At 36.4% G+C, this 288,358-nt stretch overlaps 1 long non-coding RNA gene and 1 pseudogene across 1 annotated transcript; both read left to right on the top strand.

The window, feature by feature from the left end:
* The first annotated feature begins 94,549 nt into the window (after positions 1 to 94,549).
* On the top strand, positions 94,550 to 227,809 carry LOC140501267 (uncharacterized). The gene is made up of 3 exons (XR_011966119.1): positions 94,550 to 94,855; positions 96,691 to 96,818; positions 226,979 to 227,809. It is a non-coding gene; the product is annotated as an uncharacterized lncRNA (long non-coding RNA).
* On the top strand, positions 107,547 to 110,063 carry LOC140498743 (small ribosomal subunit protein uS13-like; annotated as a pseudogene).
* Positions 227,810 to 288,358: the final 60,549 nt, after the last annotated feature.

Here is a 288,358-nt window from a genome sequence, read left to right as displayed (position 1 = left end):
CCCCTCCTCATGGGATGGGACTCGCTGACTGAGTCCTTTCTAAGCCCACCTTTTCCCCAAATTCCTTACCTTCTTTTGTCAAAATGTATATAAACTCTTTCCATCCATTACCTGGCATCCTGTTCAGCACTGGCTACATAGTATCCATGCACATATTTTTTTTTTCTTCCATGCTTAATGAAAACTTTTCTTTCATTTCACAGGTATCATATCCCTCTGGTTTTCTTTCTTCTAGGGAAAAAAGGGCTTCAAACTTCAAGAACTGGCATTTGCATTCTTTGGGCAGCTTCCCCTTTGGATGAAAAAAAGAGATCTAAATTCCCTAAAGAGATTATCTGCCTCAGACTCACACAAACACACTCACATACATACACACAGATAGATAAATAGATACATACACACAGACAGCGTGTATTTGTGTATATCTCTCTCTATATGTATATTTGTGTGTGTGTTACACCATGTATGGGTAATAAACATGTTGTTGAAGTTGAGATCCTAAAACAATGTAACAAATTTGACCTACTATGTATCACTGAGAGTTGGTGATACATTTGACCTTCATTATTTTTTTTTTATCATTCATAAGTTATGCCTTTTATAATAATGCATTCCATAGCTTTGTCAGGAATGGAAGCAAAATTCAAAAGATTGGTTCATTCTAAAGAATTTTATTGGTTGACTGCCTGGGTGTATCTGAGCATCTGACTCACAAAAGAGATTGAATAACCCTGAGGCGAGGGGCTAGATGAAACAAAAGAGCAGTAGCTGTAGCAGCTATACTTCTAAGACAATCAAACAGATGGCAACCCAGCTGTGGACCATTAACAGTAGAGATTCAGCAAATGACAGCTCAGTCAAAGAAACAGTCTAACCGTTTAAACAAAAACTTGCACCTCAGGAGGGTAAGCGGTCTAGTAGATGACAGCACCAAATCACCAGGTGATAGTTGCAGCAGCTTTGGTTTTAAAAAGGGATCCCATCTGGGATGAAGTATATTCTCTCTCCAAACTCCCATCCCTGGGAGGATGTCAACCTATGTCAACGGAACGATTTTATTTGCTATTTATTTTACTAGTGTTTACATATTTTGTATTCTATGGCTTAATTTAGCAAAACAGACACATTAGTAGGGCCTTGAAAACTATAGTTTTGAATAGATGCTGACCTAAAGCATACCTCCAATCTTTGGTAGTTTTCAATGGCCCTTGTTTGAGAGGTATTGGAGTCACAGTATAATAATATCATAGATTTGGTTTATCTAGTTGCTATAAATAATTTGCATTGGTTAAGTGTGAGTCTATTTAGAAGTTGCATGGTGGGCAGGAGGAGGGGGTCTCAATTTATCATTATTAAATTCAGGTTATAGAAAAATCAAGTAATTGAAATAAAACTGAATTAAGCATGCATAATTGTGAGATTTAATTCCAGGTCTCAATCATTCTTACTTTGTCATATTTACATTCATTTGTGGAAAGGAACTCTGTCTATAGAACTCTGTCTATAGAATGAATAGAAAGAAATAATGAGAAAGGTTTTCCAAGTGTGGTTTGGGAGGTGGGGAAAGAGAGAGAGTGTTCAGAGATTGTAATTTCAACTGTATCAATGACTTGCTGTATGATTTACACTACCTCTTTGTGCCTCAGTTTCCTCATTTGCAGAAAATATGTTAATGAAAAAGTCCTGGATGAGCATATTTGGCAACAGAAATGAAAAGGACTTAGGTCACCTCTAGGACTCCACTCCGCTGCAAACAATGTACCTATTTGGCATGCATAAATCTGTGGAAGAAATCTATTAAATCCAGAAAATAAAGTGAAATAGAGAGGGAGGGAGGGGAAGTAGGGAGGGAGAATGAATCATTTCCAGCCTTATGGGACAGAGTAGTTAAAGATAAGTAAAAGATAGTCTCTCAAGAAAAGAAATAAAGTAAATCAAGATAAGAACACTGAGCTTTTCCATCTTCTCATAGCACGCATTATTTGAGCCTCTACCCACAGATGCTTCAGAAATGCTCTAAGATAGGAGACAAGAATATGAACAATAAACTAGTTTTTTCCCCCCACCTCCTGGCACTCCTAAAATTGGCCTTCAGCGAAGGCAAAAAGATTGATTGCTTAAATCAGAGCACTTCTCCAGAATTCAAACCAAACCCCAGTTTCCCATGATCAAAACTACTCTTTTAAAAGCAATGGTCATCTATGACTTTAATACAGTTCTCCAAATACATTGCCCCTGAACACCTTTATATAATTGGATTCCAGATTAATAAAGTGTTAGCCTTGTAGAATGTTAGGGGAAGCTTTCATTGTAAATAGGGAGCAAATCACTGGAAATTTTGTGTATCTACTGGAATCTGACCCCCCCAAATGCTAGATGTCCACAAGATTCTAATAGTGGGAATGCCTACAGAGTTTGCTTTGGAGATTTGTGGTTCGGTTGCTATGACGACCAAACTTTAGGGCATTGTTGCCTACATGGGATCACAAAATGACAGATGGCCTGTTACAGAATCATACATATTTGGAGATGAAAAGAAAATACATTATTATAAAGTCCATCCATCCTGCTGTTGCAAAGAGAGTTGAAGATTCCATATGAGAGTTGTTGACTGGGGGTGGGGAAGATGGGGAAAGGGAGAAAAGAAGATGTAAACCCCAAACTTTCTGAAACTTGCTACCATACAGTTTGTTAGGCATTAGATGATATGCCCAGATTCTAAGCAGGTCCATACTTGCAGGGATTTGTTGAAACCAACAGTTTTGTGGAGATTTCAAGGTCACCCATCAGAGACTGTTGGAAGTCAAAGCACACCTTATTAAAAGAAAAAGAAAAAAATCTGATAAAAGTATGAAGTGGTCAAATTCAATTCTCTTTTTGTTTTTAGGGGTCAATTTCACTTGATGAAAATGAGGGAAATTTGTGTCCAGAGGAGAAGCAAAATATGTTCCATTTCAGGTGCCTGGAAGTGTTCATCAGGACCTCAAACAATGGGACTCCTACCTTCTTTATCCCCATCCTTCTTTTAAGTGGAACCCACCCCCCCCACTCCCAAATGGAATAGGTTTAGTGAGAATGAAGACTTTTCAGGACTTGGTGAAGGTTCCTCGATTTATTCATTTTGTCAGCTACTTGCTCTATTTTTACCTTGACTTCTTAGGGTATAAAGTCAGTACATTAACCCCTCATGATGTCATGTTAGTCTCAGAAGATTCTTATTTAATTAATGGAAACATAAGACTTGTCAAAATTAGGAAACGAGTTTGTCTCTCCTTTGTAAAGAACCCTTTCAGTAAATCAAAATTCAATAGGTAAAAAAACAAAGAAATAAACTTTCCCATAATTCAACAGTATAATATTTGTTGAGAAATATTTTCACTGGTTAGAATTTTTGTGGAATACCACAAGCTATTACAAAACAGCATCTTTAATCTTGGGGGATATCTGGACGCTGTATTACTAAGATGCATGTAAACTTGTAAGTGCTATTCATTTTTCACATGTTGGCATGTTGTAAAATTCTATTTTCTTTTCATTTCTGGATGTTGTAAATAAACTGGACCTGTACAGTAGGTTTTTGTCAGACTCCCAGAAAGACAATTTTATTTTATAGCACATCCTAGACTGACAGCCAGAAACTGTTCTGCACCACCTCAGTACAAACAAAATTAGCTTCTCACAATATTTTTGCAGATGTTAAAGGTCATTAATAGAATGAAACCAGATGACTAAAGCAATACATTTGGAATGATTGGGTTTTATTTTTCTCCCTAGCTTAAAGACACAGAGTCTCTTTTTCTTGACTACTTGGCTGTGTTTCAATTTTTTTCTTAGCTACTTAATGGCTTCCAAAATCATAAAAGTGAAAGTAGTGGGATATGTATTTTTTGGCTTATGTCACCTTGCTTGTGTGATGGAGGTGGAATTTTTACTGGGATGAACGTAGTACTAACTGTTGAAAAAACATGCTGCTTTTACAATTACCTCCAATGCTGTTTTTTTCTTCCTGAGGTCAAACTTTTGTTAGGATCAGATGAAGTGCTTCTCATCAATTAAAAAATAATACTATTAGATGTTCTTTCAAAATTAAAAGGTGATAAATTCTTTTAAAGTGGACAGTCTTTTTTTAAATGTATAGGGTATGTTTTCTGAGAGTAAAACTAAGGCTAGAGAACAAGCAATTCGTCTGGGCCTTTCTTTTTAAAATGTGGTAGTGGGCTGAAGGTGATGAGGCAGCGATCAGGACCTAGTTGTGGATAGATCTTTATTCTCCATGCTATTTACAGATCTGCTCAGTAGCAGGGTATTTTTTTTTTTTTTAGAATACTACTATCCTTAATATGCAATTAGCTCTCTATTTAGAAATAATTTTCATCATATATGCTTCAAAAACTGGGGATTTGCTCCATTTCTTAGAAATAATGAAACAACATCAAGTCATTATCTTTCCTTTGATTTTTATTAACTTTATTGACAGAAACATGGTACCCATTTTAGAGAGTACCGTGTTGTCCTTACATTAGAAATGGAGCAGCTTTTCCTAGGCATAGTTTTTTCTTTTGTTTTCTCTTCTTGTTGACTTTTCTGCCAAGTGGGTAAGAATGGGAGGAGTTTTGATCTTTCTAGTTTGTTCAAATGCGTGACATGAAAGCTTTTTTCATTGGCAGGGGAGTAACTTCTTTGGTACTGGAGTGTATTAGTTTTCCACTTTTATCCCCTTCTTGTGTAGGAGGTAGTTTTTTCAGTTGATCATAACTGATACTATAGATAGTGGTGTGGTGGATAAGAGTATTGCACTCACAACCTAGGAGACTTGACTTCAAATCTTGCATCAGACTAGCTATGGGATGCTGTACAAGTCACTTAACCTCTTTCAACTTGATTTCCTCTTCTACAAAAATGGGGAAAATAATAGTACCTACCTCCCAGGGTTGGGAAGATCAACCTAGATGACATATGGTGTTTTGCAAGTCTTAATGTTTCATTCAAATGATGATTATTATCATGACAATATAATTGTGAAAGATTAAGAAAAAGTAATGCCTTCTGAAGGTTAAATGATAAAAATTGGAGAATAACTTTTGTCTATCATTCTAGACGGTGAGCCACCTTATATTTATCTAAGTCAATGGTATCAAACAGCTCTCCCAAGTGTGGCCTGAACCAGACTAAAATGTAATTGGGAAAATGATTAACAAAAAAAAATTACAGTATCTGTTTCTATTTGAGTTTGACACCACTAACTTTTTGAATGATTGTCTTCAAATAGTTTCCTGTGTATTTAGTTTGGCATTTTTATATTTCTTTATCTAAATGCATTGCATCCATTTATAGATGAATTCTGCTTTCTAATATAAAAAAAAATTACCATCAAATGCAGTGGAAAAGTTGAGAGATGTGAGTGGGAAGACAGTATATGTTAATGAATTAAAATCTGGTTTCATGGCCTGGACTTAAAGACTAGTCATTAATGGTTCCATGCCATCTTGGAAAGAAGTATGGAGTGAAATAATTCTGGGATTGGTGCTTGCTCCTGTGTTATTTAAAAGTTCTGTCAATGACTTGGGTAAAACTCTCGATGGTATGCTTATCATATTCTATGATGATGCAAATCTGTTAGAAATAGTTAGCCCATTTTGGGAAGGCAAAGTCATGATAGGAAAGATTTGAGAGGATAGAACACAGGACAGAATCTTTTGGATCATAGAATCACATAGCCAAAGTGGAAAAGAATCTCAGTAGCTATCTAGCCAACCATCTCACTAAATTTTTTTGAATAATATTTTATTTTATTTCTCCCCTTTCCTCACCAAACCATCTCATCTTGCTAATGAAGAAACTGAGCTCTAGGAAAGTGAAATGATTTATACAAGGCTGCAATGGTAGTAACCATCATAGGGGGAATTTGAGCCTAGTTCTTTTCACATGAGTCAATGTTCTCTTCTCTGCCTCTTCTAAGTCAATTATGACAAAATTCAAAGAACACATATGGAAAATCTTACATTTAGTCATCTCAAAAATCAATATTACAACTATAAAAGGGGGAAGTGTGGCTGGAAAGTATATCATTTGAAAAAAAAGGTCTAAGGTTTTGAATAGACTTCAAACTCTTAGAACAGTTTTCTCTGAAGTCACAAATGGCACCTTCTACATGAGGTCTTTCCTTAGCCCCTTCCCACTACTTCTCCAACATCCTCCAAATTAATTACCATTAATTTCGCAAATATTTTGTATTTGCTTTTTTCTGTACATGTGATTTCTGTGGATAGCCTGGAATCTCCCTGAGAGCAGAGATTATTTCATTTTGATCTGTGTATGTGTAGAGTATGGAACATGAGCACTTTATGCTTGTTGATTGAATATTCAGTGCAATTTCAGGGTTTATATTTTTAAAAGGATGTTGATAAACTGAAGAGTATGTAAAGAAGCACAACCAGGTGAAAGACTTTGATTAACAGCTGTCAAACTTTTTAGACTCAGTACAGCAATTCATGCTCTTAAAAATTGAAGACTTCAAAGAACTTTTGTTTACATAGGTTATATCTATCAATATTAGCCATTCTAGAAATCAAAATATCAATATGATAACAAAAATGGTTTTGATCTAGTGGGCCCCTTGAAGGTTCTCTGGACCACACTTTAAAATTGATTGACTGTTAATTCTAGAGTACAGAATTTTATTTTCTCAGCATATCAGTGATCTTTAAAATACTAGAGTGGAGGTCTGAGACATACCACTCAGACCTCAAAACTCCCTAGTACAGGCAGAATCAGATTAAAATGTAATTGGGAACTATTTAACAAGATCAATGAAAATAAAGTACAACATTTGCTGTTGTTGTTCAGTCATTTTTCAATCATTTTGGACTCTTTGTGATCCTGTTTGGGGTTTTCTTGTCAAAGTTACTGTAGTGGTTTGCTATTTCCTTTTGCTGCCTTATTTTACAGATGAAGAAACTGAGGTAACATGGTTAAGTGACTTGTTCAGGGTCACATTGCTAGTAAGTGTCTGAGTCTGGATTTGAACTTGGATCCTTATGACTCTAGGCCTGGTGCTCTATCCACTGGGTCTTGCCTCATTCAAAAAAAACACAGATAATGTGAATCTATGGTTTTTTTCTAAGTCAACATACAGCCCACATGAATATCTTTCTATCTTTGACACCACTGTTATAGAGAATAGAGGTGGTGCTAAAGGATTAAACAATGAAAAAACAAAGGGATTGAATAAAGCAAATATCTCTTTCTTTTTTTCAAGATAAGAAGATATTTTCAAATGGCAATTCAATAAGTTTAACTGATTTCTGGCAGAATCAAGACTGAGTCGTAAGTAGATGGTCACAGTACACCAAAGAACTCGTGCCAACTAACCTCATTTTCCTTTTTGGATTAAATTATCTAAATGGTATTGGAATGGAGTACCATAGATATAGTTTACCTAGATTTCAGTGACACATTTGGCAAAGTTTTTGTTGTTATTCTTGGGGAAAAGATGGAAGGATGTGGAAGAAAGGACTATCTTCACTGAAAGAATAACAATTAATCATATAGTGCCATCTTGGAAGATCTTTAATGGGATAACACCTCAAGGACTTGGACTATGTCTATTTTATTCAATGTTTTTATCAGTAATTTAGATAAAGGCATAGATAGTGTACTTAACAGAGAAGGAAATAAAACCAATCTATGGGGGGAGGAGAAGGAGGGAACAATGAGGTCTGGATAACGAACTCAGTATTCAAAAATACATTGATATGCTAGAATACTGGATTGAATAGAATATGAAATTTAATGGTGACAAATATGGAATCTAACAAAAGCATTAAAAATCAACTTTATAAGAACAAGACGGAGTAATTGTAACTAGAAATCAGTTTTTTGAAGTGGATTTGGGAGTCTTAGTTGCCTGAAATTCAATATTATTTGACAGTGTAATATATCAGCCAATGAATCTAATACAATTTTAAGTTGCATTAAAAGAGAGATAGTGTCCAGAACTAGGGAGATTATTCCTCTGCTCTATTCTGCCCTGTTTTGACTCTCTTTGATGTTCAGCTTTGAACATCACTTTTAAAAAGAAATTGATAATCCAGAAAACTTCCAGTGAAGGCAACCACAATGGTGAAGAGCCTTTAGATCATGATGTAAAAGAATTTTTGAAAGACTATTTAGCCCAGAGTAGAAAAGAATTGGAGTGGTTAGGAAGAGACTGGAGAAGGAATAATTGCTTTCTTGGTGTTTCCAAATATTTGAAGGTTTTTCATGTGGAAGAGCTATTAGACTTGTTTGCTTGTCCCGAAAGGCAGACCTAAAAACAGTGTACAGAAGGTACAAAGAACTGAATGGTTTGATTGAAAGACTTGACTAGAAGAATATCCTACCAATTAGAGCTGTCTCAAATGGGGTTGCCTGCCTTGAGAGACAGGAGCAAATCCCTTAGTAGCCTTATGAATTGAAGAACAAAGAATAGTTGTCCCTGTCTAGGGCAAGGAGATGGCCTTCCTTGATCCTTGTAACATATGAGAATCATTGTAAATCCACCTGGAGTTGCCTGAGATTTTATATCTGAGAACTTCCTTCCCTCTTGATATAATAATTTCTAAATGTGAATGTTATTTTCTCTTTTTTGTGAAATCTGGAATTGAGCTCTTGTGATTTGGAATATTCAGAGGTAGAGAGTAGATGGACAAGACAGAACTAATGCTAGAATCAGTTATACGATAATGGTGGCAACAAGGGAAGCAAAGGTCTTTGAATCCAGGGAGTCAAGTGGTCTAATAGACCCAGAAGGTTTGGGAGGTTTTTACTTTTAATTAAAGTTTAAACAACAATGAAGTTTTCAGATTCTTTAAGGGAAAAATGCCTGAGCCCATGGACAAGGTCCTTTGCAGTTTTTCCAAGGAAGAATTGGAATTCCCAACATTATTTAAATTCATCAAAGCCTAAAGCCCAGGGTTGAGCTTTCAAATCTCTCCTTCTCCTTATCCAGTTGTCTCTTCTGCTTCTCCTTTTGATTTGTCATTTTTAAAAAAGTGAAATGCAGATTTAGGAGACAATATTTATGCCATTATATTCACCAGAACTTGTCACTGAACCATTTGGGAGACACCAGGTAATGTGTCTTGTAAAATGGGAATGGTTATGTAGCATCTCCTTCAAGCTTTGATGGGGAGGGAGATGGAATGGAATAAGCATTCATTTAATGTCTATTATGTATTGGACATCATGCTAAGTATTTTACAAAGTTATCTAAATTGGTGCTCACAACAAACCTGGGAGGTACTATTATGATCACTATTTTGTAGTTAAGGGAATTCAGCAGTCTAAGCAACTTTCCCAGGGTCATTCAACTAGCAAGTATCTGAGGCCAGATTTGAACTCAGGTCTTTCTGATGCCAGGCCTAGTGCCATATCGCCTGCACCATTTAGCTGCTTCTCTGGACCAATTAGCTGGCTCCCCAGGGCAGAGAGCTACCTTGACATCTGTTTTCGCTCTATGTTGTCGTAAGCATTGAAAGGAATCATGTTTGGAAGCGCCTCGAATAATACAAAATATTATAGCTCTAACACAGTCTACCAATTAATTATTTCTCTAACCTGCCCTCAAGTTCTGCTGAATTCCTTGCTCTAGGGCTGTCTGTCTCCTCAGTAAAGGAACTAGTCTCCCAAGTACAAGAGTTCTACCCATGCCACATATTCCTAAGTGACAATACCATTATGGGCTCTAGTTAAAGAGATCCTCCTCAGCAGGGCTGAGGTAAAGACATAAAGTTATTCAGAGTACAAAGATGGAACAGGTATGGAATAGCCAACTTTATTCCCATGCATAGAAATTGAGATGTCCATCAATAAAGAATAAAGAATCACAATGATTGGAAGCCTCCCTGTGCTATCTGTACCAGGGCTAGTCATTAACTATTTAACATTATATCTCCACTGAGTACAATCTGATCTATGCCAAGTTGGCTCTTTACTTTATGGTGGTTTCTCTGTGGGCATCTTTTTCCTTCTCTGGTCATCTGCCACTGTAACTACTTGGGTTGCCAAAACCTCATTGTTTGGGTGCCTAGGAAGCAGAAAAGCCATCTGCCTTTTGAGACAGCACAAGAGTAGCTCTTAGAGTCTAGTATATCAGATAAATCAAATAGTTATCCCCACTCCCAACTCTCTCTCCCAATTCTCTGCTTTGTAATGAGGAATCTAAAGTTTGGAGGTGTGACCTTGCAATGGTTATAAAAGAAACTAATGGGAGAAATAGGATTAGAAGCCCAAGTTCCTGAAGATCAGCCCAGCCCTCTCTTCCTTTCAGACTTGTTGTGTTCATCCTTCATTGCCGAAGAAGACCATGCCATCAGACAAATGATGACATGACTTGCACTTGACTTTGCTTTGAGTGAGGGAGGGCTGTGCAGGTCACAGCCTCACTTCTCCTCCAGAGCCATCTGAAACCAGTGACCAGATATTCCTCAGGATGACTGGAGATGATGCAGGATGCATTGTGGGACCTTGGCCAAGGTCTATGCAGGTACTCCCTTAGGGTGAGGTAACACCCATCCTTTCAAACTAAGAAGCAGAAGAAGCATAGACAATTGTCAATTTGTCCTCCTTCATTTCTTATTTCTTCTTCAATTTTTCCTGTAATTCTCTTTACTTCCCTATTCACATTTAGATCTATATACACAACAACAATGCCTTCTCTTTATATGTGGGGCTGAATGATAGATCTGTGCACTACCACTACCCGACTTTGGAGCAAGAGCAGATATCTGTCGATGGCTTCCTATCAGCCATAACGACACTCTTAATTAACTGCTCAGCCACAACACCATGGACACATGAAAGGAGCAATTCAAGTTCTCTCCCAGTTCTCCATAGCTCATCTTTACTCCTCTGTTAGCAGGTCAGCAGGAATGGAAGGTCTGAGGAACATGGATTGCTTTTTTTCATGTGTCTGCACTGTGAGGCAAATTGCCAGTTGTCTGTATTTCTTCTGCTTTCTACTTTGAGCCTTCAGGAACTTGGGCTTCTAATCTGGATTCTCCAATCAGTTTCTTCTACAATCATTGCAACGCCATACCTTCAAACTTTAAACTCTTTATCTACCAAATACTTGAAGAATTATGCAAATACTCTACTTAAAGAAGATATATCAATCATTAATTTAAAAAACAGTGGATTTTTATTACTTAGTGTATTATTTTTACTACTGCTATCTAATTTAATCATCATAAAGCTTAATTAACTGTATGTATTTAGCGTTATTTCACTGGCAGCCAGTATATCATAATGATTAGAGTATAGGACTTGAAATGAGCAAGAACTGGGTTCAAAACCCAGACTTCCTCTACCAGTTCACTATATGAGTCTGGGCAAGTTATTTTGTAATCTTCAGTTTCCTCATCTACAAAATTCGTATGATAATAGCCCATACTTTAAATGATTATTATATCCAATAAGATAACATGTGAAATCCTTTGCAAGCTCATACATTTTGTATAAATTCAAGCTATTGTTAATATTAGACATAAGTTCATGACACTAAGGTCTAAGCTCAGACACATATGGAAAAATCACGGATTTGGAAAAGTCCATGACTGTGTTTGACATCTGCAGTAATATGCCCCATTCACCTGAGTATAGGCTCAGTTTCTTAATACTCAGGCACTATAAAAGTTGGGTCAAGTTTTTCTTTTCCAAGTGAGAATTAGCACTTCTTTACTCAGACATGATTTGCTGCCAGATGGGGTTTGGCTGGAAATGTGTCTCTCTTCATTTTAAAAGATTACAGGAGCCAGATTTTCAGAATATTAAATTATAATCTTTCAGATGCAGATAAAATGCCAAACTAGTTAAATGTGTGTCCATTGTTGTTTCTTCTTTCTTGGGTGGAATGATAGGTTTAATTCTACATTACTCTCTTTCCTTTTAAGGTATAGCAAATTACTTCAGTTCCATCTAATTTGATTGACAGGGAAACTTGATATATATTTCTTATTAGTATATTGCCAAATGTACTGGTCAAAAGGATAAACAAACACATTATATTCCATGCCCAGACTTTTGCTCCTTATCTACTTCATCATTTCTTTTCATATTTATTGTGATTCTTATTGTTTCTACAGCTAGAAATCCCATAATTGTCTTTAATTCTTCCTTTTCAATAATTTGCTATATTTAGTTTAGAATTTTACAGCTGAACAACTCTCAGAAATGCATTTGTCTAATTCCTTTGTCTTTTTGTTTGCCTTTCTAAAAGTCTTTTATAGTTACACTTTTCTTACCATTTCCCCTTCCATGAGTATTGAATTACTTCCATACCACAAAGCTAGAATAGTCCATGTAAGTTCCGAGGCATCCTCATCCCCAGATCCATTCTTACAAATGAGTTTCAAGTTCCAAAGCAAGGCTTTGTTTTTGTTGTTGTTTCAGTCACATTCAACACTTTATTATTCCACTTGGGGTTTTCTTGGCAAAAATCTTCAAGTGGATTGCCATTTTCTTCTCTAGGTCATTTTACAGATTGGGAAACTGAGGCAACATGGTGAAGTGATTTGCACAGCATCACACAGCTGAGGCTGGATTTGAATTCACAAAGATGAGTCTTTCTGATTCCAAGCTCAAGGCTCCACACCTTGACTTTAGCTTGTTAGGGGATAACAGTGAGGGGTCAGGATTGGTTCTCCAGAATCTTTTTCTTTGTGAAATTTGGCCTGTTGCTGACAGAAAACTCGAAGTTAAACCACTTTAGTATCATGAAGCTCTTATGTACCCAATACCTGGTCTAGTTAGCTTCATATAGGCAAAAAAAATGCAAAGCTCTCATCATAATCAATTTAGCAAACTTAATTAATCCAAGTATACACAGTTAGCAAATTTTCCTAATCACAATACTCTTGTGATACATAATGGCAGGGAGTCACAGTCTAGGACAGCTGCTGATGGATTCCCTCTAAGGTCTGTTTCTCATTCAGTCTCTGGGAATCTTCAAAGCAACAATAACCAGAACTATATAAGGGCTCTTGATTGGATACACATACTCCCCGACACCCTCTGTGTCACCACCCATACTTGTACTTAGAGTTGGGATGCCATGTTAGTGTGTCTGCTTAGCAATGTGCTTAGGTGTCTGTTAGTAATATGCTGCCTGACTTGTGATCCTTTGAGCATTTTTGTTCCTTCTTGTTATCTCACCCAGCATCTCCTCACAGCCTTCATCCCCTACCTGTATGCTGCCTCCCACCCCAATCACCCTAGATTATCAATTAAGAATCAATTCAGTCAGTCAGCCTTAAGTAGCTCTTAGTAAACAATATTTACTTCCCTGGGACAGGGGGGTGATTCAGTGAGTAGAGTACTGGGCTTGGAGTCAGAAAGACTCATCTTCATGAGTTCAAATTCAGTCTTAGACATCTACTGATCCATACACCTACTGTTTCATAAGTGATTATTTACTTAGATCACTTAACTATTGGGGAATGGCTTTTGGTTATATATACATACATACATGTGTGCAATACATATATGCACATGTGCACATAAACATACATATACATGTGTGCAAATGACATCTGTTAATTGTTTATATATCTTGAATGCCAAGCACTTAACATAAAAATTTGAAACAAGGATTTTCTCCCCTATTCATCTACTTCCCTTCTCATCCTGGATGTATTCATCTTGTTCATACAAGAGGGTTTCAGTTTCATGTAATTAAAGGTACCTAATTTATCTTTTGTAATTGCCTCTATTCCTTGTTCCATTAAGAATATATCACCTACCCATAGCAGTGAGATGTATATTATCTGCTTCTTGTTTAATGTTTTAAAAATAGCTTGATCTTTTAAATTAACTTCATGTATCTATTTAGATTGTAATGGGAAGGGTAGTGCAGGAATCTCACACCAAGAATAGTTTAAAGAAGGAAAAACACATATTTGTACAAGAGTATAAAAGTCTTTTAAATTCAGAAAGAAATGAGGGCAATGGAATAGGGTGGTGGGAGTGGGGAGAGAATAAGGGAGGGACTGCTACAGAGGGTGGGTAGGTTAAGGAACAGGAGGTCAAAGCAGTGGGTGGAAGTAAAACTTAGGAGTGAGGAGTTTAGGGTAAATAGAGTAAGAAAGCTACTAAGGAAAAAATAGGAAGGAGGAAAATACACAAGTAATTATAGCTTAGAATGTGAATGACATGAATTTACCCATAAAATGAAAATGGATAGCAGATTAAAAATTTAAATTCAACATATGTTGCTTTCAGAGAACAGTATAAAAATGAGAGCTTTACACAAAGATAAAATAAAGGGCAGGAGTAGAATTTGGTATGTAAAAAAAAGCAGGGATAGTAATCATGATCTCAGACAAAGCTAAAATAGATTTAATCAAAAGTGAAAAGTAGAGAAACTATACTATGCATCATCAATATTATTCAATATTGTTTTAGGTAACATAAAATAACTAGATAGTATAAAATACCTGAGTATATATGTGCAAAACAGACACAGGAACTGTACAAACATAAACATAAAATACTTTTTATAAAAATAAACTCAAATCTAAATAATTGATTTATTATTCATGGGGAGAAAAAGCCAATATAATCTTAAAATGGACAATTTTACCTAATTAGTCTGTGTATTCAACGTCATCCCTTTTAAATTACTACAATTTTTTTTACTGAGTTAGAAAAAATAATTACAAAGTTCATTTGAAAGAACAAAAGGACAGAAACTTCAAAGAAACAAGGAGAAAAAGACATAAAGGAAGTAGATTCAACAAGGTGAGAGCATTGTTGAAGTGTAAAAAGGATAATTTCAATTCTTTTCAATTAAAATTTTCTTGTATAAATAAAACCTATGGAGTCAATAATAAAAAAAATGCAGGAAGTTGGGGAAAAACTTTCATAGACAATCTCTCAGATAGGATGTGGTTGGGTTAGAATATTGGGGTGGTGTAGGAAATGAGCTAGCTGATTTAGAAAAAATATGGGAAGACGAACTTATGTAGGAAGATGCTATCCATCTTCAGAGAAGCAAATGACATAAGCATAGTATGGTTTTACATATATGTGTATGAGTGTATATATATATGCTTATAGATATCTATGTATATTTATATATGTTTATAAATATCCATGTATATGTGTGTATGTGCATATATATGTATATATATATGCATGTATATATCTCCATACTTAATTGCAGTCTTCTTTAAGGTCTTGGGGAGGGTGGGGAAAAATAAAGTAAAAAATTCATAGCAGAGAACCAAAGAAAAAGCAAAGAAAAGCTGGGCAGCTTTGAAAACAATGCGTAGTATTTATTATATAGGTTTTCTTGAAATTGAAATTTGTGGTTTTATATTGAATCCTCTCATGGTATGCTATATATATAAACATTTTTTTCTTTTCTCATTTTGTATTTAAGTTTAAAATTTTAAAAAATATTACAATTAAAAATGTATTGGGGAATATGATGTAAGGTATTAGTCTAAGCCTAATTATTCCCAGTCTGCTTTCCAGTTCTCCTAGTAGTTTTTATTGAATGTAAATCAGAGTTCTTGAATATGATTAGGGGTGCTTTCCCAAGTAATTTGCATTTTCCAGTTAATCAAACAATGGCTTATTGGGTTACATTGTTTCTGATTTTCCCTTGTCTAGTCTATTCCATTCATCTACATCTCTATTTTTTTAAACCAATTCCATATGATTTTGATGGCTGCTGCTTTAGAATATAGTTTGACTTCTGAGAGTGCTATTTCCCTTCCAACTATACTTCTTTTCATCATTTCCCTACATATTCTAGACCTTTTGTTTTTTAAATGAATTTTGACATTCAAGTACTTTAAAGTATCTCTTCTAAATCTGATTAGCATAGCAAAAAAAGTGTAGATTAACTTTGGTAGTATTGTAATTTTCATTGTATTGGCAGAATCTAGTCATATGCATTGGGTACTCCTTCAGGTGTTTGAGTTATTCTTTATGGAATACTTAACTGAATCTATACATCTTTCTTACATTTTGATAGATTGATTTCCAGATCTATAATGAACTTTGTAATTATTTAGGGTGGGGTTTCCTTTTCTATTATTATTTTCATATAATTATATAAAAATGTGGTGATTTTTGTAGCTTTTTTTGTTTTTTTAGTAACTTGTGACTTTGCTGGAAGTATTATTTCAGTATCTGCTGATTTTCTGGTATTTTTCCCAAGCAAATCTTCATATCATCAGCAAATAAGGAGAGTTTTATCTCTACTTTACTTATCTTTATGCCCTTAATTTCTCATCTTATGGATTTCCAGAACTATATAAGATAATAGAAGGGAGACTAGTCATCTTTACTTTATTCTCATAATGATTGGGAAAGATTCTGGTGCATCCCTGTTGTACAAAGGTGAGTTGGTGAAGCTTTTATGAATGGCTCTTCAAAAAATAAATGTATTTGCAACATACTTTTAAGTTTAGTCCTTGTTATTATCATTTTCTCCATCATTTTCTTAAGTCTAGACAGTCAACAAAACAATAAATCCAGCTTTGATTGGTAGCCCTTGCTCATTTCCATAGCATAGATGCTCATACTGAAAATTTAACAATCAACTACCATGAGCTGGTTTGAGCTGGTTCCAGCACATCCTGTCCCATTGCATGTAATGCCTGATTTTGGTTTTAGGTAGATAGTTTAAATGACTTTTGTTAAATGGTCCCTCTAAGCCTATACTGTGAAGTGTCTTTAGAGCAAATGAATACTGTAATTTATGAAATATTTTCCCTTAAATTTATTGGATGATTTTGTTTTCTTTAATGTGATTAATTATGTTTATTGTTTTTCTAATATCAAATTCTTCTTGCATCATTGATATAAGTTAAACTTGGTCACAGTGAATGATTTCTTGGATAAATTACTGTACTCTGGACAGAATTTCTTTTAAAATATTGGTCTGTAGTTCTCCTTCAGTGCTTTATCCTTTTCTGGTTAATATATTAGGGCTATATTTGTCTCATAAAAGCAATATATTAGAGTACTTTTCTTCTCAATTTTTGAGGATAATTTGTGTAATGTAGATACTAATTTTTCCCACTAAATTTTGATAGAATTACTCTTTGAATCTATCAGGGTCAGGAACTATATTCTATGGTAATGCCTTTACCACTAGTTCTATTTCATTTTCTGAGAGTTATTTAAGATATCTATTTGGTCTCCTATTACTTTGAGTATTTTTTTATCTTTGAAGATATCCTTTTACTTCTTTAGCTTTATAAACATGTAAGTGTGTATAGTAGGATCTGATTTTTAAAAAAAACAACTTATTTTGCTATGAGTTCACCTTATTCATTTGCTATTTCGTTGATTTAATTTTCTTTCCTATTCTTTTTAATTAGATCAAATATCATTAATCTTCTTTTTAATCAGATTTGATTTTCTTCTCTCTTCTTTTTAATCAGATTGGCTAACCATTTATCAATTTTATTAGACTTTTCAGTGAACTTAAGGCTCACTTACTTGTAGCAATCATTTTTATAGTCATTTTGGTTTCTAGTTTACTTCTGTAATTTTTAGTCTTTTCAAACTTTCTTAGTTTTGTTAATTTTTAAGATTTTAGTTTTTAAAAAATATGCATATTTAGTTAATTAATCCTTTCTTTTCCTATTTTGTTCACATATGTTTGAAGGGACATAATTTTCTCCAAATATATTTCTTCAGCTGCATTTCAAAAATTTGGGTGTTTTGTTTCGTTATCATTTTATGTATTAATTGTTTCTAAAATTTGTTCCCTAGCCTCTCTCATTATTTAGTATTTTATTTCTCTCCTTATTTTGTTTTATGTCCTTCAAGTGTAATCCCTCAAATGGCTTCTATTTTTATTGCTATTTTTCTGTAAAGCATGCATTTATTCTTTCTGACTTTTCTACATTAATTCAATATCTTTTTGAACTAATACATAGTAAATTTTTGTAAAAGCTCTATATGATTCTGAGAAATATGTATGTTCTTCAGTAGTCCTATTTAGAAGATAGCACTTTATTAGCAATTTGTTTAGTTGTATATTTCCCCTTTTATTTATCTTTCTGTTCAATTTATCAAAACTGAGATAGATGATGACTTCTCCAGTTTCTACTATGTTACTCTCTATGATTAATGTTTCCTTTATGATTTTGAATGCTAAGACAGGACTGGGGAATCTGCAACCTTGAGGCCACATGTAGCCCTCTAGGTCCTCAAGTATGGCCCTTTGATTGAATCCAAATTTCACAGAACAAGTCCCTTAATAACAGTATTTGTTCTGTGAAGTCTGGATTCAATCAAAGGACGGCACTTGAGGATCTAGAGGGCCGTATGTGGCCTCAAGGCCACAGGTTTCTCACCCCTGTGCTGAGGCATTTGGAGCACATATGTTTTGTATTAATAATGATTTGTTGTTTGTGGTTCCTTTCATTGTAATGTAATTTCTTTATTCCTTCCTACATTTTGAATTATTTTTTCTGGTAGTATGATTGCAATTCCTTTTTTAAAATTCATCTGAAAAAAACTAATTTTTCTAATCATTTTAAGCATTTTCCTTCTTTATTTAACAACCTGTTACCTACTCTGTCAAATGTAAATTTTTCAACTTGGCATTCAGCATGTTCCATAGTCTTATTCCACCTATACTACTTGCTAGTCATATGACTAGGTAGCTACTATCTAATGAAGTCATGTAATTCCTATTGCCCTCATTACATAACATTTTTATTTTTGCCTACGTGTTTTTGCTCATGCGACTTCTTGAAAATCTCTTCCTTCTCTCCGCAATTTATATAAATCTTATTCATGATTTGAAAAATAATATAAATAACATTGTTTTCTCTTGGTAATACAGAGGAAGCCTAGTGATTTCTCTTATATCTTACTGCTGCACTGAAATTATTATTTCAATAATTATTGTTGAATTCCTGAGGTTCTCTAAAGAATCCATTATATCATCTGTAAAAGGACAATTTAGTTTTTTCTTTGGACTTATTTTTTCAATTTCTTCTACCTTTTTTTGCTATAATTATCATTTCAGAAACTATATCAATAATATTTAGGCCATGAGAATGCTTGTTTTACTTTGATCCAAGTTTTATGTCCAAGCTTTGTGCCTTTCCCCATCAAATACCAAGTACAAAATGAACACACAGTAAGTAGCAAAGAAGCTCATTAATCCAAATTGTAACAAAACAGAAGTCAGAGAAAGAGTACATAGGAAAATGTATACCAGACAATCAAGAGTGAAGGAATTTTCATTGGCAAGGAAGTACTTCAATTGGAGAGAGAGAGAGCGAGAGCGAGAGCGAGAGCGAGAGCGAGAGAGAGAGAGAAAGAGAGAGAGAGAGAGAGAGTCAACATTGAATCTCACTCAAAAGGAATTTCCATGAAAGGTCAAGTGCAGCAAGTTGGCAGACACAGTACCATATAGAAGAAAGTTTCTCTTATACCCATGTTTTCAAACATTTTGATATTAATGGGTATTGTATTTTGTCAAGAGTTTTTTCCCCTAGAATTTATGGCTATAATAATATGAATATTTTTTGTTATTAATATGATATATTATGTTTATAGATTTTCTAATATTGACCCAATCCTGCATTTCTAGAGTAGATGCAAGTGGAATATATTTATATATATATATATATATATATATATATATATATATATATATATATATATATATATATATATATATATATATATATATGTTTTTAGTGTTGTTGAAGGTCTTGATGCTAAGCTGAGTTGTTTAAACTTTACTTGATATGCAATAGGAATCCACTAAGGATTTCTTAGTTCAGAGTGACATAACAAATTTTGCTAATTGGAGAAATCATTCTTTCCAGGGGTTGAAAGGATAAAATAGAGCTGTTGCTGTTTAGTCATTCAGTCATGTCTGACTCTATGTGACCCCATGGACTTTGTCCAAGGGATTTTCTTAGCAAAAATATTAGGAATCTTTTCAGTGTGTCTCCATTTTACAGATGAAGAGCTAAGGCAAAAAGGGGTTAAGAATGACTTGCCTTGGGTCACTCAGCTAGTTAGTGTCTGAGGCCAGATTTTGAACTTAGTTCTTCCTTACTCTGGACCTGGTGCTCTGTTCATTGCATCACCTAGTTACTGCTAAATTAGGGATAAGGGAAGAGTGAAAGATGACAGATATTTTTAAGTTAGTTAGTGCAGTAGTTCAAGTTGGTGGCAATGAAGACCTACATCAGGGTGGTAGCTAAGAGAATAGAGAGGAAGGCATGTCTGGGTGGTAAAATTAACAGTACTTGTAAACTTATTGCATGTGAGAAATACAGAATAGAAAGGGTCCAAAATAACCTCAAGGTTACTAACATGGGAGACTAGGTGAATGGTGAATAGTGGAATTATGAAGAAGGTTGAAGGGGAAACATAATGACTTTGTTTATGTCCACATCAAGTTGGTGTGATATCAGGAAGAGAGATTTCATGGGCTTGTGGAGATGTGGGTCTGAATCTTAGGAAGGAGATTAAGATTGGAGATACACTATTGGGAGGCAGACACATAGAAGAAGTAGATGAAGTGAATTCATGAATTCTGGGAGTGAATCAGATTTTTAGGGGAAATAGCGCAGAGAGAAAGAAGAAGCACAAGACAGCGTGCCTTGGAAGCCTCCTCCACATTAGTGGTATAGGAGTCAGCAAAGGGAACAGGGAAAATAGCATTAGAGAAGCAATAGAATCAGGAAATTGTGGCACGTCTTCAAGACCAAAAGAGAAAGTGTCTAGTGGAAGAAGGAGGAGGAGAATTCGAAAAGCTGCAGCTCGGGCAAGGAGGGAGAAAACTGAAAAAAACTAAAAATAAAAAAAGACCTGTGAATTGTGCATGCCCCAATCTTGTCTCCGATTCATGGGCCAGTGAATCAAGGTGTCTGGATGTAGAAAGAGTCCTATAGCTGTGGAAAAGTCATTAGTGAATGGATTCATGCATTTTCCTCATTGATCCTCGATTTTAGCTCATTATACTAGGGAGCATGTAGAGTGTCTTCTTTAGCATGATTTTTGCAAAGTTAGGTTCATGGGGACCCTGTCTTTGGCCATCACCACCCCACTTCTACCTGTATTTCCCTGTACATTTTCTTACACACTTATACACCAGAGGGATATTCCTCTATGCTGTTGTGAAGTTATAATCCCAACAGGCTGCACGTCATTTTAATCAGGCCTGTTTCTCCTTATTCGGTTGAGGAGCCATAGATGGAATCCATCTAAATATCTTGTTCCATCTCCAAATGATAAATCATGTAACGATATGAAAGTCATTTTAAACCTTACGAGTGAAAAGAGCAGGTGATTTAAAATGTCATGCTTTGAAGGTATTGCATGAGCAAAATTCCTATAATCAATCATCCAAAGCAAACTATTATTTAGGAACTATTTGAAAGTAGATAAGCTGAAAATATTTTATTTTAAGAACTGTACAGAAAGGTGATAGTATATCAAAATTACTTTTTTTTATTAACATACTAGGTTTTGGTTCAAATTTAATGTTATTTACTTTAAAGAATCACTGACTACAGAGCTAGCACTGTTGAGCACCCTAGAAAGGCAAGATATATTTACCAGTAAGAGCATATTATCATTTGAATACTTCTCTTACTTAATATGTTGTCAGTTTACAATGAAACTAGGGCTTTTTAGGTTCTTGGATTGTTTCTCCTCTTCCTCACTCTCCCACTCTCCTTGACCGAATGCAACTCTTGGTCTCAACACCCCCCACACAAACGCACACACATATAAAGAACAAAGCCAGACAACAGTTCATAGTTTGATGTAAGGTTAAGATTGACAAAGAGCTTTTGTCACAACACAGTGAAGTAATTAGTAGAAGTAACATTTTACTAGGATATTTTTACAGATGAAACTAAAGGTCTGAGACGTCAGGTGACTAGATCCTAGAGCTTGTATGGAAAATTCAAACGTAAGTCCTCTGACTACATTGTAGACTTACTAGTCATTATCCCTACTTTCTCTCAAGATGGGAGAGAGCTATGAGAAAGGGGTGGGTAGGAACATGTAAGTAAGTCTGGGTAAAACTATTACTCGTTCAAGTTTCCACTTCTCCTTTCAGGGCTGTCATTAACTGGCAAACTGTCATCCCACGACCTCAATTATGACTTTTCTATTGAATATCCACAGTGTGAGATTTTTTTTCCTAATGCTGGATATTTTCTGCATCATTTATCTTGGTAAGTACATAGAGCATTTTCAGTGTGTCTAAGAAAACCCCATCGTTGATGAGGCCAAAGTTACTCTTTTTTTTGCATGGATATTCACATATTTCTGTTTCTTATCTGCACAACACATCATGTTAAAATTATCTTCTTTTCTTTTAAAAATGAATCTTCTCTAGAATACCAATGAGTATATTTTAAAAGGAAAAGAAAATTAACTACGCTTAGAGAAAAAAAGTTTAATAAAACTTCAAATATTTCTCTCTGTTTTGGCTTTCTATATGCAAGCAACTTTCATATAATAAGGATGTAAATAGCTGTGGGAATGCAAAATTGACATGGTATGTTAATAACACTCAAAAACCACAAGCAGAGGAGTTTGTAATATCTGCATTACTGAAAACATGAAATGTGTTGGGCGTGATAGATGGTAGCTTTGATAATCTGCAGAGTATGTCACTCTATGTAGAGCTCCTCAGGAGTGTACACACATGGCCATGTTTGTTATCCCAAAGGCAGAGAGCCTTGAAGGTTTCTAGGCCATGCTGTATGTTTTTTTTTTCTTCTTCTGCTGTTGTTGCTTTCTTTTGGACCTGACCTGTAACTTCTTTGTTATTGGGAACTCCCGATAAGGATAATTCAGTTATTCTGAAACTTATAGTATTAAGGAGTTGCCTAGATCACTGAGAGATTAAGTAATTTGTTCAAGGTCACCTAGCCATTAAATATCAGAGATAAGACTGGAACTTGGTCTGACTGAGGATAGCTCTCTCTCCATGATAACATACTACCTTCATGTTTAAACTATTCAAAATGGAGAAAGTAACCACAAGGTCTCTCAGCCTGGAGCCCCTGTACCAAAAATTATATGGATAGATTTCAGAGGGACCAACAACTTGGAGAGGAGAAAATAATTCTTTATTTTTATTCATTTTAATTGCAATGTAGTATTTCCTACAAATTTGTAAAAATGTTTTTCTTAGAAGGGGTCCATAGGCTTCAACAGATTGTCAGATGGGACAATGAAACTTAAGAACTCCTGATCTAGGAACTATGAAGAGAAAGAGACTCTACAGATTTATTCAGTAACTTTTTCTAACTCTAATGATTCATCATCAATCTGTTCTCACTAATTTTAGACGATCTTTAAAGTCCCCTTTAGTAGGACAAAGGTTTGAGTAGAATATGGGGAAAAAACACTAGACAAAGATTCAAGAAACTTGAATTGGAGCCATGATTTAAGATTTGCTAGTTGTGTGACCCTGTTTAAGTCACTGAATATTTCTAAACCTCAGTTTCCTTCTCTGTAAAATGTGAAGAATAGCTACCTAATGAAGGTGTAGTGAGCAAGCCATTAGTTGCTATAGAAATGAAGGTTTATTTTATCTTGTCAACAGAAATGTAATCTATTTTCTTCCTTTTCATTTCAATTTATCTTCTCCATGACATTGAAGAACAGCTAAAATCATTATTTTTATCACTTCTAAATACAGAATGTATGTTCAGTATATTAATATAATAATCTTAGGAAACATTTCACTTGTCAGAATTTTTGGGGGGAGCTTAATCCAGTGAATAGAGATGCTATTACTTCACAGTGCAAAGGAAAGAAGGGGATTGACTGTGCATTTGTTATTTGATGGTAGTTTAGTTGTTTTTAGTCATGTCCCACTCTTCACGACCCCATTTGGGGTTTTCTTGGCAAAAATACCGGAGTAGTTTGCCATTTCCTTTTCTAGCTCATTTTACTGATGAGGAAGCTGAAGAAAACAGGGTTAAGTGACTTACCCAGGGTCACACAGCTAGCAGGTGTCTCAGGCTGAATTTGAACTCATGAAAATGAGTCTTCCCGACTTCAGGTCTGGTACTCTATCCACTGTGCCACCTAGCTACCCTGGCTATGCATAAACATCGAATTTTTAATATGAGAAAGGACTTTGGAGATCATTTAATTCAAACTATTTTGTAAATAAGGAAGTTAAAGAGAGATAAAATGATTTATCTAAGGTCATGCAACAGATTCATGGGAAAGCCTGAATTAGAACCTAGGCGGCCTACTGGATAATAAAGTGCCTTTTTCAATGCATAACATCTCCTAACCTAGACAAAAGCAGGGCTTTAAAAAATTATCTAGGTGATTAGAGGATTATTTACTTTATTTTGAAATGGTTAAATTTAACTTGGTTCAAGTATCTTTGCCTTAATGAGATGTCTGCATAACAAATCAAATAAAATATATCCCCCACCCTTGCCAAGGGATTGTGATGCCATGGGGCAAAGATCTATCTAAAATTATGATGGTGTTCATGATTTTATATTTCCAAGAGATATACAATTTCATAGCCCTAGATATTGTTCATGTCATCTCTGGGATGATTTAGAATAATGTAAGAGCGTTGGACTGAAATTGCTGTCTCATCTTTCCTTCCCTGATGATTGTTGCTTGTATGTGTGCATGCCACATGTGTTTGTGCATGTATGTATGTGTACATGTGTAAGGAGCTAGTCATAGGGAAGCTGAAAAGAACAAGGAGAATGATTTGATGGCAGATGTATTATCAACCTGTCCTAGAGATTTGTGTAACTCAAAGATTTTGTGATCCCTCAGTTTGATTAATACTTTAATTCAAGGAATCTAAATACTTTGCAGTCTGTCAAAAAAAAAGAATTATGTGTACAGCAAAAGTTACAACCTTTCCTAGTCTTTCTACAATTTGTGTAAATGAACCAACTAATTGTGGAAATGGGCATACTGGGAATGGAAAGTTGAGTGGGGAGGAGGAATGTAAGGGGTAATTCTGCCTCTTGTCTGATGATCCAATTAGCACTGATAACATGATTATATTTCTACCCTATTCTCACCTCTGCTATCACTGTTACCATAGCTCCACCTGGATTGCCTTCCTATGTCTTAAAAGTGGCCCTGTATTCTCAAAGACTCTGAAATAATGGAATATAAAACTCTGACAAATTCTACCTAGTTAGTCAGGCTTCAAATATGGGCCCAGAAATGGATTCCATGTCTGTTGTCTGAGGTCCAGTCTAGTTACCTTCAGAGATGCTCATTGCCCCATTAGATGATGAAAGTATTTTGTCCAAGGAAACACCTTCAGGAAGTATAGTAGCCTGTGTCATTGGGAACAGGAGTACTCATGCTGATGAAAATATGGATCAGTAGTAACTGGAGGGCAGCAGCTGTCATGTCTGTAGGCAGTGATGACATTGCTGTGCCCGAATCATTTTTTTCATTAGGAATTTTTGGTAACTGTGACACTCCCAGAGTGACTTAAGAATTTTCTAGAAATTCCATCCTATTTCTACCTTAAATGTGACTATCAGTGATCACAAGTGTGGAGAATCAAAGACAAAATGATTGCAAAGTGTTCACCATCATAGCACAATTCAGGAACATAGGAGGTTGAGGAGAGTCTTCCAAGTCTGTCTTCTAATGATACCTTAGAGACCTGTGAAACATTGTTCTTATCATATCCCTAAAACTAAGGAATCTAGCTCCAATATTTCGTAGATTCTACACTTTTCTTGAGAATGATTGACATCCACTCAAATATTCAATGTTTTGAAATTAATGTCTACAGCAGAAAAATGAAGCTACTTTTAGAGTATATATTTCAAGAGGGAAGGGTCCATGTTGGTTTAATTTGCTTTTGCCAAGTTGCTGTTGGAAAATGTGCAAATGGAGTGCTAGAGGACAATAATAACAAAAGAGTCCTTTTTTTGTGACTGCACTCAACCTTGTATTGAAGATGTTATTCCATATATAAAAAGAAAGAAAAAAGGTAAGACACTTGCTTTTGTTAACTTATCATGATCTTGAATTATTATTTTTAAAAGAGTCTCAAAAGAAGTACTTCTTCTTTGGAAAAGTGAATGTGAATTGAGTGCACAAGGGCTATTCAAACAGGAGGCTGGACAAACATTCAATGTTAGAGAAGCAAATAAGCTACCCAGCAACAACTCTGCTTGTACCTGATGTGGTTGTTACAGAAATGCAGACGTGAAGAATGCTTCGCTAACCCTCTTCTCCTTCCCCGAAAACACTGAAGGTTTAGTAGATGAAAGATCTGTGTAGTACAGTTGTTAAAAGGCATTAAAAAAAATGAGTCTTTCTATCTTTTGAGCAGTTTTCTATCTGACTCTACTAAATAACACTCCACATTCTGGAGAGTTTTGTGTTCACAGGCTACCAGGTACCATACCTGTACTAGGTATGGGATGAAAATGAAAATGCTCAATAAAATTTTGTTTAATGAATGAACACTATGAAATAAACAAAGGATGGTTATCCTTCTTTCAGGCCACAAAGAATGAAGAGAATTTACAAAAAACACACAGGAATACAGTCCAAATAATTAAAGGAATAGAAAGAAGATATATAAAGAAATTTTGATTAGCATTATCTACCTTAGGGGAAGAATTTACTGATAGTTAAATAACTATCTTCAGTCATAGGATTAGTATTAAAAGAAAGATAGCAACTATGTCAGCTGGTTTGATAAAAGAAAATGTCCATATATCAGGTAGAAGAAAGGATTCACATTAAGCCAAAGGGAGAGGTTTAAGATTATAAAGAATCTGATTGGAGTAGGTGACTTCTTGAGACTGTGTTGTACTATGATCTTTTTACTAGAATGCTTCAAAGATCAGTGATTTTGAAGTAGAAAGTACAGTCCACTCTGCTTGATATACTTAGTTTATGTCTTAGTTAATGATCTTCTAAAATTGCTCTGGATAAAAAATCATCACCCCGTGACCAAACCTTACAAACGTAGCTAGGCTGTTTATCAGACAACAGAAAAATCATATGTGACCAGGTTTTTAACTAAAACCTTTCTAGCTTAGTAAAATAGCAACTACCAGAGTTGACCTTCTACTTGCATAGCTTTTGAGTCCTTGGGACCAAACACATGCTACAATTAAGCCAGAGAGGAGAACATTAGCTCCATTATGTTGGGGCTCCATCTTGGTTGACACTGTCTTGTTCTTTGTAAACCATTAAGGAAAAGGATACTAGCACAGTCTAGTTTTCCAAGTGCCTTTTAGAGCTGTTGGAGTACAAAACACAATGGAAGGAAACACTGAATTCTTCTGGACTATCCATTCTGTCTGCTTTGTCACCACCTGCTATTTTGAGGTGGGGGAACATGCCTATAAATCTTCATAAATATCTTTGGTCTTTATAACTAAGATAATATTAAATCTACAAATGGTGTTTATTTCTGATATTTTTGAATTAATAAAAATAGCATTTACATAGTACTTTGTATGAATCATTACTTTACAATATCTTCATCTATATATCAATTAGCCTCATGTAGTATATATCTATGTTACATTTCCAGTGTATCATTGTTTATATATTTTTTTCTAAAACCAAAAACACCTTGAAGTTTCATGCTGGCTTAAATAAATACTAAAGTCAAGGACTTTGCTTCTGGGTTACCTACCTACCTACATACACATACACACATTTATACATATACATATATGTATTATATATGTATGTGGGCACATATATGTATGCACATACATAAATAGGCAGGAATGTAGGCAAGAGGATGACAGGCAATGACTTTACCTAGCTTTTATTTTCTCAAAGTCATTTGCAAAGCGATCAAAGAGAATTTGGGGAGCTAATTACGAAACTTAATGTCAGCTTCCACATAGCTCTATGGGTTTTGACGTTCCAGGAGGGACTGAGTTTCTGGGATGGGTTTTGGAGAAAAGAATCCCTATTAGGAATACGATATGTTTTAATAAGGAGTTTCTAAACTTAAGTAAAAAATAAAAATTTACTAGCAATATGGACTTCCAATCATCAAACATAGGAAATCAAAAGAATCGACTTAATTGGCCCCTTAGGGGGCTAGCTTTTGTTGGCTACTTTGTTAAGCATAATAGTTCATAGTACTAATAACTGTATCCTAAAAGGGAGAGGATTTATGGCTTCCACACTTTTGTATTTGGAAACAGAGCCGGTTTTGAAGAGCTGAAACTTTATAGATGATAGCAGAAAACTGCGTAGTGATCAGTTACCTAAGAAAAACATGTACTTGACAGAGATAATCTGCCCAGATGAGAGCTGCGATCTGATACCTACGATCTGATACCTACAAGAGAGCCGCAAAAGTAGTGAAATGATGTCATCATAAGACATTAGAATCTCTGTAGTTTTAGAGTTATGGATTATGCTGACCATGTTTCTCTTCTGGCCATGTGCCTACATTCAGTATGAGTGTCCTGGCTACACTATTCTCTGAATCATCCCTTCACACGTATTTCCTTCTCTCTGTCCATCATGCTTGTTTTTAATTTCCACATTTTTTCTGTCTATAGAGAAAGGTATCACTATGTTTGTGCATTAAAAGATCTTTTCTTAGTACTTTATTTGTATGCTATTTGATAAAAACATAATTTGTGTTGAACCACTATATGTATGTTCTGGTTAGATTAACTGGTAAAAGGAAAAAAAAATAAGCAGACACTCACGTTGATTGTTTACCAACAGAGTACATCAAATCTGATATATAGTTTTTCTGGAGGCCAACTTGTCCTATATTGAAATAAATCTGAAAGTTGTGTTCATTTTATATAAGGTAACAGTCAATTTGTAGTCACTTCCTTTTATATGGTGATATAGAATTTGGGACAGGCAGTAAGGTACGTTAGTAGAAGACTGGCTTTGGGGTCTGTAAAATTTAGGGGTACGTACTAGATATGTGATTCTGAAGAGGTCACCTAATCTCTCAGTGTCTTGTGCAACTTTTAAAATTATAAATTGCAAAAAAAGTACAAACTACATTAAAAGAGAATATTCTTCATTAGGATTTTCCTATACCAACAAAACCATAGGTCTAGTACAAACAAACAAACAAAACTCATTGGGCTCATATACTACCTAATTATGTTAAAGTTCCAGGGTAATGATTAAAAAAACCCACAACTCAGATACTGCTTCTGGTGGGGAAAAATATTGAGAAAGAATAGAATATGGTGTTATAGAGCATTTTTCCTATTCAAAACACTTCTTAGTGGCGCCTAAGACTAGCACTGAGACAAGGTATTTAGGAATATGTGACACATTCTATAATCCTTAATGCATGGCAAGCTGTTCCAGACATAAGAATCCATTTTATTGACAGATCTCTATGGCTCATAATTAGCCTATTAATTTATGGACTTTAACACTCAGTACAATACTATATTTTCAAAAGATAAAATGATCATGGGTAATCCTTACTTTTCAATTTGTATTTATTTTTTGTCAAGGGACCTTTAACTTTTTCCACAAAAGTTGTTTGATATGTTATCTGAAGGAAAACCCGTGCCAATTACAGTGAAAAACAAGACTGATGCTGCTAGTTATGAGCAAAAGGTTGTTTATTTTATTTTAAACGAGAATTCTTTGCTGGGAGACATAGGCTTAAACAAGAGACATTCAGACTGGATCCTAATTCCTACACATTTAACTTAAGTCTAGCTTTAAAAAAAACCAAAACTCATTGGTTGAAAGGGAAAAGTGCTGAAGAAATGTATCCCACATGGCAATGGAGGAAAAAAAACCCTGCTACAAAATGTCAGAGTCTGAGAGCAATCAAAATCTGTACAAGGAGTTTGAATAAAGGCAAATAAATCATGCTTCCGCTCATTCACACTTTCATAAAACATGGAAAATATAGAAGAACAAGAAAGCTTTTAGTTATGCTAGAAAGCAAAACTCTCAAAGAGCACTGGAAATTATAATGTGAAACTCTAATATGGAAAACATAAGGGGCTCATTTTGGATAATTTAAATGATACAAAATTGTCCAGGTTTGATGCCCAGGGCATGAATTCTGAAAATTTCCTACAAACTTTTTTTTTACCTGTTAAAATAGTACCTGCTTTCACATGAGGTTTCATTTGGAAATACCCACAAATTTTCTCAGTCATTCTTCTTTCTGTTGTTATTTATACATTGCATTTAGCAAAGAAAACTCATGATGGCTTTGTCAGATTGTTTTTTAAGATTTGGTTGTAGAAAATAGTTATATATGGAGTATTCTCCAATGTCAGCCCTGAAAAAAATGGCTCATAAATCTGAGAAAATGGTTGTGAAAGTGACCCACCTCTTCTCCTTTTTTTCCTATACTTTCTTTATTTCTTTATTAGCTCTTTATTTTTCTCTTGCCTCAGTTCCTTCTCTATTTTCTGAAGAAATTATTCAGAGACATATCCCTCTATTTTAGAGTGCTAATATAAAATCATATATATTTTTAATATTATTAGTGAAATTAAAGTTTTACTTTATGTTCCTCCCAGTTCCGCACTAAGTACAGAACTCTAGATATTGAATAATGATTGACATTTCTTTTGTACAACAAGAGTTATTCTAAGATATGTTATTCCAGACTCAGTTCTTTGCTTGTTTCTTTTTTCCTTCCTTCCTTCCTTCCTTCCTTCCTTCCTTCCTTCCTTCCTTCCTTCCTTCCTTCCTTCTTTTCTTTCTCTCTCTCTCTTTCTTTCTTTTTTCCTCTCTCTTCCTTCCTTCATTCCTTTTTATTTCTTCTCTGCATCTGTAATTTTTTCAGTTTGGAGAAATCTCAAGTATGGAGATTCCTGCCACCATGCAGATCTTCAATGCCCTTGTAATTTGTAGGCTTAGAAAGTTGTCTTGGGACATTGAGGGGTTAAACTAGGTTAAGTTATCATGATCAGTTCCTGAATCCATGTCTTCCTGGCTCTAAGTCTGACCCTGTATTAACTATACAACAGTGCTAGAACACAATTTTATGGAATATTATAAGGGCGACAATTTGTAGAGTAAATTCAATGAAGTTAACTTTTCTTTCAAAAGACCAAAAACATTTTATAGGATTATTCAATATTTTGGTCATTGCTGCCTCTGTGTCTCTTTCAATCTGTTAGTCTGTCTCTCTTTTTCATCTACAGTGTACCAGAAAGCAGCAAATTTTAGCTAAGAGAAACATAAAAGGAAGTAGAAAAAAGATTAGGCAGAAGAAGGCAGCTGACTGAAACATCACTTGAAACAAAAGCCAATTTCCTGAGAAGTCTCTATTGAATTCTACCCCATACACTCAGTGTTTACAATATTTGAAGGTACTATAAGTCATATAGATGGTGCCCTTGCATTTTTGTAGCACAGTCCCTTGAACATTTTCTTGTCCTCCACCTGAATGAGCTTCTTGATTTTGATGAGACAGTAATAGAAGGCAGTTGATCCAAAGGTTATTTAGACTATTTTCACATTGCAAGGTAGGAATTTACAAAGTCTGATGAGTCAGCTGGCCTTCTGCTAGGACTGTTGCTGGTTTAGCATTATTTAAATATATTTTTAGCAATTTATCATCTGTTTCTGGTATTATGGACTAAGATTCCTTACCAAAAATCGCCTGGGAACATGGACAATGCCCAGTTCAGAGTATCTGAACATATGCGGAGAAAGACATTACAATTTTAAAGTCTCAGTAGACTCTACTGTTTTTCTGCCCATGGTTCATCTCAGTATAGAGTGTATATAAGTGTACTTATATAGTGTATTTATAAGTGTACTTAATTTTTTGTTGAAAGCAATGTCATTGGGATTTAGAGTTATAGCCTTAGGCTCAAGCCCTACTATTTTCTGACCTCCCTTTCTTGCTAGTTTAGGGTTTCTGAAATGACATTCCTGATTCACCCATGATCCTAAATCTAATTCAATGTTTCTTAAAATTGTTGTTATTGGGCTTCTCTATAATAATTTTCCTTGGAAAATATTGTGTAACCAGGGAGTTTGAAATAGTTAAATATGTTGCTCACTAATAAAGCTGACATTTATTGTTTTCAAGAAAGGAAGCAGATATGAACTTTTAATTTGGAAGCTTCTATTTAGAAATACAAAAATATTACTGATTATCACAATTAGAAAACTGTATTTCTTCTCTGCCTTGGAGAAAACAATATATAATTTCCTCACTCTCATATCTAACACTTATTCATCTGAATTTTGAGAATTTGTTCAAAAAGGTCAGAAAACTGTATTTTTTCCCTACCTTGGAGAAAACAATATATAATTTCCTCACTCTCATATATAGCACTTGTTCATCTGAATTTTGAGAATTTGTTCAAAAAGGTCCTAACTGAGGAAAAGGATATAAGCAATTGTAAATTCATAGACAGAAGTACTCTGAGAATTTGCATGAAGTTGGTATACGGAAGGAAATAATTTATCATGTTTGTGGGACTGGACCATTCAACAAGCATTCATTAAACATGGTTGTGGTGGCAAAGTAAGAATACTCTTTGTTCCCCATTGCCATTATCATTCAGCAGTTTTTCCTTTGAAGTTCACCACATCCAACTTTGTCACTTAATAAAACACTTGTGACTGTTATCTCTTGACCCCCAAGACATTGTCCATCTTTTCTCAATGAGTTCAGTGCCTAGATCATAGTCTTTCTCTTCCCTCCAACCCTTGAACTCATACTAGCTGACTTCATCCTAAGTATTAATGTTCTCTCAAATATCATAATCTGCCAGTTATTCAAGATACTCGATTTCTATGACCTATTTCTCCATTCCTTAGTAAATCCACAACAGAGATGGCCATTGACTTTTCCATCACTCACTAATGTTCATCTGCCACATTTAGGAATTCTGAAAATTCTTCATGTCTTCATAAGTTTTTATAATTCAAGCTGTATAAGACCTTGGAGACAGAGACACAACCAAAGAATTTCTTGCCTTAAAAGAGCATACATTCTAATAAAAGACATATAACAATATGTTTAGAGTAAAGAAATACAAGAAAGAGAAGAGAGAGAGAATGTTTTTTAGCGTTTTAATGATGGTTTGTAGTACAGAGGAACTTCATGGTGGCACTTTATCTGAGCTTTCAAAAATCAGTCGTATATTAATAGTTGGCATTGGCAGGAGTAGGGAGGTGAGAGAAGCAATGCACAGAGGTGTGGTGATGGCAAAAGGTGAAAAACATGTGGTCATTCCCTATATGTAATTAATTGTCAAGTTTGTCAGTTGCCTTGTTTATTCTATTTCAACATCTGTCACATCTGTCACCTCTCTATGCACATGACATCTGCCCTAGCTTAGGCATTCATAATCCCTTGCTCTTACTATTGTCATAGCTTCTAAATTGGTGTCTCTGCCTCAGGTCTTTGCTCTTTTTAATCCAAGTGGCTTCCAAATTGATATTCCTAAAGCACAGGTGTCTGATCATGTCCCTTTCTTGCTCAAAAAGCACCAACTACTTCCAGTTCAACAAAAAAAAATTTGTTTGATATTCCTTACCCTTTCCAAACTGGTTCCAGACTCTTTCCCAGTATTACTGTACATCAGTCTCTTACGCAAACTCTGTGGTCCTGCCAAAATGGTCTAATTTCTCATCATCTTACAGGGCCTTTCATTCCCCATATTGGTGGCTTTACACAGCTTTTCCCCCATGCCCAGAAAGGTACTCATAGCTCACCTTACCTCTCTTCTATTGATGGCTTCTTGCAAGATTGCACTCAGGTCCTACCTCCTAGAAGAGATGTTCCATGATCTACCTGATTGTCAGTGCTCCTCCCCGCAATTGCTTCATATTTATCTTGCACATGTCTTACCTGTACTGATCTTTGTGCATGTTGTTTGTGTTACTTATTTTAATTATTTATGTTAATTTTTTTCTTTGTATACTCAGGGCTTAGCAAATCCTTGGGACTTATGTTTAATAATTTTTTTGGTGATGAAATAACTCAGTTTGATAGTAGCTTAAGATAAGTGAGGGAGAATAGAAAGAGAAGGGATAGGAAGGGATCAGAAAAGTGAGGGAGAGTAGTATAAGTTGTAATACTTAGTGAAAATGGATGGAGGGGGAGTCCTTGAATACTACTTTATATATGACTGCTCAATTCCCACTTTCTATAGGTATTTAGGGAAGCTAGATGGCACAGTATATAGAGTGTCAGGCCTAGTGTCAGGAAGAATTATCTTCCTGAATTCAAATCTGTCCTCAGATATTAGCTGTATGACCATGAGCAAGTCACTTAAACCCGTTTGCCTCAGTTTCTTCATCTGGAGAAGGAAAAGGCAAACCACTCTAGTATCTTTGCTAAGAAAAGTACACATGAGATAACAAAGAGATAGACATGACTGGAATGATTGAACAACAACAGTAGGTAGTCAAGGGCCCATCCATCTTCCACTGACTCCTTACAAAATTATTCTCCTGTCACGTGAGCCCTGCCTACTTTAAGGGTAGTGTATCTTTCCTTTATTCGGATATCTTTTCTTCGAGATTTGACTATTGGGAAGAATATGAGAAAGGGTTGAGCCAGTATTTCTTTGCTCATCTTTTCAAAGAATTGCCCTGTTTGTTGAAGCATACAGTAGATTCAGGCTGAGTTAGCATTTTTAAGTCCCCATTCCAGGCACCGCTCTAAGCGTTAGGAATACGAAGAAAGTCAAAAACAGTCCTTGCCCTCCAGTAAGACTTTGGGTGCTAGTCTTCTGAAATTCTACATTGCTTTCTTTAAATAGAGATCGCTTTGTTGACACACATTAGCCATATGGAAGTAATTCAGATCAAACTGTTGACAGTCATGTTTACTTTGCCGTTTATGGTTTTCTTCCTACTTCCCAACCCGTTCTAGCGGCTTGTTCCTCTCCCCAGCACATTAAGCATATTCTGCTCCATCCTTCAACGCAATGTGTTTGTTGCCTTTTTGTATGAGCAGGCAGATCACTGAGGTATGCAGCAGAACTGATGATCATGAGCACGTTTCAGAACACAGTTTGAAGGGAAATGTGCAATTAAGTTTCCACTGATAATAACCGGAAAAAAACCCATCAAATGAGACAAATGGCTTAATAGATGAGTCAAAGGGAAAGCTACAGGAAAACTTAAATAATAGATTTTTGAAAATATTGAATCACACTGTAGACAAAAAGATCTGAACTGTTAAAAAATGTTTGTGAGAGGAGGGATGAAATGTCAAGATTAAAAGCTTGTTAAGATTTTTTGTAGCATTAAAAATGAAAGAAAAATGAAGGAAAGGGGTAAACATACACTTTCTGTGAATCTGTGAAGGATATTTTCACAGATTGCATCTGCTTACTAAAAATCTTTTGTGGATGAGGATTGGAAATTTGGATGGATTTTTCTCAAAGTATAAAGAGAAGGGTGAGTCTCCAAATTACATCAAGAATTGGCTGATGACTGAGTAGAGCTTCAGAAAAAAATCACTATCAAATATCTTCATAATGAAAAATGCATTTCATTACACAAATGACTTCATTCTCTAAATAGTATTTTAAGCACATATATGGAATGGTGGAATAGTACCTACTTGTTAGTTACTTTGTCATTTCTAAACTAGAATGAATGTATATTGTGAATAAAAATGGTTTATCCTCACAGATAAAGTGCATCCTTGAGGAAAACATGAAAAGACAATGGCAAGACTTTTGCAGACATGGTTTTATAACAAGCTACATCTTCACAGCCCCAAGTTCATAAAAGTGTTGAAAATAATGATCCATTTGTGTCTTACGGTTTTTTACTATATATACAAAAAATGAGCAAAATACTACCTTATAAGAGGTACTTTATATCAGGCTCTCCTCTTCTTTTTTACTATCCAGTGATGTTTATATATAAATGGATATGCTCATGAAATTTATTGCTGGGTGAAATTCCAAATGCCCTGCTGTGACTAAAAAAAGGGAATGGCACTAATTTACAGTGGAAAGGGCACTAGCTTGGAAATTAGAGTACTTTTGTTTGAATTCTGAATCTGTTGCTTACTACCTGTGTGACCTTGGACTTGACTTGCACCTACCCTCACGTGGTCTTATCTTTAAACAAGGGGGTTTGGACCAAATGACCTGTAACTTCCCTTTCCCTTAACTCTGAATCTATGATTGTATATGAAAAGGATTACTTAATGACAGAAAAGCTCTTGGCTTCTGTTAATGTAGATGGCAGTACATTGATTCCAACCAGTATAGATCCTTCTCAATGAAATTCATGGTCACTCAGAAGAGAATGATCTAGTATCTACACAGAAGGAATAGTGAAGATTAAGAATGCATATTGCATAGATAATGACATGTAGTCAGACAAAGAAACACATTGAATGTATACCCCATCATACATGGAATTTGTCTGGTGTTATAGATGAACAATAAGTTAAATCTAGAATTGAATAGATGACTGAATATCATCTAGGGAATTGTGTACCATTTTTGATGAGGTCAAACCACGTACTACTTCAACATTCCACATTTTTAGTACTGTAAACTTGGTGATGATTTATACAGTTTCAAATCATGGTACATTGCAATCTCAGAAGAATTACAATTCTGAGTGGCCCAAAATTCAACAGATATATATGTGGTGGTGTAAGCAGGTTGAAGCATTTTTACCAATGATGGCTTGCATTTGAGAAGTAATATAAAAAAAATCAAGATATACATAACTGCAAAGGAAAATAAGCTAGGCAGTTGTCAAGAGTCAGATACAACAGTGATCAGCTCAAGTGTTGTATTGGTATCTGTGGAATATCACAAAAGAAAGCCTTTAGTGCACTGATTTCATCTTTTATGGAAAAACACAAAAAGGAATTACACAGGATATATAGCTATGAGTGAGTTGCTGTCTGAACTGGTGAGGAGAATATGCATGTGGATGAAGTCATGATTCCATTGGATGATGAAAAGTGTTGAACTGATCAAAGAAAAACAGGTGGAACATATCTTATGACTAAATATCTTATGACTCTCCACGAAAGTGTGGAGAGATGAAAGAAGAATCAAAGAGCTAAAATGCACGTACAGTTAGGCATACTTTGAGAAGACCAAGTTTTCCATGAATATATAGTTTCCCTTTTTGGCTGTCATTTCTTCAAATTAGAAAGCTTGAATCTTGTCTTGTATTTTATCTACATATTCTTAATTTTGATTTTAAACAACATTTGAACCTGAATCAAAATTTTTAAGGGCCTCGTTAACTAAAGAATTGCTATCTAGCCTTTGTCTGTGGGATCAAAATCAAACCAATCATATCACTGGATTGTTTTTATCGTTCAGTTGTTTCAGACTAGTCTTGTCCAATTCTTTGGGATCCCATCTGGGATTTCTTGACAAAGATATTGGAATTGATTACCATTTTCTTCTCCTCATCATTTCACAGATGAAGAAACTGAGACAAACAGGTTTAAATGACTTACCCAGAATTGCATGGCTAGTAAGTGTCTGACAACATATTTGATATCAGGAAGATGAGCCTTCCTGACTTCAGACCTGGCACTATATCCACTCTGCCACCTAGTTGTCACTCATTGACTTATGAAACTGCAAAATAAGTACACTTATCGTGCTCATATAGTTTGGTTCATTTCGTGTAACTTTTCATCTTAGAGAGTTGACTAGATCACTAGGGTATTAAGTTTTTTGCCCAGGGTCACACAAGCAGTTATGTGTCATATGTAGTACTTGAACTCAGCTTTTCCTGGCTCTTAGGCCAGCTCTCTCCACTACCCTATATACCAAAACATATGCATGGAAAGTGAAAACTAGATCACTTCCAGATCTTTTCTGTATAGGACATCAAAATTTCAGGAATTTCATTTCCCTTTCATTTTATTTCAAATCAAAACGTAATTATTTAAATCAGTAATTTGTGATTACAAATTAAGATCCAAGTTTCTTGAGGTCAGGGACTATTTCATTCTTTATTTTTATCCCCAATTTAGCACAGTTCCTGGTACACAGTAGGCACACAATAAATGATTATTAATTAATAATCAGTAGAGGTACTTGAATAAGTATTTGTTAACTGTAAATATGACCTTGTTCCTTTCTGTTCACTTTCAAACTTGGAGTAAGGCACGTATGAAGCATTCCAATGATATGACAAATGGTCATAATAGTTCTTTGCTACTCAAATAAATCTATTCTTTCATTCTTTTTCTATTTTTATTTTATTCTAAAGTTATTCCATACCAAATAAGATAAGCATTTCCATATACAAAACAGAGCAGAAAAATTGAACCATATATAAAGCTGTGAGTCTGTATTATGGCTTGCTATTCTCTTTAAGCATATAATGTATTCAATATGTTATCTTCAAAGCTGCACTGCTTGTCTATTTCCTACTGACCTTCATTCTGTTATCTTTTATGCATTATTAATGACTTCAATTATCCTCTTTTCTTACTTTTCTTTTTCATTTAGTTACCCTATTGGACTCTCCCCCCAACCCTTTACCACCAAATTAACAAAAAGAAAAACAAAACATAACCTTGTATCGTATGTGAATAGTCAAGCAAAACAAATCCCCTCATTGTTCAAGTCCAGAATCAGTATGCTTCATTCTGTACCTTGAGCACATTAATTCTCTATTAGGAAGAGTATCTTGTTTGATTAGTGGTCCTTTAAAATTATAGTTGGTCATTGATCAGAAATCTCAAGTCTTTCAAAATTATTTCACTTACAATATTGTTATCTGTGCATAAATTTTTGTGTGGGTTCAGAATCAACACATAAATTTTTTCCTAGGTTTCTCTGAAAATTTTCTAATCATTTCCCAAAGTACAATAATATTCCATTACATTCACATATATAATTTGGTCAGCTAAGCCACAATTAATAAGTGCCCTTATTTTCCAGTTCTCTGCTATTACTGAATCACTGTGGGCATGTGCACTTTTCCTCTTTTCTTTAAACTTTTTTTTGGGGGGATATAGGTCTCATGATATTATTGCTGTGTCAACATTTATGTATAATTTAGTGACTTTTTAGGTATTCTCAAAATGCTTTCCAGAATGGCAGGAGAAATTCAAAGTTCTACCAACGGTGCCTTAGGGTTTCTATATTCATACAGCCCCTCTAAGAAGTGACAGAATCCATTTTTGTCATTATTGACAGTCTGATAGTGTGAGATAAAACTTCAAAGTTGCTTTAATTTGTGTTTCTCTAATGATTAGTGATTTGGAGTTTTCAAAAAATAATTGTTGGGCTCACATACACACCCATTTAAATTTTATATTTGATCTATATTTTTTCTTTCTTTGTTTTATCACTTATTAAATTTGTATCATACAAAGAATTTGCTATTATCCCTTCCTATTGCTGAGATAATTTATCTAATATTATAATTATTTAACCTTTGAATGGTTAATATTATACAGTTTTCAATTCAATGTGTTCAATAAAGGATGTTTTTTAATGTTTCTGCTTTTTGGCATTTATCAGCTCTTTTATACTCCATCTAGTACCTGGCCAATATTTGTAAAAGTGTCATTTATTATTCAGAAGTATGCATACTCCTTTATTTTCCTATTCAGTACTTGTCAGAAATTCATCATGTCTAAACCTTTTAAAATTCTATTTGGGTCTTTGACTTCTTTCTTCTTTATGTTTGATTTATCTAGGAAGGGGCTAAGGTTTCTAGTTCTTAGAGTTTTACTACTCGTTTCTCCTAGAAGCTTGTAACTACTCTTTGAAATATTCAGATGCTGTGTCAGTTTGGTTCACATATATTAAATATAGATATTAATTCACTGATTATGGTGCTTTTAAGTTTAATGTAATTTTCCTATTTTTTTGATGAGTCCATTGCTGTTGTCCCATCTGGGATGATGATTGCTACCCCAGCTTTTTAAAATTCATCTTAAGCATAAAATATTTTGTTCTGATCCTTCATCTATATGAATATTTATTTTCAAATGTATTTCTTAAAAGCATCATATTGTGGGATTTTGCTTTCTAATCAACTTTTTCTAATTTATAGGTTAGTTAGGTCCATTCACATTTATGTTTATGAACATGAATTATGTATTTCTCATTCTCCAGTTTATGCTCTCATATGTGTTCCCACACTTGATTTCTTTTCATTTTTGCAAATAAGAGGATGGGGAGAGAAGGGTGTACTCAGTACTATGATTTGTTTGAGACAATCTCCTTCTGCTACCATGCTTCTCTTCCCCTTTCCCAGATCCTGATACAAGTTTCTTGTCCTTTATTTTTTTTTCCATTTAACTCATCCTCTCCTATGATCCATCCTTTTGTAATGGCATTAATTTCACTTGTAAGTAACCTCTCCTTTATCCCCCACCCCTCCACCCCCTTTTTTTGTCTCTTCTCTACTCAGTGCCAGTCATATGCCTATAGCAGGATCTTGCCTGTTTCATACTTCTGCTCAAAATCTTCAAGCAACTCTTATTTCCTCTAGGGACAAATACAAACACCTTGTGTTTTGTATTTAAAACTCGACCTCCCCTCTCCCCCATTCTAGTCTCAATTTACCTTTCCTACAAGTTTTTATTGAATAGTATTCTCCTTCACATGTTCTATGATCTATCTACCCTAACTGGTCTTCTTGAAACAACTTATGCTTAACACCACACTTCCCCTTTCTGTGCTTTTGTATAGGCTGTCCCTCAGGTCTACAATGCATTTCTTCCTCACTTCTATCTCTTTGAATTTTAAGAAAAAGTCAATAATTTGAATAATTCCTATCATAATTTTATTATTCTACCTTAGATATTAGACCATATCAAGTTATAAGACAATACTTAATGAGTGATAATTAAAATAAATATTTTAAAGTCCTTTATTTTAAAGGATATCATACTCATTTTATAGCAAAAACGATTCAAAGAATTTCACATATTTGGCATATAGAGAACTGAAGACAAATAATAGCCAATATATGAGACATTTACAAATTTTTTTCTATAAGAATAGTTACCTTCAGGAAAGTTTCCTACTTTGATTACATTTCTCAATAGAGAAAAGAGTTGACTGTCTGTTTCTGTAGTAAAATACAATATGTATGAATTCAAATATACTTTCAAAATTTTCAAAATGTCATTAATTTTGTAGGTGTGCTTATGACTGGAATAAGGATATAACTTAGGTTTTGTATTTTTAAAAATTTCTTCCTAATGTAACTTAATTATGACTTTTTTTTGTTCCTAGACTTACGATTTCATTGGTACTGGGAACTCTCAGTAATGAAATTCTCTCTATCAATGCAAATGGACACTGGCTCTGTAACTCATCGTGTTTGAGAATTGATTCTCAAATAGTGGTAATAGAATATGGATATGTATTTACTTCCTATGATGCCACAGCCATTATTCATTCCTTTGTTTACAGAATGGATAAATTGGGAATAGGACTTGAACTAATGAATTTCATATCTATAATTTCCCAGTATAGTAATCTAAACTTCTTGACCTACATGAGTCATGTTCTATAAATACTCTCTGGTCTAAATTCTTCATTATCTTCCCCATCTAAAATCATTAACTAAGCTCATAATTCCATCATCCAGTGATAGATATTGTATAGCAGAGGAGTCAAACACATTGCCAGGACTGCAACTGCTAAATGAGACCTGAATCATATTAAAATGTAATCAAGAAATATTTCAAAAAATAATAAAAAACTGTAAAATATAGATGTTAGTAAGTCATTACCTACCTTCCTTCCTTCCTTCCTTCCTTCCTTCCTTCCTTCCTTCCTTCCTTCCTTCCTTCCTTCCTTCCTTCCTTCCTTCCTTCCTTCCTTTCCAGATTAAATGACTTGAGTCACACAGCGAGTAAGTGTCTGAGGCTGAATTTGAACTCAGGTCCTCCTGACTTCAGTGTCAGTGCTCTATCCACTGTGCCACCTAGCTACCCTTCCTCCCATTGTGGAGGCAATCTGAGTTGTGTTTTGGGCTATTTTGGGAGGAAATTGGGTTTAAGAATATGAAGTTTTCTAAATCAATATGGAACTCACAGTAATCCTTACATACGATTCCATGGACATGTTTCTGTTTGAATTTGAGAACATATCTGTATAAGATTAAACAGGCAAGGCATCTGCCTTCTGGAAATTTACAGGCTAGGACAACCTAGAATGCTCTTTAAATTTTATACATTTTGTTTATTTAAACACATAGTTGATGTAAAGTGTGCCTTTTTCATCGTTGAGGAACTAAATGCTTAGTTTTTCAAATCAGCAGTGAGTAAATTAGGGTTGTATAGAAAATAGGTCACCTAAAAGAAATGTGCCTATAGTGCCCAAGAGGTGTATTTTGTCCTAAAAATATATCAGAATTGTAACTGAGCTGCCTGGGGAAAATTTTACTGAAAATGATTATTGCAATGGAGGGACAGCTGGAGACCAAAATTGAAACTTTGGCCTGTGGTTTAGAAAGCTAGTAACTTCACTGGACTCCTTGTAAGATTCTAGCTGCTTTGAATTGTAATTCCCACAAACCAACTTCATGAGCAACATCATTCATTTGCAGTTGCACTTACAGAAGCAAATGCTATTCTTGGTTATCAAAGAACCATTTCCTCCCTAATATGTCTCCTTTTCTCTTTAACCATGTCCACATTTGTTATTCTGAGAGCTCTAATGCAGACAGGTTATAAAGAGGGAGATGTACATTGGTTTCAGCAAAGTACAGAGAACCTTTCTTTTCCAGTTACCTGGAGTATTTTACTAATATCCTCGGTATTATAAAATTGTTTTTATTTCGTTAAATATTTCCCAATTATATATAAAAACAATTTTTAACATTTTAAACATTTTTAAACAAACATTTAAACAAATTTTAACATTTATTTTTAAATTTTAAGTTCCAAATGCTCTCCTACCCCCCTGTTCCTCCCACCTTGAAAAGGTATGCATTTGATTTTCATTATACATGTGAGGTCATACAAGCAAAAATTTCCATATTAGTTTGTTGCAAAAGAAAACCCAAACAAAGTAAGACAATAAATATATAGGAATTAAAAAAAAATATGTTTCAATCTCCTTTCAGAGTTCATCAGTCCTTTCTCTGAATATGGATACCATTTTTTCATTAGGAGTCCTTTGGAACTGTCTTGGATCATTGTCTAGATTGGAATAGCTAAGTCTTTCACAATTGATTATCCTTAAATTATTGTTAATAATGTATAAATGCAATGTTCTCCTGGTTCTGCTCACTTCATTTTACATGAGCTTATTTAAAAATATCTGTCTTCCCAGATTTTTCTGAGTCCATCCTGCTCACCAGTTCTTATGGCACAATAGTATTGCAATAGAATCATACATCATAACTTGTTCAGTCATTCCCCAATTGATGGGCATCCCCTCAGTTTCCAACTCTTTGCCACTATGAAAAGCTGCTATAAATATTTTTGTATGAATAGGTCTTTTAACATTTTCTTTCATCTTTTTGGATATAGACTTAGTAATGGTATTGCTAGGTAAAAGGATAGGCACAGTCTGATAAGCCTTTGGGTGTAGTTCTAAATTGTTCTTCAGAATGGTTGGATTAGTTCACAGGTCCATCAACAATGCATTAGTGTCTCATTATTTTCATATCTCCTCCATAATTTGGCATTTTCCTTTCGTATCATGTTAGGCAATCTGATACATGTGAGATAGTATCTCAGAGTTGTTTTCATTTTCATTTGTCTAATCATTAGTGTTTTGGAACATTTTTTTATGTGTCTACTGATACCTTTGATTTTCTTTTCTTCTGAAAACTTCCTGTATGTGCACTTTGACTATTTATCAACTGGGGAATAGCTCTTACTTTTATAAATTTGCCTCAGTTTCCTATATATTTGAGGAATGAAGCCTGTATTACAGAAATTTGTAGCAATTTTCCCCTACTTTCTTTTTTCTTCCTACTTTCTTTCTAATTTTCACATTAGTTTTATTTGTACAAAACTTTTTAAATTTCATATAATCAAAATTATCTTCTTTTGTTCCTGTGATTCTGTTTATCCCTTATTTGGTCATAAACTCTTCCCTTATCTGTAGGTCTGACAGGTATATTTTTCTATGCTCTCCAAATTTACTTATAATATCACTCTATCTCTATCCATTTTGATCTTATCTTGGTACATGGTGTGAATACCTACTTTCTGCCAAACTACTTTTCAGTTTTTCTAGCTGTTTTTTGTCAGGTTGTGTTTTGTCCTTCATTCCCGAAGAGGACCATGACATCAAGATGATAACATGACTTGCAGCTGACCCCTGATCTGAGTGAGGGAGGGCTGTGCAAGGTCATCTACATCACCCTCTTCCCCTGTGCCATCTGGATCAAGTGGCCTGACACTCCATGGCTGGAGATGGCCCAGGATGCAATGCAAGACCATGACCATTTCAGGCCAAGGTCCTATAGCATTCCCACTTTGAGTGAGATATACTCATTCAATGAATAGGCTTCTTTAAGTAGTTGCTCAAGAGAGCAACTATTAAAGGCCCCTTTAATAAAAAAAAAACAAACTGGGAGAAGACCCTCAGGGTTCCTGGGTAAAAGAGAAACAATTACTATTTAGTATTGAATTTTATTTGTGTGAAAAGTATTTCTAATTATACACATTATTCCCTGAGTTTTTCTTGGCAAGTAGACTTCCAAGTATTTTATATTGTCTGTCATTATTTTAAATGAAATTTTCTCTTTCTGTCTCTTGCTGCTGGGTTTTGTTGGTAGTATATAAAAATATTGATAATTTATTTGGATTTATTTTATATTTTGTGATGTTGCTCAAGTTGTTAATTGTTTCAACTGTTTTTTTCATTTGATTCTCTAGGGTTCTTTAAGTATGTCATCATATCATCTGCAAAGAGAGATAGTTTTGTTTCCTCATTGCTTATTTTTATTCCTTAATTTCTTTTCTTGTTTAATTGCTATAGATAGCACTTCTAATACAACATTGAATGATAGTGGTGACAATGGATATCATTGCTTCAGCCCTGATCTTATTGGGAAGAATTCAAGTTCATCTCTATTACAGACAATGCTTGTTCTTGGTTTTAGATAGATACCACCTACCATTTTAAGAAAGATCTAAGGGGGGGCAGAGCCAAGATGGTGGAGTAGAAAGCTGCATATATTCTAGCTCTTCCCCCACATCCCATAAAATACCTATAAAGAAGGACTCTCAACAAATTTTAGAGCAGCAAAAGCCACAGAATGACAGAATGAGGGAGATTTCAAGCCCAGGTTGAACTGGAAGGCCAATGGGAAAGGTCTGTATCACCAGACATGGAGGGCATCTCAGCATTGGCCACATGGCACCAGGAGGAGCAGGACCAGAGCAGACCTTGGGGGCAGAATCCCCAGAAGCTGTAGAGGTTCACAGATCCCTCAACCCACAGATGCCAAAGGTCAGTGAGAGGGCTTTTTCAGCTGGCCAAGAAGGGAGCAGGGTCCTCCCATAGCTCTGGTCATAGGCAGTGGCTGCAGTGGTAGCAGCAGGCAACAGCCAGGTTCCATTGTTGGAGCACTCAGCTTAAAGCCCTTGAGGGAATTGAGCAGCTGACCTGAACCTCAGCCCTGAGTGCTGGCATGGTAGAACTGGGGGTGGTTGTGGAGAGGAAATTCTACTACTCGCAGATTCTAAGCAGAAAAGTTTCCAGTTGCTCCCAGACCAATATGCAAGACTGATATGCCACCTTGGAGAAACTGAGATCTTACAGGTCCTCAGAGTACACCCTACTCTTGACAGAGGACCCAAAAGTCAAGTAACTAGTTTGGAAAATGCCCAAAAAAGATTTAAAAAATGACTATAGAAATCTACTTTCTTTGTTAACAGGTATTTTCTCCCATCCTTTCAAATGAGGGAGAACAAAGTTTACCATCAAAGGAAGACACAAAAGTCAAGGCTTCTGCATCCCAAACATCCAAAATAAATATGCAATAGTCTCAGGTCATGGAAGAGCTCAAAAAGGATTTTGAAAATCAAGTAAGAGAGGTGGAGGGAAAACTGGGAAGAGAAATGAGAGCAATGCAAAAAAATCATGAAAAGTGAGTCAATAACAAGCTAAAGGAGACCAAAAAAATGCTGAAGAAAATAACACCTTTAAAAATAGGCTAATTTAATTAGCAAAAGAGGTTCAAAAAACCAACGAGGAGAAGAATGCTTTAAAAAGCAGTATTAGCCAAACAGAAAAGGAGGTTCAAAAGCTCACTGAAGAAAATAGTACTTTAAAAATTAGAATGACACAGATGGAAGCTAACAACTTTATGAGAAACCAAGAAATTCTAAAACAAAACTAAAAGCATGAAAAAATGGATGATAATGTGAAATATCTCACTGGAAAAACAACAGACTTGGAAAACAGATCCAGGAGAGACAATTTAAAATTTATGGGACTACCTGAAAGCCATGTTCAAAAAAAGAGCCTACATATCATCTTTCATGAAATTATCAAGGAAACCTGCCCTGATATTCTAGAAGCAGAGCACAAAATAAATTTTGAAAGAATTGACTGATCACCTCCTGAAAAAGATCCAAAAAGAGAAACTTCTAGGAACATTGTAGCCAAATTCTAGAGTTCCCTCGTCAAGGAGAAAATATTGCAAGCAGATAAAAAGAAACAATTGGAGTACTGTGGAAATACAATCAGGATAACACAAGATCTAGCAGCTTCTACATTAAGAGATGGCTGGTCTTAGAATATGATATTCCACAAATCAAAGGAGCTAGGATTAAAACCAAGAATCACCTACCCAGCAAAACTGAGTATAATACTTCAGGGGAAAATATGGTCTTTAAATGAAATAGAGGACTTTCAAGCATTCTTAATGAGAAGACCAGAGCTGAAAAGAAACTTTGACTTTCAAACACAAGAATCAGGAGAAGCATGAAAAAGTAAACAAGAAAGAGAAATCATAAGGGACTTATCAAAGTTGAACTGTTTCTGTTCCTACATGGAAAGATAATATTTGTAACTCTTGAAACTTTTCTCTGTTTCTGGGTAGTTGGTAGGATTATACACATTCACACACTCATATAGATATACATACATATATATTTATATACATATATATGTATATATATATAGAGAGAGAGAGAGAGACAGAGACAGAGAGAGACAGAGAGACAGAGACAGAGAGCATAGGGTGAGTTGAATAGGAAGGGATAATATTAAAAAAATTAAATTTAAGGGATGAGAGAGGAATATATTGGGAGGAAAAAGGAAGAAATGGAACGAGACAAATTATCTCTCATAAAAGAGGTAAGAAAAAGCTTTTTCAATGGAGGAGAAAAGGGGAAAAGGGAAAAAGTGAAGCTTACTTTTATCACATTTGGCTCAAGCAAAGAATAACATGCACACTCAATTTGGCATGAAAATCTTTCTTACACTACGGGAAAATAGGGAAGAAGGGGATAAACAAGGTGGAGGCATGATGTAAGGGAGGGCAAATGGGAGGAGGGAGCAATTGGAAGTAAACACTCTTGGGGAGGGACAAAGTCAAAAGATAGAATAGAAGAAATGGGGGGCAGGATAGGATGGAGGGGAATGTAGCTAGTCTTACATAACATGACTATTATGGAAGTCACTTGCAAAACTACACATATATTGTGCCTGTATTGAATTGCTTTCCTTCTCAGTGGGGATGAATGGGGAGGGAGGAAGGAAGAGAAGTTGGAACTCAAATGTTTAGGAACAAATGTTGAGAATTGTTCTTGCATGTATCTGGAAAATAAGAAATACAAATAATGGGGTATGGAAATTTATCTTGCCCTGCAGGACAAAAGAGAAGGGAGGAATGTTAGAAGGGAGGGCAGATTGGTGGAAGGGGTAATCAGAATGCTTGGTGTTTTGGGGTGGGGGGAAGGGAGAGATGGGGAGAAAATTTGGAACTCAAAATTTTGTGGAACTGAATGTTGAAAACATTAAATAAATAAATAAATAAATAATTTTTAGAAAAAAAAGGAAGACTCCATTGATTCCTGTGCTTTCTAGTATTTTTAATAGAAACGGGTGCTACATTTTTTCAAAGGTTCTTTCTGCATTTATTGATACAATCATATGATTTGTGTTATTGTTATTGAAATGGCCAATTATTCTGATAGTTTTTCTAATATTGAACCAGTCCTCCATTCCAGATATAAATCTCACCTGGTCATAGTATATAATCTTTGTGATATATTGCCGTAATCTCCTTGTTAGTATTTTATTTAAAATTTTTGCATTGATTTCCATTAAAGAAATTGGTCTATGATTTCTTTTCTCTGTGTGTGCTGTTCCTAGTTTAAGTATCAAAACCATATTTGTGTCATAAAGGGAATTTGGTAGGACTCCTTTACTTATTTTTTTCGAATAGTTTATATAGTATTGGGATTAATTGTTCCTTAAATGTTTGCTAGAATACACTTTCGCATCCATCTCATCCTAGATATGGTCTCTAGTATTGAGGAAAATAAAAAGGCATTTTAAATAAGCATTTTATAGACATTTATCTCAAATCCAAGTACTACCATTTAGGAATACCTATAGTTTTTATTATAAAAATACAAATCAACCCACATATTAGTAGGCTTATAAGAATATGTACTTTTGCTCATTGTTATAGTTTTCTTTGTAAAAAATCTTTGAGGATCACATTCAGAATATAACAATATGTGCCTAGAGGTTCTTTTTTTGCATTAACAAGAGTATTGCAAAAAATAACACTAATAACACTAAATATATCACAGATTACAAAGATGTGTCATATTTTAGTATTTGTGATAAGACAGATGCAGCCTCAGAGACAGGAAATCCTGGGTTTAAGTTCTGTCTCTGACAAATATTGGCTGTCGAATAATTGACCCTGGCAATTCCTTAACCTCTCAGTGCTTTAGCTGACTAAAACTGCAAAATCCAGAGACAGTGTTTAACCTGCCTTTGTAAAAGGAGTTTCTTCATTCAGGAGTCATCTGTGCCAATGAAATTCCAATTCAGTTCCTATTCTTGTCCCTAGGAGTAAGAATCAAACCACAATGGAAACAGTGCTGGATTTGGTGTCAGAACACCTAGGTTCCAATTCTAACTCAGTCACTCAAAGTATGTGTGACCTTGAACCAATCACTTTCCTTCACTGGATCTCAGTTTCCTCATCTGTAAAATGAGTGAGTTGATCTAGATGGTTTCTACACTCACTCAGTTCTAAATCTCTGATCTTATAATCTTGTTCTTCAGTCATTTTTCAGTCATATCTGACTCTTAATGACCCCATTTGGGGTTTTCTCATTAAAGATATTGGAGCAGTTTGTCAATTCCTTCTCTAGCTCATTTTACACATGAAGAAAGTGAGGCAAATGAGGTTAATTGCCTTGTTTAGGATCACACAGCTAGTAAGTGTCTGAGGCCAGATTTGAACTCAAGAAGATGACTCTTCCTGACTCCAGGTCCACCACTCTACCCACTGAGCCACCCAGCCGCCTTTCTTATAATCCTACTCTTCACTCTATGTCTAGGTGAAATGAAGAAAATAATAGTTTCTATTTATCATACAGGTTTTCATGAAATCAAATTTATTGTTACATATTTTGAATCCTCTCTTATGTTCTGCTATGCACATGGCATGTTTTGTTTTTTTTTTTACTTTGTATATACATTCCAATATTTAAAAAAAAAAGACAATAATAATTTCTAAAAACTAGCCAGTTGTACAGCTTCCCACCTGTCTGATGTTTGAATATTACATTTTAGTTTGTAGTTCCTGCTATTGTTATTGTTTTGTTACTACAGGAAAAGAATCGGATTGTCATCATTTTACGTTTCAAAATATGCAGAGTTTAATAAGTCATTGAAGAGAGGGAGGGAAGGGGGAAGGCTTGAAGCCAATCACATTATTAGCAAGAGCCAAGAGACCTGAACAGTTTTACTGTATTTACTTTTTATCCAAACAGAATAACATGCAAAACAAATGACAGCAGTGAGTCAGAAAATTAACTACATGCTAGTTGTAAGAAACCAAAACACTTTCTAGTTCAGTGAGTAGATATGGGACGATCAGTTCTTCTGGGGTTTAAAACTATACCTTTCTTTGGTTGTAAAGAGATTTTACTTGGGCACTATTCTATTACTATCATAGCATACGGTGTATTTGGCTGAAGGGGGGAGGGAGGGAGAGAGAGAGAGAGAGAGACAGAGGAGAGAGAGAGAGTGGGAGAGAGAGAGAGAGAGAGAGAGAGAGAGAGAGAGAGAGAGAGAGAGAGAGAGAGAGAGAGCAATAAAATTTGTGGAACCTTTACAAAAATTGAGATTGCTATATAACTCTTAGAAGGAAAGGGCTTCATGGAAATAAACTTCAGTTAACCAGAATTTTTTAAAGCAAAAGATCATAACAACTAAATCTATAACATTATCTGAAAGAGAACCAGTATCAAAGGTAGAAAGACCTGATCTTTAGACCGGGGTCCAAGTTCTGGTATGGCATATATTAGCTGTGTAATCTTGGGCAAGTCCTTTAAGTTCCACTGACCCAAAGATTTCAGAGAAGATGCCAACCTACGTTTTGTTTTTTAGAGAAAGTTGCGTTGCATAGGAGTTCCCTATACTAATGAAATTATAGGTCCATCCCTATTCTTGTTTGATTGTTATCACTATTATATGACTCTGCTGGTCATAATTGGTATGCTAATTAATCATAACCTTTCCCTTTGGTAAGAGTACAGTTTAAGGAAGAGTCGTTCTTAAAGGTTCGAGTTATTGAGCCACCACGTTTGCAGGGCTCCTCTGGTCTAATGCTTTAAATCAGTTCTGGGTGGATGTTAAATCTGAAGCCATTTTGGTTTTTTTTGGTGACTTTGTTAGTTTCACAGTCATTTGGATTTAACATTGCTGAGGAAAACTATTTGAGGTGGAGGTGAAGAGACTTTTGGAACAGTTTTAGACTAGAGCTGCCCCTCTCCCCACTTCAACCTCAACCTCACCTAGAACACTGAGAGGGGAAGGTGAGGCAAAATTGGCTTTCACGGGTTTGCCTAAGGCTATCTCTATAAAGCAGCACAGCTTAAAACCGACAGGCTTTTATACAAATATCAAAGATGGTCTAATCTTGTGAGCTTTTATTATTGTTTATATTATGATTGTCATACCTATCCGCTAAAGAAAGGAATGAAGCTGATGACCGTCTTGGAACTATAACCTTCTTGACTGATTTAGGATGTTACTTCCTGTTTGCTGATTAAGAAACTGTTAGTCCATCCATGTTGAAAGATGGTGACTTCTGGGGTTGGTCATGAATCAGTTATTCCAACCGTTCTAATGGACAATCACCAAGCGATCAGTTAGCTACTAAAATATGATTTTATAGAATAGAATCTGTGAATGCTAGAATAGAATCTGGAATTCTATTTAATTCAATTCAGTTAAATAAGCTTTTATAAGTACCTGCTATGAGTGAGGTGCTATGATAGGCAAAGAGAATAGAAATACCAGAGACAGAAAGAGGGGAGGAGGTGGAGAAAAAAAGAAGGAAGCAACCAAGAAAGGAAGAAAAAAAGAAGGAAGGGGAAGGAAGGAATGAAGAGAAGAAGGAAGGAAGGAAAGAAGAAAGAAGAAGAAAAGATGGAAGGAAATCTTTCTCCTCAAGGGGTCTGTGTTTTGTTGAGGGGGGAAATGACAGGTACACACATAAATATAAAATGATACAAGAAAATTTTTGGAGGAGAACACTAACCACTGAGAGAGTCAGGAAAAAGAAAACAACTTTTGGAGGTGGCACCTGAACTGAGATCTGTAGGAAACCATAGACTTCAGTGACAGGGAGATCATTTCAGGGAAGAAGTCATTTTACACATGCGAACATTGCTCCATAACTTCAAACTTCAATTTAAATCTTTTCGTTTCTCCCTCTTTCCATCTTCTAACCTTTCTTGATACATGGCTCCCTCCAGATATCACTGTTCTAGTTACCCTTTTCAATTCTGAGGACACTTATTTTCATGCCTCCCAACTCCTTGTTTATAGTGGAGAGTGGGGTCAGAATCCTGATAGCTCCCCATTACCACTGAAACATTTTCCCTCTACCACCAATGCTTTACCCTATACCACCATCCTTTAAGGTTTACATTATATCACATAATATAGATCTGGCTATTTGGTATCCGTTGACCTTCAGGGCATTCTCCTTCCCTCAGCAATGAGTTTACTGCCTGGCTTATAGTATTTTTCTCTCCCCTTCATACTAAGGGACTTCAATATGCATATCATACTCCCTCAAATATCCTAACCTAAAATTTTAATTCCTCAATATACTGGGTCCCAATTATCTCCTCTACCTCACTTTAGCTAAGCACAGGTCTAATTCAAGTTAAAGAGCCTCTCCTTCCCTGTACCCCACCAACTGCCCATTAATGGGCCTCAGGTGGAGCCCATTAAGGGAAGCTTGATTAGGGGAGGCTGTTTCATAGTAAGACCCACACCTTCTGTTAGTTTATAATGAGGCACTGGGTCATGAGTGTTATGATGCCCTCTCGTTCTGAAAAGTATATATAAACTCTGAGGCGAGGGTTAACTTTGGAGGATTACTCTTTGGAAAAAAGTTTTTGTGCCAGATGAGACTCTGGGTAGCTGCTAAGGAGTCACCACGACCACCACCACCACCACCACCACCACGATCACCACCACCACCTTTGAAAAACCCAGGTGTTGGTACTTCTTCTCTCTCTCGTATGTATGTATGTATGTATGTATGTATATAATGGTCAGACAGTTGGATCTGTCTGTTGATCTGTGATGTATGTATTGCTTATGGTCAGACAGTTAGAAGTCCTGTTTCTTGGTCTTTATTTCTTTGTTTGTATTTTCCCTGTTGGTATATGTGATTAAAGAAGATTGTTGATCCCTCAAAAATTGCTTTCCTTTTAGAAAAGTAGATCTAAGAATGTGTGCTAGCAGGCTATCCTGGATGTGTCAGGGTGCTTGCTGCTACAGCAGGTTGTTATGTATTCCACTTCCATGTTTGTGAACTATGCAATTCCTTTACATGAATGTAGTCCTTTATCTATCTTTTTTATTTGCCCTATCTATTTTATTCTATCTTTCCCTTGACCTTACAATCCTGAAATCTATCATTATCACGATGACCAATCCCTCTATCTCTTGGTTCTTTTCTAGCTCATTACCCCTGCACTAGTCATACTCTTCTCCTGTCTTCCTCTCATTTCCTGGATAAAACAACTCAACTTTGCTCTATCCTCTACTCTAGAATCCATTGCCCCTTGTTTCATCATTTAATTCCATCCAAAGTAAAGTACAAGCAAAGCTTAGAAAGATGCAGGATTCCTGGCTCAGTAAGAAGGCAGATGAAATTTAGTTTTATGCTGATAGTAACAATCCAAAGTGCTTTTATGATTCCCTGAAAGCCATTTGTGGACCAAAAACCTATGGTGCATCACAACTACTCATTGCTGATGGAGCCACATTGATTAGTGGTAAGGACATGATCCCAGAGAGATGGGCTGAAAACTTCCACAGTGTTCTCAACAGACCATCATCAATCAATGTTGAGGTCATTGACTGTTTACCTCATGTTGAAGTCAATACCTCCTTAGATGAACTTCCAACTGAAGAAGAGGTTTTGAGGGCCATTAGACTCCTCCTGTGGCAAAGCATCTGGTGTTGATTCTGTTTCAGCTGAGATTTACAAGGTAGGGGGACCATTGCTCATACAAAAGCTGACTGAAATTTTCCAAGTTATATGGCAAGAGGAGGTTATGCTCCAGGAGTTCAAGGATGCCTCCACTGTCCATCTCTATAAAGGTAAAGGGAATAGATTGTCTTGTGACAATCACAGAAGAGTCTCTCTCATGGTCATTGCTGGCAAGATTCTTGCTAGAGTCCTTCTTAATAGGCTGATGCTTCACCTGGAAGATGGCCATATACCTGAGAACCAGTGTGACTTCAGAAAGGTCTGAGGAACAGTCAATATGGTGTTTGCTGCCTGACAACTCCAGAAGAAATTCCAGGAGCAGAACAGAGGTCTGTACACAATGTCTGTAGATCTGACCAAGGCCTTTGACACTGTTGGTCATGAGGGCTTATGGAATATTATGTCAAAATTTGGTAGATTAGAGAAGTTCATCAGTATAGTATGTCATTTCCATGATGGCATGTTTGCCCAGGTTCTGGATAATGGAAAATACACTTGTGCCTTCTCAGTCACCAGTGGAGTGAAACAGGGCTGTGTGCTTGCTCCCATGCTTTTAACATGATGTTTTCGGTCATATTGTCAAATGCTTTCAATGAGGATGAACACAGCATCAAGGTCAACTACTGTACTAATGGTAAGTTCTTCAATTTGAAAAAGTTACAAGCCAAGACCAAAGTGGAAGGAGGGTTGGTGCGTGATTTTCTGTTTGCAGATGATTGTGCATCAATGCAGCCTCTGAAGCTGAGATGCGACAAAGTGTGGGTCAATTTTCTGCTGCCTGTGCTAACTTTGGCCTAATAATTAACACCAAGAAACACAGGTACTCCATCAGCTACCACTACACCATCCATACATGGAACCATCAGTTACAACAAATGGAGGAGTTTTGAATGTTGTGGGTAAGTTCACTTACTGTGGTAGTATACTTTCCAGGGATGTACATGTTGACAACGAGGTTGATGCATGCATTGCCAGAGCTAGTTCAGTGTTTGGGAGGCTCTGAAGAAAAGTTTGGGGAAAGAAGAGGTATTAGACTGACTACCAAACTGGAGGTCTACAGAGCCATTGTGCTGACTTCATTGTTGTATGCCTGTGAAACATGGACAGTCCACAAGTGCCATACCAGGAAACTGAATTGCTTCCATTTGATTTGTCTTAGGAAGATTCTGAAGATCACCTGGCAGGATAAGGTATCAGACAATGAGGTCCTTGCTCCACCTAAACTGCCAAGCATTCAACTTCAGAGAGCACAATTCCAATGGGCTGGCCACATTGTTTGAATGTTTGCCAAAAAGACTATTTTATGGAGAACTCTCATGGGGCAGATGATCACGTGGTGGTCAGAAGAAGCAATACAGGGACACTCTCACGGTCTCTCTCAAGAACTTTGAATTTGATTGTGTGACATGGGAGACTGGCTCAGGAGCACACAGTATGGTGTGCCCACATCAGAAAGGGTGCTGTACTCTATGAGCAAAACAGAATTGAAACAGCACATAGGGAATATAGGATGTGCAAATTTGGCGTAACCACCCTGAATTTTTACATGGACTATCTGTGCCCAATCTGTGGTAGAGCATTCTGAACTCATATTGGTCTGATCAGCCACAGTCATACAGGTTGAAACTTCACTTTATCATGGTGATGTCATTTTATTTGCCTTCGACAACGAAGAACAACAACCAACCATCACCAATTATGCCTTGCCAAGCCCCAATCTTGATTTAGTTCCACCATTTTCCATCCACTTTTCTATTAACATGCTTTTGAACAAAGCTGGAGGAAATCAAGAAAAGGCACAGACTGGTTCCACTATAAATTTATATTATCTGATACCAACAGGGCTCTCACTTAAGTGAGGCATATAATCTAATCCTCTATAATTGATTCATTATCCCACTCACTACAGTTGGTATTCCAAATCTCATCTCTCTTCAAGCTTCCTGTGGAATCTCCCACTCCCACTTTATCAGCTAAGGACACCTTGCTTTGCTGAAAAAAAATCGAGAATATTTACTGAGATCTTCCCTTTCTTCTCTCCTTATCTGTGAAAGGAACACCCTAAGTGTAGAGAGGGCTCACCTGTGGCAAGGAGAACCTGCATATAGCATGAGGGCCATCATTGTGTGACTTGAAGGGAGGCAGAATAGATGTCTCTGACCTTTTCTACTCCAGTCCTTCTTCAGGGGAAACTTTAATTCCTACCAGGAGGGGAAGCAGGAAGTTGGGTGGAGCTCATTGCTCTTCTCAGATAGATGGAGTACTAGACTAGAATATCTATTTGCTCCCTTAAATATTATTAATCTAGGGGATATGATCAGGTTTGCTCTAATTTATGATCACTTTGTCATTATTATTGGGGGAGGCCTCAAGCTTTATATATAAGATTTGACCCCTTTCCCTCCAAATACCAGGTTCACAATAATCACAGATAGTGAATAGCAAAGAAACTTATCTAAATCAGAAGCAAACAGAAATCAAAGAAGGTGTAGATGGGAGAATATATACCAGGCAATACAGAATGAAGGAATTCTCTCATTGCGAGTGAGATAACAGCTCAACAAAGCAAGTTTGTTCTTGATCTCACCCAAGGGGAAATTTCCCGGTTTCTAAAGCAGCCAGTGGAGAATGTGGACATGACAGAAACTGCCAACTCCTCCCCTATCTTCCTGGAGATTTTCCTGAAGTGGGGTTGGCCTCTTCCATTTTTCACATTGAAGACAAAGTAACTGTACCTTAAGTACTCAAAGCTCAAGGAAGACCTGTAGAATCCCCAGTGGGACTCAAGTAGATAGGAGCTTTCCTGTTCTCACCAGCTCTAATCCTGCCCCTTACTTAGGGTAGGACATTCACCTCCACTCATAAAGAAAGAGTCCCATGCTAATGGGCTTTAGGACAGAAGTTACACCTACAGTTCTCAGACACCTTTCCCTGCTACCTGCTCCTTCATATGCTACTATTCATTCATACTCTGTCCTCCTCTGTCTTTCATCTTTCTCTCTTTCTCTGTCTCTCAATGCCTGGGCCTCCTTGTCCTAAAAACATCTGACTACCCCTATAGGTTTCTTACCACCCCTCTGTAAGACCCACCCCCTTCTCCCATTGGTGAGGTCTTCCTGAAGCCTACAATTTCTAGTGTAATTTCCCCCCAAGTTAGCAATGGGTCTTCTCTTTTCAGTTTATACTCTCTCACTTGGTAAGATCGCCCATCTTATGCTCAGGAGCCACAGTTGGTTCAATTATCATCTCTGTAAATGATTCCCAGGCCTACAGCTCTAACCCTAGTCTCTTTCCTGTGCTGTAGGCATTCATTGCCAACTAACATTGGATATCCTGAACTCAATGTCCCATAGGCATTTCAAATTCAGTATGTCCAAAATAGAACACATTATCTTTTACCCTCTAATTGGTCTCTGGGCCTCAAGTCTCTCTCTACTCTAATCAAACTTTCCCTTAGTTGTCAAAGTGATTTTTTTCTAATGCATAAGTCTGATCATGTTAACTCCTTATTTAAGAACTTCAGTGATTCCCTTCTACTTCCCAATCAAATATTAACAGTTCTCTGTTTGGCATTTAAAGCTCTTTGTAACCTAGACACCTCCTATTTCTCCAGTTTCCTTAAACTTTACCACTCTCCATGAACTCGGTGATATAGCTATACTGGCCTATTTGTCATTTCTCATATGTGACATTCCATTTTTTGTCTCTGCCGTTTTGTACTGGCTGTTCCCCATGCCTGGAATGGTCTGCATTTTCACCACTACTTCTTGGTTTCTGTAGCTTTCTGATTCAAGACCCAGCTAAATCTGTCTTCTGCAAGAGGCCTTCCTCAGTCCCCAAGTTTCTAATACCTTCTCTCAGATTACCTTCCAACTATCCTGTACAAATCTACAATGTACTCAGTTATTTGCATGCTGTCTCTTCCATTTGATTGGGACCTTTTTGAAGGCAGACTCTTCTTAGCCTTTGTTTTCACAGTGCTTAAAAGAGCACCTTGCTCTTAATAAGTGCTTAACAAATTCTTTCTGTCTTACTGAATGACTTCCAGGATGCCAAACTGTTTAAGAAACAGAATTGGGATCAGATCCCAAGTGTCTTGATCATGCTCTTGTAGTATAATCACTTAATCATACAAGTAGTCACACTGGATCTACTCAATTGCTGTAAGAGAAGACTGACATTTGGTCTGTATGATCATATAGGTTTAGCCTTAGTTATTGCTTTGCACTTTTAGCAGAGGTGCTGGTGAGAGTGTGAGCTAGCATACACTTTGACATATGGCCAACATGTGCCTTATCTAAAATATTCTTGCTCTTTGTCTCTAGATTCAGGCCCACCTAGCAAAATGTCACTATCAGACAGTTATTTGATTACCAACAGTCCTCTCTAGTTCAGTTCTCTTCAAGTGCTCCTAAAGAACTATGTTACTATTTTTAAAATGGACATTTGAAAATGAGGCCTTGTGTTTTGTGGAGGACAATTATATCTGTTTTTCTTAGTAATCATCTTGCTGGGATTTCTGCTTTTCTGATCAAAATAGATACTTAGTGACAGACAGCTCAGTCAAGAGTGGACAGATATAGAGAAAATTAGCCTTAAGGAAATTCTTATTGTCTGGTAAATTAAAGATTGCCCTAAAGCTATTTGGGTTCTAGAGCTGACCTTATCCTGTCCAAGGAAAGGAAATGTAGGATGACTGTTTGTTATTAAAGATTCCTTTCCTAGAACTCAGCGTTGAGCAGAAAATGTCCTTTTAAGATCTTGTCTTCATACGTAAATGTTGATTATCATGTGGGGAATAGATAGAGAGATTTAGATCAAGGTAAGCCATCTGTAGTCAGCTGAATAAGGTTTATGGGTGTGTTCAAATACAAACATAACGTTTATAACGTTGAGAATTACTAAATCCTTCTGCCATGCTCTAGAAAATAGCATAGAATATGGTTCAGTTGCTTATATACTAGATGGGAATAGAAGAAAAGTTTCTGACAGTTATGGCTCAGTCTATAGGATATTGACTGACTGCTGGTCCACTGCTACACCCTGTCAAGAAACTATGCTATTTCTCTGTTATAGTTTTTTTCTTCAGTCAAACACCTCCTTCCCTCAAGAAATTATGCAGTCTTTTCTTGTTGCTTTCTGTTTCATAGAGGCATCACAGTACAATCAGAAGATCACAGAATTTAGAGTAAAGAATCAGGATTTAAATACTGACTGTATTATCTGGATTAATTACCTGTCTTCTCTAGGCTTCAGTTTTCTCATCTGTAAAATGAAGTATCCACTCTAAATTTGTGATGGTATGATCATAGAAGGTCAGAGGTAGAAGGCACTTTAGGGATCATCTAGTTCAGCCCCTTGATTTTATAGAGTAGCAAACTGAGTCTGGGGGAGATGAAGTGACTTGCCTAAGGTTGCACATGTGAGAAGAATCCCAGGCAAATCTATAATACTGGAAAAGGCCACTAATTTCATATTCAATGTTCTTTCCATTAATTTTTAAAAATATATATTTTTGACTTTTAGTGGGAGCAAGAGAGATAGTCCATTCTTACCTTGCTATGGAATCTTCAATAACATTCTTTGGCCCAAATGACTTCTCTTTGATATCCTTGAAGTCAGCTTCCTGTTTTACCGAATGATGGCAAGATTTTGATCCTTTCAGTTAGTCCTGCAAATCCATACCCAAATGGTTCTTTTACCAGGTTACTTTTATCACTAAGCCAACCTACTAAGGTCATTCTCTGATTCTTCATCATGGCATAGAGATGACTCTGGGTTCTCACAGACTATGTCAAGGGAACTCAAACTCTGAAGTCTTCATCAAATGAGGACCTCATCTCCATACTTATTTTACTACTTTATAAAATCAAAAGGTTGAACTAGATGATCTCTAAAGAGTCTCCTAGCTGTAACATTCTATGATCATAATATCCTAATTTCAAATTTACCAAATAATATCACAATTTCAAAGTCCATGGGTATGGGACTCTCTCCTCATTGGTGAAGTGCTTGTAGATAAGGAACTGGGTGGGGTTGGTGATAGCAAGAGCAGATCTCTTTGGTTTTTTCTTTGAGTTTTTGAACTCACTTTGGACTTTGGTAGCTCAAGTTTCCAGCTTCAAGAGAAGCTTCAGGCAGCTGAAGAAAAAGACTTTTGCAAGAAGCCAACATGAGAATATTGAAATTTATGTAGCAACCCACATTGTTTCCAGTCTGGTTTGTCTTCTGGGTAATGTTAATCAGTTTGTTAGGAGAAGCATCAGCAAGTCTGCTACATGAAATTGACCACATCCCCTGCCTGTCATTAGTCACATTGTCACATGCACTTAAATCCCATGTGCCTTACCTCTAATCTTATCTCTCTATGATGTGGCAATGAAGGGAGAGCTGAGATTCAATGGCCCATCCCCTTTCAGGAATGTGGACCTATCAGGATTGTCTTTTCTTCTAACAAAATTTTCACCTTCAAAAGAAGCTCAGGGCCTAGCCTACAACATGTTTGCCTTGTATGTTATAATAAACTCCCTTTCTGCCTCATTTTTTCTGAACTTGCCTGATTTATTAGGATGAAATCCTAATCAAGATTTTCCTTTCAACTAGAAGACTTGACAATCCTCATCTTATCCCCACCCCCAGAGTGTTACACTAGAGACTTTGAGGAACTTCTCCTTGGATGAAATCAAGGGTTCACTCTCTTATTTGAGCTGAATACATTGCTGCCAATGAGAGAGTTCCTTCATTCTGTATTGTCTGCTCTGTAATCTTTGTGTACCTTTTCTGATTTCCCTTATTCTATTGAATTGAATAAATGATTTTCATGGCTAACTGCTATATGTTCATTCATTGTGGATCTAAGTATTTGGTGGAAGAGGCCTTAGATATAGGCCTTGGATATAAAGCTTGGGATTTTCTTCCCTCCAATAATGAAACAACATTTAAAAGTAAAAAAGAACTTGAAAACCTCATAATCTAGACAAATATATTTAAAGGTATGGATAGATATAGTTTTAGCCTAATAGCTCCTGTCTCTGAGGAGAGCTGAGTGGTGGCTTCTGGCCCCAACTTCGTGCAGGAATGAAAGGGTAGAGATGTTTATCTTTCCTCTCTGTGAGTCATACAATGAATGACACCCTCATACTACATGTTGAGGATAGCTTTTATTATATGTGTGAGCTCTGTCTATAGGAATATAATTTCTACTTCTTTTTGAGTGATATTATGGTGGTTTCTTTATAGTCAGTTATTTTTCCTAAAAGATGGGACAACTTTCTGTCTTTTCCTTCTTTAATATTTTATTTACTCAGGAGCAACTGTTGTACTCTAAACGGGGCTACTTTTAACTCAAATTGCCTTAGGTTTCTCCAAAAGGTCAATAAAATCCCCTGCTTTCAATTCTATAAGGTCCAATGTTTTAGGTTTGTTTATACTTTTTGCTTGATTAGAATGAATGTAAATCGGAATTGTTTCCCACCTACCTAGCTTACTTTTTGAATGCTATCAAAATTTCATGAGAAAAGTGGGAAGATTCTGAGAGAGAGAGAGAGAGAGAGAGAGAGAGAGAGAGAGAGAGAGAGAGAGAGAGTGTGTGTGTGTGTAAGGAAACGGGCCACTAAAGGTATCAATCTGAAATAAAGACTGACAGAACAGTAAAAACTAGGATCTTTTAACCATGGCAAGGGAATGAAGAGCCACCAGGCAGTACAAGGGTGCAGGGGTGCCCTAGAGAGGTCCAAAGGGGTAAGATTAAATATATTTCAGCAGGCAAGGAGTTTCATGGGAGGAACAGCCTGGAGAAGTCATTACAACTGAAAATCTATGAAGAAGGCCAGGGGAAGCTCTGGTTTTGATTGTCCTCAGCCAATTCACAGTCCTTGGATCAGGCAAGGTCAGCTGCATTCAACAAATGTAATAGATGGAAAATTCATATGGTACTTTGGTCATCCTAAGAAATGAAAAGAACTCAGGGGAAATCCTCAGAGAATTAAAAACAAAAATATGGGCAAGAATCACATAAAATGAAATGGCATGGGAGAACTGTTACCTGCATGGATGGCAGAGATGACACCATGGATCGGCCACAGTGCCAAATACTCCAAACAACTGTACCCGAATTCCTTTAGTCACAATATTAATTTGTGGTTTATTAAAACCTCTTTTTCCCTCACCCAGTAGAGTCTTTCCTGAATGGATTTAAATTATATATATATATATAAAAACCCAACCAAAACTCACATGATAGTAACTGAATTTTGATAGTCCTAATATGCACGTTTTGCATATTACACACAGGTATATTTGTACGCACATTTATATAATCTGCATTTTACTTTGTTGTGCTTCTATCCCCCAGCAAAGAGTTATGTACTAGGGGTGGAGGGGTGGGAAGATGGTGGATTCTGGATTGTGTCAGAAACCTTCCAAATGAACTTGTATAATATCTTGAATTCAAAGAATGAAAATAATATTACTTATTTTACCAATAATGGTTACACTCTTGGGTATATTTTGGAATCTTTTTGAACCTTACCTCCCACATGAGTTTACAGGTATATAAGAAAGGGAAATTTAAATAAGTGTTAAAGTCTCAAAGTCTATGAACTTGAACTCTACCAATCAGCCAACAGAGCTGTGGTAAGTGAAACATGAAGAGTGAGGGGGAAGGGTGCCAGAGGTCTTTTTTTTAAGTGCGATTCGGTTTCATAGATTCATAACACTTGGGCTTGGAGGGAACTGAAAGATTATCTAGTACAACCCTATCACGCTATAATGGAAAAATTGAAGACCCAGAAAGTACATAGGATTTGCCTAAGGTCATATAAGTTGGGCCAGGACTGGAAACCATGTGTAATGATTTCCAGTCAGTGCTCTTTGTGCTCCACTATCTTGTCTTCATCTTCTGAGGGAAATCTTAGTTAGACATTCTGTAGCTTCTTCCTGCCTCTCTATAACATTTGGGGTTTTGCTCAGGGGGAAAACAGGGACTCTCCCTGCCAGCAGGGTTGAGGCATATGTGTATTGAGTTGTTAGGGGAAGGAAAACATCTCCCAGGAGTTGGAAATAGAGTCAAACAACATGTATTTCTTGCCTAAACCTTTCCTTATTTTGAAAAAATAAAAAAGGCACTAGCTAATTTTAATGTATTTAGACACTTATCCTCTTGAACTACCCTGGATTAGGACAGAGAATGACAGAATGAAATGGTTATCTTTTCTGTAGAATTTCTAGCCAGAATATATCTAAATAATACAGTGGCAGATATTGTAGATATAGATACCAATCTAGATCAATTATCTAGCATTTACAAAGAGTCATCTTCATCCCCATTCCTCTCTTAAAATTCAAACCACAAATTTGTTATTAAAGCCACAATCATGGGATTACCACTGAATTTAAATTTGCCTTTCTCTCAATATTTTAAGAATGTTTTCTGAATCCATTTGGCATAGTATCTGAGAGAATGCTTATTTATACATGAATACAAGGCTACTTCTGCTTACTTGGCAACAGAACTAATGCAGGACCACAATTCTCAGTTGGGCTCACTAGCTTTTGCCCTTCTACACAGACAGATACAATTGGTAGAGTCCCAGGTATAGAGGCTATTGCACATGGCGTTAACTTGTAAGTGAATTAGGGTTAATAGATTTGATTGAAAATCATGGATGGAATTGTTCCATAACAGTAAATGGTAAAACATTGCACTAGCTATCACTATAAATCCTTCCATTGCCCTATTACCCCCACCTGCCTTATCCAGTGGCTCTCTGATTCCCTGTGTTCCAAGTTCATAGTATCTTAGGGTTATATATTTAGAGTTAGAAGGGATTTCAGAAGCCATCTACAATCTATTTCCACTACATTGTAAAATGAAGAAAATAAGGCCTCAGGAGATTAGATAATTTAGACAAGATCACAGATAGTAACAAGAGATGATATTAGAACTCAGTCCTTCTGCATCTAAATTCAGACTTGTTTGCATCATATCTCATCTGCCTGTATAATTAAGTGTTGAATTCTCATATAAAAGTTATCTCTTCCACATCATGGGGGTTAGGGGCACAGTTCCTCCCCCCCCCAAAACATATGGAAAATACACATAAAATTTTTGTGCTTCCCTCTATATCAGAGAAGAAGTCTCAATTATTATGGTATTAAAAGTAAAAAATATACAATACTATGCATATATTTTATGCATTTCTGAGTTTCTAAACTTTTTCTGTGTTGTCTCTTGGCCTTTGTGTATTGTCCGTGATTTCACAAAACACCCCAAAAATTCCCATTTAATTTTTAATGCCAATCTTTCATACATTGAAACTGTGATGGAGAAAGTTGTGATGTGGAAGGGAAAACTGTAATATCGAACTCCAGTAAAGTATTGCCCTTCATGTCTTCTGTGTCATTAGGCTAAAAACATTCTTTTTTTTAATTTTTTCTTTAAATTTTTTAAATTTAATTTTTAACATTCATTTTCACTTTTGGGTTGCAAATTTTCTCCCCATTTCTCCCCTCCCCCACCCCAAAACGCTGAGCATTCTAATCGCCACTTTCACCAGTCTGCCCTCTCTTCTAACATCCCTCCTTTCCCTATCCCCATCTTCTCTTTTGTCCCGTAGAGCCAGATAACTTCCTATACCCCATTACCTGTATTTCTTATTTCCTAGTAGCAAGAACAGTACTCAACAGTTGTCCCTAAAACTTTGAGTTCCAACTTCTCTTCCTCCCTCCCTCCCCACCCATTCCCTTTGGGAAGGCAAGCAATTCAACATAGGCCATATCTGTGTAGTTTTGCAAATGATTTCCATAATAGTTGTGTTGTGTAAGACTAACTATATTTCCCTCCATCCTATCCTGCCCCCCATTGCTTCTATTCTCTCTTTTGATCCTATCCTTCCCCAAGAGTGTTGACTTCAAATTGCTCCCTCCTCCCATTGCTCTCCCTTCCATCATCCCCCCCACCCTGCTTTTCCCCTTCTCCCCCACTTTCCTGTATTGTAAGATAGGTTTTCATACCAAAATGAGTGTGCATTTTATTCCTTCCTTTAGTCGAATGTGATGAGTAAACTTCATGTTTTTCTCTCACCTCCCCTCTTTTTCCCTCTACTAAAAAGTCTTTTGCCTGCCTCTTTTATGAGAGATAATTTGCCCCATTCCATTTCTCCCTTTCTCCTCCCAAGATATTTCTCTCTCACTGCTTAATTTCATTTTTTTAAGATATGATCCCATCCTATTCCATTCACTCTGTGCTCTCTGTCTCTGTGTGTGTGCGTGCGTGTGTGTGTGTGTGTGTGTGTGTGTGTGTGTATGATCCCACCAACTAAACAGATATTGAAAAGTTTCAAGAGTTACAAATATTGTCTTTCCATGTAGGAATGTAAACAGTACAACTTTAGTAAGTCCCTTATGACTTCTCTTTGCTGTTTACCTTTTCATGCTTCTCTTCATTCTTGTGTTTGAAAGTCAAATTTTCTTTTCAGCTCTGGTCTTTTCATCAAGAATGCTTGAAAGTCCTCGATTTCATTGAAAGATGATTTTTTTCCCCTGAAGTATTATAGTCAGTTTTCCTGGGGAGGTGATTCTTGGTTTTAGTCCTAGTTCCTTTGACTTCTGGAATTTCATATTCCATGCCCTTCAATCCCGTAATGTAGAAACTGTTAGACCTTATGTTATCCTGATTATGTTCCCACAATACTTGAATTGTTTCTTTCTAGCTGCTTGCAATATTTTCTCCTTGACCAGGGAACTCTGGAATGTGGCCACAATGTTCCTAGGAGTTTCTCTTTTTGGATCTCTTTCAGGCGGTGATTGGTGGATTCCTTAAATACTTATTTTGCCCTCTGGTTCTAGAATCTCAGGGCAGTTGTCCTTGATAATTTCATGCAAGATGATGTCTAGGCTCTTTTTTTGATCATGGCTTTTGTGAATTCCCATAATTTTTAAATTGTCTCTCCTGGATCTATTTTTCAGCTCAGTTGTTTTTCCAATGAGATATTTCACATTATCTTCCATTTTTTCATTCTTTTGGTTTTGTTTTGTGATTTCTTGGTTTCTCCTAAAGTCATTAGCCGCCATCTGTTCCATTCTAATTTTGAAAGAACTATTTTCTTCAGTGAGCTTTTGAACCTCCTTTTCTATTTGGCTAATTCTGCTTTTGAAAGCATTCTTCTCCTCATTGGCTTTTTGAACCTCTTTTGCCAATTGAGTTAGCCTATTTTTCAAGGTGTTATTTTCTTCAGTATTTTTTTGGGTCTCCTTTAGCAAGGTGTTGACATGCTTTTCATGCTTTTCTTGCATCCCTCTCATTTCCCTTCCCAGTTTTTCCTCCACCTCTCTAACTTGATTTTCCAAATCCTTTTTGAGCTCTTCCATGGCTTGAGCCCATTGAATATTTATTTTGGATGTTTGGGATACAGAAGCCTTGAATTCTATGTCTTTCCCTGATGGTAAGCATTGTTCTTCCTCATCCAAAAGGATGGGAGGAGATAACTGTTCACCAGGAAAGTAACCTTCTATGGTCTTATTTTTTTTCCCCCTTTTCTGGGCATTTTTCCAGCCAGTTACTTGACTTCTGAGTTTCCTTTCTACATCCTCCTGGCCACCAGATCTGCCCAGCTAGTGCTTGGGGGCTGAGATTCAAATGCTGCTCCCCAGCCTCAGGGCTTTTATGGTGGGAGGTGGGGCTGCTATTCAGTGTGAGATTAAGTTCAGGTGCTCAGGTCGGGGCAGAGCCGCCACACCTCAGGAGGTTTATGTGGAGACCTTTGACAATGGATCTGAGCTCCTGCCTGCTTTGGGAGCCCTTGTCTTCTGCTGCCTCTACTGCTGCCTCTCGAGGGGGCCTGAGCTATGGAGACACCCCGCTCCCCTCTCAGCAAGCTGAAAAGACCCTCTCACCAACCTTTGGCACCTGTGGGTGGAGGGACCTGCGCAGTCGCTGGAGATTCTGTCCCTGAAGCCTGCTCGGATCTGCTTCCCTTGGTGCCCTCCAAGGCAGGGCTGGGCTCTGCTCCAGGTCCAGGGCGGGATGGACCTTTCGCGTCTGTTTTTCAGGTCTCTCTGGAACAGAAATCTCCTCCACTCTGTTGTTCTGTGGCTTCTGCTGCTCCAGAATTTGTTGGGAGTTCTTCTTTACAGGTATTTTATGGGCTGTGGGTTCGGAGCTAGCATATGTGTATCTTTCTACTCCATCATCTTGTCTCCTCCCCCTGAAAACATTCTTAATGAACTTAATGAATTAATAGATTAATTAAATATAAATTTTGGCCTCTTAGTTGTGGATTGTTTTTGTTTTTGTTTTTTTTGTTTTTTTTTTTTGTAGAAAGGAATGAGAGAATTGACCACTATTCATTAATTTTGATTGGGTAACAAGAGTGAACCCTAATCAGAATATGGAAATCAGTTTGGGACCCTGAATTATATGGAGCTAAAAGTGAAAGGGACAAATATTTATTAAGTAATTATCATGTACCAAATATAGCAGTAAGTGCTAAGGATATGAATAGCGAATTTGAAATAGTCTCTAATATCAAGGGGTTCATTTTTTAATTGGGGGACAGAATATATAATGGAATAAGTAAATAGATTAATTGTTTTCTCCTCCTTTTACTTTGTTTTGTATAAAGTCAACATTTAGCTAGTACAATAAGGTTTTTGGGAGAGAGGAGAGGAGTGCTTTGGGAGAAAATCATTGAGCCTAATTTTTAGAGTAATATTTAGAATATCATCTTGGTGTAACAATGGTTTTATAAGAATTATATTCTGACACTAGGTTCCAGTGGAGAAAATGAAAAATATAGAATATGTGGTTTAGGATCAAATATGCCTCATCCCTCCAAAAGAACTTCGTTATGTATGTGTATATGCATACATACATACACATATACATATATATATACAAACATACACACATATGTCTATGCATGTGTATATGTGCCTATATATGTATGTATGTATATAATTGTGTGTATGTGAAACACAAACACTGGGACCCTCCTCCCCACCACATGCCTTAGCATAGCCAGGGGTGCTGACAGACTCCAGCTTTGAGACCCAGCATGTGTTTCAGCTTAGCCCTGGGCAAACAGACATTCTCCAGTGTCCTGATGCTTCAGTGTTGCCCAAGTGGGTGGGTGTCCTCTAGCACACACAGAAAATAGACTAGTGCTTCAGCATAGCTGAGAGAAAATAGGTGTCCTCTTGAGGCCAGACCTCCATATGTTTCAACAAAGCCTAGGGCAAACAGGCACCCTCTGGTGGACAGACATCCATAGGCTTCTAGGACACCAGCTCAGCACCAAGTAAGCTGCCTGATTCCTATAGCCTCCAGCACCACCAGTCACCCACCAGTCCACCCCCTCAATCAAGAGCCAGGCTCGGGGTCCCCGTGGACCTCAGGGAGACATCAGCATAGCACCAGTTAAACAGCTAGGGCCTGCAGCCATTGGCACAAGAAGCCTGAGACAGAGCCCCTTCAACCTTTGAGCAAAGATCAAATTTAAAAGAAAGTAAAAAGACCAAAAAAAAAAAAAAAAATGAACACAAAAACAACAAAAAATAGCCTGACCATATAAAGTTTTTACTGTGATGGGGAAGACCAAGACATAAACTCTGAAGAGGAAAACAATGTCAAAACACCTATGGGCAAAGCCCCAAAGAAAAAATGGAAAGTGGTCTCAAGTCCAGAAAGAACTTACAGAAGAGCTCAAAGAGCTTAAAAGTCACATAAGAGAGGTAGAAGAAAAATTGGGAAAAGAAACAAGAGTGATGCAAGAGAATTATGAAAAAAGAACCAATAGCTTAGAAAATTGCTTAGAAAGTAGAATTAGACAAATGTTGAATTAATGAAAAAAATACAATGGGGAGTGTCCTAGCAACACCAGATTTCAAATTGTATTATAAAGCAGTGATCATGAAAACTAAGAAATAGAGTGACAGATCAGTGGAATAGATTAAGTACACAAGACACAGTAATCAATGACTGTAGTAACCTAGTGTTTGATAAATTGAAAGACCCTAGCTTTTGGCATTAAAAACTTATTGATTGACAAAAAGTGCTGAGAAAACTGGAAAACAATAGGACATGAACTAGATATAGATCACCATCTCACACCACATACCACATACCACACATGAGGTCAAAATGGAGACATGATTTTGACACAAATGAGAGTACCATAAACAAATTAGAAGAGGAATAGATTGATGGGAAAGGGAAGTATTTGTGACCAAACAAGAGACAGCATTACCAAATGTAAAATAAATAAATTTGATTATATTAAATTAAAAAACTTTCTTAGAAGCAAAACCAATGCAACTGAGATTAGAAGGAAAGCAAAAAGTCAGGAAACAATCTTTACAGCAAGTATCTCTGATAAAGGTCTCATTTCTCAACTATATAGAGAACTGAGTCACATTTATAAGAATACAAATCACACTGCAATTGATAAAATGGTCAAAGAATATGAACAGGCAATTTTCTGATGGAGAAATCAAAGCTATCTGTAGGCATATGAAGAAGTGCTCTAAGTCACTTTTGATTAGAGAAATGCAAAATAACACAACTCTAAGATACCACTTCATACCTATCAGATTGACTAAAGTGACAAAAAAAAAAAAGGAAAATGATAAATCTTGGAGAAGATCTGGGAAAACTGAGAAACCAATGCACTGTTTGTGAAGTTGTGAACTGATCCAACTAATTCTAAAGAGCAATTTGGAACTATGCCCAAAGGGCAACCAAACTGTATATACCCTTTCATATTTCAATACCACTACCAGGTCTATTTCCCAAAGAAATAATAAAAAAAAGGGAAAAGGACCTACATGTGCAAAAATATTTATAACAGTCCTTTTTATGGTGGTAAAATTTTGGAAATAGAGGGGATGCCCATACATACACATGCCAACTCTCCTGACAAAAAGTGTAAGCTTGAGACTAAATTTTTTTTGTCTTTGTGTCACCCATATCTACCGCATAATAGATATTTAATATATGCCTGAAGATTCATTTAGATGTAACTATTATAAGGAAGCAACTACTACATAATGCTTTTGAGTAGCATTTAAGAGTAGGATAATTGTTTTGAGTCTAAGTAAACATCCATGACATACATTCTTAAATATGTCTTAGCAAAAAAAAATAATCAATAACATGAAATGGTTATAAGCATTTTAATCCAAATTTTTTTCATATTGTGTGGTCCATATGCTTTTATGTTATCAGACTATAAAGCGGACCCTCTGCTATTTCATCATCTTTACGTTTTGCCTGAACTAGTTCAAGTTATACATTACTGAAGTTATAATATCTGTGGCAGTTGACTGGTATCACTTATGATCTCTGGACCATTCGGCACACATGTGGGGGCTTAGTAGGAAGGAATTGAGGACAGCACTAATCACACTGAAGGGTGGAATCTGGTTCTGAGTAATGAGGATGTGGTTTCTGAAGTCATCCGATCTCTCCAACAAGACCTGATACATTTTTTTTTTCTTCTGGTTATCAAATTAATAGGAAAAAAAAGTCAAGCATCAAAGTATCTAATAGTTCTCTTTATCTCATACTCTTTTTTTAAAAAAAATAGGTGACTGCATTTCCTATTATTCTCTTATATTTGTTTTTTGGAAATTTCATCCATAAATCTCTTTTTCTAAATCTACAAGGAAGATGCATTTATTTCCCTAATAATTATGTATGTACTACTGAATTATCAATGGCTTTCACAGTCTTTCTGATAGAATAATTCTGTTTATATTTATAGCAACCTCCTTTTTGTAGTGGCAGGATGTTGGGAGAAAAAGATATCCACAAATTGGAGAATGCTTAAGCAAGTTAGGATACATGAATATAATGGAATAATTAAGAAATGAAGGTTATGATAAATACAGAAAAGCATAGAAGGACATATAAAAACTGATGCAAAGTGAAGTAAGAGGAACAAAACTACAAATAATATAAATCTAAAGAATGACAACAAATCAATGAAAAACAAATACTATGAAATTATACTGAGAAAATATGGTTCTAAAGAAGATATAAGAGAAGACAGTGTTCTCTCTTCTTTGAAGAGGTAAGAGGTTATAGGTATTGAATTCTACATATAACGTTAGACTTTTCTTTAATATGGTTGTTTTTGCCAAACTATTTAAATTTCCTCTTTTACATTATTCATCAAAGGAGGCAACTCACTTGGAGGAAGAAAGGAGAGGTATATATTGGAGAATGTAGGTGATGTAGAAACAAAAATTTTCAATATAATTTATTTAAAAAAAGAAAAATATAGCCCCCCCCCCTTTTGTAAAGGTGAAGGGCAGATAAAAAAAAAAAAACAAAGGAAGGATTCTATTTAACTTTGAAGGTGTGTGTGTGTGTGTGTGTATGCCGTGTCTGCTGAGGTGGAGCATTATGTCAAATGCAAAAAATGTTAACATTTCCAAACATAGTATAAGAAGAGATCTATATTGAATTTTAAAATTGCTATAAACCTGCTCTGTACTTTCTCCTACATGTGCTCAAATGGAAGATTTGCTATTGGTAAACACACAATATCTCTGTCTCTCTCATAGGTGCTAACAAAGACACACAGACAGACACATGGCTTCATTATCAAATCCTGAATTTTAATTCTTTTTAGCAAACAAAACAGTATAAGATTATTGCTTGGAAATTTGGCATTTGATCAAATGGGTGCATCAGCTCACATGGCATGAAGGAACTAAAAGGGAATCTCTACCACTGATCTCCCTGCCTTGCCAAGTTTAAGATTACATAAATATGTTCTCTTTCATTTAATCTCCTCAAAGCTTGTCTTTTTAAATCAAAATTTATGTTGGCCACTCCAAATTACTGAGACACAGCTTATCTAGAAGAGATTGTCTTAAAAGATTACTAACAAATTATACGCAATTTCAGCTGCCTGTAAATGTTTCCTGTGGATTATTTTGACTGACCTTGAGATCAACCTTAAGCAATCTGGGTATTTGTCTTTCATATATTTCCCTGGTGTGTATGAATATCACTTGAATTAAAAATGATGGATGTTAGCAATTTCCTATTAATTGGCACAGGGCGGGAAAGAGTCTTAACACTTCTGATGCGTAGTACTGACCACAGAGAAAGAGTGACTGCATTTCAGGTGAATGTTTCTTCTGGCAATTTTTGGGTAAACAAGTCTGAATGATGTCTTTGAATAGTTAAGAAAATGTGTTGTTGGCAATTGTCCTAGAACTACAAAAAGTGCAAGAAAACGATGAAGTCACCTATTCAACTACAGCAATTGCCAGATACAAGAAGGAAAATAGGCCATTTCTTCACTCTTGCCCTCTCCTTGGTTTGTCTCTTTGGATCTACTGCTGCAGAACTGAATCTCAGCAGGTTCTAAAAAAGATGGAATTTGTGCTTATTCTTACTTATTCCCAGGAGAACTTTTCTGCCATAATAGACATAAGCATTTATCACTTTATAATGTGCGTTCCTTTTCCAATACAGTGTGTTGAAAATTAATTAGGGAAACTTCAAAAAGTATTTTAAGAACTCTGAATAAATGTTCACTACTCTAATGTGCTCAATGCAAAAATTGGGCCCACTGAAAAGCTTTCTTTTTAAAAAAAGTAAGCATATTTTAGATGAGGTGTTAAATAAAACTGCAGATACTATTTACCTCTGGCACTTATTTATATATGATATTATCCAATGTATACCATATTTGACAAATTTTTTAAGGACAAAATGTGTTTTGCTATACTCAATTAGGGTATTTACCATTTTATTACAAGTTCTTGTATTATTGATTAATTTTTTCTTCTTCTCCGTGTTGGTCTACAGCCCATTCTCTGTTTTTCTGAGATCCATTAAAGATGTATGTCTAACTCTTATGAGAATCATGACCACGCTGTTTAAGATATTGAAACATCAGATATGAGTTAAATAACGAGTCAGTCTTTATCACTTAAGTAGATGGGAGACTATTACAATGTTTGTTCTGTATACTATTCCTCAAATGTACACACAACTGGGAAATAGATGAAATTACCCTGAAAAAGTTACTAAGCACCAGCCTGAGAGTTTACTGACTGAAGCATAAATACTCAAAGGAAGAAAAAAGCATCGATATTGTGCACCTGGTTGGAAAAAAAAGAGGTTCAGGTGGGTGGCTTTTCAGCACTTTTGAAAGATAAGTATTTTTCAGGTGCAGGAAACAAAATGACTCTATGTACTCAGAATTTGGATTTACATGTTGAGTGGCCGAAGTTGTTTAATGGGTTGACTTTGGATTCATTTTAGAACCTTTTCAGTCTCTGTGGCTCACACTGCTGAATATTTGTGGGGTTGAGCTGGTTTCGCTGCCATGTTTGCAAATCTGCATCAATTGGAGGCTCAGGGGAAAGTCAGGTGATATGATAACTTTTTATATCAAACTCACCATTTAAAAATGACTGATTCATCATTTTTAGTCACCTTAATAACACAATTTGGGTACCTCATTGAAGGATAACATACAGAGAAGAGGAGTCAGGATATTGAGATAACTGTGCATCAGCTGAAGGAATAAGGTATGTTTTTCTTAGAAAAGAAAAAGCTTAGGGAGGAGAGGGAGGTATGATTTAACTAGCCAAGTGAGTATGTTAGGCCAAGGTCAGAGCTGGGAGTAATTCACAGTAGTTTTAGAGAGGTAAATTTACTTAGGCTTTATATAAACAAATATAAACATAACACTTCTTAACAGTTAGAAATATTACTCTGAATAAAATTGAATCAAAGTTCGAATGCTAGAATTTACTATCATATCCTGCCTTGGTCTTCTCCATAATAAACATTCATAGTTGTGTTAACTGGTCCTCATTCAGCATTATCTTGAGCTCCTTCATCCTAAATACATCAAATTTTTTCTTCCATTCCTCACCTGATACTGTCAACCACCCTCCACTTGTGCACTAGCTGTTTCATTGGCTTCCTTTATACTATACTCTTTGGTTCCCTTTTCTTTCTTATCATTTTTTCCCATTGTCCTATATTGTATCATCATCTTCTCACCCTCAAAGTGTATTTGTCCCTCAACAAGATGTTATAAAATGGCATCATGTGATATGACATGATACAATATATGATGTGACATAAGATGGTGCATTGTAATACAATGTAACATAATACAACATTATGCAATGTAACATAACATAACATAACATAACATAACATAATATATTAATCTAGGAAGATAGCAGACCTCTCTGTTGTTCATTGTAGCTTGTTAAATTGCAGGCTTTGTATATACCTTAGCAGGAGATCCCCAGTTACCACTACCTGAACATTCTTTTGATGGCTGGGTTGGTTCTCTTGCTCTTGCCATCTGTTTGAAACTATGTCTCAAGCCCCCATTGATATATTTCTATACCAGACTCAACATAGAAATAAAAGGATTTAATCAATAAACATCTGTTAAGCATCTACAGTGTTCTAGGTGTCTGGGAATCAAAGATGAAAATTCAGCCTTACCTATCTTTGTTTTTATTGGGTAGGGAATATATATATATATATGCACATATATTATATATACATATTTGAACACACACACATATATATATGTGTGTGTGTAAGAGATATATTTTAAAAATCCAGATTTTTTTTAATTGGAAGGCACTAAAAACTGGATGGTATGAGAACAAAATTATCCCATTAGTGTTGAAACATAGAGGCTAATGGTATCAATTCACAAGCTTTTATTAAGAATTTACTATTTTCTAGTCACTGAACTAAGTGCTGGGAATACAAGAAAGTTTTTTTTTTAAGATCTTCTGATTTCAGGAAACATACAAATGGGGAAGACAATATGCACTTAAGCATGTACATTTAAAATGAATTTGAAGTAGATGACAGATATTCTAAGATTTCCTTTAAGAGGAAAAGCCTAGGGATGTTAATTTCTTAATTCTAGACAATGAAGTACTTTTCCTCAAAATCTTGCGTCTATCATCATGGTCTAAGTTCAATGCTAGACTTTGGATTCCATGTCTAGATCCATACTACTTGCTTTTTCTACATACCTTTCCCTTCTTTTGCCTTTATCTTCATTGTCACCCTTGTCTCTGATGCCTGTGGCTTTGCCTCTTGTGCCAGACTCTCACAGTGATTTTTGAGCCTCCTCTGCTGCCTTTAGAGGCTCTATCTGAATGTATTTTGAGTAATGTCACTCTGCTACAGGCTTATGCATAGTCTACAAGGAATTGTCCATCAGTGAGAGGGTGTCCTTCTGCATCATCTTTTGATTAGTAGAAGCCATAGACATGTCCTCCATATAACCGTTACAGGATGGCCTCTCTCTCATGGTATCTTTGGAACTATGGTATCATTACCTGGAGCTTGAGAAGCAGTTCTCAAGTATTGGTCTCTATAGCAGGGATTTTTTTTTGTTTAAAAATATTTTCAATAAAAAGAACATCTTAAACTTAGGGATGATAAATATTAAAACCATGGTTTCCCCCTAAAACATACAGGAAAGACTATTGTTTTTATAGTCTGGTAGACTTAAAATGATAGGAAAATACAAAACATACTTGAGAGACCAATAATTTTCTAAGGCTGGATTAGGAGATCAGTAGCTTCTTCCTGTAATGGTTGGCACAGGAGTGGAGAGTTGAGAATGTTGCTAGAGACAGCCTGAGTTTGAGTAAATGGTTTTTACCTTACAAAAATATATCTATACTTAGAATACTTTCCTCATCAAAGACTTCTCTTCAATGACTTGGCTCCTTCCCCAGCAAGTCTGGGAAAAGGATGATGGGGTGCTGTATATTCATTTATAAATTAATGGCCCCATGGTCTCTTTTCTTACCCTTACCACCCCCATAAAAGTCTGTTTAAGTTGTGTCTTCAAGTTTCCCCAAACAAAGTGTTCAGGGTCTATGAGGATCAGGTTCAGAGCTGCAGGGAGGCATCGTCATTGGCCTGGGTTCATCTGACTCAAGGGTTGAATTTCTTTCTGATGGCCTCTTAGAATTTGGCAAAGGACTCTAGGCTGGCTTGGATTGGGACAAAGTGGACAAGAGCCTGGCTGACTTTTAGCCTTCTCCTTGTAAGCCAGGTGAAAGACACTATCCATGTGCAGTCAAAGGGTGAGGGATACAGCAAGGATTTTTAACCTGGAGTCCATGAACTTAAAAAAAAATGATAGCATATTTTAATATTGTTGGTTTCCTTTGTAATCTTACTTATTTTATGCATGTAAAAATATTATTCTAAGAAGGAATTCACTGATTCCACCAGACTATCAAAGAGGTCTACAACATGAAAAAAAAGTTCTGTTTTTTTTTCATACTTATTGCATATATAATAGAGTTTGTAGTTCAGAAAGAATTTGTAATTCAGAGGGTCAAATATTTTTTCTTAGTCCTGGGAGCAATTTGACATCATAACAATAGCCTTTGAGCCCAAAAGCAGACTTGAGTCATGGCTGGGAGTTTGTTTTTTTTTAGAGGCACACCATGTGAGACATTAGCTAAGAGGAAGAATGGAAGCTTGAAAAGCAGCAAAAGTAGCAGTGTGGGGACATTGTCACTCATCCACAGCTCTACCCAAGCCTTAACAAGCTTATCTAGAAAGAATTGGTGGCACCAAGATAACAGGCAAAGGGAGAAATGAAAAGGAATGGTTCTAAGGTGCAACAGAGAAGGGAAAAAGACTCTAGAAGAATCTTGGAATGAAAGACCCAGGCTGAAGATACCAGTTGCTTCTTCATCTTTAAGGACTAAGGGAAGTTTTAAAGAAATGGCTATCATTTCCTTAACTTCTCATGAGCTAGTTTACCCTGCTGACATCATTTACCTCACTATTTCCTATATCTGAATTTTGGCCTCAAACCAAAAGAGACCAGTGATTAGACAGAGATAAACATACATTTAAATTGGAACAAAAAGCCAAATCTTTACCTGAATGTTAGTAATTTCACTACTTGGAGGTTCTAACTTTTTATGATTATGCTACCATTTTTTCTTTGATCTATAAACTCAATTTAAAAAAGCAGATAAATGGACCATATGGGTTTTAGGGTAATTATATTGCCCCAGGCTAAAAAGCTAATTAATTATTGTAAGAGGGAGTAAATGACTGAATCTTTTTTTTAATATATAATTTATTTTTAAGTTCTTAACATTCACTTCCACAAGAATCTGAATTCAAAATTTTCTCCCCATTTCTCCCCACTCCCCACTCCAGGATAGCATGCACCCCATTCACTCCTTCTTCCAGTCTATCCTCCCTTCTATTACCCACCCTTCTTTCATCCCTCTTCCCCTCTATTTTCCTGTAGGGCAAAAGAGATTTCCATTCTCCATTGCCTGTATAGTTTAATTTCCAGTTGCATGCTAAAACAATTTTTAACATTCATTCTTAAAGTTTTGAGTTCCACATTCTCTCCCTCCCTCATTGAGAAAACAAGCAATTCAATGTAAGTCATACATGTGTTACAATGCAAAGCACTTCCATAATAGTTATGTTGTAAAAGACTAACTACATTTCCCTCTGGTCTATTTTGACCTTCATTTATTCCAGTGTCCCTTGACCTGTCCTCCCACAACAATGTTTCCTTCTGACTGTACCTTTCCCCAGTTTGCTGTCCCTTCTATTATCTTCCCTCTTCTATCCCCTTCCCCCTTGCCTTCCTGCATGGTAAACTAGATTTCCATATCCAATTGAGTGTGTTTTACTCCCTCCTTAAACCAAATCCTGTGAGAGTGAGGCTCAATTATTTCCTTTCATCTTTCCCCTCTTCCCCTCCATTGCAAAAGCTCTTTCTTCCCCCTATTATATGAGATGATTTGCTACATTCTACCTCTCCCTTTCTACATTCCATTCAACAGTATATTTTAGTTTTTTAGGTATTCTCTTTTCACATTCAACTCACCCTGTGCCCTCTGTCTATGTATGTACATATATATATACATATATACACATATATATATACACACACACAAATACATATGTACATATACATATCTATACATATATAGTATACACATACATCCATACCCATACACACCTATATATATATATACATATGTATATATATATATATATATATATATATATATATATATATATATATTCCCTCTAGCTACCCTAATATTGAAAAAGGTCTCATGAGTTACAAATAACATGTTTCCATATAGAAATGTAAACACTTCAACTTCAATGAGTTCCTTAAGGCTTCTCTTTCCTGTTTACCTTTTCATATTTCCCTTAATTCTTGTATTTGAAAGTCAGATTTTCTATTCAGCTCTTTTCAACAAGAATGCTTGGAAGTCCTCTATTTCATTGAAATTCCTTTTTTTCCCCTGAAATATTATACTCAGTTTTGCTGAGTAGGTGATCCTTGGTTCTAATCCTATATCCTTTGACCTTTGGAATATCATATTCCAAGCCCTTCAGTCCCTTAGTGCAGAAGCTGCTAAATCCTGTGTTATCCTGATTGTATTTCCACAGTACTCGAATTGTTTCTTTCTAGCTTCTTGTAATATTTTTCTCCTTGACCTGGGAACTCTGGAATTTGACTACAATATTCTAGGAGTTTTCCTTTTGGGATCTCTTTCAGGAGGTGATTGGTGGATTCTTTTTATTTCTATTTTATCCTCTCATTCTAGAATATCAGGGCAGTTTTCCTTGATAATTTCTTGGAAGATGATGTCTTGGCTCTAGGTTTTTTTTTAATGGTTTTCAGGTAGACCAATAATTTTTAAATTATCTCTCCTGAATCTATTTTCCAGGTCAGTTGTTTTTCCAATGAGATATTTCACATTTTCTTCTATTTTTTCATTCTTCTGGTTTTGTTTTAGAATTTCTTGGTTTCTCATAAAGTCATTAGCTTCCATCTGTTTCATTCTAATTTTTAAAGAACTATTTGCTTCAGTGAGCTTTTGAACCTCCTTTTCTATTTGGCCAATTCTGATTTTTGTCCAGTCACTGGCTTTTTGGAACTCTTTTGCCATTTGGATTAGTCTATTTTAAAGGTGTTATTTTCTTCAGCATTTTTTGAGTTTCCTTTAGCAAGTTATTGACTCACTTTTCATGATTTTCTTGCATTGCTCTCATTTCACTTCCCAATTTTTCTTCTACTTCTCTTACTTGATTTTCAAAATCTTTTTTTGAGTTCTTTCATGGCCTGAGACCATTGCACAATACTTTTGAAGGTTTTGGATCTAGAAGCCTTCACTTTGATGTCTTCCTTTGGTGGTATGTTTTGTTCTTCCTCATCTGAAAGGATGGAAGAAAATACCTTTTCACCAAGAAAGTAACCTTCTAAAGTCTTGTTTTTTTTCCCTTTTGGGGGTATTTTCCCAGTCGGTTATTTGACTTTTGAGTCTTTTGTCAACTGGGGGGTATACTCTATTAACCTATAAGTTCTTAGTTCCTCCAAAGTGGCACAACCAAGAGAGAGGAGTTACTCCTTTCCTGGCCTGTGCTGTGGTCTGTGGGCAACCACAAATACTCTTTTCTGCCCAGGATCTTGGAGGAGGATTCCCTCTCTATAGCCACCACTGGCTTTACCAACCCAGTGTCACTGCTCCTCCTCACCCCAGGATTGCTACTCAGGGCTGAGATCCAGATCATCTTGCTCGATTCCCACAGGGTCTTTAGGCTGAAGGCTCCAAAAGTGGATGCTGCTGCCACCCTAGGGCAGAGTTGGAGCTGGACCTCTCCTCTCACACAGGTAAAAGAGCTTTCTTACTGATCTTTGAAGTTGTCTTTGTCATTTTTGGGTTGTGAAATCTGGGAACTGCAGCTGCTACCCATGATTCTGTGCCCTAAAACCTGCTCCAGTCCTCTCTATGTTGTGCCATGTGGCCAAGGCTGGGCTGTGCTCGGCTTTGAGCCTGGTGAAATAGACCTTTCCTTTCAACTTTACAGGCTTTCTTGGGATGGAAATCTCTTTCACTCTGTCGTTTTGTGACTTCTGCTGCTCTAGAATTTATTTAGAGTCATTTTTGACAAGTATTTTATGGGTTATGATGGGAGAGCTAGAGCAGGTCTGTCCTTCTACTCCACCATCTTGGCTCCACCCCTGAATGACTAAATCTTTAGCAAGAAAGGCGGTAGAGAACACAGAGTGGAGACAAAAAGAATGATCATGTCTTAAATCACCCTCCATGGAAAATGTAGGAAAGACTTGGAAAGGATTCAGCTGTTCCCCAAACCAGTAAGAGGAAGGGAGCAGAAGGGAACAAAATCAGGCATACCAACTTTACATCTACAGCAATATTCACCATGTTACAGACAGACCCAAATATTCAATGATCCTTCTAACTTTTCATCTTTCTAACACATTCTTCCATGCTTTAATATTCTCCCTCTGTCTCTTCACATTCTTTATCTTTTTCATGTTCTCCTTGAATTGTTTCTTTCATTCTCTCCAATAAAACATTCTCTGTAATAAACTTAACAACACTGAGGCATTCTTTGAGTCCTTTCAGTACTCACTTTAGAATTCACTTACCCACACTTCATGGAGTTACTTGGCATTGACAGATACAAATAAATGCTTTCTGTAATTCACTGCAAATTTCTTTCTTTTTTTTTTACATTAGAAATATTTATTGGACATATTTATTACCTGCAAGGCAGTGTGGAAAATGCAAAGACTGAGATATATTCTTTGCCTTCAGGGATCTTCTAGTCAAGTAATGCCCTCCCTAACAATAACAATTTACATTTAGATAGGTTTTAAGGCTTACAAAATCATTCTTCATAAACAGAACCACACAAGAAGCCTGTGAGGTAGGTGCTACTATTATCCTCATTTAAAAAAAAATGGAAATTGAGGTCCTGAGAGACTACCCCTTACTTATACCCATACAACTAATTAATTCAAACTCAGATCTTCTTGACTTTAAGTCTAGCATACTACCTGCAACACTAAATTGCCTCTCTACCTGCCATGCCCAGTTGTTTTGAGAATTAAATGTGATTAATACACATGACTGTGCTTTGAAAGTTAAGGGCTACCCATATATTAGGTATTACTCTTTTTTTAAATTAATTTTTAGTTTTCAACATTCATTTCCACAAAATTTTGAGCTCCAAATTTTCCCCCCATCTCTCCCCTCCCCCACCCCATAAGGTCTTCTATTCTGATTACCCCATCCTTCAATATGCCTTTCCTTCTATCACACCCCTCCCTTCCCTTTTCCCCCTCTTCTCTCTTTTTTTTGTAAGGCAAGATAGATTTCTATATCCCATTACCTGTATTTTTTTTTTCTCAGTGGTATGCAAAAACATTTCTCACCATTCTTTCCTAATACTTTGAACTCTAACTTCTCTATCTTCCTCCCTCCCCACCCATCTCCACTAAGAAGGCAAGCAATTCAATATAGGCTATATATGTGTAGTTTTGCAAAAGACTTCCATAATATTCATGTTGTGTAAGACTAACTGTATTTCCCTCCATCCTATCCTGCTGCCCATTTATTCTATTATTTCTTTGACCTTGTCCCTCCCCATAAGTGTTTACTTCTAATTACTCCCTTCTCCCCTTTGCCCTCCCTTCTATTATCCCCCTTGCTCCACTCGCCCCCTTCTCCCAGACTTTCCTGTAGTATAATATAGATTTTTGTATCAAATTGAGTGAGCATGTTATTCCTTCCTTAAGCCAAGTGTAAGAAGAGTAAGCTTCAGTTTTCCACTCTCACCTCCTCCCTGTTCTCCTCCATTGAATAAGCTTATTCTTGCCTCTTTTATGAGAGATCATTTGCCCCATTCTATTTCTCCCCTTCTCCTCCCAATATATTCCTCTCTCACCTCTTAATTTTATTTTTTTAGATATCAGCCCTTCTTAATCAACTCACCCTGTGCTCTCTCTATGTGTGTGTGTGTGTGTGTGTGTATAATTTCTCCAACTACCCAAATACTGAGAAAAATCTCAAGAGTTACAAATATTGTCTATGTAAGAATGTAAACAGTTCAACTTTAGAAAATCCTTTATGAATTTTCTTTCCTGTTTACCTTTTCATGCTTCTCTTGATTCTTGTGCTTGAAAGTCAAATTTTCTTTTCAGCACTGGTCTTTTCATCAAGAATTCTTGAAAGTCCTCTATATCACTGAATGACCATTTTCCCCCCTGAAGTATTATACTCAGTTTTGCTGGGTAGGTGATTCTTTTGGTTTTAATTCTAGTTTCTTTGACTTCTAGAATATCATATCCCAAGCACTTTGATCCCTTAATGTAGAAGCTTCCAGATCCTGTGTTATCCTGATTTTATTTCCACAATACTTGAATTGTTTTTTCTCCCTGCTTGTAATATTTTCTCCTTGGCCCGGGAACTCTGGAATTTGACTACAATAATCCTAGGAGTTTCTTTTTGGATCTCTTTCAGGAGGTGATCAGTGGATTCTTTCAATATTTATTTTACCCTCTGGTTCTAGAATTTCAGGACAGTTTTCCTTGATAATTTCATGAAAGATGATGTGTAGGCTCATTTTTTGATTCTGACTTTCAGGTAGTCCCACAATTTTTAAATTGTCTCTCCTGGATCTACTTTCCAGGACAGTTGTTTTTCCAATGAGATATTTCATATTATCTTCTATTTTTTTATTTTTTTGGATTCATTTTGTAATTTCTTGGTTTCTCATAAAGTTATTAGCTTTCATCTGCTCCATTCTAATTTTTAAGAATTATTTTCTTCAGTGAGCTTTTGAACCTCCTTTTCCATTTGGCTTTTGAGTTCTTTGTCAGGGCCGAGCTCAGGGCTGAGATTTAGATCAGTGGCTTAATTCCCCCAGGGGCTTTAGCTAGAGGTCTCCCAGGGCTGCCACTCCAGACCATACTCCTGTCTCCTGAGTGAAAGGGCCCTCTCACTGACCTTTGAAGCTGTTTGTGGGTTGAGCAATCTGGGAACTGCTATTGGTGGCTCCCTGACTTCTCTTCAGGGTCTTGTCCCTAGCACATCAGGCTGTGCTCTGAGCTTCCCAGGCTGTGCTGCAACTGCAGATTTCTTAATTTGCCATAGTTAGTGGAAATATGATCTTCACTTATCCATTTTTACTGTTTCACAAATTTTTTTTTTGGTGAGAAAATTTGTTTTTTGGTGGGCTCCTGTGACAAACTTCCTCTTAGGTGTATCTGTTTTGGGTGCTGTAGGCTCAGTCACTTAGTGTAACAGATTTTAACAATGGACAGTTTTCAAAAAATGTAATCAATATTTCACCATCATATGAATAAACAAAAATGTTTCACATAAGCACCATTGGAAATATATTTGATGCTTCCCAAAAGCATCAGATTAGGTTGATTCATACATCACAGAATTATAGAATACTAGAGTGATGACTCAGAGGTCATCTAGTCTGACCCTTACCAAAGCATGAATCTAAGTTACAACAATCCTTGTAAGTAGACATTCTGCCTCTGCTTGAAGACCCCTCTATGACTGGAATATCACTACCATATGAGGCAGCATATTCTATTTTTTACTCACTATCCAGATTTTCCATTATCTCTTACTGTCTTCTTTGCCTTTGTAGATGATCTGTCTGCACTATAACTTTGTCGCCATTTTCAACTTAATAACTTCAGGCATCATGTCTAGTAGACTCCTTAATTAGTGTTTATGAGTATAAACACATATATTGTGTTACTATCCTAGGCTTAAATTGTAATGATTACCCATACATATCTAGATACCGCTTTTGTGGTTTTGAATGCTTGATCACTTTTTCTTTGGATCTTTCCTTTCTGACGTCTTCTAATAATTATATAATGGTACTCACAACTAACATTTATATAACACCTACTGTGTGCCAGACTCTATGCTAAATATTTTACAATTAGTCTCTCATTTGACACTCACAATAAATCTGGGAGGTGCATGCTATTATGATCCCCATTTTACAAATGAAGAAACTGAGGTAGATAAAGTTTAAGTGACTTTCCCAGTGTTCCATATCTACTCAAATGTCTGAGAAGCTGGATTTGAATTTCAGTCTTCCTGATTCCAGGCCCAATTCTCAATCTACTACAGCACCTAGCTGCCCAAAATTAAAATATATGTTTAATTCAATTTAACAAACATGTATTAATCACTAACTAAATGTAAGGTACTCTTGGTGTTGGGGAAAATATAGTGATTGTACAAGTTGTCTTAAGTACTTTGGCTTATTTTCAGTGTTTTAGTTTGGTTCCATGTAGTCTCTCCCTATTGGTCATATCTAAATATGTATGAATGTATGTGGAAGACCCCAGGATTAATTTAGTCCAACATTTTACAGAAGAGAAAACTGAGACCTGAGGCAATTTTGAGTTGCCCAAAGTTAAACAGGTAATTTCTATGAGAGTTATAAAAGAGAACATCAGAAGAATGCAGATCTCATTTTTACCAACTATGGAAGATAGAGAATTGTGCAGGGACCTGCAGAGAATGACCTATACATGTGCTTCTACCAATTCAACATAACTGCACAAAACATGGTTTGGTCTCCTGAAAATGCTCAAAGAATACTTCAGTATTGCTCACTTTATCATGGAATATGTAGTGTTAGAGGAGAAAATGAAAGAAATAACATAAAGAGGAAATGAAGATGAAAAAAGCATGGAGATAGATAGATAGATAGATAGATAGATAGATAGATAGATAGATAGATAGATACAGAGAGAGAGAGAGAGAGAGAGAGAACACTGAAGCCTGGAAGAGGGATAGAAAGAAGAGAGATGGAAGGAAGAAGAATCACTGAGCATTTGGCTCTATGTGTGGCATTATTACTCAATAAATAAGCATTTATTAAGTACCTATTATGTACCATACACTTTTTAAGCACTGGGGATAAAAAGAAAATTTTAAAAATATTCCTGACCTCAAAGAGCTCACATTTTGATATTTTGAAAGGGGAGTCAACATGTAAGTGATTAAATATGTACATATACATATATATGGTGTATGTTTTATATATCATTATTTATATATTGATATGATATATATATAAATATTATATATCTTATTTATATGTTTATATGAAAATTGAGGGAATGCCCATCAGTTGGGAAATGGCTGTACAAACTGTGGTATACAATTTTGATGGAGTACTGCTGTGCTGTGAGAAATAATAAGCTGGTTGACTTAAAGAAAACATAGGAAGATTTGAACAAAATAATGAAAAGTAAAGTGAGCGGAACAAAGAGAAAATTGTGTACAGTAACAACAATATTGTTCAAAGAGTTATTGGGAACAACTAAGTTATTCTAAGTACTCTAAATACTCAAATCAACTATGAAGGAAGATGTTATCCACCTCCAGAGAAAGAACTGATAAACAGAAGTACACGTGATATGGTTTTACATATATTTATTAATCTGTATCAAATGGTGACCTTCTCTAGCGTGGGGTGGGGAGGGAGGGCCAGAGACAGTTTGGAACTTAAATCTAACTAACTAAATTAAATTAAAATACATTTGTAGTTATTTATATTAATAGATAAATATTATATAGTATTTAATTATAGTATATTAATAAACACTGATATAAATAAATGAATGTTTATAATATTTATATATTGCATATTGATATGTAATTAATTATACATAACATAAATATGTATATATAATAGTTACATAGATATATTTACTTCTATGTAGCTAGAGTGGAGGGAATGGATGGGCTTAAGACAACAAGTGATCAATTGTGAGAATTGAGGGAACCACACTAACTTTATCTTGTGACTCAGTTCTAAAGCTATCTCTGTTCCCTTCTTTTTGAAGTGGAGAGACTGGAAATTCTGGTCACATTAAAATGGGCTTTCTGAATTGTATCAACACAATGTTAGAATCTACTGATTCATTCACCCAATCTATATGAACACAGCTCAACTGCCTGGGAAAGAGACGACATTAGTGACTAGTAAAATAATTAGTAATAGTCTTTTCATCAGGCCTATTTGCCTATTAAGTTAGATTCTTTCTCTCAGTTCACCTATTTTATACCAGATAGAAATGAATTTCCTGTTTTGGACTTCATATTCTGATCCCCTGGTCCAACTTTAGGCATGTATTTCTATTTTGACAATGTCAAATGAGATGCAATAAAGGCCTGCACCAGGATGGTTGCTGTGTGAGCTGAATGAAGAGATGGTAAAAGGGAACAAAGTATGAAAAGGTTGGAAGCATCATCATGCTTATAATTCAGGAACTCATCATCTCCCTGATGTCATGGTGCTGTTCTAGAATGAAAGACAAACACAACCTGTGAGCGGTCCGAGTTAATGATTTGCCAGGATAACCCTGAAAAAGAGACAGAGAAACTAATGTCAACTGGTTTATCTAGTCCTGCTCCATGCTAATTCTTAACACATGCTTTTGCTCCAGTTCCTAAATTGTTGTGTTTGTCCTACATTCTTGAAGAGAACCATGACATCAGGGAGATAATGACATGACTTGCACTTGATTTGATTTAAGTGAGAGAGGGCTGTGCAAGGTCACCAGCCTCACTTTCTCCTCCAGAGCCCTCTAGGTTCAGTGACCAGATATTCAACAGGATGCCTGGAGATGGCAGTGTGAGACCCTGGAGGTTTTAGGTTAAGGTTTTTTTTTTTTTTTTTTTTTTTTCAGAATCTCACTTTGATTGAGGTAACACCCATTCAATGAATAGACCTTTTTAAGAACTAAGTCAAAGGACGGCCACTTTAATAAAAAAAAATCATGCTCAGGATTGCTATTCCAAAGAGACACAGTTACTATTTATATTCACTCTAAGCCAGGAAAGCCCCCAAAATAGCCATTATGTGGTGCTTGGGCAGGGACCTATTGTCCAATCTATGATCTCCAGAGTGAAATGACTTTAAGGTTTGGTTTTTGAGAAGGAAATCTAGCCAATAAACCCCAAGTTAAATAGACAGCTTTCAGCCATCAAAATTTACCTTCCTGAGGAAGACAGGGAGAGAGGGAGAAGGAGAGGTGAAGCTGAGTTACCCAACTGACTGGATTCCCATTCAGGCAACTCGGACTACTCACAGGTTGTGTTTGTCTTTCATTCTAGAACAGGACCATGACTTCAGGGAGATTATGAGTTCCTGAATTACAAGCATTACTATTCTTCCAATCTTTTCACACTTTGTTCCCCTTTTTACCTTCTCTTCATTCAACTCACAAAGCAACCACCCTGGTGCAGGCCCTCATGGCATCTCATCTGAACTGTTTCATTGGCCTTCTAATCAGTTTTCTGTCTTAAGTGCTAAACCATTCAGGGTCAACCAGAGAATAAGTCTCTGAGGTTGGATTCAGACACTTACTCATTGGGTGACCCTGGACAGCAAGTCAATTAATTCATGATTTTTTCAAGATTAGTCTGGAATTCCTGGCATTTGAACTTGGCCTGATATTGTGGCTCATCCTGCTCATATCTGCTGAGTTTCCATGAGTGTAGGGGAAACTGGCTGCTGCCCTGAGGCAGTACTATGAGGTTTTTTTTCTAGTTCGACCTTGGATTCTTCTTGTACATGACAGTGAAAATTTCAGTCATAAGTTATATGTGGCATCTGAAAAAAACAGGAAATCACAAAGATATAAACTGAAAAAGAAATACTGCCAGAGCTCACCTAATCCAACCAGGTCATTTGACAGATGAAGAAGCAGAAGTCCAAAGAGGTCAATTGACTCACTTGAGGTCACAGGACTAATTAAGGTCAGAGTCATACCTGGAATCCTAGTCTCCTTTACTCCCACTGCTTTTCCCACTTACAAAGGGGATGCTGAATTACTGGTGTTACTCATTTCTTTAACTGACTTCTTTCTGGACCTAAACACCTTGTTGCTTTTGTGTTGTGCAGCTAAAATTTGCTGTTATTGTTGTTTTTTAATCAGTTATCAGTTATAAGGGAGCAATTCATCAAGGGCAAGCAATCCAGATTAATGAAAGGGTAATAATACTTTTTACATTCAAATTCTTTAATATTTTAAAGCATCTGAGATTTTTAAAGCAATACTACAGTACTGTGTTTTTCAAAAAGAAAAAAATTAGTTTGTGTGTGTGTGTATTAGAGACAGAGAGAGAGAGAGAGAGAGAGAGAGAGAGAGAGAGAGAGAGAGAGAGAGAGAAAGAGAGAGAGAGAGAGAAATTTAGTTTTTCATAATGTCTGATTCTATGATAATATGACCAGGAATAACTTTATCATTATTAGGAATAAAAATCACTTTTCAAACTTCTAATGTCACCTCATTTTACCTATTTAGTAGGAGGGAAAGAAGAGGATCTCTTTGCCTGGAGATATTCTTGGGGGTCAGGGTAGGGATATTATTGGGAAGGAGAGCAGTGTTCCTTCCAAGAGAGCTGGGAAAGACAGGAAAGGATACTCTTATCAAGTGCAAGAGAGTATAAGGTTTATTGGTTAGTGGAGTTAAAGTAGAACTGATTTTGCTATAGGTAAAGAAAATCTGGCACCCTGAAGGAAAAGTGATGTATTTGAGGGCTGTGGGGAGTCTTGCAAGAGTTAAAGTTTAGGCTTCTGACCTTTTACTAATGAAACATTATTTACGAATAGACCAGTGAGAAGAAGAGAGGCCTATTCCAACCATCAACCCTGTTACAATTTCAGACAAGTCCAACTAGTTAAGAGGAAAATAATAACCTTGAGTTTTAGAAGTATATCATTTAAGTTGGAAGTCATTGAAATTAGCTCTTTTTTTTCACTTTAATTAAATCCTGAAGCTAATCTTCAGGAACTATAAATGAAACATTTGTTCTTCTTTAAGGATGTATGAAAGTGTTTCAGAGTATTCTTAAATATATTTTTGGAGTCACGATAATGTTCTTTCTGTTACTTTTAGAAACTTGATTGACCATCAGACTAGCAACAATGATAAAAGAGGAAAATGACAAATGTTGGAGGTAAATATGGTAAAGCATATTAAGCTAGTATCTTGTTGGTAGAGCTGTGAGTCAGTCTAATCAGTCTGGAAAGCAATTTGAAAGTATGCCTGCAAAATTATCAAACTGTGTATGCTTTGATCTAGCTATGCCACTACCAGGGTTATACTACAAAAAGATCTAGGAAAGGGACCTGTAGATATGTATGTGTACATGTGTATGTGTATCTATCTATCTATCTATCTATCTATCTATCTATCTATCTATCTATCAATCTATCTAATCTCTTTCTAGAGTAGCTAAAAATTGGAAACTAAGAGGGCATCCTCTTATTTGGGAATGGCTAAATAAATTAGGGCATATGAATGTAATGAAATTTTATTGTTATAGTTAATAATGAAATGGACAGTTTCAGAGGAAACTAGGAAAACCTTTATTAACAGATGTTGAATGCACTGAGCAGAACTGAATGAACAATTATACAATGACAACATTACACAACTTTGAAAGACTTTAGAACTCTAATCAGTACAATGATGAAGTATGTGTCCAGAAAACTGAAAACAAATCACACCATCTACATCCTGTTAGGGAAGCAATGAACTTAAAATGAAGAGAGAGACATCCATTTTCAGTCATGTTCAATCCAGGAAATTCTTTTTCAGGACTTTGTGTTTATGATCAGTCTTATTTATTTCATTTTATTTTTATTCAATAAGGGAGCAATGGGAGGGAAAGATTATAAATACTTATAAGATAATTAAATGCATTTTAAAAAAAGAAGATTGAAACGATTGAACTTGGACGCTAAGTTTTATGGTTCTCGTAGTCATTTGTAGACTGTTTTACACACATGCACTCACACAGCAATGAAGTGTTTGAAGGTGTTGATAGTGATTGATAACTGAAGATTTCTTTAACTCTTTAAGCATCTGAGATTTTCGTTATCATAACAACTCTGTACGTTAATATTTGGTAACTAATAAAAATTCATGAAGCAACTACCATCAATCAATCAAAATGTATTTATTATGTGGTTACTATGTGCCAACCCCTGAGCTAGACTCTGAAAATACAGTACAAAAATAAAGCAATTCCTATTCGCAGGGAGCTCACATTCAAATGGAGGAGACAAAAATAGGAGGGAAGGAGAGGAAAGAATAAGTATTTATCAAGTGCCAGATAGTGTGCTTAAGTATGGAATAGCTAGATAGAAAGCAGGGTCTGGAGTCAGAAAGGCTCATCTTCCTGGGTTCAAATTCAGCCTCAAACACTTACTGGCTATGTGACCCAGCACAAGTCACTTAACCCTGTTTGCCTCAGTTCTTTATCTGTAAAATGTGCTGGAGAAGGAAATGTAAACCACTCTCGCACCTTTGCCAAGAAAACCCCAAATGGGATCATGAAGAATCTGACATGACTGAAAAACAACTCAACAACTGTGCTAAGTGCTTTAACAAATATCTCATTTGATGTGCAGCATGAATATAAAGTTAAATATTAAGCTCTGAGGATATAAGGATTCAAAAAAAAAGCAGTCTGTCTTTAAGGAATTTATATTCAATTGATATGACAATTGGCTGACAGTTGGCTGAAAACTATATCACCTGTGACTAATCAAACAACGACCTTCTGCCAAATTAGACTCCTTCTTAAATGACAGATATATTCTTCCTACTGGGCCTATGTTTGAAGCTTTTCCAGCTTTTCTAAAACCTGAGAGATTTTGGCTCCACTGGCAGAGCCTTAGAGTACCTAGGGTCATATTCATGCCTGGATGAGAAATCAGAGTAAGATTTTAGTGGAGGACACCTCAGTAAGTGGTTTATGTCAAATGATAAGAAAGTTAGAGAGAACTAACTCTTCAAGGATTCATTCTTACGTAATGACAACAAAGAGAGAGGCAAAAACCAAAACATTAAATAAACTAATAAACAGATGATTTGACGTGGTATAAAACCACAGATTTTCTGGGGAAAGATTGAAGGAAAAAGTAGCAAAGCCTTGTTTAGTATGTAGTTACTGTGACCATTTCTAATGACATTTTCAGTATAGTGCTCTTTATGTGTATGACCTTGTAAGTAAATTAACCCAGAGGTAAAAGAAAGAAATCCTGCACTGGAAACTGTGAGGATTAGATTACCTAACATTTCTTTATGAATTTAAGCTTCTATGAGTTAGTTATTAATCAAAATTTCTGAAGGTTGGACTAAAGAAACAAATAGAGAATTTAAGTATCATGCACTTGACAGAAGACTAATATATTAGACTTGCTGTCCTGTCTTCTTTTCTTTAGATGGTTCTATGAAACATGTTAACTCATTCCCAAAAGATGTATTTTAATAACTCTAATATTTCCCAAGCTATAGTTTGTGCTTCTTTCCTCCTCCTATCTTAGGTGATTTAAATTACATGATTTCTCAGTGAATTCCAAATGAGGTTTTTAATATTTTAGTTTTAAGTAATAAAATGCCATTCAAGTGTGTAATTTATTACAAAATCCATTAATATTTATAGGAGAAAAATGATTTTCTTGAATGGTAGAAAAACCCTCAATATTCTCTTCTTGCCTAGCAAAAAAGCAAAAATACACATATAAAACCTTTGGCAGTAATACAACTAAGATTTTTCTAACCAAAAAAGTCAGCGTTTTTGACTCAAATCATTTATTTCCACAGGAAACCTGTCTTGTAAAATTTTGTGCTCTTTTCGAATTTCTAGTTCAAATTTAGTTAATAGACTAATGATTTGGAGACAGTTATCTTGTTGTGTGATTAGCACTCTAAATTCTTTCTCAAATCTTTCCTCCTAAATTAACACCTTGCTATCCCAAATGAATATACAATTTCTCTTTTTCACTTAACTATTTGATAGGTCCATCATAGCTAATCAATTCAATTTGATTCATCAAACATTTACCAAGTCTCTGCTATGTGCCAGGTACACTGTTATTCTCTGGGGGTTACAGAAATAAAGACAAAACCATTTCTGTGCACATAGACAGACCTTACATTAACTTTGGGAAATCACTATGTATTCAAATAAGTGAAGAAATAAACATTTGTCTGTCTATCTGAATTCAAGCAAGTCATTTCACCTTTCTAGGCCTCAGTTTGCTCACTTGTTAAATGAGGAGGTTGGACCAGATACTCTCTAAATTTCTTTTCTGCTATAAATGATAAATTCTATAAGAATAACCTCTACCATCTGATATGACTCTCAGAACTGACTCTATTTTCTGATAATATGATTAACTTTGGCCCATCTCTGATGTCCTCCCTACTTATAATGTTAAAGATGGACATCTCCCTGCCAATGGACCTACTCCATACTTAGCCAAGGACCGACTTCACTTGCATCTCAAAGCACTTCCTTAATCACTGAAGTATGTCACTGCTGAAGATGACACAAAAAAATTCTTTTTTTTTTAAATTTTATTTTTCATTTTTAACACAGTTCATATCACATAACACAATTCCAACTTTTGGTCAGGTGATATTTCTTTTATAGTATTTACAATATAGACCACAAACGGATTTTTTTAAAACATTAACCAACTGAGACACAAATAATAACTATATATGCTAACTTTATAAGCCCTTGACCTGATCGTCTCCATACTATTACTTAGAATTAAAGGACCCTGACTTATTGTTGTTGGGCTAAAGTTCTAAGCCTAATAACTTAATTACAGACTTGATCGTGGATGTTCCCCTACCAACAATCTATAATTTAATAGATCTGGTATTAAGCTTACAAACCTTTTGACTATAGGAAATTGCCACTAAGAGTAGGGACATTGCAAGGAAATAATATCTCCCCAACTTCATGTCAGTTTCAGGGAGAAGTAGATTGTCAACTTGCATTCAGTGAGGCTTAGAGTCTGCCAGGTGTCAGTGGAGAAATTGAGTCAGGAGAATCCTACCTCAGCCCAGGCTGAACAGCTGCTCTCACATCCTTCCCATGAGATCACCTTTTTCAGTTCATATTAACATCTCACAGGCTTACTGGCATCATGGATTGGAGGCTCAGACCGCCTTTGTTACTATCCATACCTGGAGTCAGACTCAGAAGGATAGTCACTTAATAGTCCCATTGCGTCTTAAAATAGCAAGTTCCAATAACCATGTTTCAGATATGACTATAATTTCACATTGGCTAAGGAACATCTTCTGAGGCAGGTCTTAAGTGGCTTACATGCCTTTCTATGCCTGATCTAGTTCCTGCTTAAATAACAATCATAAAATCCAATTTACCATTAAAAGCTTAACTTTTCCATCAGTGCCAAATTTTGCCTGAAGTTACCTGCCTCTAAGAGACTTAGACTAAAATTCATTTCCCCAAACTAAAGGAGTCTCTGATTTAGTCTGAGTAATTAACTCAGTCAATTGTTTTAATACTAATTGCTTTTCCATCACTTTGTAACATTTTGTTCAGTGAGCTTTTGAACCATCTCCTTCATTTGGCTAATTCTCCTCTGTAATGCCTCCTTCTCCTCATTGACTTTTTGGACCCCTTTTTCCAATTGAGTTAGCCTCTTTTTAAAGCTGTTATTTTCCTCAGCATTTTTTTGGTTCTCCTTTAGCAAGCTGCTAATTGGCTTTTCAAGATCTTCTATTGCATGAGCTGAGTTTACATTCACTTTGGAGGCCCTGGAGACAGAGGTCTTAACTTTCTGTAACAGTAAGCCTTGTTATTCCTCATCTGAAAGGATGGGAGGAGATATCTGTTCACCTAGAAAGTAACCTTCTATGGTCTTATTTTTTTCCCCCGTTTTTGGGCATTTTTCCAGCCAGTTACTTGACTTCTGAATCCTTTGTCAAGAGATTAGACTCAGCTGCTGGGTTCCCCTGGGTTTTGGGTGGGGGCAGGGCCTCAGGGCTGGGGTTTAGATCAGCTGATCCCTACTGCTAGAGGCTTTAAGTTGAGTTGCCTGAACAATGAATCCAGGTTAGTTCCCAGCATCTGTAGCTGCCTACAATCTTCTGCCTTGGCCTCTGCCATGGCCTGGGGCTATTGCTGGAGGAACCAGTTCCCTTGGAGCTTTCTTTGTTTCTTGTGGGTTGAGGTATATGGGACCTTCCCTGCTAGGAACTCTGCTGTAGGTCTGTTCAGATCCTGCTCCTCCCAGTGCTGTGTGGCCAGGGCTGTGCTCCACTCTGCTCTGCATCCCGTGATATAGACTTTTCCTGTCTGCCTTCTGGGTTACCTTTGGCTGTAAACCTCTTTTGCTCTATTGTTCTGTGGCTTCTGCTGCTCTAGACTTTGTTGAGAGTCATTTTTACAGATATTTTGTGGGCTGTGGGGGAAGCACGGGAGCACATGTGTTTGTCCACTCTGCCATCTTGGCTCTGCCCCCCCCCAAGCAAAATTCTTAAAGGTGCTAGTTCTGACAAATTTTATCATACTAGAAAGGCTTTGGATCCAGTCCTGGCAATCATACGTGTACTTTGTTAGGAGCAATCTAATTAAGTACACAGTGGCTCATCACCAGTAACCTGACCATTCAGTCATGAACTTTTTGGCTAAAAGAAAACCACAGAATGGCATTTCTACTGTGTCAGCGACAGAGTACCAAAAAAGGGGCTTGTAGAGGAAAAGTATCCTACAGATTTTAGACATTTTATGTTATGGTTAACTTAGCTGTTGGTACTCTACATGTGAGGTTTCCTTCTTGTGACTGGATATATTACTGAAGGAACTGAATCTTATTGATCTTGACCTCCTTGCTGTAAATAAAGACAGAACACTAAGGGAGGCACCTGTTGAATGGAAGGGCTACTGTAACTTTTCTAGAGAGGCAAATACATGTGTTGATTTTATCATGTTTTCCTGGGCAAAAAAAGGAACATTTTGTGATGCATCTGTCCATCTTGGTTTACAGTACTCAAGATACATATTTGCTAAACTATTCTTGAAAATTGAAGCTTATATGCCAAAAGGAAGTTGCAGAGAATGAATGAGATGAGAAGGAATGAATGAGAAATGAATGAGAAAGGAAAGAACTCTATAAAACTTGATTATCCCCCCTCCCTTCTTCCTATTGAGTTGTGTACACTGGATTGAGGGGATGGCTAACTTTGTGTTTATTAATGGGCTCAAACTTTTTATTTCATTTTAGAATGACTTATGCTTGATAGAGCCTGCAATGAGGATAAGCATTGCCTCCTGCTTGGAGGCCACACAGGAGGAGCTAAGGAGTCAGTGTAATTAGAAGTATGTGACCTGAGGCGACTGGAAGGTTGAAGGTGGGGCTCTGGAATTTGTGAGGCATGAGTCAGGAGCTTTCTGAAATGAATCTCTCCTGGGATTCTACTCTGTCAAATAATGGAGCAAGACCTCTGAGACCCCAAATATCTCTGTGGTCAGAAGTGAAAAGAAGCCTGCGCTTTTGGTGAGTGGAGGAGCAATCACAAGTCTGATTTCACCTGTTCATATCTTTTTTCTTCTCCCTGATCGAACTTCTAAATCTATAGCATTTTATGTCCAGGCAGACACAACTGGCTTTAGGAGACATAACAATTACAATTCTCTTTACAAGAATAATTGTGTGGTTCTTATATTCATGATTATTACTAAGGATTCTAACTGCATTTTGTAGAAGACATTTTTGGTAGTGATATGTTTGTTACTGAATTAAGAAGTCCTCTATAGCGCATCTGTTGACTATTCCATTTAAACCTCTCTAGAGGAAAATCATGTAGTTATTTTGTAGAGTTCAGCTCTGCACATGTGATATGAACAAAGTGAAGAGACATTCAAGTGGTTCTGCCACCTTAATAGACATGGGGGTGCCAGCAGGATAGCCCTTAACATTTTGTGGGTTCCCTTCTTTCAGTAAGTATGTGAACATATGGCAGTCCTCAAAAAACAATATTACATGTAACTCTATCAAAATACAAATCTACTTTTTTGGGGGAGGGGGACTGAACCTGTGATTTTATTGATATAAGGTATATGCATATATACATGTATGCATACATATATGTATATATGTCTATATATACACACATATACACAAATATATTTTTAAATCATTTTATTTTTAATTTATGGAAAGTCTACCAATAGGTGATGCAATGGATAGAGCATCAGTGCAGGAGTCAGGAGGACCTGAGTTCAAATCTCACCTCAGACACTTGACACTCACTAGTTGTGTCACCTTGGGCAAGTCACTTAACCCCAATTGCCTCATCCTGGGTCATCTCCAGTCATCCTGATGAATATCTGGTCACTGGATTCAGATGGCTCTGGAGAAGAAGTGAGGCTGGTGACCTGCACAGCCCTCCCTTACTCAAAAAAAAAAAGTCAAGTGCAAGTCATGTCATTATTTCTCTGATGCCATGGTGTTCTTCAGCAACGAAAGACAAACGCTCTAATAAAGTCTTATTGAGGTACTTAGGGCACCAGGAGGTTAAGTAACTTGTCCAAGGTTCCATAGGGTGTTTCAAAAGTGATTTTTGAACTCATGTCTTCCTAAGACCAGTTCCACTATGTTTTGTTGCTTCTCCATGTGTTAGAAAAATCTTTGCAAAATAAAATATTAGATGTTCTAACACCTAGTTTAGAAGACCGAACTGTGGATTTTGTTTGTTTGTAGCTCTGGTTACGATGAGTAGGTAAGTTTTTCTAACCTACCCATTCCCAATGACTTCAAATTCCATTCTGGGAATTCCAAATATAGACTGATGATTGAAGATAAATAAATAAGACTGATTTTGGGAGTGGGTAACGTTCATCTTGGGGAAGGTTTTTGTTTATTCAGAAACTATCAGTTTTTTTTCCTCCTTTCCAGGCTCCAAACCCAGGAGATGTTTTGGAGCAGGATCCCAGAGCCATCTCCCAGAACTGGGCTCCTGGAGCCTCCCAGAGAGTGACTCATAAGGATTACATGCCAACTTTTCCTTCTAATTCACAAACTTAAACCTTCCCTCTGGAGGACTGAAATTGAGTTTTCTGCCTCCTCATCCATTCACCTGATTAGTTAATTTATAATTACCTTAGATGCTTAGCATAACAAGGTTAGCAGAAGCAGCCTAACAGTTGGGCCATGTGGTATCGAGATGACATCAACAAAAATGAAGGAAAGACATTTTTTCTCTCTCACCATGTGAGTTACTTCCTTGCACTTAGCAACAGGCTCAGCTATGGTATAATTACAAAGCCATTTGTACCCGTTGGAATCAAATGACATCTCCCTCAAGCTGGTTTTGATGTTCTTCTTTCCAGGGTTCGTCATAATTAAGTCTGTTGTCCTGAGTCTAAAATAGAGTTTTCCATGTCAGAAGATATGATCAAAAGTTTAATTACAGAAGAGAAAAAAAGGAAGCATATTTCTTCTCTCAAAGAAAATTAAGGTAAATAGTTTCTTCTTCAGCAAAAATGTATTTACATGTTAGAACTAAAATGAGGAAACTAGGTTAAAGAAATCTTTCCAATCACAGAAGACAAATAGAGTTTGTGGCCTGAGGTCTCTGGGTTAGATATAAGTTATGTGGGGGCATAGCTTGATGCAGGGATATAGCTGGCATGAGAATGACACTGAAATGTAAAAATAGGATATAAGGAAAACGAGATAGTTTGTTAGTTATAGTCAGTATATATCAGGCCCTAACAGAGTTCTTTATTCAGTTTGGATTAGAACTGAATTTAAATTTAAACAGAATTTAAACAGGATCTAGAGAATATGAAAATGATACAAATAACAATGATTTCAAAGAATAAAAAAAACTAGAGCCTTTAAGCAAAGACTGAAAGAAATACACTAAGCCTAAAGTTAAAACTAAGATGATTTTTAGATAGAACTAACATAATTGTTCAAAGTTAGGGAAAAATTCAGCATAAGAATCTTTCCTCCTACATGATGATAAACACAATTCCCTGGAGCTTACCTAGTAAGTCATAGACTGGTTGCAATATACGGATCCACATTGATGAGTATAGCTTTCATCCTGGGAGCTTCCCCATTGCTGACAAAGTTATAGATTCTTATCTAAATTTCAAATGCTTCTTTTCTAAGCTGATCAATTTGGCTAAATTATGTTTGAATGAATGAATAAAGCATTTATTAAGTGCTTAGTATATATTGCACTTCACTAAGACTAGGGATGCAACAGAAAAGTAAGACAGTCCCTGCTCTCTCAAGGAATTGACATATACATTTGTTGAGAATAAGTGAATCAACTTGCTTAATTGTTTAGTATTATGTAGACATAGAATTGTTCATCTTTCTTCCTTCTATTCATCAGTATATGGAAATAAGTGGTGTCTGTATGGCATTAAAACAATTGGTCAATTTATCAGAAAAGAAAATTGAATCAAATTTGTTGTTTGGTATCAAGTGGAAACAAAAAAAAAGTGTGATTGAGTTTTCCTTTATTTTCAAGCTGATATATTTGTTGTCACATAGACTTAGTCTCAAAGTCTTACCTAAACTAAATAATCATTGTCTAATAAGACAATCAACACAAAAAATAATGGTCAAGTATTCTCTATTTTTAGAGTGAAAAAAAGTTTGTTTTGCAGCAAGATGGACACGTTTGTTTGAGTGCCTTAGTTCTCTACAGTGGTTATCATGCAACATGAAAATGGAACCAATGTACATGGTGTTTTATCCTTCCATGCATACATTTAGAGTAGAATAACTGTCCATCTGATTGGTATGATCTAAATATAGCCTTCCCTTTAATATTCCTCTCAGCATTTCTTCAGGTTATCTGTCATTCTTGCTTTTCTCTTCCTACTTATCTCAACCATAAAGTTAATCAGTTCAACACACTCTCATCTACTTTTGAATATCCTGTGCCTTTGTGATATCAGCTTTTATGCCTTGACAACCATAAGCCTTCATTACTGCTACTATCAACATGTCTTGTGTCTTACTTACTAAGTGAAATGAGAAGTTATCACACAACTGAGGGGATTGGGTCTCCTGCAAATTTATGTTCTGAATTTCAAATGGATTCTCACTAGAGCAAGGCTACCCTTCCACTCTAGTCTAATTCATTCTATATCCCACATTCTCAATTCTTGGTTGATGCAAAATTCTCTTCTCTACTCAAGCCTCCCACATATCTGCCTCCCTCCCTCCCCAACTTTTGAGATGAGAACCTCCTTAATACTTTACATTGAAAATAGAAATCAGGTCCTATGATTTCCTTCCTCTTCCTTTTTCTTCATCACAAAACATCATTTCTCACTCCTTGTTCCTTTATTCTAGACTCTAATAATGTTATAGTCCTTCTCCTTGATTAGATCAAGGTCAATTCAACTTCATGTACCATCTCCTATGGTCTTTTTCAGCAGACTGTCCCCTCAAGCACACCTCCCTCCATTTATTCCTTCTTTTCCTGCTGTTTACAAATATGTCTCCTTCATCCTTAAAAGAGGAAAAAAATTTGTATGACCTTACCATCTGCTCAAGTTATCATTCTATAGATCTCTTTACTTTTTCAAACTCTCAAAAAACAACATCAATACCAATTGCTTACACTTCTCCTCATTCCCTTTTGATTTTTAGTTTCTGATCTCATTTATCAACTCAAATTTCTCACTTAGATTATGAACTCCTTGAGGGCAGTGGCTATCTTTTGCCTCCTTTTGTATCCCTAGCACTTTGCATAGTGCTTGACACAGAATAGGCCCTTAATTATTGATTGATTGGTTGATCTTCAATGCTAGCAACAATCTCTAATCAAATCTGGTGATATCTCAATTCTCAATCTTCTTTACCTCTGTGGCTGTGGCACAGTTGGACACACTTTCTCCTGAGTAATCTTTTCTTTTCTGAATTTTTTATGCATTGGAATTCAGATCTTCTTGACTTCAGGCCCAGTGCACTATTCACTGAACCAACTACCTGCTTCTGAACAAGAAAAATAATCATTCTAAGTCCATCTTACATAAAAGATTGAGTCTCTTACATTCATGCCATTGAAAGAAAGAGAGCATGCTTTAGGCAAATTGTACTTCATGGTAATTGAGTCTTGATGGGAACACCTTTCATGGACATTTCTCAGAAACCTGCTCTGTCTCAATTGCTTCTTGGTTTTATTTCTCTCAGCTCTCTTGGCAAAGTCCTGGCACTCCCCTTGTCACTACTGCTCCCTTAAACCTCTGCAGCTATTGTTTACTGGAGACCAGTCTTCTTCCATTGTTGCTTTTCCATGACATTGTGATGTAATTGAAAGAGCACTAAATCTGGGTTGGTCCTGTTGCTTTTTTTACTGTTAATTGGGCAAATCATAACTTCTGAGCCTAAATTTACTAATCTACAAAATGAGCGTAGGACTACATGATCTCTAAGAGTATGTATAGCTCTAAGGTACTTCTGAGAGGAAGCATGACAAAGTAGATAGAGTCCTGTGCTTGGAGTCAGGAAAACCTAGGTGCAAGTATTGCCTCTCATGTTTACTAGCTATGTGACTCTATGTGTGTTTGGGGGTGATCAGGAAGGAGTAGCACTCCTGGTGTGATGGCATTCCAAGCTCTTTTCAGGGCTGCTCATCCACTTTCAGTTTCCATCTTTGACCTCACTCTCACCTGTAGCTCCAAGAAGCTGTAGTATATACAGTGACTCTACTCTAGTAAACCATCTCTGCAGACAGGATAAATGAGGTTGAGGGTAATTGACAGTCCTCCAACCTCTCCATTGGTGAGTCAAGGGAATGTCTGCTCCAAGCATGTAAAGACTTTCATTGCCTGAATGAGTAGAGAAAAATAATTTTTTTTTTCAAACAGACATGAAAGTGCCAGAAGCAGACATTGTGGAGTGCTTAAACTTGGTGAGACATCAAAGACACCAAGGTCATCCACTATGTTCCAGACAAGACAGCTTGACTTTTGTCCTGCCACTGGATTTCAATAACTCAGGAAGGAAGTGTGAAGCTGATGACTTTGCATAACTGTCTTAACTTAGAACCAATTCACATTCAAATCAAGACTTCACCCCATGAAGTCATTGGTCCTCTTTGAAAATGAAGGACAAGCATGTGCATGCATGAGTGTGTGTGTGTTCCTGTCCACTGAGCTGCTGCCACCATTTTCTGGAGTATCTGCATTTTTCACTGACATATCTTCATATTTCTCCATTGAGGAGTCTTATTAATTTTTTTTAATGCATCTCAACACATTATCAGCTCTTTTGTTGGAGAGATCTCACCACATCTTGGACAAAATTAGTAACTCTCCCTCCTTTGTCCCCAAACACCCAACCCTCAACCACTCCCAGCTAAGTGACTCCTTCAAACTTGGTGAAGTTACATGGCCTAGGTGCTAGACCTCAGTGACACAGCTGTAGTTGAAAAGAATTCCCTTGCCCTCACTTATCTGGTAATGAGGACTAGAAGACATATGACATGGAAGGAATGAAGAAAAAAGAAAGTCTTGATAGGTATTTGAGTTACTCTTTTGTGTGTTTCACTTCATTCACATTTCTGGGCCTTCAAAATAGCATTGACAGCACTGCAGTCACAACAGTGAAAAGAAATCAAGAGTGGTAGCAGAAAAATTACCAGTCAGGTAGCAGGAAGCTGGGAGAAGGAGTATTGACAGTGATGGAAAATCAACTGGAAGAGAGGGAGAAATTTTTGGGTACTCCTGGGTTTTGTTCTTCTTTCTTTGTCCTAGTCACTCATTTGCTCATTCATTCATCATCCACTGATTGCTACTTGCAAAGCATTTTATTAACCATGGAGAAAATACAGTGATAATTAGGATATGATCCCTGACCTCATGAAACTTATAATTTAAGCACGTATTCAAACAATAACAGTCAAACAATGACACTTAAAGGGGTGTGAATTTTGAGATTTTGAAAATAAGATGATTTTCTCTGGTTTCACTTTTTTCACCTGTACAAATGAGGGAATCAGATTAAATGGTCCTTAGGGACTCTTCCAGCTTCCAGTTCTATGACTCTCTCTATATATACTCTTCTTGAATGTGTGAATCCCCAAGCTTTGCTCAGAAGCAAAGAAGATGGCCACAGGGTAGCCAAGAGCTGAGCTACCATTCCTGGGACCCTCAGCAAATAGCTTTACAGCTTCAGCTAAAGCTGAGCAGAGCTGCTCTTAAGATGCCAACAAATTGAGGGTCCAAACAATTGGGATACCCTTCCTCATTCTGCCACTCTCTTGGTCAGCTCAGTGGAGTTACTTAGCTGTGACAGAAAGAAGCAAAATGGGATGGGAATGATATTAATGTTTGTTGTATAATCCATCATGGGGAATGTGTCAGAAAGCATACCTTTATCTTTAGCTGGCAAGGATACAAGTATGATAGATAATTCCCACAAGAAAGAATCATATTTCTGATCCTACCATACATATTTATCAACACTTATTTGACTGTTTTACTCCAAAATGTTAATAGGCAAGAGCTTAAAAGGAATATAAAATTAGATTCTTCATAATCAAATGAAAATACTGTGGCTCCATAGAATTTGCTTACATGGGATGATGGCTTTCACAGCCAAATGTCACCAACTTAAAAAAAATTATTATTAAAATGTATTCCCCTTTAATCCTTTGCAAATCAAGTGCTTATTTTTACAAAAAGAAGAAACCTACTTCACTATAAAGATGAACACAATAATTTCTCAGAGAATCTTTGCAATAGGGTATGTTTAACATGTGGCAAAGAAACTGATTCTAACGTTTATTTTAGTCCCAGAAATGTAGAGACTACATATAGTTCAATTCAGCAAACATTTATTAGGCATCTACTACATTTAAGAAATGATGTTACATGCTAGAAAATAAAAAGGAAAAAAAAGCTCTTGCCCTCAAATAGTTTATATCCTAATGGAATCAGATAAAAGATTAGATAGGTAGATGATAAAATAGATAGATATAGATAGATAATAGATATAAATAGGTGACAGATATAGATAGATGATAAATATATAGATCATTTAGACAGAGACAGAAGATATAGATTTAGATAAATGATAGACATAGATAAATGATAAATGGAGATAGACAAATGAATCAACAAACAGATAGACAGGCAGATAGACAGATAGACAGACAGACAGATAGATAGATGGATAGACAGATTTGAAAAATATAACTTCTACTTTCAGGATGCTGATGACCATAATACTAATGCACTTATATTGCATTTCTAACTTCATAAAAATGTTTTCCTCACAATAAGTGAGAAAAGTGGTTTGAATGCTGTTAAACTCCTTTCCCCCATTTAATAGCTAAGGAATCTAAAATTTTGAAAGGCTAAATGATTTATCCATGAAGGAGGGTGAAGAGGGGAAGTTAATGTTGGATATTGTGTGTGTGTGTGTGTGTGTGTGTGTGTTGGCATGTGGAGGTTAGTGAGGAAACGTATCTGTGGCAAGATTTGAACTCATCTTTTGTCCACTATAAGTACACATCCCGGGTCAAACAGTACCTTTCAAAGTCACTTAGTCCTAGGAATTACTTAAGAGGCTTAATAAGAAACTACCTGACCAAAAATATCAGCCCCATCTCCTTACATTCCACCAAAGGTTTTCCATCTTCAGGAATCTCCATTCACTAAAAAATTACAGCAGCTGTGAGAGTATTGATGTGGCAATCACCAATAGAAAACATAATAAGGATTAGTTAACAGATACTTGAGAGCAGAAGAGAACCTTGGACAGGTCTCTGAGGATGTTGGAAGAGCAAACACTAAAAGGGAGGGAATAAAAGGATACGAAAAGAAATGCAGTAGACAACTTTTCCTACTCTATCTTTGTTTTCTTTTCCTTAAGCCCAGGACAATCTTATTTGCCACCTAAGTTTCATATTCCTGTCCTTGATGATATTATTAGGCTTATGAAAATCACTTCAGACTAAAATGCTTGCCCTTCAGGGTGAACTCTGAACAAGACTGTGAAATAGGTGAAACTGATCTTCACAGTTCTTCCACTTAATTGTTAATGTACTCCTATGAACTTATCCCCTTCTCCTCCCCCAATGATAAAGCTGTCATTTTGCTCCCCAATGTTGCGCCACTAGGTATCTGCTAATTATACATACAACTCTTAGAAACTAAGTTTACATGCAATGACTAATTGACTATTGACTCATTGACCATTTGACTAGTATTGAATTTGTAGTGTACTACCTTTCTTCATAAATTTTTTTTTCCAGACAAACTTATGTATAACCATATCTCCTCCTTCTTGTACTTTTGAAGTTAATTTTTTAAAACCATTTTCAATAGAGGCAAGGGTATGTGACAGTATCTAGGATTTAAACCCCAGCTTAATTACTACCTTTATGATATTGAGTATATGACAAAACCTGTCTAGGTCTCATTTTCATCTGTAAGAATGAAGTGTTGAACTTAAATCATCTCTGAAGTCCCATCAAACTCTAAATTTATCCCATGACATTAAATACATATATCCCTATTCAATTTTATTTATGTAGACTTGGCTTAATATACTAGGCTGTCGATCATTTTGGATCCTGAATCTCAATGTCTTATATCTCCAAATTTTGTCTTCTTTGAAGTTGAAAAGCAGCATATTATCTATGCCTTTATAGAAATAACTGAATATATGTTCATTTGAATAGTATAGAGAGAAGAACAGATCCCCAGGCACTTCAGTAGTGACCTTTTTCCAACTTGATTTTCAACTATCAACAATGACTTAGTCTGGATATTCATCCAACTGATTTTGAATTCATTTAATTGCAATATAACACAGACAGTGGCTATCTCTCCAACTTTTTGACAAGAATAATGAGATATTTTATCAAATGTTCAGCTACATTCTACCCATAGCTTTTCCCTGACTTATTAATTTAGAAGCTTTACCAAAAGAAGAAAAAGATCATAACTCATTCCTGATGAAACTATGAGGGCCTTTTATTATCAATGCTTTCTAGGCAATTCCTTTTAAAACACGTCTTTTTTTATTCAACTTTAAAGATATACTTTTCCTTTAGGCTTTTGGATACTTACCATTGATTTGTGAGGATTAAGTTGTTGACCCAAATCATATGATCATGTGATCATAGGAACATAGACAAATCTGGATGGGACGTCAGAGGACATCTTTTTCAATGAACAGATTTTTATAATAAATTTTCATCGATATCCTTTGTTTTGTTTTTAAAGCATTGCCTGAGTTTCCCTCTATATCTCTCTCCTACTTCTCAGTCACTTCCCTCATAACAAATAATTTTAAAAGTGGATGAAGAAGGGGTTTGGGGTATCAGTAAAACCAAGCATTATATACATTTTTTTGACATTACATGAAATGTTCTACACATGTGGAACTCCCAACCTCTGTAAAAGAGAAGCACAAATTCCTTATTTTGTAGATGGGAAAATGGAGGCCCAAGAAAGTGAAATGATTGTCCAAGGTCACACAGGTAGTTAGCATCAGAAGCTGGATTAAAATGTACCTCTTCTGTCTACAAATCTTCTTCCTTGTTTTTAAATTGCTGAGATTGTATTGTTTTACTGCTGCTCATCTCCCTATTTTCTCATGATGAAGCTAACAAAGTGATTAATGGTTAATATACATGAAAAATGATCATGACCAAATTATAAAATGTCAAAAAAATTCAGTAACATCCAGTTAGACACATAGACAATGAAATTACTATACTTTCAGTTCCTTTGACTTGGAATACCAGTTTGGCCTTTTGGACAGATGTCAAAAATTGCTGGAATTTTTTTGTTTATTCTACTTGATGCTAGATTCTCAGGGAGCTTCTATGGTTAAATGGGACCATTTTGCATCTGAATTTAGCACAGAGACATTTGCTGTTTCTGCTATTCTCTTGCCTGCTTTTTGTAGTGCTTGGATCACATAATACCTGCTATTCATTTTTTAGGTGCAAAGAAATGTCATGAGGGGAGATTAATTCTCTCTATGTACCTTGCTATATCCCTGAGGGGGAACCATGTGCTCCATGCAGATCACCATGCAATGTTGTAAAGCCCAGAGTATACTTTTCACCTTCAACACTTTCTGGAAGGGCAAATTTACTAGCAGAAATGAACTAATTTTCATAGTAGCAGATAATGGGACTTAGTCACTGGCACAGTTAAAAATACCGATGAAAATAGATTTTCACAATCTGGTGAAAAACCCATTTTTTTTTGTACTTTCATGTGGAACTGCCAATCTAAAAAAATAACTAAGCAGCATTCATACAAGTTTTCTAAGATCTCAGGATTTCAGGGCTATGGTACAGGAAACAATCTGATAAACATTTAGTATGTACTTACCAGGGCTAGGTCCTAGAGCTACATTACCCTCAAGGAGCTTCCATTCTACTGTATGTAAACAGTGAATGTATAAAAAAATAAATTCAAATATATTATATAAAATAAAGCATTCTTCCTCCCTTCCTTCTTCCCTCTTTCCTTCCCTCCCTCCCTCCTTCTTTCTTTCATTCTTTGCTTCCTTCAGTTTTCTTTCTTTCTTCCTTTCTCTTTTCTTTTGATAATGGGACAATATCAACTGACAGGAAAGGTTCCATTTAAGGACATAAAACTTTAAATGAGTCTTGAAAAATACCGAGGAGTCCAAGAGGTGAAGATGATGAGGAAGGACATTCTAGGCCTGGGGAATAGCTTATATTGAGAGTTGTCTCACATATACTTCCTTCAATTGCTACTTGAATGAAGAAAAATTCGAAAAATTCCCTGCTTCCCTAAACTGCCATTGCTTAAAAGGATCTGAACTGCAGGAAAACATTTTCTTTATTTTGGTGGACATGGTGGGGTGCTTTTGTATGGCTACAGTCTCCAAAGAGTATCAAACAAAGGGAAACATAGATGCACACAGTGAGTAGGCTGACACACATCACGAATTATGGATTATGCCTGAGAAAGCTTGGTACTCAGAGAATGGAGGGTGGAAGGGGTTGGAATAAGGAATCAGATGATGGGGGTTGGGGATATGGGATTTGAATGATGAGACCTACAGGGTTTCAGAATCACTGAGATATGTAGGGTATGTCCAGATGTGAGAATGTTCACCACTGATTGGAAAGCATTGCTCTTCTTCCCAAGGAAAGCTAGACATTGGGCTAGAGACAAGTACAATATGAAATAGAAGGCACATAGTCAGATGGTCAAATGGAAGGCTACATTTCTCTACTCCTCTTTCCTCCGAAGGCTGAATATTAACCAGGAAATAGCACAGTAGAAGATGGAAATTACGCTACCATCTTTCTCCTTTCTCTTCCCTCAAAGGGCAGGTACAGAATAAGATACAAGGTCTGAGGTCAAGGATGGGGGGTTATGTGTCATTTTTCCTCTCACCATGGGTTTTTCACATCATGATTGGGACATCAGGATGGCAACAAGATGTGGAATTTGCCTTGTACTAGCATAGATGGAAGTTATTCCAATGTAGCCTTACCTCAGAGGACATGCACAGTTCCTTTTTTCACCTGAAGCAGATTGGGTATAGTAGGAAGTATAAGAATCCATGTACATGGGGAAGTCTCTTTGTAGCGTAAGAAAGTCAGCTAGCTGGTTCCCTTGCTGTCTTCCCTCAAGGGCCGGGAATGGTAGAAAATGGAATACACTGGAGTACTAGAATATTTGAGTTTAAGGGATCTATCAACAATATTTATTGAGAATATATTGTTTGCCAGGAACTGTGCTAGGAAATTAGAATACAAATTAAGTGAGACTTCCCATTCACTCAAGGACTTCATATTCTAGGAATAAGATGACGAATTCACAAATAAATAAAAACAGGCTTTATTGGTATATGCATGTGTGTTTATACATACATATATATTAACTGTATATGTTTAAGATATATATATATATATGTATAGGAAATACACATACACAGATATATATGCACACAATGCACATATACTTTTTTAGAGACATAAGAATGTTCATTCCTGGTCATATCCAAAACATTCTGTGTGTTCCTATATTTAGCCAGTAAATAAATATATTGATGGTCATGATGATTAGAAGAATGGTTGTTCCCTTGACAATAATAGAGTAATTAAGACAAGGGGCAGGTTTAGGGGAAAAATTGATAAATTTGATCAATCAAGATGCCTCAAGGACATTTGAATGGAGCTATTCAGTGAGAAGTTTTTAGATTTAAGATGGCTGAATGTGTAGATTTAGGAGATATGTTCAAAAAGGTTATAGTTGGACCATGGGAATGGGTGAGATAAATAACAGATTCTGTGGAAAGTGAAGAGTACAGGTCCCAGGATACAACTCTGGCGCACACTTTCTTATTGGAGGTAGGACATGGATAATGACACTAAAAAGGAGACTGAGGAGTCAGAAAGGAACAAAGAAAAACCTCGAAAAAATAGACACAAAAACTCAATCCAGTGAGGAGACAGTGTTCATAAGGAGTGCATAGTCTATTGTGCCAAATGTTGTACAGTAGTCAAGAAGGATGCGGACTTAGAAAAGACCATTTAAGAATAAAGACATCAGTTCTTCCAGAGAAAACTCTCACGCTGCCATTGCAGATGTGTCTCTTGTGATCCCTGAGAAATTTAAACACATTTTGAGAGTGCTGAATACCAACATTGATAGACAGTGGGAAATAGCTTTTGCTATCACAGCCATCAAGCGTGTGGGTGAAAGATATACTCATGTAGTCCTGAGGAAAGTAGACATTGACTTTACCAAAAGGACTGGTGAGCTCACTGAAGATGAGGTGGATATTCACCATCATACAGAATCCCCAGCAATACAAGATTCCAGATTGGTTTCTTAACAGGCAGAATGATGTAAAGGATGGAAAATATAGCCAGGTTCTGGCCAATGATCTGGACAATAAGCTTTGTGAAGATCTGGAGTGACTGAAGAAGATTCTGGCACATCGTGGGCTTTAGCACTTCTGGGGTCTCCCATTCCAAGGCCAGAACACCAAGACTACAGGCCACAGGGGTTATACTGTGGGTATGTCCAAGAAGAAGTAAACAACTTCACTGGCTTTGCCTATTAATAAATAGTTTATAACAACAAAAAAGAATAAAGAGATCATTGGTAAACCTGGAGAGAGCATTTTCATCTGAATGGTAGGGTCAGAAGACAAAATGCAAATGGTAATGAAAATTAGTGGGAGATGAGAAAATGGAGACAAGAATGTAGACAACTTTTTATTAGGAGCTTGACTATGGAAGGGAGTAGAAATATAGACTGGGAACCTCACAAGAAAACAAGGTCAAGTGAAGGTTTTTGTTGTCATTGTTGTTTTGTTTTAGGATGGGGGAGATTTGGGCAGGTTTGGCATTTTTCCTAAAGATTATGAGGAAGGAAATTGTAGAAGAGGAGAGATGGAAAATTAGTAAGAAGGATGCAGGGATTGATTAAGATTTCTGGAGAACATAGGAAGCTTTTGGCTTCAAGGGCGCAAGTGGAAGGGCAAACACAAGTAAAAAGGAGGTCCATCCAATCCTCTAAGACTGAAGCAAAGGAGAAGTGAGCAAGGGATAATGTTAATGTGATTTCAAATGTAGAATTAAGGAATAGAATGATTTTTCCAGAGATGTTCTCCTTTTCTTTTCAGTGAAATATAGAGTGAGGTGTTCAATTGAAAGGTGGTGGTATGGTGGCTTAAGGAGATTTGAAACAGACATTGAGAAGAGTGCTAAAGAAAGTGGATGAGGGGAGATGAAAAAAGATTGGCATTCAGAGGTGAGGTTATAGATAACACTGGATATGCATTGCCACCATCAGCATTCTTATACAGTTTCCTCCAGTAATATTCTGTATCATAGGAGCAGAAAAGGTAGATGGTAGCAATAATTCAATGTTAGGATTTGGAAAGCAATGAGTCGTGTTAGGACAAGGGAGAGAGCAGTGTAAAATTGAACTTTCTAACTATCAGTGAAGAGATATGTGGGGAAAAACTATAACACACAACACAAGCAATGACCATTTAATTGACATGATAAGCTATCTTTAAGTATTTGGATAGTTGTAAAGTGGAACTTGCTCTTTGTGGGTCCATAGGGCAGAACCAGGGTCAAAAGGAGGAAATTTCAAAGTGGGAAATTTAGGATTGATAAAATGATAAAATTACAGCTGGTCAAAAGTAGAATGGGCTATCTGAAAAAAAACAGGTATGATATAGTAGAGATTCCTTTCATGTATCCATTGGACTAAATTACTGCTGAGACTTTTGTCAACTTTCAAATTCTGTGATTCAGTGATTTTGTGATCATTATTTTCTAAGATAATGGTGCTGCCTCATTCCTCAATCCCAAATGACTTCATTTGGAATCAACAATGTTGTTCTGACCCATTTATTCTCATTATAGTTGAAGATTTTGCCAGTCTTTCAATATTCATCCTAAGGGCTCCCCGTGTCCTTAGGATAGTCATAAACTCCAATGAAATATTTTATTCTCAGAGTGCAGATAAATGGACTATATGACTAAGGAAGATAAAAAAGAATACTATTTTTGGAGTCAGAGGGCAGAGATTCAAATCAAACTTCTGATACCACCTGTGTAAGTTGCTTAACCTCCTTGGTCCTCAGTTTCCTGACATATAAGTGAGAGGATTGGACCAGATTGTCCCTGAAGTTCCTTATAGCTCTAGATTTAAGGTGCAGTTCCTCTGTTCTGTGAACATTACACAACATATATTCAGAAAACTTTTGTCTGTCCCATGAAATCTATTGGACATTTGCCCAAAAGCAAAAAATTGGGATAATCTTTTAAAATGACAATGTAATATATACATGGGGCATATGTTTTTGCTGTTCTGTGGTGTCTGATTTTTTTGTGATCCCATTTGAGGTTTTCTTAGCAAAGATACTGGATAATTTTCCATATCCTTTTCTCCTCATTTTACAAATTAGAAAACTGAGACAAACAGGGTTAAATGACTTGCCCAGGGTCACACAGCTAGTAAGTGTCTGAGGCTAGATTTGAATTCATGAAAGTGAGTCTTCCTAATTCCAAGCCAATTGCTCTATCCATCATTCCACCTAGCTGCCTTCACATGCCTCACAAGAGTATCATGGGCTAGCTGAAACAAAGAGTATACTGTATATTACATAGAAAGAAGGTACATCAACATGGAAAAGGACCTTCATTACTTTTCCATGTTGTTCAGTAGAAATGTTAATTAAAATATCCTAACAGACCAGTCTAGGGAAGTCCATGCATGGATGCAAACCAAACTGATACAATCATTTGACTTATCAGATGTTCATTACAAAGTGACCTGATTGCACAGTCACTTGGCTCTCTGGTATTTGCGAAGTTTTTCATGCTTTAAAGGGGTAGGAAAGATTAGGATCCACTCGCTTTTATTATTTCTAGGAGAGTAATACTGCTGCCCTGTGGTTGGTTCTAACAGACTGTGATGTATTGCAAAGCAGTCAAGATATCTCCTCCTAAAGATGATGAGTGACTTATGACTACTTGTCACATTGACTATATGCTTTGCCAAACAATGGTAGTCTTTTTTTCTTATTTAAGTGAAATATTTCAGATCAAGTTTCAAGAAAATTTCTGAATGCTTCATTGCTTGCTACATTCAGACTTTATTTTCCCTTTTCTAGTCATCCTGCATCTACAAGCACCACGTAACATAGATCCAAGTAAGATGAAATTGATTTGTCCACAGAAATTTATCATTAGATGTATTTCCTTCTGATATTACTCAATTCTTTGAGTCAACTTCTCTTAGTGACTAATTTGGGGAATTTCCTTTACTGATTGATAAATGTGTTGGACCAGCAATTCTCAATATACCATTAAAGAGAACTCGGCACTTCTTATGACTTGAGTCACTGCCTAGTTGTTTTTCTTCCCCACAAAGTGACATGGATGGCTCTGTCAGATTGAGCAACTGCTGGATAAATTAATGGATTTCAAATTACCATATGCTTTCTCCTCCTGGCAATACATATCCAACTAACAAAGAAGCTGCCTGCGTTTCTGTGGCAGCTAAGTGTCTCTCTTGTAATCTTTCTACACCTGCATACATAACATCCCAAGCCAGTAGATTGCAGCATCCTCTAGGTTTGTAAGCAAATGACTGTGGCTGCTATAAGCTCATTGGAGAATCAGCAAAATTGTTTTAGGTAAAATATACTACAGAAGAAAAGAAAATCTAATCAGGATATTGTTATTTTGACACATTTTGTTACTTTTTTCGAAAATGCCTTCATAATTTTCCTTTTGACATGATCTCAGTATCCAGTAAAAAGCTAAGAATTTTTCATCTCCCTGACAGGTCTCCATTAATAAAACAACAATCTTTTGTGTGTAGTAATCTTTAATCTTATTTTGTCACACACTTCTCAGTAGCATTTCCACTCGTTTTACAGTATAATTTATGGCACTGAAACAACTCCTTGCCCTGAAAAAGGTCAGTCTGTCAAGGTTTACTTGTCTTTGAAGAAAAGTAATAGAGCATTATTTATGAACCAAAGAATGCACTTCAATACTTTAATCAATCAGGAAGATACTTGTATTATTGTATCCTTTGCCAAAAAAAAAGAAAGAAAAAAGAAAGAAATATCACGACCAAAGGATACATCAACCTTGCTTTCCCTTTCATGTTGAAAAGGCCTCTTACCTTTCATATCTATTTTTGCTTTTGTGTTTATGGCAATATGGAAATAACATGCCTGATGGTGTCTGATATCAGGGAACAATTTGTAAATTATGAGGAAAGGATTGATCTTTTTTAAAGATCATAGAGTCTCTGGACAGATTAACTAACCTCATCCAATATGCTCATCACATGAAACTCATCTGATAAAATGAAGGGGGACATGCAATTAAAACCTGGAGGATGGAGGGATAATTGAAGAGCTTTAAATCAGTGTCTTGTGGAGAAATCAGCAAAATAAGAGCTATTCTCATATTGCTGCACAGAAGATCCCCAAACATAGCCCCAGTTGGTCCCCATATGTTTTTAGAACCTACCACAATCACAAATTAGAGCATGCAGTGTAGGGAAATGACTTAGTACTTCATTTGAGAAAACAGTCACATTTTGAATTAAGTGTCTCAAATAAGGATTTAATTTAGGTTTAGTAAGATTGTGGCATGTGAATGAAATGGCAATAGATTGCCAACATTTCTTTTATTAAAGTTTAACAAGTGTGTAATAAGATGCATATCTACTACAAAATGGTTAGACATAAGTACATATGTTTGGGAGTAATTAATTATAAATCATGGGATTTTGTGACAAATATAAAATATTATTTAAAATTAATTGAGAAAGACTGGAGCTATAGAAAAACTCAAGAAAATTCTATCGCATTGGTAAATTATATCAACATTGTCCAGTTTCATCTTTTTTTTTCTTTTTTCTTTCTTTCTTTCTTTAACTTTTAACATTCATTTTCACAAAATTTTGGGTTCCAAATTTTCTCCCCTTTTGTCCCCTCCCCCCCCAAACACCAAGCATTCTAATTGCCCCTATCACCAATCTGCTCTCTCTTCTATCATCCATCTCTGCCCTTGTCTCCATCTTCTCTTTTGTCCTATAGGGCCAAATAACTTTCTATACCCCTTTACCTGTATTTCTTATTTCCTAGTAGAAAGAACAATACTCAACAGTTGTTCCTAAAACTTAGAGTTCCAACTTCTCTTCCTCCCTCCCTCCCCACCCATTCCTTTTGGGAAGGCAAGCAATTCAATATAGGCCAAATCTGTGTAGTTTTGCAAATGACTTCCATAATAGTCGTGTTGTATAAGACTAACTATATTTCCCTCCATCCTATCCTGTCCCCCATTACTTCTATTCTCTCTTTTGATCCTGTCCCTCCCCATGAGTGTTGACCTCAAATTGCTCCCTCCTCCCCATGCTCTCCGTTCCATCATCCCCCCCACCCTGCTTATCACCTTCTCCCCCACTTTCCTGTATTGTAAGATAGGTTTTCATACCAAAATGAGTGTGCATTTTATTTCTTCCTTTAGTGGAATGTGATGAGGGTAAACTTTATGATTTCTCTCACCTCCCCTCTTTTTCCATCTGCTAAAAAGTTTTTTGCTTGCCTCTTTTATGAGAGATAATTTGCCCCATTCCATTTTTCCCTTTTTCCTCCCAATATATTTCTCTCTCACTGCTTGATTTCATTTTTTAAAAATATGATCCCATCCTCTTCAATTCACTCTGTGCACTGTCTCTATGTGTGTGTGCGTGTGCATGTGCAAGTGTGTGTGTATAATCCCACCCAATACCCAGATACTGAAAAGTCTCAAGAGTTACAAATATTGTTTTTCCATGTAAGAATGTAAACAGTTCAACTTTAGTAAGTCCCTTATGACTTTTCTTTGCTGTTTACCTTTTCATGCTTCTCTTCATTCTTGTGTTTGAAAGTCAAATTTTCTTTTCAGCTCTGGTCTTTTCATCAAGAATGCTTGAAAGTCCTCTATTTCACTGAAAGACCAATTTTTCCCCTGAAGTATTATACTCAGTTTTGCTGGGTAGGTGATTCTTGGTTTTAGTCCTAGTTCCTTTGACTTCTGGAATATCCTATTCCATGCCCTTCAATCCCTTAATGTAGAAGCTGCTAGTTCTTGTGTTATTCTGATTGTATTTCCACAATACTTGAATTGTTTCTTTCTAGCTGCTTGCAATATTTTCTCCTTGACCAGGGAACTCTGGAATTTGGCCACAACGTTCCTAGGAGTGTCTCTTTTTGGATCTCTTTCAGGAAGTGATTGGTGGATTCTTTCAATATTTATTTTGCCTCCTGGTTCTAGAATCTCAGGGCAGTTGTCCTTGATAATATCATGAAAGATGATGTCTAGGCTCTTTTTTTGATCATGGCTTTCAGGTAGTCCCATAATTTTTAAATTGTCTCTCCTGGATCTATTTTCCAGGTCAGTTATTTTTCCAATGAGATATTTCACATTATCTTCCATTTTTTCATTCTTTTGGTTTTGTTTTGTGATTTCTTGGTTTCTCCTAAAGCCATTAGCCTCCATCTGTTCCATTCTAATTTTGAAAGAACTATTTTCTTCAGTGAGCTTTTGAATCTCCTTTTCCATGTGGCTAATTCTGCTTTTGAAAGCATTCTTCTCCTCATTGGCTTTTTGAACCTCTTTTGCCAATTGAGTTAGCCTATTTTTTCAAGGTGTTATTTTCCTCAGCACTCCCCTGGGTCTCCTTTAGCAGGGTGCTCACCTGTCTCCCATGCTCTACTTTCATCTCTCTCATTACTCTTCCCAGCTCTTCCTCCACCTCCCCATCCTGACCTTCAAAATCCCCTTTGAGCTCTTCCATGATACGAGCCCATTGGGTGGGCTGGGATACAGAAGCCCTGACTTTTGTTTCCTTCCCTGATGGCAAGCACCGTTCCTCCTCATCAGAAAGGAAGGGAGGAATCATCTGTTCACCAAGAAAGCAACCCTCCATAGTCTTATTCGTCTTCCCTTTTCTGGGCTTCCTCCCAGCCAGTGACCCGACTTCTGAGTTTTCTTTCCACCCTCACCACGCCTCCAGATCAGCCCAGCCAGCACTTGAGGTCTGAGATTCAGATGCTGCTTCCCAGCCTCAGGGCTTTGGGCAGGGGCAGGGCTGCTATTCAGTGTGAGATTAAGTTCAGCTGCTCAGGCGGGGACAGGGCCACCTCACTGGCTCAGTTCCCTCAGGGGGTTTATGCAGAGACCTTCAACAATGGATCCAGGCTCCTGCCTGCTTGGGGAGCCCTGGTGTGCTCCCACCTCTGCTGCTGCCTCCTGAGGGGCCCTGAGTTACGGGGGCACCCCACTCCCCTTCGGCAAGCCTAGAAGACCCTCTCACCAACCTTTGGGGCCCATGGGTGGAAGGACCCGCACGGCCTCTGGAGATTCCATCCCTGAATCCTGCTTGGATCCGCTCCTCTCAGTGCCAACCAAGGCAGGGCTGGGCTGGGCTCATCTGGGGCGCGACGGACCTTTCATGTCAGGTCTCTCTGGAACAGAAATCTCATCTTCTCCATTGTTCTGCGGCTTCTGCTCCTCCAGAAGTTGTTGCTCCAGAATCTTTTTTACAGATATTTTATGGGCAGTGGGTTCGGAGCTAGTGTATGTGTGTGTTTCTACTCCACCATCTTGGCTCCCGAACACACCTTCCAGTTTCATCTTAATACCACTCTAAAATCAGCATGTCATTGACCAGAAACTAAAATGATGAAACACGGAATTAAATTGGGAAAGAACTTTGCTCTTCTTTCAGAGCATGAAGGGGCACTAAATAGTGAAAATCTCTTTTGGGGATTAGAGAGTGGAGAAATCAGAAGAATTATATACCTAAGATTCAGTGTAGAAGAGGGATCTGGGATCTAAAATGCATGCTCTCTGTCCTAAAACTGGGGGACTTCAACTTACATACTGATGTCCCCTTCAATATTCATCCTTAATTCTTCATTCATCAACTTCTTTTTTATTTGATCTGTAAGTTCATTCTACTTCAGTACCATGCAAAGATACTCACAAGTCTGGTACCTCCACAGTCTAATTGAAATTCTCTAATCTGAGTATAATGCCTTCTCTTTCCTCCTTTTTCTGTGCCTTACTATTCCTAAATACATACTCTGCCTTCATTGAAACCTCCTGTCACTCCACCCCTCCCTGATTTCACAGACTCTCATCTCTGCTCTGGTCAAATTCAGAATCTTGACCCTTTAAATTAACCTGTTTGACTTATCAATCTTCTTGGTCCTTGAATTCCATGCCCCTTTATCTTATCATCTCTCTTTCTCACTCTCTCTGTCTCTGTCTGTCTCCTGTCTCTCTCTCCCCCTTTGCCCCAACTTTAAACATCTCTTTATTCACTGACTCATTTGTTATCTTTCAAACATCCCTGCAACTCTCCTTCCATCTTTTAAAAAATAAACTGCTTTTCCTCTATCATTCCCTTCTAGATATTCTACCATACCAAGGGGTCCAGGATGTGTATGCTCATCTTTCATTGATGACAAAGACCATGCCATCAGAGAAATAATGACATGACTTGCACTTGACTTTGTTTTGAGTGAGGGAGGGCTGTGCAGGTCACCAGCCTCACTTCTTCTCCAGAGCCATCTGAATTCAGTGACCAGACATTCATCAGGATGACTGGAGATGACCCAGGATGAGGCACTTGGGGTTAAGTGACTTGCCCAAGGTCACACAGCTAGTGAGTGTCAAGTGTCTGAGGTGAGATTTGAAATCAGGTCCTCCTGACTCTTGCATTGGTACTCTATCCACTGCACCACCTAGCTGCCCCTCCAAGATGCTGCACTGCATTTTCATGGATCATTCTTAAATGATGGCTTCTTCTTAGCCTTTTTTGCTGGTTCTTGATCCATGTCATGTCCACTAACCAGAGTGCACCCCAGTACTATGTCCTGTTCCTTTCCCTCTTTGCATCTCACTTTGTGATCTCATCAGCTCCCATGATCTCAATTATCTTCTCTATCATGCTCTGTCTTCAGAGTTGTAGTCCTACATCACCAGCTGCATTTTTGGACATCTTCAACTGGATGTTCCTTAGGCATCTCAAACTCAACATCTCTGAAGCAGAACTTGGTATTTTTTTTCCCTAGGCCTTCCCTCTTTCCTATCTTTCTATTATTTCCAAAGGCACTGCCTCCTTCCAAATCATCCAGGCTCTCAAACTTGACTTCATCCTTGAATCTCATTGTTATTCAGTATTTCTGATCTGTTGCTAAATTGTGTGATTTTCCCCTTTACATCTCTCAACATTATATACAATCACACATGGACAATCCTAATTCAGGCCTTCATCTCCTGGGATTATTATAATAGCCTACAACTGGTTTCCCTGCTTTAAGACTTTCCCTATTCAACCTTAACTCAAAAGTCTTTCACAACTGGGCCTTTTCTTAACTTTCTAGTCTTACCCCTTCCTCCCCTCTACCTACTACTCTACACTGGTCTGCTTGGTTTTCCTTGCTTAGGACACTGTATCAACTGCCTCCACAGCTTTTTATTAGCTGTCCTGTATACTTGGAATACTCTTCTTTCTTATCCATGATTAATTTGCCCTGTCTTCTTTCAAGACTCATCTCAAATCCTACTTTGTGCAAGAGTCCTTTCCCAAGCCTTTCCCTTAATTGTGATCATTTTCCACCTATTCTTTGCATATCTTGTATGTATCTAATGGTTTCCATGCTATCTTCCCCATTAGAAATCAGGCTCCTAGAGAGCTGAGGACATTTTTGTTTTTGTTTGTCTACTCAGTTCGTAGCATAGTTGCCTGGCACATATGAAGTGCTAATAAATGCTTGTTGATTAACTAGACTGCCCAATGTAACAATCTTTTAGAAAAAATGTCACCTGTGCTCTTTACTTCAACTAACTCCTTCACTTCCCATGCAAGATACCTTCCATTCTCACCACTCAACTAGAACTGCTCTCTCTTTAAGTTTACCAATACCCTTACCACTAAATCTAATGACCTGAATCTTTGTCCTTCTAAGACTCTCTTCAGTATTTGATACTATGAACTCCCCTTCCCTGTGGCTACTCTATCTTGCATGGATTTTCAGACATCATTCTGTCAGGGTTCTCTGATCTTTCTTGATTTCCTTTACAGGAATATAATTCAGATAGAACTCCTTATGCCAGGGTGGACCCTGGAGGATATTATTTGGGATCTTTTCACTCTATATTCTCTCTTGCTAATTTCATCAGATACCAAGGGTTAATCTATCATTTCTATGCACATAATGCCTACACCTCTTTACCTCCCAGCTGAAATCCCATTTTCTACAGAAAGCCTTTCTTTATCCCTCTTAATTCTAGTGCTTTCCCTCTTAATTATTTCCTATTTATCTTGCATAAACTTGGTTGTACATACCTGTTTCCTTGTCTCTTCCATTAAACTTTACACTTCTTAAGGGTAAGGACTGTATTTTACCCTTTTATATATATATCTCCAGTGCTTAGCACAGTTCCTGGACCATAGTAGGCATTTAATTAATGTTAATTGATAAATTGATCTGTATATCTAGCACTCATTTTTCTCCTTGACTTAAATCATGTATCTAAAACAAAACATGATCAAAAGTGAAGTTTATTTTCCCCCTAAACTATCTCTTCTCCTACTTCTCCATTTTCTTTGAGGGGATCAGCATCCATTCAGAAACCCAGAAGTAATTTTTGACCATTCACTTTACCTCAAACCTCATCTCTAATTAATTGTTAGGTCTTATTGATTCCACCTCCTTGTTATCTCTAATTATCCCTACTCTCTATATCCCCTCATAGCCATTCCAGCCTGCACCCTCATCACTTTCACCTGCACTATTACTATAATCTCTTAACTGGTCTCTCCCTTCTTTAATCTGTCTTCTATACAGATGCCAAACTGATATTCTTAAGGCACAAATCAAATCATGCCACTGAAGCTCAGGAAGCTTCCTCTAGGATAAAATGCAAACTCTGTAAAACTTTTCATAGTTTAACTCTAGTCTAGCTCTCTGAGCTGAATTCACATACACTCTCTGTGATCTAGACCAGAAATGTCAAATATACCACCTTAAGGCCTCATGCCATCCATAATACTCCCAAATGTGGCCTGAACTAGATTAATATGTAATTAGAAAATATTTAACAAAACAAATGAAAATGTAATAAAACGTAGGTAATATGAGTCTGTTGTTTTCTAAGTCAATATGTACCTACCAAAATACTTTAGTTTAGTGCCACCTTTCTATTTAAATTTGACACTTTTGATAGAGACAAACTGGCCTATTGGTTTTTCCCAGGATGATACATTCTATTCCCTTGTCTATAGTTTTGCATAGCTTACCTCCCAACTCTCTAATATACTATCTCTTCCCTCCTAACTCGAGCTCCCTTCAAAGATCAGCTCAAGTGCTTCCTTCTTCAGGAAGCATTTCTGACCCCTGTACTGATTACTACCACCCTCTGACAAAATCAGTCTTTATTTTGTATCTTGCTTTTATTTACTCATCCACCTTTGCACCTCTTTACTAGAATATAAGCCTCTTGAGGGCAGGGATTATCTCACTTTTTAAATTGTTAGTGCCAGCACCTAGCAGGTGTCTTACAAACAGTAAGTGCTTAATAAATGAATGTTGATTTCATGGGAAGCAACCATTTGAGGTTTAGTAGCTTTAGTCTATACTCACCTAACTGAAGAAGGATGTAAAGTGCATTTGTGAGAGATCTCTGTGTCATATGATTTATGCCCTGAAATTCTTTTATACTCATCAATTTCTGTTATGCAACTGAACTTTCCATATTTGTTTGGGTGTAGTATGCAAGAAGAGGGTTTTGATTTATTTCACTAATTATTGGTATAATGGTATAATTAAAGCACCTTCCTTAAGTTAGTCAGATACTGAGACAGAGACAGAGACAGAGAGTCAGAGAGAAAGAGACAGAGAGAATCATAATGAAACTTTTATAATTAAGTCAAAGAAACATTTATATGGAAGTCTTCTTTCTTCTATATTTACTAGTTTGCTTCCTTGACGCTTAAAATTTTTCTGTGATTTATTCCATTCTTTTTCTTTCAGTTCGGGACTGAACCATCCTAAGCCCATATTATAGATCTTTTGTTTTCAAAGAGTTCTAGGTTAGATTCTCAAGGTATTCTCAGTAACATATTCCCTTATTTAGCAGCATTCATCATTATAAAGTACTTTCACATGACTGTTTATGTGTAGTCCTAGTTTTTCCTTGCTTTCTTCAGAGAAGTATAACTGAATATTACTCTCAGTGTAACATATAAATGACTACAAATTCATCCATGATCTGTCTCCCATTGCACATCACAATTAATGTAAAACTTAGTAGTCTTAGAAAACTACCTGAGATTCAGAAAATTTAAGTGATTTGTCCATAATTATAAAGTTAGTAAATGTCAAAGGTGGGATTTGAATCTACATTTCTCTTAATTCTAAGTCCAGCATCCTATTATGCTATGTAATACAGTGCTTCTTAAACTGTGGCTCATGACTCTGTATGGGGATAACAAAAAATCTGGCAATAGTAAAAAGGCTTCTGAACATGCAACCACCAAAAATTAATTTAAAATCAAACATGGGAGAAATCCGAGGTGTTTCTGGCAGTGCCTGGCCATGTTGCATCGATCAATTTCATAGCAGCCTTGGTTCTGAACATAAAGCTTGGGTGTTGTGCATGCCCTCAGGCCATGCATCTTGAACAAACCTGGGAAAAGGAGTCACCAGTGGAAAAATTTAAGAAGCCCTGGACTCTATCATATATTTGAATGATATTACTGATGGTATTATATTATATCTTAGCATTTTATTAAGTCAAAATAGGTGTCCTTATAAGGAGTCAGTATGATATAATAGAAAAAAGCCTGAGTGTGGAGTTAGAGATCTAGCTTCTCATTCCACCTCTGATGTTACCTAGCTGTGCAAGCATGGAAATGTCACTCAACCTCCCTGGGTCTATGTTTCTTTTTCTGTAAAATAAAAGGATTAAACAAAGGGCCTTTGAGACTCCTTTCATCTCTGGATTTATGATCCTAAGATCCTTTAAATGCTGAGGAGCCCTTCAGATTCTGTTTGAGATCCAGAGCTCCGGACAAAGAAGAATATTAATAGCAGATTGTTCAGACCTGTCTGCACTTATATTCTAGTTTTTATTTATAGTTATCTGTATATGTCCTGTATCCCCCACTAAACTGAAGCTATTTAATGACAAAGATTTTGCCTTGCTTCATCTTTGTTAGTGTTTTGCATGTACTAGGATCTTAATAAATGTTGGTTAAATGTTGAATTGAAGACAAATCATAGTTAATTAAAATAGGCAATTAGCTTGTAATTGCCACGTACAGCACATTCCATGGTCTCAGGACCACCTGATTCCTGTTTATCTTGTACTCCCTGAGGATGAAATGTTCTTTTTGTGTCCATTCTATACTGCATTCTCACTTCTAACAGATTAAGACCAGAGGCCACAAAATTACACACACACACACACACACACACACACACACACACACAGAGGCATAAACACACCCCATGCACATACACACACATACACATGCACATGTCACACATAGCTATATGATTAAGAAGCTAAGAAATTCAATTCTAAAAGAATATATGAAATGTTTGCACCCTTTCTTAGCTAGGAAAACCTGATTTGAGAATAGATGATGGGAATATATTTTAAAACCCACAAAACTAGGAAAAGGACACTGTATTCTAAGGGACAGGATAATTAAAGCTCAGGAGATTACAACGCCGCTCAGAATGGTTATATCACTCTTGTTTGTGCACAGAAATTGAAATAATGTGGCTCAAAATCCTATTGAAAATATGATTGCTAATATCAGAGCCAGCATAAATGAAGCTCAATTTTAATGAGCAAGAAAAATGGAATGACTCTCCAAGCCTGTTTAATTTGTTCAACCCCCAGCTAAAATATATTATCTAAAAATGTATAGAAATTGATATGCTCCTCATTCTCCAGTACTAAAATGTTAGAGGATTACCAGAAAAGGGTTCATTATTCCTGCTAACAAAGCATGGCCCTTGTGGCAAGAATGGAGAAGGTGGATGAAGTTTTCTTCATAAAAGGCTTGAGTTAATTTTGTGGATGGATTTCACACACGTTTGAACATTCTGAGTTATACAAATTCATGATATTCTGGAAGTGCTCTCTGTATTTGTTGAATGTAATGAACAACTGAAGGTCAGAATTTTACTAGGATTAAAATCCAGCTAATCTGCTGGGAAATGCCCTGGACATGGTAACAATGGAACACTTCTTACTTCTTTCTTTTTGAAATCCATGTCTGTGAATTTAATAATTAAACCACTGGGGCAAGGTGAAGGAGTATGGTCCCTCCCTGGTGGAGAATTTGGTGCCAGGCAGAGCTAATCTTAGATAGAGACTGAGTAGACAACAGCTTGCATTTGATGGGCTCCCCTGAAGCTCCCTGGAAAAAAAAAAAATCTGTCCCTCCCTTTACCTGTTTGTTTGAAATGACTTAAACATTCCTAAAGGGTCTTCTTAAAGGGCCTTTCACTTTAATTGAGTTCAAGCATTTACCCAAGGCACCATGTTATAGTGGATAGAGGTCTAGCCTTGAAATCATTGAGACATAGTGAAGCCCTGCCTCTAATGTGTGCTATTTGATATTAGACAAGTACCATAACCTCTCGGTGCCCCAGGCAATTCTTTTAGACTCTAAGTTACAAAGCAGATACATGCTGCATAGATAGACAATTTCCTCATTGGAAGTGCCCTGTACCAATATTATCACAGATCTGATTTTTTTTTCAAAAAGACATTTTTAAACATACAGTGAAAACATAAGGGAGTAGGAGATCAATACCTCCAAACAACAGCACCCACCACCATGTCTGAGGATTTTCAACTGTCACCACTGTGAGAGGGAAAGAATTTCTATCTTAAGGAGAGAACTTCTGGTAATCATGGCCCTTTCCCAAAAGAAGAAGACTATTCTAAATTAATAGAATAGTCCTCCATAAAAGATCAACTAGTCCAACTTCGCATTTTACATAATTGGCAACTGAGATCCAGAAACATGAAATAACTTGCTGAAGGTCACATTGACCCAGGATTTGGACTTAGATGGTCTGACTGATTTCTGCTTCTCTTACAACACATTTCATCACATCTATGTCTCTGCGTATCCTGAATCACAAAATACTGGATCAATTATTTTAAAAAGAATTAACTATATTCATTTATAATTTCATTCCCAGGATCCTTGATTTGAATTTTTTTTTAATTAGATGCCACCTTCAGTTCTAGCACCCTTAGAATCATTGTCCTTCCTTGCTAATTCATAGTTCCTTTTCACCCTCTAGATCAAGGTCAAGATTATTAATTTATTCTCTGCTGTTTAGACCTGGAAGGGGCAAATGCCCTTTTTATTTGGGCTCCAAGTTTCAAGTTGAATATTCTTCTTTGAGCTATCAAAACTTTGACTTCATCAATGTCCTCTGAATTCTATATAGAGAACACCCCCTGCCCTCCCCCGCCATGAGCCTTCTTTGCACACAAAAACAGAGAGTGAGTGCTCAGCTCCTCTTTTGGATCAGACTGATTTTAACTATGAGGGAATTCCTAGTGAGAAAACTCTTCCACTGAGGTAGATCAGTCACTTATCTGTAACTTAGAGTCTCAGAGGGTTGTTTGGGGCATGAAAGTGTTGAAGAATTAATTTAGTACTTGGCATTTTCCTGGCTTAGTCAAGGCATTTTTATTATGTCCATATATAAGGGAAGAATCAGATCATGGACATGTGAGCAGGTCTCAGAGCTATGTTTTCCCACTAAAAAGATTATGGTTAACCAACTATACCCGGGTTAAGAAGAGAAAGGTAAACTAGAGATATTACAGAACTGATACTGAGTATCTTATTTCAGCAGTGTCTGTCACTGATAGAACTTTAACCAATATCTTTCTGATTCCAAGGCCAGACCTCTATTCACAATGCAGCGTATTCCTTAAACATTTATCAAGTGCTTATTATGTACTGTTCTAAGCTCTGATAATATAAAGAAAAAGGAGCTTAGATGTGAATGGAAATACTGGCAAAATAAATTAAAGCATACAATATAAATACAGGATAAATGAGATGTAATTTCAAAGGTGATGGTACCAGCAGCTGATGGCTGGAGGTGGGTCAGGGACCAGGAAACACCTCTTAGAAAAGGTGACATTTGCTGAGTCTTAATGGAAGCCATGGATTTCATGAGTCTGAGCTTCAGAAGGAGAACATTTTAGGCACAGATATGAGCCAGGACAAAAGTATAGACATGGAATATGGAATGTCCTGTCTAAAAATAGCAAGTTGGTCACTATGACTACATCAAAGAGTGAATGGAGGCAAGTAGAATCTAAGAAGATGAGAGTGAGAGAATCGTGGAACTAGAGAATCACAGAATTATAGAATCTCAGAGTTGGAAGAAACCTCAGAGACTTGGTCAAATCTGTACTTTCTATAACATTATTGATAAGTAGTAACCAGATTTCTTGGTGGCATCCAGTAAAGCTAAGCATACTACCTGATAAAGCAGCCTAGCTGTAAGGGGAAAGATGGAAGTCTTTCCTTATATCAAGGCTAAATCATAATCATGACTAACATTTCTATGACACTTTACCATGCACTCTGCTTCTCTACGTCTTCTACCCACTGCCCACTAACCTCCTCTGAGTTTTTTCTTTCAATGCTTTTCTTTCATTCTTTCAATTGTTCTTTAGGTGTCATAGTCTCAGCTTCTTGCACCATCCTTACCCTTTTCTGGACATATTCCAGCTTGGCAAAATTATTTTTCAAGTATGATGACCAGAACAGAACACAGCATCACAGATATGGTCTGGTGAAAGGAGAATAAAGTGTCCATTAGCTACCTGGCTCTGGACACTGCCTTTTTAAAAGCAGCCTAGTATAACATTAGCACTTTTGACTCCCATGTCACACTTTGACTAATATTAAATGCAGCTCTCTTAACACCCATCTATCCACCAGAACAGGTTACCTATCCTTTCTTTCTAAGAGGTGTTACCTTCTCTTATTTCTGTATTCAATTCCTTGCTTCACTATCAAATCTATGTGATTGGCTTCCAAATGTATAACTTCATTTTGGACATCTCCCCTGAACTTTTCCTCTTCTGATCTACTTAATAGTTTCTCTCTCTCTCTGTCTCTCTCTCTCTCTCTCTCTCTCTCTCTCTCTCTCTGTCTCTCTGTCTCTCTGTCTCTCTCTCTCTCTCTCTCTCTCTCTCTCTCTCTCTCTCTCTCTCTCTCTCTCTCTCTCTGTCTGTCTCTCTCTCCCCCCCTCTCAGGGTCTCACAACTCTAAAACTGAACTAATATTTTCTCCAACCATGGATTCCATATTACTTCATCCTCACCAGGTCCACTCAACCTAATCCTAAACTAATTTCTTCTTTTTCATTAATACTACCAATCTTGTACTCAGTCTCCACATGTACTTAGTAACCAAGTTCTGTTGATTTTTTTCTGCAGTATCTCCTTAATTGATCAATATGCATTTAGTAGATGCCTGCCTTATGCCAGATACTGTGCTAGATGATAGGGCTATAAAGACAAAAGCAAAACAGTCCTTCCCTTTAAGGACCTTGTATTTCTTTAGGGAAGCCATGTACATGTAAAGGAATATGCAAGATGTACGAATAAAAAATCCGGTAAAATTTTGGGGGGAGAAACTAGCAGCTAGGAGGGATGGAGAAAGGTATCCCACCATTGGTATCCCAGAGATAAGGAAAGGCTTCACACAGATGAGTTGTGAAGGAAATCAGGAATCATGGAGGTAGAGTCAAGATGGGGGATTGCTAGTACAAAGGCACAGAGATGAACCATGGAGTAGAAAGCAATCCAGTGTGATATCACAATAGAAAGTTCAATGAGGAGACATGTCTAAGCCAACTAGAAAGGTAGGAAGAAGGGCAAAGAGCTTAAACTGGTAAATGCTGCTACTACTCTAATTCAAATCCCTATAACTTCTTGCTTAGGTTATAGGAGTAGCTACTTAATAGGCCTTCCCTCTAATCCAACCTCCCCTGGTGGAAATAACAAAACAAAACAAAAACAATTGCAGATTAATTTTAAAACACAGCTCAATGATTCTTAGTAGTTAATATAATGGGAAGAGGACTAGAGACTCTTTGAGAGGACCTAAGTTTGAATCATGGTCAATCAAACCTTTGGGCTTTCATTCCTTTATTTGTCAAATGAAGTTAGGTGTATGAGATGTTTTCAAAAGGCTTTTCCAACTCTAATACATGATGCTAAGACTCATTGTCTACAAAACAAAGCAAATGTTTCTTAATCTGATCCAAGCAAGACTCCAAAGTCTAGCTCCCCACAACTTTTCCAGTCTAGAAGCAAGTAGGTGACTTGGTAGATAGAGCACCAGGCTTGAAGTTGGGAAGACATGAGTTGACATTTGACCTCAGACATTTACCAGCCTTGTGACCATGCGCAAATCATGTAGTCTCTATTTGCCTCAATTTCTCCATTTGTAAAGTGGTGATAATAATGACACCTACTTCCCAATGTTGATGTGAAGATCAAATGAAATTTGTGAAGTGCTTAGTACAGTGCCTGGCACATAGTAGGTGCTATATAAATGTTAGCTATTAGTGCTACTACTCCTCTTGGAAAAGAGCTAGGTTCTCCTGTGACAACCACAAGACACTCTCTTAGTCATTACTGGGAAGATTCTGGCTAGAGTCTCCTTAATAGAATGATTCCTCATTTGGAAGATGGTCATCTCCCTGCCTGCTATAGTTATTTTTCTTTGCCTCATTAAAGAGGTCATCCCCTGATTACTTCTTAAACAGACCTGTTCACTGAATGAGGTTACCTCACCCTGAGTTCCTGAATAGGCCTTGGCCTAAAGGAGTCAAGGTCTCCCATTGCACCCTGGGCTACCTCCAGTCATCCTGATGAATATCTGGTCACTGGATCCAGATGGCTCTGGGGAGAAGTGAGGCTGGTAACCTGCACAGCCCTCCTTCACTCAAAACAGAGCCAAGTGCAAGTCACATCATCATTTCTTTGATGGCGTGGTCTTCTTCAGCAATGAAGGACAAACACAACAACAACATCTGCCCAAGAGCCAGTGTGGCTTCAGAAAGGGCCTAGGAATGATCCATATGTGCTGCCTGACAACTCCAGGAAAAATGCCAAAAGCAAAATAATGAATGGTTTGTATTCAGTGTTCATTGATCTAAACAAGGCCATTGATACTCTCATTTGTGAGGGCTTGTGGGAAATCATGGCAAAATTTGGTTGCCCAAAGTTCATCAATATTGTACAATAGTTCCATGATGATATGCTTGCACAGGTTCTAAATAATAGACAATGTTTTCGAGCTTTCCCAGTCACTGATAGAGTAAAGTAGGGTTGTATGCTTTCTCTCATGCTTTTTAACATGATGTTTTCAGTGATGTTGTAGGGTACTTTCAATGAGGACAAGAAGCACATCGAGGTCAGCTACTGTACTGATGGTAAATTATTCAACTTGAAGAGGCTACAAGCCAAGACTAAAGTGGAGGGAGAGCTGGTGCATGATTTTTTTTTTTTTTGTTCATAGATCATTATGCACTCAGTGCAGTCTCTGAGACTGAGGTGCAACAGAGTGTGGATCAGTTCTCTGTAACTTGTGCTAATTTGGGCCTGATAATTAATATCAAGAAAACATGACTTCTCCACCAGTCAGCACTGAACCATGCAAACCAGCAAATGAAGAAATTTTGAATGCTGTGGATAAGTTCATTTACCTTGGCAGTATACCTTCCAGGGATTGTACAGATATATGAGCAAATTGATTCATGCCTTGCTAAAGCTAGTTCAATTTTGGGAAGCTCTAAAAAAATTGTGGGAGAGAAGAGATATTAGGCTACATATCAAACTGAAGGTCTACAGAGTCATCGTGCTGATCTCATTATTATATGCCTGTGAAATCTGGATGTCATACCAGTACCATGTCAGGAATTTGAATCACTTTCATTTGAATCGTAGTAGAAAGATTTTGAAGATCATCTAGCAAGATAAGGCATGGGACACTGAGATCCTTTTTTGAGATGAAGTGTTAAGCATTCCAACCCTATTGCAAAGAGAACAATTTTGATGGACAAATATATGTTTGCCTAAAACACTATTTTACAGACAACTCATACAAGGCAAGTGCTCATATAGAGGTCAGTAAAAGCAATATAAAGACACTCTCAAGGTCTCTCTGAAGAACTTTGGAATTGATTATGAGATATAGGAGACACTGGCCCAGCACCTCCCAGTATGGTGTGCCTGCATTAAAGAAGGCGCAGTGCTCCATGAGCAAAGCAAAATTATAGCAGTGTAAAAGAAACATGAGGTGTACAAATTTAGAGACATTTCCATTCCAAATGTTCCTATGGATTATTTGTGTCCAACCTGTGGTAGAGCTTTCTGCCTCGTAGTGGTCCGATCAGTCACAGTTGTACACGCTGTACATTGACCTCCACGTGGTGATATCATTTGGCTCCCTTGGATCACAAAGGATAACAGCTGCTACTCCTTTCACACACTTTCTAGTCTAACTGGCATATTTGTGGTTTGCTAAATGTGCCATGCCTTTTTCTCTCTCCTTACTTTGGTTCACTATGTCCCCTTCTCAAGGAACTCCCTCTTCCAAAGTATATCATGAAATGCTATTCATAATTCAGGTATGTACTCCATAAAATCTTCCTTGAGCCACCAACTAGATAGACTCTTTTTGGATATTTGTCTTATTTTGCTTATTAAACTTTAAGTTTGATGAAGATTTTGGGATCACATCGTGCCTAACTCAGTGTTTTGAGTTATATAAAGTAGTGAATATCTGTTGAAGAAAGCATCCCTGAGCTAAGCTCAAATCTTGACCACTTTTCCTTGATATTAATCCCTTTAAAAACCTCTGAGTTCTTCAAAACATCCCAATTTTCTTGCTAAGTTCACCTTCAGCATGAAGAGTCTATTTCTAGTAGGGACATTAGCATGATAAAAACCTTCATTCCATGTACTCCTTTTTCTCTAGTGTAGTAATTTCTTTGCAACATTAGTATATTTAGAACTCTGCATTTACATTTACTTAATTCAACAACTATTTGCAAGCACTGATTATATTTAAGGTCTTATATTTAAGGCCTTATTATATCTGCTGCACCAAGTCTGAAGTCCTCACCGAGTTTTAACTAGTGTAGGCTGATCAGGGCTTTGCCCCAGCACGCTGAATGGAGGGGTTGCTGAAAGCACTGTCTCTTCTTTGGTAGTTTAGAAATAACAAGAGTTTGGCATCATTAGGGAGAAGTATTACTAGTTGAAGTAGGAAGCCTCTAGGTGTTCTATTTTCTCTGAACTTTCTGCCTCTATTTTATGTTACTGTGGGGATCTCTTCTTTTTGCACCATCCCTCCTCCACCTTCTCAGCATTGCTGGGTCTTTGAGTGCCTACCTACAGTGGGATGTACACACACACACAATTGTGTGTTTGTATAAATGTGTATATATGCATACGTGTGTATATGTATTTGTGTATTATATACGCTTATATTCCTGTTATTTATTGTTAAATTTTGACTCAAGACAAATAAAGACTGTAACATGGAAACTAACTGTAGCAAGGGGCTACAGGGTGCTAAAGTGTATATATTGGTAAATACTGGGTTGTGTCCCTAGGCAGTAAATTGTAGAGGGAAGGGGAATGATACATGAAAAAGGAAACCTACAAAGAGCAAATAATGTGTGTGTATGTTATATGCGTATATGTATATAAAATATGTGTATGTGCATATATGTATATATGTATGCATATATGTGTATGTGTGTGTGTGCGTGTACTTTGCTCCTTTGCCTGCTTTCGACACACCAGATGCCCTTCCCAGGATAAGCTCATCACTTCTGAATTCACCATCAAGCCTTGATTAACATCACCACCTCCTCTCTGACTAGAGGGCTGAAGTTAGAGTACCAAACTCCTCCCAATGCCTTCCTTTAGAGAGGGCAGGAACTGGACTTTCACCTCGCACCTCTTTGTGTCTGATGTTCCACCTGGTTTTAACTCCACAGAACAGGAAACTCTCCCTTCCCCCACTCCTGAATCCTTTCATTGTCGCCCCTTTAAATTATAAGTTCTTGGAGGGTACAGACTGTCTTTCTTTTTATTAATTGTATCCCTAGAGCTTAGCACAGTACCGGGCACTTAATGAATGTTTATTAGATGTAGATAAACACACGTATATGTAGACACATATGTATATATGTATAATGTATACTATTATTACAGTAACTTAGTTATGACAGAGAATGAACCATAATACATCACAAAAAGGGTAAGAGAATTTAGTTATGGGTCTAAATTCGTTGTTATTATGTAAGTTTGTAGTGACATTTTTGCAGTGATATTATATTAACCAGCTGACACATTAGAAAACATTAATTTGTTTGATGCATTATCTCCCATGATCACATAACAGAATGAAACACTGAAGATATTGGCCCCAGGACAATTAAATTTTGATGCAGGACAAAGAGAAACTGTGTAACATGAAGGATAATTGTAACAAGGGGTCACCGAATGCTAAAGTGCGTATACTGGTAAATGCTGGGCTGTCTACCAAGGCAGGGAGCTGTAGAGGGAAGGGGAAGCATATATGGAAAAAAGAAGCCTGCGAAGGCAAGCAAGGATAATTCCACTCCACAACCTCACCTCTGGCTGACTCAGCCATTAGGGAAGTCTAGTATTGCTATTGAAGACCCACAGACCTACTATATTTCTCCACTTTGGTTATTATTAATGCCTATAAAATGGACCCATGTTTATAGTTCTTTTAAATGTTACTAATCCCCATTATGCCCTATTTGGCACATAGCCGTTTGACCTTCAGGTGGTAAATACCAGAAATAATATATTTTGAACTTTTGATTAACAAATAGTCTCTCAAATCAAGGTTCATATACATATACATATATATATATGTACATATATATATACACACACACACACACACATATATGTAGATATATAGATATATATATCTACATATATATAGGATTTTTTAAAATGGTTGGTGCCACTTATCAGGCACACACACACACACACACACACACACACACACACACACGCAGAAAAACCATATAAGAAAGGATGCTAAGAGCTCTCTTACTTTTTACCAGTACCACTAATTGACTGAGTTGTGAATTAACATCAGGTCAGACAGTGATATTTAGCTGTTGTACCATTAATGTCTCACCTGATGTTGCTTGCTAGTTCAGCTAGCCTAGATCAAAGGCATACTGAAACGTACTCACACTTTCCTCCATTCCATCCCTTTCACTGAACATAAGAAGATCTCTCTGGTAGCCTGTGCATGCAGAATCCTCACTATTACTCTAGAAATGCCAGTAGAAACAATGAGTACTACCCATTCATTAGGCTGCTGCTTGGTGTCAGTGTCTGGAATAGTACAGGACCCTTAAGTGGGGAAATTCTCACAAATTTCTCATTTGGATGAGGTCCTGCACATATACGATCTTTTTCTTATTCACTGGAGTTTACTTCTACCCTAAAACATACATTAATTAACATCATGACTTTTACCTATCTTACCAAATTTTTACTCTTGAAAAGAATGTAAAAGAAGGTATTTTAAACTACTACTTGGGTTCACGAATTACTGGTCTTATAGCTTCATTCCCTATCCCCAAATGACAAATTGAAGACAGATAAACACGTTTGACTTGATAATGTTTGCTTCTTCTACTCTCCTCTACTTTTTGTGATATATTATGGCATATTTTCTGCCATGATCAAGTTACTGAGATATTAGGCTGCATTAAGAAAAAAAATGGTATCCATAACAAAGAAAGTGATGGTCCTGTGTCAGCATTTGGAGTATCGGGTCTGGTTTGGGGTACTACATTTTAGGAAAGACATCCTGTAGCTAACTTATGTCTAGAGGAGGGTGATGAGAGCGGTATAGATAATGAGAATAATATTGTATAAGAACCAGTTGAAAGAACTAAAGGGTATTTAGCCTGGAAGAGAGATGAGGAAACACAGTAGTTTTTGAAAGAATGTCCTGCGGAAGACACATGAGACTTATACTAGCTTGGAATTATTCCTCCTGAGACAATTCCCACAGGACTATATCATGCCTTGTCATTATCATCATTTACCTGCTCTTGGTCCCAGCTTTTGTATCTGTCTTTTAAAATTTAAGTTGGTCAAAGAGTTCCTTGGCATCCACATTGGTCTCTTTATCAGCTCTGTTCTTTCTTCTCCATAAAAATTATTTATTTTTGTGTTGTCAGAATTCTGTTTCATATAGTTACTCATTGATCTTCTGGTTGATTTCTTTCTTTGTAGAATCTTGGGTCATAGGAGCCTATCCACCCTTTTACTTCAAAATCTACTCTTCTGAAATCAAAAGTCCTTCTCTGATTTTGCCTGGTTTGGGACTAAATCATCTTGTTGGTCTCTTCCCATTATATGATTGCACAATTATACAAGATTGCTGGTTAGAAGCAAAGAGCAAGCCAAACTTTCCTTAGTGATCTACCAGTTTCAGTATCATTGATCTAACAGGTGTGTGTGTGTGTGTGTGTGTGTGTGTGTGTGTGTGTGTGTGTACGTGGTGGGGGAGGGATTGAAAAAGAAACAAAATAAAAACCTCAGACAAATGAATATATGAAGCCCAAACAATTGGTCCACAGTGAAAAGAATGCACTAGTCAAATTGATGATCTGGTTTCATGCATACTGACTCTCCTGTTTCCTCTTTCCCCTCCCCCAGTTGTTTGAATAAAATTTTCACTTTTCAACTGATTGTGCTGGCACTGTCTAGACACAGCCTCAGAGCCTTTCTTTGTTTATGAGGACATTTGCAAAATTGCACTGGATGAAAAGCGCAGCCAGCTATTATTTGAAAACTTTTCTGGGATTTCTTCATGTACCATTTTGTTAGAAGATATGCTGGGGAGATCAAGAAGAAAAGCAAAAAGTATGCTGGATGCCATCAGCCTTGCTTTCAGAAAGGGCTTAAGCCAGAAGCAAGCAAAGGTCTGGTGGTTTATGCTTTTTCCCATTCTTGCTGCGATCATTGTCTCAGGAATGAATTCATATTCTGTATCATTTTCGGTTACCTTTATAGTCTTTCTTACAAGAATGAGGAATGAAAATTTTAATGCCTCATATATTCTGTGAATTACTGTAGATGACTATGCTGGACTACTTTGATCTTTCCTATATTCTGTGGTTTGATTGGATCGTGATGTGAATGGAAAGCAGCACAAAACAAATCAGTTTCAGGGAGAATGACTTTAACAAGAAAGGGGGAAAAAAGTACCTCTGCCCACCTCAGAATATTACATAGATGATGGAGAGAGTCCAGAAAACCACTGCCTATGTGCAACTAAAAATCATCACAGTTTCTCAGGTTAACATACATTGATTTACAGACAAACTTTAGGGTGGATATTCATTACTAAATGTGGTTATCAAGGATTGAACCCAATACCCTTTCATTTGCATGGAGCAGCACTATTCTACAATGAACAGGGGAAGATACAGGCAGTTGATAAGGGAATCATAGTAATAATAGTTTACATTTTTATGGAGATTTTACAGTTTACAAAGCACTTTCCTGAAAATAGCAGCATAAGCTAGGCAGTAAGAAATATATATACATATATATATATACATACATACATATATATATACATACATACATATATATATATATATATATATATATATATATATATAGAGAGAGAGAGAGAGAGAGAGAGAGAGAGAGAGAGAGAGAGAGAGAGGATCAAAGGGAATTTAGTAGCTTAGACCATTCCATAAATACTATTTAATATTTACAATTTGCAGAGATTACTATTCTGGGGGAGAAAGAAAGATCAAATAAAACATGGTATATTTGCCCTCATAAAGCTTAAAATCTAGCTGGGGTGAGAAGGAGAGAGTGGGGATAGAAAACATACACAAATAACTATGATACAAAATAGAACATACATACCTAAGTAAATTGCTGATTTAGGAAAGCACTGTGTGAGTCTGATGGTAGAAAGGTATTTTCCAAATGTAAGTTTCCATGGAGGAGCCAACATTTGGGCTAAGGTTTAATAGCAGATGGGATTTCAAAATGTGAAGATGGGAGAAGGGAATTTAAGAGAGAGGGAGTAACATGAGCAAAAATATTCATGTAGGAAAATGTGAGGAACAATGAGGAATTCAGTTGGAGGAAGCATAGTCAAAACAGGCAGGAAAATAGTTTGAAATAAGGTTGGAAAAATAGGTTGAAACTAGACTGGTTTTGAGTGGATCTTGAATGCCTGCTAAAAAGTCTGGAGTAGGGGCAGCTAGGTGTTTCGTTGGATAGAGCACTGGCCCTGGAGTCACAAGGTCCTGAGTTCAAATCTAGCCTCATATACTTCCTATCAATGTGACTCTGGGCAAGTCACTTAGCCTTGAGTACTTCCCCCCTACATCTTCCTCAAAAGAGACTGATGCCACAGGCAAATGGAATTGTTGGTGGACTGTAAGAAAAGAGATGATGTGATCAGATATTTGCATAGAAGAAAGCATGTAAAAGAAGGATTCTTACCCTTTTTTGTGCCATGTACCACTTTGGTAGTCTGGTGAAGCTTATGGACCCCTTCTCAGAATGTTTTTAAATGAATAAAACAAAATTGAAATAGACATGTAATTTGTTTCCAATCTAAGTTCACAGATCCCATGAGATCTATTCATGGATCCTGGGCTAAAAGGTTTGATATAAAAGATGGATTGAAAAAAGACATGAGAGGCTAGGGACGCCAATTAAAATATTATTACAAAAATTCAGGTGACTAGCCATGATGACCTGCATTTAGCTGGTGGCAACACTTACTTGGCAAAGCCAAATTATAGAACCTTAGAACATGAGAAGTCCTTAGAAATTATCTAGTCTTATGACTCATTTTACAAATGAGGAAACTGGGGCCCAGACGACTTAAGTAACTTCTCCCAAGATACATGGTTAGTAGGGAATATGGAAAAAGAAGCCAGGTCTTCTCATTTTCGGTTTAATTTTCTTTCTGCTACATCAGAATGCATTCTGGAAGTCCCGACTTTAAAGCTTCATGATTCCTCTAATATGTTCTATCAGCTTCACAACCTTTTTACATTTATCTTTAGAATTTGTAAAACACATTTGTCAACAGTTGTGTCATGATTACAAAAACTCTGTATATGACTTGGAGCAGTTATTGAAAGTCGGATGGAAGGTAGATGGTGCAGTGGATAGAGAACTGGTCCTAGAGGCAGGAAAACCTTATTTCAAATCTGGCCTGACATTTATTAGCTGTCTGACCCTGGGTAAATCACTTAATCTCTGTCTGTCTCAGTTTCCTCATCTGTAAAATGGGGGAAATAATAACATATACCTCACAGGAATGTTATAAGAATCAGAATGAGATCAAATACAAAGTATTTTTTGCAAAACTTAATGCAATATGTAGCTATATTTATTTATAGACATAAATGCTTATCAATATCTATTTAGATATTTATAATAGATAAATAGGTATTAGGGAGATCCGTAAATAAACATGGTTATTTATATATTGCACTCAAGGCTGCCAGTTGCTTTTCATATTATTGTTGTTCAGTCATGTCACATTCTTGGTGAGCCCATTTGGGGTTTTCTTGACAAAGATACGAAAGTGGTTTGTCATCTCCTTCCCATCTCATTTTATAGATGAAAAACTGAGGCAAACAGGGTTAAGTGACTTGCCCATGATCACACAGCTAGTGGCTTGGGCAAAATTTGAATTCAGGTTTTCCTGATTTCATGGGCAGGTCTCTATCCACAATGCCACCTTAGCCATAGTGGAGATGACACTGAATTTAGATTCAGGAAATGTTGATTTACGTTCTAGCTATGTTATTAACTACCTATAGAACCTTGGGCAAACCATTTAGTTAAATGGTTTAACTCAATCTTAGTTTTTTCAACTTAATAAATAAGGGAGTTGTTCTAAGTGACCTCGAGAGTCCCTTTCAGCTCTACTGCAAAATGGTACCCAGTGTATTTGTTTACTTATGTGTACATTTCTGATTCATGAATCTTGGTGCATAGCACATGAGCTGCTTGATGGTTTTTTCTGAGGGTTTTTGAAGATCATTTGCTATTGAGTCTTTTGTACTAAAAGAAGCAAAAATACAAAAAGAAATCCATAGAGAATAGTAATAGACATGGTCTACTAGGTTCTTCAGATGCTTTCAAGTGATATTTACAAGGACAAGTGCCTCCATTATTTATTACTTGCAGGCAGTTACAGTACAGAGGAAAGACCACTGTCTTGGTAGTCAAAAGATCTACGATTGAATCCCAACTCTCTTCTTTAATACTAGAATCCACTTGGCCATAATTACTTTATTTCTCTTTGGATCAGTTTTCTTCTCAATAACATAGGGATAATAGCACTTAGAGTAGCTTGTTGCAATGCTCAAATAAGATTATATATGTACAGATCTTTGTAAAATGAATTAAAAATAGTAACAGAGTTATAACTAGGATAAGGTGGTCATGACTTTGCCCAAAGTTGTTGACCTTTGAGAGAATGTTTTCTCCCTTCAATGATTCTATAACTTATGGCCCTACACCATTCATACAGTAGGCAGCATCACCCTTAGACTTCTTTTACTTTCTCTGAGAACACCTTCCTTTACCATCATTACCCCTTGCCTGCTATCTCTTTTCTATTATATTTCCTTCTGGGACTTAGCACTTCAGGAATTAATTATCCCCAGTGATCTGAGGCAGACTCTCAGGGAGAAAATTTTCTTTCTCTCCCAGTCTAATGATACCTAACTCAGCCAGATTTTCTGAAAAATCCCCAATTTAACTTTGACACAATTTGTCCTGGACACCAGAATTTCTAGTTAGGACTCTCCACTCATATTATTATTACCATAAAAATTATTATATGTCCTCATCTCTTTTGGTGGTATCCATAGAAATATTGCTAAAATAAGCTATTATCCTGAAAGTATTTTTATATTTAAAAATCTACAAATTATTTCAAGGTAAATTTAAAAAAACACTTTTTGTTGTTGAATAAAGGAATTAGGATGTAAGATCATCCTCTGTAGGCTCTCTAAAAGTATCCTTGATAAAACTTCTTCTGACATCATCATAATCTTCATCATCATTATCATGAGTAGGGAATAAAATTGAAATCTTATTGATAAGAGAATGCTCGGATGTGGAAATTCCTTTTAAAATTATTATTATCATTATTATTATATAATCAACTGTGTAGATACAATTATTTCTTTTAGGTCATCTTATAAGTGAAAAACAGAGCATGACCTAGGGCCAAAGCAACAAACTAGAAGCCCATCTTGGCTCACAAAACCATAGGCTCTGTGCTTCTGGGCATTAACTCTCAGCCTTGGTGTACTTGTCTGTTTAAATAAAACAACAACAGTAGGAAAAGAATGAGCGAATGTCATATTCATCAAAGGGATAATAAATCTCCATACACAATCAACATATTATAAAGACAAAAAAGACAGGAGTGGGCTTCTAATTGCCAGTCATATGCTTTAGTTACCAGAAGATGTATTCTCTCTAAGAACAATGGCACTTAAGTTGATTTGGGATGCTAAATATCCAGGACACTTTTGACAAATACAATTTTAAGAACTGGAAACCTCTCCTCCATTAGAGAAGGAAATATAAAGTTCTCTGTTTTCCCCTCTTGTGACATTCAACTCTTAAAGGCAAGAATTCTATTTTATTGGCTTCTTGTAATCAAGATGATGTGACCTTTACAGGATTAATATCTCATTCTTTTGCTAACTAATTTACTCTAATAACACAGGAAGATGCTTTATGGTATGAAAAACACCCTGGGGGACTGGGCTTGACTATAATGGTGAGAATAAAGCCATTAGAGTTGGATATATAGTAGAGGTAAAATCTTAAATATAAATTTGTAACCATGGTATGTGGAAAATTTCTTTTCTTTAATGCTGTAGTTTTTTCTTTTATTAGTTCTTTGTTAAAAAGAGCTGCTGTAGTTTTGCAGTAAATTTTCAATATGCTTCAGCAGCTACTTCTGCTTTCCTTCTTATTTTCTCTCACATTAGAGGGGTTTTGTGATTTTTTTCCTTTTACTTAAGAGGCAGTTTGGGGGGTTGGTAAGGTCTGTACCCCTAGTACTTCCCTGTTTCCAGTACTAAGACAGAATTGGACATTTCTAAATCTTTTTTATTCTCTCTTTTACACTACCCAGCTCATATAGGTGTTATAGAAGAAAGTGCTTTTTAAATACTAAAGTACTATAGAAATATGAGTTGCAGTTATTATTATTGCTAACAACCAGTATTTGCCTATCTAGAACTAGGCTGGGCTGAATAAAACTATTGCAGTAGCCTTCTACCTAATGTCTTTGCTTCAGTTCTTTCTCCCTCAATCTGTGCAGCTGCCCTACTTCTCTGGCTCCCCATTCCCTACATAATTCTTTCTAGTGTCTACTTAGCCTAATTGTCAGTGTTCTTGATAAGCAGGCTCCAATTCGCCTTTCCAAGTTTACTTTCAACTTCAGACATATTCATATTTAGAGACCTTATAAGCAACATTAGCCACCCTAATTATTTATATTTATTTATTTATTTTTATTAACTTATTTTATTTGCTTTCAATGTTCTACAATCACTTCCACATATCTTAGATTTTTCCTCTCCTTCCCCGCTCCCTCCCTGAGATGGCATACAATTTTATATAGGTTCTACACATACATTCCTATTAAATAGATTTTCACCTTAGTCGTGTTGCATAGAAGAATTAAAATGAATGGAAGAAATCCTAAAACAAAACAAAACATAAAACAAAAGAAAATGGTCTGCTTAATTGTGCGATCAAATTCCATAGTTTTTTCTCTGGCTGTGGAAGGCATTTTGCCTCAAGAGTCCATTGGGAATTTTTTAAGTCCTTGAATTGCAATCAAGTACTAAGTCTACCAGAAAAATCCCTCACACGCTGTGGTTGTTGCTGTGTACAAAGTTCTCCTGGTTCTGCTCCTTTCACTCAATATCAGTTCATATAAGTCTTTCCAGGTTTCTCTGAAGTCTTCCTGTTCATCATTTCTTATAGCACAATAGTATTCCATTACATTCGTATAACAAAATTTATTCAATCATTCCCCAATTGATGGGCATTCCCCTTGATTTCCAGTTTTTCACCCTACTCATTTTAAAGATGAGAAAATGAGGCCTAAGAGACTGACCTGAAGTGACTCAGATGGCGAATAGTATATAGTAGCAGTGGGATTCAGAAACTGGTTCTCTTGACTCCAAATTCCATTTTTGCAACCTTGCTTCTCATCTATTTTCCTCTAGCCAACATGATGTCCCAAAATTTTATGTTCCTTCTGGTGTCCAGGAAGATGCTTGTGAAGTCTGGAAGATGCATGGATGCCCTACTAATTATGTCCCTCAACTCAAACCCCCATTTCTCAAGCAGTAATGAGACACCATAGGAGTTTATACAGTTGAAATATAATTTTAACAAAATGAATCTCTAGCTATAGTCATTGGAACCTTTTGTATACTGTTAAGAGTTCACAGGAATAAAATGCCCTATTAACAAATAAGAATAAGAAATTAATTGACTTTATGTAATCTCACCATAACATAATACTAGAGTGCTGCTTGAATCAACTACAGGTTAAGTGACTTGCTTGTGATCGTTTAGCTAGTAAGTGTCACAAGTACAATTTGAATACCATCTTCCTGATTTCAAATCCAAAGCACTTGGTTCTATAATACCCATATGAGCTAGGTAGTGCAAAAGAGAACAAAAAAAATTTGTGTTATGCTGTATGCACATCAACGAATTTGTACAAATGCAAATATTTGTGCAAATCCAAATGCACATAAGAAAAATGAGGTACAATAATGAAGATGATGATGACATACATATATACAGGGTTTCAAAGTTTTCAAATCATTATGTATGCATACATACACACACATATATATGTATACATAAACAATATATAAATATGTGCACATATATATTTATATATTGTATATATATATATATATATATATATATAAATGTAATCTTGCTTGGGCTACAAAACAACCAATTCAAGCAAATGGTCACCTGGCAATGACCAGCCTACCTTCACTTTCCAGTGCATTAACTTCTCTCTAGCTGCAGTTGATTCCCTGGTCAGTCTTAAATTTATGGTCAGTCACTTTGGTGGAGCCATTGTTAATATTCTAGACTAACTATTCTTCCCTAATCTTTCATTATGTACACTGTGTCAATAGTGCATCACCTTCCACTCTCTGTTTCTTTTGTTTTTATAGGAGGAAGGGTACTTTACGATTGCTAGAGAAAAATAATATGAATGTTAGCAATTACATATTTATTTAGCACTCTAAGGTTCGAAAAGTGTTTTTCCTATAATAATCTGATGATTTGGAAATACAAGTACCACTTCCTGAGTCACTGAGAAATTAAATGATTTTCTGCAGTGGCCCAGTCCTTTAAGATGACAAAACACTGGCTTATAGTGCCTGGGCAATGGACAAGTCCTATGCTGAACTCCACCAAGGTAAGTTTGGTAATGGGTCATTTCCATCTTCAAGATCTGTTCAGCAGCAAAGTCCCATGTTTCCCTTAGCATAAATGAAATAGTATTTATACATTTGTGGGCTCTTTTTTTAACTACTTTTACTGAGTCCCGTGAAGGTACATCATAGTCATTCAGTTCCTAATAAGGTTATAATATGACTGACTTTTGTTCCTAATATATGTGAGTGCATGAGTTCTGTTCTCTGACCTGTAAATGATTATGTACTACTATGATGCTGAAAACCAAGTCCACATCAATATATTTGGCCTTACCTATTATTTTACATTACTTTCTGAGGTGATAGCTCTGAATCCTGTTACTTGATCTCTGCTTTATACTTCTTGGTGTTTTAACTGGTGGAAAGATGAGATGCTATGCTCCTTCTTCTCCCCTTCCCTGAAATTTTTACCTTAGAACTCATCATGACCTTGCTAATAACCTAGTACTTCTTGGCCTTGGCCAAGCTTCTCATCTTATGTAGAATCCCCATTCACTCACTGTAAGGGCATACAAAGTAGGATCTTTTGCTGTTTTTATTTTAGTGTGTTAGTATTTTAGTATGATCAAGTGCCTCTGATTGAATCTTGCCTTTATCAATCACGAGTCTTTACTAGGAGTAAAGTAGAGAAACAACATATGTATTTGTATTGCTAATGTGATTAAAGATTTTCCCCACCCCTCAATGGGCCTGTCCATTAAGGGGAGTTTGATTAGGGAAGATTTGTGGCAAGATCCATACCTTTTGTTAGTGAGGCACTGATTCTCAAGGGCTGGGATGCCCTCTGGCTCTAAAAAACAGGGTGAGGGTGAGGTTTTACTTTGCAGCTTACTGACTGAAAGTGTTTGTTTGTGCAGAGGAGGGCGCTAAGGAACCCCTTGACTTGGAAAGCCCAGATGTCAGTACTTCCTTCTCTGGTACCTATGGTCAGACAGTTGGACCTGTCTGTTGATTGTCAGGCAGAGGAAACCATGTCTGTTGACTTCTGATATCTCTGTATTTTCTTCGAAGTTCAGGGTGCTGACTTCCCTGAACTAGATGAATGATATATATGCTTGGTTAAAGGAATGATAGTGCTTGATTAAAGTGATTGTTAACCCCTTAAAAATTGCCTTTCCTTTTTTGAATGCAGATATAAGAACCTGTGATAGCAGTCCTCCCTGTGTATATTGGGATGCTTACTGTTATGGGAATATGTCAAGAATCTTGTCAAGAAAAAGATTTACAGTTGTATTTTGCCAGCACATATTTAGTGAAAATAGAGGTTGAGGTGGTGTATTGCCCAAATCTAAGTTTTTCTTTCCTTAAATTGTAGGGCAGAATTATATATATGTATGTATACATATGTGTGTATATATGTATATGTATATGATGTATATGTATATATGTATATGTATATGAACAAATATTTAGAGGAATCCTAAAGAGGGTTAGAACAGGGATGAAAAATCACTTAAATATGCAGATTTGGCCAATACAAATTCATGTTATCTAATTTCCATTATGTATGCATAGAAATCTTTCCTAACACATTCCTTAAAATCTTCCCTATACTTCTTGGGCCCTATCTCTCCTGCTTAATAAATGACCTCATCTTTTACTTGCTTGAAACCTGGCTTACATTGAAGCTTTTAACGATCAGCGCTTTTCATTTTTATGACTTGTTGTGAGCAGAGATCTCCAGCTACTCCTCATTATATCTGGGTTAGGTCATCACTAAAGGAGATGGGAGAGTGTACCTTCCAGCATACCCTGGACAAGAAGAGTCTATTGCAATTCTACTTCTAGTTCTAACTTCTCTTTTATCTTGAGCTCAAGTCCAAATTTCCAAGAATTGAGAAATATGTTCTATCATCTGATTTCAGAAAAGTACCTGTACATATCCTTTGAAAATTTATCAACTGGGGAATGGCTCTTATTTTTGTAAATTTGGCTCTATTCCCTACATCAGGGAAACTTGCTATAAAATTTCCCCCAGTTTCCTGTTTTGCTTCTAATTTTGTTATCTTAATTTTATTTGTGCAAAAACTTTAAATTTCAGGTAACCAAAAGTATTCTTGATCTTCTTCTCTTATCCATAAATCTAACAGGTACATTTTTCTATGCTTTCCTAGTTTACTTATGCTATCACCCATTATGATTAAATCATGTATCCATTTTGACCTTAACTTGGGTATACAATGTGAGATGTTGGTTTATGCTTAATTTCTGACAAATTCTTTTCTAGTTTTTCCAGCAATTTTGGTCAAATATTGAGCTTTATTTCTAAAAGTGTGGATCTTTGGGTTTATCAAACACTATATTATGATCGTCATTTACTAAGTGTATTATGTACCTAACCTATTCTACTGATCTACCACTCTGTTTCTTAGTCAGTACCCTAATGTTTTGATGATTATTTCTGTGTAAAATAGTTTGAAATCTGGAACTGCTAGGACACCTTTGTCCATATTTTTTCATTGATTACCTTGATATTCCTGAAATTTTTTTTTGTTTCAGATGATTGCATTATTATTTTTTAAAGCTCTTTAAAATAACTCTTTAGTAGTTTGATTTGTATGGCAGCAAATAAACAAATTGCCTTAGGTAGAATTGTCATTTTTATTATATTGGTTCAGTCTACCCCTGAGCATTTTATATTTCTTCAGTTGTTTAGATCTGTCTTTATTTGTGTAAAAAAGTGTTTTGTAATTGTATCTATATAGTCCCTGGATTTGCTTCAGCAGGTGGACTCCCACATATTTTGTATTGTCTGTTGGTATTTTAAGTGGAATTTCTCTTTCTCCTCCTGTGGGTTTTGTTGGTAGTATCTATTTACATGTTTATTTCATATATTACAACTTTGCTAAAGTTGTTCATTGCTTCAACTAGATTTGTTTTCCAAGTATATCATCATATCCTCTCCAAAAAGTGATACATTTTTTTCCTCATTTCTTATTTTTATTCCTTCAATTTCCTTTTTCTTGTCTTATTGCTATAGCTAATGTTTCTAGCAACAATATTAAATAATAGCAGTGATGATGGGCATCCTTGCGTCATCCCTGATCTGATTCACAAGACTTCAAATAGACAATAGCTTCTCCATTATAGATAATGAGTACTCTAAGTTTTAGATAGATACTACTTGCTTTAAGAAAGGCTTCAATGATTCTTATTATGCTTTCTAGTGTTTTTAATAGGAGTGAGTGGTATATTTTCTCAAAAACATTTTCTCCATTTATTACAATACTATGATTTTTTTTTTTTGTTATTTGATATGGCTAATTATACTGATACTCTTCTTAATATTGAATCAGCCCTGAATTCCTGGTTTAAATCCCTAGAGGTCATGGAATATGATCTTTGCTGTATATTGCTCTAATCTCTTCACTAGTATTTTATTTAAAAATTTTTCCACTATATTCATGAAGGATATTGCTCTATCATTTTCATTCTCTGTTTTTACTCTCCTCAGTCTAGGTAGCAAAACTGCATTTGTGTGACAAAAGAAGTTTGGCATGACTCCTATTTTAATCTCTTTTTTCAAATAGTTTATATAATGTTGGAATTAATTGTTCTGTAAATTTTTGGTAGAATTCACTCGTAAATCTTTCTCATCCTGGGGTTTTCTTCTCAGGGAGAAGGCTTTCGCATTTTTTTTTTAAAACTAGAATTATTTAAGTATTCTATTTCCTCTCCAGTTAATCTGGGCAGTTCCTGTTTTTATTAATATCAATTTATTTCACTTAGATTGTCATTTTTCCTGGTATATAACTGGGCAAAATTACCCTAGTAATTGTTCTAATTTCATCTTCATTGTGGTATATTTACCTCTTTCATTTTTTTATACTGGTAATTTGGTTTGCTTTTTTAAAAATCAAATTAAGTAATGGTTTATCTATTTGATTGCACTTTCCCCCCCCATAAAACCAACCCTTAGCTTTATTAGTTTAATTTTCTTTTTTTTTTAATTTTTCACTTTTTTTTTTTTTTTTTACTTTTTATTAATCCCTTCTTTGATTTTTCAGGATTTCCATATTGGTGTTTTACTACTTGATTTTAAATTCATTCTTTTTTTTCTAGGGTTTTTTTTTTTTCTGTTGCATGCCTCATTCATTGATCTGCTCTTTTTGTCCTTTATTGATGTATGTGTTTAGGGATATAAATTTTCCCTGCATGCTGCATCAGCCAATCCCACAAATTTTGAAATGTCTCATTGTTGCCATTCTATTTAATGAAATTATTGATTGCTTTGATGATTTATTCCTTGACCCATTCATTGTTTAGGATTAGATTATTTAGTTTTTAATTGCTTTCCAATCTATGCTTTCATGACCCCTTAATGAATGTAAATTTTCTTTCATTATGGTCTGAAATGAGTACATTTAATATCTTTTCTTTTCTGCATTTGATTGTGAGATTTTTTTATACCATAATATATGGTCAGTTTTTGTGAAGGTGCCATGTACAATTGAGTTAAATGTAGACTCCTTTTTATTTCCATTCAGTTTTCTCCCAAAATCTGTCGTATCTAACTTTTAAAAAGTTTTATTTGTCTCTTTCTTAATTACTTACTACATGTTTAGAAATATCCAGCTCTATCATAGGAAAGTTGAGGTCCCCCACTAGTACTGTTTTGTATTTCCTCTTGTAACTTCTTTAAATTTTCCTTTAAGAATTTTGATTCTATGCTCTTTGTTGCATATATGTCAAGTAACGATATTATTTTATTGCCTGTAGTTCCTTTCAGCAAGATTTAGTTTCCCTGTCATCTCCCTTTTAATGAGGTCAATTTATGCTTATATGTTGTCTGATATCATGATTGCTACCCCTCTCTTTTCCACTTCAACTGAAGCATAAAAGATTCTTTTCCAGTACCTTATTTTAACTCGGGGTCTGTCTCTTTTTTCCAAATGTGATTCTTGCAAGCAACATATTTTTGGATTCTGATTTCTAATGCATTCTTCTATCCACTTCATTTTTTATGGGTTAGTTTATTCCATTCACATTCACAGTTGTGATTACTTACTGTGCATTTCCTTCAATTCTATTTTCTTTTATTTAGCTTTCTTTTTCTCTTTTTATCCTATCCCTCTTCTAAGTCTGTTTTCTTCTCAATACTGCTTACTTTTTATCTGTTCTCTCTTTTATCACCTCACCCCTTTCCCTTATCCCTTTCTTTTCCTACTTCCAAGTTGGTAAAAATAGAGTTCTATTGCCAATTTACACACACACACGCATACACACACACACACACACACACACATACCTACACACACGTATCTCTGGGTATGCATTCTTGTCATTACTCAGGAAGGGTTCCTGATCCCTTGGGATTGCAATCATTTCTGCTCCCTTGGGACCATGAATGATATAGCTCCTCAGGAGCCCTGTTTCCTTAGGACTGAAAATGGTAATGCTCCTCAGGGTCCCTGGTTCCTTTTGACCAAAATCAATTGTGTTCCACAGGGCTTTTGATCCCTTTTGAATGAAAGTGTTCTCTGAACTATAACCCAGAAGTTGGTATAGGCAATGGATTTGCCCAACAGTTCCTCTTCCTTTATCCAGTATAGAACTGGAGTTCCCTGTAATCTCTTTCTGACCACTTGTCAGGTCTCCTTACCTTGTTTGTCTTGAAACCTCCTGAAGCTACCATTGTTTATATCATCACATTTTGTCCCACCATTGGTATTTCATTCACATAGGTTCCAGGCTAATCTCCACCCCTAAGTTACAGATATCTTTTTTTGATGTCCAAAATTGTCTTGGGTTGGATGAATGTCCCCGTTTTACCTTTTGTTGTCTCTACCACCACTCCAGAATTTGATCTGAGGTATTTTTTTAAAGTTTTTTGGAAGAAAAATTTTGGAAGAATTCAACTAACTTGTACACCACCATTTTGGCTTAACCTCCAGAAGTCTCCTGGCTTCCTTAATGTAGTAACCTCTGGTGGTATGCTGAAATTGCCACTAGAGAAGAATGGATAGAAAAGTCCCAGCAGTCCTCAAACTCACCCTATTGACCATGGAGGTCAGTGCCCAGTGATAATACTGTTCATGGTCTCACTTTAGAGTGGACAGAAGCATTTTGCCTTCTCTATCATCCTAACAATACTGGGCAAGTGGTATTTGTCACAACAGAATGGACTATCTGGCAAGTAGCCATGCTTTCATTCTTTGCCCAGTGGTTAATGAGTAAGGATGTCACTCAAGAATAATGTATGGGCTGCTGGTAGAAGGAAGAATAATGCATCATGGGAAGGATGGCAATCAAGTAATAGGTTGCATGCAAAGTAGTATAAATTTATTACTGTATATTAATTTACTATTCATGATCACTATATGTTATGTTTACAATATTGTGTATTATATACTATACATAATTTATGTGCATCTTAAAGCTCTTCATGATCTAGCTCTAACCCATCTTTCCATATTGAATTCAAATTACTTCTCACTCATTTTTTCTAGGCTAACTGGACTACTTATTCCTCTCTTTACATCTCCTGCTTCTATCCTTTTGACACACTGACCACCCACCCCCACCCTCAGACCTGGAATTCATTCCCTTTTCACCTCTATTTAGAATCCTTAGTTTCCTCCAAGGCTCACTTCAGTTCAAATGCCCCCTCAAGAACCCTTTCAGTACCTCTCTACTTGGCTGTTAATGCTCTCATCACACTCCAAATGACTCTTCATGTATTTTGTATCCCCTTTTGACTTTTATGCTGATTTCTTCAGATAAAGTAAGCTCCTTGAGGACAAGGATGGTTTCATTTTTATCTTCATATCTCTAGAGTCTAGCACAGTACTTGGTCCATAATAGATGATTAATAAAGATCTAGCTAATGAATGAATGAGTAAATGAATGAGTGAGTCTTAGAAATATGTTTATCATGAAAGAAAAACAACATAAAACTTTGAAGCAGTCACAGAAAGCCAGAGATTCTCAAAATCATTCTTTCCTCTCCAGACAGCTACAGGCTCTGGGCTTACACTTCCAAGGAGACAATGAGGATCCCAAGGAAGTGGCAAAATAACAATTGAATCAAAGGATATAACCTGAGAGGATCCCCATACCCCTAGTGGTACTTAACGTTGGGCAGAAGGAAGCTAGGAAATGCCCAGTGAAAGTAGAGTTTCACTGCAGCCATCAAAGTTCCCCACTTGAGGGCACCAAAATGATACCTCACTTTTCAGCTATGTGTTTCAGGGCAAGTAACATTTGATCCTAGGCAAGATAAGAAGACTTCTGATCCATTTATTCTAATTCAAGGGAGAATTGGTAAACTTTTATGCTTGCTGTCATTAGGTCACACAACATGCTTTTACTGCCTATAATTAGGTGAAAACTGTCTGGTTTTATGAGCCAGAAGCCTGCTATTTGTGAATAAGAGTAGTCCTGAAGCTAAGAGACCTGGGATTTAGTTTCACTTAAACCATTTGGTTTGTTGAATTATTAGACAAAGAGCAAGAGTGGTATATAATTTGAGCTGGAAGGAACTTTTAAGTACTTCTAGTCCAACTTCCACTATTTCCAAAGCTGAGCAATGTGATACATTGGAAAGAACAGTAGATTTGGAGTCAAAGGACCTGTGTTCAAATCTTAACTGAGGCTCTTGCAATTGGTGTAACCTTAGGAAAGGCACTTAGCTTCTCTTTGACAGCTCTAAAATGAGGGACTGAATGCCCCCTTAACTCCCTTCCTTGCTTGAAAATCTTATGAAACTAAAACTCAGCAATGATTAGTCCAAGGTCCCACAAGCAGAAAAGCTGGAACTACTAAATTTGGCTATCTTTAACCTTTCTTTTTCATTGCTTCAAGTATTGTTTTTATTGTTACTATTTTGTGTATGTATGTGTTTTATTTTTGGTGTTATTATTCTAAGGGAATAATATAACAAGTGACCTGTAAGATGTTAGAGAAAGAATGTAGCATCAAGTCTTCAGGGACAATGTCTTAGTCTTTGAATGCTATGGGGAAATTTAAAAAATGAGATTCAAATAAATGAAGATTCCTACTCTTATTTTATTAAACACCATCCAGTGGTAGTTGAGGTTTACTTTCAGCCAGCTAATCACTTAGTCAGTCAATAAGCATTTTAAATACTATGTTCCAGGCACTGTGCTAAATGCTATATCTAGTGTGCTAATGGCATAAACAGACCCTGACATCATGATATATTCAGTTAAAATGGGAAATCATCTGAGGATAGACATTATCACTGGGGTGAGGAGATGAAGAGAAAAGACCCCCTTTCAGAAGATGCCATTTGAACTGAGTCTTGAAGGAAACCAGACCAGGAGGCAGAGGTATGGATAGAGAGCATTCCAGGCACAGGAGACAGCCCTGAAAATGTAGTGTTGAGAAATAGATACAGACAGTGGGCCTGGATTTTATATTATCATTATAAATTAATGGTTCCTTGAATATTATTTTCAGAAAGCACATTCATATTTGATATAGACATAATTATTCCCTGACTCCTGCACAATAGAAGTCATGGTAAATCTAGGCCTATCCAGTAAAATATGATGACTTGATTTCTTTTGCTAGATTTAACTAAGAAATAAGTAATCTTAAAAAAAAAAAAAAACTCTTCTTCACAAACTGCTACTTCCAGCTGTACTAAGACAGCTTGATAACTTCCAGCTGAATCACACTTTGCTCCTGGTGCTCAGAAAATCTATGATCTATCAGGAGCTGCCTTGTAAGATTTTAAAATGTCTTTCAATAATGTACATCTAAGTTGTTGTTGTTGTCTGTTATTGTTGTTTCTGTGAGTATGCCTGAGTGTTTATTTCATGTGATTTTGCCTAGGACAGTCAACACAGACTAAAAACAGATTCATGCCAAATTGAAGTGTGAAAATGTCTACTTCCAAAGATAACTTAGTCTACTCTCATCCAGATTGTAGCTCATCTCCTCTTTCTAATTTAAAGACTGTGTATATGATTCTTGGATTCCAAATGGCATATATTAAAAAGATTAGTCATCATTATTGTAAATGTACCAAAATTGAGATGCATTTATTTAGAACTCACTTCCTTTTTCTCTCCCTCCTTTTTCTTCCTTCACTGTTTTACTGTTTTTCCTTCTTTCCTTTCTTCTTTTTTCTTCTTTCCTCCCTCCTTCCCTTCCTCCTTCTCTCTCTTTATTCCTTCACTTCTCATTTTCTTTCTCCTTTCCTTCCTTCCTTCCTTCTTTCTCTCTTTCTTTCTTCTTATCAATAAGATCTGACATTTATATAGGCCTCTAAGGTTTGTGAATACATTGTTTCACTTTTTCCTTATAACAATCTTATGAAGTAGGTTCTATTATTATCATCTCTCTTTTATTGATGAAGAAACTGAGGTTATAAAGATGTAATGATTTGCCCAGGATCACACAGAGAGTAAATGTTAGGGATAAGACTCAAGACTTCAAAATTTCAAGTCATATGCTCTATGTTGCTTCTTATATTCCACATCAACAAACATTTATTCGTCATCCACTGTGTGGATGTCTTGGTTTCCCCTTCCTTTTTTCTACCTCTGTTGGGAACAGGAAAATATTCCTCTAATCTTGCTATTCCTATGCTGTCCTATGTCCTACCTGTAGAAACTGTTTTAGGTCAAGGACCAGAGAAGAGATGAAGCCTATTATAATGCATGGATTTCCCTGCAACACAATGGAATCTATCTGGTTTTTATTTACTTGAAACTATCTAACACTACCCATGGGCATCCCTTTTCTTAAGGCTGCTTTTATTACTGCCATGAATCCTCTAAAAAACTCCAAGAAACTGATATATACCCTCTATAGGAGCAAGTTCTGTGATACCACATGAGTGTGGCAAAATCAGAAATGAAATATAGTCGATGGATGTTAGCACCAGTTAATTAAAGCATTATTACTATTACAGAAGGGGATGATAGCTATTTTCTTATATATCTCATCTTGGTTTACTCAGAGCAAAAAAAGAAAAAAATTATCCTTACCTTTGATCAGTTTGCTTTAGGAATACATAAAGGACAAGGGAGAAGAGTGTGGAGAGGTAAGCACAACCTCATAAGCATTAGTAGAAAAGAAGAGTATCAAACCATACTATATTCCCTAGTATATTCCACTAGTAGTGGACCTGTTGTGGTACAATGATATCTGAGAATGGCACATGCAAATCCACTGTAATTATTGGCTGGCCTACAATTGGCAATTATAGTTCCAAGGACTGTTGATTTAAGTCAAGTCAATGAGAATTTCTTAAGTACCTACTATATGCCAGACATTGTGCTGAAGATACAAAGAAAAGCAAAAAGAAGAAGAATTGCTTTAAAGGAGCTCACAGTCTAAGTGGGGAGAAAACATGCAAAACAAAATGTACAGACAAACAATAGTCAAGAACAATTACAGTGAATCAACAGAAGGAAAATCCTAGCATTTAGGAGATGAAGAATGCTTTCTTGTAAAAGATAGGATTTTAACTAGGACTTGATGGAAACCAGGGAAGCCAAGAGAAAGCTGAGGAGGAAGAAAATTCCAAGCATGGAAGAAAACTGGTGAAAATGCCTTGAGTGAAGAGCTAAGAGTATTTTGTATAAGGAAGAGCAAGGAGACCTGAGTACATGGGAGGGTGGACCATTAAGGTATAACAAGGGGTAATGCTATGTTGGAATTTCAAAGACAAATACAGGCTGTTACCTTTGATCCCAGAGGTAATATGTTGACCCTAAAGTTTATGAAATGCAGGGTGAAATTGTCAGACCTGTGCTTTAGGAGCATCAGTTTGACAGATGAGTAGATGATAGACTGAAATAGGGAAATACTTGAGCCCAGGAGACAAATCTGGTCTCTTACAATAGATCAGGTATGAAATAATACCACCACTCAGGTGGTGGCAGAGTCAGAGAAGAGGAGTAGGTGTTTGCATGATGTGTTATGAAGGGAGAATCTACAGAATTTGACTACAAATTTGATATGAGTGTGAGAGAAAGTGAGGCATCAAAGATAGCATCTAAGTCATGAGCCTGAGTGCCTGGGAAGATGGTAGTGCCCCAGAATATGATAGGGAAGTTAGGAAGAGGAGAGGGTTTGAAAGGGAATTAATGAATTCAGTTTTGAACAAATTGAATTTAATATATTTATGGAATATCCAATTTGAGATGTCCAATAGGTTGTACAACTCTCTACAAACTTGCATTAAATCTTTGTATAGTTATTGAAAAGTCAGAGGTAATATGGTATGGTGAAAAAAGCGGAGATTTGGAGACAGGAATCTATCTCCCTCCCTCTTCCTGAACACACCTTCTCACCTTCTAGTACAATGTAGGGGAAGTACTAGGATTCTTTGTGTGCTGCATGTGTATGTATATTTGTCTATGTATAAGAGCAAGGGATGGGAGGGAGGGCGTCCTGAAGGGGATGCACTGTGATGATTTCTATTCTAGATCTGAAAGGGAGCATGTGAGGAAACTGTAATATGAAACAAGGTACCTGTGTCACTCTCTCACTTTATATCTAGGCTTGAAAAGAATTCTTTTACACAAGGGACAGCAAAGGTACAAGTTAGAAGGAAATTAGATCATTAGATAATGGAAGTCAAGTTCATATAGCCATTACATGACTTTGTGTTACACTGAGTGAAGTACAGGCATCTACTATGCTATGACCTTGTGATCTGGGTCATAAAATCCCTTTTCACTGAGGGATTCTTATCCCTCAGGTAGTCTTTTCAGAAAATGTATTTGGGTAAGTCAACTTTTGAAGAATCCCTCACCTGCAGTTCAGCCCACCCTATGAAAACCTAGACAGGCAAACAGCCATGCCAACCAAAGAATAAATTGCCTCACACTAAGGATGCAGCTAACCTCTCTCATACCAACAGAGACAATGGCTGAGTTTTGTTTTGCTATAGACATGAGGCTGCATGATATATCCTATCCCTCCCCAACCCTGTATGTTCTCATCAAGCATTCTGGGAACTACTAGGTTGTTTCATTTTCTATTGTTAGAAATAGCAATCTGCCTTGCACTTTACTATATCAGTGTACTTTTTTTCCTAAAGAGATCATATTGAACTTTTTTTCTTTTAAAGACATTCCACTGAATTTTTTCTTAAGATAACAATTGGTAGACTTTCTTTACAAAACCAAAGCCAAACAAAAACAAATAACAACACACACCCCCATCCTGTTCTAAAGGGCTATAAAAGCTCAGCTAACAGTAAGGGGTAAAAACAAACAAAAAAAACCTAACTTCTGAGCTTTGACAGAAGCTTCTAAATCTGTATAAAGAAAATGATTCATAGGAGCTCTTTGATAATTTTTTCCACTACAGAAAAGTACATCCCTGCTTGTCAGCACATCTGTATTTTCCCTTCATGTAATAAACTGACTAGGCTAGAGCAGCAAAGGAACTTTACAATATGGACAATATTACTGGAGAACCTTAGAAGGAAAAATCCACTTTTGCTGTACTGTGGAGCATACTGAGTAAAATCCGATCCACTGGAGGTGGGGGTGGGGTATCTATCTAACCTCTTTGTTGCTTCCAAATTTTGATGTTCACTTAGCATCTCTTTCAATAAAATCCTAATGGAACAGTTTAGGAGTCAAGAAAGAAATTGGTAGTTTTGACCACACTGAAGAGTTATTTCTTGGCATATCTGTAGGCTGTGTACATCTCAAATGCTTTAACAGATATTTGGCAATCTCTATAGTACATGCTCTTGAATGGCTGTTCACATTAAACTATTGTCAAAATTACAATTAAGGTCTTGTAGCACTCCAAGAGTTAGCCAAAACACATTGGTTAGAGGGCAATCAGGAAAACTCAAGAGCCACCAGTTTCTTTCCTTCTGATTAGAGGTCATTTTCAAACAAAGTCTTATTGTTAGATTGTAAGCTTCTGTTGCCCGTGGATCACATCTTTCTCTTGTATCTTCCTTAGTACATATCACAGTGCATGTCATAACAAATATTAGAATGCTTGTTGAGTTAAATTTCTGGGAATGTTATTATATATGGGTGTGGCATGAATATAGGGAACACACAGCAGTATGCATGCATGGGAGTGTGACTCAAAACTCTAACACTGCCAGTTGCCAATGTCTATTAGTGATACCATCACTCTGCTCTGAGGACATCTGTTACTTTCTCAGTGTTGATTTGTGTTGGAGTTGCAATTTGTGTTCCACAGTGGAGTCTTGTATCTGGCTACTCTTATCTCTCTTGATCTCCTATGTTTCTCTGCTTTCTTCTGAGGTCATTACTCTCCTGGTCTTATGGCTATTGCTGGGTATTACTTCATCAATTCAGGGCCATCTAACTACCTTCTGAGTAATAGGCTACTAAGGCTAGAACATCTTTTTATAATAGGCTTTACAAGATAACAGATTTAAAGCTAGAAGGGACTTTGGAGATGGCTTAGTCCATTCCTTTCAATTTATAGATGAGAAAACTAATGTCCATAGATACTTACTCACTTGCTCAAGGTAACACAAGTCATAGGTGATAGAGAAAGATTCTTCTCACTGTGACTTGTAGCCTTTTTGTCATATGTCCTCTCTAATGGCAGGCTTTTAGTCATAGTTACAGGCAATGAACTTGTAGAAAAGTCCATGCAGAGGGTGTAGGAGTCTAAGATTTTCTTTTCTTTTAATCCTCATGTTTGGGTATGAGATCACACTCTTTTTTCTCAGAAAACTCTTTGACTTGAGGTTAGAAATTTCCAGGATTATTTTTCAGACTTCGCATATAAATCAGTTTAAACTAGAACAAAAGTTAAGTGGAAATAAGAGCATTGTTTTCTATCCACCTCACTTGAATTCCTGGATTTATCATGTGTGTCATCAACATTCCACCCCTCCTTCATACATTTGGTACAGCATTTTAAAAAAAATGAATGTATTTTATTTTTAACTCACATTCATTTCAGCTTCTGGCTCATGATAAGTATTGATGGATTAATTGAATTCCAAGTTCATAACATCTTAAAATAATAATTAATTCATTTTAAGCCTAAGGGAGCATATAAAAGCCTCTAAAGTCCATTTGGTTCTTTTTTTTTTTTTTTTTGCAGGGAGGGGGCCTTAGCGAGTTTATTTTAGATTAAAAGTTTTTCTCCTCCTCCTCCTCCTCCTCCTCCTCCTCCTCCTCCTCCTCCTCCTCCTCCTCCTCCTCCTCCTCCTCCTCTTCCTACTCCTCCTCCTCCTCCTCCTCCTCCTCCTCCTTCTTCTTCCCCTTTTTTTTCTTAACATGTCCCATTTTCTTACACAATGACTTTGACTCAAGGAGGTATATAGACCTCGCTCATACTGAGCTCTGATTGTTTGATTCAGCCAAAAATAATCCTTCCCTAGTTAAGGTGCGGCTCTAAAATGTAGGTAGTTTCAATCCCACCCTTACGAAGATATCCCTTTCTACATCCATAATCTTCTCTTTTAACACGGATTTTATTAAGAAAAACCCTGTTCAACAGAGTCAAGAAACATAAAATGTTATCCAAGAACACATGCAGCTTTCTGCACCTAAATTGTTCTGTGTCTCTTCTGAAGGGAGGTAAATATATTTTCTCTTCTTTTCACCAAACTTAAGTGATATACTAATTTGGCCATCATTACAGAGGAGTGACTAGTCCTGCCATGAAGTTAAGAACTGTGGTGTCCTTATATTCCTGTTAGAGTTTTTGCCTTGGTTAAATCTTTCTCCTTAATCCTGGCCATTTGTTCAGCCTCACCTAGTGCTTTACATACCAGGCATTGACTGTTGTAATATGTACTATATATTGCTTTTAAAAAGTCTTTTTGGGTACATGGAGGCTTCCTAAGGGAGAAATGGTGTTAAAAGTTATTCCTAAATTCCAGTGCTCCATAGTACACCTTCCTAAGTTTCTAAGTTAGATATCCATAGAGCAAAATATGTCCTTTCAACTTTGAAGTCAGTCTTATTAATGCCTAGTTAGTAAAGATGTTTTTATTTGGATTCATGAATACTTATTGAATTTTCCATCTCAAAATTGCCTAATTTAGGCTTAACCCCCAATTCTTGGTCATTATATTTACACAATATTCAGTTTCTAATGCTATATTTTAGTCATCAAAATAGCACTATGTCTTTATAGAAGGTATAGATTTAATAGGGCTCTGCAACAGTTTTTCTTGTCTCATTCATTGTCTGGATTTCTTAACTAGAAGGCCTGTGAATATACGGGAAAACAATAACAGCATGTACAACTTTTCCTGTTATAGTTATTTCAGTGCAAGTTGTGATTCTGACTGCTTTATTTAAGAAGAGCCTCCCATTGAAGAAGCAATAATTTTTTTGGCAAAAGGCATAAAAGCCTCGGAGGTCATTCCAGCCCCCAAACTATTGACTTTCCATGAATAATTGACTGCTATTTTATAGTTTCCATATTAAGTTGTATTATAGATGATAACAATTGAACTTTCTAATTGCTGGGGCTATAATACTTAAAAAGAAATAAAAGGTAGATGGATTCTCAGCATCTAAGTCATTTCAAAAATAGTGCAAAATGTCCCTTCCCTTTATGTCCTTACATACCTGCCAAAACCTGTCAGTATAGTGAATCTACAATCCTGGGCAATTGATCTTTGTAATAATGCAATGGCTTTCCAAGTCAATGGAAACATTTCTGTGGACTTACCTATCTTTCTAAAACATTTTTTTCTCTTCCTTGTTCCAACCACATTTTTCACTTACAGATTTCCCCTGCCAGAAATTACAGTCTCAAGTCCCTAGTACTTCAGTTTGAGATCCCTTCAGACAGGTTAATTTCCTTTTTTGTACTTCAAACCACTAATTTCCTAATTTCCTCCAGTTTTAAGCGATTAATGTTCATTTAAATTGCCCTGGGAAATCTAGAGATGATTTGCCGAACACCACAGAGTTAGCGCTGCTCTTTGAGCTTTGTCACATTGCCCTTTTGAGGATTCCTAAATTGTGGTTTCTATATATCAAATACTCAAAGTAGAGAAAACATCTACTAATGGGCTGTTCTCCACTTGATCTATTTTATGCCGTTAAATTTTATTCACTTAAGTAAATTAAATCAGCTGGGGGTTGGGGAGGGAATGTAAACTCATTCAGCAAAGTGAGCTGTATTATCCTAAAAGAAACTTCATTTCCACAGCATTAGAGATGAGAAAATGAAAAGCGTACTACATCTCCATACATTATCTACATTCCAAAGATTCCTTTATGTTGAAAAAAATGGAATTCAGAGCAGATTCAAGGGGACCCCTTTGTGTGCCTTGTAGCTCTCTGGTTTCTGTTTATAAGTTAGGAGGAAAGCTCATCCATTCCCACTGTTTTGTCTTTTTTTTTTTTTGTGTATGTCAACAAAAACTACAATAAAGACTCTAACAGAGCCTAAGCAACCTGCTATTTATGTATTATTCTTTGCTAACTTGACATCACTAATAATTGTTCAGGATTTAATATCCTAGTCATTGATATGATTCATCAAACTACAACTTAACCATTCCCAAAGGTCAGAGTCTTGTCCATAAGACAAGTCTATATTCCTTGCTGACATTTGGATAGATTGACTGAACTAGCAACTATAATGCATGAAGTAGTTGATATTCTTGAGTGAACCAATAGTCTACCACATTTGGTTATTTTATATACATAGCTTACATTGTGGTTAAGAATAGTTGACTCAGAAGGATGGTCATCGGGGTATCCTCCCCACCTGACTCCTTCTGCCTATACTGTCCTTCTCTCTCTCATTCTTGCCTCAGTGGACTGACTGGTCTAGGGTGAGGTCAGAGGTGGTATAAGGTGGTGGTAAAGAATGTGGAGATAATCCACTCAAGACATTTTGTTGTCTGACTCTTTGTTTTCTTGGCAAAGATACTAGAATAGTTTGCCATTTCTTCTCCAGTTCATTGTATAGATGAGAAACTGAGGCAAAAAGGATTTAGTGACTTGCCCTGGTTCACATACCTAGTAAGGGTCTGAGGCTGGATTTGAAATTAGGAAGATGATGTTTCTTGACCCTGGGCCTGGTATTTTATCAACTGTGCCAGATGACTCTTATTTTAGACCTCTCTAAGTCCAAAGACCCCATTATCTTCTAGTGGACCTTTCTTTATACAGAAATGAATCAAAGGAATAATATGTACAGAAGAGACATAGAAATATATAGAGAAAATGGGAGAAGTGAGTAAACCAATTACTGGAATCTTTAGAAGAAAGGGAAAAGGGGTGACCAGGGAACTAGTCAAATTTAGAGAAGTATCCCTTGGAATTGAAAACATCTGGAATCTGTCTGTATATCTTCCTATCCTATACTTGTAGCCCCCATTACTCTCCTCATTTCTTGAGTCCGAATCTTATCTTTCACTCTACAATCTTCTCTGTTGGAACTGTTGCTCCAGACCACATATAATATCTCCAGTCAAATATCCTGGAGAGACTGTAGCACAACTGCAGGTATAAGACCAAGATGCATTCTTGGTCTATCAAGTGGGAATCTGGAGGTCATACTGTTGTTACCTCAGTGCTATAGCTCAGATAAGTTATAAATTAATGACTTCAGGGTGACATGGTAGCTACCCATCCATAAGTGTTTAAATGTCTAGAAGGACTGGAGGGAGGATTTGATTTAGCTTGTTTGACTTCAGGTTATACAATTTGTCTGTGATAGGTGGAGGTTGGAGAGAAGTATATGCAGGTTTGCTATATGGTGGCGGGGGGGGAATACATCAACTTCCTACAAATCAGAGCTAGTCAAATATAGAATGGGCTTTCCTAAGATAGTGGGTTGCTCCTCATTGGAAATCTTTAAGTAAATGATGGATTACCATTTGCCAGTTATATTCTGGAATCACTATATATATATATGTATGTATACACATATATATGTAGAATATGGAATATATAATTATAGAATATAGAAGAATTATAATTTTGGTTAGGGACTGATGGGCTAGGACTTTGAGGTTCCTCTCCACTCAGAGATTATCTGCTTCTATTATCAAGTTTTTTTGGGGGGAAGGGTGTCTAGTCTGAACTGTCTCATATATCACTGTTTCTATGAGAAAATGGAGGTAACTGCACATTTTGGACATCCAATTGCTAGGGACTTCCTAGATAAGCAACTAGATGACTCCAGAAATTCATTCACTTTTATCATGTTACACTAAGGTCTCCTCTTGTTATACAACCAATTGGATTACCCCCTCAGACCAAAAGAGATTTTGTGTTTAATAAAGTCATCACATGAATAGATCATTTTTCAAAGCCTCTGAGACACTGTTCTGATATGATGCTAACAGATCTCCTCTCAAGATCTCATTGGTAATCTTAGTGTTCAGGAACTGCCAGGTATGATTGCCAAGGGTAATGAGATTGTAACAAAGAGATTTGATTCTACATAGGAAATAGTTACTTTCATTAAATGAAAATGTGACAGGTTTAAAGTCAGATTCAATGTGACTTGAGAATAAAGTTTTTAAATGAAAATTACAGCAGAATGATATAATTTATTTATTTTGAATTTCATAAAGTATATTAATCTCAGAAGTGTGAATGGGCAAAATAGAAAATAATTGAATGTAACCTTACTGTTCTCATAATAGAGACCCATTGTTGTTATTGAGTGCTTTATCAGATCAATGGAAGGAGGAAAGCTAGAACTCAGTTGCTTGAGGCCAAAAAAGTCATAGATTTAGAGCTTATAGAGAACTTAGATATTTTCTAATCCAATTTCCTACCTGAATATGAAGGAATGACGGTCTAGGTCACTTAAGTCACTCAGTCAGTAAAAAGTGTCAGAGGCAATCTTCAAACCTAGCTTACAGTTCAAACACCAAGCCTAGTGCTCTTTCCACTATGCTATGGTGGTTTTTTCTTCTGGGAATGACAACTTCTTGATTTGGGGAAAAGGACAAAAAAAGGAAAGGAAAGGGGAAAAGAAGACTAAAAGATAAATAAAATGTCTCCAGATTAGACATTTTTGCTCATGCTATTGCAGAATAAAAGTTCTGAAATCATATTTTAAAAAGAACTGAGAGGGAATTCCTCCTTTTTTATGTGCCATGCTTTGTCTTCTCCATGACTGATAGCATTTTCCTTGATAGTAAAGAAATTGTTCCAAAGGTGCATCAGTGAGTGAAGACCAGCTAGAAAGAATACATTCTGAGTGCATCACTGAGAACTGGAAGAGACCTTAGGGGTCATCTAGTTCAATCCTTTCACATTGCAGATGAAGAAACTGAGGCACAGAAAGTTTACATTTCTATACAGTGCATAGGTTATTTCAAGAGGAATGAATGCATTTAGATATTATGGATTTAGCAGTGAAAGAGACATTAGAGACTCTCTCCAGCCCTCAAATTTCAAAAGTAATGAAAGTGAAGCAGACAGCAGTTAAGTAGAATGCCCAGGGTTCCACAATAAGTGAGATTCTGCAGGAAGAATGATTGACTTTGGAGCCAGGAGAGGTTCTTCCAAAGCAAAAGCAGAGACTTCACACAATATAAGGTCCTTATTATCCACAATATGCTGCAGTTCCTAACCCCTTACATCTCTCTATTCAGGTTTCCATTAAAAGAGAAAAAACATATTCTAAGAAATACCAACCAAAGTTTTATATCCAATAAATAGAGAGGAAATAAATACTTTTAGTATATAACTACACCTAATGGACTTTGCAGTGCTGACAGCTGTAAACTCAGCATCAACCTTTGGGATTCTGTGTTCACAGATGGGGGAGCAGACAGAACTTGGTTTCTAGGCTGCATGTGTGTGTGTCTGTGTGTCTGCGTGTGTATGTTTGTGTGTGTGTGTGTGTGTGTGTGTGTGTGTTCTACCTGTGGCTTCTGCTCCTCATATAGCAGCTGTAGCAGCTGGTCTTCAGGTGGCAGCCACAGAAGCTGTCCCTCCTGCTTTTACCGCCACTGTTTCTGACAGCTGCTCGGGTCCCTGGGAATTATGTTTCTTACTCATCTAATGAAATATAAATTTGAAACAATAAACGCCAAAAGTTAAAAGTCACTGAATGGATGCAGACTGTCCTAGGTTTCTGCAGTGGTGAATGACTGGACTCAGTGGCTGTTTGTTTTTTTTTAACATCATTGGACTATTAATTCTCATAGTGTCTTGATAATATTGCTTGTTTTGTGCTCAGGATGCAGAGAAGTCTCAATGGAAAGCAACTTGGAGTGGAGAGGAGAGGAAAGAAGAAATAATCTCTTAGAATTTTTCCTTGGGTTTTAGGTCAGTTTTTTCTCAAGAGTTACTGCTTAGACTACAAGAAATCTTATGATGACTTTTTCTAGAACAATCTTCCTCTTTCTTATTGGGGAGGTCCATTAGCTCATCTTCCAAGCTAATATTTTCCTATAGCTAATGTTACACATGATAAACATATGTAAAACTACCTTATGAATATTAGCATGTTGTAAATTGGTTGCAAATGGCCTAATCCCACTTATTCTTGACTGACTTGGAACTCTTATCAAGAATTTAGCTCTGTCATAAGACAAGCTAAAATGGGAGAGGAAAATATACTTGTTTGTGTGGCTGTCACCACCACTTTTGCTTGATGAATAATCTTTCAAATCCAATCTACTTTTGAGCCAGTTTGAGACACATTGCTTCTTGTTTCTCTAGTGAGTCTGAGGTAAGAGTACAAGTGATGTAAGTTTCCTTTTTTCCCTTCCTCTGAACTCTACATGACTGGAACCAGTCTTTGTCATATTCATATTTACTGATTTGACTAGTGTTCTCCCTCCTACTCCCCCCCCAATTTACTTCCTTTTGGGGGCATATATTTGTATACATACTTTTATATATATGCATATGCTTTTATTTTTATTGGAATATAAATTATTTGGACAAATATTGTTTTAATTTTGCTTTTTATCTTTTCCACCTAGCACAGTATGCCTGTAACATAATAGGTGCTTAATAAGTGCTTCTTGATTGACTGGATGATTATTTGATTGATTGAAAGAATTCTGCATTTGGAATCAGGAAATTTGAGTTCAAATCCTGGTACATATGATTATTGTTTATATAAAATAGGAACAACTATACCAATACTATCTATTTCACAGTATTATTTCAATGTTTGTAAACATTGAAAATGTTATATGAGTGTTAACGTGAAGCATTGAGGTTTGGGCAAGTTCCATTAAAATTTCATTTTGTGAGTCATAAAAGGAACTGAAATTTCATTCAAATGTGTGTGGTGGTCCTTAAATCAGTAGAAAGACTCAGATCTTAATATAGATTGGAATGTATTGGATGCAGATTGTCCTAGGCTTCTGACAGGTGGTACATGACTGGACTCAGTGGTTTTGTTTTGTTTTTTATTTTTAACTGACATTTATATTTGACTCTCAACTCTGTCATTAGCAAGCTATGAGATTTTCTGTAAGTCTCCTACCTTCTTGGAGCTACTATTTCCTAAGGTTCAAAATCAGGGAAATATTCTTAGATTTTTAAATAGCATTTATATTTAAAAGCAAAAAAGGGTTAAGTGACTTACCCAGGGTCATGCAGTTAGCAAATGCCTGTGGCCCAATTTAAACTCAGGTCTTCTTGACCAAGTCTACTACTCTAGCCACTATATCACCAGTAGATATTAATTCCTAAAGGCCCTTAAAAATTCTATAATTCTCTTCTCAAAGTTTCTTGATTTTCTCTGTCTCAAACAATTTTATTTTATGGAATTTTAATTTGAGTTGTGTAATGTTTTCACAATTCATTTTATAGAATTTTTTTTTTATAGAATGCTATAGGATAATGGAATGAGTGGCAGACTTGCAGAAAGGCAGGTCTAGGCTGAACTTCTGCCTCAGACACATGTTATGGGATTCTGGGTGAATCATTTAAGCCTTCTGGGCCTCAGTTTCTTCATTTATACCATGGGAATAATGATACCTCTAGTATTAACTTAGAATTATTATAAGGATCCAATGTGATCACATTTGAAAAATATTTTGTAAACTTTAACATGCTATCTATATGTCAGCTATTGCTATTTAGCAACCTTATGAGGCAGGCAGATAGGAGAATGGATAGAGTACTACATCAGAAATTAGGAAGACCTGAGTTCAAATTCAATCTCAAGTGTTTACTGTCCCTGTGACTCTGATGGTCACATAGCCTTTATTTGCCTCAGTTTCCTCAACTGCAAAATGAGTGTAATAATAGAAACTACCTGTCAGGGCTGTTGCAAGGATCAAATGAAGTTAGCACAGTGCCTGTAAAATACTAAGTGCTTAATAAATGCTCATTTCCTTCTGTCCAGTACAGGATCTGACTCAGATATTTAACAAAATCTGCTGAGACTGATATGGAAATAAATTTAGTTTAGTGAATCTTTGGTATTTCGTAGATTAAATGAGTGTTGGTGATTGGCCTCATTACCAATATTGAAGTAATAAAGGTATTCTGCAAATGGAAAAAAATAAATGAATTAAACATTTAATGGTACAGCAAGTCTACAAAGATTTAATGAGAGGAAATTGATTTGTGAGTTTTCCTCATCCACTATTATTTGTCACTATCTCTTGTAAACTAGTTTCATGAAATATGCTTTTTTATAGATTTCTCAGACCTTTTCTCTTAAAGATGTTAAAAAACTTTCTCCTGGCCATCTTAACCTAGTTATTTTGTTAAATTTCTGACCTAATACTTACAAATCATATTTTTTGAACTCTCAAATGACATTTTAATCATCAAAACTCATCAATCCTTAGGAATGTTTTCTGTAAGTAATGTTTGTCATAGACAGAAACAGACTGATACTGGAGCTACTTCTACTTTGAAGAAATAGGATAGGTTATTTATTATTGCTTGCCATTTTGTACACATTTACAACTATAGGTCTTTGGAACATTGAAAGTGTCCGGAAATGAAGTCCAGTCCCTGCTCCTACAACTTATGACACAGACAATGCAGAAACAAAATGGCATACTCCTATACACATACGATACACGATTCTTTCACCTCTCTTTTGTACAGTGAAAGGAAAGATGGCAACTAGGAAACTGAGGCCACTGTCTGAATTAAAGCTAAGATGACTGTTCTCACCAATCTTGGTGACTTTTTTCTATGAGAATATTCTTGATCCCAAGCTTGATCTTTCAAATAGTGTTTTGTTAGAGATTTCTGCCTTGGTGAAAGGGGAAAGTTGCTAGGGGCATGCATGACTAAAGAGATAACATAGTTAGTTTCCAGTGGTTGGTTGTGGTCATACATTCTTGCACTTCAGTGATTTATTTAAAAGTTATTTTCTTGGTGATGAAATTCCTTTAGCATGTGATATTATGGGTGTCCAACCACCACATAGTTGAATATTTCATTTACTTATTATGGTAGCTTAAAATAAAAGAACTTGTTTGGGGGATTGCTAGGCACTTTTAAAAAGGCATTCCCCAGATTTATTCTTACATTGTTCCTATAATGATTTATAGAATCAGGAATACAAAAGATTACATGCTTAGATAATTTAAATCACTTTTGAATCTCTGTTTTCATCTAAGGATTTCTCATTGTTCTGATGAGACCTTTGTGAGAACTTTTTGAAACACATTATCTGATTTTCCAATCTGGATGAAGATAAGATTGTCATTAATCTGTGGAGGAAAGCCCTGAACAGATTTATGAATTATGGTGAATTTAAATGGGTTGAAGCTGTGATTCTCTCAGAACCCACAACATATATTTAAACATAGTTGAGTCACCATTCAATAAGAAACAGGATATAGGGGGAAAAGCAAGTAGGTGTCACAATGGCTAGTGAACAGGATCTGGAGTCAGGAAGACCTGAGTTCAATTCCAGCTTCAGACACTTAATAGCTGTGTGACCCTGGACAAATCATTCAATCTGTCTGCTTTATTTTCCTTATCTGTAAAATTGGGATAATGATGACATTTATCTCTAGGGAGTATGAAGTTCAAATGAAATATTATTTGGAAAATACTTCGCAAACCTTAGCATGTTCTATAAATTCCAGGGAGTAGTAGTAATAACAGTAGCAGCAGCAGTAATAATAGTAGTAGTAGTAGTAGTAGTAGTAGTAGTAGTAGTAGTAGTAGTGAAATCCTCCATACAATAGATATATTTATATAAGTGTAGGTTCATAGAAAGGCAGACTAATATACTGAAAAAAAACTAGTCTTGAAATAAAAAATTAAATATTAATAAATGGTGATGGATTAGCACTATAATTTCCCAGAGGCCATTTAATATATCATATAAATATGTAGTTTGAATTTTCTTTTGTTATGCTCATTGTTTTCCTATCTTTGAACCATCCTTGTATGTCAGGTATAAACTATTATATTATTTTAAATAAATAATAAGAGGAATGAATATAAATGAATAATTTTTGTCCTCTGGTGACAGTTGAGGTGATTTTCATTTCTGATTGGCGTGAAAATCCTTCAAATACCTGAAGACAGCTATTCTGCCAGCCCAAGAACCCCAAGAACAACAGGCACAACTAGGCCAGATCACCTCAGCTTGGTGGGCAAGCCAGTAGCACCCAAGACTCTGGCATGGAAAACCAGGACCCTACCCCCCAAACATAAGAAGCTTTGGGACTATGTATATACCAGGAGCAGAGCTCTACTTTAAAAGTCATCAAATGGGTTAAAAATGAGTAAAAACCAGAAAAGAACCCTGATTATAGAAAGCTACTACGGCAACAGAGGAGATCAAAACAGAAACTCAGAAGAGAACAATGGTATCAAAATGCACATATGCAAAACCTCAAGGGGAAATATGAGTTGGTCTCAAGTCCAAAAAGCCTTCTTGAAAGAACTCAAAAAGAATTTTAAAAATCAAATAAAAAAGGTAGAAAAAAACAGAAAAGAAATGAGAGTTATGCAAGAGGGAGTCAACAGCTTGGAGAAGGAAGGACAAAGATTGACTGAAGAAAAACAATTCCTTAAAAAATACAATTGACCAAGTGGAAAAAAAAATCCACTAAAAATGACTCTTTAAGTGATATCATTGGACAAATGGAAAAGGAGATTCAAAAGCTAACTGAAGAAAATCATTTCTTAAAAATTAGACTTTGGCAAGTGGAAGCTAATGACTCTATGACACTTCAAGAATCAATCAAACAAATTAAAAAGAACAGAAAATTTAATCTTCAAATATAATACTCAAAAGAAGCATAAAAATTTAAATAGGGGGAAAAACATGTTATTCAATAAAGGTAAACTGTTTACATCCCTACATGGGAAAATGATACTTGAACTATATCACTATTAGGGCAGTTAGAAGAAATATACATGGAAAGAGGGTGTAGGATAAGTTGACTTTGATTTGGTGATATAAAAATCAAGGGGTAAAAAAAATAATCATACTAGGAGCAAAGGAAAAGGGGAGGCAGAATAGGGTATATTACATCACAGAAAGAGACCCAAAAGCCCCATTACAGTAGAGGGAAAGAAGGGAGAGGGTGAGAAGTTTTTGAACCTTACTCTCATTGTATTTGGCTCAAAGAGGGAATAATACACATATTCAGTTGGGTGTAGAAATTTATCATACCTCATAGGGAATTAGGGGTGAAAAGAGGAAAGAAAAGGGCATGGGGGCTGATAGAAGGAAAGGCAAATTGAGAGAAACAGTGGTCAGAAGCAAAACAGTAGTGAGGAGGGACAAGGTGAAAGAAAAAAGTATAAATGGGGAGGGATAAGGTGGAGGGAAATACACAGTCAGTAGTTATAACTGAAAGTGAAGGGGATGAACTCTTCTTAAAAATGTAAGCATATAGCAGACTGAATTAAAAATAAGTATCCTGCAGTATTTTGTTTACAAGGAAAACATTTGAAGCAGAGATACAGAGTAAAAGTAAAAGACTGGAGCAGAATATATTATACTTCTGTTGAAGTAAAAAAAATCAGGTGTAACAATTCTAATCTCAAACAAAGCAAAAGCAAAAATAAAACTAATTAATAAAAAGGAAGGAAACTACATCTTACTAAAAGGTACCATAGACAGTGAAGTAATTTCATTACTAAACACCAAGCGGTATAGCATCCAAATTCTAAGAAGAGAAGTTAAGTCAGTTACAGGAAGAAAAAGACATAAAACTGTACTAATGGGAGACCTCAACCTCCCCCTCTAATAACTAGATAAATCTAAACACAAAATGAACAAGAAAGAAGTTAAGGAGGTAAATAGAATTCCAGAAAAGTTAGAGATGATAGGTCTCTGAAGAAAACTGAATGGGGATAGAAAGGAATATACCTTTTTCTTAGCAGTACATTGCACCTACACAAAAATTGATCATGTATTAGAGTATAAAAACCTCATAATCAAATGCAGAAAGGCAGAACTATTAAATTCATCCTAATCAAATGCTCTAAGTCACTATTGATAAAGAAATGCAAATTAAAATAACTTTGAGGTATCACCTCACACCTATCAGATTGTCTATTATAACAGAAAAGGAAAATGATAAATATTGGAGAAGATGGGAAATTGAGAATCGCAATACATTGTTGGTAGAGTTTTGAACTGATGCAAACAGTTTAGATAGCAATATGGAACTATGTCAAAAGGGCTATAAAACTATGCATACCTTTTGATCTAACTATACTACTAACTACTAGATCTTTATCTCAATGAGATCATAAAAATGGGAAAATGACTCTTACAAAAATATGTACAAAGTATTTATAGCACCTCTTTTTTTGTGATGGAAAAGAATTGGAAATGGAGGGAATGCTCATCAATTGGCAAATGGTTAAAATCATTGTAGTATAGGAATGCAATATAATACTGTTGTGCCATAAGAAATGGTGGTCAGGTGCATTTCAGAAAAACCTGGAAAGACTTACATGAATTGATGCCAAGTGAAGTGAGCAGAACCAGGAGAACATTGTACATAGTAACAATTGTAACCACAACATTGTGCAGAGACCAACTTTGATAGACTTAGCTCTTTTCAGCAATACAGTGATCAAAGACAATTCCAAGACTCATGAGAGAAAATGCTATCCATTTCCTGAGAAAGAACTATGAAACTCGAATGAAGATGTAAGCGTACTATTTCCATTTTTTTTGCTTTTTTTCTTTCTTGTGGGTTTTCCCTTATGTTCTGATTCTTCTTTCACAACATGACTAATGTAGAAATATGTTTAACATAATTGTACATGTATAACTTATATCAGCTTACTTGCTCTCTTGGGAGGGAGGGAGGAAGGGAGAAAAAAATTGGAACTCAAAATCTTCTAAAAATGAATGCTGAAAACTATCTTTACATGTAATTAGAAAAAGCAAAATACTATAAAGTGGAAAAAATAAAATAAACTAGACCTTTGTGGATGACAACAAAAAAAGATCTTTCAATGACCCAAAGCTTCCCATAGAAACAAAGCCCATCTTTTGAATACCAGCATTCTGTTTATGTTTCTAAATAGCAATGAGATACATTGGGTTGAATCTGATAAGATGAAATTCAATAGGCATAAATATAAAGTGTTGAATTTGTATAAAAAAGATCTCCAGGAAGAGAAGATGTGAGAGGGATGAATAGACAGCAATTGTTCTGAAAAGAATGCAGGAGGTGGGGGGATCAGTCTATGGTAAGCTCTATGCAAGTCAGCAATCTAATGTGACAGCCAAAAAAGCTAATGCAATCTTGGCCTGCATTAGGAGGGGTATAGCTTCCAGGAATAGGGAGGTGATAGTCCCATTGTACTCTGCCCTTGTCAGACCTCATGCATAATATTTTCAGTTCTGGGAATCAGGGTTTAAGAAGGATATTGAAAAGCTGGAGTTTTCCAAGGAAGACAACCAGGATAGTGAAGGACCTTGAGTCCTTGACATATAAGGGTTGGTTGAAGATATTGGACACATTTAGCCATTGGAGAGGGAAGGGGAACACACTGCAGGGACATATCTGTGTTCAAGTATTTTACTGACTACAATGTGGGGAGGCAATAAATTATTCCGTTTTTCTCTACAGGGCAGAACCATGAGCATTGTGTGAAAATTTCAGAGTCAAATTAAGGTTTATTGTTAGAGAAAATAAATAAAACCCAAACCAAAATAACTTTCCCCAAATTAAAGCTCTCCACAAGTAGAATACATGGCCTCAAGAGGTTGTAGGTTCCTCTTCCTTAGAAGTCTTGAATCAAAGGCTAGAAGACTATTTTTAAGATATGATATAGTATTTTTAAGATATGCTATGATATAAGTTCCTTCATTTATCAGTTGGTTTCTGAGTTCCTTTCCATCTCTTCGATTTTGGGGTTCTGAGATCCCCCAGGCTCCTGTAAGCAATCACTTCCTCATCATTAGCTCATTTGCTCTGATTTCCCAAAAATTCTGCTCATTGAGCTTGAGGCTCTTGGCCCTAACTAGCTCAAGCCTTATACCCCTTTGTTGGGGGAGCTTTTGGTAATCTTCCTTAAGGAGACTAATTTTTCTCTTCTCCACTTTACCTTCCCTGAACAATTCTGTCCCTCATGTTACTAGAATTCGGATCTATTCTATCTATATTCCCTTCCCCCTACATACCTCAAATCACATTATGAAACCACCATGCTCCACCTCACTCCATTTCTCATATGCAGCTACTCAGGGCTCCAGCTTGAACTCCCACTGACTTCTTGTGCTTTTCTAAAATATCCTCTCTCCATTATCAGTTCTACCCACTCTGAGTTGAGTTCATCTGTGAGACTGCACTAATTGATAAGACCTTAAGCACTTTTACTTGGAACTTTTTTTTACCACACACCTCCATCCCCTGTGAGCCTCAAGCTATTGCATCCCTCCCTTTGGGAGCAGCTGTCTTAGCATATATTTTGATAACAATTTTTAAATGCATTGATACAGCTATCATAGCAACATGTCCATCTCCCCAGCCACCCCTCCAACAACAGGACAGAATCTGGAACCACTTATGTGTAACACATTTTCTTCTCAGCCACAAAAAATAATGCATCTGATATGTAGGAAAAAATGAAATGTATGAAACAGGAGACTATCTGTTTAGGTGACAACAGAAACATTCCTGGCAAGAAGAAACACATCAAGTGAAAACATGTTCTCCTTATCTGCATTCAATCAGCTCAAGGGGTACATCAGAACATGTTAATTACATTGTGAGGCAATTGATTTAGGATGACTGATATCATGAAAAAAATGTACACCTAAAGCATGACATCTGAATTAGATCTTAATTTCATTTCTAAGGAGCAGAGAGAGTGTTATTGTCTGACCTGTTCTTTTTCAATGTAGAGCTGAATCAGCAAACCGTGTGTTCTCAGCCAGAAGTTATAAAATAGACTAATGATGGATGAGGGGAACAAAAGGCAAGTAATAAAATGGCATACATTTTAGCAGTGGAAAAAGTTGCAATGTTTATGAAAACACATTGACATCAAATATTAACAACTAGGTTTATTGAAAAACTACTAACCTTTATGGCATACAATGAACGACTACCATATAAGAGGATTGTGAATGTTAAAAATGAAAGCAAAAAACGTTAACAAACAAAAATCAAGAATAATCTAAAGCTTACAAATTTGTGGAGAAAAATAAACTCATAAATATAAGATATTATAATTCAACTGCTTGGGCCAGGATTGGATTTCCTTTACTTAGATGTTAAATTCATTTACTACCTACAGAACAAACCTTCCATGAATCCCAAGAATTTCTTTATTTACACTGTGGGTACAGGCTGCCTGTCCTTCATGACCCCAAAGCCCTCCATCCATCCTCATCTTTTTCTCTTTTAATCCTTAGCTTTCTTCATGGCCCAGGTCAGATGTCTTCTAAGTTACCTTTCCCAATTTACCTAATTATTAACACTCTCTCTTCTCCAAAAATCTTGTATTTACTTTCCTATGCACATGTTATATTTCCCAATGGAATATAAGGTCTTGGAGCACTAAGATACTTTTATTTTGGTGTTTATATCCCAAGTCATCTCCTTCTGCCTGAATCTTATCTAGATTACCCCATTCATTATTTTCTCATGTGCTCCTTGTTTGTATTTCATATTTACTTGTCTATTATGTGGTATATCTGTCCAGTAGAATGTAAGTTCCTCAAGGGCAAAGACATTAAGTTATGTCCTTATAGACAGCACCTCGCATGTTCCCTACCTGTCACATAATTAGTGCTCAGTAAATGAATGAACAAATGAAGGAGGGTAGGGATCACTTTTGTTTGCTTGGTTTAGGTTTTGTTTTTGCCTTTATATCCCCAGTGGCTTATGCAGGTCCTTGTACATAGCAGATTTCTTAATAAATATTTGTATATTTGAGTTGAGTATCATTCTAGGGCTCTCCCTATTCCATTATCTCCCACCACTTAAAAAAAAAATCTAGGACAGATCCCACCTCTCTTGTCAATATCACCATTAGTCCATCCCCTAGCAGTCCAGAAGAACATTCTGATCCCTCTGAGACACAAGTTTTTAATCTTCTTGTATCATGGATCCCTTCAGCAATATGGTGAAAGCTATGATCCATGTTTCAAAACAATGTTAGATGGAGAAAATGCTGATGTCATTTATAGGTTAGTAAAAATGAAGTGATATTATTTTACCATCCAAGTTCACAGATGTCCTAAAATCATCCACAAAACCTTTCTTCCAACAGTATGTGGCCAGGATAACAGCAGTTGATAATGTGCATGTCAACGTGCATGTTAAGATCTGAGTGTTAACTGTTTGCTACATAAGTTCCAACACAATCTTTGTTTAAATCCTAAGCTACAATAAAGTACATGAAGCAAATGAGCTAAAAAAAATCTTCAAAATCTTTAGTGCCATGGGATAACAGACAAAGATATCCATTCATATACAATTAGAAAAGAAAAATCATTATTGGAAATTTGATCGTTTTTGGGAAGAAGAGTACCTTATACATGTACGTACTGAATTCCACTATTAATTCTGTTTAAATGCAGTTGTGTATATCTGTTTCAGGGAAGTCAATACATTTCCTTTTCACATTGATTAACAAGGACTGGAGAAACATAAACAAAGGCTAGAATAAAGTTGGCTAGGAAAGTATTGTTAAAGGGATGTATGTGAATAGCTAACGTAGTACCATGTTAAACACCTAAGCTATTTCAGAGCATAGCATACTTCAGAATGACATAGATAAATAAATAAGCAGCTTGTTAATTAAAATCACAAGTAGTATTTCAATTAGAAGATGCTTCAAGCCCTGGGGGAGACAAAGAATTAAGGTACAGAGACATTCTTGTTGGGAATTTGGAAGTATTTGTTTAAGAGAAGAAAGCCAAGTTCATTTTGTAGAGAAATCCCATCATTTCTTCAAGGTAACACTATTCTGGAGCCAAGATAGCTTAGGAGAGGGAGATAGCCAAGAAAAAAAAAATAAGACTTCAAGGTCATATGGATAGCTACTTCTATGTAATAAGAATCTGAAATTGGATACTTCAGCAAAGTAGCTGGTGGGTCTGTGGGTTGCATTTATCATTGGCCTTCAAGAAGGAGACTGAGTGCCTGCTGTATCCATACACAGAAGCTGGTTTGGCTGAATTTGATTGGAAAAAGTTAGAATCAATCAAATAACTAAATGGAGAGAGGTGAGTAGGGAAAGAAGGGAAAGTCTACTAGACTATGAAACTCACAAATTTTTCATTAGTCAATCAGTTATTTTGTAAACTGTTTCTAAAACTGTAAACACAAACAGTTGGCATTATGACTACATCAAGTAATTAGTTTTACAGCTGTCTGTGCCTCAAATTATTAGAAGTGGGGGATCATGTTGAAATGGGAAATAATCACGGCTAAAAAAGAATAAGACTGCTTATCCTATATATCTATGACTATCCTATATATGACTATGCCATGTGTGTATGTATGTATAAATATGTACATATATATATATATCCATGCTAGACCTGGGTATCCAGAGTTTTCTAAACAGTTTTCAATTCAATAAGTCAGTTTTTAAAAAAAAATTAATATAGCTCTTTGAATAAAATATTTCTGCTTATAGATGTAAATCTCAGTTTTATATGGCTTTTACATGTAAGCAAGATAGGAGCTTCTGCATACTTCTCTCTCATCAAAATGAAATTTAATTTGGATAAAAGGAACTAGGAACATGAATAGTGTAGTTAAAGATTTTCTTATTTTGATAGACAATGAATTTTTTAAAATTGGTTTTGGGGCCTCTTACCTAGGGAATTTCTTGGCAGCATACAAACCTGACCTCACCTATGTTAATGGATATCACTACTGGGAAAATCAGCTACTGAGTAATAGCTGATGTTACAAGATAAGCACTAGTACATGTCTTGTCTGCATATTGGAAAGCAAAATCAGGTTCTCCAAAGGTGGTCTAATGGGTGAGATTTCCAGGATAAGGCATTTTTAGTAGGATTAAAAGGAATTTATAATCCTTTAGCCAAAGGGATCTACACAATTTTAGTTCAACTCTTAAAAAACCTTATTGTTAATTGTGACTTCATAGCACAAGATGACATATTACTATGTATTAAAAGAATTTTCTATAGTTTTAGTACTTATATGTATATGTATACAGACATACATATATATACATATATGCATTTATATACATATATATTGCATTTTCACAAAACAACTTTATGTAGATTGTCAAATAAGAATATGAGTCATGAGTTATTAATGTTCTCTTGATAAGGTTTGTGTGTGTATGTGTGTTTGTATGAGTGCATGTGCATGTGCCTATACATGAGAGTGCATGTGCTTGTGTGTAGTGTGTGTTCAGTAATAAGATCTGAGATTTCTCTTCCTTGCCTTCCTTATCTTTCATTCTTTCAGATACTTTGAGAATTGATAACTCAATGGTCTCAAAACTGGGTAACCTCCAGCATGGATCCTGTACAGACAATATGGTTCTATTGTTTATCCCATCTTTTTTTAAAGATTTTACAAAATTTTTTTTACATCATTATAGTTTTCCCCAGCATCCTGCCCCCTTCCAGACAGTGATTCCATGTAACAAATATTATTTTTAAAGACAAAAAAGAAAAGGAAAAGGAAAAAAATAGTCGCATAACTGAAAGTTGAAAAAGTCTAACAGTATGTCCAGTGTGTAATACTTGTAGACTTCCCATCTTTTCAAGGGAATAGGTAGAGCGTTTCTTCTCATGTCTCTTCTGAGCTATGCTTATTGTTTATAATTTTGCATAATTCACTTTTTTTGTAGTGGTTCTTCCTATTTCTCTTTTTGCAGTCATTATGCATGAGTACACCATGAAACTTTGTGTGCTAAAATAAATGCAAGGAATTCATGGTTTTCTGAATGTGGTGTTTTTAGACTTTTTTGGGTATTACGTTATGGCAAATGACATACATGGAATGGGCTTCTGTAGGAAATTGTGACAGTATCGGTATCCTTAGCCCCATCCAATTACCATTTTCTGACCTCAATAATTTATTTAAATATGAAATAATGGGCTAGTTTTAAGTATATGATATCATTTCCTTATTTTTATTCTTTTTTCTAGCAATAACAACCACAAAAGCTTACATTTATATACTGCCTTAAGGTTTACCAAAAACTATAAATATTATTTCATTTAAAGCTCACAATAACACTGAGAGATAAGTGCTATTATTATCCCATTTTACTGATAAGGAAACTAAGATAAACAATGGTTAAGTGACTTACCCAGGGTCGCAGAACTAATAAAGCCAAGATTTGAACTTGGATCTTACAGACTCCAGGCCTAGCACTCTATCCACTGTGCCATGGAGTTTTGTAAATTTTGATCCTTAATCTAACAAGTCAATAGTTTGATGTTTCACAGACAACTGATTTTGAAATGATTCCTACATCAGTAAAGTGTTTCCCATTTGTTAAAATGTCATCAATTTCCTTTTCTGAGGTAATATTATGTGGTTTTCCCTATATCTAGTGCCTTTAATTTCTTTTCTTAAGAAAAATGTTCATGATATTCATAATGTGTAGCCAGCCATCTTTTGTGTTGTCTGAAAACCACTGACCTCCATCACTCCTTATTTCTGATTGATATTTTATAGTCTATTTTTTCTCTATTATTACCTATGTCCATTTTTACGTTAAAGGAACTAAACATTAGAATATATGGTGATTTCTCTTGGAACGCCTTAACAAGTTCTTTATAGAATGTTTTCATCTTTCTGCTCTTTTGAAACATGTTGATATACAAACTGCAATTATTTTCATGGTATTCTTTTTGTGAAAACTTGCTGGAAGATGAAAAATGCCTTATGAAATGTCTTCTTGCCTTTGGGTGATGAAGGTAACTCTAGTAACTCCTTTATTAGACTGGTTAAAAGAAAATCTATGGACTATCCCTCCATTTAGTTGAAGCCCCCTTTTGCCTTCTGGCTTGGACTATAACAGAGATATCATTATATGAAGGAGTTCTGCCAAAAGCACTGCAAATGTTGGCCTTTTGACAAATGTTATGTGAATATTTACCAATGACCTAAACTTATTGCTTCACACGACAATTTACCCCTTTTTAACCATTCTATCACCCTCATTGATTCAATGAATAGAGTGCTGAACCTGGAGTGAGCAAGACCTGAGGTCAAATTTGGCCACAGACACTTGCTAGCTATGTGACCCTGGGCAAATCATTTAACCTCTGTTTCCCTTAATCCACTGGAGAAGGAAAGAGTAAACCACTCTAATATTCTTGCTAGGAAAACACCATAGACAGTGTGTTCTAAAGGGTCGTAAAAATTTGGACATCACTAAACAACTGAAAAATATCACCCTCACTGCAGAAATGGAAGGAGGGCATTTATGATTAATGGTTATTTTATATTTTTCTTGGTTTTATGAGTTACCATGATCAAAGAATTCATGTTCAAATGGCTAGCTTATTTTGTAATAAGCCTATGCTTATTTAGATGCATATTTGGAAAGTAGACACAGTTTGATGCAGGAAACATATTTAGAAACTTAGCATGGTGGCATAACCTACCAGAGATTTCATTCCTTTTTCTAATCTTTTGAGAATTCAGAGTCATTTTTCATGTAGAATGAAGCATCAGAATTGGTCAATAAGCAAGCAAACGTAATTGAATGGATGAATGAATAAATGAACTAAAATTTGTATCAAATCTAGTTATAGAGTCATTCTTGGTTTACACTTTTTTATTTTTAAGAAAGTATAGAATATGATACTTTTCTACTTGGGGGCTTCTTTCTTTACTGATATATTCTTTATTTTTCTTTCCTGAGAAAGAGAGTGTTCTTCTAAAATCAAAATTTGAAAGCATTAAAACATAAATGTGTGTCCGAGGCTTTTACCATTGCAGTCTCATAATTTAAACAAGCAAACATTTAAATGACAAGTAGCCATTAAGACATAGTATAGTTGATGGGGATGTGGAAAAATTGGGACATTAATTCATGGTTGCTGGAAAGGTGATCTGATCCAATCATTTTGGAGAGTAATCTGGAATTATGCCCAAAGAGTTATTAAACTGCTTATACCATTTGACCCAGCAATACCACTACTAGGTCTGTTTCCAAAGATGATGAGGGTAAAAAGAAAAGGAGCTATATATTTTAAAATATTTATAGCAGTTCTCTTTGTAGTGACAAAGGACTGGAAATTATGAGGATGCCTATCAGTTGGGGAATGGCTGAATAAGTGTTGGTACGTGATTGTGATAAAATACTACTGTGCTGTAAGAAGTGATGAGCTCAATAATCTCAGAAAACATGGATAGATTTGCATGATTTAATGAAGAGTGAAGTGAGCAGAATGAAGAGAACATTGTATACAGTACCAATATTATTTTCGGAATAGCTTTGGGTGACTAAGTTCTTTAGTCATTTAAGCTCTGTTTGACTTACTTTCTTCATCTGTAAAATGGAAATAATAAAGCACCTATCCCCCAGGGCTGTTGTGAGGGTCAAATGAGACAATTTTAAAGTATTTAGCACAATGCCTGGCATATAGTAAGCACTACATAAATGTTAGCTGTTATCTTATTATTCTTGTTGCTGTGAATTGTTCCCATTGTCACAGTCTGCACTATCTTTATTCCTTCTACTAAGGTCTCTGTATATTGACAACTGTGCTCCTCAGGAGTCACAGGAGAGGCTCAGGCCAGGGAACTGCAGAATTTTGGCAAGCCCTAAGCAATCACATTCAAACCTTTTTGAAGTTTACAGGCTCCAGTGCCACTGGATCACAGAATATATAAATGAGGAAGGAAAGGTATTAATGTTTAAAGAAATTACAAAGAGAAGTCTAGATCTTGTTGCCCTTTATGAAGAGCATGGATGGAAAGGAAGCTACTCTGATGGAAATTTGTCGTTGACTCTGTCATATCCCCAGTACATGCCAAACATGAAGACCATTAAAGAAATAGAGATTTGGGGGGGAGGGGAGTGGATCCACGATGGTGGAGTAAAAGCAGGGACTTCCCTGAGCTCTCCCTCAAAGCCCTCCAAATACCTGTTAAAATGACTCTAAACAAATTTTAGAGCTACAGAACCCATAAAATGACAGAGTAAAATAAATCTCCAGCCCAACACAAAGTTGACAAGAAGGGTCTTTTGCCCCAAGTAGGAAGCAGAGTGCAGTCTGGTGGCCACACTGTCACAGACCAGACAGAGCAGGCCTCATGAGAATGAATCATTGGCAGTTTGGGCAGTTTCCAGATTTCTCAACCCACAAACACAAAAGCAATCAGTGGTAGAACTCTATGGGACCCAGATAAAAGAGGAGCACAGAGTCTTGTGTGGTCTGGCCAGTGAAGATGGTGGCAGTGGAAGACAGTGGTGACAGTGGCACCAGCAGCAGCTGCAGCAGTGGTGGCAGCTGCTTCTGCAGCTCTGCACCCACAGATGGTGGGAGATTGAACAGCTGATATAAAATTCCTGTAGTCTAGGACAGTACACTCACACCCACACCCAACCCTGCTGGAAGGAGAGTTCAATCTTGAAAAAGTTAGAAAGTCAAGTGGTTGTCTGGGAAGATGAGTAAACATTATAAAAGAACTCAGACTATAGAATCTTCCTTTGGTGACAATGAAGTTCAAGGTATACAACCAGAGGAGGACAGCAGAGTCAAAGTTTCTACACCAAAAGCCTCTAAGAGGAATATGAATTGGTCACAGGCCATGGAAGAGCTCAAAAATGATTTTGAAAATCATGTAAGAGAAGTATAGGACAAATTGGGAGGAGAAATGATAGTGATGCAAGAAAATCATCAAAATTGAGTCAACAGCTTGCTAAAGGAAACCCCAAAAAGTACTGAAGAAAATAACACCTTAAAAATAGACTAATCCAAATGGCAAAAGAAGTCCAAAAAGCCAATGAGGAGAAGAATGTCTTAAAAAGCAGGATTGGCCAAATGGAAAAAGAGGTCCAAAAGCTCACAGAAGAAAATAATTCCTTCAAAATTTCAATGGAGCAAATGGAAGCTAATGACTTCATGAGAAATCAAGAAGTTATAAAACAGAACCAAAGGAATGAAAAAATAGAAGACAATGTGAAATATCACATTGGAAAAACCACTGACTTGACAAATAGACCCAGGAGAGATAATTTAAAAATCATTGGACTACCTGAAAGCCATGATCAAACAAAAGACTTATACATCATCTTTCAAGAAATGATCAAAGAAAGCTGCCTGGATCTTCTAGAACCAGAATGTAAAGTAGAAATTGAAAGGATCCACCTATCACTTCTAGAAACAGATCCTAAAAGGATAACTCATAGGAATGTTGTAGCCAAAATCCAGAGTTCCCAGGCAAAGGAGAAAATATTGTAAGCAGCTAGAAAGATACAATTCACGTATTGTGGAAATACAATCAGGATAATCCAAGATCTAGCACATTCTACATTAAGGGATTAAATGGTTTGAAAAATGATATTCTGGACCTCAGAGGAGCTAGGATTAAAACCAAGAATTGCCCACCTAGCAAAGCTGAGCATAACTTTTCAGGGAGAAAAAATGGACACCAATGAATTAGAGGGCTTTCAAACATTCTTGCTGAAAGACCAGAGCTGAATAGGAAATTTGACTTTCAAATACAAGAATCAAGACTGGCATGAAAAAGTAAACAGGAAAGAGAAATTGTAAGAGACTGATTAAGGCTGACCTATTTACATTCCTACATGGAAAGATGATATTTGTAACTCATTAGACCTTTCTCAGTATTAGGATAATCGGAGTAGATGGATAGATAGATAGATAGATAGATAGATAGATAGATAGATAGATAGATAGATAGATAGATAGATAGATGATAGATAGCACAGAGTGAATTGAATAGAAAGGGATGATATCTAAAAAATAAAATTAAGTGGTAAGAGAGGAATATATTGGGAGAAGGAAAAAGGGGGAGATAGAATGGGGTAAATTATCTCACAAGAAGCAAAAAAAGGTTTCACAATGGAGAAGAGGGTGGAGGTAAGAAGGAACGAGTGAACCTAACTCTTCAGATTTGATTTAAAGAGGGAATAACATACACATTCAATTGGGTATTTTACCATACGGGAAAGTGCGGGGAAGGGGATAAGAGGAGGGATGATGGAAGGGAGGAAAGATTGGGGGAGGGGATAATCAGAAGCAACACTTTAGAAAAGAGACAGGGTCAAAGGAGAAAATAGAATAATTGGGGGGCGGGATAGGATGAAGGGAAATAGTTAATCTTTCACAACATGACTATTATGGAGGTGTTTTGCAAAACTATACATGTATAACCTCTATTGAATTGCTTGCCTTCTCAATGGGGATGTGTGGGGAGGGGAGAAGGGAGAGAATTTGAAACTCAAAGTTTTAAAAACAAATGCTAAAAAATTGTTTTTATATGCAACTGGTAAATAAGATATACAAACAATGGGATATAGATATTTATCTTTCTCTTCAAGAAAGTAAAGGGAAAGGGGCTAAGAGGAGGGGATGATAAGAGGGAGGGCAGATTGAGGAAAGGAGTAATCAGAATGCATGCCATCTCAAGGTGAGGGGGAGGGAAAAGATGGGGAGAAAATTTATAACTCAAAATCTTGTGGAAATGAATGTTGAGAACTAAAAATTAATAATTTTTTTAAAAAAAGAATAAATTAAATTAAGTAAAAATCAGCCTGTCTTCAACTTCCAAAAAAACAAAAAAAAAATAGAAAAAGAAAGAGAGTTGTGTGAGGATTAGTCCCTGGAAATCTAGAGGAAATCAGCTATGGGGGAATAATCCTGTTCTTGAGAAGAAATCACTTACTGAATTTTCTTTACTAGTGGGCAGCAAGCTGGGGAAGGTGATTAATTTTCTCTTACTATCATCATCCACCATATACTTTGACATAGGGCTACTCACCTCATAGATAGCACACTTAAGTCAGTAATAGGCCCAAAGAACCAAAAACTTAGTTGATAGCGACAGTTACACTTGGCAGCAGGGAAGAGAGTCTGCTACGCATTTAATAGAGTACTGACCTTTTCAGTTAGTAGTCAAGGCAGGGAAGAGCAATATGAGGACAGCATGGCAAAAGAAAGGGCATTGGGCCATGCAGTGTCAGAGGCATGAGTTGACTTGGCCCCATATAATCACCTGTTCCTCACACCTATATAATCTAAATATGTGTGAGTCTTCTTTTGGAAACTGCATATTTTGTGGAAGGCTACACCAGGTTGTATTCATCCTTCATTTTTGAGGAAGACCATGACATCAGAGAAATGATGACATGACTTGCACTTGACTTTGTTTTGAGTGAGAGAGGGCTGTGCAAGGTCACCAGCCTCACTTTCTCCTCTTGAGACATCTGGATGCAGTGACCAGATATTCATCAGGATGACTGGAGATGTCCCAGGATGCAATGGGAAATCTTGGCCTTTTAGGGTAAGGCCTTTTCAGGTACCCACTTAAAGTGAGTTAATGCCCATTCAGTGAATGGGCCTCTTTAAAAGGTAGTCAGGAGGTTAGTCCCTTTAATAGAAAAGAAAATAAATAGACAAATCACTCTGGGAGGGGCAAGAGCTTCAGGGTTTTTACTTCAAGGAGAAATGTTACTGTTGAACTTCACTCTAAGCAAGGAGGGTCTAAAACCAGTCACTGAGTGGAGGTTGGGCAGGGACCCTTCCCTGTTCAGTCCATGGGCTTCAGAGTGCACAGGGTCAAAGGCTTTAGGGGAGAGAAGAAAGAAGGGAAGGGAAGTAGAGGAAAGGGGAGGGAAGGGTATACCAGGTTGTGTTCATCCTTCGTTTTTGAAGAGGACCATGACATCAGAGAAATGATGACATGACTTGCACTTGACTTTGTTTTGAGTGAGGAAAGGCTGTGCAAGGTCACCAGCCTCACTTTCTCCTCTTTAGCCATCTGGATCCAGTGACCAGATATTCATCAGGATGACTGGAGGTGGCCCAGGATAAAATGGGGGAGCTTGGTCTTTTAGGTTAAGGTCTTTTCAGGTACTCACTTAAAGTGAGGTAAGAGTACACCTCAACTTTATGGAAAGCATATTTCGTAGCTATTGTTATTATCATGCCATCTTGGTATATGCCTTCATTTTGAGTTAATTTTACCTTCTGGTTCACTATTAAAGTTAAACACTCCATTTCAACCTCATAGATTCTAATTTTAGGAATGTAGATCCAAACAATGTGTGCAGACCTGAAGCTCTTTCTAGGACACCCAGCCTACATGTGAGCTGTATAAGTGTGTGAGTAAAAGTATGAATCAAGGGAGTAGTACCCAGAGGTGACCCATAGGTATGTTTCTATTACTACCTATTCTATGGTTTAATAAATAGAGACTATTCACTTCCAATAAACTGTCCACATTGTCTGATGATTTGATCAATGTGCCTTTTCTTGTTGTGAAGGTTTGTTCTCGTGCATCTGCTCCTGGGCTACTAAGCACAGCGCACCTGTTTTAGAATATGTTACTCTTTATGCTTTCCCAACTGTTGGCAATTACCTGTCTTATTCAGGTGAGAAAGTAAAAAGCCCAAATGATCTTGTTTCTTAGCTGACTGAAGGTTATATAATATGCAAGTTGCAGTTCCAGGATCTTATTTTTTCCTGTGTTCTTCATGCTGCTCAAGCATTTTGGTCCACTTCAAACTTTTCTCCTGGGGAATGATGCTAACCCTTTACTATTGCCTCTGTTGAAGACAGTCAATCTATGACTTGGGAGCTGAAAGCAATTATTCTAAATTTGTTAGCAGTGTTCTTAAGGAATACCAGTGGTACCACCTATTTTTAAGCACTGATCTCCCCAATTTTCTTTCACAGGGCTCATGCTTCTTGATCATGAAAATTACCTCCATTTTTATACCCTCTCAGTGCCAACAAATTTTGTGCTACGTAGGGGCAATAAGAATTTCCCAGAAATCACCTATTGTAACTCAGATGTTTGGGATCCAAGCTTCAACGGCTGTTTGGCTATACTAAGGTCCTTTGAGCAACCAGGAGATCTCCTTTGGCACAGTGCTCTAACAATGCCACATTTGAGCAGCTAGGGATCACCCTTATAGGGAGGGAAGATCCGTGGAACATATGTCCCTCACCTTCCCCAGAATGGAAATGGAATACAAGTTTTGGAGATTCCTCCAGGGTGGAGGTGGGATGTAGTGTTGAACTGTCACCCAGTATTAAACACATTTTGCTATTTGAATAGCTATTGAGAGGAAATCACTGCCATTTTACATGAACTCACTATATAATTCAACCAGCCAAACATACTTTCCTATTAAAGGAGTCATTTTAATAAAGCTCAACTTAAGATGTTACATCTGGATCCTCAGAACAAAAATGCAACTATAGATCGGTTGTCTCTTAATATGTGCCAAATATTTTTTTTGAAGAAGTGATTCACCTTTTGTGATTTAATTTTTGCAAACATGTGGTTTGCATTTGGGCTAATCTCTTTATCCATCTGCCCTTGAGAATGGATACATTTTAGAATCAAGTTCCAGAATTTTACTTAGGTATTTTTTTTATCCTGCAACATCGCTAGCTGAAAGGCAATAGAAAGTGTCCCACCATTAGTCAAAAGAAACTCAGCTGAAAAAAATGAACATAGACTATCAGACAGTGCCCATTAAAAGCTAACTTGCAACTCTACTTACCCCAGGCTTCTGTCTCCTCAAATTGGCAGCGACATGACACCATCACTAGGGGAAACAACCATGAAACTAACTGGTTTGACAGCAGAAAGATAAAGATCAGAAATTATCATCACCAATGCATGCAGGATTCTGTGCTAACTCTACCAAGTCAAATACATATGTTCTTTTCCCGCAGAAAGTTGAAATTCAGGTTCAGATCCTCAAATCTCATGTGGAAAAGACTGGCTAACGCAGACACACATGCATACATATATACATATATTTAGGACAAATATGTATTTATATGTAAACACACAAGTTGCATACATAGATCACATGCACAAGTCACTTGTGCTTTGGTCAGTGTAGTTTATCACATGTACAATAAGGCATTAATCAGACATGTAAAAATAATTCATAGCACATGTGATTTTGTTGCACACTTACGTTTTATTTATTATGCATTGTGAAAAATTATACTCAGCTATTCATAATAATTCTTTTATTATGAATGCGCAATAAATGGCACATAGCACATATGTAATAAGTTGTTCAATGCACACATTATATGCTATTTGTTACACATATATTGTTTGCATGTTGTGTGATAGAGGTGGATAATGCAGTAACTATATTAATATTAACTATAATATTAACACATTATGTATCATATGATATGATTATAATATAATCAATAATATTTTATATTGATAATATGTAATATTTGTATAAAATATTTTCACTTCTAGATCTCTCCCAGTGACTTTCACTCAGTTACTAATTCTTCTCTGAGGGCCATACAATCCATCTCTACTATCCCATCAAAATCCTTGTAGCTGTTATTAACTTGCCTAGAGTCATAATTAGGTGAGTGAGTGGATACTCACACAGCCCTCTAGTTGGCTTCATACTACCTAGATGATACTTTTTGTCCCATCCAGCTGTCCACCCTGGACTGCTCACCATCTGCCCTGCTGTACTCATCTACCTACTTTCCAATTTCTTCCCAAGCTATAATGAATAAGAACAGAAATTGCTTCTGGAAATGACATATAAAGCAGCTGTCCTATGGATTAACTCACTGTCCTTATGACTCTTCTCATCAAAACTTTCGAAACTAATTTCTGCAAAGCAGAGACCATCTCACCTTTGTGTCCACATTCCCAGATATTATAAGAGTTCTTAATGAACGTATTTTTTGCATTGATTCAATTGTGAATGGTATGATTTGAATTCAGATCCTCTTGGCTATAGGTTTGGCATTCCACCTATAATGCCATGCTGTCTCTTACTTCAAGTTCTTGTGGCTTCCAGGGGCATATATATTTCTTCTACCAGGACAGATTTCACCAGTACCTATTCCCTTGCCTCTCTCCTCACCATTCTTTGCTTTAATAGATGGTCTTTAGGAATTACTGGAGTCAAGTATGGATTGACCTAGAGTCAAACTGGTCTGAAATGAGTAGATTGGTCATGTTAAAAAAACAAACCAAGAAACAAGAAACAATATAGAGTCTACCATTGGTGCTGGAGCAAAAATCTTCCCAACTAATTGTATCTACTAAGAACTTGTGATCCAGAGCCTTCAAAAGTCCAGGATCTCCTCCAAAAACAAGGAAGCATCAAAGTAGGACTTTAGTGGAGGAATCAGTGGCTTTAGAATTTCATGGTGTCTTTGCGAAGTTTCCATAACAAGATTTAAGAAATGTCACCACAGATACCGTGCATTTGCCAGAAAGAAGCAAAGGGCAAGGGAAAACAAAATAATATTATCTGGAAGGTGAATAAAATATATAGTGAAAATTTAACATTTAAAAAAAGTGACCTGGAAGGAGTTCACAGTAAAAATTCCCAGGTTTTCAAATGATGTTCTGCTTTTTTTGCATAACAAAATATTGTTAGAATATTTATATACATAAAATAACAATATATAATATAAATTATATTAAAAATATATCAATAATGTATAGTGTATGATATAAAAATATTAATAATATCTTTAATAATAATATTTATAGAACCAAGAGGTTATACACAAAGGATCTATAACTGAATTTGGTTGAGTTGATACTCAGTTTATGACTTAAGGCTGTTGATATGCCTCCTAACGAGGCACCTGGGGTGAAGAGACATGAAAGGACTTGCCCAGGGTCATACTAACAGCAAGTATTAAAGGTAGAATATAAAACCAGGTCTTTCTCCTTTTAAGCCTAGCATTCACTCCACTAAGAGCCCAACTTTCAAGTGGTGCAACTAATCCCATTCCATTTAGCAGTCATTTATTAAGTGCTCACTAGCTACAAGACAGTGTGTCACTCACTGGGGATACAAACACACAAACATACAATGATTCCTGCCCCCATGGAGCTTACATTATATAGGGAAAATTGACTACTCATGCAGTTAAATAAACACAATATAATTTCAAGGAGGTGAGAGCACTAATAACCACTCTGGTAGGCTTGGGCTACCTAGTACGGCGATGTCAAATGCCATTGAGAAGCTTCCTGTATCCTTACATTTCTAAGCAGAGGTTCATTTAGGTTCCCTCAGTGATATTTGCTATAACCTTGCTTGCTTTATTTCTAAAATATGTTATTATCAGTATACTATCTAAACATCCAAGGGGAAGACCAATGAGGAGATGTAGGGTCCTTTTACCTTGGGGTTGAGATGTGGGATTCACCAGACACTTAGGAAGAATCACAAGGACAAGATCATAGGAAAACGGACCAAGTGAAATAGATTCCAAGAAATCTGCGGGATAGACCAAGCCACTGAGAAACCAGTGCAACAAGACCATTATCAAGATCACAAAGGAAAGCCTTCTTCTCAGCTGCACATCAGACTGAGCATATACAAGATTATGCTAATGCTTGTCAATCAGGTAAGCAACTGTAGGAGATGATTGTCTGAGGCTGACGCAGGGGTGATGTTTTATAAAGGACAAGAAAGGAGCTAAGCTTTTCAGCCTCATGAGTTTGGAAAGAGAGTAGGATGTGGCTCACTAAATATGAAATGTTATATCCAGAGAGGAAGTTGGACTTGGGCCATTCTTGTACAAGTCCGTTCTACATACCAATAGTTAGAAATATACAGACTCCATAAAGTATTTGGATAAATACTCTATACAGTTTTCTACCCAGGGGGCCATGAGCTAAGGAGAATTAGGAAGCAACAAATATCGCTGAGTGATCTGACTTTTATTAATTTATTATGAAACTGGCTGTGTATGGGGAAAAATAGTAACCTGACAGATAAAGTTCAATGTCAGAGAAAAGTAATCCAATCTCCATTTATATGATAGTGATCCATAGATCAACCATTTAGATGCACAACAGGAGTCTGAGTCTGAAAATTACAGTAACTTTTTTCAAGAATTGGCCCAATGTGCTGATATGGTAAAAAAAAAATTTTCATCACACATGGAGTAATATTGGATATTATTTAAAAAAATGTTTAAAATAAAAAAAAGGAAAACAATATTCACTTTTGTGCAAAGTCTCAATGCATTCAAATCTGGAATAAACTTTAGACTTCTTAACTCTACACCTAAAAATTAAAACCAAGACAAACCAAACCAACCAAACCAAAAAAAACAAATACAGCTATCTAAGGTATGGAATCAGTAGGTGCTGTTGTGTGAGGGGGAAAAAAAAAACCTAAACCTCAATAGATTAGTAACTTTCAGCCTGGGAAATGAAAGCAAGGGGAACAAAATCTATAAAATCAGAGTGAGAAGACATAGGAAAAATACTGGGCTCCCAGAGACCTTGGAACCTGAAACACTTCACATTAGACTAACACCACTTGACAAATGAGTGATAAATTTTTGCAATTTGTTATCTTAGATGATAGGTCATGGGGAGGAAATTTATATGTATATATGTATGTATGCACATGTAGGTACATATACGCAGACATGTTAAGGGTTATATATGCACACAAATATGTATATATGTATGTGTGCACACACGTACATGTGTGTACACATATGTGTGCATATGTGTGTATATATATACATGTGTGTGTATATATAAAACATTAAAGAATTTAGCTAAATTCATGAAGGATCAATCTATAATGAAATCCTAAGACAAGTTAAAGGTATATATTTAACTTTTTAGATTATGAAAGTTGAGGATAGTTGTTGATCTACACATTGTCCTGTGTTGCAACATTAAGGGACAGAATAGAGTGAATCATTGATCTTTCCCACCAATATCGTTTCCTATGGTCTTATAGGCAGTGTTATCTAATGGAAAGAGTATTGAACTAGTAATCAGAAAACTTTGGTCTATTTCTCACCTAACTGCATGTACTACTGTGGGATTTATCTGACTGACTTTTCCAAGATTCAGGAAGTTCACTATTGGTATAATCTCACCATTTTGTAAGATGCCATAAACCTTAGTATTCTACCTTATCACGACCCACTTGTTTTCTGATTTCAGGGTGAAATTGGGAACTCCAAACAACCCAATCCCATCATAACACTATATATGTTTCAAAAATTGAAAATTAATCCAGATAATGATCTATGAAATGAGGAAGAGTTCCCACCATCCACTGTTCTAAGATGATACAAAGAGAATAATTTTCATAATATAACATTGGTAAGAGCACTTGCAACTAGGCATAGTCGAGGTTGGAAGCTTACTGACATATTTTGGAATAGCTGTATCAAGAGACACTTTTAAATATCATTATATGAAAAAGTAAGATTTGATTAAAATATGCATACATTTATAACAACAAAAACCTCTACAGTTTCCATGTCAAGTATTCATTTTCTGATGTTTTCATCTGTGTTAGAGTGTCTCCACGGTAATACACAGAGGAGCAGGTTGGAAGGGAAAAGCATGCTTTTCAATTTTTACCTGAGAACTCCATATGTCATAGCAGTAGCTGTCAGTCTTGCACATAAGATACCAATAACATATTGTTTACATCCTGCTACTGCTGCACTTTGGGCTTGCATAGCAACTGGAAAGTACTTAGGGGGATGAGAGGTGCATCTGGAAAAAAAATTAAAGCACCTTTGGTCTCTAAGGTCATCTCTAGTTCTAAATCTATGATCTTATGGGCATTTTTGATCCCTGTAAACTTACATGGCCTCATGCTCCCACTGGTTTCAGGAGATGAAGGTCTTTTTCCCCTTCCATTTGTCGTAAAGTGAAGGAATCCAATAAGTACTTTTTAGAGCATGGTTTCAGTCACTTAGGAGAAAGCACCCCACAGCTGTAATATCCTTTCAATATCAGCAAACTCACACCATGTTACTGTGTGAAACTAAAAATCTTTTTACCATAAAGTGAAACTTTATGAGTGTGTGTGTGTGTGTGTGTGTGTGTGTTCGCTTGTAAGAGAAAGAATTTGTGAGATGAATCGTCAGTTGAGTGGGATGTTTCTTTTAGTATAAGAAGACGGGAAATTCTCAGATTGATTTTGAGATAATCTAGCAAACTTTCAGACAGCTAGGTTGCACAGTGTACCAGAATACCAGAATCAGCAAGATCTAAGTCCAAATCTGGCCTCAGACATTTATTAATTATGTGACCATGGACAAGTCACTTAACCCCGTTTGCCTAACTTTCTTCAAATGAAAGATGAACTGAAGAAGGAAATGACAAACACTGCAATAACCTTGCCAAGAAATAAAATTCCAAAAATGCTAGGCATTACCCAGCCACCTTTAGATTAACCATTTATTGAGGTACCTTCTTTATTTTATTTGACCTTCCTCTTTTGTTTTCATGATGTTTTCTTTTGCCAGTGAAAACACATATTAAGAATAGGGAGATTTCTATTAAGAATTTCTAAGATCACTCTATAAGAATGGGCTTAAAGGCCCTAAAAAACTGATTGTTCACATACTTGTAATGAGGATGACTCATGTCTTTTAATGGTGCTTTGAAAATCCATAGATCTTTCTGTACTTAAAAAAATTTAAATGACTTTTTTCTGCCCATGGGGAGATTAATAAATTCACTAAGGTGAAAAAAAATGAATCCTTTTCTCCACTAAGAAAATCGTTCAAAGATTAATTTAGCCTGTCTAATTTAGCTCTCAAATGTTTCTCAAAGCTCTAAAATATTTTTCCACCTTTGGTGCACCTGGGGCACCAATTTGATTACTTCTACTCATGATTTTAATGCTTCTCTTTTCTTCCATATCAAGTTATTTTAATTTTCATTCACTTTATTTGCTTCCTAGTGATTTTCTTTTGTAAAAAATTAAACCTTTACTGATTTTCTCCTCTTGTTCTAGTTTAGGCTCAAGGCTCACGACATCCCAGCATAAATCCAAAATCACATCTTTCCATTCTTGCTTTGACCCTCTTGTTTTCACAAAATCACAGAACTTAAGAGTTGATAGGGACTCAATAAGCAGCACCTGGTAAAACTCATGGCTGAATAAGAATTCCAACTCCAAGGTCCTTGATAAGTGCTCATCCACCTTCTGCTTAGAGACCACCTCTACAGACATGCATAGATAGATACACAGACAGACACAGATATGTACACACACACACACACACACACACACACACACACACATACAAGCCACAGAAATGCATCAGGATTTAAATTGACTAGTTTGCTCAATTTTTGACACGTTATTCTGGAAGACAATCTGACATTTCAATGAAAAATAGCTAATTAATTATTTAATTAACAAAGATTTATTAAGAGTCTGGCATTCTTTTAGGGCTTGTGAATAGAAAAAGAAAGAAAGAGAGAGAGAAAGAAAGAAAGAAAGAAAGAAAGAAAGAAAGAAAGAAAGAAAGAAAGAGAGAGAGAGAGGGAGAAAGAAAGAAAGAAAGAAAGAAAGAAAGAAAGAAAGAAAGAAAGAAAGAAAGAAGGAAGGAAGGAAGGAAAGAGAGAAAAAAGAAAGAGGGAGGGAAAGAGAGAAAAAAGAAAGAGGGAGGGAGGGGAAGGAGGGAAGGAAGGAAGAAAAAAGGAAGGAAAGAAGGAGAAAGAGAAAAAGAAGGATGGAAAGAAGACAGGAAGGATAGAAGGAAGGAAAGAAGGGGGAGAGGAAGGAAAGAACATTCCCTGATGAAATGACACTCCTCTTGAACAAATACCAAACCTGAGGCAGTACAATGGTGTGTTAAGATTCCTAGAGGAAATATTGTGTTGCCATGACCACAAAGAAAATTACAAAACATACTTCATAGGTAATAAACATCTGCAGATGTTGCAAAATGTGCAAACAAGAGACAAGAAAGATTCTAGAAATCTTTGTTAGTGAATGTTCACTCTCCTTCCTTTTCACCACTTCCCCTCTATCTTCCCTCTCCCCCTCCCCACCATTTTAAAATTGATACAATAAGCAGATAAGTCATACAGGATCGACATTACACAGTGCAGAGTTCCAAAGGATCTCAAGATTTTACAGAGGAGACAAAGCTTAGCAAGGTTAGGTGAGTTGCCCACACTCACGATAGTTTTTATGGAAATGTACTGCCAAAGAAATATTCACAGTGCCTGTGGCAGTTATGAATATGCCAGCACAATTCTGAATCACAAAATACAACAGACTCCCCACATGGAAGACAGAGCCAAAACATTTATTCAAGCATCAGAAAGCTGAATCCCAACACCAGAAAACCAAATCCCTCATAGCAACAAAGAAGTCTATCCACAATAACAATGCAGGGGGCACTACCCACCCCAAGCGTTCCTTCTGTTAGGCTTCCCACAAACCAGCTCCCTAAAATCACAGTTAAGCTCTCCCACTCATGCTAGTTGCTTCCCCAACTGCCTATTTTCTCTGTCTTTCCCAGCTCTGACTAGTCTGACCAACTTCCTCTCAGCCCTGCTCTAGCTTTGCCCCTTCCTGCTCTACCCATACAGTAAACTCCTCCCGCCACAGGCTCCATGTGACTCAGACTTCTATGTGATCCAAGCAGGTCACAGGGGTCTATTAATGATTGGAAAAGACCTTCCCATTTAAATTACCATTACAGGAACAAAGTCAGACCTCAAATCCAGATTCTCTAATTCCAAAGAGAGTATTGTTTCCAGAATATCACCTGCATCTTTACCCCCTCTTCAAACTCATGAAGCCCATGGAGAACTTTGTAGATCCAATGGCCCTTCAGTTCTGGAGAACCAGTTATAAGATACCAGGGAATTCTCTATGAGGTGAAGGCTGTCACCCCTTGAACCTTAGCCCAATCCCAAACTGATTATTTATATTACCACAAAACATTATCTATGACTACAAGACCCTTCTTTACTTCCTGTCCTAAACAGTCTTCGGTGTTGCTATGCAGCTGTTATGGCATGGTTACTGCATTTCACCCCAGAGGTCACAGCTGGATGATTTATTCCTAATATAACCATCTCCACACTACAAAATGCAATGGGCTATATAAATGTAAGATGACACTGTTATTATTTATCACTCTCTGTCCTTTTCCTGATATTACTCTGACCAGATTTTCTTATAAAATAGACCAGATTTCATAGTATGCTTTATACTTTCCTGTCCCAATTCATTTCCTTTCTTTATGTCTTTCTTTATTACACTTATGCTTTATAAATTATGAATAATTTAATTTTGAAATAATTCCATTTTTTTAAACAGCAAGAAGGAGGCCTTTTTTTCTGCTTTTACTGAATGAGTCTAATGAAAGATGGACATTGTGCAGCAGTTTATGTCGCAAAGAGCCTTTTTGATTAAGAAAAGGGGCAGAGTGACAGAGAGAAAGAAATACTGGGCTTGGAGTCAGAAGGCCTACCTTTGATAAACAACCCTGCCACTTACTAACTATATGACTTGAGGCACTCTGCTTCATCTCTGGGCCTGCCTCAGTTTCCTTACCTTGAAAATAGGGATAGTACTTTCTAATGTACCTACTTCACAGGGCTATCATAAAGATAAAATTCCATATAAATGGAAATTCATAATTTAAAATTCCATAAAAATTCCATATTTTGATGGCTCTGTGCCTCATATATATAGGAGCTTTCCCTACAGGTGCACAATGCAACTCATTCATGCCTTTTGAGCTAGCATGTCCTTATCTTTCTTTGTCCTTGTCTTTTCATAAATTTTTCCTAGAAAATCTAAGTAATTTGTTGGAATTTTCATCTAGTTCTTTAAATATGTCATAGATGCCATTGTAGAACTCAGTCTCTCTAGCTAATTCCCTTTCTTTTTGTTATACAGCCTCTGATTTTGGTCACAAATATTCATGATGATGCCTTTAACGATCCTCAGGATCAAAGGTTTAGAAGAGATCTTAGAGGTCATTTACTATAACCCCTTCATTTTAAAGAGGGGGAAACTGAGGTGCAGAGAGGTTAATTAACTAGCTGCAGTTCACACAGTAAACAGCAGAGTTTTGATGCAAACCTGACCTTCTAAATACAAGACTAAAATCTATGCTCTTTCTATTGTGCCATTCTGTTTCCTTTCTTAAGCTTATATTCTTAATGAAACATAGTAGTGTCAAGATTCAAATTCAGGTCCTCAGACTATAAGCAAGAGACTCTTATCACCACAACTACCTGTTCATGGTCAATTTGTTTAATATGCCACAGTTTATTTTGCATTTGGCATTTGTCAGTTCATGGCCTGTAGATTATCTGTAATTCGTTCCATGATTTTTCAGCAATATCACATCAGGAAATATTGGCATTATAAATGGGCTTTTGTGACAGGGAGCTCCTTGAGATTTTGGAAAATGTTGCAAAATTTGCCAGTCACAATTCTTCCTGTTTTCTATTTATTAAATTGGCTCATTAATAAATAAAATGAGGTGAAGTATGCAGAAGTGCTTTGTGAACTATAAGGCTTTATTTGAGTATAATTTATGAGGATTCATAAAAATCCCTTAGAAATAACTACCCATCCTAGAATCCTGCTATTTCATTTTCACTCACAGTGTCTAGGGTTTTTTTTTCTTTTTAATTAAAAAAAAAATCTCACGTTGTATGGTTTAAATAATTGATTAAAATAAAGATTAAATCCAGGCTATTTGAGGTTAAAGATGCTTCAGTTTATACCTCTGACTCTCTGCTCAGCATCCCACTCATTAAAATGCATCCAATGGGACATTTAGCACCAAATCTGTGGGCTTGTCAAACATGCTGTCAAAAAGATACTGACCAAGTTATAGTCTAAGGGAAATATCACCACAAGTTTTTGCTGTTCTGTGTATTACGTGCTTTATCAACTCCTTGGGGGAGTGGATGAGGAGGGGAATCAATGATTATGATGGGCCATGCAACGGAGGCATGGTAGACAGTGTCTTCACCTCTTCTAATTGGTATATGACTGCTGCTTTGGTTCATTCCTCAATTATTAGAAGTGATCATTCAAAAAAGTCAGCATTGATGACAAGTCTTTAAGCCAGGTGCTGCCACTTATCAGGCATAAGATCTGCTTTTGCTTTTCCTAATGAAAAATGAATTCAAACAGCAAGAAGAAACTGTTTCAATAAGGCTGGGGAAAAGATGTAGCCTATAAGCTGTCTACAGACTCAGGAATAAGTGAAATGTTATGACAGGGGAAAATATGTGTTGGCAACACTGCTTGACTCATATTTCAAGAGTAAAATTGAAACCATACTTTGAGACGGTACAGACACTGACAACTGGAAAGATGTTCTGAAATGCCTACTATTTCAGAGGATGCCATCCAGTTCCCCTTATTCCTGGTTTCTTTCATGTGTAGGAGAAATATAACATGAGGGGGATTTGGGGGTGAAAGTAGAGTTATGAATGGGGAGAGAAGGTTGGAGGGAAGGAGAATGTTAAAATGCTAAAACAAAACACAACAAAACAAAAATGAAACCCAGATTCTGTGTTATTATAAATAGTTCAGAAGACAGGCTAGAAAAACAATGTAGAATTCAATTATTGTGGCCAAAGTTAACTATTCCAGTGAAAAGATGGGGAATAAAAAGATCCTGCCCTCAACCTAAAGGTCATGACTGTTACGTTTTATTTTGCTTTTAAATCTCAAAGCAACTTTTTAAAAGGAAAACATAATTGAAAAATATATTTAAACGCTTCTATTTGAAATATGTAGGTTTTTAAGCCACCTGGTTTTTAGTATCTTTTTTAAAAAAGGCAAATCAAACTTTAACTTTTAGCTGAAATGAGCTTCCAAACGCCCCTCCACAAAACTTTCAAAACAATTTTTTGTCTAAATTGTTTTTTTTTTTAATTTTAGATTCACCTTTTCATTTCTTGTTTTTTATTAGAGGAAGAAATAGTATACCAATAGACAATGAGAATCATTTTTAGAGCCAAATAGTTTCATATAAATGGTTGCCATTTTTGATGACCTAGTCAGCAAGAGAAGAACTTTGAGATAAACATACATCTATTTTCTTTGGTTATGAGTGGACTTCAAGAAGCTCTAGAATCCAATTCATATCATCACCCACGAATTTGATGTTTATACTATACTATCACCAAACAACGTTTTTTGGAAAGGAATCCTGGAGATCTTTTGGTGCTTTAGATAAACCCGAAAATCTTAATGTATACTTTGTTCTGAGTCACTGGTGCTATGGGCCAAATGTTAAAGAACCTGTATTAAATCCAAATATAAACTTAGGAAGATATAGATATACATATATATATATTTAATATCTTGAGTTACAATTATGACTTGGTTATGTAATGTCATATTTATTTATTTATCTATGTCTATCTATCTCTCTCTCTCTCTGAAGTCTTTAGTACAATACATTGAACAAGTAAGGTTCTTAATTAACTTTGAATCACTCAACAGTCATTTGTTAAGCAACTATCATGTATCTGGCTTTATATTACAGTTTGGGGAAATGAAGGGAAAAGAGGAAAAAAATTATGTGAGTCAATGAATGGTGAAGCTAGTATAACACTAGCAACCTTGTTCTGATCCTTTGTGACTTTAAAAAACATTCAGTGTTAAGAATTTTATTTTTAGTGAGGGAACAATAAAGGAATGATGGTTAAAATAGGGTGATAGATTTTAATTTTACTTTCCATCTTCAGTGATTGTTTTCATGAAACTTTGTCCTTTGCTTTGGGTTTCAAATTTATGTGTTACTTGCCCCAACCTGAGCTAAGTTTCATTATGAAACCAGAGCAGCGTCTGCTCATGTGAAAACCTCAGTTTAAAAATCAGTGGTTAAAAGATCATTTCATTGAAATGTCAGGTTTTTCATTTTTGTAATTCAGTGACACTCAAAAGTTTTAACAGAAGATTGTGATAAAACTCATTTAAACTGCAGAAATCAGTACTCAGTATAGTTGAATGATAGAACAAGTCCAAATTCACAATTCTAAAAAGAAATTATTTATATGACTTTGTATTTGAGTTATATGACCAGAATTACAGTGAGAGAGTCCATGTAAATGCGGGGGGGGGGGGGGGAAGTTGACCAAATTTCAAGGGAAAAGGGAAATAAGCATTTATTTCCTAATAAACTATGTGCCAACTGTGTGCCAAGTTCTGGGATAGGCACTTTACTGGTATTATCTCATTTGATCCTAGTAACTAACCTGTGAAGTCGGTGTTATTGTTATCTCTTTTACAGTTGAGTTGAGGAAACTGAAGTAGATGGAGGTTAAGTGACTTGCCCAGGGTCACACAATTGATTTGAACTTGTCTTCCTGATCTCAGACCCAACACTCTAGTCAGGGCACCACCTAGCTGCCTAAGAGAACCAAATCCATATAAACATTCTGTTTTTCCTCTTTAGCTCCAAATTCTTACAATTCCTTCCTCTTAAAGGAAAATAATATGAAATGATTTGAATTATATTTACTATGAATCTCTGAAATATAGACCACTGTGCTTAAAATAGTAAGAAGTAATGAGAAATATTGATGAAGGAATAGGACTTATGCTTGGGGAAAATGGGGTGATTACTTAGTCCAAGATTTAGAACTGGAAAAGATATTTACAGATCAACTAGTCCAACATTAGACATCAATTTACAGTTGAAGAAACTGAGGTTCACACAAATAGTAAATGGCACAGACAAGATTTAAACTTAGGTCCTGTGACTCCCAAGCATAGGACTGTTCCAACTGTACCATGGTGCTCTCCAGAGTAATGAATAATGAAAAGATAACTGGACTAGACAGTTGGTATTTTATTTCCACTTTCCCTTTGAAAAAAAATGGTATTTAGACTGAAAAAAGAATTTGAAGCCCCATCTAAGTGAGGAGAGTACCAAGATAGTACCTTCATTGTTGCTGAGTAGTTTTAGACTCTACATGATCCCTTTGGGGCTTTTTTGGCACAGGTGCTGGAGTGGTTTGCCGTTTCCTTCTTCATCTCATTTTACAAATATGACAACTAAGCCAGAGTTGAGTGACTTGTCCAGGGTTACACAGCTAGTAAGTGTCTAAGGTGGATTTGAACTCTTAGTTCTAGGTTGAAAACTCTATCCACTGTGTCACTGAGCTGCCGCTAAAGTCCCCAGGCCCAAATAACACCTAAAGATAGTGAAGAGATTTGAAGAAATAATTGCTAAGGAACTGTTGGTAATCCTTGAAAAACAGTGGAAAATGAGGGCAATGATTTAGTTCTACTTTTCATATCAGAAAAGAATATAGTTGTTTTGAAAGCCTTAACCAAAAGGCAGTTTTATTTGACTTCCATTGCCTGGAAATTTTCTAGAATGCATTTATGGGTGAGGCATTGGTTTGTAAACACTTAAAAAGTGGTGATCAGTAATGAGGCAGCATGGGTTCATCAAGTGGAAGGCATGCTGGGCTCTCCTTATTTCCTTTTCTGACAGGATTCAACAATAAGTAGTTCAAAGGAGAGCTGCAGACATAGCATCGCTGATTTTAAGAGAGGCATTTGCCAAAGAATGTCAGGATGTCTTTGTGGACAAGATAGACAAGTGCAGGCTGGATATGGAAAGGAGTGACTGATTGGGTTCACAGAGACTTTACTTTCGCTCTGCATGGTTCTAGAAAGTGGAGGTTTAGGTTCACCTTTTTCATTTCCTGAAAGAAGACAAGATTTGGAATTTAAAAACCTGGACTTGAATCCTGGTTGAGCTTCTTGTTGACCGCATGACTTTGGACAAATTCCTTAACATCTTGAGGCCTCAGTTCCCTCATTTATAAACTAAAAACAGTCTCTAAATATTGAAAGCAACTCCAACCAGCAGATGAGCCCATCGTCACATTTTCATTGTGATCGTGAAAAATCAGCAAATGTTACAAATCTTTGCGATGATTTTGCTCTTGATCTAGTTGGTTGTTTAGTCTTCAGGAAATGATGGAGAAAATACTTTCAGTGCAGATTAAACTCAAAAATGTGTCCTGGCAGCTGTACTTTTTTTTATTTTTGAGAAAGGGGAAGAAGCTTGTTGTTAAACATTTACCAGTATACCTCTACTCCTTCCAGTTCTAAGTCATGTGGTTCAGAGACCAAGGTGTTATGAGTATAAATTGAAGACAGTAAGATTTTGGTTTTATGTAAGACCAAAAAAAACCTTCCTAGCAATTAGAGCCATCTGGAAAGTTGAATGGATTTCCTAAGAATGGACATAGTAAGTTTTGCCTCAGTGAAGAACTTCAAGTATCATCCAGTCAGTCAGTAAACATTTATTAAGCATCTATGTGCCAGGCACTGTGTTAAGCACTGAGGATACAAAAAGAGGGGAAACAGCCCCTGCACTCAAGGAGATATTGCAAAGAGGTTTCCTGCACAGAGTGTGGTGAAGATGATTGGTGTCGCTTCTGACTCCAAGATTCTACAAGTCTATATTTGCTGGGTGAATAAATGAATCAATGAGCCTCTTGGCAGCTCAGTTTTTTTCTTCTGTACAACTGAAGGAAGGGAGTTTACTGTGCCTTCGGGGCCATTTTGTGGGGATTACTTTGTAAAGTGCATTGACTAGGCAATGTAATCTATAAATACTGAACACAATGTCTCTCTTCTATTCAAAACCTAAGCCTGAGAGGATTCTGTCCACCCCTTTTTATTTCTTTTTTTTTTTTTAACTATGTAGTTCTTCTTTAAGATCTATCATTAGAAAATGACTGTAGGTCTTATATTACTTGAAACATGTCTGTTACTAGAAGTCATTAATTGCCATTCAAGTGAAAAGACCTAAATGAAATTAATTTTCTCCTTTTGAGTGGTTCCAGTATATTCTATCACTTTGTTTCTTGTACCCCCATCCTATCCCCTTTATCCTATGGCAAGAGTGTACGATTTAATTTAACGTCGATTTCTTCTAGGGATATGTTCTACAGTCTTTTTGTAACGTTATCTGTTCTCATTTATTAACTTCCTGACAACACCTGAAGCAGTGTTTGTAAGGAAGTTAACAGAAGAAAGAATATGAAATCTGAATGCTTTGAAAGAGTTATTTAGTACATACACATCCAATCAGGAGCTTGGATCAAGTCATAAGTATTGAAAAGAGTTAAGAAGTGGGAAATCAACTCAGCTGGATCAAAAAAGGAAAAGTGCTTTTATTGAGTGAGTTTTATGGAGCTAAATTGTGTTCTTTGTTGAACAACTTTTCTTGAGGGATCTGGGTACTTGCCACACCACCTTATCACTTACAGGGGTACTGCTCTCAACTAAACAGACCCACCCAAGAGTAAGATCACAATGTCTCTGCCTGTGTATGTGAGTGCCAAATGTACACATTCATATTCATAGAATAAATTCACATTATATATAATGTAAATTATATATCTCTATATCTTTGATTATATATTATATATGTTATGGTTAATAGCTACAGCTGCAAAGAATAATTAGTAAATCCATGAATTAGAATTTTATTTAGAATTCTATTATGAAGTATAATCATGTGTCAGCTTAAATAAGAACCCATGCCCTGATTACAGGTATTACTACGTGAAAGTATTGATTGAATCTGAGTTTCTACTTGGGAATGCAAGGTGCATGGATTCCAAACATAATCACTTATTGACAAGCACTAATGACCTTAATGAGGGCAGAAGATCTTGGTTAAAACAAAGAAACAACTATATTTGGCAATAAAAGTTGAGTTCTTTCTTGCTCTGGACCTTATATTCAATCCTTACTTGTTATTTTTATTTTACAATATATGTCATATTTATTTTTGTATTTGACACCCATAGATATGTGGGATTGATTATTTGGGGGTACAAGTGGGTGTGGCAGGGCTCAAAACTCTGATTTCATTCCCATGGGAAACTCCCAATTTAGAATTTTCCTTCACCAATGAGATTGGCAACTCACCTGTATTCTTTATTTATAGAGTATTGCTAGGGGCCCCTGGGAGATTAAAAGGACTTGCCCCTCACCACAGAACTTGAATTCAAGGCTTCTGTACTTCAAAATCTGATGACCATGCTCTTCACTACCCTCCATCTTTATTGATAATATTATAAATTATATGGAGTTTTTATAATAAAACTCCCACCTTCTCTATGGCATGGTTTAGGGTAGAACAGTGTTAGCCATGAGCAAGTCACTGAACCTTTCTGAGCCTCAGTTTACTCATCCATAAATCCTGATTGTATTTCCTGAAAATTTTATTGTCAGTACGTTAAGAAATGTCTAGTACATAGTAAGCATTTAATAACTGACTAGCTGGTTGCTCAGATTGAAGGGCTGCTGTCAGGACCAAAAGAAATAATGTATATAAGATTCAAATATACTTAAAGCACTGTAGAAATGTAAGGGATTATTACTTGATGGTATAAAGAGTATTTGGATTTGGGGCAGAAAGCTTGACTTGGAATCTTGGCTTTGCTACTTATTAACTGTATAAACTTGGGCAAGTGCCTTAAATTCTGTGAACACCAATTTTCTCTTCTGTAAAAGGGGTATGATAATCCCTGCTTTTTCTACTCTACAGGGTTATTGTGAGGACCATATTAGGTTATGTATTTTAAAAGACATGATAAATTATTTAAAAAAAACATACAGAGGTTTGCTAGGAGGAGGAGAAGGCCAAGGCCTACCAAAAAGGGAGAGAGGAAACAAGGAGGTAGATTATATACTAACCAACCTTACAGCTGAGAGTCATTTTTTAAAATCTTTGCAAAACCTCATGCCAGGGCTTTACAAGTACAGGCACCCAAAGTAGGCACCAACCTACAACCTATATTCCTTATATATTTGTATAAGGAATACAAATATTAATATTATATCACACAAGCTCCTGCATACTAATGGTAATAGCAATTGTGGAAGAAACTGGGCTATAACATTAATTTAAAAGACAAAATCTTTAATATAAACCTTAAGAAAAAAAATAAATGACCTTTAGTTTTAGTATCAACTTGTGAATGCGGGTTAGGGAAGAAAATACAATCCTGCTGCATATTCATGCCCACAGATGATACAGCTCAATAGCATGGTGCTCTACATACAGTATATTTTAATAAATGTTCATTGAAATGAATAAGAAAGGTCAAAAAGGAAGAATAAAGGAATGCGAAGTATAGAAAAGAAAGAGAAAAAATTTAGCAAGTAACAATGATCCAAATGATGAGAAAAACAAGAGGAAGAGTTATGTAACCTTTCAGTTTTAAAAGGTCACTTTTTTCCCTTGTAGGTTTTTATCAAATGTTTATCTCAGTTACATTTCTAGTTTTACTTTTTTCTTGTAAGGGAAAAGAAAAATGGAAATCCTAAAGAGAAAATAGAATGAAAAATCACTGACCCCAAAATTCAAAAATATCTTTGTCCCCGTCCCCCATCTTTCCATAAAAGGCTATCGTGAGGTTAGAGATGTGAAGTGGAAAAACCGTGACTTTCCATCTCTTTCTGGGTACAACTTTCAAAGACTCTTAGTACCATATTGAAAATCATTTCAGGTTCTCTGTGTATTATTGTAGAATATTCACTGAGGTCAAGTAAAGCAAAAGTAGGTCTATAGGCTGTGAGACGTCTATACCTGGTCCTGAATTTCTTGTATTCTGATCATGGTTGAAAGAAATGGATTTAAAACATTAGTGATTTATGGTTAAAAGGCTTCCAAATTAATAAGATCTTCTCCCTTCATTTTAACTAATCCTTAATGGAACTAGGAAACATGTACAATTCAATACACCTAGTCATAAATGAGTATCCATGGGTCTATCCCCAAATAATAATGTCCTAATCAACAAAGCTTTGCAATGATGACACTAATGCATTGTAATCTAATTTCATAAACCCTGCTTTAACATAAAACATCAATATGTTAATATAGCATTTGGGGTAGAATTTAGTAGAGCTAAATATAAACTCTTAGAAATGGGTTAAAAAAATTAACTTCCCAAGATCAAGATAGATGAGGGATTGGTCAGGAGTTTTTCCAAAAATAGTGACAGCTTCCATTTATACAACACTTAAAGCTTTGCAAAGAGCCTTGCAAATTATTTCATTTTCTTTTTATAGCAACTCTGGGATGCAAGTGCTATTATTATTATTTCCATTTGACAGATGAGGGAACTGAAGAAGACAGAGGTCAAGTGACTTGCTCAGGTTCACACAATTAGCAAGTATCTGAGGCCAGATTTGAGTTCAGATCTTTCTGACTGCAGGGCTAGTAATTTTTTACTGTGCCACTTACCTGCCCAAAATTCCAGGCCCCTTTAGGAGAATTCAAGCTTTTTACGGGTAAATAGTATGTTAATAAATAATAGTATATTAATAAAACATAGTATAATAAATTGTATGTCAATAAAAGCTGATATTATCAGGCTCAAAAAGAGGAAATCGCTTCTAGGAATAAGGAAGTGAGTTTTCTATTTTACCTTGTTGTTCAGTCATGTGCAGCATCTTGTGACCCCTTTTTGGGTTTACTTGGCACAGATACTGGAGTGGTTTGATATTTCCTTTTCCAGGTCATTTTACAATGAGGAACTCAAACAATGGTAAGTGACTTGTGCAGTACACAACTAGTAATTGTCTGAGGATGAATTTGAACTCATGAAGATAAGCCTGCTCATTCCACTGATGCAACCACATCTTGCTGTAGTGAAATCATTATCCTGAATATAATGTTCAGTTCTGGAAGCTACAGTTTAGGAAGAACCATCACAAAGAGTGCCAAGAGGGCAAAGGTGATACTTATGGGTCTTTAGTTCATGCCCCATGAAGATTACTCATTACACATTACTCTCTTCATACTCTCAATTCCAGTCAAACTGGTCCACTCGTTACTCCTTATATGTGACATTTAAATTGCCTTTGCATATACTGAGAATACATTCCTTCCTTAATTGTACCGCTTGGAAACCTTAGTTTCCCTCAAAGCTTGACCCCTGGGCTACTTCTTCTTACATATTACTTTTCCTAATTACAATTGTTGATATTGCTTCTTCAAAGTTATTTTTCTTTATCTTAAACATATTTTACATTTGCTTATCTTCATACATGCTATCTACCCCACCTTTCCTAGTAAACTCCTTGAGGGCAGAGACTTTTTCATGTTTCTCCTTGTACACTCATCACTTAGCCCCATTCCTGAAACATAGTAGAGTACTAACAAATAACTGTTGATTTGGCTTGACTTGACTGGGATGGTTGCCAATAGGGCATGTTGTAGTAAGGATTCATTTTTGGTTATATGTTGGTGCCCCTTTTGTGATTCTGTGTCTGGAGCATGGACCAATCAGAGGCTCAGGTTTAAATAAAGAAAATTACCTTTAATAAGAAACATCGAACAATTCCTTAAGCAAAGAACTCCTTCAAGGTGGTACAAAGCATTCTAGGAAAGTAAAAACAAGTAAAAATTACAGGCAAGTGAATTTTGAAAAGAAAGTAATTTTTACCTTCACACCATGATTGCAGTACCATGAACCCAAGATCCCTGAAAATAGCAGTGCCATGCCCCACCCCCCAAATACACAATCAAAGATCAACAGACATGGCTTCCTCTGCCTGAATTTAACAGACAGTTGGACTCCAACTGTCTGACCATAGTCACCAGAGAAGGAAGCATCAATATCTGAGTTTTCAAAGTTAAAGTGCTCCTTAAAGTGGCTTCCTAGAGTCCTCATCTGGCCAAACAAACAATTCCAGTCAGTAAGCCCCAAAGTAAAACTTCAACTCAAAGAATTTAAACCTTTTTTAGAACCAGTGGGCATCCCAACCCTTGAGAACCAGTGGCTCAAATGATTAGGCCTATTAATGGGTGGGGAAGATCTTTAATCACATTAAAATAATTAACAATACAAATAGATATCCTGTTTCTAGTTAAAGAAACACGTTTCTATACTTTACTCCTTGTAAAGACTCTTGATTGGTAAAGGCAAGATTCAATTAGAGGCACTTTTTGTAAAACAAAAACAACATAAGATCCTAGTTTGATTGCCATTACAGCATATATTTTTTTTTTCTAAAGTCATTGAGGTCCTTATTTCTAATGAATAATAATAACACTAATATTCCATCATGATCATATGCCACAACTTGTTCACTGTTCCTGAGTTGATGGTAATCCCCACAATTTCCAATTCTTTGCCACCACAAAGAGAGCTACAATAAATATTTTTAGAACATATAGATTCCTTTCTTTTTTCCCTAATCATCTTGGGAAACAGACCTAGTAGTGGTATTGCTAGTTAAAGGGTACGTAGAAAGTATAATAACTCTTGGGCATAATTTCAGATTGTTCTCCAGAATGACTGGCTCAGTACTTTCATAGTTCCACCAACAGTGAATTAGTGTCCCAATTTTTCCGCATGCCCTTCAATATTTATCATTTTCCCCTTCAATCATTTTAGACAATCTGATAGGTATAAAATGATATCTCAAGGTTGTTTTAATTTGCATTTCTTTACTCAATAATAATTTAGAATTTTTTCATATGACTATAAATTGTTTTGATTCCTTCATTAGAAAATTGCCTGTTCATATTCTTTGATTATTTATCAATTGAGGGTTGACTTGTATTCTTATACATTTTACAAAGTTCTTTATCTATTTGAGATATGAGACCTTTATCTGAGAAACTGTCTGTAAAAATTTCCCCCCATTTTTTTGCTTTCCTTCTGATCTTGGCTACATTTGTTTTATTTGTTTAAAATATTTTTAATTTAATGTAATCAAAATTGCCCATTTTATACCTCACACTGTTCTCTATCTCCTGTTTATTCAAAACTTGTTGGCATATCCATAAATCTGATAGCTAATCTGTTTCACACTCTTCAAATTTTCTTGTAATCTCTCTTTTATATCTAGGTCATACATCCATTTTGACCTTATCTTTGTATATGGTTTAACATTTTGGCCTATATCCAATTTCTGTCATATTGCTTTCCAGTTTTCCCAAGTTTTTTTTGATCAAATAATGAATTCTTATCCCCAAAACTTGTTTTTACACATGTCAAATACAAGAATACTATATTTTGTGCTGTTATACATTTTATTTCTACTATCTTTCACTGATCTACCATTCTATTTCTTAACCAGTACCAGATAGTTTTAATAATTATTGCCTTATAATATAATTTAAGATGTGACTCTGTTAAATCTCCTTTCTTTAATTGTTTTATTAGTTCCTTTGATATTCTTGATTTTTTTCTAAATGTATTCTATTATTAATTTTTCTAATTCAGTAAAAAATGTAACTTAATTGGGATGGCATTGAATATATATGTTAGTTTAGGTAAAATATCCTTTTTATTATATTGGCTCTGCTTATCTGTGAACGATTAATATTTCTCTAATCATTTAAATCTGATTTTATCTATATAAAAATTCTTTAAATAATTTTGTTGATATAATTCCTGGGTTTGTTTTGGAGGTGTATTCTAGGTATTTTATGCTGTCTAGAGTTCTTTTAAATGGAATATTTCTTATTATCTCTTCTTGTAGGGTTTGTTTGTGATAAATAGGAATGGTGTTGATTTACTTTTTATTCTGCTACTTTGCTAAAATTATTAATTGTTTTAACTACCTGTTTATTTGAGAGGGATTTTCAAAGTATATCATCATATCATCTGCAAAAAGATAGATTTATTACCTCATTACCTGTTCTATTCTTTCTATTTCTTTTTCTTCTCTTAATATTATTGCTAGGATTTCCAATGTGATGTTGAATAGTATTGGTGACAGTGGGCATCCTTGTTTCACACCTGATCTAACTAGGAAAGCTTCTAATTTATCTCAATTACAAATAATATTTGCTGACGATTTTAGGTAAATGCTTTTTATGAATTTAAAGAAAAAATCAATTTGTGCCTATATTTTCAAGTGCTTTTAATACCACCTCGTTTTAAGGATAAAGCTGAGTACCAGAAAGGACAAATGACTTAATCAGGCCCCCAAATTAATGGCAGAGCAGGAACTAAAATCATAGAATACAAATTCACTTTGCTGATTCATTTGTAGTGAGATGTTCCTTACTTTCCTTATGTTTATGAGACACATTATCTATGTATCTATGTATCTATGTATCTATGTATGTATGTATGTATGTATCTATCTATCTATCTATCTATCTATCTATCTACCTATATGTGTGTGAATATATACATGCATATATATATATATATATATATATATATATATATATATATATATATATATATATATATATGGCTGCTACTAAGATAGATGACAATTCACACTAGGTAAATCAGTAATAAAATTAGCTGATATTCTGTCTGCTTTTACAAATTATAGGGATTTAGGCTGATGGTAAAAACAAACAAACAAACCCCAAAACCCCCCAAAAACACACATATAGATATTTATTGTAGCTTCCAATCAGGTAGGTATCAACATTGTCTTGAGAATCAAATTCCAAGAGTAGTTGCCAATGGTGTTAAGCTGAAGAGCATAGTCTTGGGCCAAATGATTTACGTTTTTAACACTGATCTGTTTAATGGGGAGAAGGTTAACTGAAAATGTTTAATCTTGCCTAATTAGAGAAATGGTAAGAAATTAATAGGATAGAGTAAACTTAATAGGTGCAGTAAGTGGAGCACCAGGTAAACATATTTAGAGAGAAAAATTTCACAGACATAAGATAGCTACATACCAAATACTGCATAAAAATATTTGCTACATTCTCCAAAAATGCTTATTTTTTATATTATGGAGGAGGGTTTTCATCATTTTTCAAAAGTAGTGTATAAAGTTGGTGACAGAATGTCCTGACTGTGAAACCAGGTAGGATGCTAGGAGGAAAGTGTTTTGGGCTTCTAAAATTGTTTCTCTTTGTTTTTAACTTCCAGTTTATGTTTGCAAAATTTACATCTTTGGAAATAAAGGATTTAATTCTTCAAATTATATAGTAAACACTTTCTGAGTAGTAGAAATAAGGTTTTATGTTTAGCTCTTTATCTCTAGTGCTTAGTAGGCACTTCATCATATCTCTTGAATTGAAATAAGTAACGAGCAAAATAATGAGTAGAAATAACGAAGGGTAAAAAAATGTGGATAGGTGACGATGAAGAGCTAAGCAAAAGTCAGCTTGAGACAAGTATATTGAATTAGAGCTTGTAGGTAGTATTTATTTGTTCTTCCACTGAATCAGTATTGATATAATGCCAACTGTGTAACAAAAAGAGCTGAAAGTGAAACAAAGTTAACTGATACACAAATCCTACCCTTGGGGAGTTTACAATTTAGAGAGAGAGATAAGGCGATTATACAGTTGTTACTCTGTTAGAGGCATTGGAGAAGTCTAAACAAAGTGCTCTGAGAAAGAAATAAAGTGAACAAGCAGCTTTTTACAGAATTGCATTTGGCAATGCATTTCGCCTTAATTCTGTGCACACCCTGATTGGAGAACATTAAGATAACCTAGAAGAAACGAAATGACTCAAGGAATGGAAAATACAGTCAATCCTCAACATTTGTGGTTAACTTTTGGAACTTGAAGCAGTCTTGTAATTTTATTACCAGCCTAATTTTCACTTTCACTTTGGCAGCCCTGCATATTTCTGACTACGTACAATAGAGAAAATAATGAGAGGCCCAATGTGCACTAGTTGATGGTGTGCCTGGTATCCTACTAGGCTCTCCTCTGGTCTTGTTCACTCCACCATTGTGAAAAAACTCCCTGTACATTCATTGCATAGTTTCATGGTTTGCCTTTAAAATTCATTTTTTTTGTTGCAGTTATGCCCCCAAAGCTTAGTGCAAGTCCTTTGGGCTCTAAGTTCAAGTTTGCAAATCAGTGATGTGGCTTAATGAGAAAATAAATATGTTAGGTAAACTTTTTGCCAGAATATCTACAATTGCTATCAGCCAGGAGAACTTTAAGGATATCAAATGACTTAAGAAGCAGCCCTGCTGACAATGTCTCCTTCACAGTCTCCAATCCCATCCACCAGCCAAAAAGAATGGAGTTCCAAAGTAATGTTGAAAGCTACTCTTGGTGGTTTCTGAAATCAGACTAAAGTCCCAGTAATCTCTCCCTTAGTTTTCAGAGGATGCCTAAAGTAGACAGGTTTACAGTAGCATAGTATACAGCATAACACTCTCAGACCATTCAGACAACCATCTGACACAATGGAAGGTAATATTCAGGTTAATATATGTTTTCATTTTAATAATTCTATTTCCTATATGATATTTATGGTGCTGTTGATTTCATGTGTTATGAAAAGTTAATATTATGTGAAATACTGGCACAGAATATCACAGAATTCTAGGGAATTACTAGCTAGAAAGCATGTTTAGTGTGTTACCAATTTTATTTTGTGTACAGCATTTTATGGGTTATTTCATGGTTAACATATAAGGAAAAGTTGTATACTGTCATCATTAATATTTTGTTACAAAGAGCTGGGAAGATGAGATTTTTTTGGTGGTTGCAGGAACCTAACTTCCTATTTCCCATAGGTTTCAGTGTTGTCATTACTTGGGTTTTTGATTTCCTCACCATGTCCTAAGAGCATTACCAGAGCAAAAGTTGAAGACTGACTGTATAAACTATTCCACATTAAAGAAGCCAGTATTAGACCAGGTAGAGGAGAGGTAGGAGAAGAATTGGAGAGAAAAGTGGCAATAGAATAAATCCTTAGCATCTTCCTTTATACTGTCCCTCAAGCGTTAGTGCCCAAATAGTGCATTAGCTGTATAACACCAATGAGAATTTTAATAATGAGCAACTCTGAAAAAGGGCTTGGCAAGCCCTCACACCAGAGGTCCTACAGACCTCCCTGAACACTCCATGATATTTTACTCAACAAATGGCAGTCCCTTGTTTCATATCAGAATTCAATATGCTTTATGTTGAAGGCAACATTCATTAGCGTGAACTTCTTAGAGAGGTCAAGTAATACAGTTGAAAGAAGGACTCAAGTAGTGTTGGGTCCCAGTCCTGCCTCTGAAATATTTTATATGGCAATTGGCAAGTCCAAAAGGCCTCAGTATATGGAAAAATCATTATGTAGCATATGTTTAATACTTATTTATTTATTAATTGGTAGATTGAGTAAATTCATCAAATTTTCCCAAAGGTAAGTTGTCAATCACCTTATAGAATAAAGCATCATTGGCTCATGAAATTGTAACTCTGTGGCTACAAGGGATATCAGAGGCTATCTATCTAATCCAACCTCCCCATTTTACAGATGACAACAATGAAACCTGAGAAGTTAAGGGAATTGCCCAAGGTCACACAAGTACTAAATGATAAGGGTTAGGATTTGAATTCAAGTCCTCTATATAAAGTCAGTACTCTTTCCATTATGCTACATTGCTTTCCTTTTCATCACCTGCTTAATGATTTCAAAATCATTAATACCAGAAATTTGTCCAGAAATGATACTCCATTATCTTTGCTATTAAAATCATACAGCTTTTTCACAATATATAGCTAAAAGATTAAAACTGAATTTATAATATTTAACAATTATACACATTATGTGTTTGTTGTAAAATGATCCTACCTAATTATTAAGGACTCATGTAAGAATGATGAAGACATGTTATCATGTGATTCATGCTTGAAAGATTTTTATAATTTTTTTTAAAAATTTAATTAATTTGTTTTCAGTTTTCAACAATCACTTCCATAAGTTTTAAATTTTCTCCCCCTCCTTCTACCCTTCCTCCCCAAGATGGTATGCAGTCTTGTAGGGATTCTACACATACATTCTTATTAAACACATTTTTTTTTTAATTTAACTTTTAACATTTATTTTCACACAATTTTGGGTTACAAATTTTCTCCCCTTTTATCCCCTCCCCCCCCCAAACCCGAGCTTTCTGATTGCCCCTGTGACCTATCTGCTCTCTTCTCTATCCTCCCTCCCTGCCCTTGTCTCCGTCTTCTCTTTTGTCCTGTAGGGCCAGATAGCTTTCTTGACCCCTTAACCTGTATTTCTTGTTACCCAGTGGTAAGAACATTACATTTGGTCCTAACACTTTGAGTTCCAACTTCTTTAGCTCCCTCCCTCTCCGCCCCTTCCCCTTGGAAGACAGGCAATTCAGTATAGGCCATATCTGTTTAGTTTTGCAAATGATTTCCATACTAGTTGAGTTGTATAGGACTAACTATATTTCCCTCCATCCTATCCTGTCCCCCTTTACTTCTATTTTCTTATGGTCCTTTCCCTCCCCATGAGTGTCGACCTCGTATTGCATTCTCCTCCCCATGCCCTCCCCTCCATCCTCCCCCCCACCCTGCTTGTGCCCCTGTCCCCCACTCTCCTGTATTATGAGATAGGTTTTCCTATCAAAATGAGTGTGCATTATATTCTTTCCTTTAGTGGAATGTGATGAGAGTAGACCTCATGTTTTTCTCTTGCCTCCCCTCTTTATCTCACCACTAATAGGTCTTTTGCTTGCCTCTTTTATGAGAGATAATTTGCCCCATATAACTTCTCCCTTTCTCCTCCCAATATTTCTCTCTCACTGCTTGATTTCATTTTTTTTAAGATATGATCCCATCCTCTTCAATTCACTCTGTACACTCTGTCTCTATGTATGTGTGCATATGTGCATGTGTGTGTGTGTGTGTACTCCCACCCAGTACCCAGATACTGAAATGTTTCAAGAGTTACAAATATTGTCTTTCCATGTAGGAATGTAAACAGTTCAACTTTAGTAAGTCCCTTATGACTTCTCTTTGCTGTTCACCTTTTCATGGTTCTTCTTCATTCTTGTGTTAGAAAGTCAAATTTTCTTTCCAGCTCTGGTCTTTTCATCAGGAAAATTTGAAAGTCCTCTATTTCATTGAAAGACCATTTTTTCTCCTGAAGTATTATACTCAGTTTTGCTGGGTAGGTGATTCTTGGCTTCAGTCCTAGTTCCTTTGACTTCTGGAATATCCTATTCCATTCCCTTCTATCCCTCAATGTAGAGGGTGCCAGATCTTGTGCTATCCTGATTGTATTTCCACAATACTTGAATTGTTTCTTTCTAGCTGCTTGCAATATTTTCTCTTTCACCTGGGAATTCTGGATTTTGGCCACAATGCTCCTAGGAGTTTCTCTTTTTGGATCTCTTTCGTGCGGTGTTCTGCAGATTCCTTGAATATTTATTTTGCCTTCTGGTTCTAGAATCTCGGGGCAGTTTTCCTTGATAATTTCATGGAAGATGATGTCTAGGCTCTTCTTTTGATCATGGTTTTCAGGTAGTCCCAGAATTTTTACATTGTCTCTCCTGATTCTATTTTCCAGGTCAGTTGTTTTCCAATAAGATATTTCACATTATCTTCCATTTTTCGAATCTGCGCGGTATGTTCTGAGACATCTGTCTTTCTAGAAAAGTCCTTAGCGTCCATCCGTACCATTCCAGATTTGAAAGATCTATTTTCTTCACTGAGCTTTTGAATCTCCTTTTCCATTTGGTTAATTCTGCTTTTGAAAGCATTCTTCTCCTCATTGGCCCCTTGCAGCTCCCTTGCCAGCTGAGTTAGGCTAGTTCTCAAGGTGCCAATTTCTTCAAGATTTTTTTGATTCTCCTTTAGCAGGGAGCTGATCTGCTTTTCATGCTTCTCCCTCATCCCTCTCATTTCCCTTCCCAGTCTTTCCTCCACCTCTCTAACTTGATTTTCAAAATTCCTCTTGAGCTCTTCCATGGCCCGAGCCCATTGGGTGGGCTGGGACACAGAATCCTCGATTTCTGTGTCTTTGCCTGATGGCAAGCATTGTTCCTCCCCATCAGAAAGGAAGGGAGGAAGTGTCTTTTCTCCGCTAAAATACCCTTCAATAGTTTTATTTCTTTTCCCTTTTCTTGGCATTTTTTCCAACCAGTGGCCTGACCTCTGAATGTTCTCCTCACACCCACCTCGCCTCCTGGTCCTCCCAGGCAGCGTTTGGGGACTGAGATTCAAATGCTGCTTCCCGCCTTAGAATTTTTGCCGGGGGCAGGGCTGCTATTCAGTGTTAAATTAAGTTCAAGTGCTGAGGTCATGGGCAGGGCCGCCTCTCTGGCTCAGTTCCCTCAGGGGGTTTATGCATAGACCTTCCACAATGGATCCAGGCTCCCGCCCATTTGGGGAGCCCCTGTCTGCAGCCGCCTCTCAGCTTCCATCTCCTGGGGGGGCCCGAGCCATGGGAGCACCCCACTCCCCTTTCAACCCGCCAAAGAGACTCTCTCACCTACCCCCGTCAGTCACCTGTTGGTGGGGGGGCTTGTGCCACCGCTGAAGATCCCATCTCTGGAGCCCTCCCAGATCCGTGTCTCTAGGAGCCGCAGCCGCCGCCGCCGCAGGTCCGGGCTGGGCACCGCATCTGCAGCGCGACGGACCTTTTATGAGAGGTTTGCAGGTCCCTCTGTGGGTGGGGGGTCCTGCGTGGCCGCTGGCGATCCCGTTCCCGTAGCCCTCTCGGATCTTTTCCTCACGGTGTCATGGGCGCGGCAGGGCTGCCCTCTGCTCCCCGTCCTGGCGCCCAGTCCACAGCGTGAAGGACCCCCAGCGAGAGGTTTGCAGGTCTCTCCGGAGCAGAAATCTCCCTCGCTCCAATACTCCGTGGTCTCTGGGTGCAGAATTCGCCCTGGCTTGGTCCCCTCTAGCCGCTCTGTGGTTTGTGGGCTCGGAGCTGTGTGTATGTGCGTCTTTCTACTTTGCCATCTTGGCTCCGCCCCCTTATTAAACACATTTTCACATTAGTCATGGTGCATAGAAGAATGAAAACAAATGGGAGAAACCATGAGGAAAAACAAAGCAAAACAACACATAACACAAGAGAAAATAGTCTGCTTCTTTCTGTGTTCCAATTCCATAGTTCTTTCTCTGGATGTGGATGGCATTTTGCAACAGGAGTCCTTTGGGGATGTTTTAGGTCCTTGTATTGCTGTGAAGGGCTAATTCTATCAGAAATAGTTCTCGCACACTGAGACTGTTACTGTGTACAGCATTCTCTGGGTTATGCTCATTTTACTCATTATCGGTTCATATAAGTCTTTCCAGGTTTTTCTGAAATTTGCCCCTTCATCATTTCTCATAGTACAATAGTATTCCATTACATTCATATATCTCAACTTGTTCAACCATTCCCCAACTGATGGGTATTCCCTAGATTTCCAGTTCTTGGCTACCAGAAAAAGGGTTGCTATAAATATTTTTGTACACGTGGGACATTTTCCCATTTTTATGATCTCTTTGGGACATAGCACTAGAAGCGATATTGCTGGGTCAAAGGGTATGCACATTTTTGTATCCCGTTGGGCATAGTTCTAAATTGCTCTCCAGAATGATTGGATTAGCTCACAAATAGTGTTCCAGTTCTCCCACATATTCTCCAATGTTTATCATCTTCCTGTTTTGTCATGTTAGTCAATCTGATAGGTGTGATGTGGTATCTCAGAGTTGTTTTGATTTGCATCTCTCTAATCAACATTGAATTAGGGCATTTTTTTCATATGACTATAAATAGCTTTAATTTCGCCCTCTGAAAATTCCCTGTTCACATCCTTTGACTATTTATTAATTGGGGAATGACTTATATTCTTGTAAATTTGGCACAGCTCTCTATATATTTTAGAAATGAGGTCTTTATCACAGACACTAGTTGTAAAAATTCTTTCCCAGTTTTCTGCTTCCCTTCCAATCTTGGTTGCATTGGGTTTGTTTGTGCAAAATTTTCAATTTAATGTAATCAAAATTATCCATTTTGTACTTCATAATGTTCTCTGTCTCTTGTTTGGTCGTAAATTTCTCCATTCTCCATAAATCTGACAAATACACTGTCTCTTGCTTGTCTAATTTGTTTGTAGTATCAGCCTTTATACCTAGATAATGTATCCATTTGGTCTTGTGTATGATATCAGGCATTGGTCTATGCCCAGGTTCCACCACACTATTATCCAGTTTTCCTGGAAGTTTTTGTCAAACAGTGAGTTCTTATCCCAGAAGCTGGGATCCTTGGATTTGTCAAACTGTAGATTGCTATATTCATTGACTACTGTGTCTTGAGTATCTAACCTATTTCATTGATCTACCCCTCTATTTCTTAGCCAGTACCAAATGAATTTGATGATTGCTGCTTTATAGTACAATTTGAGATCTAATACGACTAGGCCACCTTCCCTAGCATTCTTTTCATTAATTCTCTTGATATTCTGAATTTTTTTTTTCTTCCATATGAATTTTGGTATTATTTTTTCTAGTTCTAGTAAATAATTTTCTGGTGGTTTGATTGGTATGGCACAGAGTAAGTAAAGTAATTTAGGTAGAACTGTCATTTTTTATTTTATTATCTCAGCCTACCCCAGAGAAACTGATTTTTTACAGTTACTTAGATCTGACTTTATTTGTGCAAGAAGTGTTTTGTAACTGTGTTCATATAGTCCTGGGTTTGTTTTGGCAGGTAGGCTCCCAGATATTTTATAGTATCTACCATAGCTTTAAATGAGATTTCTCTTTCTCTCTCTTGCTATTGAGCTTTGTTTAGTAATATATAGAAATGCAGATGACTTATGTGGGTTCATTTTGTAACCTGTAACTTTGCCAAAGCTCTTTATTATTTCAGGTCATTTTTATGACTTTTATAATTTGATACTATTATTAATCTCACATCTATAGTAGGATGACTAAACATAGAATGAAGGGACTAGACTTAAAGAAGGGGGAGGAGGATTATGTTTGGGATCCAGAAGAAAGGGTATTTATAGGAGATGGAAAGATTAATAAGATATAATCCCTGTCCTCAAAGAGCTTACAGATGATCTAGGGACATAAGAAGCTATATACAATGATCACATAAAATGGAATAGGAGAGATCTCAGAGTTCTCATCTAACTCCAAAATCTATGATTCCATAATTCAGTGGTCCAGGAGAGGAATGGGACAAGATACAGTGCTCCTCTAGAAGCAGAACACATTAAGACAGTGAGTCTGTGTGTGGCACACACACACACACACACACACACACACACACACACACACACACTGCAGCAACAGTAAGATGACTTCCTCAATTGGAATGCCAGGAACTTGACTGCCTCAGGCTGACAGCTGACCTATCTAAATATCAGATTCCTGGATTAATTCTCGTGTTTATAATCCATATATTTCTCCTCTAGAAATCATCACCTTATTTCCCTCCAGGCTCTTGCAGATAAGGTTTTTTGCTTTGACTGGGCCTACACTCCTCTGTTCTCCACCTAGCAAATTTACGTGTGACAGCTATCCACTCTCTTGTTCACGTAGTTCAGATTTAGATGAAGACTGGATCTCCCCCCACTCTCTTGCCCAATTCCTTTTTTTGTTACAGGACAGACTGCCTTAATATAATCCCTTCATTATCTAAGAGATAGTTCTGTAAACCTATCAATCATATTTTCACTGGAGTTTAGCCTTTGTAAGAGAGACAGTTGTCATTGTCAAGAAGCATGAATACCAAGAATCAAAGAGAGGAAAACAGAGAATCCACAGGGCATAACCTTTAGTGCTTGAGCCTCCTTGATTACAAATTCCTCCAGAGTTAAGGGCATGTCATTATTATTTTTACCAACATAGTTGGCACTCCATAAATATTGGATGAATTTGATGTAATATTAACATAACTCCTCCTCCTTCCTCTCTTATTTATTAGAGAGGAATTTTGTTCAGTGTTGATGCAGAAAATACCCACACTGTTAAATTTGGATAGAATCTTTTTGGTTTTATTTTTCCTTTCAACAGCTGTATTAGGTAGATAAGGGTAGGAATTGCTATTTACTTTTAAATGTGGGAAAACCCAAGAATGAGGTGGTTATTTAACCTATGTAACTAGTTAGTGACGCTGCTGTAATTCTTTATAATAGGTCACAAAATCTTCTCAACTAAAACAATGTTAGTGTAAATTCATTTTCCCCAGAAATAACTTTGAAATGTCTTTAGAGCATATTTTCTTCCCTAAGTTTTCCAGAACTCATCTTACAACCCAACCAGGGACAGACTAGATATATTTGACCTAGTCTAGACTCATACTTATGCCTGTCCTAGATCCTTACATGCCCAAGGATGATTAAGCAATAGAACCTTTTGGGGTTGGTGGGAGAGGGTAATGTGCAAATGTCTAAACATACTTTTCACCATGATGCCCCTTACCTTGTTTTAGACAAAGCCAGTCATTTGTCTTGCATTTTTGTGTAGCTGATTGATTTAGTTTGAAATTTGTTTGCAGAGAAAAAAAGTGAAGTGATCAATACACAAAATATATGCAAGGGGATCTACTGAATCTTAAAATTCTTTAGCAAAATTAAAGTAAAAGTGATCCCATAAGACAATTTGTTTTGCATTTGTTTCATCATGTCTGATTCTTCTTGACTCCATTTGGTGTTTTCTTGGCAAAGTTACTGGAATGGTTTGTTATTTCCTTCTGTAGCTCATTTTACAGATGACAAAACAGAGGCACACAGGCTGAAGGGATTTGTCCAGGGTCACATGGCCAGATTTGAACTCAGGAAGATGAGTTTTCCTGCTTCCAAGACTAACATTCTAGCCAATGGGCCATCTGGCTTCTCTATTCATTCAAGAGTTCATACTTGAAGTTATGGGAAAGATATGCTTATGTTAGAGATTATGGTTTTGCTATATTTAATAATGTGTGTACCAGGTGAAAAATTATAAAACACATGCATTTGCCAAATGCTACTTCTAAACAGCAAATCTTTGGTCAGAACTATGTAATGTTTTTGAAGAATGTTTCCAGTTTAGTATGATTTGGCTGGGTCTGGTAGAAATTCTATAGTAGAACTATTTGTTGATCATACTACTAATGAATGCTATTAGCAATATATTGTTATAGTTATTGTGAGGAACAATAAGAAGAATGAGAAATTACTATATGATGAACTGGATTCACTCTAGGTGGCCCACTTATCTTAATTGTTCACACTGGTTTTCATCTTCCTTAAACTTTCTATTAACTTTTCATTCATATTTTTTTGCTTAGTGTTCTAGCGCATGCTTGAGGTTAAGGTTCATGAATGAATCAGTTGTTATCTTTGTTCTTGAAGAAGACCATAATGACATCACTATGTTGGGGTCAAAGTACAGTGTGTCAGACTGTGGCTGATCAGACCAATGTGAGCTCAGAAGACTCTATCACAGGTCAGGCACAAACAGTCCATATGAACATGTGGAGTGCTTATATCTCTAAATTTGTGCATCCCATGTTTCTTTTGAATGAATCACTGAATGACTGAATTAATGTGAGAAAAAAATACTTATTAAGTTCTTACTCTGTGCCAAGCAATGTGCTAAACACAGGAGACAAATATAAAAGAGAAAGCAATTTCTATCCTTAAGGAATTTATATTCTAATGGGGGACGAGGGTGGGAATAGCAGATTTAGGGACATGATGACCAGGGAAGTATATTTTGGTTTGGAAAGTTACAGAGTAATGGGTCATAGTGCAGGTAGTGAGTAGGGTTTGAGTATATCATTACAATTGAAGTAGGAATCATTTCTTTCTTTTTCTTTTCAAAGTTCATTTAAGAGCTGCTTGTTGCCACCCAGTTTGCCACATAGGATATTCCCATTCCTGGTGAGAATCCTCAAAGGTTCTCTGTGACCCTGATAAGATGGCAACCATTCTTGCTGCTGACAACCAAAACAGTGCTTTCCCCCAACTAGCCACCTTCACCTTTTTCTACATTTTCCCATATTAGATTAACACAAGAGACAGAGACTGTCTATGAGGCAGATGGACACAGATAGAGTGAAAGAGGCAGATGGATACAGATAGAGTGAAAGAGACAGAAAGAGGAGAGAGAGAGAGAGAGAGAGAGAGAGAGAGAGAGAGAGAAAGAGAGAGAGAGAGAGAGGAAGAGAGTAAAAAATAGAAGGAAGTACTTTAAATTTCTCATTAGTCATGAATCTCTTTATATTTGTCTTAACTTCTTTTCAGGTCCTGGGGAAATGAGCTAATGCAAAAAACTACAGCTCCCTTAAAGTCATATTCCTTCCAAGTCCCTTCTTTCCTATTTTTTAAAGGAAAGATAACCTAGAGAACAAATATTTGAACCTTGGAGAAATTTCCTAAAATGTTCAAAGAATCAGTTAACTTGTTCCTGTGCTTGGGCTGGTTGCTTAGATATTCTCCGTGATATTACTTTTTTTTTAATCACAGTCTCTCAGCAATAGCAAATTTTTATTCAAGCCCATGATGACTGTGATTTTCCAGATAGAGTTCTGTGCTTTGGAACTTGAATTGAAATGCAATTATCTTTTCTTTTTTTCCCTTTCTTTCCAGGGAGATAACACTACAAATTTTGATTTTCCATACGTAGTATGGTCTTCTTTGAATTGCAAATTTTCTTTTCTTTTCTTTTTTTGGGGGAAAGATTTATATTTGTCAAAATTTATGATTTACTGACATAAAGCATATCTCTAGATACATATATGTATATATGTTCAAAACATATTGTGTTTAATATTTCACAATTATGTAAAGGCTAATATTATCCTAAAGACTTGTTTAATGTACAGTAATTAATATGTACTCAAACAAAAAAAAGCCAAGAAATATTGTGTTCGATTCTTGCCATCACATTTTAGGAAGTATAACATGCAGAGGAGGATGATCAAGAAGGTGGTCTTGAATTCATGCTGTGTGAAAACCTATCAAAAGAAGCAGGAATGTTAGCCTAGAGAGAACACAATGGCAGTGTTCAGGAATATGAAAGTCTGACTTGAGGAAGAGGAATTAGACCTATTCTTTTGGGGAGAGGAAGCTATGGCATAGTGCACAGAAAGTCAGTCTTGGAAGCAGGACAACCTGAGTTTAAATCCTACCTCTGACACATGCTGGCAATATTATTTTGGATAAGTCATAATGATGGGGAACTGAACCCCTAACAGGAAAAGATATGACTTTGGGACCTGGACCTCAAACAGGAAAAGCCCTGGACTTTTCCATGTGGCCCAGGTCTTTGGGTATAATTAACTGGGAAAGCCCATTGCCCCAGGTGAACAATAGGGACCTGGGCCACATAGTAAAGTCCAGGGCTTTTCCTTTTAGGAGTTCAGATCCCATCCCCATCATTAATGACAGGGTATGGGCCCTGGGAACCTCTTCCCCAACTTTCTTTGAACTTTCCCACAAGGCCAAATCCTTGGCATTTACCTGGGACAACTGGATTTGTCCTCTTATTGCTCCAGGAAACCTTCCTGTATTCCAAGCTAAATTTTAGGTTATAGAGAGAGTAGTGACTTATCAGTAAAGGGAATGTCCTCACCTGGGAGTTGTCTTTGGCAATGAAACCACAGTTCCAATCACTAACCACTTTGGCTTCAGAAGGAAGAACTAAGAAAAATGAATAGAAGACATTTCAAGGAGGAAAATTTAAGACAATGTCAGGAAAGGAAAAAAAAAAACTTCCTAACTTTTAGAACTCTTTAGAAACAGAATGAGTTACCTTAAGATACCATCTCATCTAAAGTCTTTAAGAGAAAGTAATATGCCTGCTTGTGTATATGGTAGAGGGAAATCTTTTTTTCATATCTGGATTGGACTACATGACCTCTGAAATCTCTTTCAACTCTGAAATTTGGTAATTTTGGCAAAATTGCAGCTACTTCCCTGTCTTTGGCCACACTCTTTTTGAGATGTGATCAATAAACTCATCATGTCAAATAGGGCCTTTTATCATGAAATTAAAGAAGCCCATACTTCCTGTTAATCTAGTCTATGCTTCTCATTTATACTATATATATGTATATATATATGTATATATATATATACACATATGTATATACACACATATGTATATATACGTGTGTGTATATACATATGTGTATATATGTATATGTGTGTGTGTGTGTATATATATATATCATATGAGTCAGTGCAGATATTGAAGCACAGCCTTGTGTTGAATACTAGCTGGAAATATAAAACTGTAGAATCTTTCCCTTATGAGGTACCTTTGAAGGCTACCTTATCTCCCCTTCCTCTAATGATGGGATCTTGTTCTAAAGCAGATAGTCATACAGATTACTTTTGAACATTTCCATTGATGTACAGTACTTTGGGAAGCAAACTATTTCATTATAAAACACCTCTGATTGAAGAGTTAAAAAAATCTACATCCCACTGATTTCTACTTGGCCCTGATTCTGTCCTCTAGAACAAAGAGAATAAATTTAATACTTCCATTTCCCAGTTTTTCAAATATTTTAAGTCAGTGGTAAAAGAATTCAAATAAATTAAACCCGAAGTATCAAAAGATAGAAAATCCTTATAAATTTCAATGACGTGGCTTCATCTTCTCTATGCATTACAATCAATGAAATTAGTATTAAACTGGATAACTGTTTGTCAGGTTTATTTTAAGGGAATTCTTGTTCAGGTAGAGGCTGAACTCTATATGGCCTCTGAAGTTCCTTTCAACTCTGAGGTTTTGTGATTTTGTAAAACACATGGTTATAACTTTGCCTTCTTGTCTAGAAAGATATTCCCATATTCTTCTATAGAGATACATCAAAGTAAGATATTATACAGAGACCAGCTCTGGTGATATGACCCTACTGGAGTATTAGAGTAAACAAGAATATGTTGAAACCTCTATGTCAACAAATTTCTTACTTTAGAGATTGTAAAGTATATGTGCTATGTGGAACTCACTAAGATCAATTATTAACCACCCAAAGAGAGTTATGAAGAGGTTACAGAAGAAAAACTGAAATTTGTAGCATTATCTCACTGGGAAGAAGAGGTAGAAAGAGATGATAATTTTATTTCAATTCATGTTCCAAAGCATAAAACTTAATCTAGAACATCAGAACAGATGAATGAAGAAAGAAAAAAAGTTGAAAATTTTGAAAAGAAAAATTATGTTATTTCTATTGGCTTTTAAAATATCTCTCAGTATTACAAGAATGTTGAACAATGATGAATAGGGAAAGTTCAAAAACTGAATTTAAGTTAGTTTGGGGCAAGATACTGAAAGGGACCTTCCCTAAAAGGAAAAGACCATTTTTTTGAAAGCAACCCAGTCCTTGAAATTTCAGGGAGAAGGAAATGATATGAGGAATAAACACATATGTGAACATAAAGAGCAAAGCCAAAATAGAAAAACTAATATTTTGGTCCTACATTGAGTATTGAAGATCATAAGAACCTTAGAAACTTGAGAAGTGGGAGAATTTGGGAGAAGAAAACAGTAAATTCTATTTTGTACATTTTGAGCTAGAGATGCCTAAGTAGTATCTTATTCTTAGTGTCCTAAAGGTGATGCAGAACAGTAGCTCAGAAGAGAGATTAAAACAGATATATACATGAAGTCATCTTTCGCAAAGTTGATAATTACACTGAAGGCAGCTGATGAGGTCACTAAGTAAGATAACATTAATTGAAAAGATAGTTTAGGATACAGCTTTGCATTACACCCATGGTTAACAAATTTGACAAGGAAGAATTAGCAAAGGAATTTAAAGAGACAAATAGGACCAAGAAAGACCAGAGAGGTTAAGATAAATTTGCCTTAAGAAAGCATCTAACAAGCCCCTAACTGTGAGAAAAAAGCTCACCTTAAACAAAGAACAATAACTGTTATGAAATAAGGCAAGCTTTTATTCATCTTTATGTCCAAATGGACAGCTAACCTCCCCAGTAAGGATACAGGACATGACAACACATTCAGAAAAATGGAGCTTCTTCTACTGTTTTACGAACTTTGGATCTCCCATGATACAGTCCCTGACCATGTGACTTTGTGTTCTCTTCTCTGATAGGCTTTTCCTCACACAGCTCCTCAAGCCTGCATATTGGTTTCTGACCTCTAACTCTACTATGCTAGGTGACAAGTCACAACCTTTATCACTTAGAACTGTGAAAAACAGAACTTCCTTGTTTCCTACAGCATTACTAGATTTATCAATTAAGAAACCATTGGTAATTCTGGAAAGATTAGTTTCAGTTGAATCATGAAGTTAGAAGCCAGAAGACAGAGAGAGGATTTACAAATGAGTAAACGGGAAGAGGAGGCACCAAGTGTAGGTGCTTTTTTCAAGTCAAGAAGTGGAAAAAAAGTATAGGATAATAGCTAGCAGGAACTGTTGGATTAAATGAGGATTTTAGTTAGTTTAGTTTTGTTGTTGTTTTTTTTTTTTAATGAACCCATATCTGGGTTCATTGACAATAGGGAAGGGAAGTCAGCAGATAGGGAGTAGTTGAAAATAAGGAGACTGAATAGGATAGTGGCGAAGAGATATGGGAGGTGATATAATCAAGGCTACATGTAGAGGAGTAGGCCATTGCAATGAGAAAGGCTTCCCTTTTCATCTAAGACTGGAATGAAAGAGAAGACTTAGGTAGAACATGGCTGGGTAATATGCAGTGAAGAAAACACTTGACAACCTCATTTTCTTTTTCAAGGAAGTATGAAGTAAAATCATCAGTTGGAAATATTAGGGTAGGGAATTTGTGGGAGAGGATAAAAAGCTATGAAACAGAGTGAAATACTGATCAATTAGGGAGGAATAGAATGGTTCTCTTGACAGGACCCACTTTTGACTAGATAATATAAATTTGGAGTACACTCAGAATAGTTTCTTGATTTCTCCCTGCTCCTATCAGCATCTTGCAAATAGAAGAAAAGGAGGTGCATGGTGGGAATAAAACATGACTGGTGTTTGGCCAGGCATGATAAAGACACGATGAGGGGTCAAAGAATTGAGACTTCAAATTGACAAATTTCAATTCATTATAAACACAAACTTAATCAAGCTTTCTAGAAGTAAAATGGGTTGTCTTGGGGAAATGATTTTCTCCAGCACTGGTGATTTTCATGTAATAGCTAGATAGTTGCTTTCTGAGTATGTGGTAGAAGGGATTCACGTTGAGACTGGATGATTCATCTCTAAGGTGACTTCTCACTTGAGAATTCTTGGTTTTGTTTTTTTGGGTTTTTTTGATCATTACTTAGATAATCCTTACCATCAGTATGGTAAAATTGCGCAAAATTTGTGATTACAGGAGAGTGGGATAATATGTTTGACTCACTTCCAATAGATCAGTGGAAACAAGACTTGGATTGTTATAAAGTTTAGTAACAACCCTTTGGCAGAGATGTTTTCAAATTTATCAGAAATGAAAAGGAACTTTACTTTACTTTTCCTTTGGGATCCAATTACGTATTCTTCTTGTTCTCTTTCTATTCCCTTTTCCCTCCTCCCACCATTCTTGATTTGGAGTGCCCTAATGTGTCTCTCTCTTTAGCTCTGGGTGTCCTTATTTATTTTTTACCTTGGATATTCAGACTCATACTTTGACTCAGTGATTCCCTCCATAGGATCAAAGGGGTAGGGAGATATAGCCTCACAGCTGAGGCTAGCTATCAGCATGTAATGATTCAACACATATTCAAAAGGATTCCTTGAGTGTGGCCCATCCTTCCTAGAACCTGATTAACTATATCTATTAGCAAAGTGAGAGATGAGATTAGGTAGAGGTGAGGAGTGGGGAGAGAAGTACAGTTACCCTACTGAAGGAACTTCAGAGATTGTCTAATCTAACGTCACTAATGGAGTGAAACAGGGCTCTGAGCTTGCACTCATGCTTTTTAGCATGATGTTTTCAGCCATGTTGTCAAATGCTTTCAATGAGGATGAACATGGCATCAAGATCAACTACCATATTGATGGTAAATTTTTCAATTTGAAAAGGCTACAAGCCAAGACCAAAGTGAATGGAGTGTTGGTGCATGATTTTCTGTTTACAGATGATTGTCAACTCAATGCAGCCTCTGAAGCAGAGATGCAACAAAGTAAGGATCAATTCTCTGCTGCCTGTGCTAATTTTGGCCTAATAATTAACAAGAAAACACAGGTGCTCCATCAGTCACCACCACATCATCCATACATGGAACCATCGATTACAACAAATGGAGAAGTTTTGAACGCTGTGGATAAGTTCACTTACTTGGGTTGTGTACTTTCCAGGGATGTACACATTGACAATGAGGTTGATGCACGCATTGCCAGAGCTTGTTCAGTGTTTGGGAGTCTCTGAAGAAAAGTTTTGGAGAGGTGGCTACCAAACTGAAGGTCTACAGAGCCGTTGTCCTAACCTCATTGTTGTATGCCTGTGAAACATGAACAGTCTACCAGCGCCATGCCATTAAACTGAATCGCTTCCATTTGAACTGTCTTAGGAAGCTTCTGAGGCTCACCTGGCAGGATAAGGTAGCAGACATTGAAGTCCTTACTCCAACTGAACTTCCAAGCATTCAAACTATGCTTCAGAGACCACAAGTCTGATGGGCTGGCCACTTTGTTTGAATGCAAAATGGAAGCTTGTCAAAAAGACCATTTTATGGAGAACTCACATGGGATAGGAAATCACATGGTGGTCAGTAGAAGTGATACAAGGTCACTCTCAAGGTCCCTCTCAAGAACTTTGGATTTGACTGTACAACATGGGAGACACTGGCCCAGGACCACTCAGCATGGCATGCCCACATCAGAAAGGGTGGTGTGCTCTATGGGCAAAGCAGAATTGAGACAGCACAAAATAAACATAGGATGCACAAATTTGGACTATCCACTCCAAAAATTCATACGGACTATCTGTGCCCAGCCTGTGGTAGAGCATTCCAAGTTCTTACTGGTCTGATCAGCCACAGTAGAACACACTGAAACTTTACTTTATCATGGTGATGTCACTTTGGTCCTCTTCAAAAACGAAGGACAACAACCAACTAACCAATCTAATGTCTTTATTTTGTAGATGAAGGAATCCAGGCTCAGAGAGGATCGATGATTTTGGTCCAGGTCACAAAGATATTTAATGGGATAGCCAAACCTAAACCTATATCTCCTGCCTTTTAGTCTAATGACATTTTGGTTATATCTCCACTGTCCCTTTCAAACTATCATATTTACTTTTTCTTAAGGCAAAGTAATATTCAATTACATTCATAGACAAGATATACGTTCAATTTGTTTACAGCTGTTTCTTCTATAGCTTGTTATTTTTTTGTACCTTCAGTAAAGGAGCTGTTCCTTTTCAGGTTGCTTGATCATGACTTTGGTTGGTTTTTTGTTCGTAGTGAAGCTAATGTGCCACAGTGATATCGTATCATATGTCCTTCACATTCTCCCAACTTTTCATGTGGAGGTACCATGCTAAAACTCATTCAAGAAGCTGTTCACTGTGACCTCTACATATAAAGAGCCCCATTTTTTTAAAAAAAAATATTTTTACTGATATTTTTCGATTTTATATTGCTTAGATATTCCCCTCTGTTCCTTCTCCTTTCTCCTCTATAAAAAGCAATTAAAAAGAGTAAAAGGAGGAAAAAGAAAGAAAAATTCAGCAAAACTGATCAATACATTGAAAAATCTGACCTTATACTAATGTTCAACACCTGCGAATGCCAACTTCCTCCAAAGAGAAAGTGGAGGTGTTATCTCTCTCTCTCTCTATCTTTCTCTCTGTCTCTCTCTAAAGATCATTCTTTATGATTAACTTTATATTTCTTTTGCAATATTCAGATTAGATTATTTTGAGTTTTTTCTGTTTAAATTGCTATTATGTATAGCAATATATGGCTCTGCTTACTTTACTTTGTATTAGTTCACGCAAGCTTTTCCTTGCTTCTCCATATTAACCACACTTTTTGTTTCTTTATCAGGAAGCACCCAGTCATACACAGGGGGGGCCTTTGTTCAACCTGTTCCATGTGTCTGTTTTAATTGTTATACTCCTTGTTACCTATTGAATTTCTACCCATTTTTCAAAACCCAACTCAAATTCCATCTTATCAAAGTCTTCCTTGATCACTTCCCCTCCCCATTACTATATTTTGGTTTTAGCTCTTTCATGCAGAGAATGTATCTGAAAGTTAGTTGCCTCTTTGCCTGAGCCTAGTCACTACGGCCCAGTGCCTTGCTCTACACCAAGTAGGAGAAGCTAGATAAATTTTGTTGTTTTCTTGTCATGTGTGCGATACAAAAGAAACTGGGGGGGGGGGGCGGAGAAGCATGCATCTGCTTCAAGTAAAAGTCTAACGATCATATCAGTTAGACACTAGCTGCTCTTGACCTTCAACTTGGCCTCAGTTATCTAGTATAATACAGTATTATCTTCAGAACCTTTGTGATTATTGTGATTTGAAACAGGTTCTTGGAACTTTCAAAGAGTAGTTCAGCTGCCTTGAATGTCTCATATAATCCTCCAGCATCACTGTGTAAAACCTATTGAACCTCTGTGGACTTACCCTCAGCTCCCATTTTTTTCTAGTGACATAGAGGCAGCAAACCAGCAAAGTTCTTCCCGAGCCAAATGGGGTTGATAAAATTGACGATGATAGCAACTTACGCTTACATAATGATTTACTCTTGTACAAAGCATTTTCTTAAAACAACTCTGTGAGTTCCATAGTGCAACTATTATCCCCTTTTTGTGGTTGAGTTGATGGAAAATCTAGGAGGTTCTTAGTTAAATGGTGTAATTGGTTGTAAATGGTTGGAATTGGGAGAGCTGGTGCTCAAACTCAGGTTTCAGCATTCAGAATTCAACATTTTCTCCCCTGTTTATTTTTATCCTCTTTATTTTTAAGTATAATCATGTACTTGGAATCTAGAGCCTTTGCCTTGGTGCTCCAAATGTTGGAGAAAAGTCGATATAAATGTTTAAGGGTATGAATATCAGGGACTTTAATTATTATTACAGGGGCTTTTATTTTTTCTGACTTTCCTAAACATTCAAGCAAATTCTTGTTCTTACCCCATCTTTGCCCTGGTTAGTTCATGAAATTGGCTAAATAGAACACGGTTCTGGTAAAGATGTCATAGGTTTAATCTCTTTGTGGACTCATTACCTTTTCTTTGTTTCATGATCATAAATTCGACTCCTTATCCTAGTCAGCTGTCTTACAAAAGTGCATAGTATTAGATGTGATAATGTGTCTGTACCAGTGGAAACCTGGTTGTACCATTACAGAAAAAACAAAAACAAAAAAACCCAACGTTGATAGACATACCCAACTGATGGTGAGTTTCAGTTTCTAGAGGCTTCATTATAATATAGGTGGTCCATTATCATTCATTAGCATTCTCTGAGATGCATTTTAATATGTATGTATACACATATATGTTTATGTATATATTTTTACATACACAGGGACATTAATAGGTGTTACTGTAAGTCAAAGAGAATCAGAGTATGGAGTCTCATTGGGAAATGCAAGTACTGGTTGCAAAATAAATCACAGGTTTTCAAATGCCATTTTTTTTTTTGGTCATTGTAGCATAATCCCCAACACAATTTAGCTAATGGAAAGGTACAAACATAATATTAGATTCCTCCCCAGCCCCAGCCACTGAAGGGGCATATATTACCAGCCAGATTATCAGACAGTTCATCTTGCCTCTACCACTATCACCATTATCTTTTTTTTCCTTGTAGATGAAATGCAATTCAATCTGAAAGAGGAAAATATTTTTCATGTGGTATGAATTGAATTTTCATGTGAGATATATAGAGAAACTTAATCAGTGATTTTGGTTCAGGAATTAAAACCACCATTGTGCTCTAATTTGCATGATAAACAAATACCTTTGTGAATTCTCTCTGAAAAGGTAATCACATACTGTATTTAAATAGACTTGAATCTTTAGCTTAATTTAACTTTAAAAAGGACCATTTATGGACACTTTAAACCTTTGTTCTGTAGTTTTATTTCACTGATTTAAAGCTCCTTTTTTTAATGTACACATACTGACCCCACTACTAATTACCTTAATTTTATAAATCTACAGTCACAGTTTCATCATTAAGAAAGGAACCAGAGCTTTAGTCCATTAGCAGTTGTTTGTAATAGCACATCTCAATTGATTAAACTGCAGATTTCTTTTATAGGTCTTGTTTTATAAATTGAGTCTAGTCAAGTACACATAACATTTGGTAATAGTCTTCATAGCAACTGTCAAAATGACTTATTGTTTTTCCAAGCCTGCATTCTTTTAGAATTAATAATACCTTTGTGCCCTTTATAACACTTATTATTGATGCCATAAAAGTTCTCTAGGTTTAATGAGTAGATGTTTCATTGTATTATATAGTTCTGTTGACAGATAGAAAATTTTTTAATCTGTTTCTCTTTTCCTCTTGATTGAAGGATTGTAAATATGCAATTAGCAGCTGAAGAAGTAAAAGAAAAAATGTCAACTGTCAAGTATCTCTGTTGAAAGACACGTGATGCTTCAACCTAAGAACAGAACAAAACAAAAAGCGTCTTTTCCAACAAGCCTTAAGAGAAGTTGCATAACAGCTGTTTAAACATTTGGTTAATTTCTCTAATAGAACAATGATTTCTATTACCTTCAAAAATCTGGAAGTCCAAGCAAATAAACATATCTACAAATTTGTCTAAGGCAAGGGTACTCAGGTACTATCAATGAATGATACCCTGCCTGTGTTCTTATGAAGTCATCTGTCCTTGGTTCCATGGCAAGGTGTTGGGATTGTTAACTTTCCTAGACTAGGAAGACAGAGCCAATGTATTTAATAAACGGTCTACTTCTTCCAAAACCCTGCAGCAATGCCACAGAAATGGTTAATACCGATCTCCATGATTTGGCGTCTCCTACTTAGGTGCTTCTGATTTCTCTTCACCTCAACTTTTACAAATCTCTTGTATTCTTTCAGACACAGCTTAAGTGTGATCTCCTACATAACACCTTTTGTGATCTCCCATCATCAGTTATTTGTACATTCAACCCATTGAACAAATTTCTTTTGTTTTCACTTTGTATATGTTTTATTTACATAATAGCCAACATTTAAGAATAATTAAAAGTTTTGCAAAATGTTTTACAAATATTATCTAATTATTTATATACACACTTTACTTTTGCCGTTGTAGCATAATCCCCCCCACAGTCTAGCTAATGGAAATGTACATAAGTACTATTAGATTCCTCATCAGCCCCAATCACTGATGGGACATACCCAAACTCCACTCAGTGGCTGTTTTTGGATCCTCCTGGCTTAGAATGAATATCAATAGTAACTGTTTCTGGTTGAAACAACAACCCTGAGGCTTCTGTTCCTCCCAACTTGATTTATTTATCTATCTATTCATTTGTATGTTTGTTTATTTTTCATTAATTCACTTATTTGTTTGTTGTTCATTTATTTATTTGTTTGGGACAGCTAGGTGGTGCAGTGGATAGAGCACCAGTGCAGGAGTCAGGAGGACCTGAGTTCAAATCTCACCTCAGACACTTGACACTCACTATCTGTGAGACCTTGGGCAAGTCACTTAACCCCAACTGCCTCATCCTAGGTCATCTCCAGTCATCCTGATGAATATCTGGTCACTGGATTCAGATGGCTCTGGAGGAGAAGTGAGCACTTAAAGTACAGTACTTAAAGTACTTACAGTACTTCAAGAAGTGAGTAGTTAAAGTACAGTACTTAAAGGGGCCATCCCCTGAGTACTTTTTTAAAAAAATTTTTAATTAATTTTTTTTATTTTTCATTTTTTAACACAGTTTATAATGGACAAAACAATTCAAACTTTTGGTCAGGTGATACTTCTTTTTAAAGCATTCACAATATGGACCACAAAAGAATTTTTTTTTTTAACATTAACCAACTGAGACACAAATAATATTTAAGTTGCTAACTTCACAAGCTCCTGACCTAATTGTCTCTACAGTATTGTTAAGAATTAAAGGACCCTAACTTATTGCTGCTGGTCTAAAGTCCTGTCCCTAATACCCTAATTTTAGACTTAACCTCCTATGTTCCCCTACCAATAATCTATAATTGAATTGATCTAGTATTAAGCTTGCAAACTTTTTGACTATAGGAAATTGCCACCAAGAGTAGGGACATTGCAGGGATACAATATCTCCCCAACTTCATGTCAGTTCCAGGCTGGATTAGATTATCCACTTGCATTCAGTTAGGCTTAAGGTCTGCCAGGTGTCAGCGAGGAAATTGAGTCAGGAGAATCCTCCCTTAGCCCAGGCTGCACAGCTGCTCTCCCATTCTTCCCATGAGATCACTTTTTGCATTTCATACCAGCATCTCACCAGCTTACTGACATCATGGGTTGGAGGCTCAGATCACCTTTCTTGCTACCCATACCTGGAGTTAGACTCAGAACAGTCACTTAATAGTCCCATAGCATCTAAAAATGGCAAGTTCCAATAACCAGGTTTCAAATATAATTACAATTTTCATTTTGGCTAAGGAACATCTTTTAAGGCAAGTCTTCAGTGGTTTACATGCCTTTCTGTATATGTTCTAGTTCCTGATTAAATAGCAATCATAAAATCAAATTTACCATTAAAACCTTAACTTTTTCATCAATGCCAAATTTTACCCAAGGTTACCTTCCTCTAGGAAATTTAGACTGAAATTCTTTTCCCCAAACTAAAGATGTCATTGATTTATTCTCAGTAATTAATTCAGTCAATTGTTTTGATGGTAATTGCATTTACCTCACTTAGTAACATGCCCAATTTTTCTCGCCTCCCCCCCACTTCCTAATACCTTGCACTCTGACTACTCCTTCCCTCAATGTACCCTCCTTTCTATCACACCCCACTCTTCCCTTATCCTTATCTTCTGTCTTTTCTTGTAGGGCAGGATAAATTTCCATACTCCATTCCCTGTAGTTCTTATTTCCTGATTAGATGCAATAAAAATTCTCAACATTCATTTCTAATACTTTGAATTCCAACTTCTCTCCCTCCCCTTCTCTCTCTCCCCAGCCCCACTGAGAAGGGAAGCAATTGAATGCAGACTAAATACGTGTTCTTTTGCAAAAAGACTTTCATAAAAATCATGTTGTGTAGTGCTAATTATATTGCCCTCTGTCCTATTCTATTCCCCCTTATTTTTCCCCCTGCAATTGACCTTGTCCCTTCTTGAAAGTGTTTATTTCTAGTGACTCCCTTCTCCCATTTGCCCTCCCTTCTAACAAACCCCTCACCCCACTTGTCACCTCTTCTCCTACTTTCCTGTGATGTGATATAAATTTTCATATCAAATTTAGTGAGCATGTTATTCCCTCCTTCAGCCACATGTGGGGAGAGTAGCTTTATTCCCCCCCCTTTCCCCTTCTCCCTTATCTTCTCCATTGAATAAGATTTTTCTTATCTCTTTTATGAGTTATAGCCTGCTCCATTCCATTACTCCTTTTCTCTTCCTGAGAATTTTCTTTCTTCACCCCTTAATTTTTATTTTATTTTATTTTATTTTGGGGTGTGGATGTCATCTCTTCTGATATAACACACCCTGTACTCTCTATCTATCTATGTGTATGTGTGTGTGTGTATGTACTATCTCTCCATCTACCCAAATACTGAGAAAAGATTCAAGAGTTAAAAATATTTTCTTTCCATGTAGTAATGTAAACAGTTCAGCTTTGGAGAGCCTTTTATGATTTTTCTTTTCTGCTTCTCTTGATTCTTGTCTTGGAATGTCAAATTTTTAAATACAGATCTGGTCTTTTCCACAACAAGAATGATTGAAAGTCTTACATATCATTGAATGACCATTTTTTTCCCTTGAAGTATTATATTCAGATTTGCTGGGTAGGTGATTCTTGGTTTCAATCCCAGTTCCTTTGACTTCTGAAATATCCCATTCCAAGCCCTTCGATCCCTTAATGTTGAAGTTGTCAGATCCTGTGTTATCCTGATTGTATTTCCACAGTACTCAAATTGTTTCTTTCTAACTGCTTGCCATATTTTCTCCTTGATCTGGGAACTCTGAAATTTGGCCACAATATTCCTAGGAGTTTCTCTGTTTGGGTCTTTTTCAGGAGGTGATAGGTGAATTCTTTCAATATTTATTTTGCCCTCTGGTTCTAGAATCTCAGGGCAGTTTTCCTTGATAATTTCATGGACAGAAATCTCCACTCCTTGTTCTGTGGCTTCTGCTGCTCTAGAATTTGTTGAGAGTTCTTCTTTACAGGTATTTTATGGGCTGTAGGGTAAGAGCTAAGCCTATGTGCTTCTTTCTACTCCGCCAACTTGACTCCTCCCCCCTGAGTACTTTTTAAAGAGTACTCAGGTGATGGCCCTGAAAAGACCTTAGCCTAAATGGCCAAGGTCTCCTATTGCATCCTGGGCCCTCTTCAGTCATTCAGATGAATATTTGGTCACTGGATCCAGATGGCTCAGGAGGAGAGAGTGAGGCTGGTGACCTGCACAGCCCTCCCTCACTCAAAAAAAAGTCAAGTGCAAGTCATGTCATCATTTCTCTGATGTCATGGTCTTCTTTGAAAAGGAAGGATGAACATAAAAACCTGTAAGCTCCTTGAGAACAAGGATGATTTTATTTTTGTTGTTGTATTCCCAGGTACCGAATCTATAGTAGGCTTATTGAAATGAACCTCCTTTCTTTGTTTTACAAGCAGCAATTTTTTTTAAAGTTTGTCTCAATTTTTTAAAATATATAATTTATTTATTTTTCAGTTCTTAATATTCACTTCCACTAGAATTTGAATTCAAAAATTTCTCTCCCTCTCTCCCCAACCCCTATCCCAGGACATCATGCAACTGATCCACCCCTTCCTCCAGTCTGTCCTCCCTTCTATTGCCCTCCTTATTCAATACCCCCTTCCCCTCTATTTTCCTGTAGGGCAAAATAGATTTCTATACTCTAGTGCCTATATAGTTTAATTTCCAGTTGCATGCTAAAACAATTTTTAGCATTCATTCTTAAAGCTTTGAGTTCCCCATTCTCTCCCTCCCTACCCACCCTCATTAAGAGAACAAACAGTTCACTATAGGTCATCCACATGTAACAACGCAAAGCACTTCCGTAATAGTTATGTTGTAAAAGATTAACCATATTTCCCTCTGTTCTATCCTGACCTTCATTTATTCCATTCTCTCCCATGACTTGTCCTCCCACAATAGTGTTTGCTTCTGATTATCCCTTTCCCCAATTTGCAGTCCCTTCTATTATCTTCCCTCTCCTATCCCCTTCCCCCTTGCCTTCCTATAGGGTACAATAGATTTCCATATCCAATTGAGTGCATGTTATTCCTTCCTTAAGCCAAATCCCATGAGAGTAAGGCTCAATTATTTCCTTTCATCTCCCCCCTCTTCCCCTCCATTGTGAAAACTCTTTCATTCCCTCTTTTATGTGAGATGATTTGCTACATTCTACCTCTCCCTCTCACTTTCTGCCTTCTGTCTATGTGTGTATATATATATATATATATATATATATGTGTGTGTGTGTGTGTGTGTATGTGTGTATATATACACACAACCATGTACATATACATACCTACAAAAATATAATATACACATACATACCTACACATACACACCTACATATATATATATATATATATATATTCCGTCTAACTACCCTAATAATGAAGAAGGTCTCATGAGTTACAAATAACATCTTTCCATGTAGGAATGTAAACAATTCAACTTTAACGGGTTCCTTAATGCTTCTCTTTCTTGTTTACTTTTCATGTTTCTCTTGATTTTTTATCTGAAAGTCAAATTTTCTATTTAGCTCTGGTCTTTTCAACAAGAATGCTTGAAAGTCCTCTATTTCATTAAAATTCCATGTTTTTCCCATGAAGTACTATACTCAGTTTTTCTGGATAGGTGATTCTTGATTTTAATCCTATCTCCTTTGACCTCTGGAATATCATATTCCAATACCTTTAATTCCTTAGTGTAGAAGCTGCTAAATCCTATGTTTTCGTGAATGTATTTCCACAATACTTGAATTGTTTCTTTCTGGCTGCTTGTAATATTTTCTCCTTGACCTGGGAACTCTGGAATTTGGCTACAATATTCCTAATAGTTTTCCTTTCGGGCTCTCTTTCAGGAGGTAATGGGTGAATTCTTTCCATTTCTTTTTTACCCTCTGGTTCTAGAATATCAGGACAGTTTTTCTTGATAATTTCTTGGAAGAAGATGTCTAGGCTCTTTTTTTGATCATGGTTTTCAGATAGTCCCATAATTTTTAAATTATCTCTCCTGGATCTATTTTCCAGGTCAGTTATTTTTCTAATGAGATATTTCACATTGTCTTCTATGTTTTCATTCTTTTGGTTTTGTTTTGTGATTTCTTGGTTTCTCATAAAGTCATTAGCTTCCATCTGTTTCATTCTAATTTTTAAAGAACTATTTTCTTCAGTGAGCTTTTGGACCTCCTTTTCCATTTGGCTGATTCTGCTTTTTAAAGCATTCTTCTCCTCACTGACTTTTTGAACCTCTTTTGCCAATTGAGTTAGCCTATTTTTCAAGGTGTTATTTTCTTCAGCATTTTTTGGGTCTCCTTTAGCAAGGTATTGACCTGCTTTTCATGCTTTTCTTTCGTCTCTCTCATTTCTCTTCCCAGTTTTTCCTCCACCTCTCTAACTTGATTTTCAAAATCCTTTTTGAGCTCTTCCATGGCCTGAACCCACTGAATATTTATTTTGGGTGCTTGGGATACATAAGCCTTGACTTTTATGTCTTTCCCAGATGGTAAGCATTGTTCTTCCTCATCTGAAAGGGTGGGAGGAGATATCTGTTCACCAAGAAAGTAACCTTTTATGGTCTTATTCTTTTTTCCCCTTTTTTGGGCATTTTCCCAACCAGTTACTTGACTTTTGGGTCCTTTGTCAAGAGTAGGGTATACTCTGGGAATCTGTGAGATCTCAGTTCCTCCAAGGTGGCAACAAGTGTGTACTGGTCTTGATGCAGAGAGGGATTTTTATGCCCAGAATCTTGGCAATTACCTCTTCACAGCCACCTGCCCTCTAGTTCTGCCAGGTCAGCACTGGGGGTTGATTTTCAGATAAGCTGGATGGGCAGGGCCACCATTCAGTGTGAGACAAAGACCTGCTCTCCCAAGGCCTCCACCCAGGGCTAAAGTAAGACTCAGCTCTTCAGTGCCCCCAGGGGTTTTTACACTCCAACAATGGGGTGGTCTATGGGCTGCTGTGCAGCCTCTGTGGCTGCTGCCTGCTGCTGGAGCTATGGGCAGGCCTTTCTCCCTTCCTGTCCAGCTGATAAACCGTCATCACTGACCTTTGCCACCTGTGGGTTGAGGGATCTGAGGTCCCAATGCTGTGACTGGAGATTCCAGGCCCAAGGTGTCCTCCTCCCAGAGTCTCGCTGTGCAGCTCCACACAGCCAGGGATGGGCTGGGCTCCACTCTGCATCTGGCGCAACTGACATTTCCGTGGGCCTTTCAGGTCACCCTGGTCTGGAAATCTCCTCCACTCTGTTGTTCTCCACTTCTGCTGCTCCAGAATTTGTTGAAATTCCCTCTCTATAGGTATTTTATGGGCTGTGTGGGGAGACCCTGCGTAAGTGTGTCTTTCTAGTCTGCCATCTTGGCTCTGCCCCCCCATTTCATGATTTTCTTGCATCACTCTCATTTCTCTTCTCAATTTTTCCTCCACCTCTCTTACTTAATTTTCAAAATCCTTTTTGAGCTCTTCCATAGCCTGACACAATTGCATTTTTTTTTTTTGGAGGTTTTGGATATAGATGCCTTGACTTTTATGTCTTCCTCTGATGGTGTGCTTTGTTCTTCCTCATCCAAAAGGATGGAAGAAAATATCTTTTCACCAAGAAAGTAACCTCCTATAGTCTTATTTTTCTCCCTTTTCTGGGCAATTTTCCAACCATTTGCTTGACTTTTGAGTCCTTTGTCAAGTGGAGGGTATACTCTAGGGACCTGTAAGTTCCCATTTCCTCTTAGGTGGCACAAGCAAGGACTTCTGACCTGCACTTTTTTCTGTGAGCAACCACAAGCATTCTTATCTGCCAAGGATCTGCTAGTAGGATTCCCTGTCCACAGTTAACACCAATTCCACCACACCAGCGCTCTTCCTCACACCAGGACCACCACTCAGAACTGAGACCCAGATCAGCTGCTCACTTCCCCCAGGGCCTTTTGGCCAAGGGCTCCAAAAATGGATGCTCCTGCCACAGTGACTATGGCTGCCCTGGGGTTGGGGCTGAGGTCCTACCATGCTTCCCTCACTCCCAGACGAAAGAGCTTTCTTATTGACATTCACAGCTGTCTTTGGTGTTTGTGGGTTGAGAAATCTGGGAACTGCAACTGTTACCTGAGATTCAGCACCCTGAGGCCTATTTCAGTTCTGCTGTGCCACAGGGCCAAGGCTGGACTATGCTGCACTCTGAACCCAGTGCTATAGACCTTTCCTGTTAGCCTTCAAGGCTGTCTTGTGCGGGAAAACTCACTCAGTCATTTTGTGACTTTTGCTGCTCTAGAATTTGTTTAGAGTCATTTTTTACAGGTATTTTATGGGGGGAAAGTTTCTACAGGTCTGTCTTTCTACACTGCCACCTCGACTCTGCCCCCCCTCCCAGTCTCTTAATTTTTGAATCCAATATATAAAAGACTGAATGTCAGTAAAGGAAGGTTCTACTTCCTAATGACATATTATGGTTCTGAATGTGACTTTGGACCAGATTGATGAAGTAATGAGCTCCTGGTGAATATGACAGGACTGCTTTTGATTTTATTTCCCATTTTTTTCATAAGATATTTCTCTTTCTCCACATTTACACAGCCTCCATCCTAGTTCCTGCCCTCAACATCTCTTATCTGGATTACTATAATAGCTTTCTATTTGGTCTCCTTGGTTTTAGTCTTTTCTTTCTCTGCCATATATTACAGAAAACTCTAAAGTTGAAGCACAAGTCTACATTCGAAAAGATCCAATGACTAGCATAAAATTGTTTAAATCTCTTCATGACCTGGCGTTTTACCATGTTTCCAGTCTTCTTATAATTACTCCTCTGCCCCCATGCCCCATACTCTATACAGGTCTTCTTGCTGGTTCTCCCACCTGAGTCTCCTTCCATCTAGTCCTCTGTCTTCTGAAACCCTGGCTGAAATTTTTCCTACTGTAGGAAGTTTTTTCTGGTTTCTCCATCTGCTAGAACCTTCCCATCAAGGTTTACCTGCATTTGATTTGTATATGTACAAGTGTTCTCCCCCATTCGAATATAAGTTCCTTAATGTCAGGAACTGTTTAACTTGCGGCTTTGCATCCCTAGTTTATAACAGTTCCTGGTTAATGGTAACTCCTTAACAATCACCATGATTGACCAATTGATTATCTCCAAAGCATCATTTAATGTTTTGTATCTCAGATCAGCTCCTTCAATTTACTGCTATCATTTGAGGGATGCATTTTCTTCTCTCAGATGTTTCTTTCCCTCTACAATGGCTCCATTTCCTCAAAAGACAAACAGGATTAGATAGTAAGAAGGGGGAATGTCATGTCAATGAAAGGACTCTTTGTAAAGTTCTTTCTAGATAGTATGCACTCCCCCAAACTTCAGGTCATTGGAAAGGCTTTTGTTCAAAAATGACATGGATTCTTTAAGAGCTTCACTATTTTTTTAAATGATCCCTTTGCTAAGTGAATATCTGTTCTTTCCCAAACCAGATATTTCTCCCAGATTAATTTACAATTAACAATCTGGCTTGCCAGTTTGTGGCATCACAGGCCACCTGTTTGTTTAGGTTATACAAACCCAGCATCGAAAGCAATAGCTTAGCAATACAAAACAAAACTAGGGGACTGAATAGTCCGGGGAATTAAGAACCTGAATAGGATACAGACTGTTTACTTCCACGGCATTTATTGGAATGAAACTAGTATCCAGTAACTGAAAGTTATGACCATCTGGCAGCTATTCACTGGCCTACTAGAGAGTAGATGCAAAATGGCTTGGTGATATAGCTCTGTTTTATAACGGACAGGTGCCAGTCTGCACAGCACAATTAGCCCCTTTGTTAGTAAAGCTGAAGAAGGCTCTGCTCTTACCTCTAGGGGCTCTCCAATCAGGTTAGCCCTGAGGCCCGCGGGGCCAGAGGAGAAGTAAAAAAGCTCTTTATCATCCTTTGATGAGAAAAATCAGACAGTGATTCCTAAAAATGTTTAGACGTTTTAGAAAAGGATGAAGTGATTAGGCAAAGGTGAAAGGGACTAGGAAAAGTCTTTGTGTCTGTTCTACTGTGTTCTGGAGAAGAAACCCAGCTGGCTATGAGGAGAGAGAAGGAGCATGGAGATGGAGTGGAGGGAGCCTCTTGTGTCTGAGCTCATATTAAATAAAGAATAAGAAAAGAGTGAAAGATGTAAAGCACGGGTGGAGGAAGACTGTAGGGGACAAAAGAGCTTTTAGTTTAAAAGTTCTATTCACAGACATAATCCAGGCAGGCTCTAAGCAAGAAGTCTGTCTCTCCACCCCTCCAACTCTTCTTTATCCATCTGCTCACATTGTCATTTAAAAGTATCCAAACTTTAAAGGGGTATCCTCATTTTCTAATAACACTATGCAAAAAGAAAAGGAAGAGAGGAGGAGGAGGAGAAAAATGAAAAAAATCTTGGTCAGACTAATATTTCTTATTCAACTAGTCAGTGATCCCTGGGTCCAGCTATTGATCTACTTTTTTTTAAAAGAATCTTTTCTCATTTCATCTGTTTTTTTATTAATCTATTGATATGCTTTTAAAGGAATTTAAAAACCAGAAAGCCTATATAAACATGAGTGACTACTATGGTAGTAATAGTAATAGTAATAGTAATAGTAATAGTAATAGTAATAGTAGTAGTAGTAGTAGTAGTAGTAGTAGTAGTAGTAGTAGTAGTCATTGTCATCATAATTAGTAATTTATTATTTAATTGCACATGGAATATTGGCAATTCACCTGTAACTTCTAAGCCTTAGAGAATTGTTTGGACTTTCAAGAAGTTAAATGACTCCTAGAGTTACACAGGTCATTCAAGTCAGAGGCAAGTCTTAAGTGTCCTGACTCCATTCCTTTATCACTTAACTCACATTTTCCTTAACTGTTAATCTTCTTATTTCATTATGTTTCTAGCTCTAAATTTTCACTTTTTAAAGTTGATAACCTCATTTACTCATATATTATCCCCTCCCCCTTACTATATTAACTAATGTATAACTCTCTTTCTGTCTGTGGTAAGCCATGTTTCCCCATAACATGTGTTAAGCCTATCCTTTCTCCTGCACTCCTGCAACATGGATTAATTTTCCATAAAAGGAGACAAAGTGGTCCCAGGACTTGATGGGTACCTGTTTTTTAGACTAGTTTCCTGATCACCTAAGGACGTAAAAGTTTCAATCATGTTGAAGCTAGTGACCCTCTGACTTGGTGAATTTCTGAAGACCACATAAATCACCACATTCTTCACCATATCATGACCTGATGACCAGACACAATTCCATATAGAGAAAAGGTTGTTCAGATTCAGAGAAGCTATATCCTTATGAGTTGGTATATTCTTATTGTATGTCCTTGATATATTGGGGCAAAGTAAACATTTTGCCAAATGATCAATAACTACTTAAGACCTCATTTTATCCTGTCATTGAACTTGAACTAGGAGCATATTGGTGTTAGAGTTATAGCTGAATTATTGTGGATATTCAGATGATTCCAGACATATCCTCAAGTAGGGTTCTGATAATGTCACTCCCCTGCCCAGTATACTTCAGTGCTACCTATTTTATCAAAGCTCAAGTATAAATCTACTTCTTTCTTAAATCCTTTTACCACCTGACACAAAGCTACCTCTTCAGCCTTATTATAAATTACAAAACTTTGTGATCCAAATAGGTCTTTATATTCCTCACATATGATTCTTCATCTCTTGTCTCTGAGTCTTAGAATCTACTCCCTCCTTACTTCTATCTCTTGGAGTTCCTAATTTCTTTCAAATTTCAGCTAAAGACCTACCTTAAATGTGAAGTATTTTCTGATAGTACCAGCCATTATTGCTTCCCTCTAACTAAAATACCGTATACATATTTTTGAAATATATTCTGTAAATGCTTGAATGAAAGAACAAACAAACCAATGAATAAATTAATGAGTTAACAAATGAATTAATTAATTAATTAATATAATCATTTCTATTTATCATGTATAAAGCACTGAGCCAAGAATGGGGGGCGGGGAGGTCTGAAACAGTCCCTTTTCTTGAAGAGTTCACATTCTAATAGTGGAAGACAATATGTACACATAGAAGCAGAAATTGTCTCTCCTTATTAAACTACTTCTATCTTATGCCCTAACAGAATGTCAGATCTTTAAGGGCATGGACGGTTTCCTTTTTTCCTCCCTCTGTATCTCCAATATCTACCAAAATCCCTTCCTTATAGTAGACACTTAATAAGAATTCATTAATTGCTTCCTTAATAAATAGAGCAAGAAACATATTTGTGATAGCTTATCTTTAAAGCATTGTCTGCACTTGGTTTAATTTTTATTCTTTTTACTTCTTCATCTGTAGAGTATAACAAATACAGAAGATTTTTTTTTCTTTTTCTTTGGCTGGTAATCATTAACTACTATATATTTGTGTGCCTCAAGATAGGATAGTGAATATCAATGAATAAATATTTATCAAGTGCTTACCATATGCTGAGCTCTGTGCTAAGTCAGTTGGTAAGTAGTTAAACATTGGTTAACAACTTACTATGTGGGAGGAGGAGCCAAGAAGGCAGAGTAGAAAGATACACATATGCTAGCTCCTACTCCACAGCCCATAAAGTACCTGTAAAGAAGAACTCTCAACAAATTCTGGAGCAGCAGAAGCCACAGAACAATGGAGTGGAGGAGATTTCTATCCCTGAGAGACCTGAAAGACCAGTGGGAAAGGTCTGTCGTGCATGGGAGGTGGAGCAGAGCACAGCCCTGTCTTGGCCACATGGCACGCAGAGGAGTAGATCTGAGCAGGTTTCAGGGACAGAATCTCCAGCAGCAACACAGATGTTTCAACAAAGATCACTGAGAGGGTCTTTTTGGCTGGCCGAGAGGGGAGATGGGTATCCCCATAACTTGGGCCTCCTCAGGTGGCAGCGGTAGAGGCAGCAGAAGGCTGGGCTCCCAAAGCAGGCAGTAGCCCACATCTATTGTTGAAGGTCTCGTCAGAAAGCCCCTGAGGGAAATGAACCCTATGTGGTGGCCCTGCCCCCCCCCTCCCCTGAGCAGCTGAACTTAGTCTTACACTGAATAGCAGCCCCGCCCCCACCGAAAGCCCCTGAGGCTTGGGAGCAGCTCATTTGAATCTTAGCCCCCAAGTGCTGGCTTGCAAGAACTGGAGGCCAGGTGGTTGTGGAGAGGAAACTCAGAAGTCAAGTAATTGGCTGGGAAAATGCCCAAAAAAGGGGGAAAAAATAAGACCATAGAAGGATACTTTCTTGGGGAACAGGTGTCTCCCCCCATCCTTTTGGATGAGGAAGAACAAGGCATACTGTCAGAGAAAGTCAAGGCCTCTGTCTCCAAGAGGGAACTTAAACGGGGCTCAGGCAAGAGAAGACCTCAAAAAACAAGTTAGCACCTTAGTAAAGGAGAACCAAAAAAAATGCTGAGGAAAATAACAGCTTTAAAAAGAGGCTAACTCAATTGGAAAAAGAGGTCTAAAAAGCCAATGAGGAGAAGGAGGCTTTAAAAAGCAGAATTACCCAAATGGAGGAGAAGTTTCAAAAGCTCGCTGAACAAAATAATTCGTTGAAAGAAAGAATTGAGGTCAGGGAAATGAATGACTGAGTTAAACCAAGCAGTTAGTAAACAAAACCTAAAATTTGAAAAAATAGAAGAAAATGTGAAACAACTCATTGGAAAAACAACTGACCTGGAAAATAGATCCAGGAGAAATAATTTAAAAATTATAGGACTACCTGAAAGCCATGATCAAAAAAAGAGCCTAGACATTATGTTCCATGAACTTATCAAGGAAAACTGCCCTGATGTTCTAGAATCAGAGGGCAAAATGGATATTGAAAGAATTCACCAATCACCTCCTGAAAAAAACCCAAACAGAGAAACTCCTAGGAATATTGTGGCCAGATTTCAGAGTTCCCAGATCAAGGAGAAAATACTGCAAGCAGTTAGAAAGAAACAATTTGAGTACTGTGGAAATACAATCAGGATAACACAGGATCTGGCAGCTTCGGTATTAAGGGATCAAAGGGCTTGGAATGGGATATTTCAGAACTCAAAGGAACTGGGATTGAAACCAAGAATCACCTACCCAGCAAATCTGAATATAATACTTCAAGTGAAAAAATGGTCATTCAATGATATATAAGACTTTCAATCATTCTTGTTGAGGAAAAGACCAGATCTGTATTTAAAAATTTGACATTCCAAGACAAGAATCAAGAGAAGCAGAAAAGAAAAATCATAAAAGGCTCTCCAAAGCTGAACTGTTTACATTACTACATGGAAAGAAAATATTTTTAACTCTTGAATCTTTTCTTAGTATTTGGGTAGATGGAGAGATTGTACATACATACACACATATACACATACACATAGATAGATAGAGAGTACAGGGTGTGTTATATCAGAAGAGATGATATCCACACCCAAAAATAAAATAAAATAAAATAAAATAAAATAAAAATTAAGGGGTGAAGAAGGAAAATTTTGGGAAGAGAAAAGGAGTAATGGAATGGAGCAGGCTATAACTCATAAAAGATATAAGAAAAATCTTGTTCAATAGAGGAGATAAGAGAGAAGGGGAGAGGGGGGGGAAAAATAAAGCTACTCTCCCCACATGTGGCTGAAGGAGGGAATAATATGCTCACTAAATTTGATATGAAAATTTATATCACACTGCAGGAAAGTAGGAGAGGAGGCAACAAGAGGAGTGAGGGGAATGTTAGAAGGGAGGGCAAATGGGAGAAAGGAGTCACTAGAAATAAAGACTTTTGAGAAGGGACAAGGTCAATTGTAGGGGGTGAAAAATAAGCGGGGATAGGGTAGGACAGAGGGCAATATAATTAGTATTACACAACATAACTATTATGGAAGTCATTTGCAAAAGAACACTTATTTAGTCTGTATTGAATTGCTTCCCTTTTCAGTGGGTCTGGGAAGGGAGAGAAGTTGGAATTCAAAGTATTAGAAATGAATGTTGAGAATTTTTATTGCATGTAATCAGGAAATAAGAACTACAGGGATAGGGGTATGGAAATTTATCTTGCCCTGAAAGAAAAGAGAGAAGATGGGAATAGGAGAGGGGTGAGGTGATAGGGGGGAGGGTACAGTGAGTGAAAGAATAATCAGAATGCAAAGTATTAGGAAGCAGGGGAAGGGAATTGATGGGGAGAAATATTGGGCATGTTACAAAGTGAGATAAAAGCAATTAGTATTAAAACAATAGACTGAATTAATTACTGTGAATAAATCAATAACATCTTTAGTTTGGGGAAAAGAATTTCAGTCTTAATTTCCTAGAGGAAGGTAACCTTGGGTAAAATTTGGCATTGATGGAAAGGTCAAGGGGGGCAGAGCCAAGATGGCGGATTACAAAGACGCACATACACATAGCTCTGAACCCACAGCCCATAGAACATCTGTGAAAAAGAACCCCCAGTGAATTCTGGAGCAGCAGAAGCCACAGAACAAAGAAGAGGAGGAGATTTCTGCTCTAGAGAGCCTGAAAACCTCTCTCAAAAGGTCCGTCGTGCTGCAGACACAGAGCTGAGCCCAGCCCTGCAGTGGCAGCACGGTGCCGAGAGGAACAGATCCAAGCGGGCTTCGGGGACAGAATCTCCAGCAGCCGCGGGTCCCTCCACTCGCAGGTGACGGGGGTCGGTGAGAGGGTCTTTTTGGCGGGTCGAGAGGGGAGTGGGGTGCCCCCATAACTCAGGCTCCCTCGGGAGGCAGCAGCAGAGGTGGGAGTAGACCTGGGCTCCCCAAGCAGGCAGGAGTCTGGATCCATTGTTGAAGGTTTCTGCATAAACACCCTGAGGGAACTGAGCCCATGAGGCGGCCCTGCCCCAACCTGAGCAGCTGAACCTAATCTCACACTGACTAGCAGCCCTGCCCCCACCCAAAGCCCTGAGGCTGGGGAGCAGCATTTGAATCTCAGACCCCAAGCACTGGCTGGGAGGATCTGGAGGCCAAGTGGGTGTGAAGTGAATATTCAGAAGGCAAGTCACTGGCTGGGAAAATGCCCCCAGAAGGGAAAAGAAATAAGACTATAGAAGGTTACTTTCTTGGTGAACAAGCATTTCCTCCCTTCCTTTCTGATGAGGAAGAACAATGCTTACCATCAGGGAAAGACACAGAAGTCAAGGATTCTGTATCCCAGCCCACTCAATGGGTTCAGGCCATGGAAGAGCTCAAAAAGGATTTGGAAAATCAAGTTAGAGAGGTGGAGGAAAAGCTGGGAAGAGAAATGAGAGACATGAAGTCAAAGCATGAACAGCAGATCAGCTCCCTGCTAAAGGAGACCCAAAAAAATGCTGAAGAAAATAACACCTTGAAAAATAGGCTAACTCAATTGGCAAAAGAGGTTCAATAAGCCAATGAGGAGAAGAATGCTTTCAAAAGCAGAATTAGCCAAATGGAAAAGGAGGTTCAAAAGCTCACTGAAGAAAATAGTTCTTTCAAAATTAGAATGGAACAGATGGAGGCTAATGACTTTATGAGAAACCAAGAAATCACAAAACAAAACCAAAAGAATGAAAAAATGGAAGATAATGTGAAATATCTCATTGGAAAAACAACTGACCTGGAGAATAGATCCAGGAGAGACAAATTAAAAATTATGGGACTACCTGAAAGTCAGGATTAAAAAAAGAGCCTAGACATCATCATTCATAAAATTATCAAGGAAAACTGCCCTGAGATTCTAGAACCAGAGGGCAAAATAAGTATTCAAGGAATCCACAGATCACCACCTGAAAGAGATCCAAAAAGAGAAACTCCTAGGAACATTGTGGCCAAATTCCAGAGTTCCCAGATCAAGGAGAAAATATTGCAAGCAGCTAGAAAGAAACAATTCAAGTATTGTGGAAATACAATCAGGATAACACAAGATCTAGCAGCTTCTACATTAAGGGATGGAAGGGCGTGGAATAGGATATTCCAGAAGTCAAAGGAACTAGGACTAAAACCAAGAATCACCTACCCAGCAAAACTGAATATAATACTTCAGGGGAAAAATTGGTCTTTCAATGAAATAGAGGACTTTCAAGCATTCTTGATGAAAAGACCAGAGCTGAAAATAAAATTTGACTTTCAAACACAAGAATGAAGAGAAACATGAAAAAGTAAATAGCAAAGAGAAGTCATAAGGGACTTTACAAAAGTTGAACTGTTTACATTCCTACATGGAAAGACAATATTTGTAACTCTTGAAACTATTCAGCATCTGGGTACAGGGTGGGATAACACACACACACATGCACACGCACACACACACACACATAGAGACAGAGTGCACAGAGTGAACTGAAGAGGAGGGGATCATATCTTAAAAAAAAATGAAATCAAGCAGTGAGAGAGAAATATATTGGGAGGAGAAAGGGAGAAATGGAATGGGGCAAATTATCTCTCATAAAAGAGGCAAGCAAAAGACTTTTTAGTGAAGGGAAAAAGAGGGGAGGTGAGAGAAAAACATGAAGTTTACTCTCATCACATTCCACTAAAGGAAGGAATAAAGTGCACAGTCATTTTGGTATGAAAACCTATCTTACAATACAGGAAAGTGGGGGATAAGGGGATAAGCAGGGTGGGGGGGATGATGGAAAGGAGGGCATGGGGAGGACAGAGCAATTTGAGGTCGACACTCATGGGGAGGGACAGGATCAAAAGAGCGAACAGAAGTAATGGGGGACAGGATAGGATGGAGGGAAATATAATTAGTTCTTCCACAACACTACTATTATGGAAGTCATTTGCAAAACTACACAGATCTGGCCTATATTGAATTGCTTCCCTTCCAAAGGGAAGGGATGGGGAAGGAGGGAGGACAGATTGGCAGACAGGAGCAATTAGAACGCTCGGTGTTTTGGGGTGGGGGGAGGGGACAAAAGGGGAGAAAATGTGGAACCCAAAATTTTGTGAAAATGAATGTTAAAAGTTAAATAAATTAATAAAAAAAAAGAGCCTAGACGTCATCTTTCATGAAGTTATCAAGGAAAACTGCCCTGAGATTCTAGAACCAGGGGGCAAAACAAATATTGAAAGAATCCACCAATCACCTCCTGAAAGAGATCCAAAAAGAGACACTCCTAGGAACGTTGTGGCCAAATTCCAGAGTTCCCAGGTCAAGGAGAAAATATTGCAAGCAGCTAGAAAGAAACAATTCAAGTATTGTGGAAATACAATCAGGATAACACAAGATCTAGCAGCTTCTACATTAAGGGATTGAAGGGCATGGAATAGGATATTCCCAAAGTCAAAAGTACTAGGACTAAAACCAAGAATCACCTACCCAGCAAAACTGAGTATAATACTTCAGGGGAAAAATTGGTCTTTCAATGAAATAGAGGATTTTCAAGCATTCTTGATGAAAAGACCAGAGCTGAAAATAAAATTTGACTTTCAAACATAAGAATGAAGAGAAGCATGAAAAGGTGAACAGCAAAGAGAAGTCATAAGGGACTTACTAAAGTTGAATTGTTTACATTCCTACATGGAAAGACAATATTTGTAACTCTTGAAACATTTCAGTATCTGGGTACTGGGTGGGATTACACATACACATGCACACGCACATGCACACACATGGCGACAGAGTGCACAGAGTGAATTGAAAAGGATGGGATCATATCTTAAAAAAATGAAATCAAGCAGTGAGAAAGAACTATATTGGGAGGAGAAAGGGAGAAATGGAATGGGGCAAATTATCTCTCATAAAAGAGGCAAGCAAAAGACTTATTAGTGAAGGGATAAAGAGGGGAGATGAGAGAAAAATATGAAGTTTACTCTCATCATATTCCACTAAAGGAAGGAATAAAATGCACAGTCATTTTGGTATGAAAACCTATCTTACAATACAGGAAAGTGGGGGATAAGGGGATAAGCAGGGTGGGGGGGATGATGGAAAGGAGGGCATGGGGAGGACAGAGCAATTTGAGGTTGACACTCATGGGGAGGGACAGGATCAAAAGAGAGAATAGAAGTAATGGGGGACAGGATAGGGTCTAGGGAAATATAGTTAGTCTTATACAACACGACTATTATGGAAGTCATTTGCAAAACTACACAGATTTGGCCTATGTTGAATTGCTTGCCTTCCAAAGGGAAGGGGTGGGGAGGGAGGGAGGTAAAGAAGTTGGAACTCAAAGTTTTAGGAGCAACTGTCGAGTACTGTTCTTGCCACTGGGAGATAAGAAATACAGGTAAAGGGGCATAGAAAGTTATCTGGCCCTACAGGACAAAAGAGAAGATGGAGACAAGGGCAGAGAGGGATGATAGAAGAGAGAGCAGATTGGTGATAGGGGCAATTAGAATGCTCGGTGTTTTGGGGGGGAGGGGACAAAAGGGGAGAAAATTTGGAACCCAAAATTTTGTTAAAATGAATGTTAAAAGTTAAATAATAAAAAGGTCAAGGTTTGAATGATAAATTTGATTTTATGACTGTCATTTAATCAGGAATGAGAACATGTATAGAAAGACATGTAAGCCACTTAAGACTTGCCTCTAAAGATGTTCCTTAGCTAAAGTGAAACTATAATCATATTTGAATCCTGGTTATTGGAACTTGCCATTTTTTAGATGTTATGGGACTATTAAGTGACTGTTCTTCTGAGTCTAACTCCAGGTAAGGGTAGCAAGAAAGATGATCTGAGTCTCCACATCATGTTGCCAGTAAGTTGATGAGATGCTGGTATGAACTTCATAAGGTGATCTCAAGGGAAGGGTGGGAGAGTGGCTGTTCAGCATGGGCTAAGGTGGGATTCTCCTGACTCAATCTCCCCACTGACACCTGGCAGATTTTAAGCCTGACTGAATGCAAGTGGGTAATCTAATCCTGCCTGGAATTGACATGAAGTTGGGGAGATATTGTATCTCTGCAATGTCCCTGCTCTTGGTGGCACTTTCCTATATTCGAAAGGTTTGCAAGCTTAATACCAGATCTATTCAGTTATAGTTTATGGATAGGGGAACATCTGAGGTTGTCTAAAAGTAAGCTATTACGCATAGGACTTTAGACCAACAACAATAAGTCAGGGTCCTTTAACTCTTAGTAATAGTGTGGAGACAATTAGGTCAAGAGTTTGTGAAGTTAGCACCATAAATATTATTTGTGTCTCAGTTGGTTAATGTTAAAAAAAAATTCTTTTGTGGTTCATATTGTGAATGCTTTAGAAAGAATTATCACCTAACCAAAAGTTTGAATTGTCTTATCTATTATAAACTGTTAAAAATAAATAATAAAAGAAGAAGAAAAAAAACTAAGAACAACTTACTATGTGCCTGTGTTGGGAATATAAAGAAAAGCAAAAGCAGTCTTTACTCTCAAAGGAGCTCATAGTCTAATAGGGGAGATTACAGGCAAACAGCTACGTACAGATAAGAAGCATGCAAGGCAAATTGGAGATAATCAGCAGAGGGAAGGCACAAGCTTAAGAGGGGGTGGAGCAAGAGTAGCTTCTTGTAGATAGTGGGATTTTAACTGGGACTTGAAGAAATCCGGGGAAGTCAGACGGCAGAGATGCGGAGAAAGAAGGCATAGGGAATAGTCAGTGAAAATTCAGAGTGAGGAGATAGAGTGTCTTGTGTAAGGAACAGCTAGGAAGCCAGTGTCACTAGATCGTAGAATACATTGGAGTGAATAAGATGTCTGAACACTGGAAATGTGAAAGGGAATAAAGTTATGAAGAATTTAAATCAGTTTATATTTGATCCTAGAGGTGATAGAGAATCACTGAAGTTTATTGAGTGGGGAGAGGAATGAGAGGGCTGGTGACATGTTTAGACTTGTGCTTTAGGAAGATCAATTTGACAGCTGAGATGTGGATGGAATGGGACAGGCAGACTTGAGGCAGGGAGACTAATCAAAAGGCTATTGGAATAGTCCAGATCTGAGGTTATGAAGGCCTGGATCAGGGTAGTGTGAGTTTTAGAGAAAAGAGGAGGTACATAGAAGAGATTCTCTGTTATATTGTGGGCTTTTTTTTTTTTTTTTTGCCAAGTATTGTCATCTTTACCTTTGCAATATCTCACATTTATGTCCAATTCTCTATACTCATACAGCCTTAATCTTAGTTCAACCTCTCATCATCTCTGTTAGATGTGCTACTTTCTAACATGTTGCGCTGTCCTCAAGTCTCTTGTCTACTCCACTGCCAATCAACTTTTCCAAAGCATATGTATGGCTATTTCACCCTCCTATGCAGGGAACTCTAGTACTTCCATATTACCTCAAGGGTCAGATATAATATTCTTTTTGGCAATCAAAGATCTTAATTTCCTTATTCCTTCATAAATTTCAGTCTTCCTGCACCACAATGTCCTCTACCCACTTTATGATCCAACTTCTATGGTCTATTTGCTATTCCTCAAAACAATACTCCTTATCTCATTTCCGTGTTTCTGTACTATCTCACATGCCTCTCATGTTCTTTGCCTTCAATTGTGTCTACCAATTTTCTTGGCTTCCTTCAAGTATCAGATTAAAGAGTACCCTTTGTAAGAGAGCTTCCTTAGTCCCTTCATCTGACAATGTCCTCCCCTTCCAGATCACCTTCATATATCTTATGCTGACATACTTATTTATATGTTGTCTCCCCCATTACAAAATGAACTCCTTGAGGGCACTGACTGATTTTCTTTGTATACCTAGATCTTAGCGTTTTATTTAGAACAAAGTGTTCCACAAATACTTATTGACTGATTGGCTGACTGATACTAACATTAGAGTAGTAGTAGCAACATTGCTCTGCTTGAGTATAGCACCTTCTGAACTTCTACTCTCTCCATGTAGAATTGACACCTCTTTTTTTCTTTTTTTGTTCCTTTTCCTTCATTCTTTCTTTTTCCTTCCTTCTTTCCTTCCTTCCTTTTTTTATTTTTCCTTCCTTCTTTCCTTCCTTCATTCCTCCTCTCTCTCTTTCTTTCTTTCTCTTTCTTTTTGCCTTACTAACACTGCTCACTCATTTCTTCAACTGGATTTAATACTAAGACATATAAATTAATCTTGTCAAGAGTACAAATATTCCCAGCAGTATTTGTTGCAAGATACTTATCTTCCTCTTCACCCACTTCTCCATTACTTCTATGAGATTCCCTTCATGTTTCTATTAGATTGTTCTGTTGGCTATATCCAAGTCCACTTATTCCCTTTGATCTAACCTTAGTTTCTCACTACTTCAAACACTGGGTGTGCGTGGGAATGAGGGGGATTGAAAGATCCTCTTCCAACTTTCCTCTTCAATACTGCTCTATCATTAAGTGGATGCACCCACAACTCACCTTTTATGTTCCCTGTTACTTCTGGTAGAGTTGTGTTTGGGGCCAACAATTTCAAAAATAATTTGGCATTGTGTGAGACAAATCACTAAATCAATTCCTCTTTTTATCCACTGATATTACCACTGAGTTTATAATTCAAGGAGGATGACAGACAAAAATGTCATATCTGCCAAAATATTCCTAGCCAAAATATTTATAATTGCAAAACAAAATCTGAAAACAAATCATACATTCAAAGAGTGGGAGAAAACTCAACAAGGTAGGGAGCAGTGTGGAACAATGGAAATTATACTGGTTTTGGAGTCAAAGGATGTGAATTCAGATCTTACCTGTCTTGCTTACCACTTCTAAGATCTTAGACATATTATTTAACTTCCCTAGGACTCAGCTACCTCATCTGGAAGCCAGGTGTTTTGAGTATATAACCTCTGATGTTCTTTCTTGTTCTAGATTTAGGATTCTGTGACCCTATAAATGTAATAGTGGTATTGATGGTGTTAAAAATGGCATTATGATATTAGGAAAAATGAAAATGAACAATTCAGGAAAATAAAGGGAACTGATTCAGATGGAAGAAAGCATACCTGAAGAATAATGTATACCTCTACAATAATGTAAGTGAAGACCACAGCAAAACACAACAAAAGCCATGTCAAGTATAATGTACAACCGTGATCCCACTTTAATAATGTTAGTGGTACATCTTTCTTTTCTGTTAACATTTGGAAAATTATGGGGAAAATTTTTATTTTGTGAAATACAAAAAGGAAAAAAAGCATCGTTCTTAATCATCATATTAGGCAGTTTTGCTTTCCATTTTTTAAAAGAAGGGTTACCAAGTAACTGATATTTTAAAATATTACATATTAATAAAAAAAGATAATCAGAACAACTTTAAGGATAGAGAAAAAAACAAAGGGGTTGGTTATCAATGAGGAGAAGGGGATGGGGTAATTATATAACACCTACTATATACCGGGTATTGTGCTGAGTGTTTTGCAAATATTATCTCATATAATCCTCACAACAACCCTGTGAGGTGGGTACTGTTATTATCTCTATTGATATCTGAGGAAACTGAGGCAGAGGCTGGTAGAATGAAAGTACCCAAAGTCAGATTAGAATTCCCCAGGCCCAGAACTCTATTCGTTCACTGTGTACCACCCCACTGCATGCAAACGATGTGTGTGGACACTGGTTAAAAAATAAAATGTCTGTGTAGGGGAGAGTAACAAGTTAAGAACCTGATTAAAATTCATCATCCCAGTTTAGGGGGAAGCAGATAGCTAATTGAAGGGGCAGGAGGAAGGTAGAGAGGTGTTCCTAGTGCCAAATTTTTTCAGTAGATTACTCTGATCGCTTATTGCTTCTATCACTTATCCTTTAATCTCATCATTTAGGATTTTTGTTGTTGTTGTTCAGTTGTTTCAGTCATGTCTGACTCTTCATGACCTCATTTGGGGTTTTCTTGGCAAAGATAGTGAAGTGGTTTGCCATTTTCTTCTCCAGCCCATTTTACAGATGAGGAAACTGAGGCAAGCAGGGTTAAGTGACTTGCCCAGGGTCATATAGCTAGAAAGTATCTGAGGTCAGATTTGAACTCAGCAAAATGAGTCATTCTGACTTTGAGCCTGGCACTCTATTCATGGAACCCTTAACTGTCCTATAATTTAGGATATTGTTGCCTATTACCTATTTAGTCTATATTTCTTTTGTGTATTTGCTTTTTTTCTATTGTATTAATGTTAGTAAAATGTTATTTTTGGCCTAATTCATAACAAATTATTGTAAAAGTATCATGATACTTAAAAGTAAGTATCACCTCCGATATTCCCATTAATGGTATCTTAATAGGTCTAGAAAGTCTATTTTCCCATAAAATTCTGTCCAAAATTTTCCTTCATGTTTGCTTTCTGTTATATTTATCAGATACTTAAAGCAGAATGTTTATGTTACATAATTATTGTTAGCAGGGTCTTTCATGTTTTAGATCTTCATTAAAGAGTCTAGATAACAGTGATCTCGTATATGTGTATATATACATATGTACATATGTGTACATATGCATATATATACATAAAACACACACATATATAATTTTTATTTTAGAAGTTTTTAAGCAATTTTTCACTCTACACCTTGGATCTTTAGTATCCCTTAGAGAAAATGAATTAGTCAGAGGAAATTATTTCAAAGGTTCTTTGTTTATATGACCTTCTTATCTTATTCTACCTCCTCACTCTTTGCCTTATTTAGATATTTCCTAATGATACTCATAGACTTCACTCATTAATGTATATTTTTATATTAATGTCACTCAGTGTAAATAAAATGTCTACATGATTCCAAATCCTTGAAATTCAGTTTGCTCATCTGTAACACAATGGAACCCGATAAAATGACTTCGAAGGTCTTTTCCAGCTTTAAATCTATCTTTCTAAATTTGCTTTTTTAAAGGAAGTTCAAATTCAGAGATTTTGCTTTCTAATCCATGGGGCCATTAGACAGTCTTTATCCAGCCTATAACTTAGGTTGAGGTTTCTTCCAAAACCTTTCCATCTTACAACCCCTTTGTTCAAATAAATGTTACTTCCAGGAAATATTAATTGGATTCTCTTACTACTGTCCCCCGACTCTTTTCCATACTTGTATTTGATACATTTTCATGAGCTTCACTCATGAATGTCTACTCAAAAATCTTCAAATAAGTGGAGATTTCTAAAAAATGACCTCCTCCTTAAAGCACATAAATATAGATTTATGCTTATTGTTACAGTTTCTTTTGCTCAATGAATTTGCATGTCAAATGGCCAGCTTACCTCTAGCTTCTAAGAATTCAAATTCTTCTCTTTTGATGAAAATCCATATTCTAGTTAAACCCAGCTTTTGGGGATATATTATTTTGATGTGAAAATGGATTTCCTTTGATTTTCAGAATGTCATATTATAACCTGTTCTCTCATTTCTTGTGGACAAGGGAGAGTCAATTATGATTTGTACTGTTTTCTTTTGATATACGAGGGCTTGTCCCCACTGCTTACAAAAGTATTTCTTTAATATGGAAGCTCTGTGACTTGGAGATAATGTTTATGGGTAAGTAGAACTTTGGTTTCCTCTTTGCCAACTTTGTTTGGATTCTACTGATTCTTCCTCTCTGTTTCAAAGATTTCTATAAAAATTTGTATGATTTCCTGAAATATGGTATTCAGGGTTTTTTGTTCAGCATATTTGGGGGGAGGTGGAATAATCATTTTTAGATCACTTCAGTACATCCTCTCTTCAGAGTCAATCACTTTGGTTTGTAGAAATCACAAGTAGTCTTCCAGTTTTCCTTTTTTTGGTTTTTCCCCTGACAACTTTTCTTCTATCTCTGTACTTTTAAGTTTCCAATTTTACTAATCTCTTTTTTAAATTATTTCCTGAGTAAGTGATATTTCCTACCATTCTCTTCATCAATGTTATTGTCTACATTTTTATATTTTTCTTTGAGAACTCTATTTTTTTCTAATTTTTCTTCTGTCTTCTTCCTAAAATAGCATTTATTCAGCACTTATTATGTGCCAGGCACCATGCTAAGTACTGGGGTTACCAATCCAATTAAAAATAATATAGTACTTACCTCCAAGGTGTTTACATTCTAGTGGCAGATCACAGGCCATAAAAGGGGAGCCAAATAGCAGAGAAGGTTGGAGAGGAATCCAGGAAGGGACATTGTGACTAAGACTAAAGAAAAAGGGATGGCTGACCTTGGGCTCAAAATGGAGGTTCAAGGAAGAACTCACAAATGATAAAAGGGGCCTGCAGGAGCACGGAGAGGAGGAACCTAAGACATGATTTTCATGACCTGACCATGTCACCTGTCAATTCAATAAACTCCAATGGCTCCCTATTACCTCCAAATATAAAAATCCCTTCTTTGATTTTTAAAGCATTTCTTCACCTGTGCCTTTTCCATCTTTTCATTCTTCTTACATACCACACCCCCTTCATGTGATGTGACACTGACTGCTGTGCTCTGCCTCATACATGACATTCCATCTCCCATCTTCATACATTTCCAGTGGCTACTGCCATTCCTAGAATTCTGTTTTCTCCTTGTCTCTATCTCCTGGATTCTCTGGCATTCTTCCTGTCCCAACTAAAATCCCACTTTCTTCAGAGAGTCTTTCCTGGAATGTCTTAGCTCCATGATTGTCTCCAATTTATCCTGTATGTAGCTTGTTCGTACATAGTTTCCATGTTGTTTCCCTATTAGAATATGAGCTCCTTGAGAACAGGGACTGCCTCATCTCTTTCTATTTCCTGCACTTAGCACAGTGCTCAACACAGTAGGTCCTTATGAAATGATTACTGACTTCACTTTCTTGAAACAGTCATGGCATAGTGGCATTAGCTGACCTACTTCATTTGGATTCCACAAATACCATTTCCCAAAAATCATGTACCTACCGCAGAGGACCCTTTGGTAGCCACTCTCTCATCTTTTCAACTTTCTTTTGAATATTGGTTTTACCTGTTAGATTATAAACTCCTAGGGGGTAGGGATGATTTTTCTTTTTCTTATTTATATCCTCAGTACTTAGCATGGTGCCTGGCACAGAGTAGGTGCTTATTAAATGCTTATTGATTGATTGACTAGAAAACTGATTTTTGAGTCAGGGAGAACTGACTTCAATGGGTAGGCTGATGCCTCTTAGATAGGTGACACTGGGAAAGGTATCTAGCCTCTAAATGCCCCAGGAAACTTTCTGACCATAAATGCTACATTAGGTGCCTATCTGTATCAATGGAGAGAATTTCCTTAAAAGAAGTTCACCACTTGGATGAAATATGAGAATTAGTCCAACTCTTTCTTTAATTCTGCTATTGCTCTGTAAACCACTGTGGAGGTGTTATTATCATTTCATTATCATTTTGGGAAGGAGCATACTCTAATTTTTGTTATTACAGTATTATCCCTCTCTTCTGGGAATTTTGCCTCCCTTCATTTAACCCCATGATATGCATTCATTATACTTAGACCTCTTTTACGTGTTCATTCATTTTTTCAATCTTTTTTCTAGACTTTTTCCCCCTAAAGTTTTTACTTATGATAAATTCTTTCTTTTCACCTCTTTTTGGGCGGGGGATGGCAATTATTTTTCTTTGTTTGGTGGATTTCTTGCTTTTTAATTTTTTTGTTTTGAGGTGATGAGTGGGGAACTTGGCTCATACACAGCTTCTCACTTAATCATCTTTCAGCAAGTCCTCCCAGTCCACAGTTCCTGCTTTGCATTGTTTCATTTTTTTTAATGTCTATAAAGAACTTCAGAAGGGGAGAAAGGTAATATCATCCTCAAACCTATTGTCCAAGGCTGATGCTTTCTGCCCCAATGCTTCAACTGGGATAGTTTCCTTAGCATTCAGTTTCAGAGTAACACACGCAATTTGACTTATCAAAATAAATCTCTACATGCCATGGAACAAATGTGTTTCTTAATAGCAGAAGAATCTCTGTTCTGCAAATGATTTCCTGAAAACACTTGTGATTTGGTACATTGAAGGGAAAGTTTCCCACCAAACTTATCCAAACCCCATTTTTGAATTGGCCACCTGATTGGTTTCCAGTAGATCATATAAAAATGATGAAGAGAGTGATAGAGTGAAAGCAAAGGCTAACAGCCATTAAGCCACATACCTCCACCTCCACACCTGGTTTCAAAATGAAGAATCATATACATGTTATGAATTAGCACTGAAGATAGGACAATGTAAAAGCCTATACTTGGCTGCCAGCAAAGGCTTCTCTTCTACACCTGTTCCTATTATATTTCCTCTTTCATACCATTTCTGTGATTATGTATATGTATTTTCTATAATCAAGTACTAGGAAGAAAGAAAAAGAGCTTCAGGCCAAATAACAGAGTATGATTGAAAAAAGGCTTGTCTCATGAAGAAATGGTTTAAATTAAATGTTTCTGTTGTCTGGAGTTATTCAAACAAAAATGACTGGGATGGAGCTGAGTGCTACAACCAAAGTTCAAATTAGGAATGTAAGAAATACAAATCTCATGCCTGTGGTTACTTTTCCTGTCATTGTATGTTATGAATTTCTAAAATTGAAACCATGGGACTTATACCATAAAAACTAGTGGCTAGAAATTTGACTCTAGGAAAATTGTTAACTGCTACAGTTGATGGTGTTTTCCCCAGAGGTGATACTTATGTCATAATGAAAATAGAGTGAAAGACCTGTAAATGTCATCAGAGGCAGATAAAAGCCATATATTTACACTGGTGAATGAGTTGTTTTGCTTCTTCCATATAACATTTCAAATAAATTCATTTTCAATCATGACTTACTCTAAACTCAAAGTGATTTTCACATGAGTATTTTTCCTTGAGGTAATTATGTTAAAAACAAATGCTAACACATTACAGTCTTCTTTTGCTTATTCACCTGTGAATTACCCACTTTGTTGATTATTCACAGAAAATGTTAAATCCTCAACTGACTTTACTTGATACCTAACAGGATTGGGGTGGATTCAGGCTCTCTTCTCTTCTGTTCTTCTTATTTGATTTTACTTATTTCAGTTTTGAATTCATTGTGTTGATCCCTTCAGCTTTTCATCACAGTCATTTCTACGCAAAAGCGTCTTCTTCCACCTCTCTGCAGTGAACTCTTCCTTGCAGCAAAGAAAAGCAATTATGCAAGAAGACCTGATATAGGGGATGAAACTGACAACATTTTGCCCTAGTAGTCATCAGCCTCTCTGACAGAACAATAGAGGTGTATTTTATTATTGTCCTCTGAAACTACCATTGATTTTTCATTTTTTCAGAGTTAAGCTTTCTTCTCATTTACATTGTTGTAGTTAATCTTTGTGCATATATGTATATGGGTATATAGATTATACTCTTCCCCCCATCGGTACATATACATTTCCCCACATTTCTGTGAATTCCTCATATTCATGTTTTCTTAAGGGACAATGATGTTCTGTTGTAACAAAACTCATTCATATGCCAGACATTTTTCTATTCCATTTTGATGGGCATTTATCTTTTTTACATATTTTATTATTGTAAGGGGAACTTCTATGCATACTCTGGTATATGTTGAACTCTTTTGGTTTTGTCTTTTACTTCTTTAGTGGTATAGATCTAGGACAATTACTATGTTAAAAGTTATGGACAGTTTGCTTTTTCATTCCAGAATTATAGAAACATAAACTGATACCCAGTGTTGTAAAACTGAATTCACAGCTCCACCAACAACGTGTTACCGTGACTGCATTTCCATATTCTCTCTGGCATTGGCTATTCTTGCTTTCTTTTTAAATTGTGTTTGTCAATTATCAGGTTAACATTGAGATAATATTTACAAGTAAAAGCTCAGTATTCCTTTAATTTGAATTTTTTTCTGATTTGAAGCATGCTTTCATGTGAAAATAATTTGTAATTCATCTTTTGAAAACTATTCATATCAATTTAGCCATTTTTTCTTATGTTATCCTTTGGAATTATGCACTTTTGGCAATTCTTGGTATATCTTGACTATTTTACTTTTATCAGTGGTATTTGGAAAGGTGACTAGATGTCATTTTAGGTAGAATATTAGAACTCAGTCACAAAGACGAGTTCAAATAGGGTCCCAGACACTTACTAACTGTGATCTAGGCATGTCATCTAATATATATCATTATATACATTAATAAGCCTCATTATACATACATATACATATACATAAGCCTTATTTTTTCCCATGATAAAATGGAAGATAATAATAGTACCTACCTCCCAAGATTGTTTTGAGGATTAAAAGATAATATTTATAAAGCTCTTAGAATACTGCATGACATTTAGTAGGTGCTTGATAAATGCTGTTTCTTTCCTTACTTCAAATACTATTTCCCATCTAACAGTTTTCACATGATTTTATCTTAATTTTATTTGTTCAAAAGCTTTTTAATGGGATATATTGTCTCTTAAAATAGTTTCTGTTGTTTAAGAATCTTGTCTCCTAGCCATAGTTGTAAATGGCTCTTCTCATTGTCTTCTACATTTTTTCTGATGTGACTTTTTGTGTCCAGGTCTAGATCCAGATGGCACAATGGACAGAGTGCCAGGCCTGGAGTCAGGAAGATCTGAATACAAATCTGACTTCAGATACTTACTAACTGTGTGATCCTGGGAAAGTAACTTAACCCTGATTGCCTCATCTGTATAATAAACTGGAGAAGGAATAGCAAACACTCTGGCGTCTTTGCCAAGAATACCTCAAATGGGGTCATGAAGAGTTGAACATGACTAAAAAATAACTGAACAGCAACAAAACACAGGCAAAACATTTTTCAAATCTTAAAGCACTATATAGATGACAGCTATTCCTACAATTCTTTACAAAATGGTTTAAACGCAAATTTGCTGAACTACTTTCTAGTTTTCCTAGCAGTTTATGTCAAAGAGGGAATTCTTCCCTGAAGAGTTTGTATTTCTGGGTTTTTCAATGAGACTCTTATTTTGTAATTGCTTCTACTTCTTGCTTATCTAGTCCACCATTTCATTGATGAGCTTTTATGCTGTTTTGTTTTAATCTGCACATAATATCATCGGTGACTACTACTTTGGAATATAAGGTATTGTAATGACATACCCCCTTTATTCATATAATTTTTATCATTTTTCTGGAGATTCTAAATTTTTTTCTTCCTTCAAATGAGCTTATTATTCTTCATCTGGCTCTATAACTTTCTTGAAAATTTGGTATAGACTATATCTAAAAATTAATTTAGGTAATATCATCACTCTTATTTGTCATGCTCTAGTCAGCGGCAGTAAAAAAAAAATCTCTTATTTCAATCATCTTTATTTCTGTAAGGCTGATTTTGGAATTTTATTTCTATAAATCTTAGGTGCGTCTTACTAAGTCCCATACATTCATTTTTGTAATTATTTTAATGAAATATTTTTGTTATCATTTCTCCCTATTTTCCTTCTTTTTTTTCAGCAGTGTATAAGAATGCTGATGATTTTTGTAGACTTGTTTTATTTATTGTTCATTCTTCAGTTTGTCCAATTCTTCCTGAGACCATTTTGGGGGATTTTCTCGACAAAAACACTTCAATGGTTTGCCATTTTCTTCTCCAGCTCATTTTACAGATGAGAAAACTGAGGCAAATCAGGGTTAAGTGACTTGCCCAGGATCACACATTTAGTAAGTATATGAGGCCAGATTTGAATTCAGGAAGATGAGTCATCCTAACTCTGGGCCTGGCACTCTACGCACTGCATCACTTAGCTTCCCTATCTATTTTGTAGCTAGACACTTTATCTAAACTATTATCTAAATTATTTTCTTTGCCCTTCTATTTATTTTATATCCCACTTTCCTATAATGACAATTGCTCAGAAGATGCCGATGAGTTTAATTTTAGTCTAAGACAACAGTATCTTGCATGTATCAGTTGCTCAATATATTTGTTGGATAAATGAATGAAAATTATACCAAGTCAAATATAAACATTTCCAGATTCTCTGTATCACGATTCTCCTACAGAAATATAAATAATTAAAAGTTGTCAAAACTATTTTTAAAAAGACCACCCAGTATTCCAGAATTATTAATTATCTTCCAGTACCCAAGGAATTATAGCAAGTTTATTTTTAAGATAAATTCTGCTGTAGACTAGTGTTTTGTATATATGTCTAAGATGTGATGTCTCTACAGAATGAATGGGGGCAGTGGGCAGGAATTCTTAACAAAGTTGTAAAATGAGAAAGCTAGAAAATTATTCGTAGTATGATTTTATTACTTTAATGGAAATGTAAATTCCCAAAATCTTAGATGAACTCTAATTTCAACAAATATTTAAATATACAGTTATGTGCCAGTTAATGTGTTAGGCTGTGGCCTTATAGGACAATGGGGCCATCTGTGACCTTAAGAAATTTACATTCTGTTGTGGGAGACATCATCTACATATATAAGTAAATACAAAATATAGGCAAAGTGTAGAGGGTAGTGGTGGTGGAGGGCACCAGGGAAAATCTCATGTAAGGGGAAACACTTTAGTTGAGCATTGAAGTAGGCTAGAGATTCTAAGTTGAAATGTGGAAAAGAGTGAATTCTGGTAAAGGGATAGTCCAGAGACAGACAAATAGGAGAAAGAATGTTATATACAAGGAACAAATAGGCCAATGTATTGGAAAGCAGAATGTGGAAAAGGGAATGGTGTGCAATAAGATTGGAACTGGATTTTGAAGAGCTTTAAATTTTTTTTAAAAGAGTTTATATTTTATCTGAGAGATGAAAAAGAACCAATGTAATTTTTTGAGCATAGGAATGATATAATCAGAGTTGTGTTCTAGAAATGTCTCTTTAGTATTTGTGTGGAAGATGGACGAGGAGCAGAGTGTTGAGGTAGTGAAACCAATAGTAAAGTTATTGTAATTGTACATCTGGAAGGTGAAAATGGTTTGAACTAATGTAGTCACCTTGTGTGTGGAGAAAAGGGACATAATGGGAAGGTTAACTTGACTAGAGTTGGTATCTGATTGGACATGAAGGAGTAAGGAATAGTGAAGAGTTGACGATGACTCTAAGGTTGAGAAGATGGATTCTTTAGAGAAGTAGGGAAGCTAGTAAGATAGCTGAATATGAGGACTGGAGCTTAGAAATCATGAGTTCTGTTTTGAGCATGTTAAATTTGACATTTATGGGACCGCTGTAGTATCCTTTTTTTTAAGTTTCCTTGCCTGCCTAATGATCCATCACATAGGAATAGTATAGACTAATATATGTAGCATTAAGGCAATCCATGTATAAACTCTTCTATGTGGTTTCATATTGGAAATATCAAGCAACAGTTGGTGATATAGGATTGGAGTTCACATAGATTGGGTCTGGATATACTGGTCTGGGAAAAATTTACCACATCATTTTAATTGAACTCAAATGGGCTGGTGAGATCACTGAGACTGAGGGTGTATAGAGAGAAGACAAGAGGACCATGACTCAAATGCCTTGCAAAGACAAATTAAAGTGTTTTTAAAAATCTGCCACATTGTGGCTTCCATTAGCACAAGTAATCAAATGTGAACTATAAATAATCGAAACCTCAATTTAACATTTAATTTATAGTCAAATAACTATATTTTACCTTTAGTTCTGGTGCATTTTCCACAATTTTAATGAATAAGAACCAGTTTTTGGGTAATATCTGCATCAATGAAAACTAAGAAATTCATTGAGATTGTTAATAATAATTTGGTCTAAATATTTTGCTTTTAATTAAAATTATGAAAAGCATAGTTGCACACTGCTCAAATTTTGATGTAGGAACTGTTAATATTTTCATAATATAATCCTTTTTGCTCAGTTATATGGTTTCACTTAATGATTATTATTCATAAAACTACCCCATGCAGAATTCTAAATCATTAATTCAATACATAAACATATATATTAATACCTGATATCTTCAGTATAAAACTCAGGGTTAGAGGAGAAAAAACCATATGCTTGAAAATATAACTCAAGATTAAGCAAGGAAAGCACAAAGTTTGTATGTTCCATAGAAGTCTCCCCCCTCTCCTTAGAGGATTGTGCTCCTATTCACTTTTAGTTTCCTGTGTTTTTCTTCTGATCTTCCTCACTGAAATGAGACACCCCAATATATGTAGCACTATAATAAACCCTGTATAAATTATTCTAGCTAGCATTAAGTCTTAACCCTAGTGAGAACAGTTGATGTCTTTATTCAGTGTGACAAAAGGGAAACCCTGAGGACCCTTAGGCTAATAAGAAAAGAAAACTTCTCTTAGCTCCTCCCAGATTATCTGGTCTTCTTCAAGTTTCAGACTATAGATCCCCCTACCTTCTCACAAAGTAAACTTCTCTTCTTGCATTCGAGACACATATGATCTGGCACCACATCTTATTGACTTGTAGGGGACCAGAATATTGAATAGGAATCCTTCAAGCATAATTGAATAAATACCCCATGAGAACTCCATTAGAAAATCTTCCTGGAAAAGGTTTTTTTTCCCTTCTTCAGGGAATTACTTATTAAAATTACCTTTTAAAAAAAACCATCAGTGAAAGGCATGTGTTGTGGCTAACATTTTCTTATTATGCATTGTCCCCCCTTCCCAATTAACCTAACTATTGAAACGTTTGAGTGAATGAACAAGGATTTCTAAGCCTTCTTCTTTTTCACACATGGAATTCTCAATTGTCTTTCTCCCCTTTAACACAATCATTTGAGGGAAAAGCTTTCAATTATCTCTGTCCTCTCTAACACAATACTTTGTAGGAGACCCTTTCAATTATTTTTCTCACCTCTAAGACAATCATTCTAAGGAGGGGCTCTCAAGTTCTGTCACTCCATAGAAAAGGGACTGCTACATCATTTAAAAGTCCAAAGTGTTCCATCTCATTAAGAATCAAACAGGAATACTTGTTGGCAAGTAAAAATGTATGTCTGCATTACCCTCACTTGTATAAATCAGTATGGGTGCTTGCTCTTTCCTTTGTTCAGGAGATCTCTTTGCTTTTCTGCTAGAAACAAGTCTATAGGATTCTTTGCTTAGAGATATGTTTTACTAGAGGCCATTAAAGATAAATAGATTCCCTGCTAAGTACTGTACCAATTAATTTCTTATATGTCCCTTGTATGCCTGCAGCTGTAAGATTTGTATAACTTTATTGAGGAAAGCAGATTTATTAGAATAAGTAAATACACATATGTTTATAAACATACATACACATATGCATGGGTTTCTTTGTACTCTGGTTTTGTTGAAAGGCTTTATTGTTCTCTTGCTCGTTAACCTAGCACTCCAAAGACCTAGGGGTCTCACTACCCTCAATGTCTACTAAAGCTGTGAACCCATAGATAAAGCACCCATCTGAAAAATCCCCCTGGAATTCTAAGCCTTTGGGCAGTTAAGAATGTCTCTTTATAAACCTAGGTCCAATAGTTGGGAAAGCAATTACAAAGGTAATTTTTTTAAGTTTGCCCGCTGGATCTATGGTTTTCATGTGTTGTACTTCACTTATAGATATGCTATAAGGGGAAGTCAAAATGGAACTAAAGATAGAAAGAGAAGCTGAACAAGACCAAGTACAAACAGGCAAAATTTATGCTGGAAGTGCTGCAATTTTGAAAACATTGAAGGATCCATTCATAAGGCATTTGAGAGAAGGAATGATCTTAAACACCTGGGGTAAAAAGCCATACTATTACTTCAAAAACAATGCTTTGAAAGGATGTCTGTAATAATGATACATATGCCTCTTAAAAAATCTCTAAATAGTCCACATGAATATGCTTTTTACATGTATGGAGGAACTAGGCTCAAGTCCCTCCTTAGACACTTACTTGATGAATGACCTTGGACATGCATTTAAACTCTTTGTGCTTCAGTTTCTTTATACGTAAAATTAGGGTATTGAACTCAGGGACTTCTAAGGTATATAACTATACAACTCTCTCTCTCTCTCTCTCTCTCTCTCTCTCTCTCTTTCTCTCTGTATATATATATATAATACTTAAAAATTATAGGATGAAACAGGCAAGATTCCACAGCTCACTGTTCTTTTGTAGTCACAAAATTGACTGAAAAGTATTGAGAATACAAGATCCCTATTTATTAATTATAAAAGGCATTTCACTTGAAAGAAAAAAAAATACTTTCTTAAAGCCTCTCCTAAACAAAAATATCTTCCATGCATATTTTAGAATCTTACAAAATTACTTGATAGATAGAACCGGAGAACCGGAGAGAAAACTTTCTTCTACATCTCTAATAATCAATATCAAAAGAGGACTTAAAAAAGATGTATATTATACAAAGGGCATCCTGTGGAGAGTCACTCCAAATGGAAGTATTCTGCAAAAATGATGAGGTTTTCCCAATGCTATTATTTTCAGATGACTCTATATATTATCTACATCAAGGTCCAGGATACCTACAATCCTCTTTGGGGTATAGAATGTTCAGGAAAGACTAATACCTCGGGTATGAGGGCTATCAAGCCCATTCCAGGGCTGCTTTTCACCTTTGGTGTCCATTTGATTTGCTCAGTTGTCACCTTTGGCTCTAAGAAGACGTAGAATGAGCAACAACCACACCCCAGTAAACTGTTTAGGGTCAGGGGTGAGGAACCTGCATCCTGGAGGCCACATATGGCTCTCTAGGTACTCAAGTGTAGCCCTTTGACTGAATCCAAACTTCACAGAATAAATCCCCTTAATAAAAGAATTTGTTCTGTAAAACTTGGATTCAGTCAAAAAGTTGCACCCAAGGACCTAGAAGGCCACATGTGACCTCCAGGCCACAGGTTCTCCACCCCTGGTTTAGGCAGACAGTCTAAACCAGTGGTTTTAAACTCATAGGTGAATTAGTGAGATATCTTACAAGCATATGACAATTCCCTGGCATAATTGGCAGATATTTACAATTTGTTCCAATGGGCCAGGAAAGCAGAAGGAGCAGGGTCTCTGAAGTGCTTAGAGCTTGATTAGACATCAAAGATGCCAAGGTCATTCCCTGCATTTTGAGCCATCAACAGTCATCTTGAATTTTGTCTTGTCGCTGGATTTCAATGACTAGGAGAGAGAAGCCAATGGCTTTGTGTACCTCTGCCTCACTTAAATTAAACTTATGCGTGAGTCAAAAGCCATCACTCACATCATTTTACTATATTAACTTACCTCAAAATTCTATGGTGACAAGCACAGGTGGAAAGTAGCAGGTGTAAACACCCGAGGAGCTATAGTTACAACCCTATACACAGGAAACCCAGCCTTAGCCATATGATCAGTTTGTCATTGAACTAAATGCGAATATGTCACATCCCCCTGGTTACCTGAACAACTTTTTTTATGAACTACACTTCTCACCTCCTGGTGTGAGAAAGGGGCTATAAAAGTGCCCTAAAAATTGTCTGCTTTACCCTCCCTAGCCTGGTTGCTGCAGCAGGTGGTAAGCCCACCTTGCAGTCATAACACAAAAATAAAATGTACAATAACTTTTGTGAAGATGCCGCTCATCACTGGTATATGTAATGTACACATGCTTATAGAAAACAAGAAATTCAGTAGACCTGAAAGACAAACAGTTATTGTGAGAGAACTCAGTAGGTATTGCATCCAAAAAGCAACCTTGAAGGAACCGAGACTGGCAAATAATGACCAGCTAGCTGAAGTTGCAACTCGATAGATGTTTTTTTCTAGAGTAGCCACAGTGATGGAGTGTGCTATATAGGTAGCATAGGTTTTAAAATTAAAACTAATCTAGTCAACCAGCTTGTATGCCTCTCAAAAAGAGTGAACAACAGACTAATGACAACACAATTGCCATTTGCAGGAAAGTACCACACCACCAACATTAGTGTCTATGCTCCCACCATGATGAACCCTGATGAAGTCAAAGAAAAATATTGTGAACACCTGAGCACCCTTATCAACAATGTTCTCAAAGCAGGCAAACTTATAAATCTGGATGATTTTGATGCTAGAACAGGCACATACCATCAGATATGGCAGGGAGTCTTTGAGAGGAATGAAATTGGAAGCAGCCACAGCAATAGTTACTTATTACTGAAGACTTTTGCATCTCATGGCTTTCTCATCACAACACTGTCTTCCATTTAAACACAATAAAACTTTGTGGATGCACTCTCATAGCAAACATTGGCATTTAATAGACTATGTAATTGTAAGGAGAAGAGACAGACAGCATGTGAGAGTGAAAGTGATCATAGATTTACTTTCTCCAACCTAAAACATTTGCATTCAAAAAAAAAACAGCAGCCTCAAGCAAAGCAATTACCAGAAGACAATGTCCACAGATTAGACTGCTTCTCCTTGGATGAAAAATATGTTGCTAACCTGGAGAAAAAACTGAGCCAACACACGTTTGGAAACAGTGGAACAGAAAAGGAGTGGGAAGCTTTTAGAGATATGGTACAGCACCACATTTACTCATTTATGTCAGAACGCTTGCAAATATCAAGATTGGTTTGATGGAAATGATGAGGAAATTCAGAAGCTGCTAAATGAAAAACAAGAACTCCACAGGGTAATAGCTTCTCCATCTCTAAGAAGGTAATTTTTAACCCCATCAAAAGTAAAGTACAAGTGAAGCTCATAGAGATGTAGAATTCTTGGCTCAGAAAGAAGGCAGATGAAAAGAGGCAGGAGTCAAGATGGTGGAGTAAAAGAAGGGACTTCCCTGAACTGTACCCCAAAGCCCTCTAAATACTTCTAGAAAATGACTCTAAATAAATTCTAGAGCTATAGAACCCACAAAATGACAGAGTTAACCAAATCTCTAGCTCAAGACAACCTGCAAAATCAATAGGAAGGGTCTTTTTACACAGGAGAGGGAGAAGGGCATAGTCTGGTGTTGGTCACACCAGTACAGATCAGCCAGAGCGAACCTCAGGAGACTGAATCATTGGCAGCTGTGGCAGTTTCCAGGCTTCTCAACACACAAAACCCAAAAAGGTTGGAGGGAAAACTCTGTGGGACCTAGGTGAAAGAAGAGTGTGGGGTCTGGCCAGTTCTAGCCCCAGCCCCAGGGAGGTGGAGGTGGAGGCAGCATAAGACAGTGGTGCAGTGGCAGCAGAAGCAACAGCAGCAGTAGTGGTGGCAGAAGCTGCTTCCATAACTCTGGGCCCACAAAGGGTGGGAGTTTGAGTGGGTGATACAAAATCCTTGAACCCTGGAACAGTACACCCATCTCCACTAGAAGCAGAGTTTTACCTTGACCAAGAGTTAGAAAGTCAAGTGTTTGACTGGGAAGATGAGTAAATATCATAAAACCCCCCAGACTATAAAATCTTACTTTGGTGACAAGGAAGATCAGGGCATAAAACCAGAGGAGGACAACAGAGACAAAGTTCCTACATCAAAAGTCTCCAAGAGGAATATGAATTGGTCACAGGCCATGGAAGAACTCTTAAAAGATTTTGAATATCAAGAAAGAGAAGTAGAGGAAAAATTGGGACGAGGAATCAGAGTGATATAAGAAAATCATGAAAAACAAATCGGCTGATGCTAAAGGAGAGTCAAAGAATGTTGAAGAAAATAACACTTTAAAAAATAGCAACCCAAATGACAAAAGACATTCAAAAAGCCAATGAGAAGAAGGATGCCCTAAAAAGCAGAATTGGCCAGATGAAAAAGGAGATCCTAAAGCTCACTGAAGGAAACAATTCTTTAAAATTAGAATGGAGCAGATGGAAGTTAATGACTTTATGAAAAATCAAAAAATTGTAAAATAGAACCAAGGGAATGAAAAAATATCAGGCAATGTGAAATATCTCATTGGAAAAACAACTGACCTGGAATATAGGTCCAGGAGAGACAATTTTAAAACTATGGGACTACCTGAAAGCCACAATCAAAAAAGAGTCTACATATCATCTTTCAAGAAATTATCAAAGTAAACTGCCCTGATATTCTAGAACCAGAGGATAAAATAGATATTGAAAGAATTTGCTGATCACCTCCTGAGAGAGAACCCAAAAGGAAAACTACTAGGAATATTTGTAGCCAAATTTCAGAGCTCCTAGGTCAAGGAAAAATATTACAAGCTTCCAGAAAGAAAGAATGTGACTATTGTGGAAATTCAATCAGGATAACACAAGTCTAGCAGCTTCTACATTAAGGGATCAAAGGGCTTGGAACATGATATTCCAGAGGACAAAGAAGCTAGAATTAAAACCAAGAATCACCCATGCAACAAAATTGAGTATAATATTTCAGGGAAAAAATGGTCATTCAATGAAATAGAGGATTTCAAGCATTCTTGATGAAAAGACCAGAGCTGAATAGAAAACAGGACATTCAAACACAAGAATCAAGAGAAACATGAAAAGGTAAACAGGAAAGAAAAATCATAAGTGACTTACTAAAGTTGAACTGTTTACATTTCTACATGGAAAGATAATATTTGTAACTTGACATTTTTTCTCAATATTTGGGTAGTTTGAGGCTTTATATACATATAGTAAGAGGGCATAGTCTGAGTTGAATATGAAGAGATGATATCTAAAACAATAGAATTAAAGGATGAGAGAGGAATATATTGGGAAGAGAAAAGGAGAAATAGAATGTAAGAAAGAGAAAAAAGAAAGAAACAGACAGGAAGGAAGGAAGGAAGGAAGGAAGGAAGGAAGGAAGGAAGGAAGGAAGGAAGGAAGGAAGGAAGGAAGGAAGGAAGTAGTAATTTTGCATTTTGGAGAGCAATCTAGTATTATGTCCAATGAGTTATTCAATTGCCTAGGCCACTGACCCAGCAATACCACAAGGTATGTTTCCTGATATCATTAGGGGAAAAGGAAAACAACTACATTTTCCAAAATGTTTATAAATGGAAGTATGGACAGAATGATTATACATATATGCACATACTTGCATTATATGTCTAGCATTGGGAGGGGAAGAAAAAGAGGGGGAAAAGAGAAAATTGCATGACAATTTTATTATGAATTTAAAAGGAAGAGCAAATCTTATATAAAAGATATGTAGTTTTGTGTACAAGAATATTTTTTTCTATTCTGTTATAGAAATGTGTTTTGTTATTCAGAATCAAATCAATAACTTTTAAAAAATCTAAAAAAGAGTTCAAAACAGAGCAATAAAACTATAAATAGGAATCCCTAATGAAAAACAACATAAAATTTTAAAATCACAAATTAGCAAAAAGTCTGTAGCAATATATTAAAAAATCATAAACTATAAGGATATTTTATTTATACCAATTTTGCATGATTGGTTCAATATTAGGAAACCTACAAACATTGTAGATCATATTAATAATATGAATGTTTATATAATAGATGTAGAAATTTTTCAATGAAATATAATACATATTTTTGTTAAAAAAATAAAAAGTTCAGGATGAGTGACTTTTTAATGATTATTTATTTATTTTTAGTTTTCAACATTCATTTCCACAACACTTTGAGTTCCAAATTTTCTCCCCATCTCTCTCCCCCCACCCCAAAATACCATGCATTCTGATTACCCATTCTCCCAATCTGTCCTCTCTATCACATCCCTCCCTTCCCTTATCCCCATCTTCTCTCTTTTCTTGTAGGGCAAGATAAATTTCTATACCCCATTATCTGTATTTCTTATTTCCCAAAAATGATTCTCAGCAATCATTCCTAAAACTTTGACTTCCAACTTCTCTCCCTTCCTCCCTCCCCACCCACTCCTACTGAGAAGACAAGCAATTCAATATAGGCTATATATGTGTAGTTTTGCAAAAGATTTCCATAATAGTCATGTTGTGTAAGACTAACCATATTTCCCTCCATCCTGTCCTGCCCCCCATTTATTCTATTCTCTCTTTTCACCTTGTCCTTTTCCAAAAGGGTTTACTTCTAATTACACCCTTCTCCCATGTACCCTCCCTTCTATCATCTGCTCACCCTGCTTATCCCCTTCTCCTCTAGTTTCCTGTAGTGTAGTATAAGATAGATTTTCATACCAAATTGAGGGTGCATCTTATTCCCTTCTTAAGCCAGATGTGATGAGAGTAAGCTTCACTTTTTCCCTCTCTCCACCCACCTTTTCCCCTCCTTTGAAAAAAATTTTTCTTTCCTCTTTTATGAGAGATAATTTGCCCCATGCCATCTCTTCCTTTCTTCTCCCAATATATTCCTCTCTTACTCCTTAATTTTATTTTTTTAGATATCATCCCTTCCTATTCAACTCATCCTGTGTTCTATATACATGTATATAATCCCTCTAATTACCCAAATACTGAGGAAAGCTTCAAGAGTTAGAAATATTATCTTTTTTGAAAATTTATTTATTTATTTTTAGTTTTCAGCATTCATTTCCACAAGATTCTGAGTTCCAAATTTTCTCCCCATCTCTCCCCTCCCCCACCTCAAAACTCTGTGCACCCTGATTACCTGTTCCCCAATCTGCTCTCCCTTCTATCACCCCCTCCTTTCCCTTATCCCCATCTTCTTTCTTTTCTTGTAGATCAAGATAGACCCCATTACCTGTATTTCTTATTTCGTAGTTGTATGCAAAAACAATTCTCAAAGTTCATTCCTAAGATTTTGAGTCCCAACTTCTCTCCCTTTGTCACTCCCCACCCATCCCCACTGAGAAGACAAACAATTCAATATAGCCTATATATGTGTAGTTTTGCTAAAAACTTCCATAATAGTCATGTTGTGAAAGACTAATTATATTTCCCTCCATCCTATCCTGTTCCCTATTTATTCTGTTCTGTTTATACCTTGTCCCTCTCCTAAAATGATTACTTCTTATCACTCCCTCCTCCCATTTGCCCTTCCTTCTATCATCCCCTCACCCCACTTATCCCTTTCTCCCCTACTTTCCTGTAGCATAAGATAGATTTGCATATCAAATTTAGTGTTCATGTTATATATATATAATCCCTCCAACTACCCAAAAACTGAGAAAAGTCTCAAGAGTTACAAGTATTATCTTTCCATGTAAGAATTTAAACAGTTCAGCTTTAGCAAGTCCCTTATGATTTCTCTTTCCTTTTTACCTTTTCATGCTTCTCTTGATTCTTGTGTTTGAAAGTCAAATTTTCTGTTCAGTTCTGGTCTTTTCATCAAGAATGATTGAATGTCCTCTATTTCATTGAATGACCATATTTTTCCCCTGAAGCATTGTACTCAGTTTTGCTGGGTAAGTGATTCTTGGTTTTAGTCCTAGTTCCTTTGACTTCTAGAATATCATATTCCAAGTCTTTTAATCCCTTAATGTAGAAGCTGCTAGATCTTGTGTTATCCTGATTGTATTTCCACAATACTCCAATTGTTTCTTTTTAGCTGCTTGCAATATTTTCTCCTTGACTTGGGAACCCTGGAATTTGCTACAATGTTCCTAGGAGTTTCTCTTTTTGCATCTCTTTCAGAAGGTCATCTGTGAATTCTTTCAATATATATTTTGCCCTCTGATTCTAAAATATCAGGGCAGTTTTCCTTGATAATTTCATGAAAAATTATGTCTAGGCTCTTTTTTTGATCATGGCTTTCAGGTAATCCCATAATTTTTCAATTATCTGTCCTGGATGTATTTTCCAGGTCAGTCATTTTTCCAATGAGATATTTTACATTGTCTTCTATTTTTTCATTCTTTTGGTTTTATTTTGTCATTTCTTAATTTTTCATAAAGTCATTAGCATTCATCTGCTCAATTCTAATTTTTAAAAAAACTGTTTTCTTCAGTGAGCTTCTCAACTTCCTTTTCCATTTGGCTAATTGGTTTTTAAAGCATTCTTCTCCTCATTTATTTTTTGGACCTCTTTTGCCAATTGAGTTAGCCTATTTTTAAAGGTGTTATTTTTTTCAGCATTTTTTTTGGTCTCCTTGCATAGCTCTTATTTCTCTTTTCAATTTTTCCCCCACTTCTCTTACTTGATTTTCAAAATCCTTTTTGGGGTCTTCCATGGGCTGATACCATTGCATATTTATTTTGGAAGTTTTGGATGCAGAAGCCTTGACTTTTAGGTCTTCCTCTGATAGTATGCACTGTTCTTCCTCATCTGAAAGGATGGAATAACATACCTGTTCACCAAGAAGGTAGTCTTCTGTATTCTTATTTTTTTCCCCTTTTTTGGGCATTTTCCCTGTCAGTTTCTTGACTTTTGAGTCTTTTGTAAAGAGGATGGTATACTCTGGGGACCTATAAATTCTAAGTTCTTCCAAGGTGGCACAATCAATGGAGAGGAGTTTGCTCCTCTCCTGGCCTGCACTCTCATCTGAGAGCAATCACAATCACTCTTCTGCCTAGGATCTGCTAGTAGGATTTCCTGTCCAGCACTTCCACTAGCTCCATTAGCCTGTGCTCCTCCTCACCCTAGGACAGGCTTTCAGGGCTGAGACCCAGATCAGCTGGTCAATTCCACCAAAGTCTTTAAGACAAAGGCTCCAAAAATGGATGCTGCTGCAGTGGCTGCTGCTAGTGGGGCCAGACTGTGTTCCCTTCTCATGCTGGTGAAAGAGTTTTCTCACTGACATTTGAAGGTGTCTTTGGCATTTGCGGGTTGAGCAATCTGAGAACCACTGCTGCTGGTGGCACTCTGATGCCTGCTCTGGTCTTGTCCCTACCCTGCGGTGTGGCCAAAGTAGGCTGTGCTACACTCTGAGCTCAGTGCCATGCACCTTTTCTGTTGTCCTTCCAGGCTGTCTTGAGCTGGAAATCTCTTTCACTCTGTTGTTTTGTGGCTTCTGCTGCTCTAGAATTTGTTCAGAGCCATTTTTATAAGTATTTTATGGGCTATTGTGGGGAGCTTCTAAAGGTTCCTCCTTCTATCCTACCATCTTGCCTCCTCCCCCACGACCTTTCTATAATATGGTTAACAGTATATATCAAAAACCAAGAACCAACATGATATTTAATGATAATAAATAAGAAACCTTTCAAATAAGAAGAGGTCTATGGTAAAGATCCTCCTGTCCATTCGATAAAGTATTAACTATTTGATAAAATGACAGCTATAGCAGTAAGACTAGAAAAAAACATTGAGATACTAAATGTAAGCAAAGAAGGAATGATATTTCTTTTTTGGCCAGTGATACAGTGATTTACTTGGAGAACTTTAAAAAGTCAACTGAAATTAATTGAAAAATTAATAAATTCAGCAAATTTGAAGATCTGTAATAAATTCAATTATATCATTAGAATTTCTATATAACAAAGCATTAAAGGATTACCTTACAGAGCTGGACAAAGTAATAAAATTCATCTGGAAGGGAAAGGAACAAGAATTTATTAAGCACCTGCTGTGTGTCAGGCACTGTGCTGAGCACCTTACAAATATCTAACTTTTCTCTCATAACAACCCTATGAAGTAAGTACTATTATTATTGCCATTATATAGGTAGGAAGACTAAGGCAGACAGGGTGGTGAGTTCTCCACTGTCACAAAGCAAGTAAGTATCTAAAGGTGGATTTGAACTCATGTCTTCCTGACCCTATCCATTTAGCTGCCTCACTTTTTCTAATAACTTTTTTTCTAAGAAATGTGTTACATTGAAATAGTATTAGTAATGTCATTTTGCCCTTATCCACCTTTCTGTGAAGTTAAGTTCTCACTTCTTGAAAATCAACTGATTACAAGAAAGTCATAAGATGGGAAATTCACAATACTACTCCCCATCCCCCACCTCAATGTCTCCTGATTCTGTGTTTTTTTTCCTAACTCCCTTTAGCTACATATTAAGTGTGTTGAAATCACAGTTCAAGGTCTTTGTTGGTGGCTGAGAACCTTAGTTATGATTTGTTCTTCAGTCACATGCCTTGCTAAATAAATCATCTGGATGAGTTTTGGAATGTTTATTTCTCTATAATAGTTTACAATGTACCAACCAGAATGAATGGTGTGAGCAGTTGTGTGATACCTGTGCCTTCACACCAGAAACTCCATAAACTACTCCAGTAAGATTTCCATTGAGGGAATGCTTGGTAAAAACAATACAAAACAAAACTATTCTCGGACCTCCATGTCCCTTAAATCACATCCAGACATCTACCTGCTTAGAGGTGATTGGTTCCTGATGAGGTACTATGGAGCCCAGGTCTAGTAAGTTGATGGATAATCCCTTATGGAAGCTTTTATTAGTCTGGGAAGAAGGCAAACTTCCCTTTCAGAGGGGATGATTAAGGATAGAGCTCTAAGAATACCTCAATGGAGATACAATGTAATAATAATATATAATATAATGTAATAATAATAATATGTAATATGATATAATAATAGTAATAAGGTTAATAATATAGAACATCATGTAATAGAAATAATATGTAAAATACTGTAAACAAATAGACCATGGCACTTTTAAGAAACTATTTTGTAAGAAAAAATTAGAGAAGGGCAGAAAAAGCTAATGAAACCTCAAAACAGCTCTTTCAGTTGTTGGTTACTTTAAGCAAGCACTTACTCTCTCTGATAACTTTTATTTTTTTTCAGCAATAAATACAATCATGATAAAGAAAATAGCTTTCCTGGTTTGTAGAAATTTATGCCATTATAAACTAATTAGTGACTAAAAATTGTAACTGAAATGTAAAATCTATTTGTGGAGTTTGGCAACTTCTGGAACACATTGATTTTACCTACTAGAGAAAGCAAAACTGAAGCTTTTTTGAAACAATTAAGCAGAATTGTTTAGATAATCTATAAGCAGAGTCACCTAAATGAAATGGGAAGGGACCATGCTTTTGTAAATTCTCAGGAATCCCAAAAGGTAACAACATTACAGTTAATCAGCCTTCTGTAAAAAATGTGCTAATTTGCAAAAGGAAAATGGGGTACAGTGAAGATAAGTTCTTTAGATAGTCTGGGACGAGGTTGGAAAATAAAAACTAGAGGGATTAAGAAGACAGTGAAGATAAAGGAAGTGAGAAATCAGAATGTAAAAGGAAGATTAGTTTTAAAGTTGGTAGGTTTCAATCAAAGTCCACTAGAGGGATAGAAAAAGAAAGGAAGAGAGAAATTTTAAGAAACTAGGATGAGAGGAGAAAATATAGAACCACTAAACAAAACTGAAGTCTGCACTATCACTATGAATGGTGAGTTTGAAAGTAAAAGATTTGGAGTTTTGAAAAGAGGTTTAAGAATGGTTTGAGATAAACGTGTGGATCTTTATCCTATCCTTCACCTTGGGCTTCCTTGGGTTAAAATTAAAGAGCCTCAGGGAAAGGTGAGACTTGCTGAGATGTGTACTTTATCCACCCTCAAAGTATGTGGGTGAGGTTGAGTTAAGAACACAAAAGAAATTAATTGGGTTCATTGGGTGATTTTAAAGAAAAGAAAAAAAAAAGATGTATGGGAAGATGAAAGTCTTTTGAGTCTTTGAAAGAGGACTAACTGAAAACTATTAAAATTTGAGGAGTTGGCAGGTAATGGTCCTTGGGAAAATTGAGATTTTGAATGTTACCATTAATTATTATATATCCCTATTTAATTTGGTTAATTTTTTCCTTCTGAAATCAAATAATAGTCTTATCTCATTTACAGTGATATGTGCTCTCCTATTAGGAGAATTGTGATAAATCAGAACTTCATGCAAAATATGGTTGCTATATGATGTTAAGATAATGTGCTGGGAAAATGCGTGGATCAGGGAAACCAAAGTTCAAATCTTAGAACTGTGTTACCTTAATTTAAACAAGTTACTTCACCTCTGTTTACCATGATTCCCTAATCTGTAAAAGAGAGAATGGATGGTAGCATTCACTTCCTTGGGTTGTTTTGAGAACCAAATGACATAGTAAATGTGATGTGCTTAACACAAGTGCCTGGCACATGATAAGCACTCTCTCTCTTTCTCTCTCTCTCCATATATATATATATATATATATATATATATATATATATATATATATATATATATATAAAACATGTGTGCATGTGCATATAAATGTAAGTCTTTATATTGACCTTGAATAAAATCAGTATAGAATACCAAAATTGATTTTTAAAAATGACTGATTTTCTATGTAAGATAATTTTGAAATGCTTTTGACCAAATTGATGTTATTTGACTGGTAATAAGTTTTGTCTTACATTTTATATATGATATTGTATGTGTTATTATGCTTCCAAGTTTTTTTCTTGTTTTGTGAAATTTGACAAACCATTGTATCAGAAATACTGTTAGAAAATCTGGATGCTGCTAAGTTATGAATTGAGTTGTTAAAATAATGTGTTAAAATGTTTAAAAATGTTAAATATTTAATGGGATATATTTGTTCTAAAATGGATGATATAATAGGGAGTGAGTTTGTAATGTTAATTAGAGTTAATGGTCTTCCCTGCCCATTAATAGTTCTCAGATACATTTTGTTAATTTCTAATAAGGCACTGGGTCATGAGGGTCATGCCCTCTGGCTCTGAAAACTGTATATGTTGAGGTCTGGGAACCATATGAAGTTTGGGATGCTCTGGACCCTAAAATACCAACACGCCAGGTCCTGCCAAATGAATTCAACTCAAGATTTCTTCCAGCCAAATTAAACAAAGTTTATTGAAGATTCACCATATTGGGTGAATTCTTAAGGAGCCTCACCATTTGTGATGCTTGTATTGACAAGTGGGCCAAATAGAATCTCAGCTAGACAGAATCAGAGATGGATTGAATCTGAATACCTTCATGGAGACAAGATGGAATTTATATACAGAAAGTCCATGGGAAAGACCTAGAGGTCTAGTAATCTTAGAGGAGGGTCTAAGGAAGACCTGGATGAGACTGGGGTAACTAGTGATGTAATCAAGGTGGGAAATAGTTGGAGGCAATTGGGAAGTATCAGACAAGGGAGGACTTGGGTGGGAAGCAGATAGGGCAATCCAGAGGCAATAGACAATGGAGGGCCAGGCTAGATTAAGGGTAACAGATTTGAGTATGAAAGGCCAGATTAAGTGGGAAGATTCAAGGGGAGTTCAAGGAGGTTCCCAGAGTCTGAACCCCATGGTATGTATACTCTGAAGTAAGGTTTTACTTTGGGGCTTACTCTATTGAAGAAGGTTCATGTGCCAAATGAGACTCTGGGTAGCTTATAAAGAGCCCCCTGGCTTTGAAAACTGAGATGCCAGTGTTTCTCTCTCTGGTAACTATAAATATATGTAATGGCCAGACAGCTGGATCTGTCTGTTGATCTGCGATGTATGTACTGCTTATAGTCAGACAGTTAGAAGGCCTGTCTGTTGGTTTTTATTTCTCTGCTTATATTTTCTCTGTTATTATGTAATTAAGGGAGATTGTTGACCCCTCAAAAGTTGCTTTCCTTTCAGAAAAACAGATCTAAGAACCTGTGCAACAAGCCCTCCTACATATGCCAGGGTACTTGCTGCTACAGAGTTTTATGTGAGATTATTTCACTATCACTTATGAAAATCATGAATTGAATCTATTAATAAATATATATTTCAGTTACATCTTTGAATCAACTTAATAAAAATAGACCTTAGATTGAAAGATTTCATTTTTTCTTAGAGATTATTAGACAATATAGATGTGTTAGTCTGAATACTTACTGTAGTCAGAAGTTTCTGAGGTTTTGAGTCAACTATCAGGTAGTCATTATATGCATAAATGTGATTATTCTCAAATTATAAATAAAGGATAAATGAAATGCCTTTATATGTGCTTATTGCGAATTGTTATTGCAGTGTGAGGAAAATAATAATAACCATGCCAGAAGCTGTGATTAATGAAATTGTGCTATTTGAGGTAAAATATCTTGGGACTGCAATGTGACATTATTTTAAGTTTTGATTTCAGGTCATTGTCTGAATTGTCATGAAGGCAATAGTTCAATATTCAAAGGAAAAGCCAAATGCTGCCCCCAAGGGAATACAATCTGGGAACTACTACAGGTAGATATCTGTGCCTGGGAAAGTTAAAGGGACAAAAGTAAGGTCTGCTTGGCTCAGTTTCTTATTGTGCTATTTCCTTTCTGAATAGGAATTCTTCCCATCTGATTAATTCTGGGCCTGGCTTTTGATACCCTATAAATAATGTGAACTTTGCTATATGATTGACTGTTAAATATGTTTCATGCCTGGAATCAAACAGAGCTAAGAAGTTTTTCTCCTGTTATGGCTTATGTCAGATCAGTCTGTTCTTGAAGGGACAGTTTTTATATTTTATACCTATATTCTTCCTTCATCCTTTCATAACAAATGTCTATATTCAGGGCAGCTGAACTACAAAAGTTTTGTGGTTGCAATAGTAAACCTATTAATGAACAGGTTAATACTAAAACATATCTGACTTACTATAATAGGATGCAAGTAGAATTTTTTTTTTACTATTTGAATCTAAAGTTGTGATAAATTTCATATCCTAAGCAACTAAGCAAATGAATTTTTGGACTCACCATCCACTTGCTAATAGTTATATATTTATGTATAAGATTCGGTCCTTGAAATATCTCATTCTTTCAGGATGATATGAGGATAATATCTTCCAAAAGGGGGAATAAGACAAAGATGCAATGTAAAAGTTTTCTAGAGTCAAGCTGTTTTCTCTAAGAACTAGGATTCACACACATATGTATGAATATATATATATACATTCACAAACAAATGCATTTACATAATACATATAAATATATGTACACACAAACAATTGGCTTTCAAATGTGTCTAATGGCATATATAGGCCTTGAATATGTTTTAGTAATAAATTCTGAAAGCTCAATTAAGAATTTTACATAAAAATTACATTAATAATTGTAAAGTTAAGTTGTTTTTCTATTTTGAAGTCTCTGCCTGATAATATTAAGACAGAAGGAGTCGTTTTCCAAATCATGTAATCATGAATCCTTTTATTTATTTATTGTTTTAAAGATTCTTCCTTCAGCCTGTTGTTGGCATTGTTCAGATCAGATACAGTGTTCAGGTCAAGACAGAAACAGCAAGTGGCACATAAATACTTAAATTCTCTGAAGTTTCAGGTGAATTATATGTTCCTAATTTGATTTTGTCTTAAGAATTTTGGAATTGATTGTGTGATGTGGGAGACACTGGCACAGGACTGCCTAGTGTGGCATGCCCTCATCAGAAAATGTTCTGTGCTCTATGAGGAAAACAGAATTGAAGTAGCTCAAAAGAAACATGAGATGCACAAATTTAGAGAATCTACCCCAAATGTTCTCATGGACTATTTAGGCCTGACCTGTGGTAGAGCTCATATTGGTCTGATCAGACACAATTGGATCACTATAACTTGACTCTAACATAGTGATGTCATGTAGGTCCTCTTTGAGAATGTAGGACACCAACCAATACATTTGGTGTTCTTGTAGCTCTGTTGTTAATAGAATCAGAACCATTACGACTTGAGCTGGTTTTCATCATATGAACTAGTTACTGGAAAAGCAAATTTAGGAGGCTGTACTAAATTGTATTGTCTTATTACTGGCAGATTTTAGCAGAATTACCAAGGAACCACTGCAAATAACTTGGAACCAAAGAAGCAGATCCAATAGAAAGTATTCCCTTCAGAGCAGCCTTAAGAATGAGGTCTATTCCAGAAGGTCCAAGGGAAGATGTTTCTATGGATCAGATGACTGCCTAGGACATCTGGGACTCAAGATGAAATGTGTTGATTAAATTAACATTAGGATTGGGCTTCCAGGTTACAAGGAGTTTTGATGTTATTTGATGATCATTATTTTATTACTTCAGCTTTTTCATGTTATTAATGTTTTCTGAGCATTCTTGATGACATGTAAATCTCCCCTCTCAAATTAGTCCATAGCAACCCTTTAGGAAGTTTTATCTGTAGCCTGATTTAGTTTTATCTATATAGTTTTATCTGTAGCCTGACTTTACTTATAGAATATATTTGACAAAGTTTGTCTTATTAGGGGATATACAAGATTTTGACATTTTTGTAATCTTTATGATTCTTTGCATTTGTATAAGTTGTTGCCTCTTCCTGGTATCTGGATGTTCCTCTTACCCTATTCTTTTGATGTTCCTTAAGGAAGACTGGTGTTTCATTTAGAAATCCCTTATAGATTAATAATTGATTCTGGGGGTTGAGAATCCCAGGATCAAAGAAAGGAATGTTACATTAAAAACAATAGTAAGTCTATTTTGCCTTTATCTACCATTTTGTGAAGTTAAGTTCCTATTTCTTATAAGTCACCTGATCACAAGAAAGTCATTAAGTCTACTTTTCTACCCCTCACCACAATATCCCCCAAACATCCTCATCAGTTAGGAATGAGGTGGCTCAATTCCTACATTCTGTTTATTCCTTCCCTTAACTGTATTTTAGTTGTGTAAAAACCAAGGTTTGAGATCTTTGTGCTGATCAAGAGCCTTGGAAGTGGCTTAATTTTTAATTGTATGCCTTGCTAAATAATTCATTGCTGGATGGATCTCAGGATATTTATTTCTTTGTAACATGTGAGAATGGAGGAGGCATAGCACCCTGAGACCTCAAGCTATATTCCAAATCGGTAATTACCAATATGAGTCAATAAGTCAATAGACACATATAACATACTTACTATGTGCCAGGGACTGTGCTAAGTGTTGAGGATGCCAATATAAGCAAAATAAAAGGCAATCCCTGCTCTCAAAGAAGTTACATTTTCACCGTGAAAGGGAATACCTAAAAGGAAGTTGGAAAGGGGCTTGGGAAGTACCAACTCTGCAATGAAGGATGGCTGGTTAAATGAAGGTTTTGGAGGAAACTCAGCAATGTGAGAAGGTGACTGTGGGGACATAGGTCAAAGGCAGACATCATGCATCACAGACAGGATTAACATCTAGGTTTTTCTGACTCCAAGGTTACTCTCTCTGCACTAGAACACATTTCCTTTGGGTACTGGTTAAAAAATGGAGAGGTCCATCAGTGGAATGTATTAGGTATGCTATCTACAGAAATAGGTCACCTTTCTCCATCCATAGGATTGTTCTGAGGATCAAATGAGATATTTGCATAATTCCTAGTAAATGTTAGGCACTTAATAAGTACTTGTTTCCTTCCTTTTCTCACTAGAGCCTCCTGTCTTCCCTGGGTTCTTCCAGTTCAGTTCAGATCTTGCCTTCTTCAAGATAACTCTCCCAGTTTCTAATGTTAGTAGTGACATCTCTTTGGGATTGTCTTTCATTTACACTAAATTTGCATGCTTTGTTTCACCATTAATATGTGAGCAATTTGAGGGAAGAGACTCTGGTTTTGCTTTTTTCTGTATCCCAGTGTTTAACAGGGCTCCTGTCATATAATAAGTGTGTAATAAATGAATACTGAGTGAGTGATTGATAGTAGTCTGTTACTTTATGGAGCTGAAAATACCTTCTGTTGGGGTAAGGATTCATTGTTCAATAAAAATGGCTGAGAAAACTACAAATTAATCTGGAAGGAATTAGACCAATATTTCATACCATACAGCAAGATAAACTCCAAATGGACATAGGATATAGATATAAAAGTCTACATCTTAAGCTAAGTAGAGGAGCATGAAAGAAATCACCTTATAGAGCCATGGAGATAAGGACAGTTCATGACCAAATAATGGATAAGGAGGATAACAGAACATCAAGTGGACAATTTTGATTATATAAAATTGAAAAGTTTTGTGTACTAACAAAACTAATGCATATAAACATAGATATTGGAGGAAAATAATCTCTGCAGCATTTCTCTCATTAAGGTCTCATTTCCAAGATATAAGAGGAATTGATTCAAATTCATATGAATAAGAGCCATTCCCCAACAGAAATAAGGTCAAAAGATATGAATAGGTAATTTTCAAAGGAAGAAATTCAAGCTATCAACAGTTATATGAAATAACAAGAGTTTCTTTCCCAGCTTCTTAGAATTTTTCCCAAATGGAACCAATAGGAATCATTTGTCCAAATACTGAGGTACAACAAGCATTAAAGGAATTTTCTGATCATAACTCAGAAAAGTCAAAATGACATGTAAGAAAAGTCAGTTCAAAAAGTTCTCAGATAGGCCTGAGAGACTCTCTAGCTAACTGGTCAGATGTGTCTGACTGGGCTTCACATTATAGAAGAACTAAAGATAACTCATCAGGCTTTAAAAGTAAAAAGAAAAAAAAAGGTAAAAGTACAACTTCTTTCAGAGGAAAAAAACATGGCACTGCACAGCAGCCAATAATGGACACATGATTGCAGAAACTGTAGCAACAGAAGTGTAAAATATGCAGCAGAAATAGTGAATAAGAAAGATACAGCTCAGAGATGATGTCCAGCAGTTTAACAGTGGGAGAGAACAATGTAAAAGAAGAGTTCTGCTTAGCACAGAATTCAGTTTACCTTAGGACATCAGCAGAAGACAATGGCAACTCTCCTATTGGAAAGCTGTCTTCAATACAAATGTCCTTTGACCATGTGTATTCCATGGGCACACATTTCTGACATTTGCCCCTTTTCTCAGTAGAGTTGTAGTACCTGTGGGAGTGTATCTCTGAGTGTTTAGGTAAAACCTGTCTCACCATTTATCTTTCTATGCTACTTAATTAAGTGTATTTTGCTTTTTTAAAAATGAGTCCACTTGGTTGCCTATAAAAAAAATCAGAACATAGTGATCAGGGCTTGTGAGCTTTGGGTTTGAAAAAGTTATGACTTCAACTTTTAAAATTCCCTGTAATTCTACGGGATGGGGGGGTATATGAGGAAAAGCCCTAGATGCTGTATGAACAATTAGTCCATTTTCTGCTTCTTAATTCACAAATATCAGAAGCACATCTTTCTATTAGTAGGAAATAACAATAGAAAAATAAACAAAATTGCAATATTTTTCAGGGTAGAAAGTAGATTGAAGAAAGGTAGTTATTTTCACACTAATTAAATTAACACAAAGAGAAGAAAGAACATGTGAGATTCTTATCATTATATTTCACTTATGGCTAAAAAATGTTAGGGGAAAAATTAGTGGAATGTTCAATTTGTGGATTTTTGTTCGTTTATTCTGCAATCCTACTGAATGCCCTGATTTACTTCATTAGTGGTATGCTTTAGAGTACCACTGTATGTGGGAAAAAACCCACTTGAGACTTCTTTAGAAATACAAGTGCCTATGAGACCTGAGAGAATTGCTTACTCACAGTAAACGATATTCTTTAAACACATACAAAGAAATGGATATGGGAGTTATACACAGTCCCTGCAAAAGAACACGATGTGCTACATGCATTCATTCATCCATTGCTGAATTTTGTTAGAAAACATAATTTGAGTAGAAGATTAAGCTCTGGCTGAAATGCCATCATGTTTCCAGTAAAAACAGAGCAAATTTCACAGTTTGAAAATAACTAAATGCAATAGACAACAAGTGATATTACAACCAAGAGCATGCAGGATTCCAATAAAGTCAGCGCTGGTTATAATCGTTCCATGCTCTCCTTTGTGTACTTCATTAACTAGAATGCTACCATTTCTCTCCTCTTTGTGACAAGGAAAAACAACTTTTTTGTACTCTAAATAAAGCAAAAATAACAATCAGTAACTTCTGACAAGTGCCTTTCCAAACTGGAAAAGAGGAATACACACATGTGCACGCACCCATAGCATGTGTATATACATACACACATATAAAGAGACATACATAGATTTATTTATGTATGCTGTTACAACACATGCATATATAGATACATTCATATCTATTTCATCTCATGCAATGAAGAAAGATTTAATAAAAAATCAGGAATAAGAAAAATAAATAACAATAAAATCAGGAAAACACAAATAAAAAAGCGGAAGTAATCACAATATATTACAACTTTCCACATGGTGTCAGATCATTGTGAAGAAAGCCAGGTGGTGAGATTATTAGTCTTTCACTGTTCCACTGCTAGTTTCAAATTTGGTTTGAGTCTCCAGGGAAATGAGTTGGAATGTCTCATCTCATTCCTAGGAAGAATGAATCTCCACATAATATGGTACAAATCACAGTAGAAAAACAACACCAATTAAGTTGTTGCTGCCAGAGGATGGCATTTTGTAGATAAACTGGTCAGCTTCCCACCTTAAATATGACCTGCTCCAATCACTTTCCTCTAGTATTATCTGCCCTTTGAACTAACTTATACCACACAGTTCACTGTCTTTTTCCATAAGAAGTCTGCAGAAGAATTTCTTTTTTTATAGTTCCTGGATATGCCAATTTAGTGTTGGACTTTATTCCAAATCTATTCTTTCCCTTAAAAGAGCTAATATAATTAGGTCTAACATAAGGCAAAAGGGGAGAAGATAACAGATCACCGAGCAGAAATTCCATAAGTCACAGAGATAGAATGGACCTTAAAGGTTATGTATTCCCAACTGCCTAATTTTATTGAAATTGTAATTGATGCTCACAGAAGCTAACTCTCTTAAAGTCACCCAACTAGCTACTGACTGAGCTATGGATACGATCCAAGTTTTCTGAATCTTTGGCCAGGGTTTGGTTTTGTTTTACTCTACCAAATGGTTTCTTTCAAAAAAGGATTCCAAAAGTAGTAGGATTCAGGCTGATGAATGAAGAAGAGACTTGTCTTAGGAAAGAGGTCCTGTCCACCTTGATAATCTGAGCAGTGAATAATGGTTCTTTGCAATTGCATTCTCTCAATGGTCTCAGGACTCACCTATTCTGATTTTCCCTCTTCTACATTGGGGAATTGTTGCTAGAATCATTGTTTCTTTGTACTACCACCACCTAATCACCTTACACTTGAGATATATTGCAATCATTTTCTGGTTGGTCTTCCTGACTTCAGTGTTATCCCATTCCAGTACATTCTCTATTCAGTTGTAAAAACAGATCTTCCTAACATCCAAATCTGACCATGTCATCCTACCTATATCCAGTAAATTATAAATGGCTCCCTATCACCCCCAGTATCAAACATAAAGTCCTGTTTGGCATTCTAAATCCTTTGTAATCTGGCCATCTCTTTCGTTTCCAGCCCTCTTAAATCTTATTCATTCCCACATACTCTGTAATCTAGTGACACTGGTCTCCTTGCACTCCTCACAAGAAACATTCTATCTCTCCATTTTGTATTTTCTCTGGCAGTACACTATGCTGAGGATTCTCTCCCTCCTCATCTCTGCCTCCTAGCTTCTCTGACTTTCTTCAAGTTGCAGCTAAAACTTTCACTTTCTCTAAGAACTGTTCTTGACCTTCCTTAAGTACTAGAGTCTAACCTCTGTTGATTGTCTCTATCTTGCTTATTTTTTGTTTGTACATTGTTATTCGGATGTGGATTTCTCTATTATACAGTGAACTCATTTAGAACAGGGACTGTCCTTTCCCTTGCTTCATATTCCCTGTACTTAACAGCTTCTGGCACAAAGTTGGTATTTAATAAATGCTTACTGACCTCATGCCACCAATACAATTGCTGTATAGCTACACGTATGGCGAATCCTAAGGGAAGAAATAGGTAAACTATTTTTTGGTCATCTCATTATTCTGATTCCTTTTTTGGCCTATTAGCATTTCCTCTACTCCCAGCATTCACAGGCTGCTCAAGTCTAGAAGGACACTAGTGACCAGATAACTTATTAACAAAAGCCTATCCGTTTTCTTAATTTCCCTCTTTCTATAAAAGTTGCCACTATTATCTAGACACCTTGTTTTGTTACATCAAATTCACTTTCCATTCCCTTTCCTTCATCCCTTCATATCCATTCAATTTCCTAGTCATGCTAATTTTACTTTTACAATATCTCTAGCCCCTTTCAATCCTTATACAGAACCACAAAACCAATGCAGATCATCACGGAACCTCTTATTGAAACAGTCTCTTAAGAAGTCTCCTGATTACTGTATCTCAAAGAGATCATGAAAATGGGAAAGGGTCCTACATGAACAAAAATATTTATAGCTACTCTCTTGGTAGTGGTCAAGAACTGGAAATCGAGGGGATATCCATCAGTTGGGGAATGACTGAACAAGTTGTGGTGTGTGAATGTAATGGAATACTATTTTGCTATAAGAAATGATGAACAGGAAGACTTCAGAGATGCCTGGAAGGACCCATATGAACTGATGCTGAGTGAAAGGAGCAGAACCAGGAGAACTTTGTACACAGCAACAATCACAGTCTGTGAGGAATTATTCTGGTAGACTTAGCCCTTCACGGCAATGCAAGGACCTAAAAAAATTCCCAATGGACTTGAGGCAAAATGCCTTCCACATCAGAGAAAAAACTATGGAATTGGACCACAGAATGAAGCAGACCATTTTCTCTTGTGTTACATTGTGTTTTGTTTTGTTTTCATGATTTCTCCCATTCATTTTAACTCTTCTATGCAACATGACGAAGGTGAAAATGTATTTAATAAGAATGTATCTATAGAACCTAAAAAAAAATTTTCCTGTTTTTTAATTCTCCCTTTCTTCAAGTTACTGTCCACATAGCTATTAAATACATATACACATCCCTAAAACATAAGTCTCATCATATTGCTCCTTTTCTGAAGAAATTTAAATGGACCACTATTTCCTCTCTGTGCTAAATTTTATGATACATGCAAATTCCTTTTTGGATTTAAATCCCTTCATAATCTGACTAGGTTACTTTTCTTGACTTGTTTTACATTATTTGTCCGCTCACACACTTTGTTTTCTAACCATTCAAGCAACTTGCTGTTTTCTAGTTATGGTATTCATCCTGATGCCTCTGTGACTTTTTAGAGGCTTCTCCCTCCCAATCCTCTCCCCAACATTTGTGCCTGGAAAGCTTTCCATATTCACCTCCACTTCTTAGAAAACCCCAATCCCTCCTAGCCTCAACTTGGGCCTCCTTTATTTCCCCACTTAGTACTCCCTACCTTCCTTCCCTCCTTCCCCATGGTTGGCACATTTCTCCACTTGGAAAATAAAAGTGAGATAATTTTTTTTTTAAAATATAAGAATATACATGAAAATAAAAATGCAATTTTCCAAATAGACAATGGAAAGGGAAATTACAAATATCCTCAAACTTCTAATATTTACTGATTATTAACCTCAGAGGTGTATTTATTGACTTTAACATAGACATCAACTAAATCACTTTTTTTGTGATCTCTTTTGAACTTTTTGGTATATTTAACATTAATTAATTGTTCTTATTTTCATAAGATACTTGTAGTCAGTGTCTATGTTTTTGTTCTTTTGGTTATGTTTTCATTACTCCGCATTGTTAGATATAATAGTTACAATGCCTCTCCTGATGTCATTGAGTTGGTTGAAATAAAGTACCTTTTATTTAAATAACTCTTTGGTGATATGTACTGTCCTATCTCAGGAAAGTTATGTAATGAATTTTGTTTTTTTGTCTAGTCTATAAATCCTCTTTGATTTCATAGAGTAATTTGATTCATTTAGAGTCTAAATCCTAATTGTCAGATTTATTTTCTCCTCTGTTAGAACATTATATCACATTTTATCAAGAAAGAACATAACATATCTTAGTTCACTAAGATTAGATGAGTCTCAGTCATTTTATGCACATATGTAAACACAAACCTACATATGCAATGCAACTTAAATATTGTACCTATATTCCATTCTTACTTCTGTAAAATTTTCAGCATTTCATTTTACTTCTTCTATCCTCTTTTTACTAGGTAAGACTATTTCTTTGAGATTCTTTCCCTTTCCTTCCATCTTGATTATTCTTTATCCACAATCAAATTTTCTCATATTAACCTTCTATTAACATTTAACTGTATTAAATACACATATGTACATGTTACTATTCATTCATTTACTTATAAAGATGATATGATGAAAAGGCTTTAGGATGATGAATACATGAATTCAAGTCATATATCTGATATACCTGGTTATTTGACCTTGAGCTAGTTTTTTAAATTTTTAATACTCCAGGCGATTACAGTATAAGCTGCAGAAGGGTTGCCAATTGATTGAGCGAATTATGTAATTTGGAAATCCCTTCACCAATGAAATCAAAGATGTAGATCAAAAAAGAATTTATATTAGTCTGTCTGTATCGTCTATGTATAGTTTGTCTCATCACTCTAGTTTCCTTACTCTTCACATTCTCAAATTTATCATTCTCCTTTCTCTAACGTGACATCCAAAACTGAGCATAATATTTCAAGCTTGTTCTATCTAAATAAGAGGATGACATAACTGTTACTTTTTCACTTCTGAATGCTATGCCTCACTTAATGCTTTGCTTGATTTCAATCCATTAAGATTTCTAGGACTTTCTCAGTGATCTAGTCATACCTCACTCATCCATCCTTTGCTATTATATCTTCCGTCAAATAGTTCTAGTTCCCATTGATTCCATATTTTTTCATACAACTTTTCCACAGAATCACTCCATGCCATTTATTTCCATAATATTTTTATCCTTTCTTTTTAAATAGATGACAGATCTCTATTTGTCAACATAAAATCCCTTTAAAAATGAAACCAGACCCTCCTTTATTTCTTTTAGACTGCTTATCATTCAACTTAATGTGACTTGTGAACTTTCCAAATACATTTCTGGGACTATTGCTATTCATTCTTGTGTTGTCTTTTTATGATTTAAATCCAAAATATTTATCCTCCTTTTTGTAATTTTTTTTTCTTCTGCTTATTTATTTTCTTGACCATTTCTTTTCCTTTTCTGAAAGGCCTCTTTTTGTCTACTTGTCTTTTTGTCCATCTCCATCTGTCTCTGTTTCTGTTTATCTCTGTCCTTCTGTGTCTCTCTCTGTCATTCCCTCTCTCCCATCCCTCTTTCTTTCTCTCTTACCTTTGTTCACCTGCCCATTATTATTTAGAGGCATACCTCTCTCATTTCCTATAAAGTGTACCAGAGAGCAGAGCTCTCTCCTGATTTCTGTCTGTGCCACCTAGCCTGATACCCATTGTGATTTTTTCTACAAAAAAAAATAGTGTACAGTTGGACACAAGTTCTTTTATATGTCTGTTAGTTAATTAAAAGAGGGAAGATGATTTGACTGATTTGAGGTCTCTTAAAATGTTGAGGTTCTCTGTTCTGGGGGAGTAGAGAAGATTCTGACCCTTCTCTTTCCATTGCCATGCCTACATATTTTTCCCAGAATATTTTTGTTTTAAAATTCCCCACAATGTCAAAGCTTCCTCATTAGTGAATATTTCTGTCTTCTTTTTAATAGGTGAATTTATATTAAGGATAGATTCCCACCAGCTGGGTTTTAACAATTCTTTAGTTTTTTAAATAATAAAAAGATAATGAATAGGGATATTTTAAAAATAAACCATAAGAATTCTTTCAATATTAGCTGAGCTTTCCAAATATATAAAATATGAGAATAATTCAGTTGAGCAGGTCAAATTTAGGGCTTGTCACCCTTGGCAATATCCTTTTGCCTAGAGCTGTGTCTCTCTCCCAGTAAGCAAAAAGCTCTGAACATAAAGATAAGTGCTTCATGAGAATATTAGTCCCATGAAAGGTAACTATAATACATCCAAGGTATCCGAAATATTTTAGCTCATTTTTAATATATTAAATATGTGGATATGTGTGTATATGTATGCACACATACACACACACATATATATGCATATATATACATATCTATGTGTGTATGTATGCATGTATATATACATATATATGTATATATACACATATATACATATATGCATGTGTGTGTGTGTATGTGTGTGTGTGTGTGTATAGTTGTTGGAGGCATCTGGATCCAATGACCAGATATACATCAGGATGACTGGAGATGGTCTGGATGTAATGGGAGACTTTGGCCTTTTAGGCTAAGGTCTCTTCAGGTACTCACTTAAAGTGAGGTATTTCCCATTCCAGATGGCTCA

The sequence above is a fragment of the Notamacropus eugenii genome, chromosome 4 (assembly GCF_028372415.1).
Source record: "Notamacropus eugenii isolate mMacEug1 chromosome 4, mMacEug1.pri_v2, whole genome shotgun sequence".
NCBI lineage: Eukaryota > Metazoa > Chordata > Mammalia > Diprotodontia > Macropodidae > Notamacropus > Notamacropus eugenii.
The sequence above is the reverse complement of the archived record's forward strand: the minus strand, read 5'-3'. Positions and strand labels throughout refer to the sequence as shown.